Here is a 232470-nt window from a genome sequence, read left to right as displayed (position 1 = left end):
CAACACTTGTAGGAGGCTTGTGAAGGAAGGAGCTGGCCGCGTGCACTGGAGTAGGTATGCAGGAAAGTGAGCCATTTGGAAAATACTGTCTTTTTGCCTGCTGGTGTGATAATGGAGAAGGTTTCAATGGCCTGTCTTGAAACTGGTTTAGGTTTGCTGGAGGCCACAGTCAACCACTAAAGAAAATAAAATCTGCGCAGACCGTTGGCACCATTCCTTTTAATTCTGAATTGTAATGAAGATGGTGGATTTTCTGCTGAAAAAATACAATTTCTGAACTAGAATAGAGCTGCCTTAGTGCGGAGGAGAAGAAACTTACCCAGTTGTTGTTGCTGGGACAAAAAGGACTCCAAAAATCCTTCCCTTTGCAGTCAAACCTCTCTCACTGGGTTGCTGGCTATAGCTAACAGTGCTGAAACCTGAGCTGAGGCTCTGCACCTCACCCCAGCCCCTGCCAAATGCAGGGTGCCAACAACGGGCGCGAGTGTGACATCTTCCAGCTCAAAAGGAGGCCAAGCTGCACTCGTGGTACTTGGTGAAAGGGATGAGGACAAGCTTAATTCGTCTACTGAGTCCGTCACCCATCTGTTCCTTAAACCGTTACACTTGTTTGCTGTTGCTACGGTATGTTGTTATGCCAGTAGAGTATAAACGGTATGTTTTCTTCAGCCCTACTCAGGATATAGCACAGTGTGAGCTAAATCTTTGGCGTTCGTGGGTTTGTTTATCCTGCTAGCTATTATCCTTTTGATTAGCACCTGATAGTTTTTTAATATACAAAATCTCTGTGGTGGTCCATTCCATTTTAATTTCCATCCTGATGGATGCACATGTCATTTTACTATGAGTGGGACTTTTGTTAGGAAAGCTGTGCACTGCACTGAACTTATTAAAAGATGTACTATGATTTCTGGTTAATTCAATTTGTATTAAAATTCAAGATTTAAGTTGAACAATCAATAAAAAGGCACCAGGGAAAAATGGTGTTAGTGTGTGTGTGTGTGTGTGTGTGTGAGAGAGAGAGAGATGATTTAATCTAGGAAATAACGCAAACAACCGTCTCTTGCAGCAGCCCAGAGTGCCTGCAGCCGGCCTGGTGGGAGGGCAGCTGAACCCCCTGCCCTTCCTGTGCCTGGGACAGGACCAGCAGCGCTAGGAGCGTGAGGACCCACCAAGGCAGAGGCAAGCGTGAAGGGCATCACGTCCCAAAGAGCCCTCCCTGTTTCACAAGCTGCAGCGCTTCCTTTGCTTGGGATCTGTTGCAACAACATATGGTTTTAATTTTGCAGAAATTCCTATAACATTACTTATTTAACAAATGGTCTATTTTCTGTACTCAAGGACACTATTTCTGTATTCCAACAAATGCTGAATTTAGATGAACAGTAATGAGAAAGCTACTTTAAGGCTGCTTTCAGATTTGGAGTAGCCAGCTGGTTAGATTATTGGAGAAAGGATATCTTTCCTATTTCCTGTGTATTTGCACTATTAATGTTTCCACCCCTATCACCAATTCTGTCACGATGAATTTGCTCATCAGTGTACAAGACTTGTAGGGCACAGATCTTGTAAACTTTGAGTTAATTCTTGCTTGTTTGAGTATTCATGGGAGTACAATGTTTGCTTACAGGAGCATGTATTTTGCCTGTGCCAGCAGTGCCTGTATGAGTTCACTGGAATATGTTCATGTTCAGTCTTGCCTCTTTTGCATGTGATAACACAACTGTACAATTGAGAATCTCCAATAATAGCAGGCGACTCAGGTAAGAAATTATGCCACTTCTGCCCAGTCATCAGGAAGGGGGAAATAATGAAGTCAAATGAGGGTCAGTAAATGTTCTAAATAACTTCAAATAGCACTCTTCTATATAAAGATCTGTTTATCGTTGTTTGCTGACACAAGTGTTCTCTCTTGTTCTCTCTCCTCATATACCCAAGTATATCCCAAAAAGAGAGGAAAGTTCCTCCTTTAACTTAATTTTACCTTGGTGCAGACTTCTAGTGCTAGTAGGATATATTGGAAATAGTAAAACTGAACAGATTTATGTCTGTCTTGGATTTTACCAAACCCACAGAGCACCGCGTGATGAGAGCTCGCCTTAATGCTCCCGTGCTGAGTTGAAAGCTGGCTGCAGACGTCATCCCACTTTCCAATGTGCAACGGCAAAGATGCTCTGGCAGTGCAGGTAGGCTCCAGCCTGGCCAGAGGACGGTGGAGCTCCCCTGGCACCTTTGTTTTGTAGCTGGCAAAAAAGCCGAGCAGAAAAGGCAGCTGCTGTGGGGATGGCTGCCTGCTCAGATTTCCCCACGCAAGTTCCCTGGGGGAAAACCCCTGCTCAAGGGGCGCCCAGTTTGATAAATCAGCTCTGTGCTCCGAGTGGCATGATGCTTGCAGCTGTGATGAGCCAAGGAGGTTTGGAAATGGTGTCAGAAAGTGTAATCTTTCTGTCTTTGTAATTTGTTCATAAAAAGACAATGAAATGAAGGAGGATAAAAATAAAATTTTATATTGTGCCTTTTAGGCAGTTTTATACTTCCCTCTGGCAATAAGGCTGAAAGAGCACAATAATATTGACTAAATGTCTGGACTTTGTTTAAGTGCTCTTGATAGTTAATCAATCCACTTGTGCCCGAAACAATGTTAGCTCTTCAGCTCTGAGGGGCTAGGCGAAAATCCACCTGGCTCTTCTGGCTTTCAGATGATGGCAGGGCTGGAAGCAAACTATGATGAGCTTGTTTGCATTTGTTTTGATGGAATTAACATCGGATGCTGCCCTGTCACTCTAGATGATGCTTTCTGTGTACTTAATTGACAATTTCAGCTTGCGTACAGACCATTAGCTAATGTATTCATGCTGTAGGAGACTAATACTGAGTGGTGATAGTCCGTTCATCTTGCATGGGTCACAGAAAAACTTAAGGTAACTTGAATGAGTTTGGTGGAGGATGGCAAAAACATAGAAAGGTGGGTTTTTTCTTTTTTTCTTTTTTCTTAGGACTAATAAATATGGATCTATAATTCGGAGGCTTTGCTTGAGAACATTAAAATGCATAGACTTTTAACAGAACTGCAAAGGAGAATAAAATGAATCTCTGACTTTAATTAAAAAAAATAAAAAAATCCAGCACTCAAAACTTTGATCTTGAAAATGAAAAAAGAACATAGAAAAAAATCCTTTTGACTTTCAAAATAGGTCCAGGTGCCATAGTCCACTTCTGACTATATCAAACCAAGCCCAGTACTTCAGGGCTAGTTAGGGTGAAGAAGGGTGGTCTCTGGCTTTGGGACAGCCCCAGGAAATTCGGCTGGCTTTGAGAAAGAGCATGGTGATTTCTACTACTTTGGGAATAATATGAGTGGCAGGACCTATCTCTGGTGGGCCCTCAGCCCAAAACATCTTACGTGTGAGCCATGACCCTTTAAATCCTTATGCTGAGGTAGGATTGGTTTGGCTGTTCTCATTTAGCTGGGATATGAGCTGCAGATGATGTTAGCAATATTAGGGTTTTCTATTCATTTTGATGCATATTTTATATATAATATATGTGTGTGTGTGTGTGTATATATATATATATATATATAAATATATAAAAAGCGCATACAAATACGTGTTTGTGTGTATATATGTGGTATTGGGTTTAACTGGTATTCATCTGGAGGATTTTTGTGTTTAAAAAAAACCAAACTCACTCCATAAACAACCGCCTTCCCCAAGACTGCCACATTTTTCTGCACGAGTTTTTGGGAGGACTTCTCCTGGCTGTCACCGTGCTGGCGGAGGATGCTCAGCCATGGTGTTAAGGACCCGTTGCAGTTATGTGGGGTTATTGTGATAAATCAGACTGACTCTTTTGGCCTGTGCTTTCAGCTATACAGTAATTGCATTATCCAGAATAAAACAATGAAAGGACCGTGTTATGGGCTTGTAAATAAAAATGAAAGGTCTTGAAATGTAGCTTTTGAACACTCTCCTATTGGCACAGGCTTGATCTTTGAGCTTTGTTTTATGGCTTTCAAAATGAAATCCCTGCTCTTGCCTCGCTCTGACTTCCCAGCTATTCCTGGCTCTTGGCTTCACCTGCTGTGTGATGTACAGCGATAATAACTCGCAGATGCCTTCATGTGCGACAGCTTGATTCATGTTTTTCATCTTGCTCATCTGCAGTACACGATCCCCTTTTTCTTTCTTCCCACCAGGAGAAGCTGCCTCCTCGTTTTGAGGGGTTTTTTTTGGTTATGAGATGCAGATGCTGGTCCTTGGTATAATCTCCTTTTGGATGTGATGTTTGCTGTTAGAATCCAGCTTTCTGCGACCGACTTAATTGTGGTGCATGTACAAGATGATACTTGCACAAAATCTCCTAAAGCAGTGGAAAAAATTGAAATAAAATGCATGGAAATCAATATAACACTGCAGTGAAGCTGCTTAATTACTGAGAAAAGGGCTAAGTAAAAGATAAAAGAAAATGACTTAAGAGTACAGAAAGTAAATTGCAATAAAAATGAGTGTTTATGCAAGAGCAAATTTGAGAAATGTGTTCTCTGCATCCCAAATAGCAGTAAGCTGCCTCTTGAATGTACAGTTGAAGAACAAAACCTTGAGGTTGTTTCTTGGTTCAGTTTTGATGATTGCCCAGTTTGTCCCGGACGTTTGAGCTGGGCACATTTAGCAAAAATAAATCATTGCAATATCCTATGAATGTTCTGGGGAGTGAGTGTTTCACGCTGGGGCCCTGCCTCGCTCCGTGAACTCAGAAGATGGTTTTGCTCTTGGTTTCTCAAAGGGAATTGGGCTGCCTATGTAGACAAAAAGCATTGTTTGCTAATTACTCCTAAAATAATGAGATGTCTGATCATGCACTTATGAAACCATCTGAAAGCTGTATATGGAATAGTAGTAGTGCGAGTAATTTTTTTTCTTTGATGCGATTGTCTTTCCCTCACTGTTACATTGATTTTTATTACATTTTTTTCTAGTGGGAATAAATATAAGTACAGATGTATTTTGTTTTCATGAGGAAAAAGCTGCCTGCCTGGGGACACACTGGAAGACGTTGCAGAGCCCCTGTGCTGGGCTGCTGGGGCCTGGGATCGCCCTGTCGGCCGCTTTCCTGGGCACAGTCCTGCAGTGACCGGGGAGGAGTCTGGTAATGCGCTGCTTTCCCTGTACGTCAGTAATCAAAATGCAAACTGTAGGTTAGAAGAGCCCTATATACATTTAGATATTAAATAGCTTCACCCCTGTTTCGGGTGTCCTACTCATGGGTTTGGGCAGGATGCCGCCCGCCCTCGTGCAGTGAGCACAAATGGTGTGAAACGGCTGAAAAACGGACTGCGAAAAGGGTGGTGCTGCCTGTTGCCTGGTCGGAGGTACCAGCCCGGTTCGGTACCCGGGGTAGCACCTGGCTTCTGCCTGGAAATGGCAATGCTCAATCAGAGACCGCATTTTATGGGAACTGCAGGTGGCAGCAGGGGCTAACTTATACAGAGGAAATGCACTAAACTTCCTTTCTCTGCAGTAGCTTGGCATGCGGCAAAAAATTTAAACTCGGCAAGAAACCTTTTTCTAAACCCGGCATTCCATGTTTTGAAGGAGTTGACAACTGCTTTTAGGTGTAATGTTTCCAAAAACTGTAATGACACTTCACGGCTCCCTCTGGGATGCCCTGAATTGCCTTTCCCTGGGGTGGGTTGCTGGTGGTTACTTTGCAGTGTTGGCACTGTTCTGAAAATGTGTATTGAATCTGTTTTTTTTATGGTGTTCCAACTGGGTAAGTCACTTGAGCAATGTATTACTTATATTTAGCACGGTCAAAATCATTATGGCCATTTGAATTGAAGAAACAGGTGAATTGCTGTATGTAAACCGCAGAACTCTGCTCTGCATGTAAACAAACACCCCAAACAGATCTGAGCAAATGTAAATACAGGGGATTTTATCTATTTCTGTTTTGATTCTGGTTGTTTAAAAAGGTTTAGCAAAGAATTAATGAACAGACTGTTGTCCTCTGCACTCTTTATATTTTTGGCTTAGGAGTTATCTGTCAGCTGGTACTTTCTCATGTAAGATGAAAAACGCATTTTGCACGTGTTTATTTGCCTTGTGGAGGCAGAATAAAGCATGGCTATTTATTGTGTGCCGTGGGGCAGTCAGGAGGGATGATGCGCTGGCAGGAGGTGGCTGCATGGGTCGCACTGTGCACTGCGTAAATGCAGACACTCGTGTGCGGTGTGTATTCTGGGGCCGGCACTTTTTTTCCCAGTTGCACTGCCCCTGATGACAGCTAAGGTGGTGACACTTTCCCAAATACCTAAGGCTGCTATTTCTTATCTCTGAGGTGAGACAGAGTATGGAAGACTGCTTTTTAAGAAAGGACTGATTGTACTTTCTTTAATTAATCTTAATCGATGTTGTGATTTATTTGGCTGAAGGTGTGATGGAAGCAAATGTCAAGGTTGTGTTGCTGGCCCTGAGTGCCAGGTTCGGCTCGTGCAGGAGCAGGAGGGTGCCTGCACCTGGGGAGCACTGCGGCGCCCGGCGCTTACTGCATGGTTACCGCTGCAGCCACCCACCTCCAGTTACGCCTGTCTGAGCTCCAGTGTTTATCGTCAGCCCGGAGAAGAAACATCCCAGAAGCAATTTTATTGAATAAATTTAAATAATGCATTAATTTCAGAAAATAATCACACAAGAGCAAATGGCTAAGTTAATCAAAGTATTAATTTGTTCAGCTCTCAGGAATATGTTAAAAATTTAAATAATGTGCAAATATCATATTTGGCATGTGCATACATATCCCCAAATGTGAGTTTGATGTAGTACATAGCTGAGTAGAGAAAAAGTAAACATATTTTGATGCTTATGGGGAGCTGACATACAATCAGGCTTGCACATGCCTGAAACCTCCCTCATGGAGGAATATGGATATAAAACACAGCCTTTGGGCAAAACTTTGCATGCGTGGTAAATTGAACATGAAGGGCGTCTGTGGGGATGTGGTGGTCCAGGCACAGGGCATCTGCGCCAATGATTTAAAGTCAAAGTTAATGTGCCTGTTGTCCTACTGTGCCTGTCTTGCATATGTGATATATTTGGGGAGAAAAGCAGTGTGCGCTTTTCTGGATTGGTGGGAAATGCTCGTTTCTCCCAACGCATCGGTCTGGGTCTGAGGTAGCTGTTCCCAGCCTGGCGCGAGGCAGCAGCGCGGCGCATTAACACAGTCTCGCCGTGGTCTTCAGTGGGCTCAGTAACACCAGTGCGCTTGTTAGTCCAGTACTGGCTGACAGTGTTCTTAGACGGGGTGCTGACAGGAGTTGTGCTTTGGAAACTATGGTTTTCTTCAGTTATTTCGTTTCACTTCGTCTTGATGTGTGGGGCGATATGTGTTTGTTCTTGAATAGTCTCTTTATCCTGACTCCGTCAGGGAGTGGGGCCTGGTGTTTGCATTAAATATCATATCGAGCGGTTTGCGGCAGCTGTGGGGTTTAGAGGGATGAGAGCTGTTTGTTTTCTACGCAGGAACCCGTAGCTCCTCCTGTTAGGGCTTTGGCTGGCATCTCTGCTCCCTTCTCGCAGGAGAAACACAAATGCTGCTGGAAGATTGTATTTTGATTGCAGGCACAGATAGCAAAGCAGCATCGCGGAAGCAGCTTGGTTTGCCCGATTGCTTGCTTCTTTCTATGGAAACACATGGGAGCTTCCCAATTCAGCATGGGCGAGAAATGCAATAACTATCGTGGCCGCCCCTGGTGGTCCGGTGCTGTCCTGAGTGAGGCGAGGGCGGGTGTCTGGGGACGACGGGCCGTCGCTGGGGTTTCAGGGGGACGATTGCCTCAGCCATGTGCTCCTCTGATCCTCCGTTATCGTTTTAATCTATTGAAATAAAAGCGTTATTGCGCGCTCTGGTACCTTCATCACCCTTTGGTTCGGTGGCCAAGGTGCCCGGCCGCCCCTGTCAGCAGCATGGGCACACCCAGCCTTTTGGGGTAGGAGAGGACCTTTTGAGCCAATTGAAACAAACACAAACTCCGTTTCATCTTGGCATATAAGTCAGCACTGGAAAAGTGCTGTAGTTGTGCTTTTCTTGTTATCAGATTCATTAGGACTGGAAACAAATGTAATACAATCCTCTGTGTTTAAATGTGCTGGTGTTTTTCTGTTCAGCCACGTTTATTGGGGCAATTACAAGTCGGATTAGGTACGATGTGTGCCGACCTTTAAGGAAGGCACCAAAACCAAGGCAGAACATGTATCTCAAATGTTAGGCAGGGCAAACCCCTCAGTTACTAGCCAGCAGCAGTTCATACAAGGAAAGCAAAAGTTTTGATATGGGCAGAAGATGTCCTGGTGGATCCCAGTAAAAATTTCAGAAAAAGTGACTTAAGGCCATTTTCTTCTGTGATAGCTAGGGGGAAAAAGGTTGCAGTCCTCCAATTACAATTTTTGAAAATACAGAATAATCAGCGCTAGCAGCTCAATAGGATGCTCCTGGTATTTTTCAATTGCGTCTCAATTGTTAAATCCTGATTAGTTTAAATGTGAGTCTGCTATTTAAATGTGAAAATAACTTCTAGCAGTGCAAGATAGAAATTGGAATGCAAAAATATTGATGTTGGTTATTTATCTACTGGTTGCCTCCTATGCAAGCAATTAATTTGAGCACTCAGGTATTTTCATGTGTTCTTTGGGATGCTTTTCTGCAATTTGCATAGGGAAATTACTTCTTTCCAAATGCAGCCTTGTGCCCTGAGGAGATGTCCCCTAAGGGCAATGCTGGCAGCACCCATGAAGAGCCAGGAAAGCAGCCGGTGGCATCAGCACACTGCGACATTACTAAAAAATACAGAGAGAAATAGTAGGAACCCCCCTGCTGTGCTGTCAGCCCTGCTCCTCGGCTCCTGGCGGCTGCTGAGATTTATTTACCCAGCAGACAGCGGTGCCGAGGCAGCGCGAGCGCCTGGCCTGCGTGGGACCCGCTCTGGGTTTTACAGGCCCTCATTAGGGACTAGTTGCCTTTCCAGGCACTGCCTGCTACCTTCTCAGACAGCGGCCTGTTTCGCTCCTTCGAGGGATGGTGCGACGGCGAACCCGCTGGTGTCCTTGCCTGGGCATGGCTGGGGAAGGACCATGCGCTGCAGGACTCTTTTTTTTGCCAAGCAGGTTCCTCTAGTTTCTCAGAAACACTGAAAAACAAGAAAAAAATATTTTGAATTGCTCAAATATTCTGCTTGTTTTTCTGAAATACCGTTTGGCAAAAAAGTGGCTTCAGTGACACTCTCTGTTAGTAGCTTCTGACATACTTTGAAAGCCAGCTCTGTAACATACCTCCGGCTTGGTGTCTGTATGTGGTGGTCTGTTTGGGTCTTCCGATTTGCCTGGACACTGCCAGCTACGCACTGCGGGCATTAGGGTGACATGGGCTAGCAGTGACATGTCCTTTCCCCGTGCTAGTCCTGCAGCTGATCCCGATGTCCCTATGTTCCTCTTCCTTTGCAGAGAAACCGCCTGGCCAGTCACCTGGGCTTCGTATTCTGAAAGCTTTGTGCACGTTTCCAAGAACGGACAGATTTTTCCATAGGGGACCGGCGCTGTGTTGCCTCTGCGGAGCCGCCAGCCTGGAGCGGGCGCAGAATTAACGTATTTCACGGACCGGAGCGGCATGTGGAGAGGGGGCAGCAGGTCAGTGTTGCATCATGCAAACGGTTTTCCAAGCTTGAATAACAAACCGGGCAAGCCCTGTCTCTAGTGCTTGGCTGCCAGGCGAGACCGGCGCGACTTGCCTGGCGGGGCCTGTGGAGCTGGAGTCGCATCTTGGTTGGGGAAGCCCCCTTCAGCAGGGCCTTTGCATTCGTGGCATTCAGCTGGCTTTTGACTGTGAAAAACAGTAAGTGTGCATCTGCCACACTGACCCATATACACTTTAACATGAAACCTTTTTGGTTTTAACTCAAACCTGCATGGCTCAATCCACTCTTCCACTTGTTTCCTTCCTAGGCTGCAGCGCTGGTGCATCTGGCCAAGGTGCAGATGAGCTGCAGCGAAGGAGCCGAGCGTGCTCCTGTCACAAGGAAAGGCAAAACCTGCACCCTGCAAAGCACGTTTAGGAGGGTTTAAGGCTTTTGCCTGCTGTTGTAGCAGGTTAGGTGGTGATTTTGTAGCTCTCTCAAGCTGTATCAGGTGTGTCCTGGTGCCTGTGCAGCACCTTGGTTGGATATCCAAAGAAAGTCTTGACTTACACAAGGAGAAACACGAAAGCAGCTGCTGCCGAGCATGGATTTGCATCGTCTCTGGTGAATGTTCACAGTAATCAAATATTACACAACTTTGTTTTCTAGAGTTAAAGTATTTCTTTGATAACCTGGACAAATTCTAACCTACACAATAGGTATGGATACAGATATCAAATAGCTCCATCACCTGCTCTAAAGCAATGGGTTTGCTTGGGCAGTGGACAGAGGGACTGAAAACATGCATTGTAATAATATTTTGGGGCATTTCTGGGGAAAAATGAGCACTGCAATATATTAATTTTTATTCTTCACCAATTCTTAATTTGAAAGCCTAATTAAGTTCAATGTCAGGAGATGTGCGAAGGTGCTCCAATCCGCAAATGTAGGTAACAGCGTTCAATTGCTGTCTCTCATGTTTCCCTGTTGTTTGTTATGAGGAAAGCTGCCATGAGGTGTATGGTAGGGCAGGGAAAAAAGAGAAAATGAAAATATTTGTTGTTGCAAGTTTGTGGAAGTGACTTATGCTTTAACACTTGCTCAGGGAGAGGGGGGCTCATTGGGTAATGAATAAATGGAAAATGTATCCAGTTGTGAAGGAAGATGGTTAGAAGCAAAATAAGGCCAGTATTGGCTTGTTGTGTTTATGCTATGCTAAGGGACCTGGTTTTCCCTTTGGGGTCTGCATGTTTCATTAGCAGAGTTTTGCAGCAGGGAGGGAAGATAATTGAATATGTTTTGGGCTGCAACGATGAGTTCTTCCCTCTAATGCAATCTTGTTTTTCGGTTTTTGCTTGCAGCTTGCTGACAAGATGATAAAAGATACTGTGGTGCGTGTGCCTTGTTAAATAGGCGCTTTACTTCTGAAGATAGGTAAATAATTTAAAAAACGCTCTGCTTGAGAGAGGCAATGAGAGGAGAGAGCTATGTAACATTTACATGCTGATGCTGGGAGAAGAACTAATCTTTAATTGGGGAATGGTTTGGGGGGGGGTAAGTGGGACATGGCAGGATTTTGGGACATCTCCCCACTTTTGGCCTCAGGTGTGGGGTGCCCTTGTGGTGCCACCCGCAATCAGCGCGCTGCACTCGGATGGAGCGTGAGCACTGCCGAGCGGCTGCGGAGGCCAGGGTTTGAAGTGGGCTCTTAGCACTGAGGACAGGAGGGAATGGCCTGTCCGGTCTGGGGGTTTTGACCTTTTCTGGTGGTGTTGTGCCACGTTGGAGCATCTTGAGGCAAAGTTTCCTTCTGACGCTGGGTGGCAGCTAAAAGCTTAGACTGTGGCTCCAGCCCATTGCAGAGATGGGCATATGCAAAGGTGAGCAAAAATATACATGTTGGTGGGGTAAGCATATGGAGGCAGCAGTGAGGCCAGAAGGGGGGAGGGATGAACAGATGGAAAGCAGAGAAACAACAAACAAGGTGGAAGGGAAAGAAAAACCTCTCTGCTGGCAGCATGACCGTTTTAGTGCCCAGGGATGCAGCTCCCTGGCGAGGAGCTTGGGCTCCTGCAGGTGGCAGCTGCGACGTGGGAGTCACGACTTGCCAGGGGGCCCTGCTGCGAAGCAAAGGCCAGCAGGAATCAAAGAGGAGAAAAAAGGTAGGGGAAAAAAAAATCTATGCTTCTCTATCTGCAGATGGCATTTGCATGCTGCCATGAGCTCCTTGCGCGTGAGGCTTTCCAGACAGCAGAGCTGAAGGCCGGACTCGGCCATGTGGCTTGTGGACGCAGGGCTCCTCCGTCTGGGGAGCCTGGATGGAGCTGCCGCTGTGTCTTCCTGATCCGCTTAATGAAGTGCCAGGGAAAGTCGAGATGAGCTCTGAGCCGCTGCTTCCTGGCTGACTGGTGGCTATTGTGCGGGGGCTGGACCTCGAAAACTGCAGCTGCTGCAAGGAGAGACCCTGCAGGGGCTTTGCAGCCCAAACCAGGCTCCTTCCAGCTGGCTGCTGGTGCAGCAGAGCTCTCATCAGTGGGGCTATCCTGGAGGGACACCAGCCTCAGCCCCTGAAACCTTCATGGCCTCTTGAAAAAGACAAAGTGGAAAAAAATGCCAAAAAAGGCTAAAAATTAATAGGACAGTAGCAAGAACTGGTAACTGAAAAACCAGCAAATGGTGCAGTGAATGAGGGATGACCCCTCTCATCTCAGCAGTGTCCTCTTTGGTCCTCTTCAGCACTTGGCTCTTAAGTTCCCTTGGCTATGCTTCGTATATGATGCATTCAAATCTATTTAAACACGTCCTAAATTTGCAAACTCAAGTGCTAAGAAAAAGTTAGGAAACATTGAATGAAGGATGTTTGAAGAAACAGTTTTGATTTTTGCAGACTGTTCACAGGCAAAACAAGTTGCCTAGTTGGGAAGCAACATCTAAAATTGTCAGTCGGTCAAACCCAGGCTTGCTAAATCAGCCCTGATGTCAGCTTGACAGTGCAGAAAGGAGGGTCGTACAGCCTGCTCTCCGCTTCTGATTTGCATTTCTGCCGTGGTCTCTGTGTTCACAACTGGTGGGGAAACGGCTGTTGTGTTTCCTCAGTTTCCAGGATGGCTTTGAAAACTTTGTGCTTTGGCCTAGCAGCCTTCACCACTCGTTTGAACTCGTGTGTGTTTTAGGCCACTTTAAGGCCCGTTTATGGCCTAGATTCGATAGCAGCAGGGAGCAGAGCTCTGCTTCTGCTGTTTTAAAGCTCCAAGTGTCCTGCAATAACTTGAATTCAGAGTGATTTGGAAGGGGCGCAGCCAAGCGGAGTGAGCTGCAGAGCCCAGGCAGTGCTTTGACTTGGAGCATGGGCTGCAGCTCTTGCCACGGTTGTCTGTGAGGAGCCGCAGCCCTTAGCTGGGCTGTCGTGGAAGCAAAAGTGCGCTGTAAGGACACACTTTGTTGTGCTGTCACTGGGACTTGAGCTCCTTAGGACAACTGCAGTCCAAGCAGCTCCAGAAGTCGGACACTGGGGCTGATATTTGTCAGGAACATAAGTCCCTGTTGGCACCCAGTAACTGCAGGGTGTTTGCTTTTGCCCAACTCTTCATACCAGCCTCCTGCTTCATAATGAAATTGAGATGCTCTGTATGGTGTTTTCGCTGTAAGCCTTTGAAAGCACCTAGCAATGCTTTAAAAAAAATAGTAATGTGTAATTTTTCGATGATCCAGCATGTACCATAAGAACCAGCAAATATGTTTCCGATTTTTCCAAGCTCTTTCTCTACAGATCAGCAGTTCCAGAAAAGTACATGGTTTTAAATGAAGCTGAGAGACCTTCACTCTTGGGGCTGAAGAAACCTGGGATCTACAAGCGCTGGCAGCGCTGCTGGGGAGCAGCCGACTCCCACGCCCTCCCTGGGCCAAGCGGCTCAGGTTGTTGAGGGAAACGCGAATGCTTCTGCAGGGACCTGCGTTCCTTCCCGCACAGCAAGTGAGTTCAGGCAGCTGGGAAAAGGTAATTTAAGGCAGCTCCTCTGCTTAGCAGTGGTGCTAGCTCTCATGACTTTACTGGTTTTGTGGCATTTGGTGCTAACACCACAGGTCTTGGAGAAATAGTGTGTCAACGTGTGTAACCCTGTGGCTAAGGGGAAAGCTAAAAATGGGGCGCAATTTCAAGTTAAAGACTGAAAATGTAGAGGGGAAGAAGAAAAACAAATTTTCCCCAAACACGACAAAGCTTAGGGACTTGGCCTGAAGGCTCTTTAGTGATGACACTCCTGCTAGTAACTTCCAGAGGAGAGTTATTGTTATTTCCTTTGAGGCTTTGACTCAGATACAGCTGGTGGCTTGCCATACTCTGAAATCCATCCTATCACCTAGCCAATTATTCTCCTTGTCTATACTACATAGCTGGTTTTCTTTTCTTTCTTGAGCGTGATATAAAATCTGTATGTACTTGCTGATAATTGAAAGATTTAACAGCACTTTGCAGAGGGCTTGGAGGGGGGGTAAAAGTCCTTTCAGAGGTGGCAAGGGTTATGGTCCTGCTGAAAGGTCAGTGCAAAATTCAGTTACACATTCATCAGAACCCATAAAACCTGCCAAGACTGCAAATATGCCATGTCTGGGCTTTGGTGTTGACTAAGTGCAGTGCAAATACAGGTGGGTACAATAGCTGGAAACAAGACCTTGGGTATTTAAAAAAAAAAAAAAAAAAAAAAGTGAGCGGGGGGAAAGAGGGAAAGAACAAGATGGTGGAGGAGAGATAAATACCCTGTGAAAGATACCCTTTTAATTATTCATTGACAGAAAAGACAGTTTGCAGATGAGATTATCTCCCTGGATACACCTGTGCGAAGAAATTCAATTTATCAGCCAAAATTGTGCACATATTGTAGCATGTTAGTGAAGTATTATGTATAAAGTATGTAAAAGTCAGAAGCAGCCATGCTGTATTTCCTTCAGATTGTGGATTACCTTTTTGCAAAGATCCTGGATGCTTCCTAGTTCTATGCTAACAGCATTTAGATCTATCTGCTCTTTGGAAATCAGTTATTTGAAGTGGAGGTAAATGCTCAGGTTTATAAAGTGTTTAGGTTTTTTTGTTTTTGTTTTTTTTTAAAAAAAACAAAAACAAAAAAACCCCCCAAACTTCCAGCAACGTATCTAGGTGCTGAGGAGCTGCTTGGTTGCTGGTCCCTGGCTGTGAGTAAAGCTGGATTCGGACTAGCAGGGAGATTGCAGATAGCAAGGGAGACTTCCTTAATGTCCTGACCCAGCCCTAACTGCGATATGTGCAGTTGGATGAAACTGTACTTCTCAGCCGGGATCGTGGTGCCGGGAGGTTTTGACTCCTTTCTCTGCTGCAGCTGCTGGGGCTGCCGGAGCCATTCACTGTGCAGGACCCTGGTGTCCCGAAGGCAGTGACGGACCCCAGGTACGAACCAAACGGCTCGCTGGGACTGTGGCCTGGAGACCTGCTGCTTTTACCTCCCCTCTGGAGAGCTGATAGAAAAAAATGCCTTTGAGAAAAGGATTTTTGACTTGTTCCAATGCAGTAATGGATTGCTGAGGAGCAGCAATACCAGGGAGCATGAATGCAATTTTCTTTTGCGTGATTTGGCTGAAGGCCAGCAATGTGCTTCAGTGAATAGGAGCATCATTGATTAAAATGGCATGACTGTTGATGCCGTATTTCAGCGGTGTCTTGCAGTGTTGGTAGCTCAAATCTATCTATCTTGTTAACTTAAGTTGAAACTCTTGAGAAGGCTGTAGGAATTTAAAAATCACTCCCTGCAACCTGTGCAGAACTTGCAGTATGAGCAATGAAAGCAGACTGAGATATAAGCTAAGAAAATGCATGTTTGCTTTTCATTCATGCTTTTTATCCAGCTGAAGAACTCTATACAGCTTTAAATGCTACTGCCTCTTACTTTTAGTTGAATATTAGCTGATGGTCATAGATTAGGTGTCAGATGTCTTGTGAGGGCATCTACCTGGCTGTGACATACTAACAGTAGTTTAAATGATTGCATTTGTTGCAAAGCAGAAAATGTAGCGATTTTTAACCCCAGCCTCTGAAATTGCTTATCTGTACCAGTTAGTACTGGGGAGGCTTTGAAATAAATACCGTTTTTCTTCATGGATGATCTCCAGGTAATGATGGTTGTGCATTGTTTTGGGGTATTGTCATCAGACCAGAGAAACTGAAAGTTCAGCTCTCTGCTAATTGTTATTTGTCTATTTATTTATTCTTAAACTGAACGTGAATATCTCTCTGTACAGACACAGGCATCACTTCTGCATGGCCAGTGACACTTCCACCAGCGGAGGCTGCCCAGGCCGTTTTCCAGGCAGTCTCCTGCGGCTGGACTGGCCGGTATCCCCTCGAAGTGCCCTTTTCTGCCCGTGTGCGTTAGCCGAGCTCTTTGGTTTGGGCTCTTCTTCTGAGACAAGGTTGACTGCAAAGTAGTTAATTTGGTCGGGGCACTAATTCTGAAGTTTTAGCTATCTCAAGCAACTCCTGTCCAAGTTGCTAATTGAATTTGGTAGATGACGTGTAGTGTCTTCCCCCCGGCCGCGGGGGCCGGCACGGGGAAGGGGCGCTGGGCACGCGGGTCAGGGAGGTGGGAGACGCCCCTGCCGCCGTCGCTTCGGTCGGGCTTACTGCGAAGGTTGCGGCTTCAGTTTCTTTGCCTGGTCTCAAGTCTTATTTGTGGTGGTGTTAACTGCACAGGAAATTAAAGTTGTATGAAAGCACGGAGAAATAGTGGATTTGGAGATCGTGGGCGCTAGTGCCCGGGGAGCGAGGCAGCGGGTGGCGTGAGCCTGCAGGCGGGCGCTGCCGCGGGCCGGCCCTTGTGTGCCGGGGGGAGGCGAGGGGCGCTTTGGGTAGGAGTTAGCAGCAGGTCATGCCGAAGCACGTTGATCCTTCTTTCCTGTTTGTGTTGAGAAAGGTTTGAAAATAAACATAGTTGGCAGGAAAAATTTTAAATTAAAGGGAAAAAAGCTTATCAAAAGCTGCTTGGTAATGCATTGCTTTTCACTCCTGCTGTTCAGGTTGGAGGAATTAATTTGTTTGATTTTTCTTAGAAATGCTTTGATTAAAATTTAGATCTTGTAAAGCAAGACTGAAGAAGGCAATGCTAGGGAGTGGAGATTTCTTTTATTTGTTAGCACAGAAATTTGGAACAATATTGCCCAGTTCAGGGCTCAGAAGAAAGGAATGAAATATCGCTGAAATCAGAGGGCTCCTTGTTCCTATTACACATTTTGTTAGGACAATATTCATTTGAATCTTCTTACTCGCTTGGTAATGGAGTTCATCTGCCTCTTCCAGTGGTTAATATTCACATGCTGGAAGCGTAATTTAAACAGGTAATAGATACACAGAAGGATAACCATTTAATCTTGTCCATAATAATTCAAACTATGAGATGGACACAACTGCAGACAGGGGCCCGGCTTTGCTGTCGGCAGCGTGTGACGCGGCAGCTTGGACCCAGATGTGGAGGAGCATATGGAGCTGCAGCATTTCATTTTTTACTCTTTGTTTTAGGGCAAGGCCTTGCACGGGCCGCTGGCAGCGGCGAGCTGGGATCCAGCCCCATGCCAGTGTGATGTGCCTGCAGCTGATGATCAGAAATGACAGCTGTAAAGCAGCCCTGCACGCAATACTTAAGAGACGTGCGCCTTGCTGGCACTCGGAGGTGAGTCGGATGTCCAGCAAAAAGAATGATAACATTTGAAATTTTGGAGGGGAAAAGTGTGTATTTCTTTTTTTTTGTTTTAAAAAGAGCTGCTTCTGCCTCTTTTTTTCTCTGTTCCCCTCTATTCTGCTTGTGTTGATGAGGAGCATGGGGTAGGCTGGCCAGAGGATAAGCTGCAAAGAGGGCAAAATTGGAAGGTTTTCCTCTGCGGCAGGGGGAACCTGCAAATAGCTCAGGCCAGGATTTTGTAGTGAAGTGGGTTTGGGCTGTAAAAGCATGCCACAGTGGGGAGGCGCTCACGGCCAGCTCGCCAGCAGGGCCCTCACTGGGCCACCAAACAGGACCTCAGTAATGCCGCCGTTCCCCCATCGTTTGTATTTTGGGAATATTTTAGTTTGCCTCTTGTTATTAATTACAGGCTTGACTCCTCTTCAAAGTAGATCTTTACTCTTTCAAAGTACAGGATTGAAAATGGTGACCACATCCCATACGTGGTGATGCTCTGTGCTGGAAAGTCACCGGAGCGACTCAGGGGCCCGTGTCCGTCTGCCTCTGTTAGCAGTGGGCGTTATGCACGTTGCATTTTGAGAAATGACTGCATGTTAATTTTTCTAGTTAATTTGATTCTGTGTGTGTGTATGTGATTTGTTAATACCGCTGTATCCCCAACTCTCCTGGTTTCCTATGGAAACCTTCCAGAAAAGTGTTAAGAGCAGTTTCTGAACAAGCTCCTCTGAACCAGCCATGTGCAAAATAGCTCAGCTGCCAGGGGATGCAGGGAGCCTCAGACGGAGCTGCTGTTACAATTCAGAATAAATCAGTAATCAAATTATCACGCTGCTTCGGCCCCTGAATTGCAAGGGCTCATTTTTAAGTGGCACTTCCGAGTCCCTGAGGTAAGAAAAGGTTGCGGCAGCTTTTAGTTTTGTCAATATCTATCAGAATTCCTGGCTTAACTTCACACCTTTCAGCTGCTCGTGCACAGGCAGTGTTGGGCAGGGCTAACCCTGGTCCCACGATCACTGGCTGTGATGGGGCTGTGGGTGATCGGGCTGCAGTACACCGAAATCGGGCACGAGTCAGCTGGCGCTCAGCTTGCCCCATGACATGTGAGCTCAAGCTTTCTGAAAGGTGGCTCTGAAGGGACAACCTTTCCGTTGCCACAGTAATGTGAAAGTCAATAGCAAAGATTGTACAGGAAACCCGTAGTCCGGATTTCATTGCTGTGAAGCCTGCAGACAGCGACCCTGTGAGGAGTACCTGCCCCAGCCCCAAGGTATTGATGGGGAGAGAGAAAATGTTGTTAGTGTTTCAAGGGTAATAGTTTTCCTATTTATATTGACTGCATGAGCTAAAGCCAAGCAGGGCTGAGTGCCTACCTGTGACGTACAGCAAAAAATTTAACTTAAAGGCGTCTGGGAGAATGTCTGTGGGAGGGGAAAAAAACTTGTTTTATCTATGTGATTTTCTGAAAATTGATGCACCTGCACTTCATGTTCTGTAATCTTTTTTTCTGTTTTTCATGTCTACTACTTGTGGAAACTGGTAAACAAACTTGTTTGTTATCCTTGTTAAGCCACAAGGACTTCCTAGAGAAAAATAATGCTATGAGTTGTCTAATTGTGGAAACCCAGCAGGACTGCAGGCAATCTAGGACGGGTTTTATCAGGCGTGGAGTAAACGCAGCAATTTCACCCTCCCACGGTTTAGTAGAGGGTCAGGATTTACTTGAACTCAAAGTTGAATCAGGAGAGCCGGATTTGCCCCAAACCAGGGAGCAATCAGTGCAGGTGTCTCAGCAGATCCAGGGTGCTAAAGCACAGGGGAGGCGGGAAGGATTTGCTGTAATGTTATTTAATGTGCAGAAGGAAGAAGAACAGCAAGCGGAGCCAAAGCCCATCAGGTAATGGGAATATCCGGTCATGATCTCACTGTTTGCAGTAGGGTAAACTGCAGCTCCTCAGCACAAATATAAATGTCAAAAACCGATTGGAGAGATGAGAGTGCCAAAAGGTGAGATTGGAAAGCAACGAAATAGCATATTGCAATAAATGGGCCTTGTGTTGGGCATTAAAATGCTTACCTCTTCTCAGTTCAGCACTAAACGGCAGCTATAAAACCAAGCAATAAAGCGGATCGGATAGAGCAGACACGTGTTCGACTGCTGATCGCTGACAGCGGGCCCCAGCGTGGCGGCCAGGCCCCGGCGGGCTTTTGGCTCTGTGTAGTGTTCACCATTATTGAGTGTATTGGGCTCTTGCGGGATATATGAAAAGCGAATGTTGTGTCTCCAATACCTACATGTCTGAGTAAGGCAGAGATGTGAACAGATAAAACTGGAGTCAAGGTACAAAACTCATTCATGGCCACGTGCATTTCAGGGGGTTTGTGCATTTACTCTGCTAATTAAATAGAACAGAGGTGATTTATTATGGAGTCCAAAAACGCCATTAGCATGCTACACCTGGAATGCAGACCTAATCTTATTTACCATTGTCCTGTATGAGAAATTGTAATTATTCTCTCTGGTTTAAAGGAAAGATACCCCCAGGAAAACCAGGAATAGTGCTGCAGTAAACTGAATTTCTCAAACATAAGCTTTCAGCAGTAACAACAGAGAAAACGTGGAAATGTGTGAGCAACATTCTTTTTTTTACTATATTACCTTGTGGAAGCAGTATACAAGAGCTATTAATACTTTATTACTGAGATCTGTGACTGTGTTAGCAGTTGACTGCTCGGGGTGTATGATAAGAATTAAGTTGACAAACAGGCACTTCCCAGGTATAGCTCTGGCTTGTTTGTTTGTTTTTTATCACCAATTATTAAGCTGTGTGAACTCAGCCAGTATGTTGCAAGACAGGGTTTTTCTTCTTGCCCCATGTGTGTTTTACACGCGCATTGCATGCGGTGGCATGCTCAGACCAAAGCAAGTGGCAGCCAAGCCGTGGCGACCACCTCCTCGGTGGCTCAGCACTGTATAGGTGCAGTACTGCGATTGAATGCAGTGGCTTGACCCCCCCCTGCCCAGGGGCTTGGTGGTTCCCCCCCCCCACTGATACTTTCTAGGCTTCATCCAGCAGAAAGTTCTCCGCAACAAAAGTGAAGGATCCCAGTCTGCTGTGTATCGCTCAGCCAATACAATAATTTCAGCTTCTCCCTGGCGAGTCCCGGAGGCGGTGAGCAGCTGGACGGAGGTGCTGGGGCCTGGCACCCTGTTGTGCTTGCTCTTTCCTATTTTGCGGTGCCTGCAGAGTGGCCAAATTTGCTAAATTTATTTCACACCTTAATTGAGTGCACCAGATACACGTTGTCATTCTTACTACATTAATAATTTTCACCATTTTGAACTATCTTCTAAGTCTTGTTCTAAAAATTCCCCCAAACAAACCTCTAATAGTTTCCACTTGGGCTGTCTTTGTATCTCTGTGTGGGAAGAACCACGGTAATCTTCTTCAGCATTCAGACTCAAGCCCTTGGGATGCTGGGTAGTTTCTCTGGCTCTGTATCACTGATTTTTCCAAGGATGAGAATATTAGATGTCTTGTTTGAAAAACAACAGCACTTAACTTCAGATAGCGTTAACTTTTGCTCCTCATTTACTCGAGACTGTTGAAGCCACTTTTGATGTGGAAGCCCTGGTACTAAAACAATCTGTTCTAAGGTTTAGACCGTGCGGAAGCAGACTTCATGGCCTGCACATAACAAGTTATTCTAGCAATAAGAAACTCGCAGCGCGTCTCAGGGGTGCGTTGCTCCCGCTGCACCTTGCAACCTCGCTGCAATGCAGCTGGCCAAGACAGTTTCTGCTAAAGCCCAACAGAGCAGGGCAGTCCATGCTAAATGCAATCTGAATAATTGGGAAAACATTATAAAATGATGGAAGTGCGAAATGGCCAAGTGTGGAAGTATTGGTCACCAAGGTGCTGAGCGTGTGGGACCACTGCTTCCCTATTAAACCTGGGAATGCTGAAAAAGCGTCCAGGCCAGTGAATGTCCCTGCGGCTCCCTGCAGCCATCACGAGCTGTGAGCAACCTGACGCAAGTGCCTCCAATGCCCACATCATTTATAGGCGCAGGGGAGAGAACAAATGGATTTAAAAGTTAGGCTCAACTGAAAAACTGTAATGTATTTGTATTATGCTGCCTCTCCTCTACCAGTGTGAGGCTGCTTTTCCTCCAGAACTGAAGTTCATTGAGATGAGAGATAGTTGAGAGCGCTCTGGTTTTGTATAGCCCCCTTTTCCTGAGTATGTGTAACTTTTCCCCCAAATGAGCCTAGGCAGGATAATGTGATTGTAGTCCTCTGAGATCAGAGGTGATTTTTTTTTTAATTTTTCTTTTTCAGTCGGATAAGAGTCCATTTGGCTGTCTCTTACTACTCGGGGTGTGGAGAAACACCTATCACAAGGTAAAACATGGTGTTGTGTTAAGGGAACCCGGTTCTGCATTTCACAGTCACACAAATTGCTGGCATCTGGGTGGCTGGGCAGAGGGGGAGCCCCCATGTGCATGAGGGCATCCACAGGCCTCTGCTTTCCTCTACCTTTAAACCTGCTGCCTTCTCTATGGACTCATTTAAGGGCAGAAAGAAAAGTCAGGCTGTGGGAAGAGAGACAGCAGCAACCACTCATGTCCCATGCGACCTTGTAAGGGAATGGAGGCCCAAATCTGCAAGGGATTTCAGCAGCGTTTAGCAACAAACATGTCCTGGGGCTGCAGGAGCGATGTACCTCGCTTTCCTAGCTCTAGAAATGGGAAGCAGTGTTGCCTTGTTTCCTTACCTCCCAGGGGTGCAGAGGGCATACAAGCATTTGGGGGTGGTGTGCTTGTGGCTTCTCTTTGCCATTGCTTTACTTGCTGGGTTTTTGGACCTCTCTAAGTAACTGGGAGTGTCCAGGGCAGTTTGGCCACTGGGGAGGCAAGCGTCCGTCTCTGCTTCTCCGAGGTGTCGCTTTTTCTCCCTGTTGCGGTGATGTATTGTGTGAGTGAGTTACCAAAATATCCTGGAGCCCACCCACAGCTTCAGCATAAAATGGATTGTTTTCATCAATTCTTCTTTCTTTCCTTTCCACCCCGCTGCATCTACTCCCCCACGATTTAGTGAAGCAGGGATGCACCTTACTCCCCTGGCGTAATGCAGCATGTCTCGAGAATATAGAGACAATTTGTCTGCATGACAATGTGGAAACTGGGTTGGATTATGAAAACAGAACTCTGTCCATGCAAATGTGTGTTTTACTCTTTTCCCCACCCAGATAAATATACACAGCTCATGTAAATGACCCTCAACATAAAGTGAATGTTGGTTATCTTAGGCGTGTAATTATTCATTTTTAAGTTGATACTGGTGCTTCAAATTGTATGCAATTGGAGGGTTGATCAGGTAGTTGTTTTTCATATAGACTGCAAATGAAACACAGTTTACAGATATTATTAACTCCTTTAAAAACAATTCTCTGAATTTTGTATTTTTAAAGCATGCCAGAAAATTTCTCAAAACGGACACCATGTAATACTTGCTTATAGAAATCAAACAGCATACTGGGAAATTATAATAACAATTGTAACAGAGGCAGGAGTTAAAGCATTTCTTGTCTCTCCTTACCTGTCAGTGATTACAACAATCCTTCATTCCTCCTTTGGGAGTAAAATACAGGGTGACCTTGCGACACCAATTTTTTTCTGAGCTGCCACAGAGAAAGAAATTCCCTCACCTGATAGCGGGGCCCCAGAGCCTCCATACAGTCTCCAAACTCAAATAGTGGCTAGACACAATTTTTATTCTGTTATCTCCCTTCCTCCTCTGCCACCCCCTGATCCATGCTGTACTCATGCATGAATTACATCCAGTACAAGAGCTTGCAAAAATATCGACTGCTGCAGACCAGCCTATTTAGCAGGCAGAACCAGCGGGCCGGGAGAACTTGGATGTTTTTCTCTTCTTTTCTGTAGTGGTGATAAGTTATTGATCCCAATTCCTGCAGTATCAGGTGGTTTTCTGCAGGTGTTTTTCATGCATCAGGCCAAACTCGGATCCTAAGGCCAATAATTTTCTGCTTTGCCATCCATCAGTGTCAACAGCCACAAAGATACAGTTTATGGGGCAACTGTTTCCCGTGGCAGAGGTGGGAGCCAGGCTGCATGTGCCTGCGTCATCGAGTCCCACTGAAACGCTTGGGTTTGGCAGGACCCCACATGTGCCAATGCTGGTGTGCGGGGACAGGACAGACAGTTTTCCTGGACCCTCCTAAAGACATGACAGTGCAATACCCCAAGCAGCAAGGAGGCACTTTTGCATCACTTTTTTGGGGAAGCTGCTACCTGCACAGGGCATAACTATAGCACGTGCAAGGGCTGTGAGCTCCTCTGCAGCCTGAGAGACATTGCTCTGACAGACACAAAATTGTAACACAGTCCTTGGCCTCTCAGCTGAGCTGCTGAATTTTCAGTCCCACTGCTGGCAATGGTAGGAAAAATGGTGGGTTTGTGCCATTGATGGCAGCAGTGATATTTCCTGTTTTAGATGCACCAATAAAAACCTGACACTTCCTTCACTGATTTCATTAGTATTTTCCCAGGTGTAGACCAGTGGGCATGTGGTCAGAGCCTGGCTCTTCTGAATGGGGAGCTGGACTGCTTCAGCAGCAGGTTTTGCTAGGCAGCCATCCAGACCATTTTTAATGTAATTTAGAGGTCAAATGCACTTCTATATACATTGCTATATCCTGACTCATCTATGCTGTTTCTCCTTCGTGTTGTACTGTGTCATGCTAGTAGAAGCATTATAGCTGAAGCACTTACACTCAGCTTCAAAAGCTCTTTGAATATTCTTATAAGAAAAGGTTGCATTACAAGAAAATAGAGTACAAATTATTGCCAGTCTGGAGGTGACATGGAGATTCGGCACTCCAGCTGGAGTGCTTTTCTTTCAAGAGGTTTTTCTGTAAATTCTGCCCTGTTCTTGATGAACAGACAGTCTTTGTTGTCAGTCTCAAACCGTACACTTGTCAGACGTGATAAAGGCAAAGGAATATATACCGGGTGCGTTGGCTGATTGCACATTGTCTGGAGCTGTAGGATTTTTCTGTGCTGTTATTGCTTTCAGGTGATTTATTTGTGCAATTTCTTGGGGGAAGTCATCTGCAGGCTTCAAAATACATAGTCATATAATCTTAGGGATTTATTCTCCCTGTGTAAATTGGGACTATCAGCGTCATCTGTGCAACTACACTGATGCTAAGGTAGTACGGAAAAATAATCAAGACCACTGTTAGCACACTGACCTCAGCAGAATGACTGCAGGTTTATATTAACATGCCCAGCATATAATAATGTGACTCCAGAGCAGCCAATAGTCTGCCTAAGAAGTCCTATTTTGGAGTAAAAATTATTGAACATTAGAGGCAATGAACAGAAGGTTTTAGAGGAGTAGTGTGCAGAATTTCCCATATCTCATGAAAATAAATGTCTTATTTTCATGCTAAGTACTGTCTTTTTATCCTATATGGGAAATACTTCAACTCTCATGGAAATAAATAAGGAAGATAATTATAGTTTCGTACTTGTTTCCACCACCCCCACCCCCAGAAGAAGGAGACCAACTTTTAATTTAAGACTGTTCCCACTGTAGTTCAACCAGGGTAATTACTATACAGACAATACCTACTTTTCTTATTGCTTCAGGAAATTTGTGAGCTCGTGATTTGTTTGCTTGGTTGTTTTCCAGGGCCTTCACATCACTGTCTAGATAAAAGCAAGATTAACCTAGAGAATCCGTAACCAGTTTGGCCAGGACACTTGATACGTCAGGCCCGAGGCCCCGGCCCTGAGCAGCAAGGGCTGTCCTGAAGTCTGGGCCCTTTCGGCTGGCAGCGTCTTGCTCCCCGATGGCTTGTTGCTCCTTTGCTGCAAGAAACAGCCCCTTTGGGCTGACTGGTTTTCCTTGCATGGGAGTGACGGAGGAGCAAAGCCCCGAAGCAGCCCTGCGTGGGCGATGAGCACCTGGGGTGGTAGCGTCCCAAACCAGGTAGGTGTCGGTCTTGCCAGGGAGAGCCCAGCTACGGCCTTTCTTCTGTCTGCTGGAAAAAGCAGCATGTTAGCTGTATTCATCTGTTTTCATTATGCTGAAATTGCTTGCACCAGCATTGACATCTTTTCTCAGAAGGAATCTGAAAGGGACTGTTGCCAAACTTGTATTTTGGTGAAACTCTTTATAGACTTTTAGCCAGGCTGTGGGACAGAAAGTTTGGGGCGGGAGGGGGAATCCTTCCATTTGCAGGGCAAGCCTGGCCCTACAGCGAATCCACCAAAGAGCAACACGAATGCTTTAGAAAAAGTTAATTCTTCTTTCAGTCAGCAGCCTAGAAATATGGTGGCATGACAGGAGGAGGCAATTTTCGGCAGTTTGCCGAGGTAATGGTTTGAATGTTGTGCTGCTCCCCGATGAGCGCTGCCCTCAAGGGCTGTGGGCCAGGCTGTGGAGCGGAGGAGCCCCTGCGGCCTCGGCTCTGCGCTCCTCCTCGACAGCAAAACCCACGCAAAACGTGGTGGCTGCGGCAGATGACCTTCCCTCACTGCTGTCTGTCTTTGAAGATGAACAGCGTTGCTGGAGTGCTTTTTTGCAGCTGACACAGCATGTTTTATTTACTGCAGGAAGCAGAAATATCTGTGTCGCTTTTGGCCTGACTACCTCAAATCACATTCCCCCCTCCCTCCTCTGTTTTATTGGTTTGTTGGTCACGGAAGTGCAACTTCCAACTGTATTGTCTTTGTGGCTCTGTAAATTACTGGATATTGCCATGTTGCATCAGTTTGGAGCCAGGCAGTTGTGGCAAGCAGGTGTTCTGCACTTTAATATCCTTCACTTTCAAGGTAGAGATCATACTTTCTGCTGATCTTGAGAAATGACAGGGGCACAAGGGATGCTTTGGATGCTGCATACCTGACTCTTTTGACCCAGCCAGTGAATGCAAATGGAAACATTGTATTTATAAAAGAATTAAGTGCTGAACTAGCAGCACAGAAGCACAGTTTGAAGTAACAGCAGAACTGCAGAAACAGAGTCCCCAGGAGGGCCTTGTCACTTACTGTCAAGTACCTGAAACTAAATGAAGTCCAAATAACTTGCACTTAGCATGACTTAATATTTCTCTTTCCCACATCTGGCAGAATCTTTTTTCAGTCCTGGGGATTTCTGGAATGCTATAAAGAAGTTAAGGGAGCAGAAGGCATAGCTTTACTTTATAAGAACAGAAGGCACCTTTGGTTTTGCACTACTGTACTGCGCGAGATCCTTCCGCTCTTTAGCATCTCCTCAGATAGTGGTATTTTCTCAGCTAAGGCCCCTCCTTTAGCCTCCTTGGTCAGGATGAGGCCTCAGAGCCCTGCTTCGCTGGCCAGAGGAACCGAAGTCTTGTCAATGGGGAAAATGCCTTTTGTTCTCCATAAGGAACTACTAGTGCTGGGCACTTGCTTGTGAGTTGGGTCTGGATATGGGGCGTCCTCCTGCTCTACATCTGTGTGTCCTCTGTCTCTGCATGTTCTCTACCTCCTACCCCTGCTTCCTCCAGGCGAGGAATTGCTTTCCTTGTGTGTTCCCAAGTGCGGCGAGCCCCAACTCGGCTCGTCTGTAGTGAACCAGTGTTTGTGAGAGACAAAGCAAATGCCATCCTATATTACGTCTGGGCTAAAGAGAGACAAGCAGCATCTCCATGTCTGTATTTCTCTATATTAACTCAAATCACAGTGCTCTCAGCCTCTTCAAGTCCCATTTCAGATGAGGACTGGACCACTTAAAAACTGTCTGCATCAAGCTTATTTGCTGGTGACTTGGCCTGTCCACTGGGACCTGGCCTGCTCCTTCCTGGCAGCAGCTGGAGCTGAGGGCTTTGGCAGGGAGCGCTCAGCACATCCCTTGCGTGAGCTCCTACATTTCAATCTACCTGCACTGTTGGGAACCTCCTTCCCCTTTCTTTTTAGCAACCCTAAGCATGCCTTATGAGAGACTGAAAAAACCTACTTGACATTTCATAATCTCTCCTAGTCCCTCAGACCCCTCTGTTGGCAGTTCCTCCCTTACCTGTTTCCTCAACCATCGTTTGGCGGGCTTCTCCCCTGAAAATACGATCTCCACTCTAATCTGTAACTCCTTAAAAGAAACCTGTCACCTTTCAACCCATTTCCCTCTCTCCATCCCCTCCTCTTTCACCCTAAAGCTTACTGAACTGCTTTCTGCTGTCTTGTGGTAGTTCCTCTCCAGTTTATCAATATCTCTGAACTGAAACACCTTCACCACTGACAGACCTTCACTGGAGGTCTAACTACATCTCTCTCTTCTTTTCCCCCCCCCCTTCCTGTAACAAACTGCCACCCGGAAATCTCGTTTCTCTCTCTTTTTTCCTCAGGCACTGAAGACAAAACTGCCATCCGAGCTGTGGCCCAGGCTGTAATGTGAGTGTTGTCTTCAGCCTGCCTTCGTCACGCTGTCCTCCTAGGATGTGTGTCCATCCTACTATCTCCTTTGGTGCCCTGCCATCTCTGTGCTGCTAAAGCTCTTACCCAGGTTTGTGTCACCTTGTGTTTACGGTGAGCAGCGAGAAGACTCACTCCCTTTATATCTGCTCCAAACACTGCTACTGAGGTTCATTTCTCGCCTTGTTAATTTGAGCTCTTCATCACTCTCTTCGCGTCCCTCCATGGGCTTGTTTTCCTCCCCTCTACAAGCAATGCATCTTCACTTTTAAGACCCTTCCAGGTCTGCCCAAGAGGCTGAGAGGCTGTAAGCTCCTGTTTCTGCCCTGAAATGAAAATGTTGCTGGTCTTTCTCACCCATCTGCTTCTCCTTTCCTGTCTCATCGTGGGTGGGTAAAGCTCCTTGTTCGGCAGCCGAGCAGCTCCAGGGGTGTCTTCTCCACCAGTCTTGCAGCTCACCCAGCGGCAATGCCACATCTTCCAGGACGTGGCATCTAGGGGGGACGGAGGCCACCTGGCTGTTGTCACCCCAAAGTGAAGCCTTGGTGGTGATGCACTGCTGCAATTTGAATAATGCAGTTTATCCCCAATGAAGAGTCTGGGTTATCTGTATGCACAAGCTCCTCCCATACAAATTAGTTAGACTGGAAGTATCTACATTCTTTAAATGTAATTCTATAAATCAATTTGTTTTCACAGATCACACTTTCCTTTTATTGCTCTTTGTTATTTTGAGGGCATATGGTAGCTTTCCATAAAATGTCACCTTAATTGCCTTCTGGATATACCCTGTAAATCCTGACAAATGCTTTTAAAAGAGAAAACCAAGGCATATTTTTCTTCTATCAGAGCTTGCTCAATAAACTGCCTGTACCTTTTCCATGGAGCCTTGCAAAATGGTGTTATGTCAAGAAGAATAATGCTATTTAATTTATGAACCATTAATATTTATTGCACATACGATCAGTGGCATTTTGTGCGTGGGAGCTGGGCAGCAGCTAATAAAATTGGAAAGAGGTTATATATTTACCAGAGCTGCCCAGATAATTCATATGGGATAATTATTTGATGAATTTATTTTCTCCGGTTGATGTATTTCCTGGTAGTGGCCAATGAGATTTCTTAAAATTTATTTAATTCGTAGTGAGTTGCTCAATAATTACTACGAATAATTAAACTCCTTTATTATGAGGGATTTATAAGTGTGTTGAGGAAGACTAGTTTATCCCACTTTATAATTAAGCCATCAGATTTCAGTCTTTTTTTTCTGAATTCAGATCTGCACATGTCTCACAAAGATCAGATTAGGGAGGGGTTACACTGGATATTTTATAAGCATACCCAGAGACCCAAATGTATAATGCTGCTGCCCCAAACCACGTGTCTGATGTCCCAGTCTGAGGAATTGGTGTTGCAAAACACTTGTACAAGCAGTTAAGGTTACAAGGAGTCCCTCTGTAAACTGTGGGTGGAAACAGACCTGAGAGAGGGCTCTGGTGCCACAGTATTATCTTTTGAAAACGAAAGGATTAATTTCAGGGCGTAAGTTAGGTCTATCTACGTGTCTTTGTAGAATAGGTTGTCTGAAAGTAACCTGTAGCAAATTAAAAAAAAAAAAAAAAAAAAAAATCAAGCTGTGCTGGTTTCTACTGATGTGTCTCTGTTCTTCTCAGTACCTGAAGGGGAAGAATATTATTTTCTTCAGTCAGGTTCTGGTTGGAACATAGGTTTTATTTATGTAAGTATTATGTGTGGTTTACTTAGAATTAGCTGCTTCAGCATAATAAGAAAGCTCCAGCCAATAGATTAATCTGGGGGGATGTTCATGGAAATACATGAATGTGGGCGATAGTTGTGAACACAGAAGGGGTGGGAACTCTCGCCAGTTTTTCACGAATGCATTTTTTAATATTGTGATACTAACCTCTGTAACAGAGCGGAGTCTTTGACTACATTGCTAAGTCACTTGCCAGAGGAATATTATGCCTAACATATCCATTCACATCGGAAACCTGGAAAGCAGCAGTGAGCTAGTAGCAACTGCAGTGCTGTGGCGGTGCCATTCTGGCCTATATTGCTGTAAGAACACAGAGGTAATGGAAGCTTTCAGTATGTGCCTGGGTTATACAAAGGGATTAATTGCATTTGGATCGGGGGCGTTATTTTGATGAATTATTCCCAGTAAGATATTCACAGAACAAGAGGGACTTCAAGAAGATCGATGAAGTGAGACGGGGTGTTTTTCTTATGAGCTGCTTTAATATTTAGCTTCGCCTTCTAAATTCATTCAGTGGTGTCTCAGAGGGTGTAAATCACTGCTCAGGCCGTGGACCAGGAGGGGAGGGAGCACGAAATCCAGCTGGGGAGAGCGCAGGCTAAGGGAAGGGCTACTCCCATACAGTCCTCTGGCTCCTGGGTGTCACGTCAGGCTAAGGTCCGCACACACGGGAAATGAGGTGCAAAAGTCTAGCTTTGTGTAAGAGACACTAGTAAGCACTTCTTTTTGTATCGTGGGGATGGAAGAGGTTTGATGGTTAAGTCTGAACAGGGAAAGCAGTGTAATGTAATTATTGGCAACTTCCTTGCTAAGGATCAGCTAATCAAAAATCAGCTAATGAGCTGATTTTCCTGATGTGGATGAGTTGAGGAAGAAACACCATTTTATTTGTTTCCCTAAAGGTGCGTAAAAAGCCTGGGCTGTGCTTTTAAGTTGGGGAAAAAGATGAACATGCAAGTCAAGAAACCCCACAGTACAAAGGATTTTGTTATTCCTGCAACATTTGTCACCAGATGCTAGCCTTCCAATAAATCTTGCTTTGAGAAATAGTTTTTAAGTCTTGCTTAGATCTGACAGCTGTAAAAGTCCCCTGTGAACTATGAAAAGGCAATCTCAATCCAGCTGCTGGTGTTTAGGGCTACACAAAATGAAAAGTGCTGGTAAATGACAGAATCTTTCTTCTAATAGATTTGACAAGCATGGGGGCTGAACCTGGGAATGTCGGGAGCTTTTTTATTGACTTCCCAAAAGCAATGGCTTCTTTAACTTGCACAGCTGAAACAAACAGTAAAAACATGCAATGATGCAAGTAGCTGAGTAATGCTGTGCATTTCTAGTGAGGAGTAAATATCTTTTTGTTAACTAAACACTACATGCAAGAGAAATGAGATGTAGAGAAGACTCAAACTTCAGCGTAAATCCACTTGCTGGGTATTCAATGCCATCGCAGAATTGCCAGATGATGCGGGTTAGGGTGCCTAGCTGAGCTTCCTTAGTTTCTTCGCCTAAAATAGGTGATGCGTAAGATCCTTCAGAGTGCTAGATGAGGGATTATTACGTTGGAGTATTTTTAGGAACTTGGTAATTACCACCATATTGGTATAAAGAACTCTCCATTTGCTTACTAAAAAAAGTCTCTTATTGACAAAGCGTTACTAGAAGACAGGTGCTTGTCACTCAGCACTAGTAGTTTTGATGTAGTATAGGTATTTTTTCTTACTTTTCCCAAATGAGTAGCTCTTTTAATTAGTGTTTTAGCAGCATGCTATCCAGGTAATATACGTGACTATTATGGTCACCCAGAGCTCAGCTTCTTGGACAGATGATCCTCACCGGGTCTGTGGATGTGAGATGCGCTGAAACTAGAGCGAGCAGAGAGCACCAGCCCTGTCCCCGGGCATGTGGGAGCCCCAGGCTGGGGATGGGGAGCGGGGCGGGGGGGTGTGAGCCCCGTGGCTCACTGCCACGCAGGCGCTTCAGAAACAGCGGTGTGATGGCAAAGCTGCCAGTGGAGGGAAATAAACCTTCTGCAGGCAAACATTAATCTTTCAAGGGCATGCACTGCATCAGAAGCCAAGCAGAGAAATCCCCCTTCCTCTAGCGGAATAAATCCACTTTGAGGAAGTAAAGTCTGCACTTAAACCTTCATAGCACAATCCATGGCATTTATGGAAAAAGCCAGTTGCTCCCATACATGCCTTTCCAGCAAAAATTGGGGCACTAAAAAGATTAAATCTTATCATTTTGCCTGTCTCTAAATACATTAAATGGCTGTGATACATTGCTGTTAGGTCACCCTACTGAAAACAAAACAACAAACACGAACTGCAGTGTTCCTCTTTTGCAGATACCCACGACTGGTTATAGGACAAAATGATCTGAGTCACTGATCTCTAATGGGCCAATTTAACTCCTGCCAAAGCCCAAACTGCCTCTCGCGTTCCCCAGCTGAAGGTCCCAGCAATATGCAATTGTCAGAGTGAGTCTTTGCCCTTGACGCAGTGCAATCTTTTTCTGTTTTGAAAGCATCACTATAAAATGCTGGCTACTCCCGTCTAACTCTTGGTGATTCTCCCCTCCTCCTTTCTTTTAATTCCCTCTGCCTTTTTAACAGTTCTCCTTTATTCTTTCTCCATCCTATTTTAGGATTTTGCAGCAGCAGAGAAGAGAAGATTTTGCTGTAGCGATTGTGAGGAGTCTTTTCTATACAGGTATCGCTGGATGTAATGGCACTATGTAAGTTGCACTTTATTTTCTAGAGGATCTACATGCTTTCTAGGCTCTCTCCTCAACAGGTCATTTGGGACCCTGCAGCAGTGAGCCAGTGGAAATGGATGGTAAGGAAAATTCAGCAGAGGAGGAAACTTTTGGGGTAAGATGCTGCGGCTCGCTGTGCCCTGGGAAGACAAGTCGTTCCCAGCTAAGGTGAGGTAGGTGGTGGCATAAACATAGGTACCGGTGGCATCCCAGGAGAGCCTGCCGCCTAGCCCTGCTGCTCCCTGCCTCTTCCTACCAAATCCAGGTCTTGCATTTCCCCGCGCCAGGGAGCAGAAAAGAGTTGCCACTGCTGAGCATGGAAGTAGGAGTGTGAGTGGGCATATGGAAAAGCATCTGGGTTTTGGTCCCATCTGCTGTCTTGTTTCTCTCAGGGTGCATGGCGGAGGGTAGGTCCCAGCCCATGGCACCTGGGCGTGTGCATGCGCAGAGGGATGGAGGGCACGGGATGCTTGTTCTTCCTCTTGGGGGAAAAAGGCACTAAATAAAAAAAGTGCAAAGGATTATTATTTATTATTTCTATATCATAGGCACGTGTGCCCACACAAGCTTGCAAAGTCAAGCACTCAGAATACTTGTGCAACCTTAGTACAGCCCTCTGTGTACACCCATTTATGAAACAGCTTTTAATTACATGACTGCGTCCTGGAGGGAAGCATAAGAGTGGGAGGAATGGAGAATGGAAGAGAGTTGCAAACTACTACTTAGGGAAAACAATGGGAAAAAAAAGTGAGGAATGAGGGTGCAGTCAAAAGAACCAAGCAAGGGGCTGTGGCCTGGGCCTCTGGGCTGTGTATAGCTGGAGATGGGCAGAGATTGAATGAAAGATGCTTTCATGATGAAGGCTTATCCAACTGGTGCACTGGAGACTTTGCTTTGCTCAGTGCCTTTGTCAGTGTGTTGTCATGGAGCAGGTCATGGGAACGAAGCACATTTCTCATGATTGCTTTTGTGATTTGCTTTTCCCTGGTGCATCATTAAAGCCTCTGGGGACTGATTTGCTGAAGTGCTGACTTGCAGCTGCAGATCTGGTCAGTGGTAGATGTGCTTTGAGTGCACAACCATGATGTTGCATTAAGTGTTTTAGAAAGTCAGATTTGAGGTGTCTCATTTGGGCACACAATATTCAAGTGCAATATATTGGCATTATTTTCTGTTTGTCTCAGGTCTCAGCCCAAAAGTGTGTGTAGGGGAGCAAGTAACAGCCCCTGCCCCCCAAAAAAGGCATTTATTTCACAACACCTCTAATGTTTATGAAGTGCCAATATCATCATGCTAGGTGCCATTAAAAAAAACAACTAAAGAAACTAATAATTCTGTCTTCAGAGCAAGCTTCCAACAGTGTGCAGTAAATATGTCTTGGTGGGCAAAGAGGTATGAGGCTAAAGTGAGAATACAAATAAAAGCTGTGCTGAGCTGGACTTTGCAAAGATATTTAGATATTTTTTAAAAAGTGTAAAGTTATTCGGGTTTAATCATGCAAAAAGAAAAAAAAGGGGGGGGGGACCTGCTCTGGAGAAAGAGGGCTGAACAGAATCAATACGTAGTCCTGGACTCAATGTGTCTTTCACCTCAATTTTTCAATTAAGAGGATTATTTTCAAGGTGGGGAAAAAGGCCAGGTGAGTTGTGGAAACGAACGGATAGAAATGGGAGCACCAGACCTGATGCAGAAGTGGTGCTTGGGAAAGAAGATTTGGCAACTCTTAACCACTGAGCTCTGTGGGTCAGTTGTGTAATTAACTTGCTGGTCTTGGAGCAAGTGCTTGTTGCAAAGTGTTTGAGGCTGATCAGGTGCCATATGGCTGCAAAATTGGTGGTTTTTGGAAAGGGTGGACGGGAGAGAAGCATGTGGCCAACCAGTGGGAGAAGCCCATGCGTAGGGGCACTCTGGGAGAAACGGCAAATTGTCCAGTCAGCACTTGGTGTGCTGGGAGCTGTGCTGAGACCTCAGCGCTGCTTGCAGTAGCCAGCCCCTGTCGCTGTGCTCTCAGCATAGATTCAAGAAGGCAAAGTGGGTTCCCGAGGGAGGGCTGGGTTTGCTCCTGGCTGTTGTCTACACCAGTGTCTGATCCTTGCTGCATCCTGCTAGGCATGTGCCCTCAGTATTGACTGTTGGCAGCACTTTCTGAGGGTCCATACCTTGTACTTTTAAAATGAGGAGAATGCCCTTTTATCATTAAAAAGTGGGTCAGTCAGTTTTGTTGCATACGTGCTTGTTTTGTATCGCAGGAGGATTAACCGGAGCATCTTTCTAACTTCTTCATGCTGTGCACTCATTCGCGTCCTTCCAGCACATCCCTTCTGATTCACGTTCTCGCTAGAATAAACAGTCTCAGTTGTTCCTGTTTTCTGGCAATTTCACTGGGTGAACCATGGTCCTTTGTGAAACTCCTGGGATTGTTCATATAAATAGTGTTGTGGGTTTTTTTTAATTCAGATCGCTTTCTGGCACATTAGTCACATTTATCCTTCTGTAGAATAGACTTTATTAACAGGTCAGGCTTCACAAACTTTTCACTTTAAATCTTTAAGTGGAAAAAAGGAGGAGAAAAGGGCTGGTCTTGAGACACTCTAGAGCAGTTAGACTAACTTCAGCCCCTGGAAAGTTTCTAGGACAAATTATTAAGCAGTCAGTATATCAGCTGCTGAAGATGATGGAGTGATTTAAAAAAAACCCACTATTTTTCAGGAACAAATGTCAGAGTAATCTGATTTCTTTCTTGGGCAGGATAACAGGCTGAGTACACGAGAGAGGGGATATGTAATCTGACTCTGTTAAGCTTTTGACTTTATTCTCACAATATCTTTATATACAATACAGAAATATTTCCATCACAAAAACACTGCATACAGTGGATTGAAAACCCCTGAAAAGGAGTGGCAGTTCACTGCCAGACTGAGAGGGCATTTGAAGTGGGGCCAAACCAGGCTGCTTCTCTATTCAGTTTCTTCATTAAAGACTTGGATAACAAAATAGATGTTACATGGGTCAAATGCACGAGGACAGCAAGCTGATATGCTGTAAGCACAATGGAAGACAAAATTGGCATTCAAAAGAGCCTTGTTGATTTAGGAGGGGGGAAAAAAGTCCTAAATCTGCACGACCAGGTTCAGCTTTGCAAAGTCCTATACCTAGGGGAGGATAAGGGACAGGCTGAAACAAAAACTGGAGAAAAACTGCCCAGGCAGCCTGAGTGGCAGAAGACGACCTTGAATTGGACAAGGTCAGCATTACGGTGTTCTTGCAAAAACACAGATTTCATTTAATAAGTTTAGTAAGGGTGTAGACAAATTGGAGAGAACTTGAGAGCAACAAGGAAAGAAGAATTTAGAAGGCATACAATGGTATACAATACAAGGAAAGTTGGCAGTAGTGGTTACGTTTCATATAAAGAAAAGGAAATGCAAGGACCTGATAACAGTATCCCAGTTATAAGAGGTTTTGTGCAGAAGGTGGCTACTAATTGTTCTCCTTTTCTCATTGAGGCAGGCCAGCAAATCATCAGTTTAATTTACAAGAACAAAATTTAGGTTGGAAGTTAGGAAAAGCTTTCTAACACGTAGTGCAAGATGGGAACAGATCTCTCAGAAGGGTTTGGGACTCTCTGGAGGTTTTAAGAGCCACGAGCTGAGATGTACCCAATCCCTGCACTAGTACAAAAGAGTGAAGTGTAGGGTGTCTTCAGTACCTCTTCGACCCTCCTTTCCTATGATTCTGTTATCCCCCACTCCCGTTGGTATAATGGTCTTTTGTTTGTTTATTTTAACCTTTAGAATACAATCTCTTAATGAACTGAGCTTCCTATTTGGATTTGTTAAATCTGCGTTAGTCTTTCTTGAAGTGTTGTTCTTGTGGTGACCTGATAGCTTTTTTTATATTCTGTCTGAAATCCTGCTCACATGAAGTCTTTACCTATGGGAAAGCTGTTTCAGCTAGCACTTTGGAAAGTATGGTCAGGCAGAGGACTTTGAACTGTTTGATCCCATCTAATACTCATCACAATTTTTAACTTATGAGCTAGGCCAAACCTCATTAAAGCTTGAGTGAGCAAGAGATGTAAAATGTAAACGCATGAGTCACTTCAGAGAGCAAACGGCAGAAAACTCCAGCAGCCTTTACTTAAAACAAAAGGAAGCGCAAGGCTGTTTGTAATAGGCTTTAGCTGTGCAGTCCAATGAGGCTTGTGTTCTGCTAGTAGCGAGTTTAAGAGGAAGGGAGTGATTGTATTGAAGTAATGTGTGAGAAAAGCAGTCAGATGCATTGCAGAACCAGAGTGGGGCACGGAGCAAAAGATTAGAGGGACAAGTCACTGGGTTTGTGCTGCTGAAGTAAAAGCCTGCTCTGCCTGATTGCGAGCTGGATGTGGCTTCAAGCTGGAGGTAATGATAGGCACTGCTGTTTGATCCTGTGTTCGTGGAAACAAAACTTCATGCACCCTCTGTAAGTAAATATGATTTCATGAGAAAGTTACCTGGCTCCATCATGATCTCCTCTTCCTAATCAAAACAACTGTCAGGATGCTGAATTTTGATAAAGTGCTTGAGTCAAAAATGAATGAGTGTTACAAAATCTCTGTTTAAAAGAAGTACAGCTTACAAGAATAGAAAATTAGCTCATATCATTATTCCTCCTCAAGCAGATGACAGATATTGCTACTTTCTTAACCAGCACGCTGCAGACAATTAAGCAACCCACTGCCCTTTTCTCGTTCTAATTCCGGTGATCTGGTATAAGCAAGGCAGAGGAAAGAGGCAGTCTTTTGATTGAGGATCTTAAAAGTTTCTTCTATTTCACTTCTATTTCCAGTCAACAAAGAACCAGAGAACTGGGATCCTTTCAGCATTGTGAAGCACTTTAATGGAGGAGCACATTGCTCAGGCAACGCAAACAGCTATTTAAATCTTGGAGGTCGACTGGAAGGCTTTTGCTTAGAGGTTCCCCCCTCCCCCCTTTTTTTCTTTCCTTGTTAATGGCAAGTATAATGGAAGAGAGAGACTTCTCATTGATCAGGGTCCAATTTCTTTTACATCGGCATTTTCACTGTTTTTGAAATCACAATTAAAAACATTTTTAATATTGAGTTGCTTCAGCTCTACCACATGGTCTTTTATGAATGCTTTCTTGCAGGCAAATCAGTTTTTAATGTGAACCAACACCCTTCCTTTTACCATGAACTATAATAGATTTGTTCTTCAGTGTGCGCTCAAATGTTGTCACTTTTTTTTAACCCTGGACATGTCCAGTTTTGTATATTGCATGGCAGAATCAAAGCTGAAATGGTGTTTTGAAAAGGTGATTTTAGACCTGCTGTTTTTGAAGGACGACAGAGCCCTCCGAAGAACGTCTGTGATCTTCTGAGTATTTCCTATAAAGCATCCCCCAAGCACAGTTTTCTGAAAGTATTTTCCTCTGTAGCAAAGGCTTAAAAAAAAAAAAAAAATAGTATGCTTTCTGTGCTGGTAACACCTGGTTGCAGAACGTGTCCTGACATCAGTAATGTGGTTGCTCTGCTCTTTCAGAAATAGTGTGGGGAATAAAAAGAAGAAAAAGCTGACCTTTTGCCAATGATAATGCATTCTTGGGTCTGTTTGTACAGCTCAATATGCAATGCTATAATGAAATTCTTTCATATGAATGACACATGTCAGATGAGGCTAAGGGATATTTGGCATCGCATATACAACAATTACATGTTTGATTGCATGGAATATAGTATTAAATGATGCCAGCAGCTGCTGGTAATGTCAAAAGATTTATTTTAAAAAAAAAACCTCATACTCCCGTGCATATTTGGGGAACTTTCTAGAACTGTCATTCTATGGTATCCTCAGTCTTTCTCTTTGGTTCCATTTTCCCTCTAACATAAATGTTTCTTCTAGCTTCAGTCCTCAGATGTATGTGTTTAAGTTGTGTAGTTAATGTAATATTAAGTCATATGGCTCATATATGGTCAGTAAAATCTCAGGCTGCTGTCTTTGACCTACAGCCACATTCAGAGCTGAGTTTTGGATTTCTCTAACAGAGCTGCCAAGGACTTGCAGCAGATACCTGGGAGGACATGAAGGTGCTATTGGTGTGGTAGTGTTCACTGTCACATTTCGTGTGTGCCAAAAGCAGCTATAAGCACCTGCATTCATGTGACCTGTCAGGAACTTCTCTGAGATGAAATGTTTTCCTTTTCAGTAAAGAAACTATAAAACTTCCTTAAAAATAATGTGAAAGGGGCCAGACTGAATTACTGCTATATCACGTAATGACAATTGGTACATGAGAAATGAACGTGGAACTAGAATAATATCAATAAATACACATACTTTGAAAAATATGGAAAGGACTTAGAGCTTCTTCATATCTGAGGGAAGGATATGTGTGTACATATACATACATATGTAAGAAGGTAAGCAAAGTATTTACATTAGAAACAATCCTCTCTAGAAAGTTGTTCATATTTGTTCAGTTTTGTGCCACTAGCATTTGCTAATTACTTGCATTCTACACAACTGCTGAAGCATTTGTTCCACTATGCTGTAAAATACCACCAATCTCCGTCAAGCAAAAAGGAAAGTGTGTTGCAGCAATTTGAAGAGGTGTATCCAGAAAAGATTCAGAAAAGGAGGAGTATCTAGACAGCAGGTATGAGGAGACAGCTCCAACAATGTATCTTTTTTCTTTATTACTGATTTTTAACCCTGTGATTGGTATCAGGGTCTAACTAGTGCTGGTTTCTTTCTTATTTTCAATATTTGGAGAATCTGGTATACCTCAGCCTTGAATGAAAGCTTTTAAAATCGCCTCTGTTATCCCGTAAGGGGTTTTGGGACCTCTGATTGCTTCTTTTTTCCAACAGTGAAGTTTCTTCCAGTCCTCACACATGGCAAGCACCCAGAGAACTTATCGTCTGTCCTTTTTGCTGTGTAGCAATCTGACAGCAGTATCAGCTTTCAAGACTTCAGTTAGATTGACGTTCATGAGCAGAAGGTATGCGTTTCACCTTCACCATGACCTCCCCAAAATCAGCATGATGTTGTGCCATATAGATAATTTTTCTATCCCATGACAGTAAAACTACACAAGGGCGTCTCTAACATTATCTGGGGTGACAAGAGAATGAAGTCCTGTCACCATTTCCATCACACTGCTGATTGCTATGCAGACACTTTATCTGTGAAAATCACCTGACCTGTTTGATAACCTTCTGCAGAGCAATGACCAAACATCAAATTAAGGGATACTTCAGGGCTTAGTTTTATGCCATCCCTCATCTCAACTTTCTAATGACTTCATTGTACTAAGTGGCAGATGATCATGCGAAGAGGCAGAGATGGCATTGCTCACTGGTAGCACATTGATTTTTAAAGGCTGAGACAGGGAGCTTAGTCTTTGTGCTCGTTCGTTCATTCATTAGCACCTCTGCTGTGATTGCCAGCAAGGCTAAATACATCCAGCTTTTTTAATGCCCAGAATGTGAGCATGAGAAGCAGGATAAAATCCTCCTTCCTTTGAGGTCAGAGGGGAAAATGTTTCATTGATGACTTGGGGGCTGCTCTTCTCCTAAAAGCAGAAATGAGGTGAGCTTGTATACTTGGAACTGTTTTCTGGACAGAAATGTCCTGATTTTGGTATCTGTGTCTCTGTTCTGCTGTACCATAGCACCTATGTAGGGCTTTGCAATTCAGTTTTTCAGGAAAGGGGAAATCAGTGATGCAAGGTACTTGCATCACACTCGGTAGGCAAGTGTGATTTGTTTTACTTAAACATATATGCCACCCCTGGAAGAGCTAGGGATGTGAGCAGTACTGTCTTCCCTACTTTCTTAATCAGAGCTCACAAACCAATTACCATTTCCCAGGAAACTACTGTGTTACAATAATTACTTAGTTACTTCTAGGCAGACATAGTAGAGAGGAGTGTGAAACTCCTGAGCTCTGCCTCAGCTCTTTTCAAAGGACTGTCATTTAAAAAGCAAAAAAACAAAACAAAAAAGCTTTATAAAGATTTTCTTCGAAGATTAAAAACACATATCTTTTAAACACAGCTTGTGAATAAGTTTTTTTTCTTTTCTTTTCTTTTGCCAGGTAACAAACCCCCTGGATACAGGTCATTCTTCTTAAATAGCTTCTCTTGATTCGCCACCAAAATAAAATTGGACAAAATATTTGGAAAAAACGTTTTTAATATTGGTTTTGTAATATTCATGAAAATACAACAAAAGGAAAAGTTTATTTAAAACAAAAATGGAAACATGTTTCTGAAAATACCATATTAATAGTCTTGATTTTTTTCTAGATTTCCTTTTTTTCCTCTTTCTGTGGTGAGCGAAATAGTTTCAGTAACTCATGTGTTCTTTTGCATGACTCATGTAATTTTCAGAGAAAAAGTGTACAATTTTTTTCTGCCCATTGCTATTTGCATGATTGAGTGTAATATCATTTTTCAATGACTTGCCCTAAGACAATTTAAAAAAAATTTCCTCTTGATAGTGTCTCACACTTGGATGGCTATTAGATTTCTTATTATTATGTCATTTTGGGAATTTTTCTCCTTCACTTTAAGAGAAAGAAAAGTTAATACGTTGTCTTCATAACTGGCAAACAAGGTGCTCATTTTAGAATAGAGCCATCCAGAGGTAAGAAAGTTGTACTTAACTGCAAAGTAATTGAAAAATGATAATGCAGCGATTATTGAGAGTGCTTTGCTCAGACTGAGTCAGTTGTTATTAGCCAGTTGCCAGACATGGCTTTGCAAATTGAACTAAATTAAATAATTGTACTATGACTATGAAAATCACACTTGCAGCACCAGAGAGTGGCAAATTGCAGTGCTGAGGAAGTAAGTGTACAGTTATGCCTCAGTGGCTGTAAAGTGTCTCTGTGCTCTGGCTGAGGCAGTCCCATTTCAGAGGATCGCTTCCATATTTCTGAGTTCCCGTAGTTAAGCCTCCATTGCGCATGATGGAGAGGAGGAAATGTCCCTGAGGTCTGTTTCATGTTGTTGCATTAAGATGGAGGCCAATGAAAGCAGATTAAAATGGTACTTAAATTGCAAACACATTGCTGTAAAGTGTATTGGAATTGAAAATGGCTTTTTGTTCGTATTCCAGTTATTGTACCCATTAGACAATAGACTGGTTTAAAAGAAAAGGCTACCAGTGAATTGTGGTGGATACATATGAATCACGTCTTTATTATCTTTTTCTATTACATTATGTATCATTCTACTTGGAGCCTAGAATTAGCATTATTTGTCTTGAAAATCACATTTCCTTTATCTATGACATTTTCCTCAAGAAATGAAAAATACTGCTTGTATTTATGCTGAAAAAATATAGGTTTATGCTTTTATATTAACTTCTTTAACCTAATTTAAGTACAAATACTTCTTAGAAAATGCAGTGTCAGCAGCATCAAATGTGTTCAAAGCCAAAATCACAGATTTATGGGGGAGGCTTTACAACGGCACGCATGTCAGCTAGCCTTCCCTTTTCCTTTGGGAAATCTGCAATTTATTGGTTCCTCTAGGAGCGGTAGGATGACCTGTTTTAACTCGATTCACAGTTATTGTGGTAAGTGGAGTACTCTGAGTGTTATTAACTGAGTATTGGCCAACTGGAGAATCAGCAGTTCTGATTCTTCACTTACGTGTTTGACGTTTTTAAGTACATTTCAGCTCTGCTGGAGACATAAGTGCCGAGTGACTTGCAGCGGGCGCCGGGGCTGTTGGGGGGCGCAGGCTGGTGGAGATCCTTCCTGTGAGAGAAGAGATGTCGGGGCTGGTGCCTGGGGCTCCGAGAGGCCGAGGGTGCTCAGTAATAGGGGATTTCTGTGGCAACATGCTATGGGGAGCTGCCAAGGTAGAAGGGGAGGGTGAGCACGAGGGGGAGGACAGAAAAGGCCTTGGAGAGGAGGCCTGGGTGAGCCTGTGGTGCTGCAAAAGGTGTGGAAATGTGAGCGGGCAGCAGCTGGGAAGTGGGAAGTTCTTCAGTTGTGTCAAGGAAAAAAGAAATCACCTTAGCTTGAAATTTAAATACAACAGGTAAATGGGCACCGTGTGTCGCTTGGTTCGAACTGGTGGATGTCTGTCTTTAGCAGTGGTAGGAATTGCGCTAATAAAAAAAACATTTTTTTTAACCTGTTATTAATTAATTAGTAGTGGCTGATAGGATGAACAAAAAAGATTGAGTGCAGTAAGTGCAGAACTTAGATTTCCCTGGAAATGCTTTAATATTTGGTGCCAAGGTTGTTTTTTATGAGCAAACTGATGGTTGCGGCAGGTATTAGCTAAAAATGGCCTGGGAAAGGGACGTGATTTTTTTTTTTCCCCCCCACATGCACACATGTCCTGCCATGCTCAAAACAGCAGCCATGCTTCTTGCTGTAAGGGATACAGCACGGTTATGGGCATCTCCAGCACAGGCCCCTTCCCCCTTTTCTGAGGTGGCGGCTGTGTGTCTCTGTGGCGATTTGCTGCATATGCTAACGAGGGGTCTGTGGGGATGGGGGCTGGCAGGATGAGGGGAAATGCACCTCACCATTAGGGCCAGGCCTGCGGCGGTGGGGATGGCTGCTCTGCCTCAGGACACCAGGTCCTGCGTCGGGGCTGCCCTCTTATCTCTTGGGCTGGCTGCTTTCCTGCCATGCCCTACAGCCCTTGATACTGCAGTGTGTGTAGGCCAAGGTGCGGCGGCCATTTTGGGGGAGGCGCCGCAGGTGCGGCGGCCATTTTGGGGGAGGCGCCGCAGGTGCGGCGGCCATTTTGGGGGAGGCGCCGCAGGTGCGGCGGCCATTTTGGGGGAGGCTAGCTGTTTTCCAGAGGCAGCTGGTGCTCTGGTTTTAATCCTTGAGGGGACAGTGGTGTCCTGGAGGCTGTGACCTGAGGTGAGTGAGTGTGAGGGGCAGTGCCGCTCATATCCAGAGAGTGGGAATTGCTGTAAGAGCCAAGACGCAAGCAAAGCCGTGAGGGGTGGCTCCGAATGATCACCCTGCGTGGGTGCAAGGCAGCCTGTGGGGAGGATGGGCTGACAGGCAGCAGCTGTTTCGCTCGAGGGACTTCCTGGCCAGGCTGTCCTTGCACTGGTAATAATTTCCTCGAGATTAAAAAAAAAACAAAAAAAACCCAACAACAACAAAAAAAACCCAGAGCAGAAATGTAGTGTGGAGAAGAGGAAGGCTGGAGAGGCGATTGAAGCAGTTGGCGCTATTTGTTTGATAGAAATAATGCATGGGAGAACTTAAATGAAACAAAATATTTTCCTCTATTTTCCTCTACTTTTTATTTCAGGACATCATTTAATTAAGCACCTAAAATTTAGAGGAAATGAAAAATTTTTTTTCAAGCTGAAAAAAAACACCTAACTGCTGTGTAGCAATTTTGTGTTTTTCTAACAGGCTTGTGTTTAATTTGATAAGTTAAACCTGAATCAAGATGATTAGCTGAATGAGAAAGAGTGAGGACTACTGTAATAGTATAATAATAATAATGGCAACATTAAAGAAGGAAAATAAAATAAGGTGGTTTAGAACAAAAGACATCAAACCAAACTTAAAGCACAGAACTATTCTTTGTAAGCCCTTCCCCACCCATCTTACATTTTGTTGTATGAAGATCAACAGGCATTTTACTGGGTGGAGAAGCTGTTGCTGTAAATGTTTAAATGTCAGTGACACACAAAAAAACTGTTAATAACTATGCAGCCTTATTTCTGATCATTTTAAGAACTCAGATCAGGCAGCATGACAACTCTTTGAATGCACAAGGGGGAAAAAACTATGAGAAGAGCTGAGAGAATAAAGTATAAGGCTTCAGTGAATAAGACAGTTGCGAAAGGAGGGAAGGTTCATGTCAGGAAGACCCTTACGCTTTTTGAAACTGATGATCAACAAGAAGATGGGAAGGGATAACAGTGTAAAAAGAGAGCACTGACTAGATGAGAAATTAGCTGGGAAAAGGTCAGATGAGGAATGGTGCTGAGTGTAGAAGTGGCTGCAGGAGGGTCGCACTCCCATGATGGGTGGGAGAGCTGAACTGGGGTGCACCATAGCTGTGGCTCCCCCAGTGCTCCCAGAAAGGTAAAATGTCAGCTGTCCTGCCTTCACAACTTTGCTTGCCCCTGCAGCTGGCCTGGTCTGGATTTGTTTGTGTGTGGGAATATCTTTGAAGACATCTCCCAAAGTGGTGCAGAGCATGATGGTTGTTGGTTGCTTGGTTATTCTGTATCATCATTATTTACTTACTAGCTTTTCAGGTGCTGTGCTACTGCTATACTTACTAGTATGAGCAACATAAAAGAGTAACTGATCTGTTTGGACAGTGCTTCATTCCTATCTTTGTCTGGAATAAAGTTGATTCCTATACTATGAGTAAAGCGCAAGAGCTCTTCACAGTGCTAGAGCTGCCTTGCTATAATTCCCCAAGAAAGGGAGATAGTAAGACTTCCACTGTGATGGGGGAGGATGGTGCCCTGCTGCTTGCTGGGGAATACTTTAATGCTCTCAGCTGGGAGTGTGCTTTCACTAGCTGTAAGTGACACCAGCTCCCAAGGAGAAGTCTGAAATTCAGTCACCACATGCAGAATCTCAGTAAATAAGATTAGCTGAAAAACAGACAGGGAATAAACTCATTTTACTCTTTTAGATACATGCTCTTCTCTTGTACCTGGGCAGTTTCATCTGAATTTGGGTGAGATTTTCAGAAAACTCCTTAATCAGCTACTGTTTCTCTGTGCCTAGGCAGTTTCTCTTGCTGGATTTACTTAATTTTGTGGCTGTCTCCAGGAGGAAGAAAACAAATCCATTTTAGTCACATGCTAGCCACAGTCATACAATTGAACTTTCTTTTATACGGTAGTTGTCACAAACACTATGAAAAGATGCATTTCTTTCACTATAATAAACTCTCTGAAGTCAGTATTTCTTATCTGGGTTCATAACACTATTAGTTGTGTTTATTGATGTGCAGCTGTGGAAAAAAAATAAGGCAGAAAAATAAAAGTTCTGTGATCATTGACTAGCTTAGGACAGTTTTAGACTTGGCAATCATAAAATGGAATACCCAGAGTAGGAATGTGCAAAATCTGACATTTATTTTATGATGAAAGAAAACTGAGGGCAGGGAGATGCATTTGCAACATAAGCAAGAGTATGGTATGGTAGTGTGATTTGATTCTTTTTTTTGCTTTAAGCTCACAGTCTTCACCAATGATGCACATTTTGAGGAAGCTTAACTTAAGTGTCTCAGAATAGCAGATGAACTTTCTGAGCAAAGCAGTGGGGAGTAGATATAGCTGTGGATCACTGTTGGTTTGGAGAGTGCACTAAGAAGCTGCGTGTGGCAGTGGAGTTAGGGAGAGAAGGGAAAAGATAAGATTTCTACTCTAGTTCAAACCCCAGCTCCAGGTGGCAGGTTTTCTTCTTGCCTGCAGGTTGAATTGTAGAGATACAATAAATGAGGAAGTTGGTATTGCTGACTGTAAGCTGCTGAATTCACCTCATGGCGGCGTCCATAGTTAAATCAACTAATCCAATATCCTGCAAATACCAGGCTGCTATGTTTTCACTTTATTATGTTCGATGGAAGGGCATACCAGCATCTGAGGATACTGGGAGACAGGGAACCTGACATTTCTTTTGTCATTTGTTTCAGTGGTTTATCATTCTTACTGTTTAAACCTTTACCTAAGTTCAGCTTGTCTCACTGTGTTTTCCTGTCTTTGGGTCTTGTTAGCCTTATTTCGCAGGATTTAAAAACCATGATACTGGGTATTTTGTCCAAAAAAGGTGTAATCAAGGCAGCTCTTTTTTTTAATTTTAATTTTTTATTTTTTGGTATTTTTTTGTCCCTTGGCTTTGGTTCCTGAAACCTCTTTTCTGCATCCCCGCCAATTTCTCAATGTCCTTAAAACATGACAAGATGTCCATGTACAGTAGTTTGTTATAAGTCTCAACCGTGTTTCAGAGATGTGTAGAACAAATTCCCTATCTCTATTTAAGTCTCCTCTTTCATGCAGCCAAGAATCATACTGGAACTTGGCACTTACTTCAGAGTTGCTGCTGTGCAAGGTACCGTCCTCTGCTCTATAAATGTGGATGGCAATTTCCATTCAGACTTCTAATTTCTCACTGAGGTGTAATACAACGTTCTTTTGCATGAACCCACCTTAACAAGTATCTTGGCCCGTTCTGAATGAATGTCCTCTCATCTTCACTGTTTAGGCTTCTGACAGTCTTTCTGTTGTCCTCTAGTTTTATTTGCAGGGATGTAATATTTACCTCCAGACTGCACATACTGAATTGTATCAGAGGGGATTCTGTGGAATCCAGTAGGACCAGCTCCTATTGAGTGGTGGTTTCCTCTAATATCTTTTTTCCTTTTCCTTAACACTTATTTCATTTAGTCAGTTTTTAATCCGCTAGCTGTATACCTTAGGGCTTTAAAAACCTCCAGAATTCTGAGTATATTGCATTTATGTTCTTTTCTTTATCAGCCGAACCTGTAATCCTCTCAAAGAAATGAAGCTTCTTTGACTCTGCAGGACCTGCTCACAGAATATAGGCTACAAAGACTTTTGGAACAACTTTTCTGCTTGAGAATTAAGATGATGTGGAATATTGTAAGTAGAAGAGACCTTAAACACAGTATACCTTTATCGGTCCTTTCGTGTTTCCAGATATCTATGTTGGTTAATGTTGGCATCTTTTCTAAGCGTTCTGAGAGTGTTGCTTAAGGAATTTTATGACATTTTTGCCACCTCTCTTCAGAGGTCTGTGCCTTTTGGTCAAATTTTACTCAGACCTTGGGATTAGAGCAGTATATGGCCCCAGCTTGACCTGTTTTCAGTAAATTCATCTCCACTGCAAAATGTGACAAGTTTCCATTTTTAACAAAATGGACACTGTTTGACTGCATTGCTGATCCATTCCTCATGAGGCTGAAAAATTAGAAGGTTGAGTAAGTTTGTCCTCCTTTACAAATATTTTTTCCTATCCATTAAGCACCTGCAGTCTCAGACTGAACAGAATTTGCATTTTACTTTCTCACTTTTTTTGATCTCTTGTTTTTTCTGTACAGATACTGGAAAAAAATTGAGACCCGCTTTTATAAAACATGTTAACTAGCTGTAAGTTTATTTAAAGTCCACACATGAAAAAAGTACTACTAATCTAGTAGTACTAAAAGTACTACTAGTGTGTGCTTTTGTTAATTCAAGAGTAGAATGCTTTTAGTGTGTGTTTTTTGTTTTTTTGTTTTGCCATTATGATGTAGACTCTGCTGTTTGCTGATCTCTCATGGGACTCTATTTTTATGTGTATGTTTTATTGGATTAAAAACAAAAGAGATTATGATTTTCCTTTCTAGAGAAAAGGTAATACTTTCCCATGTGTATTGTTATGCTGACTTTCCAGGCAGAGAGGTGCAACAGGGGAATTGTTAGTCTGTACGTTAACTCTAAAACCTGTCTGCAACCACTAAATTTTTTAATGCATGCTAGCCTGATCCTGCTGTGCACTTTTTGACAACACTCTGGGTACAGTTGTGTCTCCGTGACTGACTGGCATTGCAGGTTCAAGCCTTTTTGCACACACTAAGCCAAACCTTATTTTCCTTTCAGTGTTCATGTTGTAGCAATTGAAGGCACGTTATTACACTACATGTGATAGGGTCATCATTTGTACTAAACATGGTGGGTGTCGGAGTGTCAAAGGGTATCTCTGCATGGCAAAATACGGTGTAAGCTAAAGGTGTCTTAGCTTTGCATGCCATATTAATACAGTTACATTGCTTTTGGTGGCCAAGTCAGGTCCTTCAGAGCTCTCTTGACTTGACACTGTTGTATGCATATGCCCCAGGATAAAAAGGAGTCCCAGGGAGTATAATGTCACCCAGAAGCTGTTTCATTACCTTGGTGAGATGTTTGTTCTCCATGTGTAATGTTTTTTAACCTATGCAACATCCCCATTTAAGGAAGGGGGAAGGAACAGCTCATCTTCCTATTTCACAGATTGAGGTGCGGAAAAATGGGCTCAAGGCCGCAGATAATGTCTGTTGTAGATCTGAGAACTGAAGGCTTTTGAGTCCCCAGTTGTCATGTTGGCCTCTGCCTTGACTGTTTTCTGAGAATAGGCTCCTCTTCTGTCACAAAGCCGGAAGGAGTTGAACTGAGACCACTTGTGTGCGTGGGTCTGCATCTTCCTCAGCTCTAATGAGGCATTGCAGTTAACTCCTGCTTTGAGGAGCTATGTTAGATTACAGAAGAGTTGTAACTGACAAGGATAAGCAATTTAGGAATGACTCTGTAAGTCTACAGAATGGCACAGAAAGTAAGTGTGCCCTACAGAATAGCTCAGAATTTCTACAGTAAAGCTAACACAGAATAACTGTTTTGAAGTAGTTCAAAAGCTTGCAGAAAGCAGCACTTCCTGTTAACTTCTGTGGGTTTTTCCATAAAGACTTGATTTCTTAACTGCTTTGCTGGTATCAGTGGACAATTAAGAGACTGGGCAAATGTGAGGACTTGAAGTATTGAACAGTTCTACCTGTTGAAATCTATAGAAAAATATCTTAGATGCAGAGGAAATTATCTCAGAATGAATAGGGAAGTAAATTCACTGTTTTCACTGCCTTGGAGTGAAACAGTGACTATGGAGATGGTCTGATCCTCCTGTCTTCAGTCCCTTTAGTAATAAATGGGCAAGAAGAAAATCCATTGATGTGAGACAAGCATCTATGTTAACACCGTGCCATTAATTTTACTAAACATACTTGAGAAACAATAAGATTTCGAGGTTGGGACCAAGCAATTGCAGAATGGGCTTTAGACTGGTTGTCTGTGCATGCCATATCTGTTTCAGAGGTTGCAGTGTCAATGTTTTATAATGTTGACTCTTATGAGTGGAAAGGGGACCAATGAGCATACGTGATTTTTGTATTGCTTTATGTAAAGGGACTTCAAAAGGCTCGCAAAGCTTTAGATGCTTAAACTTGGAAAATGTTTTGAGTCAGAAGTTCAAAGGTTTGTTTGACCCCTTCAGTAAACACATGTTATTTCAGGTAAGATGAATTAATCTGAAGAAAAGAGCACAAAGACATCAGAACACACTGTGAGCCATCTTTTATTGGTGCTTGTACAGTGTAACTCCACTGCAGTCAATGCAGGCATATCAGCTGTAGACTGCTGGAGCTAGCCCAAGAATAGACCCCTGTGGATTTAAGCTTGCGTTTGGAAATGCGAAACTTGCTCTTTAGCATCAGTTGTTCTTCCTTTCAACTTCTTTTTTTTAAAAAAAAAGGGGGGGTGCGAGGGATGTTTTAGGATTATCTGATGTGAATATTTAAAGCGGTTCTATAAAGAAACTCAGAGACATGACTAGTGTCCCAACATGCACTAAACTCAGCATACGGTTTACATTTCCTTTGGGCAGCTTTATTATTTCATGAAGGAAGGTAGGGGTACTTCTGTACATATGCAATTCAGAAGGCTTGAATTCAGTCTTTTTAAAGAAGTAAAAATAGTAATCTAAAATATTTTAAAATATATAAAAATATTAATCTCTTTGTGTATGACTGGTAAGTCTGCTTCCCTCCCCCCCAACAAGTCAGTGAAAATTGAAATAGGCTGAAGTGAGCCAAACTATAAAACATATATGGACATTTATTGATAGCAGTCCCTGTGCTCTACTCAGTCACGAAGATAATAGAAATGCTTCACAATATAACCTGAAGATTTTTTTTTCTGACCCTTTGCCATTTAGGAATTGCCCAGCCTCTGTGGTAGATGTTCATTTATCTTTCCCATTTCTCTGTAGGCTTTATATTACTTTTTTTTTTTTTTTTTTTTTTGGTACATAACATAGTACCCTTTATGTGTATAATGGAGATTTTTGATAGTTTCATATATATTGAAATTTTCCATGGGGAAATGATTTAGTATAATGGATTTTATGTTGTTAGGATCAAAATTGAGCATATACTTTTCATCTACTTTGTACCCAGCCCTATGAAAAGAATTCTCCCCCAAATGTCAAAAACCTTTACTGTCAGCTGTATATTTTCTTATTTCTTTCATTTTCAGTACAGATTTATCACTGAAAGGGGAAGTTAAAGAATTCTCTTGCTTTACAGCATCTTTGTGGTCGATGGCATTTAACTTTCTCTGAAGGAGTTCTGTGAGCTGTGCCAGATAAGGAGAGTAAATACAGGAAGGAAACTAGAAGATTGGTTAATGTGTTCTTACCTGAGGGTGTCTCAGGAGTGGGTTGGCTTTACGGGTACGGTGGTCTGGTATGTGCAGTGAGAACAGCATGAGCATATGCTTTTGTCTGTGCAAGGTCATCATGATCTTGCTGGGGGACTGTGGGTAGATACAAGGTCCTCCTGTTTTTCAGGTGAGATTAGAGCGCAGTGTCAAAAAGGCTAATTTTTGAAAACTACTTTCACAAATGTTTTCTCTGTGCGCTCTTACTTTCTGCTATATTGTCTGTGATCCAGAAGGAAAAGTAAGCCCTCCCTTGAAGATGTTTAGGGTAGCGCAAAGTACAGCTGTACTGGGGAAAAAAAGGCTTGCTTCTGCTACTATGCTTCTATGGGTTTGAAGTCTGCAAAAGGTCTAACATGTCCAAGTCTTTGGCCGTGCTGTTGTGCATCACTTGAATAAATGAAAGTTCTTGTTTATTTCACATAACAACCCTGAAAGGATCATGGAAGAGACCTATTTCAGCATATAAACGGTAGGATAAATCTGATGAAAAGTCAGACTTCTTCTTTTTGGTTATTTTTTAGGTTTAATTTTTTTTGTTTTTTAGAGTTTTTTTTTTTTTTTTAGGTTTTTTAGTTTTTTAACTTTGTTTTAGGTTGTTTAGGTTTTTTTTTTTCCAGTGGTCTTCAGGGAGAGAAGCAAGTGCCTGGGGAGGATTGGCCAGTGATCATCAGTGTTTGGTGTTTTTTCTTTTCTTTTCTTTTTTTTTCTTTTTTAATTTCCCCCCTTGTTGCTTCCACAAATGTAGGTGTTACTTTTCCACTTGAGGGCTTTCAGCTTTCTTTTAGCAATGGGTAGTTCTTGGTATCTTTACCACTCAGCTGCTTTATTTCAGATAGAAAAGTGTGGAACTTAGTCCTTTCCATCTTCTGCTGAAGAAGCAGAATTGTTTGTTGTTATTGCTGAAGCATAGAGTAAAGGAGAATCACACTAGGATCTCTGCGTAATTAGAGATCAGTGAAGGACAGGCCTTGAGGAACACGGGGACACAGCCATGCCTTGCTAACTTAATGGAGAGTGTTAGCTCTGCCCTTGTTTGTGAGACTGTGTAAGAGCAAGATAGCTGAAGCATGTTCTTAGTAGCAGCATGAAACAAATGCAGCAGTGGAATAAACTTGGAACAGAAACAAGTAAGCTAATGGCAGTGTTCAAGTCTGCTGTGGCTTTTTAAGTGGGTGTATAATGTTTGAGAATAGCATGTTGTAAATGCAGGAAAATACATTATTTGGGGTTTACATTGCAATATGTCTCTGCCTCCCCAGGAACCTGACAATCAAAAGCTCTGGTTCTGCAGCTGTGCACCTCACTGAGCCCTCCACTGGGAGCAGTGGTTGTCCCCCTCCTGCCAGCTGAAAACTGGGGGCTAACAGGGGAACAGCAGGCTGATGGAGCAAATGGGTAGCAGTGATTCAGCATGTGAAAATAAGCCTATGGCACTGCAATCCATACCTGTAAGTGTTGTCAAGGCTTTTGTAACAGAGGTGAGTTTAAAACTGGGTCATCTCTCTCCATCTGACTCTTGTCATCTAAATTGTGTTCACAGTCTCAGACACTTGTCACTGTGTGAGTAGTCAGAACGTAGTCATTGGAGGTGAGTGATTTTAACTGGGAGAAAGAGCTGGTTAGTTTAGAAGCATTCGAGAGAGCCATTCTGCCATATAAATTTAGTGGCTCCACGAACTGGCAAATGGCTTCCTCAGAGGAATGGTGAATTGTGGAAGCTAAACCAACAAATCCTTATGGGCTGTGGCACACAAACGCTAGCAGTGGTGTTGATGTGAAATCCTTGAACACCTACAAGCTGATCTGAGCGCACACGTGCTTGCGCACGCATGTGTGCACGCACACACACATGCACACAAAAGCCGTGGCACCGACAAGGTATGTGATGGAATAATATGGTATAAAGTTATTCTTGGTCCCTGGGATGGCCTGAACAACTTACTGTAGCATTAATGCTTGTGGTTAGCACTGTGGATGTGCAAAAAAAAAAAAAAAAAAACCAAACCTGAAGGTGTGCCATGTTACTCTGTAGGCTTTTTGTACTTTGCACTTGGATTTATAGTTTTCTACTCCAAGGGATCACGTGAGGTAGCTGTAGTCACCAGTCTTGCCAGTGCTTAAATACAAACCCCAGTCTTCTCAGTGCTAAAACATATATTTAATTCTATGCAAAGACCTAATCGCATACCTAACTGTTTGCAGCACCAGAACTTTAATGCCTCCCAACTTTCTCATACACTGACTCTACCACCCTTCACAGAATTAAATAGAGCCTGTGGTGAGTTAATTTTTCTGTCTTGGCTGTTGGTTATTAGAACTAAAGGGAAGAAGAGATTTGTTCAACTAAGATTTAAAGGAAGAATAGCATAAGAGAGAGAAAGATAAGAGAAAACAAGAAAGGCATCTCAGGCAATAGAAACAATGGATGTAGGGTCAGACTTGCCATCATAAAATGTAACACTGAATGCCTACAAAACCTTAAGTATTTGGGGCAGGCTGAGAACTGGGAGAGGGCGGAGAATATGACAAGGTAGAAAAGAAAGGAAGATCCAACAGTAGACATAAAGGGGACAATTATGAAATAGTAATCCGTTAGTGTAGAGTCTGATCTAATAAAATTTTCTCTCCTCAGAATACAAGTGACTTTGCTGTTTGTTTTGATATGGTAGAGAAAGGAATAACTTTAAAGGAGAAAATGAAATTGCCTTTCTTATTTTTCCTCCTCATCCTCCTCATATATTGATACATGTAGATCAGTATGTTTTGGGGTTTCCCTTGGAGGCATCTGCTTTGTATACTAAAAACCTAAGAAATAGTTTACTTGGCCTGTGTGGTAGACAGTAAAATGTGATGGTATGTAAACATTTAGATCTCAAATTTTATTATAACACATCAGTAACTTAAAAATTTTACAGTGAGAGACAGTGGGTGGGTGAGGTTGGGCTTACCGATATGCCCAAAGGATTTCTAACAGTCATGTTGATAGTTTCTGTTAGGGAACTCTGGGGAAGATGAGGCAGATGCTTTCTTTCCTCTTAGTGACAAGGATTTGGGGTTCTGCCTCTAAAAGCTAATCTAGAGCAGAGAATGTGACCCTAAAACTTGTCAGGCTTATTTGTAATGGTAAAAGAATTGCATTTCATATTGTCAGCTCTTCATTACTTTTTGTGTCACAAAAATTGTTCACTTCAAATCTCCCATGTTCCTGACCTGAATTAAATCAGTCAAGTTCTGGTTTGATGTAGTGTGTGCTGTCTGTTTGCTAGATGGACCCAAAGTCTTGTCTTTTATCCTCCTCCTTTTAATGAACTTAAAGTGAAAAAACAAGTGAATGTGCTTCTTGATAATGAGAGGGAGGAAAATGTATGTCACGTGACAACAGAAAGCAATCACAGGAAGAGCAATTTCTCCTCACATCAAATAAAAAACCTCAAAAAATGGGAAGAATATTTCTATTAAAGGGAGAATCATTTCTAATCTTATTGTCTGTCATCTTTCACTGCAGAGCTTTCATCAGTAGCCTTCCTCATCCTCTCATTTTATAAACACTTCTTTTCAAGAATTAACATACAGTAAGTTAATAACATATAATTCTGTGTTGAGATTAATTGTTAGTTCAGCTGCTCAGAGCTAAACATTGCCTGGCTTTGAGGAAAATGTTGTGCAGTTGCCTCTCTTGGAAGATAAAGTGGCCAGAGAAGCAATCTGTTGGTCAGTGTATTCATGACTTTTCTCAGTAGGACAGTCTTGCTTTGCTAAGGCTGACAAATTGATCTTGACATATTGAAAGATGGTTCAAATGCAACGACAGCTGTGAGGTGATAAGGAGTCTAGAGAATGTGACCTATGAATGAAGGTTGAAGGAATGGAGTTTGTTTCTGGTAAAGAGGATTGGCAGATGAGAGGGATTGAAGGGGCAGGGGTTATATTTATCGATATGTAAGTTGTTGCTGGAAATGGAAAGTAATTGCTGTGTTAAGGCCAGGATAAGGAACAGTGCACTGAACTTGTGATGATATTTAGTTTGTTTCAGTTAGAAAAGAGGTAAAAATGCCGTAATTTTAATGAAAAGGGTAAAAGATGCCTAGGGAAGCTGTGTAAGTTCTTCCCTTAGGGGTTTTTAGGAGCATGTTAGGCAAGCATCTGGTGATGGAGATTTATTTGATCCTCCATCAGTGATGGAGTCTCCAGAAATCATTGTCAGCCCACATTTCTGTGGTCCATAACACAAATTTGAAAAGTACAAATACTGTGAAACAAATCTGACTCTGGGGGTGGACTGTGATTTAACGCCCTCCTCTTCTCACTGTGTTTTGTGAAAGCTTATATCTCTTTTTAGTGGGAGCCCTTGTATTACTGTTATAGCAGAAATCCACCTGAATAAGGGTTGCAGTGGAGGATACTCTGTTTTCCCCCTTTCTTTAGCCCTTTGAGTACTTATGCAGGAGAACACTTTCAATATATAGAGGTTTTGAATGTCTCAAGCCTCACCTTTTTCTCTCCAAGTTGGTGAAGGAGCAAAAGGAGAACTTGTGCAGGCTCCACAACCAAAGTTTGCCATAGTTGGGCTGACAAATATATACCAAAACTGCATTTTTCTTCTCTAACATTGTTTGCCCTTTTGTGGTTTGGTGACTAGCTGAGAACAGTAATGAAACTATTTTTCTGATTCAAAAACAGACACTCTCACCCAGTTGTCCCCTGAAGGCTTAGAGAAAGCTGAAGTTTAAGGTTAGGAGGTAATTGAGATTTCCAAATGGGTATGTCAAGACAGAAAAGGTCTCTGCGTTAGACTTATTTGACATAAACATTTAAGTCCACCTTTACTGCTGTGACTTTGGTCTTAAATTTGTCCTTCCACTCTTTAGAAAAACATTCTCCCATTTCCCTGAAAGACAAAACCTGTCTTGTGAGATTTCCATGCATAACTTCAAACAATTTACATAGAAATGTCAAGGTAAAGCTTGCAGTTGCTTTACCTTGGGGGCTCACATATGGTAAACAAAATAGAATAGAAGCTGGGTAGTAAAATATGAGAGTTCATGAGCTCAAATAAGGATTTTCTATCTCACTAGTAAAAGAAAAAAGTTGGTTTAATAATTTTATTAATTGTTACCTAGCATAAAATGGCAGCTGTAGAATGTGCTAAGAATTAAAAATAATCTATTTGACCTGTTGTAAAGCAAATTAATATTAAGTCTGTCTATTTTTCCATGTAGTTAAGCAGTAATGATCAAAGCTCAATGCTTTTCTTGGAGATTAATGATGGCTTTGAAAATTAATGGTGTGAGGTGAAAGCAAGGACCATTAGCCGTAACAAATTGTTAAGAACCCAGAAAACACACTTGGCTGAGTCATTCAATTTGTTTTATGATTATTTAAATACTGCTTTTTTCCTCTGTTTATTAGAAAACAAATTGATATTCAAACATGCTAAAATGCATAAGTCATCAAGATTTAATATTTTCATACTAACCAGCCAAATAAAGAGCAGGGCCAGGTTCCAGCCGGGGTCAGTCTCTGAGAATAACCATAATGGCTGTTGCTGGCATTGTTCCCTAATGTCTTTACTTCTCAGTCTTTTCACCACAACGGGTTCCTGGATTCATAACTGAGGCTTAGCCCAGTTGCGTTCACTCATGAAATCAGTTCTACTGAGTGATTAAAGCACAACTAGTATATGGTATTTGCAGGATCAGGTCCCATGCATTGCTTTCTTAGTGGCTGGTGAAAGAAACACATCAGCTGTTTCACTTTACTTTTGCACAGTGGGAGAGACATTTCCGAGAAATTCTTTTTTTTTCTTTTTAAGAGTTGCTCTTGGACAGTTAATAATGTTTTCAGGTCAGGTGGTGCACAGCAGAAATATTTCAGTACGTACTGGCCATCTGGGTCTTTGCTCCCAGGGAGCTGCAATAGAATTTAATAGGTCTTCTGAAAATTGTGTTCTCGGGGCTCCGAGCTGAGTCCAGCACTCACTGCAGTCAATAGCAAAACTGCTACAGATTTCTCTGGTGCAAAATCAAGATGAAAGCTTCCCCCTCCCCCCGCTTTTTTTTCTTACAATAGCACAAATCAAAAGTAATTTAGTTAAAATCAACAGAATTACATCTAAGAGAGGGGACTCAAATCCAAGCTAATGCCAATTCATGCTCCACTCATTCTGCCAGACTTCACCATGGGAATACTCCCGTTTCTGTTAGACGTGCTATAAGAGAAATCTTTTTCACTAAGGCTTTTAAAGTGGGAAAAATTCTTGAGATATTAAAACTTTCTGAAATGTTTTACTTATTTTAGCTGTGGGAGGTGGACAGCCGTCCTTTGCTCCTTAGTTTCATATCTAGACATTATTTGGACACAAGTTTTTGACAGCATTTACACTAACCTTTTTTCAGATGTTCCTTTCCACTGAATGCAAGAGGCAACTTTAATTACTCAGTAACAGCCCAAAAAGAACAAATCTGCAGACAGCTATAGTGGGAAGATGTCAGTATCTCTAATATTAAAATGTCTGTTTTTCACCTAAAAATACCAAATTCTTACCGGCTCTGTTCATGTACTTCTGCTGAGTGTAGACACAAAGATTTGTTTGTAAATACTGGAGAAGTTAGAGAAACCTATTTATCCATTTATTTCTTTAAAACCATGATTCTGTTTGAAGGGCAGAGTAGATCAATATGCTCATCTTGTTTGATTTCTTACATAACACACAATCTAGCACTTTGCAAAGCCATCTACATGGATTAAAGATTTTTTCTGAATGAATTCTTTGTTGCGGTTTCTGTTTCTTTATATTTTGATTGGAGGTTGAGATAATGGGAAACAGTCAGTAAATTCTTATTAAAAAGCAACCAAGAAACCAAATCCTCTGTTTTTTTGGTAAATGTTACCTTTTTGTCCATACTTAAATACATTAATAAACCAGAACACAGGTTTTGGCAGACACTGAAAGTAAGGTAGTACTAAAGTCATGTTTTCCTGCAGCAGTTTGCATTGTATACAGTGGGATCCTGCAAACGTTTATGAATAACAATAGTCATATGTAAAAATACAAGAAGCCTTGAAACAAAGGCAAATAATCAAGTCTCATTAATAATCACATAGCTTTATTTGCTTCAGGTTTTTGTTTTGTTGTACAGCTTTCTAATATATTGATTTTCTTTTTTTTTCTTCTTTTTTTTTTTTGGACAGACTGCTTTGTGTCAGTATCCCTTTAAGCTTTAATTTATGTTCCTTGTGGCTCTCTAATGCAGCCACACAGCAATTTCTGAGAGGTTTAACCAAGTGTCTGCTGGAACTGTTTGAAGTCTCAGAAGCAAGCAGTAGCATTTTACTTCAGGTTCATAATCCATTTGTAAAAGCCTGCATGATGCCATCCTGCTCTTTTTAACAGCAACAAAAAGCTGAGCCAGATCAGTAGCTGGGTTTTGTGGTGCTGGCTAGGCAAAGTGAAGAGCTCAGGGCAGTCTGCACTGTCTCGAGGAGTCAGGGGCCTTGATAGTGGCACCCGAGGTAAAGTGGATGGTGGCCGTCTCCCAGCGCAGAGTGACATACAGTCTCACTGCTTTACTTGCTGTAGGCATTGCTAATATCATAAATGTCCATAGAAGCAACACGTGGCAAAAAAAATTCGTTTGTAGCAAAACATACCTCAGTCTCACATCAGGGTAGAACTCCAGCAATGGCACGTTTTCTTGGAAGTTATATGGAAAAATGGGAGTGTGCGGTAGCCAGATATATCTGTATTGCAAGTGTGGTACATTGTGCTGCTTTGTTCTTGGGCATTCGAGTGCTTAACAAACGCTGCAAGCCTTGGCCCAAGCCCCATGCCGCAGAACAGCAGGGTTTGAGGAGCGCAAGAAACTTCCTCTAACTACTCCCTGAGTAGTGCTGGGAGGGCCTGGAGAGTTAGCTAAATTTAGAGTTGTCTGGCAAGAAAATTTGTCACACCATCCCCCTGTTGCTTGCCCCCCCCCAATCTTAACTGCTTTACTGCTTTAAGCCAGCCAGGTGCGGTGGCTCTTTGTTGCTTCGCAAAAGGATTGCTGTTTGCAAGCTTACTCTTCAGTCTGGCCTGTGCATGTGCATTTTGCATGTAATGTAGCTCAGAGAAGATAGAGTTTCCTAATAAAAGAGAAATCCAGACATCTGTTTTGTCTGCAAGTCACTGAATCTAATGAAGCTGTGCGAAGTGAAAGGTAGTGCATATAACACAGTACGGAGACTCTGACTCTCTGCCTACAGCATCCCATGTGATGTGGAGGCAGAAGGCAGTGGGGTCAGAGTGGTGGTGCTGTCAGGTTCATAATGTCACTAATACCCATAGCTGCTCCCATCTGTCCCTAGACAAATGAGTACCACTGCGGTGGAGGAGAACAGAGTTCACAGGGAGCATCACAGACTGCAGTGGCTTTCTTGTGGAGGGGAGTAAAATCTGTTCTTGTGCTAGAGAGCCAAGCTGTGGGAGATGGGCCTGAGCAGACCTGGTGCAGCTGCCTATTAATCATGTGAAAAATTTGAAGGTTCTTCAGTGAATCTTAGCACAGTCCTTCCTTCTAGGTCTTGTGAGATTTAACTCGACTTTTCAAATCCCCAGACTGACTGCATTTTAAATACAATTAATTAGGTGGTTGTGTCACTCTTGGGCATAACGGCTAGGTCCAAAGCAACTTTGCATTTTTCTGTCACTGGAGCTTTCTACAGTAACAGCTCCAGAGAACGTTATGCCACATAAATGCTTATGTTCACTTACCTTCACCACAACAACTGTCGTCTTTAAGCTCCTCTTGGAGTCAAATGAGAGATTCCTGCTCTTCCTGTCAAGTACCATAACACGTACCCCTCTGGACTCTTCTCAGCTCAGTGGAAAAGCAATACAAGTGCTGCTGTGCCCCTGAACTACTGCTTTGCAATTGTGACACAGTGAGGGGAGGGGAGGAAATGATACTTGGTTGTCAGAAAGTTTGGGGGCGTGTGTGTGTGCACAGCTTGTTGCTGAGAATGAACAGGATTTCAGTGAAATCTGTGATTTAAATACAATTGAGATAATGTCTTGACTTCTGTGGTATCTGCTCCATTATGCAATGGTAAGAAACATTTAATTCTGGAATTTGTAAGTTACTTGTACTGTTGGTAATACACAGCTGCTCGCTCAGTCATTCACTGTGCTGGGAGATGCAGAGACAAATGTACTTCTTTCCTCATTCATTATGTTGCTGTGAAATATAAAGACAAATTTATCCAGCTACTTAAAACAAAATCATTCTCATGTTGTCACACATTTTTTTCCCCTCCACTGTTAAGTTTTACCATGGCAGTTTCCACATCAAAAACTTAATATAAGTTACTATGCAGTTCTGTTTTTCCTCATTTGAAAAAGAAAGGTAGCAGCTAATCCTCTCATTACTTGCAGTAAGTGGAAAAAACGAATGTTAGATGACAGTATTATGAACCAAAATTTTTTGAAATCTGGCCATTGTAATTTAAATGGCTGGTGAGGGTCTAGGCTACGCTTCCAAATGCTAGAAGTCTATGCTGTTATCTTAGCACTTATTAAAACTATAGAGGAGAAGTATTAGAACATAAATAGCATATCCATATCAATGGTAGCACTACTTCTTCATTTGATGAGCTCTCTACATTTTCTGTATTTAAATAGAAATTTGCCTATTTCTACAAACTTTAGGCCTTGTCTGCAATCACCGCACATGCAGGACTGCTATGGAGATGCTGGTAAATTCAACACTGGGGTCAGACTGCATGAACTGTTTTAGATAAAAGGTGGTCTTGGTATTTATATTTCATTTTTGTTGGTGATGAACCTTTCAAACCTTTCAGGACTGAGGGAAGAACAGAATTGAAATTATTTCAATTGTTTTTTGAATGAGGAATGCTGAAGTCCTTTCCAATAAGTTCATTAAATTTAAAACAAGTATTTGAAAACTTTTGTAAAGGAATGTTATAGAAGTTGATATTTTTGGATGAGTTTGAAAATTAAGATGATACCTCAGGGCCATAAAGGAAGCTTGAAAATTAAGCTAATTTCTTTTTCATTTATTTGGTCCTCTGCCAGATGTGCAACTTCTATGTCTTCTTGTTTTTAAATCAATGACTGTGGCAAAACTCTTTGAGAGACTGGTGTAAATGGCTTTTTTTCCTAATGTCTGGGAGCCAGACATTCCTAAACAGGAAGCTGATCTTGATGCAACTGAGTAAAAAGAGTTTGTTTTGTAATATCAGCTCTTAACACAAACTCTGACTTAGCAATTTTATGTTTTTATTTTTAATTTATTTTATCCCAAGAAGTGTCTATGTTACAAAGAAAGCAACAGTTTTCCTTTACACTTCCAAGAGGAATTACACACAACCTTCATGTCTATAAGTAATTTGGGATGGTTCAGATTTAATTGTCTGCCAGGAGCTCACTTGTCAACTTTGGACTACTGCTGTCCATGACTAGAACCTGCCCAATTTCAAAAGAAAAAGCTAAATGCACTTCCCATTTGCATATGTAGAGCAGATATCTTCCAAAACGCAGGAAACAAATGCTCGCACATGGCATACTTTGTTTCAGGTGGTTCTGTGCATGGGAGAGGCTACTGCTAGTGGGGTACTCACAGGAGGTGGGGATGCAGCCTAGGGAGGGAGGGAGATGGAAATGCCCAGAGACCCTGTGCTTGCTGCCTGGGTCTGGTGCCATGTACTGTGATTTGTGTCATCTGATTATTGCAGATCATTACAGAATGCAACTGTCTGCTTTGCTGCCTGGAGTGACACTTCAGCCTCACTGTTATCTGTGACTCTTTCCAGAATTTTAAACCTGACTTCTGCATGCTACTTTAAATGTTAATTTTCATGGTTGGGAGGATGGCTTTGCCATCCTTCTGGACCTGTTTTTCCCCAGCAGTGAAATACAGTGATGCTTAATGCTTCTGCCTCACTTGGGTTGTTAGCTAACAGTTGCGTATTTTTAAATGGTCTTTATGCTGCAGCGAAGCTAAAAGGCTGAATTTATTGGGTAGTCCATTGCCACAAATGTGAAGAAATAAGTACATCTCTGGGAGAATGCCACGGCAATCAACATGTTACCCCAGGGAGGAATATCAGAGAGGTTTATGACTGCATTGGAGGAACAAATTAAGGGAATGTTGCAGACAGTCCTTAGAAGAAGATATAGTAATGACCCTGCAGGGCTGGAACCCTGTCTCAGGCAGAAATGGCCTCAGTGGAGTATCTCTAGTCAGTTGGCAGGGTAAAGATGGAGGTGACTCTTTCTCTGTCTATGTGCAGGGTGACCACGCAGTGCATGATCTTCTGGGGCATTGAGAGTTGTTGATGCAATCTGTGCTGTTGGCTATAGAAGTATCCAAGCCTTTCTTTACTGTCTGAGCAGGGCGTTTGCTTCTAGGGCCAACTGTGCATATGTGGCGCATTAGTCCCCCTTTTAAACAGCACAAGGCAAAAGGAAGAAACTGAGCCATGCGCACAGTAGTCACAGATTGATTACAGATATTCTCATGCTGTCTGCATCTTTCAGGTCAGGGGTGATGACCAAGTGACTGGCAACGGTATAACGATGGTTTATTTACAGCAGGGAGGAAGTCATGTACAGGAGGACTTAGGTTTGCTTTCTGCCTGACTGTGTGGGAGATGATCTTTCTTTGTCCCAGCATCAAGAACAACTGCAATTTCTGCACTCCAGGGAGAAGAAATCCCACTACCCTTTCAATAATAAGCTACTGGCAAAGCTACAAGGCTGCGGCCTGTTCCTTGCACGCACACCAGCAAGGCATATGTGTTGGGGAAGGAGCACGTGGGAAGGTGTGTGTTGCCACTACTCACAATGTCCATGCTATTAATGCAGTTTAAATCAGATGAGCATCTGGTACAACAGACTAGCCATACGGGGTTTGAGGAAAATACTTTTCTGCCCATTTAGACACTCTTTTTAGCATAAATTCTCGCTGAGCAAATTCTGTACTTGCTAATCATGTGTTCCTGCTTAAAAGCAACTGGAATGACCCTTGGTTTTTTGAATGCAGGAGGAGACTGCACACATAACTGTATGCTTCATTAGATTAATTAAACTCCTTCCCCAGCATCCTGACTGTGCCTGCAGTGGAGTTTGCTAAATGGTAGTTGCTCAGTATCTGTTTTTGTCCAAAAGAAATGTTCTCTGTAGGAAAGAGAAAAACTCATTCCTCAGGTTGTTTTAATTCTCATTCAGTTCTTCTGCCAGATCTTGTTTTGGGATGTACGCAAACAAATTCTTGATCGCAGAGAAGATAAATGGGAGATGGCTATCCTGAGATAGATAGTCTTTGGTAATGTCACGCTGCGATGTCAGCTGTTGGTAGTATCCAGGGGTCAGAGATGGGGGCAGCTCTTGACTTTTCATTGAATCTGTCAGTTACAGATAAGCTACGGTTCTGCAGACAGTATCAGCATCTACTGTTCTTTCTGCTTGAATGCATTTTTTTTTTGTCTTTTGAAGTGCAGGTGCCTGTAACTACTGATCTTTCCTTGAACTTTTCTTTTTGTTAGTTGACAGTTTTCTTATGTTTGCCTTGTTTTCAAGGCCATATGCTTTCAAAAAAGTTTTCCTCAATGAATTAAATTTTGTGAGCTGGAGGCATTGTTGACATAAAAGTCTACTAACGTGGAAATTTATTGTGATCTTTGATTGTAAACTTTGGCTGAACAGTGCTCATCAGGTCAGAAATCACTTAAGTGTCTTGAATCTATCCTAAGTAAACAAAGGCTGTTAAGTAGAAACCTTTCTTAGTGATCAGGAGGTGCAACCACTGAGCAGAGCCTCCTATATGGTTGCTGTGAATCTAAACTGATCAGCAGCTGAAATGAAACCCTTGTTCCCTTGTATTGAATGCTCAAATCAACACTATCCACTGGCCTTTTTTCCCATACAGGCCAGCTTTGTAGTTTTTCCAATTACTACTTTTTCTTTCAAGTGATTCTCTCCCCCCCCCCCCCCCCCCCCCACAGCCTCACATCTCGCAACACCAGGTGCTACAAGCTCAAGAGAGACATTGAAGAAAATATTTATATGCATCTAGATGTACAGGATACAATCCTGAGGCTTTTCACCTGCTTCTTGCTTGCTTGGATAACTCTTCAATTAATTTTCTGTATTTATTTAATTCAAGGTGTAATTTTGGAGCACTTATGGCATAAAGTTATTAGTCATGAGCAGAATCCTAGCATCCTTTTTTCAGGCTCCAGACACTAAAGATTCTTCATGCTTAGAGAGCTGAAAGCTGTGCTGATGCTGTCAAAAACTGACTGGTGTTTGTGAAACAAGAGGCAATGTGCAATTTTTTTTCTCTCTCACAAATCCCCCAAGAAATCTGGTAAGACTCTGCTGTGGTGCTTACCTCTCCTTTCTTAAGAGTGAAAAAGGAGAGATCTGGTAGCCTCTGCTTGCAGTTTCTGTTGCTCTGGGATGCTGCCAAAGTTTATGGCAGGTGTCCTTCTGGGTAACACTTGCGCGTGGGTGTCTTAACATCTCTGAAATGAGTGTTGCAGTGGTAACGCCGGCCCTGGTGGTAGGTTGCATCTCTCGAGAACGCTGTCAACTGATGTCGTGGAAGTTCAAATGAGTGCAGAGGCCCTATGCAAGGACCTGTACTGTTTAAACCCTGGACCGCAATGCATGGTCTGAGAGCTGTTAGTGCATTCTTATCCCCCATGTGCCATGTCCTGGCCTTCTAGGCTCCAGGACCTCTCTCTTTGCTGTCTATTTTCTTGCATTTTTATTTTCTTTCCTTCCTTGTGTAGATCCTGGAAATACTTATGTCATATAGGGCTAGAAACCCACTTGTGGCTTCTGAGTGCTCTGGCTTTCTGCTATTGCTGGTTTCTGCAGCCACTGGCCACATTTGTGTTACAAGATGAGGACATTTTTTGAAGAATATGTTCGCAAAACTGGAGCACTGTCATGTATAGAGAAATAAATGTTTGGCTTTTTGTGGGAATTACAAATGTATTACTCCTAGGTGTGCTACAGTTTATTTTATTTCCTACTGAAGTACTGCAATGAAGAATAGAGTAGTTATCATACTTATTTTGAGGAACTAGGAAAGTGGTAGATCTCAATTAATGATGTCTGGTACTGATTCCTTTTCTCCTTGGAGCCTTTATAATGGCCTAATAGCATAGAGTAACTTTAAAGAGGGCTGAAGCTGCTTGAGACTGCAAGAACATTTTAAAAAAGATGTAATGAGACTTAGTATATGCTTAGTGTATGTTAGTATATGCTTTTCATATATAATCTCATCTTGATCCCTTTTCTCTTGCATCAATTTAGTCCATATCTAGAAAAGTGCAGTGTTTCTGAATTACAAGCATCAGTTGCTAAAAGAGGTAAGAGTAACAAAGACTGCGGGCATCCAGGCTGACTGCACAATATCACTTTTGTGATGCTGCTAGTAAAAAATATATGAGACAGAGACTGAGCGACAGGAAGAGCATACATTGAACATTGAGTTCTCACCTGAAGCTGATGCTCCCATGGGACACTGAGCACAGTTAGGGACTACATTATTATTGTTATTGGGTTTTTTTTTTTTTTGTTAAAGCTAAAAACTGCTAGTAATGCAGCAGGCCTTCTGGTCTTTAATGTTTGGTATGAAGGCAAAACAAGCAGTTTAAACTGATCGTGTTTCCCTAGGAAGTTATTGTCTACTTCTGTTTCCAGTACCAGCAAAAAAAAAAAAAAAACAAAGCCATGAAGCAGCAGCATGGGCTGCATCCAACACCTTTCTGAATGAGAAGGTAGCAAATGCTGGAAATCACACAGCTGATAGCTTTGGTGTTGATTCAAGGCACAGTCTACACTTATGAAATGGCCACTTTGATCTTGATTATGGAATCATTCATAAATCCACAAAAACTTAGTTTTCTAATAACCTAAAGATGGAAATTAAACACCTAAAGTCAGTCAGCCATAGCATGGTGTAGGTTTTTAATCACAACTCCCCACTGTCTTGGATAAATTCTGCCTAAAACTCCATGGCTGAGAAGAGAAATACACCAGCATTTTGCATATGACACCTTTCCAGCTTGCTCTTGGGTTCATAGTCCATGGAGGTTTTCTACTTAATTAGTAATACATAATTGATTCTTGCATATTTCACTGGTATTTAGACATGTACAAAGTACATCGCAGGAATTATGCAAAATCTGGTTGTGTGGATCTTTTTAGACATTCAAGAATCTAACACTCTAGATAGGTGCAAAGTGAGATTTTCAGAATCATTTAGGTATGTATCTCTTGTTTGAAAATAGTTTTGAAAATCCCATTAGCACTTACCTCTTTCACCCTTAGTCGTTGTTTAAAATGTGCCCAAGGGGTTATCATTTATACTCTGAAATTACTTATGCAGTGTTAGCACTGTAGGACAGGAGAGTGGATGAATAAGGAGAACAGATGTTAAGTAATTTGTAATTACATATGATACAGAGATTATCAGAGGCCCATTTGAAATTGCATTATGTTGGAGGGCTTGCTTTTTCATTTTTTTTTTTTGGTTTTACAGTGGTTAAGAAAAGCTCTGAAAGAAAAATGACTCCAGATGTAAAACCAAGAGCAATGGTGCTTCATACTTTCACCTGGTTCTGGACTAGGTCTTACAAGTGTAAAGGCCAAAACCCTTGCGGCAGTGACTTCAGTGGAGGCAGACTTTAATCCTTGCTACAGGGAGCAGCTTTATGCTTGAGCCCAATAGGAATATTCTTGATAACTAGTGTATGCTGTTTCAGTCTCTGCCATTTAGCCATCTGAACACATCAAGGCTCTGATAATAGAAAACTAAGCTTTAATTTTCAATTCTGATCCTTTAAATTATGCTCATATATCATCTTCTGGGAATGTTTATGGGGTATAATTTCATCATGATATTTTTTCCACCTACGGATTATACAACAGTTAAATTAAAATTGAAGCACTGAGGTGAAGTTGCCTTGCTATAATTAACTGAAATGACAGTGCAGTATTTACAATTATTTTGATTTTTTCTTCTTTTTTTTTTTTTTTTACATAGTGTTGGTGGTGTCTAGAGCTTTGTTTATCAATTTCAGTGTTATATGCTAAGAGAAATATATGATTTGATAATGTTTTCTCTCATGGTCTGTTTTCCAATTTCTTGACTAAATCCCTATGTAACCCTATTACTTGTGCTCTCAGTAAGTCTTATGTTCACTTTGTGTTGGCCTTTGTCTTATTGATAGAGAGTCCTTTAGCACCATATGTAAAACCAGGACATGACAAATGGGGTGCCGTATCTTCCACTTAGATACCTGGAGTTAAAATACCAACTCTGGCTGGTGTAGCAAGATTAGATATGCATTTTGTTACAGTGAAGAAGGTATTCCTGAAGACAAAAGGGATCAAATCTCCCTGCAAAAGGACTGTAGGAACCATCATTCAAGAGTTCACAGATGGCATGAACACTGACCCCCAAATTAATGTTGTTCATCAAACCCTGAATTTCACCACTTCTGAAAATCAAGCCATCTTTTGCTCTTGCCTTTTACATGTATGGGGTCATGGCTTTAAGGTAGGGTTATGGCTTTAAGATGTCAAGAGCTCGGAATTCACAAAAGATGACTGAAATAAGGTAATGTGCAAGTTCTTCTTGGCCAGATGTCTTGGTGTCCTGTCAATATTCTTCCCATGTGTGCTGTTTTGGGAGACTGAGTGTGACAGCTACATCTGGGGAGAAGCTAGTTTGAAGGGATAACACTCTGAGGACTTCTGAAGAGAAACTGGATCTGGAATTAATGTTTTTTCAAAGCATTGCTGGATTCTCTAGGATCTCACCCAAGCAGGGGTGACGGGGAATGACATCCGTAGCTCCTGTTGACATTAACACATCTGCACTGCTGATGTGGAGCGTAGCCCTTCGTTACTTTCTGCTGCAAAGTTTAAATGGAAAATGTCAAGGCTGAAAAGTCTAAAATGTCTGTTTCTGCAGTATGCACACACGTCATTAGTCTATAATATTGTTACTGGACAGACTCATGTTTAAAAATGCTTCACTGCTCTCTTCTGAATCAGTAATACGAAAGAAAATGTAAAAATGTCATCTCCTGATTGTATGGAGGCGGACAGAAGCTGTGGGCTCGCTTGCATGTCTTGTAGGGAAGGATAAGATGAAGCGACACACTTCCATTTCAATCTTCCCAGCACTTAATATAGTCTAAAAGCCACTGTTACAGTGTGTTTTCCTATCTTTAGACTTCGATTTCTTTCTTTAATGGCTGTACCATTTACTTCAGGGCAATGATTACTTTATGGAGTGCACGTTTTTTTGTTTGTTTTCATTGCTTACCCTTCTGCAGTGCACAAATGTAAAACATCGATATACAAATTGTGCATAATAGTTTAATAAGAACTTGGTCCCAGAACTCATTCACTCTCCTCCAGTTTCTTTCCCACCTCCACCACTATACATCTGGGGCAGAGTGCTAGCCCTAATCTTTGAAAAGGAGAGAAGGAAAAAGTGGATCTGAGATCCTACTTAAAGTAGTTACTGAATCAGCTACATGTAAGCTCACTTTCACAAATCCCTCCCAACAGTGAGTCGAATAGGGAGGTGCTAGCAGCTCAGGGTTTAAAGTGTGATCATTCTCTTCTTTTGCGTGAGCAGGAGCTCTGTGGCTTTTCTCTTGCCCAACGTGGAGGGAATATGTGTTTAAACAAGACTCTGGGAGTCCTCTGACTTTCATTTGAAACTGAAGGTGACAAATGCCTTCCTTATTTCAGTTTTCTTGCACAGGAAAATGCTTTATGCTTGAGTTTTCTGGCACTAGTTCCTGTTATTTTTGAGAAAAAGTAAAAACTCATTCCAAAGGTTGTTAAATGGTGAGAAACTTCTGGATTTTAAAGAAACTTCCTACAGCTGGGTTTTCCCGTGATCATCTATTGTAGGTTTGCTAGTGCATTGATCTTAGATGCTGGCTGCTCTTGGATACAGGTGTTGAAATTAAATGCTGCATTGTCCTGAGGTGATAGTAGGTAAAGAGTTGATTTTCCATTTTAGCATAATAAACTTGGGGTGAAATCTTGGATCCCTAGAAATGAATGAGTACCTTGTCATTAACGACATGGTTTCTTCCTTTTACTAAGGTTTATTTGGCATAGGCACATTGTTAAAATCAGGAACAAAGTTTGATGGAATTAATTTATCAAAGTAACTGGGAATGCTGAGAACAGTAGGCAGATGGTTGCTTGTGTCATAGGTGATAGGAAGTGGATTTCTATTGTTTCAAGCTAAGAAAGGACCTTATTTACAAAGTCTGTCTGTTCAGAGCAGGCAAATTCCTAATGAAAAGCTATATGGAATAACAATCAGAGGAGTTCCTATAACAAAAATCAAAGGCAAGCCTAAAGCTTTTTTTTTTTTCCTCTCTCTCTCTTTTTCTCTTAAGCCAGTACTCTTATGGGGCCTGTTCCTGGTTTGCTGTGACTAGTTCTCATTTTCAGTGCTAAGTGGTGCAAACACTGGTATTATTCCACTGTGCCTATTTATATCATCTAAGGAAATGGCTGACAACATTTAACAAAGATACATGGTTCCGCCCTCCCCCCCCTTTAAGGAATAATTTAAATACCTTAATCTTGGAGGTGGGGGGAGGGTGGCAGGGGGAATTTGAGGAGGGGGAATAAGCTGCTCAAGGAGGAATGGTACCACTTGTGTGCTATGCCATCATTAAAGTGTTCTTTAGTCCTGCTATTTAAATTTGGAAGGAAATCCATTCCCTAAAGGCATAAAAAGGGCAGGACTGGTGGCCAAAAAGTCAGGATGAATTAGTCACCAGAAACATCTTTTATTCATGGTATTAATAAATAAGGGAGAACTGTAAAAGACGTGCTGCTGGGTTTTGTCACGAAAATGAAATAAAAGGAATTGCAAACCTGGCTTCCTGACAAAATGTCACTTACTGTTTGAAGAATGTATATTTTAAAATTGAATGCAAAAACTGCTAATCAGTTTTGTTCTCTTATGAGTTTGTTTGTGTCTTCTGTAGATATTTTTAGATCGGAAGGCTTCCTTTACCAGAGTATCTACTGAGAGCTGCACTTCATGCAGTAAGTTTTGCCTGCAGAATCTCTTTCCTTTGAAGCTGATCTTGTGCCACCTTCCCCAGCTTACTAGAGCAGTCACTCCACAGGTGGGATCCTAAGGGGATGAGCATTTTGGGGGGAGGGATCCCTAGAGACTCAGGCTACCCTACTTCTCCATTGCCAGTTTCTCTTATGGTGGCACAGATTGATTAATTAAGCACTATGTGCAGTGTTGAAGTTTGGGGCTCTTGGCTTTAGAAGCTGGAGTGTCAGAAAAGGAGGTATGTGCAGCTTTCAGCCATCCCCAGTCTTAAATGTGAAAGTTTAATTTTTGTTTGTTCATTTTTTGCTTTTGCTTGAAAAGCATCTTTCTGGTTATTGCACATCTTGAATCCGTGTGGCCTGATCAACCTTGTTCTGAGAAATATTTTTGGGAAGAAATAACAAAAGGATCTTTTTTTCTCTTCACTAAAGCATGCAGAAGAAAGAACTACTTTTTTATTTCCTTTTTCCTGTTTCAAAAAATATCTAACTATTAAAATCTCTGAAGGTTTTGTTGTAAGAGTGCTTTAAAAGCAGTTCACTAAGGTGGTAGACTTCTAGGAGCTTGTCAAGTGTCACTTTCAGGCAGAGACAGGGGCTGAGGTGGGACTTGGGGAGTGAGAATGAACACTTGCACTCACAGACAGTATGGAAATTGGGACAATTTGTTCCCCTGGCACTTCAGGAGAACTCTTTGAGAGGATCAGAGCTTCTCTGGTTACATTCACTCAACTGTTCAAACTCTGACTTTCCTTTCATGTGAAACAGGAGTAACTCTGTTACCTAATTCGTGTCATGTAAAGTCATTTTTGGCATGAGAAGAATCAAACCTTTAGTCTATGAAACAAGAAAGATTCTAGGTTCAAAAGCTTGTACTGGAAGGAAACTCTAATGCATTTCAGTAAGATTCACAACCCCCTTTATTTTTCATTATGCCACAGTACATATTAACTACAGTTCTCAAGTTTTCTTCTTCCTAAAGGACATAAACCATAAGTTTCTGTTACCATAAAAGTAATTTAGAAATGTCATACATGGTATGCATAATAGTAAATTGATGTTCATTCTGTGCTTCCAATCTTACTTTAAATATTTGAAATGAGAAAAATTAAATTTTACAATTATAGTTTTATCCATTAGACAATGGCACCAACGTAGTGTATGGCATCCTAACTGCATTACTCTGTATCAGATTCAGTTGAATTCAAACAGTATAATCACTGCTGTTTTTTTGCAAATATAGCAGGCAGTGAGTCTGCTCCAGTCAGTGCTTGCTGAGCATCTACCCAGGCTCTCGCTTCTACTCATAATGGCTTGATTTTCTTCTTGTATCAGTTTGACCTGATGTAATTACAGTGACTTCAAGAGACTGTCTCCTCATTTTACGTGAGCAGGACATGAATTAGACCTAAAATATCATTTAGGATAGATAGAATCCAAATTCAATACGATTACATAATTAACATATCTTTGTGTTCCTACAGAACAGATTCTGTTCAGAATGAATTTCTATTATGTTACTGTTATCACAATACTAAAGGTGAAATGCCATCTGTGTTATCCATTACAGTCAAAGAATACACAAGCTGTATTTTATTGTCAAAACCTGAATCCGTTTTGCTGCCTGAAAAGGTACTTTTCTGTTGTAATGAGGTTCTGTTGCTGGTATTTTGCACTGGTAAGTACCACTGGTTTGGGTAGGGACTGATCACATAGGCAGTGTCTCCAAGCCTAGAGCACAGGTCTGACTGCCTTTCAGTTGTAAAACCTGGGACCAGTTGCTTGGATTTATTCACCACCAGGTTACAGAAGCTTTAATTTACTTGGTTTTGCTTCATAGAGCATGTGACATCAAACACAGGAATGGGAGCTTAGCAAGGATGGGGTTTTTTTTTCTGCCCAGTAGTAGAGTTGGTACTGGACTAGTATGTTCTCTCTGAACTTCCAGAAGTTATGCAGATTATGAGACAAAAGGTTGGTAAATGAGACCTGTTTTTTTTCTTGCTCTTCCATGACTCTTCTGAAGGTGGCCTCTTCCCTTACTGTTACGCTGATGACTAATTATGTGTTCCTCCACTACACATTTTGAGACTGATGAATGACAAACAGTACACAAACATCAAGTGTCTCCTCTGTTTATCTCATCCAGGAGCTAGGTCCCAAGTGTGGTCTTTCCACCCTGCAGCTGTGAGACACGGAGAGGTGGAGAAGTACAGGGAGGAGCGGGTGGTGACAGTGTGCTGATATTAATCAGTATTTCCTCCTATTTACTACCACTGCATCAGAGGAAAAGCCAAAGGGCTGGTACACCACTGGAGCCTGTGGCCCTTCCTTTGTGCTACCTTTTGCTTTTCTCTTACTAATTCCAGGTGTTTAAAGGGCCCCCTGCAGATGAACTCTGAGTTGGGGAGGTTGTTGACCCATTTGCGAGCTTTTCTTCTGCCTTCCCTGGCTTGGTGACAGAAAAGGCTGGATGTGCACTTCAACATTTAATGTTTCTTAAGATGACAGTGAACAGCTGGTGTCCTTTGGCTCTTTTGTTGCATTCTGACACTTGGCTTTTGAGCAAAAAGTTCATTATGAAGTGCCCTGAATATCTTCATTTCTGGAATTCTCTGGCTTATGTTACTCCAAAAAATGGTCTAACTATTTTCTTAATGCTGTCAGACGTTCCCTAGCTGCTAGCAAAAGGTGATCTCTTCTCTTGACTTAAACCTGTGGTGATACTGCAGAGGCATGAAATAGAGGCAGAACTTGGTTTGGTGAGTCTTTATGCTGTGTCTCAGTCAGAGAGAATTTTTGTTTGAATTTTAAACAGATAAAAAGTACGGATTTTTATAGAAAGGCATCTGCAACTTAAGCAACAGTGGAAGAAATGTTATAGCTGGCTGTAAATGCATAATAATATTCATTTTAGAGATACCGTTTCATTCATCCTCTACTGCTACTGGTTTCTACAGATCTGTGTTTTTAAATGGTGATCTGAAGCTCATAATTCCTCCACTGTAAATCCTCTTATCCGTATGTAATTAAGGTGAAAAATCCGTTTAATAAAGTGAATTTAATGACTGAGTATGAGAGTTCTGTGTCAACTAGGAAAGTTACTGAGATTCTTTTCTCTACATTTACATATAAGAGTCATTGTCTGAAGAACACAGTTGTTCCTTTTCAAAATCTGAAGTCCTAATTTGATTAAACTAGGCTTTATGACTTGCTTTTCCTCTTCTCATTTCATACATGAGATCAAGCTTGAGAAAATAATCCTGCCAAAATGTTTAAGTTTCTCTCTTTAAATTCTGGAAAAAATACTGCATTTTTCAAAATTGTAAGTTAGTGTATTTGTCACTTTTAAGATGCTCCTGAGCGTAGTTAACTTTTTGGTTAACTGCCTGTCCTGCTTTGGTATGGGGTCGGAGGAGTAAGGAAGAATTGTTTTCCTCGAGGGTGTGACTTTGTGTTTGCTTATCGCTGACTTACTATTACGAATGACGATCTGCTGGCAGTAGCTGCAAGTAGAGTGTATGGAGGGTGATTGTGCCCACTTTGCCTTTCCCAAAATTGCCCCAAATGTCATTGTCTGTTGGATCTCCTTCCTGCATGAAGACACAGGCAAGGTAGAAGCTATCTGAGTTTCTAGACTAAAATAGCAAATTTTGGTAGTAGAAGACAAACAGTAGCAGAGAAGTAGCAATGGAGAGGACAAAGAATTTTTTGCCCTCGTAAGTCTCTACAGCTTCTGCTGCTGCCTGACCTGCTGGACACTGTCTTTTAATTTGTGTCTGTGGTCTATACAACCATTTTTACTCATTACTGTGAGTGTAAACCCAAGTAACAAAAAAAAATAGCTCATACAGTACTTCTATAGAAAACTTCCAATGTAATCTTCTGCATTAGAAGTTTAGTTTTGGAAGCTGATTCCCAAAATTTGTCTTTACAGCAAATGCCAAATCTGAATATGTTGAGGAAAAATGGAACCATCACATCTTGCTTACAAATTTCATCTAGATCTAGTAATTATTTAACCCTTTAAGTATCACAATGGCATAAAAAGTGCTCAGCAACTAAATAGAAGTGGTGGTAGTTCTGAAATTATCCTGTAAGAATGTTCTTGGACTTAATCACTCTTGACATCTTGCCAGTCCATCTTGTGAGCATTTTTAGAAATGCCATAGTATTATTAGCCTAGTGTGCAAGTGTTGATAGATATGCGACTTAGTTAAGAAGAAAAAAATTCCAAACATCAGGAAAGACCAGACCTTGCTCAGTAAACCACAAAACTGAATGCACATTTACTTTCATAGAACTACCCTCTTCTGCCATTAAGTGCCCCATTTTCAAATCAAAGTAAGATGGGAAGTGCAAGGATTAGATGAACACAACATGTTTTTGTTTTCATGTCACTGCATCTTATGCTTCGGATTTTCAAAGTGCAGCTTCATCGTTGCTTATGTGGTGGCCTTTTCAGCAGCAAGGGAAATGTCATTGCATGACATCAACTAAGCTCAGAGGAAGTGCGGAAACACTTTAATAAAAGCAAATACTTTGTATGTGCCATTCTCTTTTACCCAAATCTAAATTAAGTGTGCATTTCAGATTGCTGGTACTTTATGCATCTCCCATTATTATGTAGAAGTGGAAGCTAAGTTAGTCCGTGACAGTGATTCATATTCTATCTGAGGAACACAAACATGTTCTGATGAGACTGGGGGCTGAAGCATATTAATGCAGTTGAAATTTTCCAGTTCCCAAAATAGTCTGAAGAAATTGTTACAAGGAATAAAACTAGAAAAGCTGTTGTTACTGTCTGTACAAGTATAGTAAAAGGCAACTGGCCTGCACCCATATTGCCTTGCACTGTGTTCTGTCTGGTTTTTATAAGATGAGCTGTGTAGATGCATCCAAGCAGAATCTGCTGGCTTTTGACGATGTGCTCCTTAGGCTGATCTGGTTCTGAAAGGGACAGGACACGGATATTGTGTTGATGATGATGTCCACTCAGTGCAAAGCAAAAAGTGAGATTCGTAGCTCCTTTGGCTCTTAGAAAATCCTCTTGCACCTTTGTGAGAATTAGCAGAATGTGATGATGACAACGGGGGCAAGTTTCAGGACTGCATTCACTTGGTAAGAGAAGTGGGTAGGGGAGCTTCAGCTCTCTCTAATAGCGTGTCTTCAAACATGTGCTTTCCCATAACGTGTGCCACTGCTGTGGCTGCACAGACCTCCTCCCAGTCAGATCAGGGCTCTGTCCACCCCAAGTATTTTACTTACGTTTCCTCTTTAAACAACGGTGATTAGTTAAGTATAGTTCCCTAGGAGGCTCAAAGGCACAAACTGGAGCGTTTTTTTTCTGTGTATTGTTGCTTATTTCTTCTCTGAGTCTGCACAGTGTAGCTGTGCCTAGTGAAAGGACTCTTGTGTTACATCAGGGAGACAGATGTATTTCATTTATGGTTTCAGTATTACCATATATGAGAGGATCCTTAGAGAAGTCTGTGCATAAAACAAATGCAGCTGCTTAGGTTGTTGCCTAAAAGAACAAGCATAAGGAAATTAAATGTGCCGCTAAGATTCTTTCATTTTCTGCTCATTCTCATTGATGTAAGCCTCCATCTGTCTGCCCAGCTCTGAACCTTCACTGTCATTTGCCACAAACACCTCCACTCCACCTTCTCAGGCTCCACTGCCAGATGCTTCCACTTTTCACATTCTGATAGGTCACTGCAGACTAGTGACATGGAAACCCCAAACCGTTGCTGCTTCCCTTGCCAGCATGCAGTTTTGTTCACTGCTTTGCAAATCAGGTAGCTGAGGGTAAAGAAAAGGAGAGACACGAGTAGCTTCGGGGAACACTGGCGTCTGCTGGTGCCCACTGTATGGGCTGTCTCAGATTCAAGCTTAAGATTTCAGGCTCTTGCATAAGAAACCCAAAGAATTTTCCATTCCCTTTATGGTAGGAGGGTGAAATTCTGAGACTGGCTAATACGTGTCCCTTGAACACACCTCTTCTTTTGCCACTTTCCTCATGCCTGCTACAGTGCCACAAGGCCACTGCCTGCATAGTCTATACAGGTGTAGAAGTGGACCAGTTCAAAAAGCACCAGCATCCAGGTGACCTAACCATGGTCAGCAGGTTGCTGTTGGTGAATACATTACATGTTTCTGAAGTGACCTGAGAATCTGACCTGTCATTTTTTGTCAAGTACACTGAAGTTAAAAAGTATGCTGCCCTGAATCCTCAGAGGGTCTCTGAGGTTACCCCAAAGACGACAGGAACTCGGGCACTGATGTTCTCTGTGTGCAACTGTTGCCTGTCACCTGTTGTTGGGTCAGACTGTGGCTCGTCTAGGCCAGACTACGTTCATGAAAAAGGGCTGAAGGAGTTTCTCTTTGTGCTGCTGTGGCTGACGTGAACGTAGCTGTGCAGTGTTTGCTACTCTGATGCAGGATGATGTAGTGGTGAAAAGATGCAGGAGGGCTCCCTTCCCATGCACCCGGTCAGACTGGTCTGGATACAGGAGGACAACTCAAGCAATCTCTCAAAGAGTAGGGTAAATGCTTCTCCAGTGTAGCTGTCAGCTCCAGGAGCTTGTCAGTCAGTGCAATAACCATAGACAAAATACAGGTGTGCGTTGCAGCAAGTACTGTCACTGAGACTGTGTGCCAGCAGTGGTCAGCTGGGAACGTGTAAAGTGTTTGTATTTACAGGAACTTTATGCCTTTTTTTGATACATCTGGCAGCTTAACACAGGCTTTGGTGTGTCTCAGAAAGGCAGTTCTTTTTGTTCTTTTGCAGAAGGTGCTAGCGGTACTAAAACATCACATTCTAATTCCTGTGCTCAATTTTGCCTGTCTCCCCTCACGTAGCTAGGAATTCATTATGATTTAACCTTGAACCTGCAAACTTTTTTCTAGCTGAGAGGCTCAAATACTTCTAACTGAAAAATCTGTCACTTTCAACTCGTCTGAGAAAGAACTAAAGCAGTCCCACAAGTTCACTTTTCTTTGCTAAACAGGGAGTATGAATCAGTTAACACAGATGTGTTCCTTCAGTGAGGGACAGCGATGCTGCAGGGGGCAGGCTTTGCCTGTATTAGAAAGAAGTGTCTCCGGCTAAAGCCCCAAATCAGCTAGCCCAAATAACATTTCAACTACTTAGCTTTCTTTTTATTCATAAATCAGACAAATCAATAATTGTTTAAAATGTGAAGGCTTTAATTTGCCTGCATTACACGAGAAATAAAGGTATCATTAAATTAAAGATGCTGCTGTGATGAGGTCATATCTCTGTGAATATGCAAGTGGCCTTTGCAGTGGTGTAGGCTTTTTTCCCCCCTTTGGCATTTAGTAACTTTTGTGTTGAAAATTACAAAAGGTAGGCATCTAGAGATCTAGTTATTTTAAGGTTTCTTGCTGAGCTGGTCACAGTTTCAGAGAATGTAGTATTTTAAGAACACACAATACTTGGTTACAAAAGCTCTTGTAAGGAATTTGCTGGGAGCTCTTTGATGGTCCCCACTCAGCACCCACTTAGGGGTGTTATTTGTCATCTGGTGTCCTAAGCGGTGGTGAAGAATTTTGAACAGAAATACATCGTCTCATCTGACAAGATCTGGGTTGGTATCTGTACAGCCTAACAGATGGCTGGGAGGATGATTTTAAAGAAAATCTATGATTATTAAAGTGCTGATTTTACTATGTCTGTGATAAAAATATCCATGTGGTGTAAAATGGTATAATTAAGTTGTGATAAATGAAGATAGTACAATCTACCTTTCTGAGGATCTACGCAGATCTGCTGTGGGCATAAGCATAGTGTCACAACCTGCATGTAAAACTCAGATGTCCTTGCCAGCAACTGAGATGAGCAGCACTTTGGCATAGCTCAGGATGGTATTTCTCCTCGTGGCTTGCGGAGCTGCTGATCCACTGTTGCCAGCTCTGTGCTCAGCTGAGGCAAACCAACATGCACTCAGTTGCTAAAACGAGTATCTTGAGTGAGTGATCTTGGAGAAAGGAGTGTGCAGGAAGGGGAACGGAAGCTGGCTTTTATTCAGTGTTTTGTGTTTCGCCTTGCTTTTCTTCCCCATATATAAAAGTTAAGGCAAAAAAAATATTAAGGTAAAGAATAAGGAAGAGCTCTAGACTGTTGAATAAAACCCTGTCTTCCTTTTCTTTGCTCCGGGGGTTGGTCAGCAAGGGTAGAGAAATAACCATCCTGGCTTGTGGCTGTGTGTTTCAACTGAGTGAGGAGGCTGAGATCTGTAAAAAGAAGGTGAGAGACAGTGTATAATTTAAACATCAGCTTGAAATGTCTGTCTCCTAATTATGGTGTGTTTATATAGCAATTTTGCTTTTCCCTCTCTTTCTCTCTCTCTCTTATTTTTTCTTCTCAGACCTTTGCAGCTCAGCTTTTAAGGCATTCACAGTCTCTGGACATGGGGTGAAATGATTAATAGCATATATTGATTTTTTTGAAATGAGGAGACACAGTAGCATGAAGCAGGGAACTGCAGACTTAAATTTCCCATTATGTTTTCTCTCCTGGAGAGGGTGCTTGGAAATGACTGTTCCTTTTGGAATGTCAGTGAGTTTCTGAATATTAACAAGCTTTTCTTGTGTTTCTTTTAAGGCTGATAAATGCTTCCATTTACATTTTTGCTGCTGCTACATTCTCAATTCTGTTAGGAACCCGAACATATTAAATGAGATTTTAAAATAAAGTGTCAGAAGAAATAGATTAGTTGTCTGTCTGTCTGTACAGAGAGGTATGTGATTACTAAATGAACTGTACATTAAAGCTGCAGAGCAATGGAGCATGTGGATAGAGAAGATCATTTTTAAAGGATCTGTGAAATTTAGAAAGCCAATTACAGTTCTGCCAATGGAGAATTTTTCACTAAACGTGTCCTAGTAAAAGTTTAAATGTCCATTAATTAATGTTTAACTGATCCTTAATGGCAGTGAAGTCTATTGACAATATGACTTCCACATGAAAATTAGTCTGACGTTGGCTCTGTGGAATGGGGAGATACATCACTGTTAATACGGTAGCCCATTTATTACCCTGGTGTCTTAATTCAGCTGCATTCAAGGGCAATGAAGTGAGAATATCATAATCAGTTTGGGAAGGAATTTAAATGAGAGGTATGTCAACATGGTGGCTATGCACCAGGCTGAAGGTCAGGGAGAAAGGAATTCTGCAGAGGCTTCAGAGGAAGGTTTTGGGAATAGCAAGTTGTGTTAACTTGCTGACCCAGGCCATCAGTCGAAAGCTGCTGTGAGCAAACCCTGGTCCTGGGCGAGAGAAACACATCTCGGTTCATCCGATGCCATCGCTGCTGAGGAGGTAGGGGAGGCACCTTACCCTGAAATCCCTTTTACAGTTCCAAATGGAGCAAAAGTGTGCGCCGTTTTTTTCTCCTCCTGACCCCTCTTTGTTGTAGTCAAGGGTGTCAATGAACCAGTAATATATTTAATGCTTCAAATCTTACCACAGACCTAACTTACTGTCTTTCTCCCAGTGCGTGTCTCCTGTCACACTTTCACGAAGTCTCTGTTGCTGCAAGGAGGGACTTTATCTCAGACGAGGCTGAGTATTGCCTACAGGCAGGGGGGAACAGAGCAGGGATATTCTCATCTGCTACTTGGATTCCAAAAGACAGGCTTGTCCTAAGGCTACAGGAGCAAATGAAAGCTAAAGTTGACTTTCCGGCAACCAGAAGTCTTTTCAAGGCATAGGATGTAAAATTAGTGGGCCAAGTTGTACAGTCAGGTGTATGTAAATTATTCCTATCAACATGAATTTATAAGGACAATTTATAGAAGGACAGTTTCTGCATTTTTGCCTCTTGTATAGGTCAGGAAAAAATTTGGTCAATATCCTATTTTTAAAATAAATGGCAAGATAAGCAGGCTTTTGTTTTATTTTGTTTTGTTTTTTCTTCAGATATCTTACCTTATAAACTCTAGCATGTTATTTCAGAGGTACTGATGGCCTGGTGTTCTGGTCTAGTCAGAACGATTTTCCATTCCTGCCCTGACATCTCTAATTTCCAGTCGTTTCTCAGCTGCCGAGATAACAGAAGGGCCAGGAAAGAACCAAATTCTCCTCTCCTCTAAGAAAAACGGGTGGGTGGAGGGAGAGTACTAAAACCTCCGAATAATGATGATCTTGCAAAATCCTATCGTGGAGTGCCTTATACTTGAAATTCCTATAAAGCTGAGGATCTTAAAGGGAATTCAGTTTTGTTCTGGTGAACCACTAGCCCTTTAGCTATCGATGAGCCCATTCCCTCTTGTCCACTGGGGACAAGTTGTCATCAGCTTCCCACAGCATGGCACCAGCAGGAATGCAGCAGACCGTGGCAAAGGTGGAGAATAGCAACCCCCCCTGTACGTTTCTGCCTGGAAGTCTGAAGATTTCAAGAGAATTCAGAAATATCAATACAGCTTCGCCTTTCTAGACTCAGAATTGGGGTGCAGTGCGGAGCGTGTTATCTCCCGGACATTGCCCAGCTCCTCTGTCCACAGCGATGTTTGAGCCGAAGGCTTTGCAACTCTCAAAATATGTTTCTGCAGGTCTGTGTGGGGGCTCTCAGTGATGTTCTACCTGCTGTTTTTCTTTTATCATCCCATTCATTTTTCAGTGCTGTAGTTAAAGCTCCTTATTGTAATATTAATGACTTGTACCTTGAGAAGTAAAGCCTGAGCTTTGTGTAGAGCCAGGGTAGATGTGGAGGGAAGGGCTGTCCTCCTGACTTTGAAGTGCCAGGGTCTCTAGAGCTGGAACTTTATCCTTGAGCAGAAATTAAGATTTTGTGTGTGTTTCCAGTCTTGATTCTGATCTCTTCTCTGTTTTGCTTAATCTTTCTTTAATCCTGTGTTAGGAAGAGGAAATGCCATGCCGAGAGCCTCAGTGAGTCATCTTACCACAATTTTTCTCTCTGTTTGGAAATAGAAGCTGTAGCTGTGTCTGTAGATCAACTATCAAAAATAATTGGCAATAAAAATGATTTTTTTTGTTTTCCTGTACTTTTTTATATATGTTCTGATCGAGTGTTAAATAATGATATAAGAATGAGTACTTCCGTATAAAATTCAATTTGACTGTAGAAGATGAATTGTTCATGTAAATGAAGCATATTGAACACCTTTGATTCAAAGTAGAGTGCATAGCTGCTTGAAATATGACCAGTAATTAATTCAGTGATAGAGAAAGTTGAGCATTTCAATCTTACTAGTGTAGTGTTCTGGAAAAGATGTTTAGGAGCCAAAGTTTAACAGTCTAAAAATATTTTTCTCTTTTAACTCTTAGAATGGTTGCGCCTAAACCTTTGCTTCTGAGCTAGGCAAAATGCTTTGGATTGAATTAAAACGGACCTAATTTTTCCTCCAAATGTGACATAAACACAATCTAGCTTTTTCCTTGCCATTAACTGTTTTTCTACTCGTTATAATATGCATAATAGTCTTGATCTCATGTGAATTATTTCTTAAGTTTGGTTAATTTACCTTTAAGCAGTAACACCAAAGAGCAAATGTTCAAAAATCACAAACCCCTCCTGAAAAATACTGTGAGAGGCCTACAAATTGAGATTTAAAGTACAGCGAATATTACATTTGTGTTCTCTGCCATTTTATTTCTGATATTTTAGAGTGCTTTTCTTTTGGAATCCACAAGATCTGCAAATATAAGTTTTAATAAAATCTGAGATCCTCACGCAGTCTCGGCTCTAGCAAAGAGACTTTATCATGGACTTCATTATACCTTATGTCCTTGTTAAGTCACAAAAATTTACAGTGCTGCCAATAGTTTACAAACCTCCCAACTTTCTTAGATTATCTGGGACTAAATACATAAGTGTGTTGTCGTTAGGGAACTGCAGTATGTCTTGCTCTGTAAAACAAAATATATACTGCATGAAGCAGTGTAGGGTCCATATTCAGTTTTCAGATGAAGGAAATGGAGAGAAACTGTGATAACTGTTAGGGAAGAAACTGTTTGTTTAAATACTTCTTGGGACAGATCTTTCACAACACAGTATTTGGCAAATAAAAGCACTGGGCATGTTCTGGTCTAGATGCCTTGAGCTTCCCAGTAAGCAAAGGTAATGAGTATTGTCCCTTAACTGATTGACTAAAATACTATGTCTCCTTGCTCTGCATTCACTGCTCAAGGCCACCTAAATATCCGGATGGTTTCTGACATGAAAGCTTTTAGAAATCAGTATTTGTTTTAAAAATTCACTGTTCTTCCAAAATGTTGGTACTTCCCAAGATTTTGGATGCTGTGGAGATGGTAGCGGGCCAGTACTTTGCCTGGGAAGGACTGCAGCGTAGGCCTCTTGGATGCGGAGCACGTTTTAAACAGAGCACTGCAAAACCAGGAGAAGAATCCAGAAAGAAATGCAAAAATAATTTGAGGGCTCCAGAAAATGCTTTACAGTAAGAGACTGAATAGGCTGTGTCGAGGAGGTGGAGAGGTGATCTGATACCTGTGCATCCATGACTCATAACAGGAAATACTAACGGTTAAAGGGTGACTTAGTCTTGCAGAGGAAGGTGTGCTGAGGATCAGTGACTGGATGCTGAAGTCACATTCAAATAAGAAATTAGGCATATGGTTACAACAGTGCAGACAGGTTAAGCACTGGGACAAAACAGGAATTAGAGGGGTCATTGCTTTCCTGACTGGGACTTTCCATGGAGCCTGGATGCCTTCTTTGAGCTGAAGCTGGGGCAGCGAGCGCAGCCCAGCGCAGCTGAGCACCTGGACGTGCCTGGCGGGTTTTAATGCCTGTTAGAGGTGAGGCATCTGGTAGCGCTGGGCTTCGCATGGGTGGGCAGGAGCCGAGGCGACAGGAAGGAGACACGATCGTGGCTTTGAACCCGTATAGCTCAAGTGAGGTGAAGGAGGCACTATGTGTCCTCTGAGGAACCTAAACATTTGTGTGCTTTCCTTCCCAAGGAACTCACTTTGAGTCAGCTTAAAACAGTCTCTTCTGGCATTTGCTCTGTGACTGCAGCTCTGCGACTGGAGCTGCTTGTCTTGGCTGTGCACAAGTGTTGTCCGTGATGGGGCGTAGGATGTGCCTGCACACGGGGTGTAGGACGTGGCTGTGGTTCAGCAAAAACCAACAGGGTGTTGCTGTCGGTAGGCAGACACATGGTCTAGCTTCAGTCAGCTGAAAAGTGGGCTGTAATTAAACTACAGTGAAGATGTGTGGACCAGGTAAGAAAGAAGTGCAAAATTACTAGAAATCTCTTCTAATTCGATTATATTTTGCTATTTAAGACTCTAAGAAATATTATTTTATATTGGCTAAAATTAAGTTTTTAGTCCTGTCATGGACTGAATTCATATAATATCGCAAGTACTCTGGAATTAAGATTGGGATATTGAATCTATTGTAAACCATCACTGCAGTGTTTACAGCAATGGTAAGTCTCTGCTGTTTTGTCAGTTATTATTAACAAATGCCAGAATGAAAACTGATGATCAGTCTTAATAGAAAAACTGATTGTGCAATTTATATCAAGGCAGATTTAATAAAATACCTAATCCTTAAATGTACGTAATTAGATTTACTATTCATATCACTGCAATTAGAAGTTGGTATTTAAAGGGCAAAGTTCCTATCTCACATGCTTTTAATAACTCTGCTCAGGTTTGCTTTTTTAAATGGCAAAGTTAAGTAAACACTCTTGTTTGGTTCTTTTTCCCAGGCATGTAATGTTTTTTCTTTCAGAATGAAATTTATACGTTTATTTTGGCTTGTGCTAATCTGTTAAATAAATAAATAAATAATCTCGTTCAGTGCCAGAAACTTTCAAACCTTCTTTGAAACAGTGATGGGGTAAACAGTTTTTTTCAAGTGTTGAAATATTCTGGCCACAGCCCCCCTGTTAATACAACTTAAGCTTCCTCTCTTCCCAGTCATGTGTCTCTGCTCCCTAAAGCAAAGACCTTGCTACCATCTCTAAGAATAAAGATCTCAACTTATGGCCTAGTTCATCAGCTTCTGACCTGGAAAAGACTTTCCCCAGCCCCCTTGATCAAATTTGCGAGAGGTTCTGTGAAAGGCAATTGCAAAGCCAATGGGGTTACTTCTGCATTGCAGAGATGAGCACGCCTGTGGTTTTTCCAAACCCGACGCCTGACACTGGAAGGTGCAATTGCAGGTTCTGCAGCCTCTGCTCGCTGCGGTGCGCCCTGTCCCGGGGTGGGCGGGCGTCGCACCAGCCTTGACTTGGCTTTGGTGGTCAAGCTCCTGGTTTTGAAGGAAGGTTCCTCTGGGCAGGCAGCTGCCTCCATCTGCTTCTCCGTCTCCTGCAACCAGGCTGCATCCTCTCTCTGCCTTTTGGTGCGTTATGCTTCCTTCTGCCTCCCCAGAACATTGCTGTTTCCTAGAGGCATCGTTTAGCCTTTGCTGTACATCCTGCAGGAATGCCTCCACAATTCTTTATTCTTGGTGCTGATGATAATTACTGGTTATTGTTTTGCACTCCAAGTAGCCTATATAGATAGACATGCTTAGGAGGGTTGCTCCTTCACAGTCTTTAAGTTCTTTAGACGTTTTATAAAGATTTTAAAAAAGTTGTACCAGTGACTAGAAGGAAATTAATAATTCAGAACATTGTATTGGAGGGTGAAAATCAGACAGGTAATAAGTTAATGCTCATGTTCTGCTGACCATACACGTTTCTGTATGAAATGCTTTCTCATCAACTGGCAAAACTGCTAATGGCTGTGGTACCCCTGTGGTACAGCTGCCCTTCTTTCACTCAGAGAACCACTGAGAATACATTTAACTGTCTTCTCAGGAGCATATAGAAAATGGTATGTATGTGCTTTGTATATGCAAATAGAAATAAATTGCATTTTAACTTTTTTTTATAATGGTCATCCCTTCTGATCTCCCCAGTTAGCCTCTATTTCCCTGTGTTTGAAAAGAAAGGATGTTGGCTTTTTTCTCTGTTTCGCCTCTTTTCTTTTCTTATCCCTTTTCCTGTTTCCTTTTTTCTTTCTCCCCTCCTTTCCTTCCTCCTCTTTCTCCCCCTCCTTTCCTTCCTCCTCTTTCTCCCCCTCCTTTCCTTCCTCCTCTTTCTCCCCCTCCTTTCCTTCCTCCTCTTTCTCCCCCTCCTTTCCTTCCTCCTCTTTCTCCCCCTCCTTTCCTTCCTCCTCTTTCTCCCCCTCCTTTCCTTCCTCCTCTTTCTCCCCCTCCTTTCCTTCCTCCTCTTTCTCCCCCTCCTTTCCTTCCTCCTCTTTCTCCCCCTCCTTTCCTTCCTCCTCTTTCTCCCCCTCCTTTCCTTCCTCCTCTTTCTCCCCCTCCTTTCCTTCCTCCTCTTTCTCCCCCTCCTTTCCTTCCTCCTCTTTCTCCCCCTCCTTTCCTTCCTCCTCTTTCTCCCCCTCCTTTCCTTCCTCCTCTTTCTCCTTTTTTTCCGCTTCTTTTCTCTTTTTATTTTGTATCTTTTTGTGTTAATCATTTTTGACTTTTCTTTTTTCTGTTTTTCCTTTTTTCCTTTCCCCCTCCCCCCCTTGCAGTAAGTTGCAGTCTTTTGGTGTGGAGAGGACCAGGTAGTCCGTTCTGGAGGCACTGAAGGGGCCTTCTGCATCCAGGCATGTGTCTGTATCCTGGGTGAAGTGCAGGTACCACAGCCCATGGCCAGCGGACAGAGAGCAGGAGGCTGAAGCAGCTGTGTGAATCCTGCTGGGGAGCCACATCCTGCAGAGGGCTGTGGAATGGGACCAGCTTGCTTAATGTCACCCAGTGGCCCCTCCCTCTGAGCTCTGTTCTTGGGCACTGGTAAGGATAATGATTTTTCTGTTGTGGTTTGTGATCCGTGATCCTGACTGCAGATTGGAGCAATGCAGATCCAACTTCCCCACCTGAGACCTGCAGTAAAGTTGGTAAACTCTCCGGTTAAAGTTATGCACCAGTGTCAGCTTCAGATTACAGTGTGCATTGTGTGTGTTTAAAGCTAAACAGAGAGAGACAGAGAGAGAAAGAGGGAGAGAGAGAGATTCAGAAAAAATTCTTTTGATGTCACATACTTAGCTAGGAAGTCACTTTTTTCCTCTTTTGAAATCTTGTTTTGCTGCTATATACAGAGTGAGACACTCTTCTTGGCCAAAAAAAGGTTTTTGCACGAAAGTGAGAAAACGGTACATGTAAGAAGAACTGGTACCGCTGTAGGAAATGTACGATCTACCTTAATTGTATACTTATTTGTGGCTCTGGGGCCAGAGATAAGAGGCTGGCCTAGAGCATCTCTTATGGTTATTGGTGCTCCTGGGACTCCAGGCTTGCCCCAAACCATGTCAAGAACTGGGGTAACGCACATTTGAAGAGGACTCCCTGCCAGACGGGAAGGGAGTGCTGAGTATGGGAGGGTAAGAGGGAACAGCTGTGATCTATTTGTTCCCACTTATGTTGCTTAAATGCTGCATCTGATGGGCAAAGCAGAGACCAGATTCTCTGATGATTTTTGTACGTTGACTTGGCAAGGGGGAAAGGCCAGGACTTGTGGCTTCTGTACATTCGGTTACAAAGCATCACTGGCTGGCGTGTATGTGGAGGTGGGAGTAGTAGCACAGAAAAGAGCAATGTGGTCCAAACTGCAACTTGCAGCAACTTGATGAAACTGTAATCTTTGCAGGACAGTTTGGCTGCCACTGTATGAAGAACATGGGGATGAGTTACTTCTTACCTCAAACTCAGCATCTATATGCTTCTTCCTTGACTTTGTTCCTTTTCCTTATGTACAGTGAAAACAGATTTGATATTGACTGACCTCCAGTTTTTGTTTCAGGTTCTGAGTATAATTTCACTGTGCACAGACACAGTTTGTTCAGTTTTTCATATCAGCTCAGTTCTGAATATGATATTCTGAAGAACTAATGTCAAATACGTATCCAAAATCAGAGTTTGTATAAGGTACCAATGAAATTCTCCTGAAATCGTGCTGGTTATGTAGGCGCTTTGGATGCGATCAGTTTAGAATCACCAAACAGCGCGTGAGGTGTAGAGCTGCAATTGAAAATTAAACATGCTGTAAGATATGTTACATTTAACAGAAATGTGACTGTTTCAGCACCTCTATTTAATTCATAAGTTTAAAGTAAAACAAAAGAGAGAAAGATAATAATGTGTGGTCGGTATCTCCAGTGCAGCATTTCCTAGATTGCCTTTCCCAACCCGGGCAACATATGATGAGTCTGATGAGATTAAGTGCAATGAAATTGATGCGCCTAATTCACATCATAGTGAACTTCATTCTATGTTATAGCAAGATGAAAAGTGTGATACATTTGGCAACCCTCTATTTACAAAAGGTTTCCACAGTGGAATAAGCAGAGCACTGAGTCAGAAAAACAATAATACCCTAACGGGCAGCTGGCTCTTACACTAATAAGAATAACTGCACACTTTTGGACCAGTAACTCATCTAGCAAGGAATTAACATTGGTAGCTTAACTTGTAACTGCTGACAACATGGCTAAAGATTTTATTCCTACACATTTTTGTTACTGCAAAGCATCTTTTACGTGCAGCTTTATCTGACTCTGCTTTTGCTACTGACGGGTGAAAGTCTGTACTTCTCCTTTCTCACCATTGGCTTGGTGATGGATGACTGTCAGACCAACCAAGACCTTTTAAGTGGTTATGACCACTGGAGAGAACAGCCATCATCACAAGCAAAATTCATTTTTTCTTTTTAGAGAAGAAGAATTGTGTTTTAAGTAAAGACACTGATGACAAAAAGGCAATAACAGGTGAAAGTGCTCATGCAATTTATTCAGAGAATTTTGTGATAACTGTCAAGTTATTCAACAGTTTTCTCTCATTATCATTTAATTCATGCACCTTGAATTGGAAAAACCTTTAGGAACATATTTAATTAGAAGCATGCAAATGGTCCTGCTAGTTTCAACTGGAAATCAGCACTTAGGAGTGCCAAATCCTAAATGTTTTGTTAAGTGTTATGACATGTTGCTACTAGTTATATATTATGAGGTATGCAGTCTTCATTTTATTCTGCAGGGCAGTCGGGAGACTGTGAGCTGGAGACTGCAACTTCTGCAAGTTTTCAAATATTCCCTGGGCAGGGCTCTGCAATTCATTCTAGAGAAGCTGTTATTGTGTGACCTGAATCAAAAGTATTTCTGGTTTCATGCCAAACCATAAATTCCAGGGGCTGAGGAAAGAAACGTGTTTTTGATCAAATAAAACATTTAATTCAACACCAGATATTTTTTGAAAAAATTGAACATGCTAAACTTGGTCCCAAAAGAACACTTCAAATTAAAAATTGAAAAGTTTCACTTAAACAATGTCAGAATATCTTTTTCTCCTGACAAACCTATCTACTGCATGTAATGCAAATTTGCAAAGGTTTTTGTTTCTCCAAACTTCATTCCAAAGAGAATGAGCTATTTTTAGGAAAAAAGGGTTTGTCTTTCCTTGTATCATGACTTCTTCCATAGAGTTTGCTTTATGTTGCATATACTTAGCAAGTTCTCTGTATACTGTCTTTGTTTCCTATCAATCGTGATGGAAACAGGGCTTTTCTTTAAGAACGATGTGCGAGATTGTTATCCTAACTTAGGTCACTGATAGTATTATTGATTACGTATTGATAGTAATATTTGGCTCATACTGTGCTTTTCCTTTCCATAAATTGAAGACTTTGCAAAGGAGGCTAAAGGTTAAGGTTCAGATAGCTTATTTTCTATCCCAGTCTCTGTACTTCATGTTCCCTACTGCCTGGTCATAGATGTTCAGAAATGCTTGCCAGGAGAAATATTTTACGAAGACATTTAGGAGAAAATTAGAGAGTCTGAATCTGGGTTTAGAGTGTCTTTATTTCAACATCACAAATAGGTTAACTGAAGTACATGTAATAAAATAACTTGTCCAAACTCCTCGCTGCTTCCCCTGCATAGGGCTGCACCTGTATTTGATGCAGCATGCTGCTGCAGTGCAATCAGTTCTGCATCTTTGCCTGTGCCTATTTCTCTCTCTTTGCCAGAGGGCAGCATATGGGCCTTTTGAGCTGAAATGGTTCAGGCAGTTCCATTTCGGATATTACAGGGATCGTTTTTTTGATTGTGGAACCATGGCAATATACCGAAATCACATGTGCACCTTGTCTTTCTTTATAACCATCTAGGTTCAGGCCGCCTGGAGACAAATGATATGGAAAAAGGCCTTTGTGACATAGGTCCCTGCTGGCACTGTGCTGTACAAGCAGAAGGATACTTAGACAGAAGGTAAGAAAAGCCTCTTTTAATTTTTTAACTTCACTGATGTAAAGCCTAATGAGGTGATTTTAATTTATTTGGCTACCAGCAACAGTATTTAAATGAAGCACATAATTTGTTAAATACTAACAAATATGCTTCAGGTTGTAAAGTTAATGTAATTTTTTGCTTCACTGGTAGCCTTGGAGGCATTAGATTTCCCCTTGTCCAAACTTCAACTTCCTCTATAAGCAGGCCATAAAAGCAGGCCTGATTGAGCTTTTTGAGTTTGTCACATTTTGAAGTATGGCATTTTAATTACTTTCGCCTTTTGGTCCCTTCCTCCAGCCCCTTCCAAAGCTCTTGCTGCCTGCTTGTCTGTCATTTCAAATGCATGTGCCCCTGCAGTAACTCTGAGCGAGCAGTGCTCTCTGCTCAGCTCTTGTTCTGCTGAGCTCGTTGCCACTTGAATATACTGTTGCTGCTCACTGCATTTCTCACGTTACGTTCAACTCAGACAGCGAAGGCATTTCTGACAACTGGACACTGAAACCTCCTTTGATCATTTAGTCAAACAGAAGGCTATTGATTTTAGGACCCTACCACAGCTTTCATTGCGAATACTCATATACATCCAAATTTTCTCCATCCTTTGGTGGCCTTGACCCTATAATTTGGGAGATATAAAGCAGGCCTTATGGAGTCCTCTTGAAGCATCACAGAGCTCAGTGCTTGCACTCCGTCTTTTGAACATATTCCTACTTTGCTCATGGAAGAATGTGAAATGTTTGAAGACATAATGGATTCTAAGTACAATTTACTATTTAGGAGTATTTTATGAAGGTTATATGTAGTTATTTTGGGGGAGGGAGGAAAGGGAGGATTGTTTGGTTGGTTTCCAGACAGTATGATGTATCAAGCTCCAGAGAGCTATTTTAGTCATCTGACACACACAAAACTGGACTAAGAGAGGTAGTTTGAATGATGGAGGTTGTGGGGTTTTTTTTTTGTTTGTTTGGTTTTTTGAGAATTCTCCTTTGATATGAAGCCAGAGAAATATTCAGGCCTTTTATAATGACAGTAGTTTCAGAGATTTTGAGGGACATTTTTTATACATCAAAGTTTATTAATATTATAGGGAAAAATGAAATGCTTATCAGCTATAGAAATCTGGGATGGGTGTGCATCTGTGGGGACACTGAGGGTGGTTTTTAGGAAGCAAGACCAATGTTAGAAAACCCAAAGAAATGTTGATTGTAATAACTGTATTCAGTTTAAAGAAAAAAAAAAGAAAGAAAAAGAAAGATGACATGACAACATTTCAGGTAATTCTCACAAAGTTAATACAATGTTTTTTCAGGAATATTTTGCTGGGAAAAAGGGAGAGTGTTGTCTTATTCCAGTGGGAGTTAGTGGCATTATTTAACTCACAGATCTTCTGGAGAACGTGTATTTTCTGTCAAATATAAGCAAATTTAACAGCATTTAAAATATTTTCCCTGGATTCTGCTGGATGGAACGTGTCTCAAGGGCAGTTGAAGGAAGGGATGACATTGGATAAACAGATCCTAGGCAGAGTTTTGTGCATCCCCACAGAGCCCTGATGCCACTGAGCTCTCTGCTGTGCCACAAGGCCTCTCCTCCTCCTTGAGGCTCTGATTCAAAGCCATTTGAAATCAGTGGGGCTTTCTGTAGACTTCAAAGAGTTTTGGATCAAGCACTGGAGGTGAAGGAAGTGCAGGTCAGGAAGTACTGATCTGAGCTTCATTTCCTTTTACTCTCTTTTCCACGTTTTTGCCTTCATTTCAGAGGGGAACGTGCTGTACTCTGTTCTCAAGCAGTCTTGGGCCATGAGCCACCCGTGCTTGGTGCTCAGTCCTTGAGCTGTCCGAAAAAGAAGATGTGCAGTTTCTCTTCTGTACTCCTGCTTGGCTCTCCTGAAGTGTGGCTCCTTCCCACCAGATCTTCTCTTCCTTTCTCTGTATATAGTGCAGTGGAAGAGAGTATTTGGTATCTTAATAATATTAGCTTTATGTTAATCTTCTTTTCAGCTGTGAGATGGACATCAGATACTTATATGATCTCTCTACCCACACACAATGTGTGTATGTATATGTGTGTAAGTTAATACTATAGAATCACTGTTATAACTTTTTTCAGAATTTTGTCTTATTTCTTTTGGGGGAATAAAGACAACTCTGAGTGGGTATTAATGTCAGAAGGGCAGAAATAGATGATGTCTCCATCCTTCTGCAGGGATTACTGCTATTGCTTAGCTCCTTGTGCATCCAATGGAAGGACAAAGACTGCCTGGAATCACATTGCTGAAAACTGAATCAATGTCTGGGGCAAAATAATTCACTTAAAATTCTTCACTGTGCATGTAAAGGGATGTTTTTCCAGACAGAGCCAAGACCATTTGAAAACCAGGGAAAAAAGCCCTATCCTCCTCCCTCCCTACTGCTGTGCTTCTCTGTACCCAGCTTCATGCCCTTTCCCTTCACTTCCCTTGACTTTCCGGTAACTTGAGCATGGAGGACCTTAAACAGTGTTTGCAAAGGGTCAGGGCAGGCTGGAGGGGAGAGATGCTGGAGTAGCTATGGTTTAGGGGCTGGGTACTCAGATAAGGGGAGCTTCAAGCATAGCCAACCTCTTCCAAAGGGCAGTGTAGCAGGGTTGCTTTTCCGTTGTTGAAGCGGGCAGTAACTCTGTTTTGGAAACAGTGTCTCACTCTCTTTTGGCAAAATCTGTTTCTTGCTGGCTTTCAATACTTATATTTGTGATGACCTTCCTGTAGTCTGGAAATTCCACTTCAGGTAGAGGTTTGCAGAACAAAATTCTTGTAACTCTGTTCTCTCCTCTGATAGAGTGAAGGAAATGTGTCTTTTAGTATGGGTTTTATGTCTTTTGGAGAGGCAGTCTCAGACACCTCTCTTGCCTCTTCCCCTTTCCTTGACACCAAAAGGATGATTCCTGAGTGACACAGAAACATGCATTTTGCCAAGCTTATTTACAGTTAGTAAACATATATGTGAGAGAAACAATATGCTTATGTTATATGTGAGATAAGCAACTGAAAAGATAACTCTCCATCCCGTCCCTTACCCCAAAGAAAAATCCACCATATATAAAGCACTTAAAGCCTCTAGTATTGCATACAGCAGACCTAGTCCTGAAAGCTGTCATGCATGGAGTTTGAAAGAAGATAACTTAGGACAATTTCATGTTAAGCATTTAAAAAAGCACTGCTTGTGGCTGATCTTCCATGCTTGTTGCCACTTTTTGTGGTGTTTCCTAATATTTGAGCCCTTGCCACTGGTCGGACAGGTGCTGGAGGTTCCTGTGGTGACCAGCACTAGCACTGAGAGCCTGTGAGAGTGCCCAGGCAGACACTGCATGTTGGGGGAGAGCTACTGAGCTCCCCAGGTAACAGCTCTGAAGGATGCCCTGTGAAAGGGTGTAGCACAGGGCTGCGAGGTCGATCCCCTTGGTTGTGGGCTGGCCTGCATCTTGGGTGAGGCTAGTGTTTAGCTGAACAGGGAAACAAGCCGAACTAGGGAAAACAAAACAAAACAAAAACAAAAACAGCCATTTTTTGGCTACTATATGTGCTGGCAGTTTACCCAACAGATAACGGATAATTTATTTGGTAACTCTAGGATATTACAGGTTTTATGGTGGCAGACTATCAAAAAAAAGTGGCATGGCATTTTCCACTCCTCCCGTTCTGTAGCTCCATGAATAGGTGAGTTTGCTCAGGAATTGCATCTGAAACTAGTGGCGGGGAAAGTTGGAAAATAGACTATCTTCCCAAGTAACTTGCTGTTCTCACACAGGTATCTCTAAGGGATATCGGATGAAGTAGGGCTGCCATACTAGCCTTGTACCAAAGGAGTGTTACATTGAGGATAGATGTGCCAAGAACATAGCCGTTTTGTGCATCAGGTTCTTTGTGCTATACCTATATTCATCCTGGTTTCTCCTTCACATTTCTGGAGAGGGAGACTCTGGAGACACCAGCAAGAACAATGTTTTTACAACAGAGCCATCTTTACACAAAAACTCTCTGAAACTGCTCATTAGGAAAGAGGACGGTAGACAAAAATCACAAATGAAGACTCAGATACATTTATTTTTTGTTTGGTGTGAGCAGAGCAAAAATAATATTTTCAAATGTGATGTATTGAAATCTCATGGGCGAAACAACAGAAAGAGTCATTGATTAATCATGCAACAACAGAGAACAAAGCAAGTATACAGAATCCCTAGGTATATATGAATTTCATAAACAGGATTATATTCTTCTGTGGAACTCTAATTCAAAGTTTTTGAAGCATTCATATTAGAAGACACTGGCCTGGAGTAATAACGTGATTGATAAGATGAAAGAAAACTTTGAAAGACCTGGTATTCTCTCTGTTCCAGAAGAGAAGTTGTACCAGTGTTCTCAGTAAGATTACAAACCAGAAGCAGGTGCAAAAAGTATATGGGGCTGATTCAGTCTTATGTACTTATACTTGCATGGGGCATGTTCAGATGAGGAACTCCATTGTCAGAGCATTTTACTCCCATCCTGTGAATCTGTGCGTTAAATTAAAACGTGAGGAAAGCTCATAAAGCAATGGGCCATGAGGACAAGCAAATGGGTCCTCCGTCCCTGCATATATAAATGTTTCTACTAAAGGGCGAGGTTCTGCCATGCTTTCTTGGCAATTTCAGTACACCCGCTTCTGTCATCACACACAGAAAAGAGCAGAGGTAGATGTATCACTGTGATTCCCTGAAGGGCTCAGAGTCAGATCCTTCAGAAGAAGAAAATCTCTGTAGAATTACGGAAAATGATTCCTAATCCCCATTAGGTAGTGACCGAATTAGGTATTGAAGCCAGAAACACACATGTCCTGTACATTCCACCTCCCCTTTCTAATGTGGTTTAATGTAGCTGCTGATGGCTTCATTTTCATATGCATAACCAACACTCTTTGAGTATCAGCTAACACCTGATAGATATCTCTTGTCCTTTCATCTCATTTGGATTAAAATATTTAATTGGGATTAAAATATTTAAAGAATGACCTCATTATTAGTTTGGAGGCGGAATTTTACTTTTGGACTGTACGTATCACTACGTATATATTTAATTGGATTACCTTTTGTCGCATCCTTTTAAATTACCTGCCAATAGGTAATTTAGGACATGGATATGATAAAATGATGAAAGAAAAGTGTAGCACACTGAATTTAAACAGAGACTTTTGCAGAGAAGTGCATAATTTGCCTTGTAGAGCTGTATGTCATTTAGAAAATACAGTGGTATATTTTTTCATGTAAATTTTCAGAGTTGGACCCTTAATGGCAAGAGGAACAGCAAAGTAAGAGACTTTAATAAAAATAAGGGCTCTACTTTTTTCCCTGGCCAATGCAGTCCATTATCCTTAAAGCTCATTTGCTTATTCTGGCCTTCCCTATTCCCCCGTATGTTAGTATCACTGCTGGAACAAGATCCAGAACACTACGGAAATTAATTGACCAAACCTCTAACTTATTTATTTATTTTAAGAACCATCACATAAAAATGTTTTTACCTCTGTCAGCTCTCTTCACAAACAATATAATCCTATTTACTTTCATTCTCTTATCTGATTTGGGCTGTCAGGTATGTTAAGCCTCTCAGTAAATCAACTTTAATATTTAATACTTTACCTTAATATCTGCAAGCAGAAGGTCTTGCTTTTATTTTACTGTCAATATATCTGGCTTACATTGGCCTCTTAACAGATTCACAGCATATCTTAACAAGCATGTTGAACAGAAAATAATAATAAAGCAAATCCAGTTTTCGTTGATGGAAATTTCCAGCTGTTTTCAATGAAAATGATCAATTAGAATGAAGGGTTGTGAAAGATTTGAAACAAAAGGATTACATAATTATCTATATGCATGTGAAATTGTACCATCAGGTTTGCAGATGAGGCAAACACAACTGCTATTTTCTGCTCATACGGAATTATGTGGGTATTGCAATTTACTGTCTATTATTTTAGCAGGGCCTGAGTTAGAGCCATCTGCAGTTCTGCTACATAAGTATGAGAGAGATTGCAAGAGCTCTATTTTCACATCTCTGATACAATAATGGAATTTGATGATAGAAAAAGCACAAAAATAAATTATTTTGCAAGAACAGAGAAGATTGTTTGGGGAATTTGGATAACACTTGAATAACCAATTTTAAATTCTGAACCTTCAGTGACAGATAAAACTGCACAGAACTTGAGAAACCCCCTCCAAGCTGAGGCTTTTGTTCAAAAGGTCTGAGAAAAAAATAAAAAACAAACACAAACTGTGAATCGGTATCTGCACTAGGAGAGGAAATGGAAGGGCTAGTTATCTCAGCTGAAAGATATTACGGAGCAGCATTGATTGGTTCCGTAAGGAATCCCTGCCATTTTTTAACTTGCATGGTGCATATGAATGGGTAAAGAAGCATGAATGAAGTTAGGCTTTATGTTTGTGTGTGTGTGTGCACTTTTAAGTGCAGTTTTACCATTCAATTAAGTCTTAAGATCTGATTTTAATTTCCAGAGGTCTTGGCCTTTTATATTTGGGAAAGGTAATACATTTCTGAGCATAAGAATGAGATGGTTCTCTAATGCAAATAGCATTTTTTTTTTTTTTAAGAAGAAAGGGAGGAATTTTCTTTATTCGTAAGACTTAAGGAAGAACCTCCTCCTCCCCCAAACAGAGGTGTTAGCCACTGTCGAGTGTCCTAGTACTGGAGCCACTGCCTTATCCCTCCCCTGGACAGGGTGAGGATTATATCCTGCAGACAATGTCTTGTTTTGGGAGGCTGTATCCAATCCTGTATCTCCTTACCGATGTAACTTATTTATAGGTGAATAACTTCATCTTTCTTGAGGCTAGATAAGGGAGGCATTATACCAATTTAAATCTATCATAATTTTAATTGTGTAGCTAAAGCCTAGCAATTATTCAGTGTGCATACAACCACCAGACTCGCACTCTGAGAGAGGAAGCATGGAGATGGCACGGTTAAGGCAGCTGCAAGCCTCTTCTGTATCTTCCTGGGTCTTCGGCAACCGGTAGAAACATGCGTGGTCCATGAGGCCTCCTTAAGTTATGGCAGCGCAGCTGAGGGACCAGCAGGCTCCCTCCTGAGGCCCTTGGAAGGAAACCACAGTGTCCTGGGGTGGAGAGGGCTGGTGAGAGGTAGCTACTTCTGGCTGGACCAAGGCTTTCCTGAAGTTCTGATACTGTTAAGTGGTGGAAAAGTGTCTTTATGAAACAATGACTCCACTCAGGATTTAAGTCTAGAAGTATCTTTTTTACATAGATGCTTTGCTCCACCTGCCTAGGATAAATGACAGACAGGCTATTTATTATATAGCCAGTTCTCACAGCAACGGGCAGTATAGCTACAGCATGATGATAGCATTTCTCAAGATCATGTTGAGGGGTAGAATGAAAAGCAAAGTAAGAAACCTGCGTAATCAGAGATATTAATAGAAGCTAGCAGAATTCTCCGGTATGCTTCCTTCTGTGTAGGATGTGATAAAACTGATTTTAAGACAGCAAGAAATTCTCCTATAATAAACATCCACATTTTTGCTTCCTCCTGTTTTTTAGCTCTGCTATTCTGGATGATTTCCAACAACATATCTGCCAAAATTTATTCCAGAATATAGAGGGTTTATTGTCATGACATACACTTATTTTAACTGGGAACAATTCAGGAGAGAAGATGTCCTTGTGCGTTCCTGTGTGGTTCTTCTGTGAGCTGTTTGTCTTTTAGTTCAGATGCTAGCAGTGTACAGATCTGGAGATAAGTGTTTTAAATAGAGCATTTGATAGGTCTGAACCAAAGAGATTCATAAATATTCAAGCAAACACTGGTTCCCTTGAAGCCTGTGGCTAAATCTGCCAAACCCTATAGCTTCAACAAAACTCTACGACTGGGTTCAAAATGAGTAAGATCCTCCCTGTTGTGATTTTAAGTCTTCAGATCATCTATTGCCATTTGGTAAAATCTGCTAATTCTTTGAAGGACTGTTTTAATAACAAAAATATAATGACCAGTGAAGAAGATGTAATTGAATTGGGGCTATGCAGCTTTGGCCAAAGGAAAAAAAAAAAGAAAAAAAGTATGTGTTTGAGAGGGAAAGATAAAGAAGGAGACAGGAAGAGAGAGGGAGGAGCCAGGAGGGGCACCTCCATTTCTAAGGTGGATAAAAGAAGAAATGACATCCTTAGGCTGGAGTAAAGATGATTTACATTAGCTGGTAGGAAGAACTTTCAAACTGCAAATTTGTAAACCTCTAAAATCCACAACTGTTTCATCCCTATTCCAGAGAGAGGGCAACAGGGAGAAATGTTTGCCAAGAACCATCTCTGTGCTTGCATGATCTGCTTGTCTGTTGTCCTCCTGTGGGGTTTTCCTTGGAAGGAAGTGACATGAATCATCAAGTGACTATTCACTTAGAATGAAGGGGCTCACCTAGTCTCTAACTCATCAGCAATCCATATTTATATCCTTGCTGTTATTTAGTTTACTCAGTGGAAGAGTGAAACCATTTTCTGTTGCTCTGTAACTATAGATGAGAAACAGTTCTGTTGACAAATAAGGTAAGCAGCAGCAGAAATTCAACTCAGAGCACATTGCCACATATAACTGCTAAATCAGACTTTTGTAATAAAATATGACTGAACTGATGCTGCTTCTTGCTGTTTTTCTGGCAATGTGCAAAAATAGAAGTAAAAAAAAAGAGATGAGAAACAAAATAGAGTAATCTGGAGAGCTGTTTCCAGTATTTGAGCTAAAATTCTCTGTAAGTACAGAATATCAGTGCTGTGTCTGCAGATTTCTTAACTTTTAGTAATATATTATCTCTAGATGTGCCAGTCAACACTAGAACCCCTTGTAGGAGTTAGTATGTAAACAGACTCTGATCTTGCAAAGAGCTGCATGCACTTAACTTCACTCACGTGCAAACACCACCAGACAAACTGCAGGAGGTAAATCTCAGGCTAGATCTGAACAGCACTTGTAATAGAGCACAGTATTTATCACTAGGAATAGTCAAATGGGGAGAAGATGTTGGGTCTCAATTCCAAGATGTCTAAAGACTCTCAGATGTGAAAGTGTTCACCAAGCTGAGCAAAAACTAGAATACAGTCTCTATTCCAAAAAACCTAGCAAATCAGCAAGACTTAGGGTTTCTACCATGAGTATTTTATTCTTAATATGCTGATGCATAGGACTCTCTAGATTAGCCTAACTTAGATATTGTTTTAAAAAATCATTTAAAAAAAATTGGGGGGGTTCATCTTCAAATGCGATGTTTTTTTTTCAACAAAATGTTCAACACATGCCTGAGGATTTTAGCTGCTCTTCAGAAAATGCTTGGCTGGGCCATTAGAGACAAAGCAAAACTGTTTACCGTGTCTTGAAAAGGGAATTTTGGAGCAAGTCTGTACGTTTAGAATGCTGAACAATTAGCGGAAAGGAAACATGATACAGAGAGTTCTGTGTCTGAAAATTACGATGCGCTCTTTGGGAGGGGGAGCTCTCTCCTAGCTCTCACTGTTTGTAATCTCTAGGTCCTTCCTGGCAGCACATCTATCTGCTGAGGCTCCCAGATGACCCAGACCAGTGCATTCTGCGTGCTCCTCTAGTGCTGCCATCACAGGTAACATGTCATCGTGTCTGGAAATCGTGTCTGTCTAGGTGTAAACCGCGGACTTAACCACTTTAAGAAAATGGGACAGCTCTATTTTCAGGCTTTCTGTTGAAAGAGGTTGAATAATAATCATTAAGATGATGTCTGTTTTTTCCCCCTTTTTCTGTTTTAACCTCTCCCTTTTAAAGTTATGCTGCAGAAATGGTTTTCAATTGAACTTGCTTCCTGTATTTAAGTGGTATTATGTTTGCTAATTTAAACCATACACAGGAATTTCTATGAGAAATATTTTCACATGTGCATGTGATAACTTTGTCCAAGTACTAATTGAGTTCATAAAACTAGTGATGTCTGACAGCCATTGTTGTTAAATATTCAGTGCTGACATTGATGGTTTGCAGTCATGTTACCTACCTGCATTGGAGTTTCTCTTCCATACAATATCAAAAACCTAAACTCTTGAAGGTTTAAGGCTTGTCCCAGCATGGAGACAGCAATGAGGTGGGGATGTTCAAATTTATGGCTGTAGACTGACTAGAGTATGTACATTTTGAAAACAGCCTCTGAAATAACCCATGAAAAATATCGACCAAGAAAGGCCTAATCTAGCAAAATAATCCCTTCATGCAGTCATACCACAAGTATTGCTTTTATGTCTATCTGTTGCAGTATTTGGGTTGTGCACTGTTGACTTTTACATTGCTCATCATTTTCAGCCCTTGGTAGGGTGAAATCTCTCCGAGACTGGAAGGCTAATTGTGAATTACTGAATTGTTCAAATAAGGAGAACAAATACGATGGGAAATGAGCACAAGACAACACTAAATATTCTCAGTTACGTCATTTTGGACAATAGTAATGTGGTTAAAATGATCTATGATGATAGAATGCCACTGTCATCTGTGAGGTACGCTAATAGTCAGTTCCGCTCCAGTTAGGCTCTGAACTCCAGTGCCGTGCTGGTGCTCCCTCTTACTCTAAGGCTTTCAACACAAGATTTTCTTACACATGTGCTTGCCTGACAGAGCATAAGCTGACTAAGAGATTGGTTGAGATGGTTCTGAACTTAGCTTTAAATGCTAGGAAGCCAGAGGGCCTGAGTGCTTTTATGTAAGAGCTGATTGTCCTCTTGGTGATGAGCAAGGCTGAAACCAGATGGAAGGAAATTAGGGTAATTAGTACAACTCTACAAGCAAGCAAGTATCCATTTACCCTACAGCTCATCTTACCTTTGCACTGTGCCAGTGCAGCTCATCCAGCCTCCGTGTTGCCCCCAGCTTACCCCTCGCAGAGCACTAACAGCTCCCAATGGCCCCGCACGGTGCCCAGCTTCCCTCCAGTTGCGGTGCTGCCCCGTGCCAGGCACAGCCTGTGGCTCCCAGCCTATGGGTTTTGGCCCGCTTCTCAGGACAGTCCCCGCTGTGCTTTGTCAAGCTCTCAGTCTCAGGAGCAGTGGGACAGTGTGTGCGAATGACAAAGTACTGCCTTTCTAGTAACTGCTCATCTCTCTCACAAAAATCACACAAACCAACAGATGCGTCCCCTTCTTAACCATGCTTGCTAGTTCTGTGGTGCTTTCCCTGCACTGAGATGCAGTGTGTCAGGGCTGGAAAAGCCGATGCACTGATCCTGCCTGGCCTGCCGAACGGTGCTTTGTTGTGAGCAGTGACGGTTGGTCACCTGTGTACTTCTCCCTTTGGTTTATAGAAAATAAAAAAATATATTTATGTCATGATGTACCAGAAAAAAATAACAAGCAGACTTTGAAGACAATTCACCTTCAGATAAATAAATACATAATCTGTGAAAACTGTTTAAAGCGCTTAAGTAAAAGTAAAACATTTAAGCCACAGGAAAACAAAAACTGTGGAAAGCATTTGAAGGCAAATACTCCTGAGCATTAAAGGTGCAAATGGAAATGTTGATTTGGTATGATACAAATTTAACCATACATGTAACATTGGATCATGCCAGGCAAATAACAAATGCCATTTCTGCATAATTACTTAGGGAGCTCTATTGAAGAGTGGGCTCTGCTTAATGCAAAGGCTGCTGGGACTATTATAAAGTCACTAAGTCATTAAGTTCATTGCGTGCTTTTGATGTTTTAATCCTAATCTCTGCAAGGAGGACCACTAGTACAGGGTAGCCCAAGAAGAGTAAAGCAAAACAAAGCAGTGAGTGAAATGAGTCTATAAACCGTGTTTGATTATTTAAGAAAAGAGGATGTTTTAGAAGTTCCTTACAGAAAATAAAACCATTCATTTCCTTGAAGTCTTTTGTGTTTAGATGCTTTCAAATCTGGGAAACGATCCACTATATAAAAGAAAAAGTAGGAAAAAACCCACAGGTGTTTTGGAAAGTTTGGGAGAATTAGGAATTGAAGTCACAAAACTTGCCAAGTGCTGTTATTATTCATGGATGATAACTCTGCTACATGTAGATGATTGTGATCGAGCCCTGATAAATATCACAGTGATCCAGATGTGTAAAAGAAGAAAATGATTCGAGGAGGATGACTGACCTTTCTGTTGAGTAGGTCAGTGAGCAACTGAGTTTAGAATGGCGATTTGCTTGATTGTGTGAAATGCCAGAGGAGTAATGTCATGGGGAGAATCCAAAATGCCTTATGGTACTTTGTCCATAAGATCATGAAGCCTTTACATGTATCAATAAAGTGCATATAGAATTACTTTCCCATTTAAGATATTATTTTCTTTCTGTTACGTCTAAAGATGAATTGTGAAATGTAATCAAACGTATTTAGGTTGGTTAGATAACTCTACTTTGCTATCTAGACCAGATTCAAGCAACATTGAAAGGAAAACTCCCAGTATTTTAATGGTGTCATAGTACCAGCTTTAGCCGCACCATCTCTTTTCGGCCTTATCCCAAGGATATCTTTTCAAGGAAGGGTCATCTGCTCCCACAGACTTCAGAATGTCATCTGTAATTCTGTAACTCTCAGATGGGGAGTTTAGCAGTGTGTTTTTCTCAAGAAGTCCTTTTGCATTTTGGCCTAATGCAGAAGATTTTACTCTAGAGGCTGTGTCCAGTCAAATGACATATCTGTCATCAAACAGTATCCTCAAAACATTTGTATGAAGGTAACATGCAAAGAAGAGAGCTAAAAGGAACCAAGGGCTGGCTTTCATGTAAGCCTGCAGCTTTGTGTTTTCCTCACAGCTGTCAGGCCTAACTTATTACAAACACCCTTGCCTCTAGCTAAGCTAGGATTCACTTTGTTTCCCCACAAAGAGCCAAACTCTTCCTTCTTCATCTCAAAGCACATGTTTTCATCTATTCTAATGTCCTGTGTATTACCAGGATACACAGAACTTCCTACCAGGAAATCCTCTTTGCCACTACCAAGGGCTTTGAACACCTTGGCTAGGGGAAAGCTTTGAAGTTGTTGTTAGTTTGGTGGGTTATTAGAAGCCGTTGTCTTTCTGTGGATTTTCAGTGAGCTGGTGCAGATATGTGAGTTCCTTTGAATCCTCTAAAGAAAAAGCATCATAATCAAATGAAAGAAATTCTACTTGTAAAGCAGAACAGGTATTTCCCATGGTCCTTGCACAAACAGGTTAAAAATAAAAAGAATGTTGTTTCTTTTCTATATTGCTTTCTTCTGCTCTTTCTTGGCTGGCAGACCGAACGTCTTTTGAGAAACTGTATAGCCTAGCAGACATGCTGGTAGATTTACCCAGCTGCTTCCTTCTCCATCTTGATGGAAAAGTCCTGTATTTGTTTAAAAATCCTTCAGCTCTGTTTTCCTCCACTGAAGGAAGGGAAACAGAGCTTTATCTCAAGGAAGGACCAGCTGTGGCGTGTGCTATTGCCATGCCTCCTGAACTCTACAATGCCAAAACGCTGAGCAATAATGGGCCTTAGCAATGCATCGAATAAAGGTCAGGGCGTTCTAAAATAAAACCAGAAAAGGATCCACCATCAGTGGTATCTCAGTTAGACATTCACTTTGGGCACTTCTGAAAGCTTATTTTAAAAGTAATTGTTTTTGCAGCAGCTTCTTAAGAATAATGTATGTATATGGAAATCCAATTAGCTAAGTTAAGATGATGTTTTAAGCTTTTAAAACTCCTGTTATCCCTTGAGTCTTGATAAACCATAAAATCATGAACAAGTCACCAATTAAGCTCATCTGTTTTTTTTAATGGGTAAAAGATCAGATATATTTGAATCTCATTCAAGCCAATTATGTTCTTTCCAAACAAATGAACTGAAACAATTAATGGATCTCGACTTTGCCATAGGCTTTTAGCTATTAAATCCCCCCCCTCTCCCCCCAACACACACACTTTGGCTGTCACTTTAGAACAGGCCAAAGATGTAGTATTTCCCTGTTGCTGTTATCACATTGTCATGTGCTTCATGCCACACAGGGAAGATTACATAATTTTGTATCAATTTATATTCTCTTAATGAGAGAATTGTAAAAAATAGGAAATCTGGGGAGTCTTTTGAGGTTTCTAGTGTAATCATTACAGATGGGGATACTCAATAAATTGTATAAAATCACAAAAGGTGCCATTTTTCAGGCTGCATTTGTTTTCAAAGCTGCTGGGTCTCATTCCATGAGCAGTAAATTGACTGGATGATGGATTTTAGAAATTGTACATAAAGCAATTAATATTTATGCTGACTTTTTAATGAACCGAAGTGGTCACTATTGGCTGAACTGACATGAGACCAGAGATGTATGAAGGAGGTAATAAATTCAAAGTTTTCTTCTCTTCCCGCGAAGACTGGAACTGGTTCAGTGTGATGTGAAGTTTCAGTCGAAGCTGGCTGCAGTTTGTTTCCCATTCCTTATTCACATACATTTCAAAGTATTAGATTTTGGTTTTTTTAGTTCTTCATGCCTGACTTAAAGCTCTCAAACATACCTACAATGATACTATCTTAACTGTAGGAGAACTCAGACTCAGATGTGTGTTTTGCTTATTTTGAAAAGACTCTTCTTTGGGGACAGATTTGCAAATTAAGCCATCATAAGTATCAAGTTATTTACAAATTGTACAACTGAAAAAATGAGAAGACTGGTATGGTGTTTAATATATTATAGCTGTAATTGCACTGTTGAAATAACTCATGTTCTGTGCTAGAAACAGTACTGTAAATCTACAAGTAGGTTGTTCCTTGATGATGGAGTCTTTCAAGTTAATTGATTTGATGAACTATCAACAAATTAACTTCTCCTGTGTCTTTGTCTTTCTACATGAGCAAAGATGCATGTCCTCCTGAAATAAGAATTCCACTTAGGAAGAGTATGGCTAGAAGGCAAATTGATGGAGACAATGCATTGAACATTTGCTAAAGTTAAATTTGTGTATTCAGTTGAATCTTGCAAAAGAAATTTTAATTAGCTGTTGAATTTTGGACTGTTTCAATATGTCAGGTGGCACAGATTTAACCTTTTGGCAAACAATCCAGTACTCAATTCAGGGTAAAATTCTATCCTGGGATTTCATGCACTGAAGTGAGACTAGGTAGGAAAGAGTATGGTAATAATAAGCTAGACTTTGCAGAAAGGTATCTGCTCTCCAGCCTCAGTTTTTTACTGTACTTTACATTTGCATTTGACAGTCCAACACAAGCACTTTCTTCTGCTTCCTGCTGTCAAAGAACTGTTCATTCCTTTTGGTGAGAGCTGGAGTCACTATATTCCATGTGTTTGTCATCTCCATGGTTCACTTAGGTAATTCATTCACCCTATCCAGTCTTACTTAAGCTCAGAATGAAGCCATAATTCACAAACAGCATGGTAAACCACATCCTCGGGCAGCAGCAGCATAGAAAGCCTATTACCCAGGTGCTTTATCACATCTGCTATATTGAGTTCTGAGAAGAAAAAACAATTCCTTTGATAGATTACGTTTATCCCAATAAGGGCTTCATAAATCAGTGCTACCAAAACCAAGAGTTTTTCTGAATGTCTGTCCAGAAGAGGCTTTAGTCTGGCAGAAAAGTTAAAAAGAAAGCAAAACACACTTGATGGGACTGAGGGAAAAGACTGGTCAAGTGTAGGCAGAGGGCTCTCAGTGCAGGATTCACTCACTCACTTGTTCCTTCATCACGGCATTCCTCCAACAGGGAGAGCAGAAGGAAACCCGAGGCATGTGCAGATGTAGGAGTGAGAGACTCCGCTGGGAGAGCTGGCTGCCTCTGGGGAGAATCCTCGAATCGCTGTGAGCTGGTTAAAGGCACTTAGGAGGAGCGTGTTAAATTTTGTTTGACAATTATCAGAGTATTTTTAACTTTGGGGTTGTGATTTGGCTGAAGGTTTAGCTTTGTTGGAATTGTTTTGCCCAGGTTTATGAAGAAGTGAGTCACTGTTAATCCCTGCAGCAGGAAGGATGTATTCCTTACCCTTTCCTGCTCTAGTGCAAAATTGTCACCGAGTGCATGAATGACAATAACTTTTTAGACAAGGTTAGTGGCAGATTATCTGCCAAGATCCTGGCAAGTAAGCAACTTCCAGTAGGGTCGGTATATCAATCTTCCAGAAGGTTATGATGATATAAGACCTATGCATCAGTGAGAACAGGAACATTAGAGAGCAAGGAGGGCGTGCGGAGTTCCTGTGTGGGGGATGTCATTCATGTCTTGATTCTGAATGTCCCCTTGTCCCAAACCTGGCCCATCTTTTTGGATGTCCTCGCTGTGTTCAGAATTAAAAGGTATAACAGGACTCTGAGTGATACCCTGTTCTGTGTGTCAGCTTATGCAAATGGATACTATTTCAGCCTTCAGCAGGAGAGAAATATATATGCTGTACTGTCAGCATGTATTCTCCTCTAAACTGTGTACATGTCAGTTAAAACTGTATGAATAACCCTTTGCATTTTCCCTGCATTAATCAGTAATGGATAGATGAGCTTTTCTTGGCTTTATTTAACAGACCAAACATAAAGCTAACAAGTAACTTACAGATAAGAAAATTAGACAGTCCTGGATTGGGAGCTCAAATGTAGCACAGAGAAGCTTCTGTGCCCTGCCAGCCACAGTTCTAATCCCAGCTGGCTGCTGCTTTGAAGTGGTGATTTATTTCCTCTGTTTCTTTCTGACCTGAGGGACGCCGGTGACTTCTGACCTGCCATCCCCATCACAAATGCTGTGGTGGTGTTTTGTCCTCCCCTGGTACCTGTCCATGTAGAATGGAGTTTCACCTGACCCAGTTGTAATTACTAGTAATTACTATGACTAATAGTAATTACTATTACTAGTTGTAATATGTAATCTGTGAAGTACTAACGTGTGAATATGACCATTAAGGAACAGTGGCACAAAGTCCAGCTGGAGGCAAGTTACTATTGGTGTACCCCAGGGGCTGATAGTGGGCCCAGGCTATGCAATATCTTCATTAATGACCTGGATGAGAGGACAGAGTGCACCCTCAGCAGGTTTGCAGATGATACAAAACTGGGAGGTGTGGCTGGTACGCCAGAGGGCTGTGCTGCCTTTCAGAGGGACCTCGACAGGCTGGAGAGATGGGCTGGCAGGGATGTCAACAAAGGAACGTGCAGAGCCCCGCACCCGGGCAGGAATAACCCCATGCACCACTGCGGGCTGGGGACCGACTGGCTGGAAAGCAGCTCTGCGGGAAAGGACTTGGGGTTCTTGTGGACACCAAGCTGACCGTGAGCCAGCAAGGTGCCCTTGCGGCAAAGGCGGCCAACAGCCTCCTGGGCTGCCTCAGGACGAGCACTGCCAGGAGGTCGAGGGAGGTGATGCTTCCCCTTGACTCAGCCCTGGTGAAGCCACACCTGGAGTGCTGGGTGCAGTGCTGGGCTCCCCAGTATGAGAGAGACATGGACATACTGGCGTGGGGCCAATAAGATGATTAAGGGTTTGGGCTGAGACAGCTTGAACTGTTTAGCCTTGAAAAGAGAAGGTTCCAGGGGGATCCTATCAGTGTGTAAAAATACCTGAAAGGAGGGTCTAAAGAAGATGGAGCCAGACTCTGTAGTGGTGCCCAGTGACAGGACGAAAAGCAATGGGCACAAACTGAAGGGCAAGAAATTTCATTTAAATGTAAGAAAAAGTTCTTTTACTGTGAGGGTGGTGAAACACTTGGACAGTTGGCCCAGAGAGGCTGTGGAATCCCGGTCCTTGTAAATATTCAAAACCTGACTGGATGTGGTCCTGGGCAACCTGCTGTAGTTGATTCTGCTTTGATCAGGGGCTTAGATGAGATGATTTGCAGAGGTGGCTTCCCACCTCGGTGATTCTGTGGCCTGGATGTAACCAGAAAAATCCTCACTGAGATCACCACCCAACTGAATGGTGCTTTTATAATACAAATAACTCCACAGCAGATATCTGAGAGATCTGTTTTTCTGGAACAACCCAGTTGCTTCTTCCCCCAAAGTTTCCCTGTTGAAATTCCTAGTTATCACAGGGGACATACAGTGATAGGAGTGGCTGTTTCATCTGTGAGTAATCCTCTTGCTCTCATAATTGTGCTGCTAGCCAGGATAGCTCCCTCCTTGTTCCCTGAAGTGTGTTGCTTCACGTTGCCTGATAACCATGTGCAAGTTATTCATAATTAATGGGATGTTCGTTTTTGAGGAACTTAAAGATGTTGCTTTTCCCTGACCTGTCAGGTTTCCCCCAGAGATGGTAGATATCTAAAATTTTTCATCTTTCCTAAAAATATATTATATAAATTGTCTCTTTTGGAAAGAAGTAATAATGCACCTTCACCCAATTCTGATCTTTGGGCATTAACCAAAATCACTGTGGATGACCAATGGACTTTTAATGGACTATTAATTAGCATCTCTTGCCTGCTGCAAAGTTGAACAATTAACCCCATCATTATTACAGATCCCCCCCACAATTCTTTAATATTGTTCGTTGACATTTAGCCAGAAGTCTTTTTTTAAAATGAAATGATATTCAAGGCTGCATTGAGGGTTTCCTTCTCCTTCTGCCTTGCCCTAGCATTTGCTGCCTCGCTGCTCCTTGGGTATCTTTCTGTACATCCTGTGTTAATATGGTCAGACCAACACAACTGTTCCTCCTTTCCTCCAGGATGCCTGTCTATTAGATGATCTGGGGAACTTGTTGGTGAATAGATTACAATTTGGTTTGATACCAAGGTCTCTTTTGGTTATCTTTGTCAGATTGTAAATCGCATTTTTGTACATAAAGTTGCAGATGAGAACTTTTTTTGGATTTTCAGAAGCAGGACTCTGAATCCTGAGGTGCAAAATGTATTAGAGGTCCCTGTCCAAAATCGCTTGCCTGGGGGTGCCTGGGAGATGTGTGGGAGTGCTCCAGTCTCTAGGTGGTTATTTCTTTTCCTTGAATTACCCTTCTGTTTCCAAGTTCAATTTTTGACAAAGTAGCTGTATAAAATACTGTTGGCACAAACTGAAATCTGCGTGGTCATCTGGCTTTCTACTTCCAGTAAAGGCAGCAGATCATTAGCAGCAAGTGTGTCTTTAAAAAAATTGACTTTATAATATTATGAAAATGACTATGGTGGAAGGATCACATAGACGTTATTCATGTGTCAAAATTACTCAGATCATAACTTCAAATATGAAAGCATCTCTGGTATGACAAGTTATTGAGATTTCCCCTTTTCAGAATCAGCTTTTGTTTTTTTCAGTGTAGCATTTTTCACTAACAGAAGAATCCTGTAGTACGACAGGGGTCAGGACCTGTGCCCTCTCATTTCTTAGCCTCTGGTCTGGATCAGGGGATGTGGGGGTCTTTTAACCAGCTCCAATAATGTTTTCTGCTGCGCAGGCATTTGTCTGTATTTATATTGAATTCAGAGCATGTTTTTTCCATTGTGGGTCTGCACAAGCTGCTTCCCTGAGAGCTAATGCTAAGCAGAAACACTAGGAAGAGGCCCTAGAAGCTGGCCTCATGTCCCAACCCTAAATATCACATGGGGAGGAAAGAAACAACTATACGGTTTTCATGCCCAAGGCTGCACTGTGCTGGGCCATGAGGACTTCCCAGCTCCCGTGCTCTTGGGCATTTGGGGCCCGTGCTCCAGGTGTGTTGCAGACATGCCAACAGTCAGCCTGCTCACTGCAGGCCGGCCACGGAGTAGCTGCTGCGTGGCGACGTGTGCTGAGCTCCTTCTGTGGCCCCGAGCGAGGTGGGAATCCACCATCCCAGTCTGCTTCCTCCTCCGTGTAAGCTAATGGCAAATGACCCCGAAGCAAGTACCCCCGCGGGGCCCACGCACAGGTCTCATTTATGGCCCTCACATGCAGTTAGATTCATTGCAGCTTTGTGCTCTTCACCAGTTGGAAAGGAAGCCAGCAAAACAAAATCTCTTACTTTATTACACACAAATATCCACTTCTGAAATAAGATTTTTTTTGGTAGTAGTTTATAATAATGTGTCAAAAGCATTTCTATTCCCTCCACATTATGTTGAAATTGCTGATAATTCATGTATGTAGTTGCTCTCACCATACCCAAAATATTTAATACATTGAAGAAGAGTCCAGGAGGACTTTGGAATTATTTTGTGTGTTTTGTTTTAAAGTTACCACTGATAAATATTTCTGTTTATGTTTTCAGAAAGTTGTCCTCTGGACTGTCACTATGTTCCCACTCTTCTAGATAATTGCTTGCCTTAAGATATTGTTTTTGGAGCAGGGGAGAAATTTCAAATATCTTATTTTTATAGACTTGCAAAATTAACTCTTAGATTTCCACTGAGACTTGCCCATTCCAAATGCTGGACTGTGAAATAATGCTACAAATTATATCTGACCTTCTCCCACTCTCTGAACTGCAATTACTGTTGTCTGCCTGTAGAAAGAGAACTAGCTCTGTTGGAGCAAAATGCAGAACTGCATTGCTAGTGTTTCCATAATATTCATGTTGTATGCTGGTGGCATGCTAGAATAAATTGATCTCTTTCTGCACAGATTTACTTCTTAATGAAAAAAGTTTAATTAAGAAGATCAGCATGAATTTAAAGTCATTTAAAAACCTTTAAAGTATTGTTGTAGATTTATTAAGGCTAAAAAGCTTGTTATGTTTTTAGCCTGCTAACATGAATAGTGAGGTATGAGCCTATATTATGTTCGGTTATAGTGTTCTTTGCTGACATCAAAAGCGTGTATTAGGTATGAAAGGTGATGCTCTGAAAGCGCAGCTAGTTTTATTTTGTTGCAGCTGGCCTCTATCTTTGTCTTTATTTTTTTATTTTTTTTATTTTTATTTTTTTACGGTTTTATTGCCTGCAAGTTTTAGCTGACCTGGGAAGGGAGGATGAGGGGTTGAGGAGGTCATCATTTCTGTGAAGCCCAGTGGAAATGGATTCACTTTGGATGCAAAAGCAGAGAGTCCTATGCCACTCTGGTTCATACTGGTTCTCCTCCATATACAGTTGCAATGTAATTTTAGTCTTAATTGTTTGTATTGTTTCGAGCGACTGTCTCCCAGATTTTTCCCTCTTAAACGGGACACTACCACATTATCAGTTTGGGTTTTCCTTTGTTATGTTTAATACTTTTGAGATGTGACACATCAAATAGAGAACTAATATTTATAAAGTAGACATTAGGAAAAAATCTGATTGTGACAGATAGCCTGGGGAAATAGTAGTCTCCAGAAATGGAGGGTTTTGGGAACAGGTTAGACAGGCATCTGTCAGGGGGCATTTACATGCCATCGCACTCAGGCTGGGTGGTGTCAGAGATCAGATGAGCCAGTGCTCCCTCCCAGCCCTTCCTTGCTGTCATTCTACACCTTGCATTTAAATTACTAGTGAGCTTCAGGCTTCATTGAAAAGTTGATCTTTCTGGCACTGAAGACTTGTATATTTTTCTAACATCTGGACTTTTACTTCACTCCAGAGTTTTAAAATATTACTCATGTTTTTAATATGTGTTGATAATTAAGCAAAAAACTAACCAGATTCATAACTGCTGTAAATTTGCTTTGTTCCATTGAAGTCTAGGCAGTAATACCAATTCTGCTCTATCTAAAGATGTGGACCAATGTCATGTGCACCAAAACATCTATTAAAGACAATAAAAACAGCAACAGGCTTTTCAAGTGAATAGGTAATGGAGGTGGGCATTTCTGGAGGCTGAAAATGCTATAGATGCAAAACCATTTGCCTATGATTTTTAATATGCTATCAGATGGAGTGTTCATAGATATTTGAACTTTTTGAAGTGACAAATTATAACATCCCTTGAAATGAAATGTGATGTTTAAGAAAGTTACTGAGTGTTAATGGATTTCTTCATTTGTTTTTTATATACTGGGTGTCATTCTAAAGCAATTCAGGAAAACAACAGAGGAAGCTACAAACATTTTGAGAATATTAAGATGAAGTTCCAGAAGAACTAATGAGTATGTAATTGGAAACACAAATTTGCATACAAATTTGAACATGATATTTCAAAGCTTGCAAACATCAAAGTGTATTAAAATGACAAGCTATCCATGCCAATGTACAGTTTTTATTTTAAATGGATGAAAGAATAAAATATAAAGGTTTTACTTGTGAGATGACTAATTATATCAAATTGCTTTAGGCAAAACACAGCATCAAGCCACCATGACATGCATTTACTTTGCTTTCTTTCCTGTTATTGTATGCAATTTTTGTGTACCTTGGGGGTTAGAGAAGTGAAACCTGTGTCAGGTATATCAAGATAATACAGAGTTGCAGCTTCCCATCTAGCAAATAATAGACATCTCTTACTCCTCCTTTGGACTGTAGGCAAATCTGCACGTGTATAAATCATCTTCATTTCATTCATGGGGCGCAGTAGAACCTAGCTGGTCCCTGCTTTGCTAACCTGAAAGCCCTGAAGCTGCCCTGGCTGTGCAAGTCTGCAGGTCTTCTGAAGGCAGAAGTACTGTGCTGAAGGCAAGAGTAGGTGACACTGCTGCAACCGCAAGGCAGCGAGGGCTGCACCTCGCTGCAGCACCAGTCGGCTTTGCTCCGACCAAGGTTAACCCTCTGAACTCTGGGTATCTTGTCTTTGCCAAACGCAGGCAGAGAAATGGGGCGCCAGACCGGGCTGAGGACAAGTATCGTGGTGTTCTTGCACTGTCACACCGAGCTGCTGCTCCTGCAGTCAGCTGTGCTAGCTTACCGGCTCATGTCTGCACTAGCTTAAGGTTTTCTGCACCATTTTCCATTACAGCATGCCACTGGTTTGGTAGGTGCTGCTTTGCATCAAGACTCTGTGAAATCCTTCATTATGAGAGCCTTCTCCTACCACCTTCTTCTGGGAGATAGAAAAGCTATTACATCTGGCTAAGTAAAACAATATGAAAAGTTTATGAAATGGGTGGGAGGTAGTATCTAGTTTTTAACTGTCACTTATGTGTGCATAGTAGTTGCCTGTGTAGTTGGCAAGAGGTTAAAAAAAAGATTGGCTTTCACAGAAAAATAAAGAATAAGTAGGGATGGGCTTTTAAAGGCGCTGAAGAGTATCAGAGACATTTTTCACATCTATGGAGCACACCGGGTCCCTGTAAGCACTCTTATTAATGAGTGAATTTTCTGCAGTCTTTAAATGCAATTGCACCTGAGAGTGCAGCAAGTTTAGTGGTGTAATGCGTTGCAGCAATTTGACGGAACGGTAAGAAAAGCATGGATCGGGGCTCCTCTCTCGACTTGAATTCCAAACAGAAATATATCAGAGAAATTCAATACTAATACAGCAGGATTTTTATGTATTGACTTTACTTACTGACCTTTGGCGTGAAAAGGCTTTGTGAGAGAGGCTGTACATAGCTGAGGTGGCACTTGGTGCTGAGAAAGAGCCTGACTGTGAAGGCTACACAAGGCCAACTCTTTTCTCCACCTATCCAGCAGGAGGCAAAAGGACAGAGGTGAAGCTGATAGCATAAATGCCCGCCGCAAAAAAGGTTTCAGCAAAATGTACCAGGTGGATGTAAGATAAAGTGAGCACCAACTCAAATTATATGAGTTAATAAGACTTTTGCCTGCATAGAAAAGATTCTGATTTTGAACTGCTTCCATTGCTACCTGTGACATATGGGGTTTAACTAAGGTAGTTAAGTGTTGTTTCACTCTAGCAATCTTGTCTAGGGCTTTTAAATTCTGAAGGACTCCAGGGAACAAAGCACTTAAGTACTGGGTTAATTTATTCAGCTAATAGATTTCACACACACGCCTAATTTAATCACAGAATTGCAGTGAATGTAGGCATGTGTTTAGAGTTGAGGCCAGACTAAGATGGTTACTGAAGTAAAGCCGTGCTGCTTATCATTGAATTAGATTAAACTGTCTGTAATAGCAGGAATTATGCAAGGTGGTGTTTGCAGGATAAGACTTAATATTCCTCAAAACTCTTCACAGAGCACTGTGTAAACTAGCAATGCTTTGTACACCTTTTATTAATGCTCATTTTTAAAACAATGACAATGAAAATCAAAATGAATATATGTTTTATTGAGTTAGAAAAAGAGTTGTCATTCAGCATAGAAAAACAGCTGCTGCTGTTCTTGGATCATGCAGGTTTTGTTTTTCTTTATCCTGTTTCTAGTCTAAACGTGGGAACTGCTGTCTTGTGATCTTTGTGGGACGTTTCCATCTAGGGCTTTGCAGCATGTAACACAGAGTAATATTTTGAGTAACTTGTAGAGAGAAGGCTAAAGCCCATGTTACTGTAAAAAAGCCATTTAGCAGGCAGACCAGGAAGCTCTTGTCAGGTTTATCTTGCAAAATTTTCTTAGCATTTGGCCCCAGTACCATGAAGTCACAGGATGGCTGTGGAGGAGTGAGAGGTTCCCTCAGGAAGCTGCACCCTCTCTGGAAGAGCGACTCCCTCACCAAAAGGTTGGTACTTGCCCCATGACTCCACAAGTCTCCGGGGTGCATAATCCGTCCCCTGCACCGGTACAGCCATCGCCGACGTCTGTGGCAGGGGGCCGGAATGAATGCTCCTCTGCCAGGAGCTGTAGCGCAAGATGGCAGAGATGGAGAAAAGTGTACGTTTAAGCTGAACATTTTCACCAAGCAGTCTGTGCCAGTGAAATACGCTGTGGAAGCTGTTTGAAAGCAATGGAAGTAGCAGTCCTGGGGAATTTTAAACAGACTAGATAAAATACTGCAAGATATATGAGAGAGGAATGCTGTCCTGTCAAGGTGACAGAGATTACCTAATGTATCTCTTTTATGTCCAGACTTTATGGTCATACTCTGTTATTTTCTGTATTTAGTATAGTACAAGCTATCACAGCCACACAAAATCATCTGCTCTTCTCTGGTGAGAGACAAGCGAAGTGCTCCTCAGAGCTGCCTCTGAACTGAGTAAAGTTGTGGTAGGGGACGTTTTTTACTAGCTGCTGCTGAAGGTTGTGACTGAAATGTTCCATAGGATCATTGTGGCCTTCTTTTGCTTGAATTGTGCATAAAAACTGGTCATTCCCAAAACTTTTAAGCAGGAAAAAAATAGAGGAAAGAAAAGAAAAAGAAAAAAATCCCCAAGCCCTCCCCCCCAAAGAAGGAAAGCAGGGTCCTTGTAACTATGTGGGATTTTAATAAGAATTTATAGCTGGCTTGTAATTTCAAAGGACAGTGCTATTACTGGATGCAATCACATCTAGGATAACACTTCCTGATATCTAACAAACATGCCATTCGAGACACTCTGGAAAAAAACAAATACTTATAAATTTTATATATACAATTTATATTGTATATACAACATGATATTGTCTTGCTGACTAAAAAGGATCTGCTAGTTCTTTCTCTTGCTTCTCCCCCACCCTGCTTCTTTCTCTATGTTTTGTGCTTGCCAACTGTATGAGAAAAACTCAGAGTCAAAGAAATTTCCCCAGGCTTTGTTTAGACATTATAGTGCAAAGGGAAGAGTTGTGTTGGTAACACAACATATGCATGGCGGGGGGGACCCCTGCCAGTGTGTCAGAGCCTCAGATCCATGCATTCTGTAGTGATCCTCACGAAATGCTGCTTATCGCCACTCTCTTTCATCTAAACCTGCTGTAGATCCTGGTCAAGTTATTAATGACCATTTGTAATACCTCAGAGCATTAGCAAGCTCTTTGGGTGCAAAAGCTAGCATTCAATTCTGTATTTGTTCAGCTGCTCAGACACTGAGGGTCTTGCTGTGTTACTTTCCACACATTTAGATCTTTTTTTTCCTCCTGTCTTTGTGGTTGTCTATTTTGTTACTTCCTTCACTTTTCAAGTGATGGTAAATCACATGCAGAAAAAGCTGCCAGTCTTGTGCAGTGTGATCCAGTGCCTGGCCAGCTGGGCAGAGCCCCTCTGACCCGGTGCTTTTGCCTCAGAGGCTCCTTCCCCAGCACTGCGTCCGTGTGCCAAGGGGGTGGGCCGGGGTGGGGGGGGGGGATGCTCTGCCTGGATGCAGTCTGACCCGGGAGCTGCTAGCTTGCCTTCCTATGGCCGGGAGAGGGGTCTTCGTATCCCGCCTGGAAAAATATTGGGCTGTGCTGGCTTACCCCTGCCGAAGAAATAAGAGAAGAAATTGATTCTTTTTTGAAATTCTGTTTCTTAGTATGAAGTAAGTGAGAGTAGTATTTGGTATCAGAAATAGATTCTTGCACAAGAGAAACACCTACAAATGAGTTTGATTCTGAATATTTCACTAACTGCCAGAGTTGAAAGACCCTGAAGGTTGGACTGCTGTATTACTTCTCGTTGCTTTACACAACAGTCATAAACAACTTCAAAAGTTGCACGCAGTTCTGATTGTCCCAGCAGTGCCTCTGACCCTGCCTCTCTTACTCCTCCCAGCAGTGAAGCTAACGTGTTTTGCACCACGAGAGACTTTCCCCCACTCTCCCCGCTGTCACTGCCACAAAGCACATTTTGTTCACAAGAAGCTTGCATGTTTAGCCAGGTGATGTAGCCAAACTAGAAACACTTTCCTTCAATTTTTAAAGGTTTCTTTTCCTAATTATTGCTGAAGACTCAGAGATAATGTCCCATGTGCATGCTGACTCTCAGATACTCAGCTACAGCCCTTGTTAGTGAGGGCTTGAAAATCTAACTCCTCGCACAAAGAGTCAGAAAACATGTTTGTTCATTGGGCTGCACCCCTCCCCCCACCACTCATGGATTATTTAGCAGGTTGGCATAACCAAAAAATTATCTGAGACCTGCAGGCTTGCATACATGGTCATTGGTGCCTTCCAAATTATAAGAATGTTTAAAGTCTCTCCTGCATGTAAGTTAATAATACCGGGTTTTGTGAGAATACTTTCAGGAAAGTAGAAACAAGAAGCTTGGAAGAAAGCTGGAGAGATACTAAACTTTACCTGTAGCCTGTTTTTCCCTTCTGTTATGAAACTGGTGGAGGGATCGCTGATGAAAATTATCAGCTTCCTTCTTTGTGGATAACCGCTATCAGCTACTTAAAAAAAAAAAAAAAAAAAAAAAAAAAGTAACATCTTAAGCACAATACATATTACAAAATGCAAGAGGGGTCTGTCAGTAAGACAGCCACCTGTGAGGATCATTTTAAAACAGATGATGCAGAAAAAATTTAGCCCAAAAGTCTGAATCATGGAAAATATCACCTGATGTGTATTATTGCAATACTCATGACCCACAATCATTTGTGCATTCATAGTTTGCTGTGCTCACTCTTATGAATGAAATATTCATTATGTAAAGGTGCTTTCATGGCGTATGTCAGTGTAAAAGAAAGCTCCTGTGACATGGAATTAGTCCATTTTGGTCCAAATAAACCATTGAATTTCAGTGTTACTGTATTCGCTTTATATATGCGTATTCCGCATATATAGTGATCTGCTATAGGGGAACGGGTGATGTGTGTTGGAAATGTATAGGCAGAGAGGCTTAACTTCTTGGTACAATTTCAGATGTTGAATTAGAGCTATTTGCATATACAGATCAATCCAGTTTCAGTGATTGCTTTAAAATCTGCTCAGTATGTGTTTTGCCTTAGATCAAAGGCAAAATGACTTTCCCAGTGTTTACCCTAGGAAATCTGGTGAAGGGGAAGTAGTAGTGTTTTTTTCCCAGTGTAAAGCTTTTGACAGATTCCTAACGGAGATTGTTTTGGTTGGGGTTTTGTTATTTCTTATACTTGTACTTACGGCATATGTTAGGGAGCGCATCTTCTGCTTGCCAGGCTGAGCAAGTGCCACGGGGAAGGATGGGCAACCTGTTCACCATGAGGAAGGGGTTTGCTGGATCGAGTCTTTTATTTCTGCACAGAGCTTGATTTCTAATAGGTTTCCCCTACCACCACCTCACCCCCAGGGAAAAAAGTGTGTTCTGTCTTCAAAAGCTTTTTTTCCCCAAAAAACTATTGTGTGATGCTTCAGAAAGCCAATTCTTGAGCATGTTGCTGGTGATTTTTCACAGTGGATTTGAGTTGAGGGGATTTTGCCCCTTGATGAGATTCATTTTTTCAGCATTGTCCTGTCTAGATTACCTCATTAGCACCATCTTGGGGTTTCGGAGAAAAAAATGGATTTTCCACATACTTTTTCTCAATGATAGATCAACTGATGACTGATCAAAAAAAATCGTGTTTGCAAGAAATGCTGCTCTTTGGGCTATTTTTGGAATGCAGGATAGAATATCATGAGATTCAGGACATTTAATTTATTTTATTTATCCGTGCTCATGAAGATTTTGTCCATGGCATGAGGGCTACTGTTGCTAACTGTTTTGAAACATCTGTTACAAATCACTTTTTTTTGTTTGTTTTATTTGCTGTGTCTGCCTTATCTATGAATCTGGAAACAATGATAAACATGAATATATATTAGTAACATAAAGCATAGAGTGAATTAAAATTTACTTTTGTTATTTTGGCTATGTCTTAATTTCTAACAGTCGGTTTATTTTATAAGACAGAAAATTCTTTCAGTAATTTTTATACTTCAAAAGAATTTGTGGGCTATAATTTAGAAGGCTGTCCAGGATTCATTTTTTTAGCAGTATATGTGAGTCTTTATTATCCCATAAAAGCCATTTTAGTTTATTTTGTGATAGTGAATACTTTCGTGAAATATACATAATGGAAAATGCCCTTAGAGTCTATTTTAAATCCTCCTGGCTTTCAAAGCAGAGCTCCTAATTACTGTCTACTCCTGACTGCAAATAAATTTGAACTTTTATTTCTATTAGTCTGTTAATCATCTATTAAAGAAATGACCATGAAAATAAAAATGAATGCAAGGGGGATACGATAACTCTGTATGAGGAAAAAATATCATTTAATGTGTACTGAATTACATATGCACAGTTAAGTCCTTTGCTAGACTGAGGCCAGAATGCTTGGGGTTAAAGAATAAACTCATAGGGATAAAATGCTTGAAGAGGGTGGAAGAAGCAGGAAATGGACTGGTAAAATGGCCTGTGTGCTGACAGCCATGCTTGGCTTCCCTGTTAGAGTTTTATAACTAGTATCCAGACTCAGCAGACAACTTGTTGAGCGATGTTTTGCATGCACTGAAGCTCACAACACTTGCCAGATCGTAGTGCTGAGCCAGGACTGGTAGAATATTTGCTGACAAATTAATGGACAGTGAATGCTCTCTATTAGCTAATCCAGTAGAGCATCATGGATGTTAAAATAGCACTAACTCATTTCAAAACTGCCAGTCCAAGCATGGCAACCAAAGTAGATGATGTAGCACATACTTGAAACTAGAGATAAAAATGTATAGTAGCTGATTAGGCTGTTACAAACTGAGAGAAATGTTACATTTGGGTATCGAGAGTACAGAATAGGGGGAGAATAAATATGCCAAAAGCTTGTTCATAGATAGTAAGACAAAAGTTGCAATAGTAAAACTCAATACAAACGTTATCCCTCCAAGCCACTTCTCAGGTCCTGCTCAGTTATTTAGACAGTACTTAGATACTTGTATTTCACAGAATAAGCTATTTCTTGAAAGAGAAACTGTCACCCATTTACTAACTTGCACCTTTCTGTGAAGTGGCTAAGACTAGGTGTTTCTAGACTGTTGGTCCACATGGACCACTGGTCTCCCACAGGGTGGATGTTCACACTGTTGTTAATACGTGTGTGTGCCGAAGGCTCCCTACATCAGGCACTGAAACGTGCATTTTTCTGTATTCTCCAAGTTTATATCGATTGGAGATCAGAAAATACTCACACTGACATTCAGCCATTGTTTTCACATCCTGCTTTTTAATGCACTTTTTTAAGTCAGCACAAGAAAAACTTTGAGTCCTGTGAGTCCACTGGAGGAAAGCAGCTTCCCCATTTGAGCATCAGTTATTTGTGTCTTGGATTCTACCAGATTAGAGGTCTGAGTTCATGCCTGGCTCATGTCATGGCCAAATCCTTAGAGCAGCAGCCTGGATCTTTCTTGCTTTATCATTTTTAAACGTGTACTGTGACAAGGCTCTGTTCATGTTCCAGGAAGGTATTTGTTCTAGTCTATGGAGAATGAAACCAGGAATTCCCTTTTCAAGTGCAACTGTGGAAGGTGAAAATGAATAAAGTATTTTTAAAATGATATCTTCCAAGAGACAACCCTTTCTAAGCCAATGACTCTCTGGTGCCAGAATTAATATGTGTTACTAGGGAAATGAAAATTAGATCTAGCTTTTTGTTTTAAATATGTTATGAAATTATCACTCTTATTTGTGGAGAAAATGGAAATCTGTTCCGTAGGTGAGGGAAATAGGCGTATTAAAATACTGCCTTTTCCTCAGATGCCATTTATTCCCAAGAATATTATTTTGATAAGCAGCTTAATATTACTTCTTTTAATCTTGGGTTCCTCCTGATTATTTAAGTCTTTTTTCACATGCTATTTATACGGCGTGGAGTTTAACAAACAGAACAGAACTGGTTTCAGCCCAAATCAGTATGCTTGTTTCTGCTGAAAGACATTGCAGTTGTGTGGTACAAGCCTTCTGCTCAGTGTTTTGCCTCAGTGAGGACTGCAGATCTGAGCCCTAGCTACTGTTGTTGTTGTTGTTGTTGTTATTATTCCTGTTTTAGCATAGTAGTTTTTACCTGTAGTGAAAACCTAATGCTATAGTAGTAATACTTTTTAAATTAATTTAAAAAGTAAACATTCCCTAGTTTAAATGACTCACAGTAACTTACTTAGGGTGGATTATGATCTTTCATTTCACCTTTACATCATCTTAATGTTATTCCTGTCCTAGACAGTGTAATAACCTACTCCATTTAAATAAGCTGATTGCTTTGAATACTGCGGAGAAAACTGAGTAGAAAGTCATTTAAAATGTCAAGTTTAGACCAGCTCACACTTCCCCTTCATATGTATGTGGCCTGAAAACATTTGATTCTGAAACAACAAAACTGGGTCTTCAGAAATTATGTACTAAGCATAGGAATTGCCACTTGTTTCCCCAAATATTTACAGATGGTCCAAATGTGGCACTGATAGTTCTGCGAGCTCCAAACGTAACAGCTTTCATGATGTGCTAACAATTCCAAGAAGTTCAGAAACACTGGATGGAAATTTTCCATCCAGAGTGGAAAATGGTATTTTGACTACGTCGATGTGTTGAGCTGAGCTGTGTGGATCCTAGTGACACCTTTGGTTCGATGCAGATAAACAGCCCCTTTGCCTGGTTGGGTTTTTGGCAGATAGCAGACGGGAAGGTGAGCAGCTGCCCAGGACCTCCCTTAGCAGCTTCATGCTTTCCAGCCTCCTGGGGCTACCTAAAAGCTCTTTAGCAGTAAGCAAGCCAAACCCTGATCTATCTGTCTGATTTGCTTTCTGGCTCCTTCCTTGTCTGGTCTTTTAAAATTCCCCCTTTATCCCCATATAGCAATGCAGATTGTTAATGTATTTCCATTCTGCACAAAATTTTATACTTTCATCATACCGGTTCCTACCAGTAAAGAGAGGAGAGCTAAGGAAAGCAGAGAACTTGTGGCCTTTTGGATGCTGTGCAATGTGTTTACCAACATCTTGTATGTCTTGAATTAGGAAAGTTCTTAAGTAGGGGCTTAAGCCAACCTCTCTTCAGGAAAGTACTCAAGCAAGAGGCAACAAATAATTGAATGCCTAGAGCGAATCAACTGAAAATAGAAAAGACATTTTCCCTTTATGTTAATTTTTGGGGTCACTTGTGACAAACGGAGGCACAGAGTTTGCTGACGAATACGTGCTTCCTGCACTGGCTGTTTTGCAAGGTGTGCTGAGCTGTTCAGGTTCCAGGACACTGCAGTGATCAAGTCCAGTTGAATCCCTTTCAGAGAAAACTCAACCATTCCCCTCCCCAGACAACTGCCAGCATTCCTTTTCTCCAAGTGCAAATGCAGGTTTTGCAGATGGAGCACACCTCAAACAACAGGCTCCCTTTGTTCACGGATGTCTCAGTACTGATCTAGTCAGCCTGTCGTGTGTACTTTACATGTTGGTTTGTGTTACACATAAACTGACATGTCTCAGGATTAGACAAGCAGCTTATCTAGCAATTCATATTCTGAAATCTGGTGTGATTTGGTGACTGATGAGTTAAAAAATGTTTTTCTTTTTAATTACCCAGTGGAATTATTGCTATTTTTCTTCATTGCTGAAACAAGCATAAGACAATGCATTACTTCTAGAAATTGTGAGAGAGAGTAAGAGATGCTGATTGACTGATATTTTGACAACATATCCAGAATAATTGTTTTTGGAAGATGATAGCACAACAGGTAGTAGAGATTTTGTAGTTACAGATGCATATTCCAGTGTAATCACCTCTGCAAGGGCCCCTTTCTCACTTTTGCAATCATGGTAAATTTGATTGTGCTATGCTGATTATAAACTAGCCCAAATTCCAAGGATTGCCAACTGTGCAACAAGTCAGTCTGTGTGTGTCCGTCAAAATTATGTGGGTAGGTGAGTGTACATATGCGCTCCCAAGTGCCTGTGTGCATATAAAAATCCCAGTTATACCTGTGTGAAAAATAAAATATCTGCCATCTAGTTCTGTTCAGTACTGGACTCCAGTATGAATTTTTACCAGCTGGCAGTGAGAGTGGTGCCTAAGCTTTTGAGGTTTATCTTTGCTGTGCAGTAGAGTCTGATGGAGCAGAGACTCTAAGCTGGATCTCCAACCTCTCAGATCACTTTTCTCCTGATAATAGTCAGTATCTTCTATGTGTGGTATAACAAATCAAAAATCAGTGTATCTGTGTAAAATATCATGCCTTTGAGGGAATGTTTCAAATTTCTAAAAATTACCACCAATTTTTACACATAGCTGACCTTAAGAAATAATGTTTTTTTTCCCACTTAACACTGTTCCTTGTAATAGACATTTAGAAGGAATATCTACAATAACGTGGATTGACGATCTTATATTCTACCAGGAAGAAGAATGGGAGAAAGGAAGCATTTGTGACTCAGAGAATGTTTTGCTCTTTAGAGATTCTTATACCATATTTGTCAGCTTGATGTCTCAGCCCTTTGGTCCAAAACTTTCCCTGGTGGACCCAAACATACATGTGTCCTGCTAGAGAAATTTCTGCCAGGGAGGGCTGTAGCAGTTGCTCTGAGGTCAGTGAGAAAAAGAGGAGAAAGAGGAGGAGGAGAAGAGGAGCTGGTGAGAAGCAGCTATGGCTACTGCCCTTTTTATAGGAACAGGAGGAATAGAATGATGATGAAGTGATGAATGATGAGAGCACCATCCAAGCATGTACAGACAGTGCTAGGATACATCAAGACACCAAGGAGGATGTAGCTGCTGAAGTAATAGAATAATAATTTGTGCTGGAAGGGATTTCACCTAGTCCAACCCCCTGATGAAAGCAGAGCTAACTTCAAAGCCAGATTCATCTTCAGAGTTGTATGAGGTTACTCAGGACCTTGTCTGGCTGAGTTTTGAACATCTGCAAAGATGAAGATCCCACAGATTCTCTGAGCAACTGTTCCAGTGTTTGACCACCATCGTTGTGAGGAATTTTTTCCTTATAGCTTATTGGAATCTCACTTGTTGCAGTCTGTGTCCATTGCTTTTCCTTTGCCTGGGCACTTCTTAGAGTCTGGCTCTGTCCTCGCAATAAACACTCATTGGGTAGCTGAGTACAGCAATTAGATGCCTGCTTAGACTTCTCTTCAGGCTGACCAAGCCCAGCTTGCTCAGCCTCTCCTCGTGTATCGTGCGCCTCAGCCCTGCCGACCACCTGCATCGCCCTCCAGACTTTATCCAGTCCTCCCAAGAGGATGTGGGGCAATGGCGCAGCCTCTGGTAAGAGAGCTTTGTTGTAACTCAGGTTCTGATCAGGATGAGAGCTTGCCTGGGGTATCAGATGGCAGGCAGCCTAAGGAAGACGCTTCAGACTGCAGCACAGGTGGGATCTGCTAGTAACCTCCTTGCTCTGCTTATGTCCCAAGCTTCTACTGACATGATTTCTTTCACTTTTTTTTTTTTCTCCTTTAAAAATGGCTAAGATGACGTATGTGTTATGCTGCTTAGGTCTTTGCCTAAGTTCATGTTGCTCATGTAGGGACACACTGACCAGCATACACTATGGTTCTTTTCTAAAACACTGGCACCACAAAGCAGCCATAAGCCATCTTAACTCATAAGTTATGGTGGGTTCCTTGCTGCTTTAGTGAACGCTCTGCTGCAGATGACATCAAGAATTGCAGTGACGCCTGTTCTTAATCTTTCAGAGGCTGAGAGTTCACCCTGAGGCAGATGCTCAGAGATTCATTCTGATCTTGTTTGCACCTCAGTAAGCCAGGAGTAACTTCAAGGCAGCAAAATGAATTTTGTTGTTGGTGGGGGAGAGTGGCCAGAACAGACTACATTTCACCATTTTTTGTTCTAGGCATTTACTTTTTTAAATAATTTAATCTAGAAGGGGATTAGAATTCTTCTTTGAGCTGCTTTTCTACCCATCTTTTTTATTTGCTTTTCATCTGTTTGCTGCCAATACATGATGTTTTCTTTCTTAATCACTTGCTAGCATGGTAATTTTTTTTAATGTATTCAGATCACAACAATTTTCTGGCAAAGAAAAGCATGAAATTCACTGCCCTTGAAATCTGCATCCATATGGAGGAAAATATATCCCTTCATAATTCACTGTCAGAAAAGAATAGTAGCCATGGAGTTACACTTACGTATTGAACCTTGCAATATTCCAAAACGGAGCAAAATAATATATAAAGGCTGCTGTTTTTTCTCTTGCTTACGCAGCATGTATATTGTTTAACGGACAATGTTCAGATAATAATTTGCTGCAAAAGCGTATATGTGTTTCAGAATAACGTAGGAAGATGACACTGAACAGACTGTCATTACTGTCCGTATGGCAATTCACAAATGAGTAAGCTGTGGTCTCGGTCTCCCTAATGGAGTCTTTCAGCCGGTTAGAGAGATGGAGAGAACGCTGGTAGGATTTCCAAGTCTGTCTCACTTCTTTTGCCCTGTGTGTTAATGCTGGGTTAAGATGGAAAACAACTTCTTGAAATATTGCGTAAATATAAATACTTAGCACATGCTTTGTACTTCTGCTCTTCAAGCTGCTCTTCTCGAATTTTAATATTTTAGGTAGAGTGTGGCAGAAATTCAAAAATTATGGGGGCATCAGAATTGCAAAAAGAATCTGTAGATCCTGTGAGTAGTATCATTATTGTTTAATTTACCTTTCTGGAAACAGCAGGATAGACCTCAGAACTTGTTGAGTTGTGTGAATAGGATTCTACAAGTCTTCTCTGTTATCTCCTGACTTTGGGCACGTAAGCTTCATGTAAGCTGGGGAACTCCTGTTCCTGAACAGAAAACTAACCTGGAACTAAATCTGTTGATTTCTATAATGTGAGCTTTCCGAACATTGACTCTTTCTCATCTTAATGTTACGAGATTAGGTATGTTAGTATATTAGGTGTTAAAAGAATTATACTATCAAGAAGAAATATTGTAGCCAATTTCCTCATGCACTAAGTGACAGAATTTGGAAAATATCTAGTACGTTTTGGAACCAACAGAATTTGCAGTGTCTTCCTAAAAATAAAATTGCCCAAAACACTGTTTATATTTTTGTTTGCCTGGCAATGCTCCTTGTGCGCAGTGACATCTTTATTTCTTTTTTAACTCAGTTTTAGTCTGTCATCCACATTCTTTATGCTAAGATGGTAACCGAGCTGTTTTTCTTCTGTAGAAATGCTTCCTCGTTCAAAAGAAGCTCCCTGGGAGCTGTGCAAGGGTATACCAAAGCTCACTGGGTCCAGTGAATACTTGTGCAAAGGACAGAGGAAAGACAAGGTTGTATCAGAGACTTACTATTTCCCTTTTACCATAGTCACTCACAAAATCCTTCTGGGTCCTTTTTTGGAATTCAGCATTACCTGAGTAGCCTTTTAGCTACCTCTGAAAATCAGCAGGTGCCAAGTTCTTCTCCTTCACCTGCATGTTAGGGATCAGAGGACCATCCTTTCAGCCGAAGTAGTTCATGCAATAGCAGAGATTATTGCTCTGCAGTCTCCAGCTGCATTGTTTAGCTGCTTGAGCTGGAAGATGCATATTCTTTCACTTATATAAAATTTAAAAAATGCATTATTCAGTTAAGCCAAGATATGGGAACTTTATCATCCTCTGCGGGACAACTTCTATTAAGTACGTATTTTCCTCACTTTTTTGCTTCAAATATTGAACTAGATGTTTGCCTGATTAGTATTAACCTGTCATAGAGTAACTGTTCTTGGTGTATTATTTCATTCCCCGTATCTCTGAGGAGACTGCATATTCTCAGAAAGTATGTAAATGTGCTTTTCTTTATGTGTATATAAAGAAAAAATAGATCAGCATTAAATTTCTGTGTCTTCTCAGTTAACTTCATTATTTTGTTCCATCTCAGGCCAGTCTTGGTGCTTTTTCCAACCCCTTTTTCCTCTCTTTCTGTTATCCTCTCTTTTCCTTTTCAGAAACCTGACCTGGTTTATACCAGTGGGGGTGGAAGCCAGTCTTATTTTGCTATTCATTTTACAGGGACTATGTATACTGTGGGGTGACCATACTGCTGCATTATATGCCTCTGTAACCAGAAAATACTGTGTTTCTCTTGCCATTGGCAGTCCTCTGACTGTTTTCCTGTCACCCGTCATGGGTCGATATCCGTACTTTGGTAGTACCTTGCTATCACAATGACGATTTGGGCCTGTTTTTTGATGTGGAGAGTGAATCAATCATGGATAGCTTCTATCTTGACTAGTTTTTACTTTTTGTGTCTGCTTTTTAGGACATGCCATTAGTAAGAGCCCTCAGGCATGCCTGTTTGGCTCTTCCCCTTCTTTGGCATTACATTTGAGCACCTGATTGATATAAGTAACCTGTTAGCAGAAGGCAGATACTCCTTCCCTGTCAAAGAGAAAACCTGAAAAGATTGTCAGCTTTTATGAAGAAAGGGCTAGAAGCCCATTCCTCAGCCATAATGTATCACTGTAAGTCCCATTTCTGTTTACACCAGCTACTCGCACGAAGCCCAGCCTTTAATGGTTGTACCCTGCACATTCACTGTGTTATTTCAGAGTAAGTGACAACAAGATAGTTGCTTGGGCAGCATCTTGTTTTTCTTAGAAGAAAAGGATAATCACCATGTATCTAAAGAACGTCTGTGAGCCACCATTGTCTGTTGAATGTGTAAACAGCTGCTCAGATAGCCTGTTTTTCCTCTACTCTCTGACGTAAAGCAATCCGAGTAAGATAGGGGAAAAGAACTGCGAGGCATAAGAAAGGTCAATACAGATATACAGCTTTTCTTTGAATGTGATACTAACTCTATTGTACTTGGATATTGCGCCCTGGAAAAATGCTCAGAAAATAAGTGGAAAAGTACTTGGTTTGTTATGATGTTTCAGACAGACAAGTCAGTCCTGCTTTAGATAAGTGGCAGATCTAATTGGTTGCATTCACTGAAACTGGAGCTGTGTCATAGGAATATATTGTTTACATTTGACTCAAACAATTATATTTTTACAGAGATGCGTCAATATTTCACTGACAAATCTCTTGGTAGTGATAGCGTTCTTTTGATTTTGTCAATTTACGTAAATACAATTGGAGAATGTTGTAAATAGAGCATTTTGCTTGAGGTAGTTGTACGTGGAGTTCCATTAAATGAGTACAGCCAGAGGGTAAAGTTAATCTGAAATTAATAATGTAGAGCACTGCAAGAGAACTAGCAAGCCTGGTACAAAAATGGGATCTAAAATCTCACCCAACTAAATTTCGTTCTTAACATTGTACTCAGAAAGAGTGAGCAAACATTGTGTATTCAAGAAATGTTTGCCAAGTCTGCTGCAAAAAGTGTCAGCTAAAAGCTGTCAACAGGGAATATTGTCATAACACTAACAATAATGTGTTATCTGGCGCCTAACGCCGAGCGCCATGTAAACAATTAATCACAGAATAGAAACTACTGAAAAGCAATAGCATGTGAGTAGCATTCACAGGCTCGTGCTGATCAAGAAAGCTGTGGTACTTATTGCTTCTGATGGATAAATCTTTTTAACCTTTTTTGACTCAATATGTGAGCAACACCTGCACCCTCCTGATGGATGTAGGAGCTTGTTTTTGGAAGGAGAGTGAATACAAATATTTATTTTTCTGCAGCGAGATGAACCCTGTGAAGAAGTTAAGAGTAATGAGATATATGGTTGACAAAATAAACCTTAGAGTGCAATGCTGTTATGCTTACTATATAGTCTAATATATATACATGTATAAAACATTCATAATGTGAAGCCAGCCATTTTGCTTGAGAACTTTATCAGCATCTACTACACTATTTGACTCAGTCAGTGAGTGTTATGCACTGAAGTTTCAGGTATTTCATGAAATGCCAGGCGTTGTTACAGTGCAAGCACTGCTAATAGGGAGTTTCAATGCTCAGATGCTGTGCAAAGAGGAACTCTTTGGGAATGGAAGAGGATTCACAGTATGACTATAGGTCATATGTACTGTGTGTTTTTTACACCTTACCTATTTTTTGCAAGCTAGGGAAGAACCTTCTTTTTTGGTGGGAAATGAGGGTATGTTGATGCAGAAGTCTCCTCCTGAAGGACAAGGAGAGAGGATCTGGCTCGGGGCTCCCGCTGGAGGCAGCCAGGCGGTGGCCCTGGCCAGGGGGATGGTGAGCAGGCCAGGTGAAGCTCCCCTGCCGGGGCTAGGTTATGCGCCAGCAGCCAGGCGCTGCGCTTGTGAGAAGTAGCGAGCTATCAGGGCCAGAGCTAGCAGAGCTGGTGTTACCAGTTACCTGTGTTGGTCTTCATCCCATGCACAAGCAGTCAGCCTTCTAAGTGACCTCTTTCTCCATCCACTGCAATTATGTATTTCATTACTGAGCTTAATGGGAGAAGGACTGTCTCATTGGCGTAAAGGAAACAAAACTGGCCTATTTGGCTTCCAAAGGAGTGTTCCCATTAGCTTCAGAGGGTCCAAAGCAGGTCTCAGATGAGGTCTGAGTGTTTTCTGGAAGTCTGACCTGAAGAAGCAAATATTATAAGCTTTGTTACTGAAACTTTATCTTGCTACTGGTGTTAAATGGCTTAACAATAAGGCATTATTTTTTTGTCCTGGGCAAAAGTTGTTTTCATTTCGAGAGATATCTCATCACAAAAGTTAGTATGGAAACTGTTGATCTCAGTCCTATTTGGAACTCAGGGGGAAGCTGAACCTATCTTCATTTTGTCTAAAAAGTTCTCAAGGGCATGAAAGATTAATCTCCTATTAACATTTGCCTGCAGCTATTTCTAAAATGCATTTGTTAATTTCTGGGAAATTAATTAATCCTAAAGGAATGATCTAGTGTTCTTAGCTTCATGTCTTTTATACAAGACTAGGTCCTTACTGAGAGATGCAATGTTTCAATAGCAAAGCATTAAAGGGATAAGTTCAGAGTTATACAGCTTGACCTTTTCAGCTTCCCAGCTTGGTAGAACTCCTGTAAGACCCATTTTCATAAGTCACAAAGTGGGTATTACACCATAAAGAGCAGCAGTAAATGCGCTAATATTTCTGGTATTTAAACTGGTTTCTCATATTTAAAAGATCCATTTAGAACTGAGTAACTGAGTATCAAGAGAGTCAGGCTGGTCTGCAGGACCCTTTTGTGCCTATTCGGCTTCTGAATTCTCTAGTCAGGCATGTTTGTCACTGATTTTCCTGCCAAAGACAAGGTGCTGAGTTTTTAATGCATTTCTGTTGAGATCCCACCCTTCATATCTCTTTTCTGAATTACACACTACTGCTTTAGAGACATTAAAGTCTCTACCCCAATTTGTATTGTAAATTCCTTCTCACAGTGCTAAAGTCATTATAAATCACTGTCTGCAGCATTCCCATTATGTCTGATAGAACAACTTCACTAGCGCTGCTGCTGCTCCAGAATAGGTATCATTAGCAAAGCCTGCGGGGAAAGCGGGGATGGAGCATTACTGGTTGTGCTATGATGCCCTTCCTAGATACACGGCGCTCTCTGATGATTGCGAAGCCGAGACCTTTAGTAAAGGCTTTGAATGCTAACACTAAAGGGATGATCTTAATCACTCCCTGCACAAGGATGTGGTATGGTATTGCAGTGGGAGGAATGGAGAAAATTTGTGAAGAAATATTGAAAACTGGCAAAATGGCTGAAAAAGATGACACATTTTAGTAGGATAAATGCAAACGAGTTTCAATACTTCGCTAGGAATAATGAACTGCACAACTAAACATGAGGCAGCACTACTGCAGAAAATGATCTAAAGATTTTAATGGCTCACACACTGAATGCGAGTCATCGATGTCATGCTGTCAAGACAAATGCAAACATCCCAGTGAGGATGTGTAAGCAAGAGGACAGCCTGCAAAACAAGGCAAGGTATCCTGCTTTCCCAAGTGCCACAGCCTCAACAGGAATCCTGTGTCCAGCTGCGGGCATGCATTTTAAGGAAGATGTGGACTAGTTTTGAGAGATCCCAGAAGACAGCAGCAAGAGTGATAAAGGTTTTCAAAAACATGGCCTATGAAGAGAGAGTAGAGGAACTGGGATTTAGCTAGAGAAGGAGAAAACTGAGGAGAGACATGAAGTTATTTTTCAGATAGCTGTGAGGTAGCTGCGAGGAGGAAATGAACTGAATCTTCTCCACATCTTCTATTGCTGGGATAAACATAATAGGTTCAGCAGGTGAGACCTGGGATTAGAAGCTAGGAAAGCTCCGTGATTATTTGAGTAGTTAAAAGTTGGAATAGATAACAGGATTTGGGGAGTGTTATGGAACTGCTGCTGCTGGTGTCTTCTAAGAGCCAGTAAGACAGATCAGGAATTGTTGAGGGTGTAGCTGATCCTACCTTTGGTCAGAAGGATATCTGAGATGACCTCCTGAGGTCAGTTCCAGTAGTACTGTCTATAGTATGAGGAGGATTGAATCTGTCCCATCAGCTCAGTGTTAGCTGAAACAGATGGACACGTACGCATACGTGGGGGTGCTCAACCATTAGAGCTGTGCGAGGGTGGATTCAGTCACCCTTCCCATTGCCTGCTGCCAGCCTTGCTGCCTGGATGGGATGCCACAGAGTCACCGCAGAGGGCTAGAAATGGGCTTCTGCATTGTCTGCACCTCACCTGCATTTTACATTAGAAAACATGGACTTTGCCTGACGCGCAGCTAATATTGAGTAGCAAGGCAGGCTTTTCAACTTTCTCCCATACCTGTTGATTTATTTCCTGTGCACTCTCAGCATCTGTGATGTGAAGTTAACTTTGGGTCTTACACTGTCTGGGGTCTGTAGCAAGGACAACCTTTTGGTCTGAGTTTGCACAGTACCCAGTACAACGGGGCTTCACAGTAGCACACAAACAAAAAAAAAAAAGAAAAAAACCCACAGTAATAATGGCATGGAGGGAATTGTTCCATCACTAAGGAGTTTTTTTTCCTGTAGCTTTCCTGTGGCTCTGTGCATCTCTCATACACTGACAGCACAGAGAAAGAGCAATCTCTAAACAGGCCTATCAAACTGACAGCTTTTTACTCTTATTCACTGCAGGGCAGTCACATGCCAGATATTAAAAAGAGTGATTTTAAGAATACCAAAAGGAACAATAACATCTGTAAGGCAGGAATAGAGAAAGCAGTAAACAAAACAAAACAAAGTAGAACACACCAAGGATAGCTGTTTTTTAGTACTTGTTTCCCTTAAGGTACAAAATCATTTCTTAGATGATTGACACATAGGATTGAATTAATCTGAAAAGCTTAGTTATTTGCATCCTATGAAAACTGTTGACCATATATAAACTTGGGGAAGTTACATAACTGTCATCTGGAGTTGCACGCTCAAGTATTTGTCAAATAAGTATAGCAAAATGATTTTTCTTAGTGCTAGAAGTACTTAATAATTCTACAAAAAGTATGACATGCCTCTTATTCCTCTGTATATTTTGAGTTCGTAGATGTTTACCTCTGAAATCTAAATAAGCAACCTGAATACCCAAAAGAACAACGCTCAGTTAATTTTCTTGTATTTAATACGTGCTTTCATTTTCAAACATGTTGCTCTTCAAAAGTACATTCAGGGCAGAGTTTCCTGCCCAAGCAGGCACAATCTAACATTGCAGGCGTGAAAAACCCAGGCTTAAAAGCATCTCCGTCACTGTCCTTTTTCTTTATTTTGAGGTTTTGCCCAAGGCTCCCAGTTTCAGGTCTAAGCTGTACAAGGAGGGGGACTTTTGCCCTTCTGAATATCCTTTCATGTGTGACTTTCACTGTGTGATCCACTGCAAACCACTACTAGAGCTTCTTGCTGCTAGCTTGGATCCAGAGGAGGGAATCCTGTCCTCAGTATATTTTAAAAGATTCAGTATTAACACATGGCCTGTGATAAAGGTCCAGCAAGGAAGCCACGCAGCTGGCATCTTCTAAGAATTGACTCACTGGAGGAGGAGTCTCTTCCACATTGGTCTGAGAAATTAAAATTAAGACCTGCCATTCCAACAACTGTTAGCAATGTGGGATGTATCCTCCTACTATTGTCTGGTTTGAGTCTGTGTCTTCGGCAGAGAACCGAGAGTAGCAATTTTGGTAGGTGATTTGGGAGGCTCTGACCCAGCAATAGTTTTTGCTGCTGTTGCTCTCCATATGCTCAGGCATCTGATGTGGATAGTATTTAGACAATAAAAAGAACACATAAAAATGAGGGTATTTTTAAATGAGGGTCCTCTGGCTCCATAGCGTCACTTAAACACTACTGCTTTTGTTCCTTGGATGAAACTTTATACACAGCCAACAGTAGCAAAAGATTTGGGGAGGATTGTGTGCATGTATATGTGCAGTAGTCATGCCGTTGTTCAGAAACAAAGGCTTATTGGTTTGTTTTGCTCCTCTTCCAGTAGCTGTGATGGATAGGCCTGCAATTTTCACGTTCACTACAGTTTCTTTAAATTGGTTTTTTCATGCTCTCAGCAGGGGTGTGGGGAGAACAGGTGTGTACTTGATAGACTACTGGTATTTAAGTGGTGATTTGGGAAGTGCGCGGTTTATGTTTTCTCCTTATTCTTATAGCAGTCTTTTTTCTTCCCTCTCCTCTACTGCCTTTTATTTCATTTTTAATACTAGCTTGTTTCAATTTCTTCATGCATCTGTTTCTTAATTTCAGCTCATTTTAACTTCTTTCCCTCATGTAGGTTAGTCATCTATGTATATGCTAGGCATTTAAGACTGAATTTTTTAATGAGTGTTTGGCTTCTCTTCTGTAGAGCATCAGGATGTGTCATCTGTGCCGATGTAACCCATGTCTGCTTAGTCACCCTCTCAGTGATGAGGAAAGTATAGGCCCTAAGAGACCAGGGCTATGTCTAGCAGGTTGAGGTTTCAGAAATCCATCGCTCTTTTCCCTGCTCCCTCTAGAGTCTTATGGATTTCTGGCTCTTTTGGGATGGTCTATATAAAATTATTCAACTCAGCAATAACTTCTTAATCAAAAAGATGTAACAGGGTTGAAAGATTGTAGTTGTTCTACCCAAGTGTTTTTAATCATAAGTTGTGTTATATTCTCCTAAGCAGATGAAGTGAGGTAGGATCCTCTGGGGGAGAAGAAATAATGAGTTAATGGAGAGCAACTGAGCGTAGACAAGGAGAACAGGTCTGAGGAACAGCAAGGTATGGCAGGCAAGGGAGGTACAGCAGGGAGCTGAGAGCCTGCAGCTCCTGCACAGAGGCTGCAGGACTGCAGTGAGAGGCACCGAGTGGCTAGCCAGACTTCCCTGTGACTCAAGAGGTCTGGCGACAGTTTTCTGCTATTCAGAAAGGTGATGATTTGGTTAAAAGCAGACTGTGCCAATTTTTCAATTTATGTCCTGTCTTTCCTAATTGTTTTGAGTTTTCTCCATTTTAAAGGAAACATTCTAGGGCTTTTTTTTTTCTTTTTTTTTTTTTCCTTTTTTTTCCCCCCCCAAACAAAGTCAAGGTTTTTCACATTTAAAAGACTTGTGGTCTTTTTTGGAGAGTATGCTCTGGAGGAGGTCTAGATGGATCCACCTCAAAGTACTGGCCAGCTTTCCCTCTCTCTCTGTAGATTCTCACACAAATTATATATTCCAGTTCCATGCAAGAATGTTTGTTCACATGCACCACACAGACCTGTGGGTTTGCCCCTAGATAAAGTCCTTTGTCATTTTATTGACCCTGGGACTTTCCCCTGCATTCTCTCCACATTCAGCTTTCTTCAGACCATCTTTTGCCATCTCTTCTCTGGAGACTCTTTTGAAGATGAGCTGTCTGATTTTGATTGAGGTCTCTGTAGTTCTTAGTCACAGCTCTTGATCAAGCCCTCATACATAGTGTATCTGAATGACTATCAGTCAGTTTTAAGTGCTTCCAGAAGTACCATAGACTTGTTAAAAATCCTATGCTGTTCACATATGTTCTGTTTTATGTTACACATAAAACGTGGTCCTTCCTCTCTGTAAACACTGTGGGCAATTTAGAGCATAATGAGGTGTTATGGATGCTTCCCCTCACCCCACAAACGGGTGATATGTTTTGTGTCGATAGAAAGTCCCAAATCTAGGATTATGCTAACTATCAAGTTGATTATAAGTTTCAGAGTTGCTTTCATTGGTTTAGGTGCTTTGCTGACTCCAGGCCCAAAGGAAATGAAATATTCATAACACAAAGGTGTGACTGAAGATTGAGTATTTAAGTATGTACTTGTATATGTTGTTTCGGGTGTTGCTTGTTTTATTTTCAGGACTTCATTATTTTTAGGAGATGAATGCTGGATCAATTTTCTGATGGAAAAACATGTTTGATTTAAGGAGAATAAAAAAAGAAGACAAAAAGCATATCTTCAGACTATGTACTCAAGTTTTAAATAAATATTTTAGCATTTTTTGAATCTAACAATTTTACATTGTACAGGCAGAGTTCATGAAGAGCAAAGACTTAGGCAATTTGACACATCTATTGGCTTCAGAATATAACTTTCGTTACTAAGCTAGGAAACATGCTTTCATGTTATTATGTTGACTTGTGGCCATTGTGGCCTCAAATAATGAATTTCCTTCTGTATAAAGACCATTCTAAGACTTCCATTATCAAAACTTTGTAGTCAGCTATATTAAAATATAGGAAAAATTTAATATTCCATCTATTCTCTTATTATCTGGTGTCTACTCTGGTGTAATTAGAATATTGTTGAAACAAGTTTTAAGTGCAGGGAGTAATTTTAACAGCTGCTCAGTAAAACGCAATGGAAGGAAACTAAGTCATATGTCAAATCTCTTCAGATCTGAAGTTAATACTATTGAAAATGCTGTAGGTCACATTTACTTTTATAAAATTACCATGCAAAAACATCAGTAGGCAAATTATAATATGCATAATTGAAGCAAGTTAAATGATATGAAGAATGCCTTGAACAAATAGCTATGAGGGACATGTACTTATACATAACCATTATTGTGACTCCATAAGTCCTACTTAATTAGAGTTAATTACAATACTGCAGAAGTCAACACAGAAGCTGTGAGATGTGAAAAGAGACATTTTACATATTGCTGTAGGGATCATTGTATTTATGCAAGCCATTGACATGACATGGCTTTACTCTAAAGGACTAATTGAAAGAAATGTTTTTGACTACACTAGCAATATAGAAACAGAGAAACTAAAACAGCCATAAGTGCCGTAGGACTGCTCAGGAATCAGACTGTCATCTGTTCTGATTTGCACGTATCATATGAAAAGCATTCTAATGGCTTGCTCAAAACATTTTGTTCTGACAAATGCACATACACCCAATCCCAAGTCTCATCAGAATATTTTAACTTAACCAAGAATAAAAAATTGTTCAGTCCTCTCAAAATGGCTGGAGAAAAAGCAATGATATCTATTTCTACCCTGATTCATCAGGGATTAGAGCTTGACATCGATATCACTTACGCTGACATAAATTGTAAGGAATTTTGTGGCAACCAGTAGTGTTACCCCAGTGAGGAGCTGGTCTGGTATCAAAATTAGGCCTACAGTTTACTGAAACAATTAAAGGCAGGACTGCAAATATTGAAGCAAAAAGGATGTTTTGTAAAGTTAAGTGTGGAACATAAAAAGTTTGCGGTATTCTTCTAAACACAATAATTGCTAAATACAATCGTTTTCTAAATACAATGACAAGGCTTTTGGCACTCTCCCACAGTATTTCTTTATCCAAGTTGGGACATTACGGTCTGGACTGGTGGGCAATTGGATGGGCAAGAACTAGGTGGTTGATCAGGCTCAGAGGGTAATGGTTAATGGGACATAATCTATCACCACATAATCTACTTGTTATGGAGGCCCATAACGAGTGTACTGCAGGTGTCTTATCTTTGGACACATCCTATTCAATGTCTTTGTCAATGACCCAAAGGAGGCAATGGAGTGCACACTCATGAAGTTCACAAATGAGAAGGACAGAGGATCCAAAAGAATAATTCAACAAGGGCAAATGCACAGTCCTGCAGCTGGGAAGGGAGAACTTCCAGCAGCAATACAGGCTGGGGGCTGCCTGGCTGGCGAGCAGCCCTGCTGAAAAGGGCCCAGGGGTCCTGGCAGACAGCAGGCTGAGCATGAGCCACCAGTGTGCCCTGGCTGCAAAGAAGGCCAGCAGCACCTTGGGCTGCATGAACCACAGCCTTGCCAACAGATTGAAGGAAGTGATTCTCCCCTCTACTCAGCAGTTGTGAGACCACATCTAAATACTGCATCCAGTTTTGAGCCCCCCCAATAGAGGAAAGACGTTGGTGTTCTAGAGCAAGTTCAGTGGAGGGCCAAGAAGATGTTTGGGGGCTGGAGCCCTTCCCCTTTGAGGAGGTGCTGAGGGAACAGGGATTTTTCTGCCAGAAGAGGCAGCTTCAGGGGGACCTAACAACAGCCCCCTGATACCTAGGAGGAGGTCACTGAGAAGACAGCTTCTTCCCAATGGTGAACAGGGAGAGGACAAGAAACAGTGGGCTTACACTGGAACAAGAGAGGTTCAGAGTGGGTGTAAAGAAACCCCTTTTCCCCATGAGGCCAGCCCAGCAGTGCAGCAGGGTGCCCAGAGAGGTTGGGCAGTCTCTGTGCTTGGAATTTTTCAAGACACAATCAGATAAAGCCCTGAGCAACGTAATCTGACCCCATAGCTGGCCCTGCTGTGAGCAGGAGGAGGGAGTAAAGACCTCTTGAAATCCCTTCCAATCTGAGTTATTCTGTGATTCTACAATTCCATGATAATTTTTACGATATTCAATAAGGCATATGTTCCCTTATATTGCATGGGAAGGTAAAAAGTCCATCAGGGAGATCTTCCATGTACTACTAAATCATTTTAACCTATTTATTTCTAATGGGTTTTAAAAGGCATAATAAACTATCAGATTGCAGGAATAAATGACTGTAAAAGAAATAACTACAAATTATCAAGAAAAGAACTGAAGTCTAGGAAAAAACACTGCTAATTTTCTGCCAAAAGAAAGTGGGAAAATATCAGATTCACCTATGGTTGATGATCTGCTCACATACATGAGGTTTTCAGATCGTTTGCATGGTCCCCATTTTCAGGACTCTATTCAGGGAGTTAATCCACAGGATACCAGTGGAACAAGGCCAACATTTTCAACAAAATTTTGAGACTATTTTTACTCAGAAACAACTTGGATTTCTGTAACATCTCTTTTCTTTCTTTCTTTCTTTTTCTTTTTCTTTTCATAGCCAAAGATTGGGATATTGCAAGATCAAAGTGATAACCTAAGAGACTCATGCAGAGACACAGGAGGAAACTGTGCTGCCTCTGAACTGCAAAATCACTTTCCTCTCCCTTCCTTCCCTTTGCATCGTTCCTTACTGCCCCAGATGTGAGCCTTCTCCAGGGGAAGGATTAAATATGAGGTATGATGGATCTGGGGGTGGGAGGGATTAGGGGGGATCCTAATTTGCTAAAACAAAGAATATTTTACACATTCAATACAGCCTACTGCTAATTAATGAATGCAGTTAAGGGGATAGAAGACATAAATTTCATTAGAATTGCTGTTCTCAGGGAGAATGACATCTAACCCAGAAAAAGGATAAAGAGCTTTGCTGTGCTGAAAGCTTTAAGTGAATCATTTTAGAAACCTCTTTCACTCAAAGCAACCATAAATTTAAGCTCTTCAGGTGGCGTAAAGTAGCATGGGTCCACTGACTTCTGTGGGGTAAATCTGGTTCATACCAGTGGGGAATGTAGGTCCAAACCTCCCTCTAGGCAGAAGAAGTAGGCAAAAGTTCCTACAGAATGAAAAAAAGCTAAGAAAGATCCTGTCTGAGAGTAGAATATTAAAGCCCTTTCTCAGAAAGGAAGGCAGTAGATTAAGAAGTCATTTTCAGAGCTGAGGAAAAGAAAAGGGAAAAAATCTTTCTCAGAGCAGAAAGAAACACATCAATGAGAGAAAGGGACTGTCTGGCTCCTGGACTCCCAGAATATGAAAGCTCCTGAGGCTGTTGAAATTTCATCTTTAGGAAAAAGAGTGTTCAACCTCCCTCTCACTCAGTGATGGAAAGATAAATTAAAAAATAAAACTTATTAGGGCTGAAGAAGAAACCAGAATAGTGAAGTCCAGAGAGATGTAATAAACACACTCTGGACAAATTTAGCACCTCAAAAAGATGAAGAGCATATTTCATGGAAAAAACACCTGCCAACAATTATAAGTACACTGAACTGAAAATTGACATTCAGAACCTCTTTTTCCAGTGCATTGCCCTAGGAATTCGGACTTATGAGTTTGAAAGGATAATTAGTGATTTGGAAGCAAACCATTCTGGGAGAGCATCAGAAATGTGCTGCTGTTTCTAAAAGCTAAGATCAAGTTTTCTTTATTCAGAGGAAAGCAGCAAACAGACAAAGAAGAAAAATTGCACCAATTGTATTACACAACCAAATGCAAAATATTTTAAAAGTCATTTTAAACCAATACATTTTCCAGTGCCTTCTATAAATCTTATGTCCAGGCAGACTGGAAAGTCTTGCTGTGTTTGCTAGATTGAAAAGCAATATGAATAATGCTAAGGCATTGAGTGATGTTAAATTTTAGTCATAAAATGGTATCAGTATTCTAATAAATTTTAGGGAGATGGCATTAGATTTCTGGATCTTAGTTCATTGTACTAATATAACACAATGTTATTTAATGATAGCTTCGTAAGGAACATGAAATTAGCTATGTAAATCTTGTATTATTAATATTGAATCAGTTTACATCACAACATAAGACAGATGTACTTTCTACAGTCAAGGCCCAGTATTTGTAGGGCGCTTTTTCTATGTACAGTGAGAGAGAGTCCAAAGCTGACAAAGGTAGTGAAGTTTATTGCTAATAAATGATAGTGTAAAATATTATTTTTACATACATGTACTAATATCCTGAGGGTTTCTAACTGAAGTATTTTAAATGCCCCTGATTTTTGGTGGAACTTACCTTGTTTGAAAGGCCAAATGCTTAATTTTCCCAGGTATTTTTAAGATCTTCTGGATGTTAATTCATGCTGCTGTTCCGCATGATGAATTTTTGGGAAGGGTGCACAGTGCTTGTAGCATTTTTAAATTTTTCTTCCCATGATTATTTAAGCATCAAACCTCACCTTCGATATGCTCCTTAGTTAGATCTCATGCCTGAGTTTGCAGTTTGGGAGGCTGCAAATGGCTAGTGGGAAGTTCTGGCCGATATGTTTCTTTCTGGCTAGATGAACCAAACTCACTCAGGGATAAGTTCCATGAATTTTAGGGGACTTAGAAAAGCAATTAATGTGGTCTGGTTTATTTATTATACTTGTCAGGCATTTGTGCAATGTGAAATCAGATCAGTGTGGCATATGTCAGATCTGGTTTGCACGCTCTAATTATGCAATTTATTTGCTCCATGCATATAACCAAAGCATGCAGAATGCACTCTGCTGTGGGGGAAGGCAAAACCAAGCAGTTTTGATCTTATCTGTGGCTCTGTAGAAAAATATTTCTGAGCTGCTTCTCTCTGCAGATAAAATCATATTTCAAATTAAGATATGCATCCAGCTTTTTTATGGTAACTTTAAATTTCGCACCTGCAGTCAGGTCATTGTACTGATCCCCAGAGGCTTTCCACTGAGCATAGTGGTACTCAGTGTATTTGACTCTTCTCATCAGAACCTACTGGTACCAGAAGCTTGCTGTCTTACAGGGCTTCTTCAGCCCCAGTAAAGGTTTTGTTTGAAGTACTTGAGCCTTTCTTGTTGTTCAGTGTGAAATAATGTACAGATATATGGAACAAGGGCAAGCTACGACTCTTTCTCAATCTTTTGATTCTGATTTGAGAAAGTTGTTCTGTGAAATGTTAAAAGTCAAGCTCTTCCATTTTAAGGGAATATTTTATGTACATATTTGTGATCGTCTTTCAGAAAGCTTAGATTTATTTCTCCAAATACAGCTTAATAGGAGTTCATGAATAGAGATTTTCATCAGAATGTCGTCCATATAGTCTCAATCCATTTAGCTGTAAATCACTCCTCCAAAAATATGTAATTGGCCTTTTATACTGAAGATAAAAATGTTATTTACTTATAGTTATACCGAGGATTGTCAGTAACTGATTCCATAGAGGTGAATTAAGATGCAAGTATAAGGTGTCAGTTGTAATCTTCAGAAACTAATGTCTTTTATGGGACAGGTCAACATTTTAAAGTTTTAAAACAATACTTTAGAATACTAGTCACTGAGCCTATCCACTGAGCCTATGCAGGCCTCATGCTGCTTAGTAGCAGGTTATCAATAATGAGTAATAGCAGAGTTCTTATTGTTAAACCATATTTCTCCTAGTTAACTCCAGCAAGGAACTTATTTGAAGGCAGATTTATAAATCTACACTAAAATTATCATTCATAACCATAATGATGATATGAAACTGGGAGGTGTGGCTGGTACGCCAGAGGGCTGTGCTGCCTTTCAGAGGGACCTCGACAGGCTGGAGAGATGGGCTGGCAGAGATGTCAACAAAGGAACGTGCAGAGCCCCGCACCCGGGCAGGAATAACCCCATGCACCACTGCGGGCTGGGGACCGACTGGCTGGAAAGCAGCTCTGCGGGAAAGGACTTGGGGTTCTTGTGGACACCAAGCTGACCGTGAGCCAGCAAGGTGCCCTTGCGGCAAAAGCTGCAACAGCCTCCTGGGCTGCATCAGGATGAGCACTGCCAGGAGGTCGAGGGAGGTGATGCTTCCCCTTGACTCAGCCCTGGTGAGGCCACACCTGGAGTGCTGGGTGCAGTGCTGAGTGCAGTGCTGGGCTCCCCAGTATGAGAGAGAAATGGACATACTGAGGCAAGTCCAGCAAAGGGCTTTGAAGATTATAAGAGATTGGATCATTGATCATACAAGGAGAGGCTGGGACAGCTTGAACTCTTTAGCCTTGAGGAGAAAAGGCTCCAGGGGGATCCTATCAGTGTGTAAAAATACCTGCAGTGAGTAAAGAAGATGGAGCCAGACTCTCTCCAGTGGTGCCCAGTGACAGGGTGAGAGGCAATGGGCCCAAATAGAAATACATTTACATTAAATTAAATTACATTAACATTAAATTAAATTACATTTACATAAATTACATTTAAATGTAAGAAAAAGCTTGTTTACTGTGTTAAGCACTGGAATGGGTTGCCCAGAGAGATTGTGGAATCCCCATCCTTGGAGATATTTGAAACCCAAGTGGACGGGATCCTGGGTAACCTGCTCTAGTGAACCCTGTTTGGAGCAGTGGGGGTGGACTGGGCATCCCCACGGTTACTTTCTAACATCAAGCACATAACTTGAAGCGAATTTTAAGCTTCTCTTTGAGAACATGCTATAGCTGTCTATGTAATGCTTTTGTTAATTAAAGCAAATAATATTTCAGGAAGGTTCTTGAACTGCAGCCATCTTAAAAGGCATACTATATATATGGAGTAGTATCCAAGTATTCATGCCAGAGCTTGACAGCAATCTCTCTTCCTGATGGAGTACTCCATCATGAGAACAAAGAGACAAATCCTGCACTGCTTTGTACCTGGCATAACTCCATCGACTTCATTAGGTGGATTTATCCTATTACGGATTTTCAAATGTTATAGGACTATGACATAAAAAGTGGTACAGATGTGAGAAATTAAAATACAAAAAGCTGCTAACTGTGGCCCCTAAAAACACAGTGAAGATGCGTGGGATATATGTCCCAAACGTAAGAGGCCGAGTTTACTAAATTAACCCAAACTTCGATTATGATAGTAACAACTTCAGAACTGTTTTGGTGTGATGATAATTTTGTAATGATTTGCATGAAGGAATTTTAATGGCATTTTTGAGCAGTCATAATAATTCCTTCTTATCAAAACTGAAATTAATTTGTAGTCTTGTTCAGTTTCCCAAGAGAGGCAGAAACAGACCTCATGAAAGCCAGGACAGAAAGTCCGAACAACTTTCTTGACCTTTGCAGAATGGCACAGTGGACTGGCAAAATCTGTATTGCATTGGTATAACATGTATGTCAGAGAGCACTCCACTTGACAACTTTGCAGCACCTTCAGCAGGGCAATATTCTTTCAAAAATTCCAGTACTTGTCTGCTGGGAGCTGATGCCAGCAGTAATTCCTAGGGATTAGACGAAGTGCTTAGTTTTTGTGATGTCTGCTTCTGTGTGATACATGTCTGTAGGTCCATAGACTAATGATGCTCAAATGTCCCTCCTCCCAGTTTGATCCAGAGAAAAGAGACAAAGAATGGAAAGGAAAAGAGAGAAGAACAGAGAGAGAAGAAAAAATAACAGATGCAGAAAAAAGGTAGGAATAAAAAAAAGATCAAATGGACATGCGAAAAGAGAAACAGAAATATGTAAAGAGCCTGAGAACGAGAGACACGTAAAGAAATTTCTTTTTACAGGTAATTTTTTATTTTTTATTTTTTATTCTTCATCCATTTTTTCTGTTGAAATGAAGCATATCTTTTCACACTGTGTGCATGCATGCCCTGTCCCTCTGAACTACTTGGCCAGTATGAAATATATAATATGAAATTTGGCAGAAGCAGAATCTCTGTAAGTTTCATTAACAAAAATGACAGTGCTGGAGAGGAAGAAAATTTCTTCCTCATTGGGCGTAGGGGAAGATGTACCACAAATATGTACAATGTTACCTGGAAAACCCACACTGGAAAGGAAGGTGATGAATGCCCAAGCCTTGGAAAAGCTTCAGGAAGAGCTTATACTCCAGTCTATCAACTATGAAACACAAGTAAGTAGGAAACCAGACTCTGTTAATTCTGAAACATTTGGACCTACTTAGGTGTTTTATTTTAAAGAAAAAATGCCTACAGAATGAGAATGATTCTAAGAGTTAGTTCACTGACTAACAGCTATTATCTATTAGCTTTGATTTTATTAAATTTAGAATTGAGCTTCCCAAAAAACGTGTCTCTGATGAGGTGAAAACAAGAGTTGTGATAAATAGAAAGCCTGGGCACTAAACCTTCTTTCCAGGAAAATTTAAGTAAATTTCAGGAGCAGTTATGTAAGGAAATGCTGCCATTCCACATCAGCAAGTAGGTCTGATGCAAGACAGTTATAAAAGCAGTCAGTCAAGGTAGATGCATCTAAGGAGAAGGACACCTATGGTAAATGGGAGTAAGCCCAGTGATCGCCTAGCCTGGAACCTGCATATACCTCAGTCAGCTAGTGCTGCCATTTTCAATCTTTTCAGCCATGCATGTCTTTGACAAACCACAGCTGATCTGTGACAACACAGTCTGTTCCAACTTACAGAGCACATATTCCAACATATGTAACATAGAGGAAGCCAATAATAAGAGCTTTGCAGATATGGGTGCTATGTTTTGGTTTTTTTCTGTAATGTGTGCTACAGGGAGCATTCATGTCACTGCTTTAGGCCAGATAATTTAGTTGCGATCCACATTTCAGAAATTCAGGTGCTTTGGCAATGGATGCTGTCAACAAAAAGAGGTAGGTGTCTCCGGATAGTGGTTCAGGGCTTTAAATGAAATACCAGAATATGTACACTTTAATAGCCAAAAAAGAAGGAGAAGAAAAAAGTTCTTTTACTGATAGCTATTGACAAGTTTCACTAGCTCAGTAAACCATACCTGACTTGAAAGAAAATGCTTCAGGGTAAAGACAGCTTCAGAAAATGAACCTTTTTTAAACAAATCTAGACAGGTAGATTTAAGATCATTTTAAGGAAAGGAAAGAGAAGGGAAAATTCTAAAGTATGACTCTTAAACTGGCCTGTTGTTTTGAGGAAGAAGCATGTACAGCTTTCAAGGTTTGGGGTGATGGAAAAAATGCAGCTCAGATAGTGCTGGAGACAGAAATATTACTGGCTTATTTATCTTCCACCAAGGAATCTCTCAGTTCATGAGGAAAAAATACTTTCTATTGGAGAAATTTTTAGAGTATATATCAACCATCACAAAGACTGAGTTAAACTCAGTGTAAAAGAAGTAATGAAATTCCAGGTAAGGACCACCTGTTTCCTCACTGAGGTAGAATATCCGTCTGTAATGATGGACCATAGAGTGCAGGACTGTGGCACTGTAACTTCCTGGCAGTGAACAAAGCACAGCCTTGCCTATAGATAAAAAATTAAAATTTGTGAAGACAAATAAGTTCTGTTATACAGATTGCCTTCAGTTTGTGCACTGAAAAGATCCTACTTCAGTGGAATTATTTTTGTTGTTTTGAAGGTGGGAAGATGCCATCTGAGGAGAGAAACTTAGGCATGTATGACATAAACATTTAGGCTTGCTATTTAGGGTACACCCAAACGCACACAAGATTAAGGTTATGTATCACAAATACTTAGAAGTAAAGATAATTGTAATGGCGTAAAGCTTTTGTGATCTCCATCTTCTGCTATAACCCTCTAGGGTCACTTCTATTTGATCATCTTTTACCAGGTTTGGAGATTGGAAAGCATATTCGTTCATACAGCTCATGAGTACACAGCAAGTTATTGCAAGGCTGTGCACAGAAATGGGCTATTGAACACTAACATGCTCCCCACTCCACCAGTCACTGGTGAGCCCATGCTGCTGTCCGTCCCCTGGGGATGTGGTGGCCTCCATCACTGCTTGGAAGGGGCTGATGCGCTCTGCCTCGCTGAGCTGCCGGCCTCTCTGCTTCCCCTCCTGGGATTTTGTATCTTGTCATGTCATGTCTTTTCCAGCTGCTTTGTAGTGGAAGAACTTTTGCAGATGAATAGCTCCAGGAAATGGTGACTCCCTGTCCGTATATATTTTTTAAGTTTGTACTTTGAATTGTGGGTGCTTAACTTTCCATATTGCATTTGGAGCCTAATTCATGGCTGCAGTTTATGCCAGAAAACCTGATGCTTAGAAGTGAGACATTGCAATTTTCAGTATTTTAGCATCCAAGACATTTTGTGAAGGTGGCCCCTACTCTTTAGTTGCATGGAATTACTTTATGAAAATAGCATGTTTCTTCCCTAGCCACGTCACTCAAAATTGTCTTTGGCTTTTAAATCTTGTAGGTTGTGAGCCTTACGGCAATGATTTCTGAACACCAGATCCCATTACTTTCTACAGATATTTTTTCCATTTAGCATCATTTTAATTGCCATGTTTCTTCTAAGTCAAAGCTCATATACTCATTACTATCTTACATTTGACTCAAGTTGGCACAGAGAGACAGTGTCCAATCTAAATACCATTTCTTATGGATTTATGTTATAGGAGGCAACTGTCCTCAACTTGTTTATATTGGCAAAAGGCACACTGACCTCCGTAGAAGTATATTCAGCCAAACAGAAAATCTAGTCTGTGAATATCTAGATACGTAGATAGATAGAAAGATACAGACAGATATATGTGTGGCTATGCAAACTATTTTTTTGCTGTTACAGTGTGCCCATTTTTATTACATAAGATTCAAAAGATTTTTGGCATTTTGTTCTCAAGTATTCCATCTTAAGATTTTGATTATCAAACATAGACTTTTTAGAATAATACATTCAATGCTAAAATCTTACCTCACTAGATAAAAACAAGGAATAAATATTACTTAACAGCCAGCTTTATTTTTTTAACAAACATAGTCTACTCTTCTAGGCTATCTGAACCAGCTGATAAAGTGTGTATAACCCCTGCAGATAGCCACCATAATTTGGCAGACTATATTGTATTAAAGAAAAATTCTTGTTAGGATTTGATCATCTGATGGCAAACATGACTGCTGTGGAATTTACAATATATAACATAACTATTTAGGGTAAAAAACTTGTAATAAATATTTTCTTTCATGTTATGAGGGTTTTTGTGTAGAAAGCCTGACAGAAGCCAAGGCTAAATACAAATAATTTGGAATTCACTGTAAAAATAAGAATAACTTTTCACAGTAGTCAGAATTCCAGAAACAAATACACTGCAGTTATAGAAAATCACAATATATTTTATTTTGCTCCATGCATCATTAGCAAAATTGCCTGTTCATTTCTTCTACCAGAATCCACATTGTGGATGCTAACAGTAATAATGAGAGTGCAGATAGAGTTTTTGACATTATGTAGAGTGTGCAAGCCCAATGGTTAGAAAAATTGTGTTTTGACTGGTATACTGAGTACAGCTGATACCTACTCCATTATGAAAATAATTGGATCAAATTCTTTGCTGAGGTATTTTGACAAGGCAGCAACAGTTTAACGGGAGATTAATTTAGATGATCATAGAATTGTGCCCATGTTTCTTCCTCAGCAATCTTAAATTCTGACCCTGTGCATGATTTAAGTCAAATGGTGTTGAAGAGTAAGATATAGAGTAGAGATCATAAACTCTATTTTACAACTATTACAGTGGAAGAAAGTAGATATAATCACTGTGAACTACAGCAAATCCTCAGAACCTCATAATACCTTGACTCTATGCTCTAAAATAATGCCTATAAAAGAAGACCAATTACAAAGCAGGACATTTCACAAAACATAAAATATAGTTAGAAGATTCTTCTTTCCTTTAATATGTCTAGCATTTCGAGTGACTGGAAAAAGGTGGTGAATGTAATTGATTAGCTTAACATATTTGCTTACAGCTATAGTGTCTTATTTTAGAAACCGAGAATAAAAGCAACACTAAAGGCAGGCTGTCATTTTGATCAAACTATATATTTTATTAATGTAAACTTTATATATAAGATAGCTAAGGCTGAATTGCTTTCATTTTACTTCTACGATTTATGTTGCTATCCATTGTTGTGTTTTGGCTGTTTTGGATTGAGACTTTCAAAGGGACCTAGAGGAGTTCGGTATCTGAATCTGACTGAAATTTAGTGGGAACAGGATATTTAATTACCTTAGGTGACTTAGAAATCCTAGCAAGAAACTTGTCAGCATTCTCAATTTTAATGGCATGATAACACATAAATACAGGGGGTATGTGTCAATTTTTATGGCAGAAAGAGGATGGTTTCCTGTCCTCCCCCCTCTTAGGAACATAAAGGGTTGAATCAGGTGTAGAATGGCTCTTATCTTCAACTTGAAGAGCATAGGCAGACAGCTCTGCCTGCACTGAGCCCCTCCATTTCATTGCCTTTCCTGACCTAACAAAGTTTGATATTGGTCCAGCCATCTACCCAGATGATGGAGGGTGGCAGGACTAGTGCATACGTTTGTGGGTGCTTTGGGGCTGTGGTGCAGGGAAAAGGACATCGTTTACATGGTGTATGATTACAGAGCAGAAATGCAGCTCCTGTCTGAAGGAACTGACTAAAACTACTGAGTTCACCTCTGCACATCAGTGCTCCATTGTACTCTTTGAAAAATGCTTTATGGCTTTCATTTGACCCAGTTGCACTGGTGAAAAAACTGAAGTAATATCCTGGTGATTCTGGCTGTTCATCTGCAAGGAGTTATGTGCTGCAAAAGTAAGGATGTTGTATTTGTCATAAAGTGGATGGGAGCAAGGAACTGCAAAGTTGTTGTCACACCAGATGATCTGCAGCAAGGAATTGCCTCAGGCAGTATAACCACCTCATTGACTCTGAAGTCAGATACTTATTGCTGATGGAAGTTGTCCCACACATTATTTATGCACATTCATACACGCACCCCCTACGTGTGTATGTGTGTGTATATATGTGTATATACATACCCGCACGTGTGTGTGTGTGTGCGCACACACTTTTCATCTACGGTTTGCAGTTTATGGTTTTCCTTGATATAGCAGAAGAAGGATGTCTGATTTTGCCAGTGTGGAATAAGCTTTTACCAAGAATGCACAAGGGTTCCATTACTTAAGAAACAAAATAAAACTAACAAGAAAAAGGAGAAGTTTCTTACAGAGAAATAACATTCAAGAGACCTGAATTGTGGCTTCTCGCTCTCCTTGTTTGTTTCTGTGGAAGAGTTTGCAGCAGCTATAAGCTTTGCTGACCAGAGAAAGGTAGAAATTCTGGGAGTTGCTGGACTGAAAGGACGTAGCCAGCTTGCACAAATAATACCTTCCTTGTGCCTTAGAGGTGACACTGCCACTTGTGTGCAACATCGTTACCCCGTGGCTGTCTGCTTGCTTTCCACAAAGCATAGCTTTGTTTTAATGCATTATTTTGCCACTCCCTTCAGTAACTTATTTTGGTCTTTGCATGCACTGGCAGTCTTACTGGTTGTATCCACACTGTCAGGTGATAACACTGTAGGCATCAACCACAAAACCAAATCCAACCTGTCTTGGCCTTAGAGGGTAAGTCATGAATGTGTGGCATAGTTGAGAAAGCCAGGGAAAGGAAGAGGGGATGGTACCTTGAGACAGCCTGATCTTTCTAGCTGTGTCTGCGGTACGTCAGAGGCAGTCTGCATGGCTTCCTCATCTGAGTGTGCCCCGGCCTGTAGCCTCCCAAATCTGCAAACACTCATCATGTGAAGATCCACACTGGAAGTCCCACACCTCCTGGCAACCTGGCGCTGCCCTTCTCCCTCACACACAGCGTTTCTCCGCAAAATGCCAGGCATGACTCTCCTCTCACCCTGAAAATGCCTCTCTGACTACTCCCTAATCATCCTTGCATGCATTTTTGCAAGCCAGGGCCAGCCTGCTGCTGGCTCCTTCTGGTAAAGCCATGGCAAAGGCCTGCTAAAGCAAATCCTCTGTTGGATGGTCTTCACCCTTGTGCAGAGATATCTGCAAAGCACATGGGTAGCAGCCCCTCCCGCCTCATCCTGATGCTCTGTGGGAGGGCAAAATGCTGTTGGCAGGTAACGGAGACCCTGGAAGTGCACCCCACAGAGGACTGTGGTGAGTTGTAGAGCGGGCATGATTGGAGCAGGTGCATGGGGCATGGGATAAGCGAGGGCATGCTGAGGGCTGCCATAAGGGCCTGTGGGATATTCATGTAATGTGGCCACTCGAGGGGGCCTGTAGTGTGGGCGCAGGCTGGAATCCCCTCACCAAAGGACCACCTAGCATACCTGTGACTGTGACCTCTGGGGCTAATGGGGCTAGTCCAGGGAGAAAGGCACTTGAAGACCAGGCTCTTGGGCAAATGTGCTGATGTAGTTTTTTACAGGCGTTGGCAGTGGCATTTTCTCATGTGTATGATGTGTTGGTATTGCTCTTCTCTCTGAGGGTGATGTTTGTTAGTTTTCAAATAAGAATCAGACAAAAATTACAATCATAAATGTCAGAGCCTGAGTTATCCACTCTAGAAGCGAAGCCGCTGGAAGGGCATTCAACCTAAAAGCCTTATTTCTTTGAAATGAATTTGAATGTATAAATGGTTGACAAAATCTGTTCCCTTTTCAGAGTGTTTTGTAGACTGAATTTGTTAACGTGTTTAAGAATACCTTGTTAATTGGCTCATACAAACCTAGAGTCCTAGGTTGCACACTGGGGAATTAACCCTTTAGTAAACCTTAAGTATTCTAATGGCTTTGAATTGATAACTTAGATGTTTTGATATGTTTTTCTAGCTATGCCAGAGCCTTTTTTCCCCGAGGAATCCACTGTACTGGTCCTCACAGGTGAATCCTGCTACCGTAGCAGATTTTCTACTGTGATTTCCTGCTATTATCTGAGATACAGTTGAGGGCGCAGGTTATGTGAAGATTTATTTTCTTATTCTAGTAGCTTTTGATGTTTGAAGTATAGAGTAATCAGATGGAAAGATGGTGACCTTCATATTTTTGCCCAACTTTGTAATTATGGGCTTATAAGTAAAAAAACGGTTCTCTGAATATAGGGAGGTATTTTTTGAAGTCAGGACATTTCATAATAAAATGATATTGCCACATTTTTAATGAGAAAAAAAGACCTGTATTGCAATTTTGGGGCATTTTGACGTGTTCGGTCAGGATACCTTAGTCATGTGCTGGCCACAGGCAGCAGTGTGTTGACAAGACTGGAGGAACACGCGACAATCCCAGCAGTTCATATTCCAAGTAAGATCTGTTCAGAGAGATGTGAGCCCTCCTGCTTCTCATCTCTTTAGATGAGGTTTACTACGCGGTGCGTACCCTCACACCTGCACATCTTCCTCAGCTCCTCAACTGTCACTAAAGCTGTTCAGTTACATCCGTTCCATAGTTGTAATATCGGCACTGCCTGCTTGATGTACAGCAGCTGACTACTTTAAATCTGACCTTCCTTGGACGGAGTGCTTTCCAGTCGCCAAAGAGCACAGTTCTCTCATGTTTCAAAAACGTTTCATGTTGGTGAAAACACCCAATCATAGTGTATGAGTATCCGGATAAAAGATTCCAGAACAACAAGCAGTAGGAGCTGGAGTGAAGAAAAAAAAACAACCTGTGCTTTTATCTTTAGCTCAGCATTACAAACTGGATGTTTTTGTTTACTTTTGGTATCAGTGATACTTTCAAAATGAGCTGTGTTCCCGTTCTGTGTGGTGCTGTGCCTGGGGGAGAGGCACTCTACGAGCTCATTTGCTCACATTTGCTGTGCCTTACTCTTCTTTGAACTGTGAACTGGAGAGGAGGTGACCGAGCCCCCTGGTTTTCAATAAAGTACATGGTATCCCTTTTTTTCTGGGTCACCTCCTCCTTGCTTCTGTATTTGATGAAAAAATTCCCCTTGTGCTGAGGGGAAAAATAAAGCTGTGCTCTCACAGGCGGATGAAATGCAGCTCCTTTTGCCAGCATCTCTAAGAGGTTAGGGCACACACAGCTATAGACAGACTCTAGCACTCATACCTGTGTTCCTCTTACCCTTTTTACATATGGATTATGAAATTGTGAGCTTAGCAACGATAGGAAAGAGATCAGCATTGGTAGCAGTGGCGTGGGTCATAGACATGCTCTGGGTCATGAAACACATTGCCAAAAGAGAAAAATGCAAGCATCTTAAAGCGAGGAGGATATTTGTTGTGAAAAACACTGGATGCTTAAGGGTTAGATGGGACTAAGCTGGCTGGATTGAGGGCAATCAAGGCATGAAAGTTATTTAACTCCAGCAAAGTAGTTAGGTATACCTCCTAGCTGCTAATTTGGCAAGAAGGAAGCAGACATATAAAGCAGCAAACAACAAAATCTAGGTGCGTGGGCCTGATTTCTTAGCGCTCAAAGGGCACCTCAATCCCTCAGCCTGGCTCTGGCCCTGCTTCAGTCACAACAGCTTCCCTGCATAACTCTCGCACCCACTGAGAGTTAACCTCTGGCCCTCATGTCTGCCCTTTCAGCGTGTCTTGCAGTTGCTCATTCTTTTAAAAGCAGATTTCACCCCACCCAGCACCTCAGCAACAACCTGCAGGCTAGAGCTGAGGGCAGCCCTGCCGCTCTCCTGATGAAGCTATGCCTGTGACCACATAATTTGCTGCACCTGCCCCCAGGCAGTGCCCCTGCTGTGGGCTGCCCCACTGGGGAGCTGTGGCCTTTTCCTAGCCTCTGCAAGGGGCAAGTAGGGGTTGGCTGGAGCTGGAGCTGGAGCTGGAGCTGGAGCTGGAGCTGGAGCTGGAGCTGGAGCTGGAGCTGGAGCTGGAGCTGGAGCTGGAGCTGGAGGGTGAGTGGGTCGTGTGTGAGGGCAGGGCAGGTGGTGGGGGCTCCTCTGCTGGGGAATGGGGCCTCTCCCAGTGGGCAGTGCTGAGCTGGGCTCTGCTGCTTGCTCTCCTACACAGCTCAGCCTCAGGTAAGGCCTTAAAAACAGGGTATTTTTCCCTGCTATGCAATAGGAGAATTTGGGAAAGGTGAGTGCTATGGTAACTTATAGGGGAGGAGAGAGGCCTGTGCCCCTTTGCACTGCTCTGGGAGGAGAGTGGCCTGAGGGCAGGGAGGGACCTGAGGGGCTGCCGGGGGGCCCAAGGCCCCCGGCCCCTCTGTTGTGCTGAGCCTCCCACAGCAGCTGGAGTGCTACCGCTGCCCTCTCTGGCAAGAGGGCTTCTTCACACTTTACTTTTAGACCATGTCTTATGTCTTTCTGGGAAATAACATGTATCTGCCAAGTGCAAAAGCAATGGTGAGAGAAGAAGAGGTAAAGCTGTAACTGCCCTTCACTAAAGGGTTTGTAAAACCTATGTAGGGCTAGTTTGTGGTGTGGAAAATGGATATCTGGGATCTTACCTTGGGTTTGTATTAAAAATAGATATTTGGTTCTCTTGAAAACATGGTGTCTGGTAAAAGTGTTACTATGTGTCAAGAATTTGAGTTTATTCCTTTGACTTCTGAGTTTTTATAAAAAGGACTTTTCCCCCCTAGTCATGCAGCTTTGAAGGTGGGATTCTGTGAGCAAATGTAAATCCACTAAAATAGATAGAGTCTGAACTACATTCAAATGGATTCACTGAGCTTTTTCCTAAGACTGAATTTGAGAAGTAGGAGTATCTGAAAAAACAAATAAACAAACCCAGGCTGTTGACAGTGTTTGAAGAGGGGAAAAGGGACCAATTTCTGAACTGGCCTATCTTTGCTGATTGAAATGCAGTTGCAGTGATTTGTATCCACTGAGGACTTGGCCTGATGCAGTAAAAGGCAAAACACAAGCTTAACCTCTTTAAACCCTTTAGAAATGTTTCTCCTTTCCTATTCCATACATAGGTTGCAGGCAGTCAGCTTTTTTCCATGAACAGCTTCTCAATTGTGAAAAGCTCTCTCTTTTTACTGCAGCCCCTTCTGTGGCTTAAGTATTACTCTGATAATTTGGTGTTGTTATAGTATGTTGAAGACTAAATGAACAGCAGCCAAGAAGAAAAAAGTGAATGAATGTATTACTTGAAACTAATGAAACTTCTTTGGAGTGCCTAATCAATGGTATATTAGCAGAATTCATTGAGAGAGCAAAAATGAGATTTGGATTTTGTGCTTCGCTGACCTGGGAAGGAAAAATGCTGTTTAAATTCCATTTAGCTTTACTATGCTGTTATTTGCTTAACAGTGTGGAATATATTTGTTTGGGATGAGTGGCACTTGTCAGTTGAATTTTTCATCTGTACGTATTAAGTTGGTGTTCAGGGTTTTGAGTCAAAACTTGTACATCTTATGAAGAATTGTCATGAAGAAATCTCAGATACAGTGTTGCAAATGTTCTCTGCTTAATTTGAGCTTAATTATTAACCTTTTATGCTCTTTACAAAATGATGATGAAATGCTAGTGTTTCTTCTTGATTGTAAGTGAGAATAAATAAGTGACTGCTGTGCAGCAGTCATCTGAGGTACTGAGGTTTGGATTACGTTGGCATTCCCTCAATGATAGCTGTCCAGAGTCTGTCCTAGTTTCTTTCACTAAAGTCCTGGGATGCAAATGAAACCAATCCAGGACTGGTCTGGAGAACTGGAAACTAAATGTGCTATTTTGGGCACTCTGTAAGGTGTAATTAGAAAGCCCATAAGCCCTACTTCATAAATTTGCTTTGGCATTTAGTTAAATTCGGCGCTATCTGGAACAGTCTGCAAACTAGGTTAAGGCTGATGGTACATTTAAGTGCTAATTCAGTGGAAGCTCAGAATGTTCTTAAACTTGTGTGAATGTCATTGTGAACAGAGCAGCTTTTCTAAAGTCTTGGCCATCGAAGCAAACTCGGATATGACAGGTAAAAAAAAAAAACCCCTGTGAGTGATGAGCCAATATTCCGAGTCTGGGCAAGTGATACAAGCCAAGTGTTTCTCTAGTGAAATCCTCTTTGTTTGCAAAGGAATAAGCACACAGGCTTATTTCCTGGAGCAGAGTAAAAACAACTATGGGAAATTTAAATCCTTATACTGTGGGCCTGTTTTTGCAGCAAGTCTGTGGACTCAGTGAAGCTCCATCTCTCTGCTTCATTCCAGGATAACAGTGTGACTGACTTTCACTGCCTTTCAAGTTGTTTTTGTCTCTAGTGTATGCACAACTGTACTTCATAGTCCCCTGGCTTATGACATGCTGATTACATGACTAAATTCTCAGGATTTTCTGTATTTTCAGGGGAGGGGAGAGTACTCTTTTCCCTGCACCTCCAGTAAGGAGCCCTGTCCTGTAACCTGGAAGTGATGTGGTGAGCTTAGCCATCAGCTCTTAGAGATAACTGAAAAGTACCTTTAGAAGAAACCTGCTTCAGGGCAACTGCTGAGAGTTGAAGAAATCTGCTCTTGCATGCAGATATAAAACGTGTTGGAGCCATTTTGTCCTTCACTGGTTAGCAAGTATTGATTGACGTTCCTTGTCTTACAGAGAACAACAGTAAGGGTCGGATCGAATTCAGTGAAGAAGTAAGTGCAATTCTATATGCAGCAGTAAAGGAACTCTGTATGGGGAAATGCAGTTCTGTACTGGGCCAGGCTCTCATAAATTAACAACTTCATACCATGTAAAACTCATAAGTGGTCAGGAACCTTGTATTTCCTTTGCAGAAGAATGACTTCCATTCCTCACAATGCAATCTACATATGAATCTTCATCACAGCGATGAGGGTTTCTTTCCCTCCCTTTTTCTTTTAACTTTAAAATAGCTACCCTGTACAGGCATACCTTGGAGATCTTGCAGGTTTGGATCCAGACCACCTCAATAAAGTGAGTCACATGAATTTCTTGGTTACCCAGTGCATGTAAAAGTTATGTTTACATTATACTGTAGTCTATTAAGTGTGCAATAGCACTATGTCTAAAAAACCACAATGTACATACCTTAATTTTAAAAATACTTTATTACTAAAAAATGCTAACCACCATCTGAGCTGTCAGTGAGTTGTAATCTTTTTGCTGATGGAGTGACTTGCCTTGATGTTAATGGCTACTGACTGATCAGGGTGGTGGCTGCTGAAGGTTGGGGTGGCTGTGGCAATTTCTTAAAATAAGACAACAATGAAGTTTGCCACATTGGTTGATTCTTCCTTTCACAAAGGATTTCTCTGTTGCACGTGATGCTGTTTGACAACATTTTACCCACAATGGAACTTCTTTCAAAGTTGGAGTCAATCCTCTCAAACCCTGCTGCTGCTTTATCAACTAAGTTTATGTAATATTCTAAATCCTTCGTTGTCATCTCAACAAAGTTCACAGCGTCTTCACCAGGAGTAGTTTCCATCTCAAGAAACCACTTTCTTTCTTCCTCCATAAGAAGCAATGCCTCATCTGTTAAAGTTTTATCATGAGTTTGCAGCAATTCAGTCACATCCCTAGGCTCCACTTCAAAATCTAGTTCTCTTGCTGTTTCCACCACATCTGCAGTTACTTCCTCCACTGAAGTCTCGAACCCCTCAAAATCATCCATGAGGGTTGGAATCGACTTCTTCCAAACTCCTGATAATGTTGATATTTTGACCTCCCATGAATCACGAATGTTCTTAATGGCATCTAGAATGGTGAATCCTTTCCAGAAGGTTTTCAATTAACTCTGCCCAGATCCATCAGAGGAACCACAATCTATGGCAGCTATAGCTTTACAAAATGTATTTCTTAAATAGTGAGACCTGAAAGTCGAAATTACTCCTTGATCCATGGGCTGCAGAAGGGATGTTGTGTTAGCAGGCATGAAAACAACACTAATCTTGTTGTACATCTCCATCAGAGCTCTTGGGTGACCAGCTGCCTTGTCAATGAGCAGTAATATTTTGAAAGGAATCATTTTTTCTGAGCAGTAGGTCTCAACAGTGGGCTTAAAATATTCAGTAAACCATGTGCTGTCATCCAGGCTTTGTTGTTCCATTTACAGAGCACAGGCAGAGTAGATGTAGCATAATTCTTGAGTGCCCTAGGATTTTTGGAATGGTAAATGAGCATTGGCTTCAACTTAAAGTCACCAGCTGCATTAGCCCCTAACGAGAGAGTCAGCCTGTCCTTTGAAGCTTTGAGGCCAGGCATCGACTTCTCCTCTCTAACTATGAAAGTGCTAGATGGCGTTTCATCTACACTGAAAATCTGTTGTTTAGTGTAGCCACCTTCATCACTTATTTTAGCTAGATCTTCTGGATAACTTGCTGCAGCTTCTACATCAGCACTTGCTGCTTCACCTTGCACTTCTGTGTTTTGGAGATGGCTTCTTTCCTTAGGCCTCATGAAGCAACCTCTGCTAGCTTCCAACTTTTCTGCAGCTTCCTCCCCTCTCTCGGCCTTCATAGAATTGAAGAGAGGTAGGGCCTTGCTCTGGGTTAGGCTTTGGCTTAAGAGAATGTTGTGGCTGGTTTGATCTTCTATCCAGACCACTAAAACTTTCTCCATATCAGCAATAAGGCTGTTTCGCTCTCTTATCATTCGTGTGTTCGCTGGAGTAGCAGTTTTTGGTTGCCTTCAAGAACTTTTCCTTTGCATTCACAACTTGGCGAACTGTTTGGCGCAAGAGGCCTAGCTCTCGGCCTCTCTCGGCTTTCGACATGCCTTCCTCGCTAAGCGTCATCGTTTCTAGCTTTTGATTTAAAGTGAGAGACGTGCGACTCTTCCTTTCGCTTGAGCACTTAGAGGCCATTGTAGGGTTATTAACTGGCCTAATTTCAATATTGTTGTGTCTCCGGGAATAGGGGGGCCCGAGGAGAAGGAGAGAGACGGGGGAACGGCTGGTCGGCAGAGCAGTCAGAACAGGCACAACATTTATCAGTTAAGTTCACCGCCTTATATGGGTGCAGTTCGCAAAACCCAAAACAATTACAATAGTAACATCAAAGATCACTGATCACAGATCACCATAACAGATATAATAATAATGCAAAAGTTTGAAATATTGTGAGAATTACCAAAATGTGACACAGAGACTCGAAGCGAGCACGTGCTGTTGGAAAAATGGGGCCGATAGACTTGCTCGATGCAGGGTTGCCACAAACCTTCAATTTGCAAAGGCTGCAATATCTGCGAGGCGCAATAAAGCGAAGCGTAATAAAATGAGGTGTGCCTGTACATGGAATTGCAGTGGAGGCTTAAAAAGAAAGAGTTCTTTGTGAGGTAAATCCTATGTATGAAATATAAGCATTATAAGCATTAATTTAGCTACACTAAAGTAAGGATTATATATACTATCTCTGACAATATTTTTACTGGGAAATAACTTTATCCTTATAGCCTTAACTGGTGAATGTGGAAGCTAGACTGTTTCTGGGACCAGATATTTGTGCCTTGTATGGGTACAGCTCAGGGACCTTCACTATCACTAGACTGTGCTTTGGGTGTTTTTGAAGTTGTCATTATCTGCTCAAAACTCCCACTGCATCACAAGGGTATAACATGTTACGAGCGGGGATGTTAAATTTCTGTCACCTGATGCAAAAATGAAATGAGATCATGTAGGTAGAGGTTGTCATGGTTTATTTCTTGTAAGTGATGCAAAAACATCAACATGACTGAAAAAATTATTAAATGAAGTAAGTTTTTTGTGCAGACTTAAATCTCTGTGTGTGCGTGTCAAGTCCATTGTGACTTATTGACAGTAATTCTTATCCCACCTAGAGAGGTCTTGAGGTCTCTGAGAGAATTTCTAAAGGATGCTTTGGACTTTGTTTTCATTTTGTGCAGGGCTTGGCCATGCAGATATTTTTGCTTGTTAAGTAACTTTGCTCATATAAGTAATTTCAATGAAAATTCCCCATATGATCCCTGAGTATTCTTTTAGAAAGCAGTCTCTTGTGTCCTTAACAGGTTATAAGACTAAGGGTTTATCATGCAAAACAGACTGTCTGGAATTGTATCTTTTTAATCCCTGACATGGTTAACCATGGACAATTCCATTCTATATTTACCCCTAAAATAAATGTTCTCTTTCACTATAAAAGAAAACTCAAACACAACTTTTACCTAGGGAAACTGATAACTTCTAAAGTAAGTTTTGCTTTTTCTAGGTTTATTTCCCTCCCCCCTTGCTTCTTCCCTTGCTTTTAGGTAAACTCTTACTTTTACTGGCCTTCAAACTTTTTATTTGTTATTTTAAAAAAAATCTGGATCCAGGTAAAGCAAGGTGATGCTGTTATCAGGAAGGCAAAAAGGAAGTGGCTAAAAATATGAATTCTTTTTATTCTTCTTTATTTGAAAGAATTAAGCTAAAATAAAACCAGTTGAAGAGAATTTATAAATGGATATTTAAGACCAGAAATTAGACAGAAATGAAACAATAAGACAGTGACTTAGCTGCCCAGGTGTTCCTTGGCTTATTGTGTCACTTAGAGGCCTTTAAAAGTGGGGAAATAAAAGTAGTGCATTAGTGAATAAGTATTGTTTTCTGGACTATAATTTCAGATCTAATTTTTTCAGTTTTGATACATAATTTGTTGCTTCCTCTGCCAATTTCAAAGGCCACAGCCTTCACTTGGACAACCCTTGCACAACTTCTTCTATGGCAGTATTTTCTAGGTGCGTTTGTAGAATATTTTGATTAAAAGCATCAGTGACATATGAAGAATTGTTCAGTGTTTGTAACCCTGATTTATATCCTCCTTCTCTCACGGTGGGACTCATTGCAGATTAGGACAAGGAAAAACTTACGAAGTCATTGAGGCATTTCACACGTGGTCTTATCTTCAGCCATGGCTATCTAACTTGCTAGCAAACAGTATTTTCTCCTTTAATTGGCTGATTTTTTTGCCTGCGTCTCTGCAAGAGCTTAACACACTCCCGACTGTCAAAATGCAGTTTCGTGTGCCCTGTACCCACTTGCATCAATATGTAACTCATTGAGAAACTGAATGATAGAAGTTGAGCTCTCCTCTTGCAGGAGTGTGGAGGCAGTACCCAAGACCACGTTCCTGGCGCTCCATTTTTGCCTTCATGTAGCACAGAATATTACCAGGGCGCAGCAGAAGTGTCTGTCACTTCACGTGTGTATGAAAGCTAATCCCAGAGGCCAAACTTATGTAAGTAAACTATTCTGTCTACCTTGCCCTAGTTTTGTTTCCAGACACTCTGCAGAGCTCTGACTTCATAGTTTGCGTATCTTAGCTTTGTGCTTACTGATGTTTGTTTTCTCCTCACTTACTTCCACAAAGTGAAAAGCATAGAGGCAGTCGGCTCCCAAAGCCTCTGGCGATGAACAGTATCTGGTTATTTGTTCTTAATAGACTAAGCATGTAAATCTACTTGGGGTCTATCTACATAGAGCTCGCTGCCCTTATAAACTTCTGGGAATGTCTCCTTGAGGCACAGTAAGGTCTCGGCTCCCTGCAAGGTACTAGTTGACTGTCAGAGTGCAGTAGGAAGATGACACACATAAGACATGGGAGGGCAACATACTTCATGTGAATTTAGTAAATATAAATCCTAAGAATCAGTTTCCTAGAGGCCAGGGAAGCTGATAGCATAGAATAGTTGAGTCCTCTTTCACACTGCTCGTTACAGACAACACTGATTTAAGCTGGGCTCAGACCAGCCTTGTTCATGCTGACAGGGTTCAACATCGTTGTTGGTACTAGAAGATCACCTGCTGTATAAATGGGCTCTGTGCCTGGCAAGTTGTAGGCAAATCTGTTATACCTGGGGGAGAAAAAAAAAGCAAGCTGGGGGTAGTCATGCTCTATGGCCACAGAATATCTCAAGAACAAAAGAATATTATTGGGTACTGCTCTGATCCAGTCTGAAGAGGCAGAGGGATTGGCATATTGGGTAATTCTCATTTCATTTACTATTTTGACATTACTTGATGTATCAGAAAGACTTGGAGAGACATGCTTTATTTATAGCTTGGTTCTTGTAATGCTAATACTCATCCAATATTACAAGTTCTATCCACTCTATTTTGTACAATAACGCCCTGCCTCAGGTGGGCTTTATTTTTCTGGGGAATGGTTTGTATCATCCTCCCATTGCTTGCTAAGCTTATCGCAGGGGAGCTAGCTGCCAGACAGCCGCGTAAGCTGGCACACAGAAGGGAGTAGCTTTCTCTGCCTGTGCCAGAGGGTCGGTGGTTGCTTTGGGCTGAGGAGGCTGCTCTTGCCTCCTGCCAGGCCAGTCCTCTTGGGCTGCTGCGGAGGGCCTGGGAGGGCACTGAGGAGTTGTGCGTGTCTGGAAATGCATGTGCATCCTCTCCAGCAGTCCCTGTATTAGCTTTGCAGACGCAAACTGCCTTGACTGTTCATTTTCTCTCCCTATGAGAAAGGAAAAGTGAAGATCCCAGGACACACAGGGACATGAACAGGAGCTGCTGTTCAGTGGTAGGGATAAGCGGCTGCCTGGGGGGTGGGGGGGGGGTGGGGAGATAGAGCAAAGGAAAAACCCAGTATCTCTGCCTTAGGTGAGTGGGGAAGGGGGAGTCATGGAAGAGATGAGGCAGTGTCCCTAGAGTCTGTCTCCTAATTTAAAAAGTGATTTATCTGTCATTTGAAAAAAAGACCAGATTTCTTAGTCAAAAACTGCCTAAAATTTGGTAGGGGAGAATGTAATCAGTGGAGTAGTATATATGGAAAGTATATGGAAATAGCTGCTGCAGTATGTGAGCTCTGCAGAAAGCAGCTGCGATCTGGCTTGTATTCAGAGTAGTTTTAAATGACAGACCTGAGTTAAGGGAACAGGGTTGGTAAATGACTGCTTGTTACTGCTGCAGTTGTTACTAAAGGGAGAGATTACAGGTAATACAGTCATCAGCCCTCCTGGTGCTCGGGGAGGAAGCAGCAGCAGCACTGGGAAGACCGGGGGGGTTAACACTTCCAGGCTGTGATATCTGTTCAAGGTTTTACCAATGTGTCTCCGGAAGGCTGTAACAGCACAAAGCGGCCTGAGGTCAGGGTTGTGTTAAGTAAGGTGTGCAGCAGCACTGTTGGTCAAGCACCTTGGGGGGAAGGAAAACACATGGCTTCCTTGCCAGTGGTACCGTGTGTGTCCCAGTACCCAGTCATGGGAAACAAGGAAGCTAATGTGCCTAAAGGCCAGGGCAGTCCGGCTTGACAAGGTATCAAAAGGGCTCGTGTCCTTTGCTCTGTGCCTTTCTTGCCCTGGGGGAGCAGGAAAGCCACGAGCAGCGGTGGCCATCACCTTTGACAGAGCACAAGAGTTTTCCTTAATGTGATCTGTCTGTTCAGCTTTCAAGTAATTGTAATGAATGCAGTTTCAAAAGGAATATTGCAGTTCTGTGTACACCCCTGCTGCGCAATTATGCCGGCTGGGGGCATTATAGCATGTGAATTCTGCACCATTGGGTTTGACAGCCTGTAAATACAAGAACTGGGATACCTTAGCAAGTATCCAGTTCTCTCATCTGTTTCTTCCAGGTTGCTAAGAAGTAACAGGGTTTTACTCTGCAAAACTTGCATGTGCTGTTTCGCAAACTAGTATCGCAGAGGTCGGAAGAGAGGGGAAGAACAGTGATGGGCAGAAATCCAGAAGGTTAATCTGCCCATATCAAGGAATGCGGAATTCTCAAGAAACCCAAATGTCTTGAGGGCAGGTACAAAAATATATTTTATCTCTTTGTTTAATCCTCAGTTCCACCTGTTTACCACTATTGGAGATAGTTTTGGAACAACAGCATTGTTAGCAGAATTTCTTCTGTCAAAGCCAAAACTGTTTGTGGCAAATTTGCTTCTTCCCTCCCCCACAGTTGAAACTACTTGGTTTTAATTTCTGGATGAAAACATTATGTAATGTTCAAAACATTTTTATTCAATACTTTGAGAAGTGATTCTAAATAATAACACTTTTTTTGCTTGGATGAGTCAATAGAGTATTTCATTTTGAATTTTGAAAAAACAAGTTATTTGACTTAATCTCAAATTTGTCTGAGTAACCTCTCCACCCCCCACAGTTTCCTTAGATGCATCTGTAAAAGATAAGTGAATTTCACTGTTTCTAAATCTAAACAATAAGATTTATTTTCCACTTCAGGTATCCCTAGACTTTATAGGCAGTCTCTGCTCATCTAGAGGAAAAACCAAAACAGTGTAATGGAGAAGCTACTAACTGCTTTGCTTAAAACAGCATGTTTCTCTCTCTGCCCTGTAATATTATGCAATTTGCAAGCAGATTTTAAACAAGCTTCTCATACAATATAAAAACTAGACTTCTTAGAGCTAGAACCAATTTGTTCCTCTTATCTGATTAAGTTAGAGGTAGATCGAAGCAATGACCAAACACTGGTTACGTAACATGGAAAACCACAAGTGAAATGGAGAACTCTGTTCTTTTAGTGGGGTTGCTGCTCTTTAAACTCACTCTGCCCTTTAAAATATGATAGTTCAGTTAAATACTATTATTAACACTGCTGATAAAAACAATCATGAAGTTACAAGAAAATACCTCTGTTATACATTTTAATTTTAGTGAAATTAATATTTGAAGGGTTTTTTTAATGTTAGAAACTCTACTGTTGTATCATAATCTCCAAAATGATAAACAGCACCCTTTTGGGCTGTTGCCTGTATATGAAGATTTATATTATATTTTTCCACTGACACTGAAATTGGCGCTTTGTGTCAATTTTGACAGGATTCTAGCTGATGAATACTTGTATTTCAGTGTATAGGCAATGGCAGCACTGCTCCGTATAGCCAGGGAGTTACTGTATTGGTGCTTCAGAAGAAGGCTGTAAGAACATTCAGGGAAGTAGATTTTTGCTTGCTTGAAAGGATTTGCATTGGAAGGAAAAGTTGTCTGAACGTGTGTATATATGTTTTTAGGTGGAGAAGCGCCTTCTCTCCCACATGTGTGTGACTACAAAAATTCATTGTTTTCTTGATCCAAGGTGTAAGTGCCCTTAAAGGGGAGGGAAAAAAAGGGGGGGGGGAAGGGCCAGCTGTCTGACTGACTGTATATAAAGTCCAGACAGGTCCTCTGTTAAGATCTGTGGAGAAGTATTGATGATAAAAAGTGGCAAAACATTTCTTGTTTCTGCATGGCAAGTGCCCTGCAAATGCAGCCATTCTGAAAGATGCCGAACTTATGGACCACAAAAATTGAGTTCATGCCTAAGTAGAGACCTTAGAGAACAGTGTGTTTTCTGTGTTCATGATAAAGGATAATAAAATGTCAGAGGTTATTCCTGTCACAGCTGTGATGCATGCGAGTATCCTTTTAGGAAGGCTCCAGGTATACCACAGAGGTATAAAATCTCTTTTATGGCATTTCAGGGAGCCTGGAGTTGGCAAGTTTCCTTAACTGTATGTATCAGGTAGAACCAGAGAATCCAATTTTATGTTTCTGAGTGAATCTGGATATTCTGCCTCATAGCAAAGTGCTGGATAAGTTTGGAGATCATGTGTTATATGTGCAAGTAGTCAGAGGTTCTATTCACCATTTCCCAATACTAAGCAGACTTGGAAAAGAAAATGAGGTCTGATGCAAATCTTCACTTGAAAAACCTCTGTGCCTGTCAGCTATTCAAAATGGCTGTAACAGTATTTGTACCTCTCTCAAATTGTCCAGAGAAGCTTGGTGTATGTGCATAAGAAGCACAAGAAATTGTAGGCTATTTCTATGCAGCCCTATGTAATGTGCACTATCAGTAAATGCTCCTTCTAGCTGTTACAGCCAACTGCTGCCACTGTAGCTTGCAGGGAAGCAATTGCAGCATCGTGGAAGGAATACCTTTTTCTCCCTGAAAGCTGACTTAAATCTATAATTAGCCTGGAGATGTTGAATTATTTTTGTTTTCTTTAAATATTGGGGCGGGCAATGTTATGCCTTTCTGCTACCCAACATTTGCTTAGATTAAAATTAAAATTGCTAAGACACCATGAAGAATGTTATTCTATCCAAAATATTTTTAACTGGACAATAAGTGTATTCCAGTCACAGTTGCAGCAATATTTTTGAGACTCACATAATAAAATCCTAGCCTTGCTCTAGATGTTTGGGCAGTTCAGCCACACTTCAAATCCTTCATTCCACAGAATCCCACTTCCTTTATTCAGTAATCATCACCTACTGTATTTTTGATTTTATTAAATTCTATTATCGTGCTTTTTTCCTCTACATTAAATTACCATCTGTTCAGAGAGGAAAAGGTGACATTAAAAAGCTAGCTTTTTTCTGACAATGATCACCAAAGTATTTGTGCTATTCATGATAAAATAATGCTAAACCCTGAAAAGAGGGTTTTAGTTTGCTGATGGAGCGCTGCTGAAGACTTAAACATTGGGTGTTCTCTGCCTCGGTGTTTTGTTAACCACGTTTTGATAGTCCTGTTTGTGTTGCTGGAGACAACTGATGGTGGTATTATGAAGTAAACTCTCAAACTTGCTGGCTAGTTATGCAGCTGATTAAATATGGATTAGATTCAGAATAAGCTGATACTAAGATATCTTATTTTCTGACATGCTTAAGTTTAGGATGATGTTATGTCACATTACATCTTATCACATTATGTTAATTTAGCACTGCGTAGGCTTTTGATGTGATATGCTTTAGCTAGTTATAATTTTTCCAACTTTAGAAAAGTTTGTTATCAAGAGGCGCAGGAGTCAGCTTATTGGCAATTAATCCAAACAAAGCTATTATGGCCAAATGCAGCAGCAAAATTTTAAAAACTATCCACATCAAATGCATTTAGCATGTGTTTCTCTGTGTGTTACAGAGATACAGATGTGCCCTTAGTTTTAAAACTAGTTGCAGGAATGGACTTTTTGGTAAGAAAGGTCAATAACTGTTCCATCGCCCTGACTGGAATTTAGAAGGACAGGGCCATCTTTCGAGGTGTCTGCAAAGGTCATGATCAAGGTGTCAGAAGTGGGAAAATAGACTGTTTCTTCTTTCAAGTCTGAGGTAATGCTTTTTTTTTTTTAAATATATCCTCATTGTGGGTATTTTGTTTGAGGCAACCAGAATTATTTGATATGAAATTGAGGCATCTGGAAGGAAAGGCCTTTGGGGCTAATCCTTATTTGTTTATTTTTAGATAGTAGATATGTTTGTGTGCACAATTTAAAAAAAGAAAAAAGAAAAAAGAAAACCCAACAACGATATAAATGACAAAAAAGGGGAAATTAATTCACAGCCTGAAGCAAGAATAATCCTTTCTTTTGCCTACAATTTTAGTGTCTGAATGTGAATCCAGCATGTCCTGGATCTCTCTCTTTTAGTGTGCTCTGTTATCAGAAGGTGAAATTCATCTCCCTTGTTAAAGTATCAGTGAAAACCAGAAATGGGAAAAAGGTACTATAGAAGAAAGGAATCACTCTATCTTGATTCTACCTTTCCAGTAGAAAACCAACTCCCTCCACTCTCCCCTTCCCCCCCGCAAATCCTCCTTTTCCTGTGTTTTTTTTGTTGTCATCTTCTTCCTACCTGTCATCCCATTGAGTCATCATCAGGTTCACATGCAGCAAAGTTTGGAGGTGCACAGAACAGATATAGTCTATGAAAAGACGAAAAGTTTACAATAGAAGAGCAAACTTGAGTATGTACTACTCAGAACCAGAAAGCAATCGCCAGGTCCCACTGTGCGGCTCTGAAGCCCTCCTCCGGCACAGAGCCTGTGCACTGTCTCCTGAGTGCTCTCGTTGGGCCATACAGGAGGCCCCTGCTTCTGAGTTCCTTCAGGGCCAGGAAAGGCATTTTCTTAGCACTTAACTAAAAGGTAGCAAGGTGAGTAAGTGAAACAGGCTTGATCGTAAAGCAATATTACTGGAGCCTCGTTTGGGATGAAATTCTGAAGGAATTTACTTGAAGAGCAAAGTGTCTTTGTGAGTATTTTTTGCATTTTGACATTTGTAATGAATTGATTTCAGATAAAAAGCTCCTCTGCCATCTCGCCTGCAGAGCGCGGAGTTCTGGTGGGGGGCGGGGGGGAGCAGAGGGAGTTACACAAGTTGGGAAGTACATTTGAAATGTTACAGGTGAACATGGATGCAGTTAAAGGATAAAACATTTAGCCCAGAGAAGCAACCTGGGTGTGCAGTCAGCAGAAATACTCGTTTTGTCAGGCATGAGCATTGCAGCTGACTGGCAAAAGCAATCTTGCCTCCTGCGCAGAGGGTGGGAGTACTTAGCCGGCAATCTCTGAGCGCCTGCGTGACAATGCGTGCCACCGGGGACGCATGGCAGTTGGCAAGAATTAGTGTTTAACTGGGGAAAAACCACGGAACTGAATCCACCCAGCAAGGAAGGACCTTAGGATGTGCAAGTTTGTGTTCCCTGAGGTCTATATTCTTTCTGAAAATAATATCTGGTAAGTTCATGGGCCTACTGGGACACTTCCCCCAAAAAACAAAGTATTATCACAAGAAAAGGTCAAACCCTTGCCAAAAAAATTAGGACAAGTTTTTAGGGTTTTTTCACTGCTATCATGGATGCATATGGCTTGAACACTGAGAACGGAATAGATTCTAGACACTTCTCCCCCCACATACATGTACCCTGTAATATATTTGCTTCATGTTCATTCTTTTAGTAATCCCTTCTAGTTTTATTTCACCTCTTCAGAGAGTAGAAGCTACTTTGGGTTTTTGTTTTGCTGACCTTTTCAGTGTGTTCATACCACTAACTTCTCCTTAACTTGATGTCTGTGAGACTGTTAACTGATCTTGAAGTATTTGCTAAGTGCATAATTAATGGGAAATCATCCATCAACACAAGTGAGACTGGAGTGAGTAGTAACCAGTGGAAAAGAAGAAACTGAAAAGCTACAGATGAGCATAAGTTATTTAGTAGTCAGTGCCAATAGCAGCCAATAATGTTGATGTTTGACCAAAAAAAAAGGCATCAAAATACAGTCTGAATTAATTGATAACTCTTATAGGGAAGATTTAAGTTTAACAAATTTCAGTGTGAACTAGTAACCATTCTTCTTTCTCAGGATATTTAGGGTTGAACCTTAAATTGTGTGCATATGTTTGAGACAGCTATCAGTAGGAAAATAAAATGAGGCACATTTATAGTTCCTCATGAAATATTCCATTTCAAGAATGTAACTCTAATAGCCAAAGTATGGCTTCCTATTTTATAACCTTGCTCTCTGCTGTGATCCTCACAGAATCGTTTGATGTTCTTGATGTAAAGCAGGTCTCTGCAACAAAGAGGGATATTGTGACAGTATGAGGTTCCTTTCTCTTACAAAATAGTTTATATGGTTTCTTTCCTTGCTTTTGTCACCATGCTTCTTACCCCTGTGAGTTTTGTGTCAAATATGACCAAGTCTTTTCACATTTGTTGTAACTAACTCCTGTCTTGTTTCTTTTCTCCAAGGGGAGAATAGTGCATGCAATGTCAAGTTTTGTTTTGGTTTTTTTATAGCTTCATATTTTTTCTCTTTTAAGTACATGTTTTCCTCACTCCCCCCCCCCCAAAAAAAAAAAAAAAAAAAAGGTCTTTTGTTCCAGTTGGGGACTGACCTCTAAGGAAACTCTGCCCTGGATAGATGTTCTTTCTAATCTCTGTAGTTGAAAGTCTTTCATGCCCCAGGATTTCATTTCCAAGACTCTTTTGAAGCCAGAAACCAGGCCACTAAATGCCTTAAAGATAAAAATTGAGCCTATTCTAATGTTCTGTGGGAAGCCGAAGTAGAGAGCAGGAATATGTTGCTCCATCTATCCTCCTGGTGTTTTCAAAGGGTTGAAGGATGCATGCCAGAAATGTTGCATTCCTGAGAAAAGGAAGCCAAAAGGTAGTAGATGAGGCCAGGTTTGAGAGGAAGTTTCCAGTTAGAACAAGCAGCAATGGGAAGTTTTTAAAATTGTGACTATTTTGTGAGAGCTTAATTCCAATGGTAAGTCCAAGGGCTCTATTTCTAAATGAATGTTATTCAAACAAAATGCACTATTGATTTCTTGATTGAAATATTGAATTCAATATTGAATTCTTTCCTTTGCTCTCAAATACAGCATTCTTTCTTCACTTGGATTTGGCTTCTGTTGCCAAATCTTGCCCAGCCTCTTAGTATCTTGTTAATGTGTGTTCATATAGGGCATCTCTTGCTGATGGACTTACAGCTGTTCTGGCAAATCACCCTTGACTCCTGTGAACCTTTTCAGAGTGGGCAACCGCATTTCTTGATTAACAGTGTCAAAAGGTTTAGAGAGGTCTGGAAGGGCAAGAATGGTGCTTGCTTATCATCTGCTGACATTAAGAGACCATCTGCTAATACCACTAGAGCTGTGCCTGCCTGGAGTCTGGCCTGAATCCAGGCTATGGTGAGTACAGTATGTTGGATTCAGCTGTGAGCCTCTTGCTAGCTTTTATCTAGCTTTTTCTATGAGCTCTACTTGAAACATTTGATACTCATAACAGTTTGACTGTAATCAGTATATTCTCATTTTTTTATGACCCCCCCCCCCCACACACACACACACACACTTTTTGGAAGTAGTGTGTTTTGAAGGAAAAAAAAAAAGGAAGATTTCTTTTCCGAGCCAGACGCTGGCTGTTGTGACCAGCTACTTGAAACGGGAAAGGTGGTAGTGAATCTTCCCTGCTACGCTGCCTCAGTGCCCTGGCTGTGAGGCATAGGGCCTTTCTGAGCCAAAGGTGCCATTTCTTAACTTCTCTTGCGGATTTTTTCCAATTCATTTTTTGATCCACTGTACATCTGCAGTGGTCCTTTTCAGTTCCATCTCTCTTTATAAAAGCTGCTTGTCTTAGTCATGGAAGTTGCTGATTTTTCCGAGTTCCAAAATTCACTAATGCCCCAGAATGGCTTCAGCTTTACCCAGCTGCCAAACAGTGGGAGCTCCTCCAGCAAGGCTTCCAAGCAGAGCTGGGCGGACATCTGAATCTCTGCCTGTTCAAAATTTCAGAAATGTGGAAGGGACAGATACTCTTTTTAAAACAAGAGAGGAAATAGTGGAATTTTATAAATAAAGGAAAATTCAAAGAATGCTAGTGTTTAAACTTACTCTGCATTCTTTCACACAGCTACTTCATGATGCCCTGCCTGCTGACTTTGCTTACAGGTATACAGATGTGTAAGAACTGAACTTTCCTGAAGGCAAAAAAAATTTACTAGAAACTGGAAGCTAAACTCTGTTTTTCCTAGATAGGCTAGAGATTGCTGCAGTTCTCCCAGTGAACCAGAGATGAATTCACCTCCTTTCCTGAAGGATTCAGAAAAATCATGTCCTGATGCTAAACACCAACCCTTGCTTAATAGCTATCATCTACATTCAGAACAAGATAAGTCTTGTAATGTGGAAGTGGACATAAAAGATGGATTCTGGACAAGAAACCTAGAGCACTCAAACCTGTAATGGCCTTACTGTCATTAAATGAGGTGGGAGGAGAGATGAGAATTATGGTGTGAGAGAAAAATCACGGAACAGGCACACTGCTTCTTCTTCGCTCTACTAATAAACTCCAGACACATGGTTGTGATGGGACGAGGTTGAGGTTGCTGTTTGCATTAGTGGAGTGCTTAAAGTTTGCTAATTTTTATCTTAATATTTTGTGTGGCTGTGCTCTAATGCCTTTCCAATGGCTTTTACCTTAAATAATCCTTAAAGCAATTACTGTACTGGTTTGGTGCAATGTGTTAATGGTAGATCCGTACAGTCTCAATTACCTCCAAGGCTTTTTTTTTTTTTTTCTCAAGTGTTTTCTTGTATTTCAACTTGGGCACCATTAAGAGCTTGGAGCTATAATTCTAAACCGTGGAAAATGAGATGCATATCAACTAGCAGCAAAATTAGCTTGTACACAAATGTAAAGTGAGATCAAGATAAAGACTGGAAAGCAAGTTTAATAATGACTTATAATTTATAGATATAAGCACTACAGCTGAATTTCTTATTATGATTTCAGGTAAGATGAAAGTTCCTGATAATATTCAAATCTATTCATAAAATCGGTGAGAAGGTGTAGATTTTCATTAGGCTTTTGTAATTATCAGCTTCCCTTTAATATTCATCTGTTCTTTTATTCACACCTAGAAACTTGAAACTGAGCAGTTAAAACATTGAAAACATTTTTTAAAGAAACTATTCCTTAATATTTTCAGTTAAATACCTGGCTGTATTGTCATTAAAAACTTCACTATTACAGAACAATCACATTTTACATGCTACTATAAAGCTTTAGATTATTTGATGTTAAAGAACTGGCAGGCCAAGATTAATTTCCAGAAATTTAAAGTGGAACAAAGTGGTTTTTATTCACTTTTGAGCTGTAGTTACTGAAAATCTTTGCAGATTTAAACAGCTAAATTTGTCAAGTCCTTGTCTTCTGCATTTCACTTCCTAAGTGTTTTTTTTTTCCTAGTGGGGAAAAAACAAGGGGAGAATTAATTTAAAGCAAGTGAGGATAACAGACTTTTCTAGTGTGCAAATTCTAAAAGCATTACTTTTGTCATAAAATGATTTTTACTTCATCTGCTAGAAAATAATAAATGAAAAAAGGAGAAATATCAGGAAGACTTCTCTTTTTCCCTAAAATTTCAGACAAAAGAAAAGTCAATACACAAAGTATTCTGAGGTTTTTTCTCTTCCGAATTTCTAATCCAACTTTACGGTTGGTGGAAATTTTTTTCCTAAAGTGGTCTTTATTAGAGTTACCTCTGCATATTTTCTGAAAAACCTAGATGAATATATTGTGATGAAGAGGCTTGTTTGAGGCAACCTGAGAAAATTTTTGTTCCAGTTTTATTAGTGGCTATCCTCTCTTAAATGGATTTGGTTGGAATGAATATTGGGCATATTTAAAATCTGTCAGATTTCCAAAGCATATTGCAAGTGGGAGTACCTCAGAAACTCCCCAAAACAGTTAAAAGAGTCCATTAATGATTTCAAATTTAAATGTGCTTTCTGTGTTCTCTTTCATCTTAAGTCTGCTTAATAGTATCTTTTGGAAGAAATCATTTTTTATAAATATAGCAAAAAATGTAAGAAGCAAGATGAGATCCTTTGTCTCTGCATCACCAACTTTGGCAAAAACGGCAACCTGTTTCAGATAAACATTTTTTTGGTTGGTTCAGGGCTGCTTTGCTTTAAGCAGAAGCGTCGCACACCGAGAAGGCAGCGTGTCTCTGCTGCATGCAGACCGTGCTGCCAGGACATGCTGCGAGGAGCCGTCACCCGCGCAGCCTCGCGCCCTCCAGCAGAAGCAGCGCCTGGCCGGGAGCAGCCTCAGAGCGCGGTGGAGCCGGCTGGGGTGCGTGCGGCTCCTTAGCCGGCTGGGGTACGTGCGGCTCCTTGGGAGCACAGCAGTCTTGGCTGGCAGAGGAAAGTGGTGTGGCTCCTATGTCCATCGTTTCTGGAGGAGCTTCGGGAAGGTGGGAGTCTGGGCCCTTGGGCACTTACCAGAGGGCATGTGAACTGTGTCCCTGTGGCGCGCACAGTTTCCTCTTGCCTTGATTACTCTGGGAAGACTTATATTCTTTGGTGCAAATGTACACAAGCAGCGTGGCTCCAGCTCTGGGCCTCTTACGTGTGGTGTGTGAGGGAGCTGGATGCAGAGATGGGGAAAATAATTCTGCAGGAGTCAGCCTGCGTCTGGCAGGCCCAGCTAGCCCTGGCTCAGGGCTGGCCCTGCCAAACCCACGCTGGTGAGCCATCTGCCCTGCCGACCCTGGGACTTAGATGTCTGCCTTTTCCATTATCCAGAGTATTTCATCTCCCATCATCTTGGATAACAGCTTGGTGATTGTATTACAGAATAGTGGCTATATAGGTATAAAAATACAGGTTATGTTATTGTAGATTACAGAACAAAGTAATAGCATGGTTCTGTACAAAGGAGATGAAACGCCAGCAAAGCAGATGTTGTGAAGTTTTTTTTTTTCCTTGCTAGCTGAGCACAGGAAGGGGGCAAATGAGAATATCTGCTGCATTTTTTCCAGATTCAAGATTTCAGCTGGAACAAATTTTAATGTCAAAAAGAATTTATTTTGCATCATGAGGTCAAATGATCTGGCTAAAGAGTAGGATCTTTTCAGTCTGTGCTTCACTTACTCCAAGCTTTGCAGATGTGACTGTAGGGATGACAGAAAAATCTTGGCTGAAATAATGCTGAATCCCTACCTGTCACCTTCAGCTTCTGCCCAGTGTGGCCTGGCCTTTTTTCCTCTCTCTCCCTCCAGCTCTTTTTATAGCATTTAGTACTGTTTTTAAGTTGCTTAAAACCTCTAAACAAAATGTCTAAATTCATTTTGAGAAGCTAGTGAAAGTTTGGTTGTGTTTAGTTCACTTTAAACAATAGACCAAAGAATTTTTATTTTCTACATAGAAACTGCTCTGCATGCCTGTAATATCTACATTGTTACACAAACTACAGTTATTTTTGGTATTTTTATGGCAAAATAACATTCTCTGTAACAATAGTGTAGTAGACATTATTAAAAAGCAAGCTTATGACTTTATTAGGGCTAGTTAAATTAGGGCAAATTGCTTTTAATACGAACTGAAGTTTTGTAAGTGTTTGCACTCTAGAGAGCTTTGTGAATGGCTTTTCTTATACGGACAGGTGTTCTTAGGAAGATCAGCATTACATTTCAGGTGGAGAAAATGGGTAATTACATGGTATGTGCAATGTTCCCAGCAATCACATCCCATTCTGCTAAGGCTCCAGTGTGCCCAGCCCTGCAGCTTTCCCTATTAATGTTTAATAAGAAAAGCAGCAGGACCCAGTACACTAGTGCTCCAATATTGCAGAATGAGTTTAGAAACTGCACTATGATTGCTAGAAAAAAGGTTTCTTTTCTGGTCCAAATACCTGGCTAATTACTGTTAATAAATCACTACTGAGAAGGCACCTGATAGTTGAATCAAACAAGTGCTAGGCAGTTCTAGGGTAATGAAATACTATTTGACCACCAGGCTAGATATACAGGTATATTCATATAAGGAGCGGTTGGACAGTCAGACTTACTTTACAAAATCAAAGATGGAATCTTATTTCTGTGGAAACGGTAGCAAGTGTCTTCATCTTGGTGGCTCTATCTCGGGCGGGGCTTTTGTTTTTTTTTTGTTTTTTTTGTTTTTTGGTCTCTAATATATGACAACCTTTCCACAGGGGTGGACTTTCCCAAGAAGGTCGCGGAAAGCTGCATCCAGCACATAATTGTCAGTTTCCCTGGTTTTTTGCTATCACCGCTTTTAATGATGCGAAGAGGGAGAATTTAATGCAGTTTACAGTATCTTTTCTTTTTTTTTTCCTTTTTTTCCTGTAGGCTAAGCCTGTTGCACTGACTCGAATTTTCTCCCTTCTCAGTTACTGCTGCTCTGCCCCTTCTCGTATAATAGCATTCAGACTTTTTTTTTTTTTTTTTTTTTTTTTTTTTGCTTGGGAGTGCGATGCATCATTTTTCAATGAGATTGAATTGGTGGTACTGTGTTCATGTTCAGCTTCTTGACAACATCTAGAACTGCAATATGACTGCTGATCTGGGCAGCTCTTAGTTGTAACCCATTGATTTTGTGTCCTAAGCTGAGACTAGATTGGTGCCTCAATCTTCTGAAGTTTGAATTATTCATGGGGGGTGTTTTGTTTGTTTAGGAAGCAGTCCATTGGCTTCATGGGTCACTGGCAACAACAAAATGTAAACAGGTTCACTCTAGGTAGAGAGAGATCAAGCACAGATTGAACACCACTGAAACCATCCCAAAAGCATTTGTGTGTGTTACAGATGGAATGAATCTTGTCCAGCAATGGATAATGTCAGCAAAACATTTGCTGAGCTTGTGAAATGAGTCTGGTCTTCAGTGCTACGTGAAGATTCAGAAATCCATAAACTGATGGTGTAATTGAAACTTGCAGGCTTCAGTAGAACGCAAAGCAGCAATGCAAATATCCATCAGAAGTATTCATTTGAAGAGTATAGTTGTGAATAAAGAGGTTCTAACAGTAATAGTGGATAGTATCTTGCAACAAATCTTCCTTCTTAGCCTAAGAAGGCAGAGAAATAAGGAAAGCAAGCTGGATGACCAGATTTCTGTACAATTTGTAAGGCATTCCTGTTCATGACCACTATGAGGAAGTAAAGTGTCTCAAGTTATCTTGTAAGGAAGCAGATGTGCTATTCTGTATATAGTGCACGCATTAAATGATAGTGCGAACCGATAACAATTAGTCTTGAAGACATGGATATCTTTATACAACACTTTACATCAACAAATACAAATCCTGCTTCTGATTTTTGGATTCCTAGCCAAAAGCTATTTTAAGTTTTGTTTTCTTGTTCAATTTTGTATTTCTCGTTTTGAGATGTGTTTTCCAGTCAGAGACCAGGTGCCTTGCATGCGAGGCAAGTACTAGGGGCACTTCAGCTCTATGGGTACTTCAGCACAGCACTTAAAAAGCGTAACAGCTGGCCTACCTATTTGCAGTTCATCTTTCCTTTTCACTGTGGCGTTGTGCTCTCCAATATCTTAGTACTTCTCAGCTGCCAGAAAGGGCAACTTTTCTTTGCTTATCTTTGGTACTAAAACTTAGGAAAGGATCTTGTTTCTTCTGAAGATGAGAAACCATGTTAAGCTTCTTAAGTCACTTTCTATATAGTACGTTTACTTTGTCCAGTTTGCTCATCAACTCTATCTTCAAAAGCATATATAAATAAAGTACTTACTGGGGTTTTTAGAACTGTATTGATGATAATCCATTAGTTGGGTGCTGAAACTGCTGAAATCTGCGTGTAATGGGGTATGCATTTACCCAGTTAAGGCAAACAGCCGCTTGTAAGGAGGCACTGAATTGTGCTTTCCTTGATATTAAATTGTCAGCTTTTTAAATAGGGAGATAAGGCTAGCTGCACAAGAGGATACAAGCTTGATGTAGAAATTATTGTATAAAATTTTATGACCTGTATTATGTAGCAAGTCAGACAAGATGATACTAATGCTCTTTTCTGGTCATAAATTCTATAAGATCCTTAGATGCCACATGGTTATAGTGTTGGCATAAATATGCTGATGGATACAGATGCAATTAATTTTTAGAAGTTCCCTGTAATTATTCAAGTGATAAATGTCTAAATTTGTCCATACATATTAGAAAAAAATATCGCAATGTATTACTGCTACTTGTAAAATTTAATGGCTGCAGGGACTGAGGTTGTGGTTCTGTTGTTGCCCTTGTTCTACAAGTGTGCTTGTGGTTCCACTAAAATTATGACCTGGACCACACGCTGGAGCAGGGAGTTAGCACCTAATAATCCTGTACATGAGTACTTGAAGGAAACTGTGTGGCTACTAGGAAGGGCAGGCTAATGGGGCAGCTGTAGCTGTAGCTCATGTGTCAGATGTGTGCCAAGCGGAAACAGTAGAAGATAAAGGTGTCATTGCTCAGTTTTGAGGCCAAGCAATATTTCCTGAAGATCTGTAGCTGATTTTATGATCTCTTGAACATGTACACAACTGCTGTTGCACTCGTGGAAAAGGTAGGTTTTAAGGTAGGTTTTAACTTCCAGTGTTTTTTCAATAGAAGAATAGGAGTGGTGACCGCATGACAAATAGGTGTTAGCCTATTTTTTTTAATTGCAAGAAACTGTGGTTTTTGTCTTCTATTACATTTAACATGCTGTCAAAAATATTTCTGGAGATGCAAAAAATATAACTGTGTGGTCAGCTTGTTTATACATTTTTGTTTTGCTGTGGTTCTGGACTAAAGCATTGATGTCAGCAGGGCAGGACAACTCTAGCTGCTTTTCAACAACCTTGATATGCCTTGATATTGCCAACACCTTTTTAAAAGTAATATTAGTTCAGCAAGGCAGTTTGAAGAGAATGGGCTTGTATGTGTAGGAGCCTATGGTTTCCTACCAGGAACTGCTGCAGTATCTGAGAAAGGGATCCAAGAAATAAAATAAAGGTGGTTAACTTTGTTGGTGTGTGCATACAGCTGAACCCTGTTCAATTTAAACTACTGCTAGACTAAATGGGTGAATTTCGGAGGATGGGTGCAGACCATGTCCTTTCATGTGTTTTTCTCCTGTTAAGAGAGTGATAGGAAATACATGTATGAAAAGGGATCAGCCATTGCCAGCCTATGACCCATGGTGGGCCTTTTATCTTGTATATTGTGGCAATCTGTCACTTGCTCAACCTCTTTGATTGTCACGTGGTAGAAATGAATTGAATATTGCCTTTTTTTAAAGTACAGATGAGATTTGAATATTCTGTAAAGGAGCTTTGTGTAATTATTGCTGTTTCTTTAGCATACTAAAAATGCATGAGTCATTTCTGTGGCGACCATTAAAGAATAAATCGGTTATATTATGCTCCAAATCTTGTTATGCGTGAAAAAGGGAATGGACTTCATATATGAAGTGAAGAATTTATTGTTAGTTCAATTAATGTATTAATAGCCTACTAATCCAAATTGGTCTAGTTACAACTAAATACAATCATAGTCCAAGTTAATACAGGAAAGCTTTGATAATCCAGGCAAAACTAATTTCTTAGGAAACCTTTCTGCTATCTACCCTCTGGGTCCGTCCCTTCCAAAGCCCCTGTGGGTCCTAAGGTCGCCAGACAGAGGGAGATGTGATGAACTGTCAGATCCCGATGTCTTCCACAGCAGGAGTGTGATGTTAATGAAGGGCCCTCCTCTCTCGCAGAGGGTGCATGGTGTTGAGGGTTTCTTCCCCTTTGGTCTTAGACTCCACTTGAGTTTATCTTTTATATAGTTTCTTAGCACAGTCTGCCAAATGCTCTTTTATTTTATTGGTTCTTTTTTACTTGATTTTTCTGCTCTTTAGGTCTAAAACAGGTTTTAGGTGAACAACACAAGTTTGCCCTCCTGCGGTGACCATTGATTGAACATTGTGATTTATGTTTGCAGCCTGGGACCTGTGGGATTACCCTCTCTGCACTCTTCCACACCACTTCTTATGTTAGAGCCATAGATGATACAATGCACACAGAATAATGACTTATCACTATTCACTAAAGTAAATGAATGCAAGTTAGGCAATACTTACCTGATTGCTAGGCAGTTGCTTTCACAGCTAAACAAGCTAAAATCAGCTCCAACCAAGATAAGCCCATACAAGGCCTGTGAGCTTGCACTACTAAATCAATTCAAAGCCTCGGGCTTTTTACTAGGAATGACAAAAATCTTGTTTAGTTGGCTACAACTGGTAGGCATCTCTAAACTAAGTTTCATTCTGGGTTTGGAAGCTGAGCATGAGCACGTGCTAAAACCCCCTTGGCCTCAATATATGAGAGTGCTCCTCAGTTATGCTGTTCGTTAGCAAGACTCTCTGAAATAGCAAGGACTCACTAAAAAGGTAAAACCTTGTGAGCTCTAAAAGGCAGATGAGTGTTCACTGTATTGTGTAAGTGAGAAAGGCTGAGGAAGGGGCTACCTAAGACATGAAAGAAGTGGAGAGATACAGGTTGATTCACATGGTTTCATCAGTGTAAAAGTCTTGTCTCCTTCCCAAGTCCCATCCTAGCTGAAGTCTGCCCTGGGCCCTGCCCAGGGAGATGTTAGCTTCTTCCTCTGTTAGCTCATGTCTCCTGGCCAGGGAGCTGATAGCTTCTTCCTCTCCATTAGCTCAAGCCTCCTGGTCTGTGGCCTCCACCTTGCTCGTGTGGTTTTGCTGAGAATTCAGCCTCCCAGATGAGTCAAAGTGAAATCCTAGTGCTGTGCTGCGGCTGCAGGTAGTGCCAGGCTGCTGCTGGGAAAGGACAGCAACTTACAGGTGGACTAAAGCCTCACTTGCCTTCCTAGAGAACATACACTTCTGCGTGTGTGTGTGTGTGTGGCTGCAAATGCAGATTCTTTTATCTTCACTTTCTCTTCTCTTCCTTGTCTCCGAGTCCCAAATGCTTCTTTCTCCCAGAGAAGCGACAGGTAAGTGCCAGGCCCACAAGCATCTCCTTTAAATTTGGCGCACTAACCTGATTTTCTCTCAGCGGGAGCCTCCAACTCTGTGCTTTTGTAGGTGTTGTTTTAATATGTTGGTTTGAGTCACTTTACTCTCACTGAGAGCACCTTCTCATATAAAAACATGTAAAGGATGTGGCTTGCAAGAAGCTTTTTTCTAGTGATAACCCCTGCAAAGGAGTCTTTAGTTAGTAAAAGAAGCAATTGGTTGTGTAAACTCAACCTAAACTGTGGAGCCAAGAGATTTTATTTAAGGTGGCTCTGTGTGGGGAAATGAAGGATGCAGGTGGTGAGCAGCTGTCTGCAATGTGGAGCCCTGCTCCGTGATGGCTCCCTGTGCACTGCTGGTGTGTCATGGCAAGTGCCTTTGCTTTACTGCTGAAACGGGCACTGACAGATAGTTGGTGCCACTCAGGATCTGGTTGCTTTCTATTGCTCTTTTCAAACATAAGGACTTGTAATTTGCTGCTTTTAATAGAAGCTTCAATTCTTAAGCATCAAGTAGCTGGAGATTAACAAAATTGTAGGAGTTATAAAATTATATACTCTTTAGTGTGTAGTCCCTATTGTCAAAGCTTTTTCTTTGACAATAAAAATGTTATGTCCAAAGATGCACTTGCCTTGGAATTTGGAAAGCAAAGACTGAATTGTGCATTTGAACCAAGTGGTGTTCCGTGAAGAAAAACACTTGTCCAGCTTTCTTGATGGTATTTACCTTCACAGGATGTATATTTATAGCTTTGCTGTTCCAATGATCTTAAACAGCTAACCATCAAGATAACTGAAGCATGACTTTCATTGCAATTTATCCTTCTTGCTGAAAGGGATTAAAAGTATAAATCAAGAGTTAGTGGAATCATCACCCTGAATTTTGGATGCTTTTCAGTGCATCTTTTCGAAGTATCTCTTTCTAGTTCTTTGTTCAAAATCCTTTTATAGGAGGAAAAACATCACCTGGGATCTATATCTCGTTTACTGAACATTGTGTTGATAGCAATAGGATACAATGGGCATCAAAAGAACCAGGTGCAAGCATTGCTTGCAGCAATACTCAGTTTTGTGCACAGGTTGAGGTCTGTGTTGGACTGTAGGGAGTGAGACCAACGACAGCCAGAGTTTTGTGTGATATGAGGCCTGGAGAGGAAGCCTGAACTCTCATCCACAAGCAACAACTGCCTTTTTAATTGCTTTGAACAAGAGCATGTTCAAATGAGCACTTTGCTGCAAACAATGAGGTATTCTTGGAAAGCACCATAACTTATGGCCTGCTCAGTTTAGTTATCTGACTCCACGGGGGCTGGCTGTGCTTTCTGTTCAGTGCAGAGGGTGAGTGAAAGACTGGTTGAGGGGGGCTGCCCCTTGTTTTGGGGAAGTTTTGATGGGCACCAGACATGAGTCTGTCGGGGTTGCCTCTGTGACAGGCTCCTGCAACTGCAGCCGTATTTTTTCCTTTAAGACTGTTCCTAAAGCGAATAATGGGACCCCTGTGTTGGGGAGCAGCTCAGGAGTCTGATCAGTCAGTCTCCAGTGCCATGTTTCACTCTCAAGTACTAGCTGGAAGTCCTGACAAACTTAGCAGGGCTCTGTATACTTCATTATTTGTAACAAGAAAATAGAATTTAACCAAGAGTTGGGTTTTCTGCTTAGCTGTTGACCTGAAAATAGATATCTGAGTAATAATATAGATGAAATTTGAATATAAACCATCTAAAAGAGAGAAATGCCACTGGAACTGTAATAAATAAATAAATAAAAAATCTCAAAGTCTTAATCAAACTCTGTTTTTCATTATTCTTTTGAAGGATTTCCCATTATTCCATAATAAGCTGCAAAAGGCATTCAAGGATCTGCTAGTATAGATAAATGCAGCAGTACAACTGGAGAGCCAGTGCCTGATGTTTCTGGCTGGGGCGGCTACTTACTTTCTGCTTGTGTCTCAGGAGTCCCCTCATGGCTTCCTGTTAGATGGGGTAGCAACAGAATGGAAAGGGTCCCCCAGGGACGGTGGTGGCTCAAGGGGGCTGCTGGGGGACAAGGACCCTTGTTGCTAGCACCGTTTCCACCAGCAGCACAGGTAGATCTTGTGACAGCTCTGGATAGACCTGTGCCTTCGGCGTCCTTGGGCTCACCCTGCCCATGTTAATCACACAGGACAGGCATTTAGCTATTGCATTTTATCCGCATGAGAATGCATGTTTCTCTCCAATCAGGACTTGGAGGATACAACTGTTTCATCACTTGCTGTAACTGTACTCCAAAGGCCTGACTTCAGACCAGACTCTGGTTCTTGTCGGGCACAACGGCAGACCTGAGCTGTAACAAGCACTCACAAATCAGTCCTCCTTGTTTTAAAACAAAAGCACAAGAGCAGTCTTTACAGGTTTTAAAGCTTAGGGAGTATTGCTAGTTACCACCAGAGGCCCTGGCTCTTTCAGGTCTCAAGTTTTATCAGTTTTTTGTTTCAAGGTGAGTCTCCCTGTGTCATAGCATTTTACCAGTTCAGGTAAAAACAAGTGTGCTCATGCAGTGCGCTGCTTCCTTTAAACCACTGCTCACTGTTGGCAGTGTTCACATTCGGATACAGAATTACTCCAGGAAGTGAGAGGTTTTCTCAAGACTTGTTAATTCTTTCTCTTCTGTAGGCAAAAATGGCCTTGATTTTCTGTAGTCTTCTCCTGAGTTCCGCAGGCTGTATGTAAAGAGGCTGGATGGCTCGGATACTCACTGCACTTGGCACGTCTTGGCCATTCAAGGCCCCCATGGTTTGCATCTGTCACAAATCCTTTTCATTCCCTCTGGAAGCGAGGGAAGGAACCCACAAATGTGGAGGTAGTTTGAATTTCAGGCAAGTGTCTAGTATGATGACTGTTGTGTTGCAATCTGTCCAGTTACTAGGAGAGAAGGATATGGCTCCAATTACTGTTGCTAAAGCATAAAATAAAGGTGTTCTGAGGTTTGATAGCAGTGAGCTGACTTGTGCTCTTTTGCCAGTCATTCCATATGTCAGTGACTAAAATATAGACTGGGGTGGGGGATGGTGGTGAAAAGTACTTCCTTAAAGAAATAAAGATTGTAAACATTTTTTATCTGACAAATCTTGAAACTTAAGTTTGGACAGGTGGTAGGCAAAGGATGTTCTTTTTATGCATTCTGAGGGGGAAATATATCTCTTTAAATATTCTGGAAAGGTGGTGGATTTTTTGTTTTGTTTTGTTTTTGGATGAAAGGCATTCTGTCTTAATTCACACTTAATTCACACATACATAGGGATCTTTCTCCCTCCTGGAGATGGAGGAGAAGGGGCTCCAGAACTTGTGCATGAACTGTCAGGCGTCCATGGATCTGGGTAAAGGGTACGAACCAAAATTTTTTTTTGTGCCAGATCCACTTGCTTATGAGGGCCTACCAGTGTGCAGGTTGAATTGCTCAGGACAGTCACTTATCCCACTCCTAGACATTCAGCTATCCCTAAAAATGCCCCTTCTGCATGTAGAGAGGGATATTACTGCATGTGTGTGCAAAGAGTGAGACACAATCATGTGCTGATTTTTGACACACAGGACACCCTGTGCGCTACTGCTTTAGGGCTTGCCAAGTTCATAGCGTTGCTCCATATCTGAGATGACAGATGAGCTCTGGGGAGGCTTGCGAGGTAGTTCTCCTTGTTGATCACTCGTAAGTGGTGGCTTAAAAAGGTGCCTGAAATAATTGTTGGTTTCTGAATTGCACTGGAGTGGTGTGAGCAACTACAGTTGAGGGAGTGAGCCAAGGTCTGTTGAAAAGGATGCTCATGAGCTGGGTCTGCAGAGCGTGGCTGATTGCAGAGGAGGGATCTTAAGTGCTGGGGTCAGAAGTGTGGGAAAGGAGCCTGGTATCAAGGTACTGAGAAGCTGCAGCACTTGCACTCTGGGATGAGCTGGTGTTTTATTCTCTCCTAGTGCCACCAGCACTGTTTGGTGCTAGTCACATGGGTAACATGTCCTGTGTCCTGAAGAACCCTGCAAAATATCTTTGTCTTTAACTTCCTAGTAATTTTGCACAGAATGGAGCTGGGACTGAAACCTGTGGCAAACTTTCTCGGTGCACAAGTGAGCTGCTTGAAGGAGATCTCAGGTTTGTAAGAGATGTCACTTTAACCAGGCAGAACAACATTGAATAATTGGGTTTGGGAATTTTGTGTATTGTATTCCTGACCAGAGATGTCTATATTAATGCATCCACTTTGTATTACCCAGTTTTTAGACTGAGTAGGGAACTTAGCTGAGGCCTCACAGAGTAGAATGTACCTCATGGAAATCTGGTATGTGTAGACTGACTGATGGCTTTCATTTTGCTCTTTGCATAGCTGTATTTCCCAAGTGATTTATGTTCCTCGATTATTAAAAATCCAGACATGCATTATAAGTTTACTCCTTTGCAATTATGTAGTAATGTAGAAGAAAATAAATTTAATTAAATAAGTATATCTTAGAAACAAAAAGTAACAATTCCAGCTTGTTACTTATTTCAGAATGTTTGAAGTGCAGCACAGTAGAAACAATTTCATGTCCTACAGTAACCCTCAACTGTAAGTGAAACAAAACCAAGTATCTTGTGCATGCTGCTCTGATGAGCAAGCTAGTGCTCTTTTCCCAAACTGAAGCTTTGGGTTCCTCTAACATATGCCCAAGCAGAGAAGCATGTCTAGATGTTGTTTGTGTGGAGCATGCACTTGAAATGCCACGTTATGGTGGAAGTAGTAGAAAGTGCCATAGTTGTAACAGCGCAACTTAGACCAGCTGTTGTTCTTGGCATGCTTGAAGCTAATCAGAGGAGGTTAAGCAGTGCACTCACTTTGTGCGTCTCCGAGTGCCCGTGTAGTGCTAGAGCCTGGATATGCTCCGTGGTGGCAGAAGGAAGGAGGATAGAGCTTCTGGCTTCTAAGGCATGCCCTTGTGTTGAATGGTGACTCTTATCGAAGGGAAGCAGTAACGCAAAAGAAGAGGGGTTGCCTAACAAAGGACCAGCCAATTGTTATATAGGGAAGATCTGGGATTTCTGTGGTGTGGTTTGGCCACGGTAGAGACAAAAAAGCATTTCTTCACATGCTGACCCTCTTACTTGAGCTGTGGGCATTAAAGGTGCGACTGCCAACGTGGAGAGGAGAGAAAAGAGATGTTTAAATAGTCGAGTCCAGCGCTGTCACCGATTCTGAACATACTTATGCAGTCTCTCAAATTACAGGGCTTGGGGTAGGGGGGAAGGGTGACAAACAAACCTGAAGCAAACAAAATCTTGTAGTGGTTTACAGCAAATCATTACAAGCACAGTTGTGAGTGCGCTTTCCTGCCTAAAAAATAGTTTGTAAATTTATAAAAACAGAATACAAGAATAGTGACTTGACTGCTAATGGTACAACCTCTTTCAGCAGGAACAGTCTTCAGTACTAAGTCAGAAAAGTTTGTTCTGTCTTTGCTGCTTCCTTTTTGTTTCTTGCCAGGGCCCCCATTGAGCTTTCTCAGATCCTTCACGCTTTGGATCCCATGCTGGCAAGGCTCTCAGCCTTCCTTTGTAGCTGTTGAGGTGAAGTGCTGGTGAGGCTGGTCCCTGGCTGTGATCAGGGCAGCGTGTGCTGCAGCCTCTGCCTGCTCGTCCCTGGTTCCCTCAGCTGGGGGAGGTGACGGTTGCAACTTTGCAGGAGAAACTCTAGGCAGTCTGTTAGTCTCCCCAAACCTTAAACAGCAAAAAGTTGACACATTTGGAAACTTCCAAAAGCATCAACAAAAGAAGTCTCTACCTGTCCATAAATAAATAAATAAATAAATCTTTGATCAGTTCTGTTAATAGAGAAATTGTTCCAGGTGTCAGATGCTGGCTCTCTGCTTCCAGGTCAGGTTTTCAGATATCTGTGTAGCAGGATGGCATGTAATGTATCAGATTATCCCTGCATGAGCTGAATGGCTTCCTTTCTTCAAATTGTGCAAAAATTACATACAGAAGAAACCAAGCAGGGGTGTCTGCATCTAGTGCTCTAGAAAATAATCAGTGGTCATTAATACTGCTCACCAAACAAGACACAGTAAAACTGCCCAGAATTTTTTGAATTCCACACTCAACCCAAATTTCCTTTCATGTGATCTCAAAAAAAGTTTTTTAAGAAGTCAAAATGAGGAAACCAACGTTGCATAAAAATAGCAGCATATGAACTGCAACTGGGAAGCTTGAAGCTTCTTAGGCAGTGGAAGTGCTGTTCAAACTTTGGCATGTTTGTCTATGCTAGAGATGAAACATTGTTCAAATGAATGTACAAGGCCTTTTCAGTTTGTAACAAAAGACAATTTTTTCCTACTGTTTGGCTCATTTTAGCTGTGGGCATTGTTACGCTAATTTGCATAACACAGTATTTCCAATCCATTGTCAGTTAAGAATTCATTTCACTTGTGTCTAAAAGCAAAAGCATATTTTTCTTTATGGGGAATAAAGTTGAAATAGTAAGTTGTTTTAATTTTACAGAGAGGAGAAAGTACTAGAAGAGTACTTGTTCTTTTCATATAACTATGAATTTGATTAGTGAATAGTATTAGAAAAAGTCCTGTATGAACATTCACAGCTGTTTTTAAATACAAAACGAATGGGAGCTTACAAGCCATGGGTTCATATATTTCCAAAAGTGACTTCAGCACTTGAAGTGCCTAAATCTCATTGATTTACCATTGATTTGGGATTTCTTTTGTCTTATTTTGAACTTGTGACTTGGAAATGGATTATATGCTTTTTTCTTCCCCTCTCCAAACAGCTCTTCATTGGCCAGTGTCTACTTCCATATATTTTTGAATGAGAAAGATATAGTTTCCTGTCTGTGCATAAATATTTCATGCAAATGAATGATTTGCAGAAGGCAATATGCACAATGCTAAACTAAAGAGGAAAATAGCTAATAGGCTCCCAAACGCTATTTTTTCAGATACTATTCTAAAAGCATTGTGGTTTTTGTGCCTACTTAAATATGAGCACCATAGAGTCCTAAACAGTTTTGATTAAAAGATATGTATTTGTGATAATGTTCACATTTATGTTCTTCATGTAGTTTCTGCGATTTTATTTGCTTTTTGAATGGTGGGAAACAAATGTTATATATAATCCATACTAATTATCCATTACTTTAAATGTAGACTTAATCTAGTTTTACCAAACATCTTTTTAACCCTTCAACACTTTCCTGTTGTTTCAAACTGTATTTCAATATAAAAATAAATTTGTCCCTTTGGGTAAAAATAAATAAATGAAATGCACATTCTGCCTTGTAAGTGAGGAGATAGGGAAGGGAAAGAAATGTCCAAAGCAATAAAATCTCTTCTTCATTAAGACCTTTATCTGCCTTAATGTAATCATGTTCCAGTCCAGACATCCCTTAATAGGTGTAGTCTGGTGGGATATCACAACAGCTGTTCCAAAAGTACAGATAACACTTGTGTCGGCATCCGAACTCGGAGGCAGGCTTAAATGTGTGTCTGGCAAGCAGTGAAACCAGGAGGAGGTAACAGATAGCTCTGAAGTGTCTCTCCATGACACAAGTAATATACTTTGGGTAGTAATTTTTCAGTAGTTGACTTAACGTTTTTCAACAATAAAGGTAGAATAACCAGAATGAAAAGTATTTGCAGCAAGGGCAAAAACTGATATCTTTTCTTCTGGCATTAGCATTTAGCAAAGGAACCTTTAGGTGATTCTGGGTAGCTTTGATTAGAAGCCAACACTTCTAACACTCCAGTGAAAGGAAATAGTAACTTTGTTTCCCCCCCCACCACCACCCCCCAACTTCTAATATTTATTTAGGTCTGGATCCCTTAGGAAACCATGTTATGTGTTTTCTCTGTTCCCCTTGCAAAACTGAACCTTTTCAGTCTCTCAGCTCTGAAAGAGGAGTGAAGTCTCAAGATGCCAGGTCTCTCTAGGGCATATATGAAATCAATGGCTGGACAGAGAAGAGGAACCCCATTAATATTCCTGCTAAGGGAGAATTCAGATATTAAGATTTCTTTTGAGGTGGCTTTTGGCCAGCCGGGTTGGATATATTGGCTGTCCAGTCCAGAGTGTGATCTCTTACAATGATCCCCATCGTAGACAAAGAAAAGGAATGGTGGGAGCTGGAGGTTACTAGAAAGGGGCCAAGACTCGCTCAGACAGAATGAGGGCTTTCTTAGTGTCTCCAGTCATTATATAACCTTCTTTCCTTATAGAAGGCAAATACTGGAGAGCAGTTAGATACCAGTAAATAACTTCCACTAATGTGCAGTTACCTAAAGAAACTGAAGGAGCTTTGCCAGCAATGCTGAGAGATCAGGGGGCTGAGGTTTAAATGCCTGTATACTTAAAATATGAGTGAAAGAGCTTACAAAGGACTAAGGAATGGTGAGGGTTATAAATGGTGTTGTGACTAGTAAGTCACATATAACTTGGGTTAGCCCATATGACTTGCACCCTGTGTTATGTGACACATTGTGAGGAAAAAGAAGGATTTTGCCCAATGCATGAGTAATTGGCTGCTTCCCAGGAGATGCAGTGTTGGGGCTTAGGTGTTAGATAGGTTTTTGCGGGTCAGGAATTAGGTCAGTTGTACTCAAGAGATTAAGTAGGCTTCTGCAAGCAAAGAAAACTCATTCTGAGATGACTTTGAGGGCAATGACCTGCAGAGGGGAATCCTTAAAGGATGGGACATACCCCTGAGAAAGCTGCAGGTGTTCAAGAAAGGATCTTATTAACATGGCCCCAAAATTAAATAGTTAAATTGGAAGAAGTGGAACTAAAATCATGAAGAAGAGGAGTTAAATTGGGAGAGTCTCTTCTACTGTGCAGACTGGTTAGCCAGTTGTTGGCTCACGACTCCCTCTTGCCAGGCCCCAACGGGGAACACAGGACTCCCTTCCTCACACCACTCATGTTGGATGTGCTCTAAAGATCCAGATGAAGCCTCTATTCCCACTTCTGTAGGTGCATATCAGGAGCTTCTTTTCATAATGAATATGAAATTAAGATTGTTAATAAAGGTACTGGCTGTATGCATCTAGTTGTCTTGATTAATGCTCATCCTGCAAACTCCTACTCTTGTAGAGTAGGACCATTGCCTAGGCAGGCATTTCTAATGACATTAATGAAACCAGTTGTGTGCAAAAACCTGCAGGGTAATGATCAAACCTCTGAATATGTTGCATTTCAAATGCAACAGTTTGCAATGCTGGTGAGACTGCCTTCAGCAGTTACTTATGATTGGTTTCCCAGGGTTCTCTAAGGCAAAAAAAATCAGCTATGGAGCAGCAATTACTCTGGCTTTTCCTGTTCCTGTTACTATCCCATATGCAAGCTTACAGTCTGCATCAGCAGGATTGATTGAGAGCCTATTATTGAATAAAGGATATTCTCAGGTTCTCAGGAGGCTATCTGTAATCCCCATTACAGTTTGTTTGTGCTCCTGGAGGCTTTCAGAAATATAACCTTTTGAAGCAGAGTTCTTAGTTTGCATAAAAGACTTTAACTTTCTTGAAAAGAATAAATGGTTTCATCTTTGTCCTGATAGACCTGAGGGAGCAGAAGAATACTTTTCCCCTTTAGAACAGAAAAAAATAGGAAAATTCCTGTCAGAGTGAGAGTCTTGATCTGAAGTAGGTAGGCTTACTGTTTGCACAAGACTTGCCTCTTTCCCTGACACCAGTGGTGAAAAGGGAAAGAGCTTTTTGCCCTGACTCTGCCCTTGTTTTATGCTGATGTACGTTTATAAAAACTACTGGAATGAAGGTCCTCTACTAGAGTACTGCAAGGAAGATCCTGTCATTTTCCTCCACAGAATTTTTCTGCCCTGCTCTCTGAATCGGTTTTTACATCGTCTCCCTAATGTCAATCCTGATAACAGTCTCATTAAGCTAGCGAACACACTGCATGGCCATGGCAATAACCTGAAGAGGAAGGATGCTTCCTAATCCCCTTAAGCTTGATATTTGAATGACCTTTTCATTGCTGTTGCTGCTGAACAGGTTTAATGCCCACTTGGTCAGAAATGATTCCTGCGTTGTTCTTCCCTGAGCTCTGGCTCGAGAGGAACTGTGCATGCAGAACTGATCCTTTGGATCGGTTGTCTTTTCTGTGCCAGAAATGATGTGCTCAGGATAATAAAAAAGACTGGCTTAATGAAGTAGGAGTTATGCTATGAATTTCAATACGTTATCTTCTGGCACTTTTTGGCTACAAAAGGATGAGAATGTTGCCCCAGGAACCGCCAGTACTGACTCCTATGGGTGTCTTCTGGAAGAGTTTCAGGCCTTTGACCTTTTTTTCCTGGCCAACAGACAGTGGGTTTGATCAAGTTGATAGTATGGTACTGATAAACCAACAAGGGTAAAGGGGTTAATGTAGATTTGCTGTTATTACCTCTTCCAACCACTGCTGAACCAGAAGAATGTATGTAATATACTACATTTTGTGAATTTTCTGAAGTGCACCATGGTGGTGTTTAATTAAGCCTTTGCGATTATGGGCGCTGGCCTCAAGCACAAACAAAGCTGCAGCTGTTTGGGATGGTGCAGGCTGCACAATCTCTCATGCCTGGACTGTGCTCACTGCTAGAGGGGAATGGAGGGGAGAAAACAAACCGCTGCCAGAGCATGCTGCACCTTGCATGGACCTAGAGAGGAAAGCAGTTTACTTCTGCAGCCGTCATACCAGTACTTTGCAGCCTCTGAGCCTGAGAGTGTGCACAGCAGGAAGAGTGCACACAACAAACCAAACGCCCTTTAAAGTGTTTGTATGTTATTTTGTGCTTTCTTTCTGCTTTTGTAATTGCTTTTTCTTGTTATGTGGTAAGTTACTTAGGAAACAGCCTACTTGTTAAATGCATCCAGGATAAGGATTACATTTTATGATTTAGCGCGCTCTCTAGACAGGTCAGTGCGAACAGGTGGTGGGGTAGCCTAGACTTTTAAGTCATTTTAAGAGTTTAGGACTGGAGGAAATAGATTGGACAAGATCAAGGACATCTTGTGACCCAGAGGAAGCAGACCGGACAAAGGACTCTTCTATTAGCACTTGATTGATGTTTTAAAACTGAGGGTAACAAATGGGATATGATAAGATTGGCTAAAAGTGCAAGATTACAGATGACTGTAGGGAAAGTGCAATTAATGGAGTAAGCCGAGTCAGCTATCGTAATATGAATACAAAGGCACCAGTTGATTTCCGCATAGCAATCTCTTTGTAAGCATTTGTCTTAAAATAAATGCTGTTTATTACCACATAAATATAAGATGTACATGACAAGTTGGAAACAAAATGATCTTGACAAAGTTCTCTGCCTTCTGAATTTAACTGCAAAGTTGTGCAAGCATTAGTATCACTAGTATATATTAACCAAAATAAATCCGATAGGTAAGATGGAAGAAGGATAGGGCATGAATTCCTTTGATAGTGTGTATGGCAAAGGATTGGGACCTTGGTGCTTTCTTGTTGTTTTATTTAATTTGCTGTAAGATTGGGTAACTTGCTTAGCTTCCCATGTCTCTGTTTACCCATCTCCACTTAATGGAGGGAAGAGTCATGCTTTAAAAAACAAAAAATATTGTGAAATTCATGGATGTGTATTTGAACTTATGTTTTCATATTTCATCTTCAGACTTCATAGAGACATTCTCACAAACTTTGTTCTAATTGGAGATATATCTTCAAATTATTCTCTTTAGTAAAATTGCTTTATGACCTTGGAAGATTTTTTTTAAAATCCCATGTCTCATGATCTTTCAATGTATTGTGCATTTCCCTCATCTCTAGGATGGCTTCTGTGCATTGGTTATAAACTGATGCTCCAGAGACCAGGATTTGCTTACCGGTTTGTCACAGAGATAGTGTTTAATTTGAGCAAGTGTCTCTGCCTCTGCTTTCCATCTGGGTTATGGGATGAATAACTTTTCTTTAGGGGAATGCTGTCTTCAAATCTCTCCTGCTGGTGAGAGATATTTAAGTACTATGGGGATAGAAAATACAAAAAATGATAGGTAGTGTCATGAGTTAGTGTTTTAGTTCCCATTTCCCATACATAAGCAGCCTGTAGTTATGCATGAGATAGTAATTTAATATTGAGGAGCTCTACAAAGAGTTGTTCAGATGCTTTTTCTTTTCATTTTGTTCAGATGCATGTTTGAAATAACAGGAGTTGAGTGTGGGGATTGGCTGAAGTGGTGAAGGTGGGCTGCTGGTTGGTTTTGAAACCTTGCAGAAGGCCCCAGGAAAGGGCTTGCAAGACACAGACCATAGGACTTGGAGATATTTGGGAGGAGAGCAATAACATAATATAGAATAGTAATATCAAAACCTGAACTGATTCAAAAATATGCTTCTCTTCTCCCTTTCCCAGGGTTTTGGTGAAGAGGAGGGAAAAAAAATCAAAACCCTTGGAAATGTTGTGTTAGAAATTGTTAACTAGCTGTTGGATGCTTTTGAATTTTTTTTCTTTTTTAAGCAACCACCTTCTCCCCTGTGTATTTGCAAAGCGGGTAGCTTTCCTCTCCTCTTTGCTTGTTTGGTGAGTGGGAGAGCTGGGGAAGTGTGGCGGTGACATTTCCTGAGAACAGTAACAGCAGAAATGGGGAAAATGTTTTTCCCATACAGCTGATCTTTTCCTAGCTAGTAATATGAAATGAAATGAGAGGGAACTTTAGGAAAAGGTAAAGAGAAAAGCCTCCATTTCCGTGCTATTTCTAAACTTTGTCAATCAGAAAGTGTGGGAAAAGAAACACTTTGTGTGAGGGATGACTTAGAAACTTAAAAAGGATGCAGGGAATAAATTTAATGTGTGCATGCTTTAATGTTGAAACTTTGTGAAGAAGCTCCTGAAAAATGCTTTTAAATGAGCAAATCAATATTTATTTCCACATTCTGCTACTACTTAGCAACTGAGAGCATGTTAAGTCTGCATTCGTGCCTCTGTTTGAAAGCCTGTATAGTTTTAGTAGCACTTCTCTTAAAAATTAAGTATATTACACTACCTGATCGTGTCTTTTATTATAATAAAACATTAAAAGCTGAGTTGTAACTATGCTTTAACAGTAAAACTCCACATAAACCAAAAAGCAGTACAACTTTAGTGTGATTTCATCATTCCTTATTAATGCCATAAATGAGGACTATAAATTTCTCTGTTCTACAATACATGTAATAAAATACTTAATGGATTGTGAATGACATGTTATAAAGCTTGGCATTAGGTACTGCAATTTATATTTAAATGCATCTCAGACACAAATAAATGCTCTATAAATAGAAATCTATCCGAATTCAGAATATGTATAACCTCTCATTTAGGTGCAGCAGTCTGGATCATGAAGTCATTAGATGGTAATTTATTTCTGCAGAAACATGCATTTGTTGTATTCAGAAGGGAACTCCCCCAACCGCCCTGAATCAACACTGTTAAATAAAGAAGGATTTTTTTTCAGCCTAGGTTGTGTATATTCCTAGCAGAATTCTGGTAATGTCTAAGGAGAATCCATAATTTTGGAGGCACCAAACCAGAGTACTGCTACAGTTACAGCTTAAAATAGTAATCGTGGAGAACGGGGCCAGAGGCCTGAGGCAGATGAGCAGGATGTGCTCCCCCGAACCAGCAATTATTCAGGTTCCAACCTCTCACTGCCTTTCTCTTCACACTGAAAATTTAAAGCAGGGGGATAGAGGCTGCTGACTGCTAACTTTCATTTATCTGTGGTTTCCAGTGAAGTTTTATGTGGATGTGTGCACACTTAGTGTTCTGCGTGATATGGGACGTGGAGAGCAACTGGCTCACAAAAACTTCCTAATCCTTAAGGCATCTGTGACATGTCACCTGGCGGGCTGAGCTCGCTCCTGGGGCAGACAAGGTTTAGTAAAGAAATCACTGGCTAAAAAGGAAAAGAGGGGAAGACAGGGCTGATCTCAGAATTGTCCGAGTTGGCTGTTTCCACCCTGCAGAGTGAGGGTGAGGCTGCGACCTGCAGAGGCTCACCTGAGTGAGCACTAGCGCAGCCCGCTCTAGCAGCCCTAGCAGTGACATGGCTTACGCTCTCACGCGTCTAGAAGACTTTGGTTTGGTTTGATTGGTTTTTTTTTTGTTGTTGTTTTGGGGTTTTTTTCCTTTGTTTTTGTTAAAAGGGGTACTGCTGTACAGGTCGTGTTGGTGTTTAGTATATGCAGACTTCTGTCCATATCTCAAATTGGATGGAAACTGGTTAAAAGTGTACTAGTGGGGAGGGAGCAGAGAGGTAATGGCATGACTGCATAACTTTGTTTCCTTAAGAAAGCAGTTTAGAAATAGTTCCTAAGATTAATATTTAACAGTTGCTGCATTTTACTCTAAAGTGAGTTAGTCTACTGCCTCCACCTAAATCGTGAACTAAATTACAAGCTTGGTGCTGCAGTCAACTAGTGGAGAGAATTAGTCACTAACATTAGTGTTTAACAGTTACTGCATTTGGCTCTAAAATGGGTTAATCTATTGCTTCAGCTGAAATTACCAAGTATATTACTAGCCAGGTGCTGCAGTCAACCACTGAAGCTGTAATAAGTGGAAATGAGCTGAGAGAGGGCAAACTGGGCTAGTACCGAGGGGTTTTTTGACCCTGTTTATTTTTCACTCTTTCACTTACTTGTAATTCCAATGGAAAGTGGAGAATCCCCATGGAGACCATAGCACTTGCTGTGGCAGAGTAGTAGTCTGTGGCTGAGCTTGAGCTATTTTCTCCATATATAGTAGCATTGCTATTTCATACGATGTTCACTGTATTTCTGTCTGTGCCAGTGCAGTGTGCATGCTGAGGGGGAAAAGCCAGAAAGGTATTTGCTTCTGTCTGTCTTGTGAGGGAAGGTTAGAGGAGCGACTGCAATAATTCATCTAGACTGTAGCACTAACCCTTTATTATATAAACCTACTATGTAATATTAGCCATTAATACTTCTAAACACTAAATCTGTCAGTATTGGCTTTGCTGCTCTGAAGGTGGTTGAAAGAAGGTATGAAGGGCTTGCATACTTTCATTTTCATCAGATTAGAAGTACTTCTCTTGAGCTTCAGTAATAATTAAATAGCTTTTTTAAAGTGCTCTCAAGAGGCAGAAAGTTAGTCTTCTGTGAATTTTCACTTTAGTAAATTATAGAGCTCTTTTTCTGTGTTACGATTACTTCAACTTGAATAAATTGAGGATTTCTTTTTAAGCCAAAGATCTCTCTTGAGCACAGAGATTAATTTTAAGGCTTTGATCATGTGGGTCAACTGATGCCTAAGACATCCCCCAACAGAAGTTATGTCCGTTTGCATTACTGTGTATCATGTCATGACTATAATGCTTTTGGATTTCTACACAAACCAAGGAACCTGCCTTTACCTACTGTAAATTCATGTGGTACCCACTCAGGTAATACTTCCTCGGTATATGTCATAGTCCTTTATTTTTCAGTCCTTTGCTACCAGGAGGATCACAAGGTGTCATTGAGCACCCAGAGATACCTGGCTGAATCAGCTAGGTGTGTCCATACCCTCATACTCCAATGGCAGATTGTAATCCAGACCGTGAGTTGTTTGTTCTAGGTCTTATTAAAGTTTCCAGCATGTTTCCTGCAGGACTCTTGGAAGAATCAGTCTGTGCTGATAAAAGGAGCTCAGCTGCTTGACTTGGTCCAAAGCCAGCACACTACCTCCCTCTGAGAGGGGAAGGGTAAAAGTAGCCATGAGATTTCAGCATACAAGTAGCAGATCTAGGTAGGAGCTTGAGCAGAACTTCTGTAATGTTGCCTTCATTGGAGAAAGCCATGAGAGGCAAGTTGCTATTTAGCTCTGATCAAGGTATACTTGAAAAGGAATGGATGCTACTTTTCTGTTGTGGTTTTGCCCACATGGTCTTTGTTTTCTCCCTGATTCTCCCTGTCTCTGTTACTCTGTAGGGGAACTGTTTAATTACTTATTTATTAGATGGTCTTACTTGCTGTAAGCTAACTCTGAATCTGTTGGTGTCTCCCCCCGAAGGGGAGAGAGTGTAACCTGGTGGGTGCCGCAAGCAGCACTGTTCACAGCTCAAGGCACACAGCCACCAGAGTTGTATTAGCTCTAGACAAGTCATCTCAAGGCCAAAACAAAACAAAAACTTAACAAAACAAAAAGCAAGTAGCTTTCCTTTCATTAATGGCGCATCCCCTCTGCTTGGGGCTGGGTCTTTAAGCTGAAAATTGTTCAAAACGGGCATCTCTGTAAAGAATGCTTGGAGCAAAATTAATTAGTTTTGTGAGGTTAGTAATGCACCTTGCTAGGGCTGAAAGTGAGATTATTTTTTGCAATAAAGCCAGGGCACTTCTTATCAGAATTGTCATTAATTGTTGGGAATAAGAGTGCGATTGAAGAATTGGTCGTGTCTAGTGACTCTCAGGAATGGCTGATTTGCCTCATCAGATGCAAAAGGATTTGAAGTGAAATCTAAACATCACCTGGCCAGTTCTTACGTGTCTTTCTAGTCTGAGGAATTTCCAAGCTGTTCTTTCATGTTGTTAAGCAGTAGATGGTTAAAAAATATCTAAGGGTATGCATGCAATATTCAGAAAAACTGATTCACTCTGACCGTGTTTGTGTTTGTTATTCCTTTGTGATAAAGATTGATGTTCTTTTTAAATTGCAGCACAGTTTGTGGAAGAGCTCTATTTCATATGAGTAGTGTTGTTTGTGTGTGATGATGCACTGAAAAATTAGCAAAAATTGAATCTTAACCTAATCTGAATTTTGGAGCTACTTCTCTGACACTTTAAATGCTTAAGTTTTGATGCTTTAAATGGCTAAAGCAAAGCACAAGTGAAAAGTCAGATCCTGTTAAGAAACTTTTGAATTCCTACAGTGGATACCTTCACAATACTGTGACTGTGACAAATTTGTGCTATCGCAGAAAGTGAGTTATAGATGAGCTCATCGAGGCAAAAACACTGCTAAGTATTTAGAGCAGTTCAGTAGGTTTCAACCAGCAGTGAGAATTTTGGCTAAAAAGTCCAAATAGCTTTACTTAAGGATTGTTGGTGCTTACTGTGAGTAGTGTCCCTGAAACATTTTTTCTGAAGTGAAGATGAGCTCCCACAAGGATATGGTCAAATTTCTAAGGCTGACTGCAGTTCAGCCTTTTTCTGGTATTCTGACTCCCTCTGAGAATAACTGGGCTGTTGCTGTTGTAGCTTCAGTGGAAACAGCATGGTTTGGTTTTTGTGGGGAGGGGTTATTTTTGTTTTTCTGAAGGACAAGTCTTTAAGACTCCTTCCCACCAAACCTTCTTTTGTGTCTCAGGGCATTTTTGCTGTCTCTGCACAGTCCAGAACTCCAAGTACCTTTCGTATTACACAGTAACCAGTTCCATTTCAAGGAGTATGATAATGATAAATTTGGCAATATTTAAAGGGCTTTCACTGGTGACTGCATTTCCCTTCATCCCCTCCAGCCTGCATGTGTGAAATCAAACACTTTTTTTTTTTTTCCCCCTTCATGGTAGACCTATCACAAGATTTTATCTTCTGTATCAAAGCAAGCGTGCCAAGTCTGCCAGCTGAGTTTGAGATGTGACTAACACAAACAGCTGGGCAGCTCATTCTGGGTTAGGGGGCTGGCCTTTGAGTTAGGGGGAGAACTGTATGACTAATAGACTTGGGAGAGGGGTGTGCCTTGGAAGAACTGAGTAATTTCTAATTTAAAGATTTTTAAGTCTTTTTTCTCATTTAAATGAAAAGAACTGAAGTAATAAGATGCAATAGTCTTGCTCTTTTTGTTGTTGCTGGCAGAAGTATTTACTACCTCTGATCTTAATTTTGAATACTGTTTTTTTTGAAATAGAATTTAAAAACACCTGGACCCTGTCAGAAATTCTGGGTTCTACTTCTAATGATGCCATTAGCTTAATAACCCTGGGCAAGTTATATGGTCCAAGATTTTCAATGCGGAAATTTAAGTTAAGCCATTAAGTGGTCTGATTACTACAGCATAAAACAGAAGGCCCTTCAACTTGCATACTCGCAATTTTTGCGTACTCAAATTCATAGACATCAATAGGTGATTTTGAATTTCTGATCTGACTCACACCACTGTAAATCACAACAATAGCTAGTGGATATCCTTCATTTAACATTTATTGTTCACGGATTATGTCTAGGTGCCTTAGAGTGGTAATGAAACTGAGTTGCATCTCAAAGTTCAGGAGCACGGAGAAGGAGTGGCGCTGGTGACATAAAAGTGTAAAACCTGAATGGAATAAATGCAGAGGGATTGGCAGTTGTACAGCATCTAGCAAAGCACGTTAGTACAATCTACCAATGCGTTGCTGAACAGAAATAGCTTTGAAAAGCCGTTTGTGTGTTTGTTTCCAAAATTAAATATGTCTGTGTTCTACTTAACATTGATAGGTACCGTTTTAAGTATTTGATGACTTACTGTGTGTTTCTTCTTCAGATACCGTCTTAGAAGCTCAACAGAAAAGAACTGGGAAAAAGGCTTCTCGGGAAGGAAAGTGAGGAAGTACAGAGAAACATCTCAGCGTTAGCAGGTATCGCTTCCCCTTCATTCTTAGCATCTTTCTCATAAGAGCTCCTCTGTGCTGTGTTTCTGTTACACTTCGCCATGCAGAAAGATCTCTGCATAGCAGTGTACGCTACACTAGTAAATTCTTTTTCCTCAGAATACTGAGCGAATGTGCCAGGTACTGTTAAACAGCAATAAACTGATGAGTTTCTGTTTTTCGCTCTGCTTTGGCATGAAGAAGACTACATTACGCTAGTGTTTCACGTAAATTAATGTAGCAGCATGACTGCCGTGGAAAATGACTATTTACACTGTTGTCTGTCAAAGGACAGGTAGGAAAAAGAAAATGTAGACCAACACTACTACACTATTCAGTTTTCCTCTCTAATCATTTAATGCTGCTCCCCTGTAATCATTGAAGAGATACAAATGTAGATGTCATTTCACTGTGTTCATTGATGGTAGTTAAAGTCAAGAAACAAATATTTAGTAAGGGTTTAATTACACCGGTTGATTATTAAAACATTTATGGGAAGAAATATTACAATTAATTACAGTTATTAATTATAGGGCTCAGTGCTTGTCTTTGAAAGCGCTGGCTGCAGAGATCCCCAGACCTTTGCTACCAGTCACTGGAGTCTCTGGGGGAAAGCACCATTTCTGTATTGCCCTTTGAGATCTTCTGCCACATTTTGCAACCCCCAAATTGGGGCCAGGGACCCACAGGGAAAGGAGAGAGAGAGGGGTGGGAAGCAGAAGGATCTGCCGCCAAGGAGAACCAAATGTCCAGGGTATGTCAGAGGTAATACACATCCAGCAAACTGAGATAGTTATTCCTGCCCTTGGAAGCCCTTGGAAAGCTTTAATGAGAAGCAGTAAGCCCACGAAGTAAATTGCTTTTCACTCTGTTTTTATAATGCACAAGACTTCAGTTTGGTAGTTTTTGTTTTGGATCTACAGCTCTTCCCTGGGGCTCCTCCATGCTGTCTTTCTGCTCATTCAGGACCTGCTTACAGGTCTTTGAGATGTCATCTTGTTTCTCAAGTTTTTAACTTTTTTTAAAAGAGTGTCGATTTGATTTCTTGGTCAATTGATGTTTTTAAGAGCAATCAAAGTTACACGTATTCTCAGACTTTGGGGGGAGGTTGAGCAGCAGATCAAAAAGTGTGTGTGTGTGTGTGTGTCTTCAGAGTCAGAATCTGCTGCTATCATGAGGATATCTCTCCTCTCTATGGAGGATGCTGCATGTGAATAGCATCTTCACATAAAAATAGTAGGGGTGCACCAGCCGCTGTACAGAGATATTTTTAATGCATACCTACGTATCCCTGTGGAAAAACCTGCACAGACACTAGCACAGCAGCCACCTGCGTGGAAAAATGAAAAGCTGTATAGGAAAGAGTGACACAAATTCCTCACTTAAAAGCTTGTTACAAGGCAAGTGCCTCAACCAGACACTTCTGCAGGGCTGAACAAATCTACAAGGAATGAGAAAGATAACTTCTCTAAGGCGATTCTGTTTCAAAGGCAAGGTTTTTATGTGTGCCTTTAAAGTCTGAGTCCTGTTCCTACTGAGTGGACAGGTGGGGAGTTCATTTGGTTTTCTACCTGTAACACATGAAGAGGTTTGATATGATCCTGAGCTAAGATTTAAGCTATGTTGCCAGTACTGTACCTGGGGAAAGTTCTCCTACCACAGGAGTAGAAGATACCTGGGAGTCTTGTGGAAGCACAGGAGGCTCATCACTGCCGGGCAGCCCTCAGCGGCAGGGTCAGCTGGTCTCACCTTCAACGCTGAGTGCAACGACGTGTTGCTGAAGCTCTCTGCAGGTCCTCACAGGGGTTTTGTATTTGTTTTCTGACAGCAGATGGCCATTTTTTGCCCCAAACTTTGGATTCACAACACTATGCTGCGGTCCCTACAAGCACGTAGGCACCAATGGCATTAAAAAAAAAGGCCGCTCCTATTGCATGTTATAGGAAATTAATTTTGACTGACAATTTTAAGAAGGTCTCATTAGCTTAATTAGGAGTTACATTGTAGGCCTTCTGTCATTGTTTTAATCACAATTTTTGTGCAGTTTAAATCTTCCTATTTTCCGTAGTCAGAAAACTTAAGATGTGGCAAAGAGACAGAACCAATTCTATATCAAGCACTTGCGTAATCCTAAAATATACCTCTCAGTAAGTATATAATGACAGTGTGCACTTTTAAATCAGTTCTTCCAGCAGAAACAAAGCTGGGGATTTGATAACTCTCACAGGCCAATTCCAAGTGAGTTGAGAGAGACAATTTGTCACAGTCAGGTGATCTTAAGACCTGCTGTCTTTATTTTTTTTAAACATGAAGTATAAAAATTCCATGCTGTAATTTTATGGAGATGTTCCCAACTCAATTCATAGGGATTTAAATGCAATAAAATAGCAATATATAATCGCTTTTGTGACAAAGTTTTTAAAGTCAACCTGCCTACACTGAGATAACTCCCAGTCCTTAGGAATTAGGGGAGGATGTAGACATAAGTGCAGAAAAATTTCTTCAGTTATTCCATACCTCTGTGCTCAAAATTCCCGATCCCTGTCCCTAGAAGATGAGCCCTGGGTTTCAACTGGGGCACGGGGGAGGATGGGGGTTGGATTAGAGATGATTTTTTGGCTCGCTATCAGTCCTTTTTTGCTCCCAGCCTCATTTGTATGCTTTGACAGACTGAGAGTGGTGTAGGGATACCAAGCATGGTGTGAGTGGGGTTTTAGCAGAGCTGATGAATGTGGTTATAATGCTCTTTGTGCCTGTTAGGCTGTGCATTGGAAGCACTCTGCAGGTGCAAAGCCAGTTATAAATAACTGAAGTGATAAATAAGTGCTTTCCCTGGAAAATAAAGCTTTTAGAGTAGATATTGTTTCAGCATAATTAACCTTTTATGTTTGATGATACAGACTGTGAAAATGGACAAACCGGATTAGGCTTAACCTGAAGTTTAGGCTCAAAAAGAATGAGGTTCCACTTTAAATCAGTGGCAACAAAATATGGCTTATTTCACGAGGTTTCGCACCAAAGAGTGGGGGGGATCATGCTAGTGTGTGGAAAGGGAGTGCTCTCCTGGGCGGTCGTGCCGGACGCTGCCAAGACGGACCCCCGCGGCCTGAAGGCCCGATGCCGGTGCGTGACATGCAGGAAACCTGTCCTGGCACGAGTGAAAGGGAGGCCCAGGAGCAGGTGTGGGCTCCCCCTCTCCGCGCCGTGTGAGGATGCTTTCGGTCTCGAGCCGCTTCCCCATGGCCACAGTGCAGACGAGTGTGTGCCCCCCTCGCCACCAGCACCCTGTCTAAGTTGCTCAGCTCTCCGAGCCTTTGTGGTGGTCCCAAACTCCTGTAGCTCCTGTCAAAGACCTTGAAATGAGTCACAGGACTGAAAACCCAAGCAGCGTGGGGGACAGGGGGACGTGCACAGAGCCCTCTATTTTTCTCCTTTTATTTTCATGGATAAAAGGAAAGTGTTGGTGTGCACTGTAGATGTGATTTGGACTGAACAGGAGAACAAAGTTTATTTAAATAAGATTTATTTTGCCTGCTGTTGATGTACTCAAGCTAATGTTTTGTCCTGAACTTTTAACTCTATTAGATAGTAGGAAAAGTGACTTCTCATGTCCCTGTAGTTGTTCAAGTCCATCCTTCTTGTTCTCAAGTGATCCAGGACACCCATATATCATAATCAATTAGGTGTCCGTTAAGGTGTAGCAGTTCTAGTAAATGTTGTTGTCTACAAGAGCTGGCTGATAGCCATGCTGTCTGATGCTTCGTAATACTCTTATTTCCTGCGAGTAACTATATATTCAAATATTACTAAGTGGTGGTTCTTTAACTGCAGTAGTTGGCATGAAGAACACTATTAGGCCCGAGCTGTGTTGCTTTGCCTGTTGCTTGTTATCACCTGATGATGATAGGGGGAATAGGTACAGAGCATTGGTGGGGGGATTTTGTTTTCTGGAATGATGTAGCATTGCCCTATAACCCTGTGCAATATCCAATGTGTGTCCAGAGCAAGTCACCTTTGTTATTTCCTTTGAGTAAGCGAATACTGGTTGAGTAAAACTTCCAGGGTTAATATTGTAGGAAAAACCTGCACAATTACAGTGCAGTGTGGCCAGATGCCATTTGTGTGACATAATGGTATTGAACTGATGACTCATGCTACCTGCAGCTACTTACAGCCGAAATGGAGAGCGATCCTAGTTTCTTTTTGTTATATAATGAGAAGAGGTGAGGCCCGCATCAGGTGTTGATTTTCCTCAAAAAAATCAGGAGCGCAGAAATCCAGCACCAGCTGATGAAGGACAAAATACTCAGTAATCTAAATAAAATACCTAACTGACTTTAAATTTGGTAATACTGAATAAGATAGTCTAGCATGGGTTTATTTGCCTTTTTCTTAAAAACAAGCAAACAAAAACTGTCTGCAGTATCTATAACAGCACAGCAGTGCCACTTGTATTTTTTGTTGCAGTGAGCAGTCTGTTTGTTATTTACAGTCTTTTTCAGTGGGCAAACTGCGTGTCCACTTTACTGCTTTTATATAGTCTCTGCTATTGCAACTTATGGGGAAAAAGAATTGCTATGGAAATCATAAATGGATAATTAGTGTCAACAATGGAGTGCAATTATACTTAGGAAATTAAGCTGTGTGAGGAAGTTCTTTGTTTTTAGGCGAAGGAATAGTTTCAACCAGAAAGGGCTACAAAATGTGGGTGCCAATCTTGATGTTAGTCATCCTTTTCTACCTCCAACAGCAACTGAGTCTAGCTGTAAAATTCAGATACAGGCTTTGAATTCTTGCCAAACTCACCCAGGTCTGCATTTGGAAATTATACTAGAGTCCATTTCAATGTTAAAATCTTGGCTACACAGGGAAAGGAATTTCTTGAATTAACCCATGCCAAGCCTTGGGTTTAATTCTTCTTTGGGAAACTATTTTCTCTTTTCTAAATTTATTATTTTGAAAGCTTTTTTAACCTTTTATTTCTCTGTGATTTTTAGACACAAAAATATTTCTACTAATATATTGAAATTCCAAGAGGAAATGGGAGAATGAGTACAAAAACAGGGAAAACAATCCAAAGCTTGCGTGAAGATTAGACTTGTTCATTTAAAAACAAAATGAAAAAACTATGTAGGTGTGTTGAATTATTTTGAGTTTACCTTCATTTTCTATTTGGGATTGGAAGCAGATCAAAATATTACAAAAAGGTCTTTTATGCAGCCTCACCAGAAAAGATGGAGACTTTTCTAAAGATGTGAATGATTATAAGTACTGTATTTATGTCAGTGCTTTGCCCATCAGTAGCTCTAGCTTGGAAGACTGTTGATATGTTCATTCTTCACCCATGTCACAGTGCTATTTCTACCTTCTTTGTGTTACAAAGTCTGAGTAATTTAACACCAAGATTTAACTTTTTTCATATGCTTTTTATTTTGCTTCACATATTTTCCTTTGAAGTTTATACATCCAGGTATAAGTCCTTTTCTTTTAGTGACTTAGGAAATCCTACGTTCAGAAAATTTTTATGGAAAGCAGTCGTGGTGGATGGTGGGCAGTCCTTCAGCATCTCTCGTGCCTCAACCTTTGTCACTGGAAAGAATTTTTGAAAAATGAATGGCTGTGTCAAGGGACAGCCAGCTGCCAAGTCCATATGTATTTTTGTTCTTGCCTATTAGCCTGCTGTTTATGGATAGTTTTTAAAAAGGCAGATCTTGAAAGTGGTCATGGCTTGTGGACAGGCAGTTTATCAGCTAACAAATAACATGGATGGATTTGATGGGGATTCAGAGATTGCTTTAGTCCATATCTAAGATTTCGACTAAGCATTTTTTCTTTTTCCCTGGAGCATCTCAATCCTATGGGTTGTTGGAGATGCTGTTGTGTGGGGAGTTTTGTTTTTGTTTTTTGGTTTGGTTTGGTTTCCTGCTTTGCTCTGGGATGTCCCACAGAAAAAAGTAACACCATCTGAGAGCTCGGGTCAGCGTGGCTTCCTCTGAATGCCACATTAGCTGAAGATACGAGTGGCATGAAGTTGTTGCATAAGTGTGCGCTGACCTGCACCCGCTTCTCAAAGCAGGGTTTTCTGGCTGCCAGCCAGTCTGGCCTTAGTTCTGCAGGGAGCTGGGAATCTCGGCTGCGGGAGTCTGGAGAGCATCTCCAGGGTGCAATGTGCTGCCGCGGAGGCTGCCGCTGCTGCGCTGCCTTTCCCCTCTGCTGCAGCCCTTGGGCTGAGCGATTTGTAGCGGGGGAATTTGTACAAGGAAAGAAATGACGAGCAGGGGCTGCTGCAGAATAGCAGAAAACCTGCACCGCTGCTTGTCCTTTTTCCTCTGCCCTGAAAAGGAGGGGGACAGCTTGAGAGTTTTGGCAATGGGAGGGGAGAAAATGATGTCTCAATTCAGATGGGAGGGCAAGGAACTTTTGTCTGCCAAATACCTGCAACTCCTTGAGATTTGATGCCTTCCCCTGAAGGATTGTATTAATGCCATTATCCAAGTCACTGATGGAAATATTAAAGAGAACTGGGTGCAGATGGGATTGTACCCAAAGACTTCTCAAGTAACACTCGGAGAGGAGTGTTTGAGCTGGTTGTGAGCTGCGTTCTCACGATGCCTCGGATAACGTCCCTCTGTCATTTACGAGAATGCCACGTGGGATCGCGTCGAAGAACATGGCGGGTCCTGCTGGCTGGTTACAACTAAAGCAGTAACTCCTCCCAGGAAAGAAATTAGATTGATTTGGTGTTACGTGGCCACTTATTTGTAATCACCTTACATCAGAGTGCAAGCACCTAAAACTACCAAGAGATACTCTGGAACAAAGTTGAGCTAGCAGCTCTCATTTTCCAAATCTTCCTCCCTCTTCCCCATCTCAGCCATGGTTTGGGGGGTTTTTATTTGTTTGTTTGTTTTGTGTTTCAGCAGGGAGGGAGTTAGGGCATCAAAGATGCAGAGAGTTTCATCTAATGTTTTACATAATTTACTGTGGCTTCAATCAGAACGATCAGGTGACCTGCACGCAGCTCACTCACCTAAATGTGCTTCAGCTGGCTCTTCCCACGCAGGTAGTAAAACAAGCTAGTCAGGCTCTGCCCTCCCACAGCTGAGGGTCTTTAGCACTGATCCAGCATAGCACACTGCATATCTCTAAATTTTTGGGACACTGAATTTGGAGGAGTTTTCTCCTACTGGAGATAACCATGTGGTTGAATGTGGCTCTCAAGCACAGCTGCCAGAGGCCTGCGATCACAGAAGGTGTTATGTTTAAAAACAAAAACCTTGCTTTAGCTATTGTACAGGCAGCTCTGCCCTAAGGGTGAATCACTCTTTTGTAAGGCCAGGCAAATTTTATACTAAAATTTCTAGGGAGGTACCTGAAAGTGTCCCTTTAATCTAGATCAGTGGCTTCAGAGGAGCCCTGCTATGAGATGTTGCCTGGGAATGTACCCTGCAGGCTGAAATGGATGCCGCTCTTTTTTTCTAAATATTTAGAGCAGAAATAATAAAGCTCTTTGATATAGCTCATGTTTTCTGAGTAGTATTAAATGTATTTTAAGCTGCAAAACTAAAAGATGAATAAGAGGGGTTTTAACTTCAGCTGAGTAGTTTGCTGAAAATGTCATGAAGTTTAAGAGGAAAACTCCTATATGAAATAATCGGTCAAGTTATGTAAAAGCTTGTTGCCTAGCAAATATGTAAGTAAACTTTCACTTATGACTACATTTTCCAGATGCCATTAGATGCAACAAAATGAACTTTATCTGCAAAATACAAAATAAAACCTCACAATGTAAGAAATGTAGTCTTCCTGTCATGGTACATGTTTATACATATTTCTTGGGAGCAATGGGTATAGCAAAAATTCATTCATTTGTAACCTTGCTATCAATTGCTAGCATTCTGTTGATTCACTTTAGTAAATACTACTTAAATATGTCTTCTGAACTAACGTCTTAAAGTGGAAATAGAGGTCACTCCTTCATTGTTGATCATCTGCTCAGTTGATTTCAAGGGTGCTCCTTTTGAATGGTACTGGACCAGATCTTTACAGGAGCCGCTTACTGCACTTAAAGGTTTAAGCACAGAGATCGTTTGGAAAAGTAAAGATATCTTGCAGTTGAATGCTTTTGAAATGCCACTTTCATAGCCTTAGATCTCTCTTACCTTTTGATGGCTCTACAAATGTGGGGCCTTGAATGCTACCACTTTGTTAGCTGGTGAAAGTCCATCCTGTGGTTCTGAGATATGAAAAATGGTTTAGTTTTTTGTTCAACTCAATCATTTTTCCCTAAGTAAATATTTACTTTTTAGCAGGGCTGAAGATACTCACCTTCCTCATGATCCACCTTAAGGAATAGGGGAAGCCTTAAATGCGCTTGAACTTTTTTCTTTTAATGTGTTCTCAAAGACAGCTTATAAAAGATCCTCTCTAGCTGAGTGTTAGTGATGATGCAGAAGTCCCAGTGAGAGATGTCACTTTTCTCAGCGTCACTGCTTAGAGGAGAGCCATGTTGCAGGAGATCCCGTTCTGTACCGCCCTTAGTTTGCATCTGTGCAGCAGCAGTGCTGGGTCAGTTTCAGTATCTTTATGGTACGAGAAGTTTAAGTTTTTAAAGATAACTTCTCTTTTTCTGTCCAGAGGTTTGTCTTCAGGACACAAACTTTGCCTTAGGAGAATAAAGGCATGAAGCTACATTTTAAAAGGGGGCAGGGGGAAGAGTGCTGCTGTGGAGCTGTGCCTCTGTCAGAGAGCTGCTCTCCTTTCTTGAAGTGCAATGAAAATGCTAAAGGATGCAAACTGTGTTCAGGGTCATGAGGTAAAAAATTCACATAAAGAAAGGTGAATCTAAACCCCAGTTTCACCCTAGATGTTACTTTCAGCTATCTTTGAACAAAATAAAAACGTGAATAAAAACGTGAATAGTAAGAAATACTCGGCTCAGTGAACTTGCACTCAGTGTATATACTAGCGTGAATGTAATGTGGTTTTCATTCCATTATGATGAAATACTACTATAGTTCTCAGTCAGCAGGCAAGTGTATACATTTAAGGTAATGTTGCATTATCCATTAATAGGAATTAAATTTCACATTATCTCTTCGAACAGTTAGTGTACAGCCCTTCTAGAATAAACCTTTCAATCTTGCAGCATAGTATAAAGATGTACTGTTTGTATATGCAGTTTTGCATCACATTTTACTCAGTTTCAAGAGTTGCTGGAGAATGCTTAACAGCTAAGCAACAGAGATTTCCCTAGCTGATAACATGGAGGCTAAATAGTCCTAAATAGGAGTCTCAACACTTAGCTTTATACAGTTAAGTTTATGCTACAATCTAAAGTTTTTCCTGTGTTCATAGTAGAAATCTTTGTGTGCTCTAGAAATGTCTTTTCCATGCAGAAACATTTAGAAATAACTGTTCAAAAAGCATTTGAAAAATATATGAAAATTGTTAGTGCTCTTCTTTGAAAGCTTTTTTGTAGTGTTTTAAGAACAAAGCACTTTGCTCTGCCCCCATAGCAGTTCTTCCTTCTGGCCACAGATAGGACTTCAGGCTGACAGATGGGGGAGCCGGCCTGAGAGTTGGAGTTGCAAGTAGACTACTGTAAGTGAAAAATACAATGATATGTGATAAGCTTTTGCTTAAGTGGACCGCTTCTGTCCCATGTTAAGTGTATAATGATGCTGGCTTGACAATTAGGCATGCAGTTTGAAACGAAGCTGATTTCAAAGCTCCTGCAAAGTGCCGAGTCCCACTGGAATTTCCGGGAAGCATGTAGCTCTTGGGCATGTTAGTGCCCCTCAGTCCTTCTTGCTCCAGAGTGCAAATAATTTACTGCAGAACTGGAAAGTGGGCCTGCTGCTTCTCTCAAAACGTGCTGGCAGTGAGGGCCAGAGCTGTGGTTTCCCCCTGTTCTCTGGCTAGTGGAAGGATTTGTCGCAAGAGGCGACACCGCTGCCGGGGCTGTGCTCAGGTGAGGATTGACGACCCGCCGGGGTGACGCGGGGCTAGCAGGATAGCCAAGGGCGAGAGGTAAGGGCGTGCTCTGGCCCTGAGCGAGGGGACCAGCCTGTCTTCTAATATGTAGTTAGTGGATAGCAAGTAGCTTTTTTTAATAAAATGTTGATTCCAATCCTGAATTCTTAATACTTTAATTCCCTATGACTAAAGATTTCCAGTTTCTTAGAATATTAAAAGTTCATGCTTTCACTTTGTTTTTTGACTCTGCCCTTGCGATTGGTGCTAGGTAGTTTACTCCATTAAGCTGAAAAAAACCCAGCTGGATAATTTTGTTGCCTTAATGTCAAGACTAGCATGTTTTTTGTAATCATCTCTGGCTACTCCATTTCTTGCACTGATCAAAGTACAACAGCAGTTGACTTAGTTCAGTGGTCAAATACATGCTAATAAGAAAAATAATGACAAATATGTGTGTAGGTATAAAGTGAAAGAAATTGGGAACATTCATCTTAAAGTTGGTAATAGTTTGTAAAATCAGAGGTCTTTTCAGACTGAAGATCCATTATTATTATTAAACAATAATACAACCAGAAAGATTAAGGTATATATACTTGGCCTTCAATGTGTAGCAAGGAGAGGCTGGTGACCTTGAGAGCTCCTGAAAGGTGGTCTTTGAATTTTGCCTCTGAATAGGGCCATTTCCTCTCTCTGCTGCAGGAAGGTGGAGTTACTGTCAGTGTTTGTGCATCTCTTCCATGGTGAAGATGCTATGCAGCTGCAATACTTAAGCAAAATTTATAATCCCTGCCTTTCACACTTCAGTGACTTGAATTTAATCTTAAAATTTAGCAACTCTTTAGAGAACAATTGAATTTTTTCATAAGATTCATTTGCTAAAACACCAACATTTGCGCAGGATACAGTTTAAAAACAATTCCTTCAGGAAACTTTTTTAGTCCGACTGTTTTTCAAATCATTTTAAGGTTGTGCACTTAAGAATTATTTCCCGTATGACCTAGCAGAATGCAGCTTCCCAAAGGAGAGTTGCGGGACTCGCTCAGCCCTACCTAGTCTCAGATGCGGCTGCACTAACCTGCCAGCCTTTCCATGTTTTCTTGCACATTCATTGTTACCATTATCCCAGACAGATGAAATCCTGGTCTAACTGGGAGCAGCTGCAGAGCTTCCCAGTCACATAAAATGATGCAGCAACATGCTGCCCCGGCTGGGAGAGGTGGAAGTTATTCGTCTACATGCACGGAATATATCCGAGCCGAGTCTGAAGCTCAGGGTGGGTATTTGAATATATGCATGGAGAAACGCGTGTTATCTCTGCTTGTCTGTCCTCTGGAGTCTGGGAGGCAGTCAAATATGGGTTTCATCAACAGGGGATATGGGTGACTTGCTCTTCTGTTACCTGCTACCAACTAGTTAGTTTCTTGATTTAGCAGTTGCCTTGACTCACTGTGTTTGGAGCTGCTTTGCAACTATTCTTCACCTCCTCTAAGTAGGTGTGTTTAATGAGGCTTAAGTAAATTTAGCTGCAACATGTAATGGAAAAGTCAGTACTCTTCCCTTTGCTTAAAACTAGTTGCGCACATGATAGCGATGCCCATTTGGTTTATGTGGAGGGTTTCCATGGCTATTACCTCTCAGGTTATTCACATCTTTTTACAGTCAGTGTGGGAAAAAAACAGTAAATGCTTCTCATAGAGAGATCTGATGGGATGTTTTATACTGAGACTTTGGTCTGTGAGTGCAAAGCAGTGGTAAGAATCAAGGGGCCAAAATAATGACCCCTTAATAACATTTCTGACTAATAGGAACAGAGGTCTGAAAAGATTGCCCTTGCTTCGCAGTTTCTGTGTCGTCTTGTTAGTGATCAAATCAGACTATCAATATTTGGTGCTCTCAGGTTTCCAGAGATAATAACATTTAACAACTTTTATTTATGTAAGTCTCAGGAAAACGTCATTGTATTTGAGTAATTTTTTTCTCCTACTTGCCTGAGACCAATCAGGAAGACTGAGCTGTGCTTTCTTTCTTTCCCTTTGTAATTTATTTTCTCTATTTTTATCTTTTCCGACCAGTTTCAATTAATTTTTCTCTTGGCTACAGAATACTGAAGAGCTTTTAGTGAAAAATCTGAAAGTCAAAACAGCATTTAATCAAAGCACTTGTCTATAGAATCTAGTTTCCCTGCTTTTATTTATTTGTCTAGATGTATGATATAGGAGTTTAAGTGATGGTAATTAATAGTAAAAACAAATGTTCACAGGGAGAAGTCTGCTGGATCCCACAGCTCTTGTCTTAGGTTAATAGTATTTCATTAATTTCATTTGAAACCTTATGTGACAGCATAATAATGATATAGTAAGACTTAGCAAGGTGGCATAAAATTATCTGCCAGTAAAGCCTCAACAACAAGGTCACATAGCGCACAAGTAGTCTTCAAAATAATGTTTCTAGAACGAAGTGTTCCATCTAGGGGAAAAAATAAAATGAGTATCATGTTTTAATTTTTGACACTATTTCTAGCAGCTGCAAGGCAGCTCACCAAAATAATCTCTCTAAAGCACTTTAAAAAGCCATTGATGCTAATTTAGAGCTCCCTTTTGTTTATGTAGGGCTACATTAAAAATCAGCTTTGCGGCTATGAAGCTGGGAATTAAAAATACAGTAAACAGTTCTTCAGTCATCTGTTGCATTTGGTAGGGCAGCTGTAAATTTGCTGTCGCTGAACAGCAAAACCGAACGCCGTGGTCCTTTCTGCGCTCGGGATACGCAGCTGCTGTGTTGCATGGGAGCCTGGAGGTAACTGCTTCCCGTATGGAGGCTTTGCGCTTTCTAGGCTGTTCCTCAAGGTAGTTTCTCAACTTGTTTAGTCCTATGTTAGTCCCATTGCTAATAGCTGCTTTTGTGTAGTGTTAGGCCAGTCAATCCATTTATGAAGAGAGCTCCTAATAGGAAGACCATGCTTTTGTTTGTCCCACTATACAGAAAAGAAGAAAGTCCCCCCTAGGACTTCATAACCCTCAAATGCATTTGGCAAAGCAGCCAGTAAAACTGTTAGGATATCTGACATGTCTTTCATTTATATTTGGAATAGTGTAGCAAGACAGGCCGTGTGGCTAGAGCAGGCCTGGAAGCGAGATTTATGTAACCTTGAGGCAGTCACCGGAGCCAAAGCCTCGCTTGTGGATGCAGAGATTGGCACCGACTGCCATGGGCTCTGCTGCAGGGCTCCGAGCAGCCGTTACGGGCGCTGAGGAGCGTCGCTGGAATTAGTGACATCTGAAGTCACTTAGGCGTTCAAATATAAAGTCTGGCCTGTGCCTTGCTCCATACCAGCTTCCTTACCTATTAAATGAAAACCTGCTTTACCTCCTACATTGAGGGGGTTAGTCAGTTGTGCATCTTTATAAAGTTCCTGAGATGCTAGAATGTGTTCTAGAGCATTGCAAGGGATTTCCTGTCAGTTCTTTAAAAATAGATAAATAAATAAATAAAAGGAATATTTGTTGCCATTTTCTGACACAGATGTGTGTTGTTAAATTTTGTTATTGTTGATTATTTCCTTAGTGTGATATAGCCATTCAGTTTTCACTGTCTGATCCATTTTCATGTGATCATACACATGGCCTGTGGAAAAAAAACATAAAGGTACAAGTGGAACATGTGGATCTTTACTGACTAGAAAGAGGTAGTTGTTTCTTTTTGAGTTTCCTTCGTCTTCCCTTGGCCTTGAGCTTGACTCTGCACTTTACCCAGAAGCTGTTGTAGTACAATTGGTGTAATTCATTAATACTCAATGGTTTTAGTTAATATCTTTGAAATAGGGAAGGCCTGTCTTCACGTGAACAGTTAGGAATTTGGGGTAGCCAGTCAGTCTTCTTTCTGTCCCACATCAGAACGATGAACAGCTCCTGTCGTTTGCCTTATTTCTCTTTCCAGATCCTGAACTGGCAGTAATTTTGTGCAAGGATGGAAAATGTTAAATGATGGGGACTAGTGCAACTATTAGTAGCATCTACCTGAAAAAGGCAATTTTGCATTAAATGGGACCTGATATACTTTGATTGTTACTGTGACTTAGTTCTACAAATGGCTATTCTAACTGAAGGTTTGGGGCATAAACAGTCTTTTTAACAACTTTTAAATATTGCCGATTGCCTACAGTGCGCCATATAAAAGTAGAATAATTGGATTACAACCTTCCTACCGCCATGCCCCCACCAAAAAACACCAACAGCAGCAGTGCAAGCAGATACTAGTAAGAGCCAACCCCTTGGAAGGAAGAGGGAATCATGTTTCTCATTAACACCACAGGAAGAGTGAACTGATTTCTTCAACTTAAATTTTGTTTCTATCTTTTTTGGCTAATTCCATGTTCAGCTGTTGCTTATTTTCATTTTTATCAATATAGACTTCCTAAATAACTAGAAAAGGGTAGTAATGTAGAGAATCTGTGTAATTTGTGCTCATAATCTTTGTACTTTAATTGGAATTATGCTGACTTTCCCAACTCTATGAATACTATATTTAAGGATCTTATCCTGTTTGCTTATTTGCATACAAATTGCGTTCTAACAAGTAGACAGACTTTCACATTCTGCATTGGTTAATGAAGGTTTATTTTAAACCTGCACCTTATTTTTAACAAGATTTGGATCAGTACGCCGAGGATGTGGGATCCCCTCTCAGATGGACTCTAAGTCTTCTCTGAAAACGAGCAATGCAAGAAACAAACTCAACACTTCCTTCGTGTCAATGTCAGGGCTGTGTTATTTTATGCTATCTTAGGTTAAGCTTGGACTAGCACAGTTTAGGGCTGACGCTTCAAAGGAAATTAACTGTTGTTTTAGGCCCACGTTGATGAGGGCTCAGCACAGTAAGAACTTTATGGGTTTGACATGCATCTCGTTGCCAGCTGAGCTCATTTAATGCCAGAGGATAAGAGTGGGTTGTGATGGGTGAAAACAAGGTTTATTTTGCCTAGTGTCCTACTTGCAACAGTGGCCATAAGTAAATGTAGGAAAGAGTGAGAACAGGTCAAGCAAATATGGTATTTCCAGCCTTAGCTGCTTTTGAGTCTGGGCACTTCCTGTGCTGGGTTTGGTTTCTGTTTGTTAATCCCTAATGTGGTTTCTTTTCCATAAACGTGTTCCTTTAAGCTTTTAGTGTCTACCAACTGGTGTTCAATGAGTCCTAGAAGTTCTTTGCCCACTGCATGCGGAGTCCCAGCCTGGTACATTTTGTACCTAGCTTTTAGGTAAGCTATATCAAGTGCTTCAGCCTTTTCATGTGCTTGTTGATCACCCCAAAGAATTAGCTTTGTTGAGCAGAACTTTCCTTTACAAAAGCTGTACTGACTCTTTCCACCATGGTCATATTTATTCAGGCTTCCACTAGTTCTAACCTGTATCACAGTTCCTACTAATTTTCTTGGTACAGATATTAGGCTTGTAATTCTTTTGATCCTTCCCTGGCCCCTATTTCTATAATTAGTATCAGAGCTCCCACCTTCTTGCATGTACCAAGGTGATTTTAAGCAAGTGGCTACCTGTTTATCAAATCAGGCTTTCTATTTTTGAGTTCTCCTGAATGCCTGGATCAATCCTCTCAGTGCTGGTGATTTGTTGTTGTTTATTCTGCCCATTTACTCTACACCTGATCTTGCAGTCACTTCAATTTCAGACAGATCTCTCCAGTTTCTTCCAGAATGAACACTAATGCAAAGAGATTGGTCAGCTTCCCTGTGGCAGCCTTGTCCTTTGAGTGCTCCTTTGTGCCCTCGTCATTGATTGACCTTAATGAGACTCTGGTGCTTCTGATGAAGAGGGATTTAGTATTGGTTTTGAGTCCTTTTGCCTAGTTGCTTTGCAGAGGTTTTGCCTGTCTCATTGTGCTTTGTATTTAATATGCCAAGGATTACAATACTTTTTCCTTCCTTTGGACACAATTTCAGCCTAAGTCTGTCATCTTGCTTCTAACAACCCCCTTACAGTGTTGTTCAGCTACTCTCGCTTCCTTCTGCCTGTTCTCCAGCTCCTCTTAATGGGCAGCATGCACTGGCCCAGTGATCCCAGCATGCTCTCCTTCAGTGGTCTTCACCGCTGCCTCTCAGGATCTGAATCTCATAAATGTTCTTTTAAAATACTTTTTAATAAGTTTCCATGTTTTTATGTAATTTCCCTTCTTGAAGTTGAGAGTGACTCAAAGATTTTTGTTGTTCTTGTTACACCTGCAAGGGTATTGACTCTCACTACTTCGTGGTCACCTCTGGAGGTGTGTTTTAGTTGAAAGAGTCTGCTCCAGACCTAGACCTGCATAGGACCAAGCAGGGGTTGCCTCTTGGCTTGTGGGCTCCCCAGCGAGCTGCTTTACAAAAGTTATTGGCAGCATCTAAGAAAACGCTCTCTGTGCTTCCTGTTGCAGTGTGATGGTTTTGCCTTGTCTGTGGTGATAACCAAACGCCCCCGTTGCTTATTTGTTTCCTCCCCTCTCTGATCTCTCCTGGCCTCCGCAGCTGTGTAGCCATCCTGTTCAGGTGAGTAGTGATAGAGACCCAGTACTATATTGCTCTCCCTTAGGCAGAGCATTTGAAGGCATATGGATTCTGTGTTACTTGTTGGGGTGATTAGTGTCTTAATTTGATTTGACTCTGACCTCTCTTTAGCATATAATATTACACTACTGCTAGCTTGGGTTATTCTCCCTTCTGTATATTTTTCTCATACTGATGTTACAATGTCTTGCTTACTGTCTTCCTTTCCCCAGGTGTCTGGTATGTTTAGTAGGTCAGTGCCTTCATTTAGGGCTAGGCATTCCAGTTCCTCAATCACATATATGCTGCAGTTTAAGATAGCTGGAAAATTGGACAATTTGTTAAGCAACTCTGTGTGCATTTGTTATTAATTGCTTCCGTTGTGGACTTAAATTTGGGCTGCTTCTGAATCAACTCAGAAGTTGAGTCTGTGCATCCCCGTAACTCCAAAGTACTTGCTGCTACTACTGTCTTTCTCCTGAAGACTCCTTGTTCCCCCTGTAACTCTACACACAAACTTTCAAAAACGTACATGCATTTTTGGACCCCTTTAAATTTTTGGAGTACTCTATTTGATTGTAATTGATCGATTGAAATTTAAGACCTTTGACCAGTCCCAAGGTCTTTCAGACATGTTGAAAATATTGGCAATTATCCATTAATGTCTAGCTTGTGGCACTCAGTGTGATATGCCTAGGAGGAAAAGTCAGACATATAGCTGCTCTCTGTAGAGTTTCTCCCCTCCCACCCTGCTCTCCTTTCCCCAGGAGGTATATTTATATGTATTTTCAAAAGATGAAAAAGAGCCAGATGAACGGTGGGTGGTAGTTTAGCAAAATCTCAAATATGCTTTTGTATCTGCTACCCTTTAATTCCATTAAAGGATATATATGGAAAATCCCTTATATGCTAATCTAGTTTCTGCAGTGCTTCATATCTTAGTACACATACATTTTAATTTATAAAATGTATGTATTTGCCGTAAGTAAAATTCCAAACATCAAGTATGTAGGTACTAGCAGTTATTTGCAGAAAGGTTTGTGAAGTTGATTCCTTTTAGCATTATCAGTGCTACTATTTTAATGGTATATCTTCCAAATATATTTCCATTTTAAAGCTTAACTGTTGTCTTTTAGTTCTTTATAAGTGATTGTGAAGTCATTTTGTATCAAGAGATTTAGGTTATGGGCTGTAGTAATTGAACTGTCTTTTTTCAATTTAGCAAAATGCCATTAAGAATTAATTTATAGTCTGGCTACGTTACTGAATCATAGAGGTATGCAGGAATGTTACAGTCTGGATATCCTTCCCACCAAAGTTCTAAAGATAATTTTAAAGTACAGACACTTTCTTCCTTCATTGCACTGTAACTCGTATATATAAATATGATTTAGGGAACATGTTTTTACTGGAGATGCTGAGGTAGCAAAATGTACAATTACAGATAACGCTCAACAGTGTGAAGCTGTGTGTACTGGGTGGAATTTTGCTTTGCATAAGCAGCCAGTGGAACAGAGGGTGATTATTTTAAAGTAAAATAAGTATAATCCTACCATCTCTTAGCGCAAATGTCAAGTCCTAAGAGGTGGTTCTGCCTAACTAAAGCTTTTTTAAAAATAATAAAAGATCTTTTTGATATACTGGTGGTCTATAATGAAAATGCTTTGTTTACGAAGCGGAAAGTTGTGCTCAGTAATAATGCCACATTTACATTTTTTTTTTTAAATGACTACTTTTATCGACAAATACATCCTTTCAGAGGTTTGACAAGGGCAGAAGACATGGCAATACCAAGACAAAAAAGCCAGCTCTCAGGACTGAGGGAATAAGCAATGCCTTGAAGTCAGTCAAAGTATTGTTGATTCTCTTTCAATGATGGAATATACTGACATTATTCCAGCAGCAGTAAGTGCTAGCATGGCTGCTTATGGAAAGGGAAAACCTTGCCATCGGCCAGCATTCTGCAATAATGGATTTGAATTACGTTATTTTTATTAGCTGGTACCATGCTGTAGATGCTTTTATGTAGACCTCTATCAAAGGGCTTGATCATGGTGTTTCAGACTAGGAGCATGGTATAAATGAGGGGCAATTGAGTTCATTCAGTCATCTTTTTTTGCCTGGAAAAGCAACTGAAAATTCTTTTATGGGCTTGAAAAAAATTGGAGAGGTACACTGATAACACTGAGTAGAACTTTGAAAGGTTCCATTTAGAACATAATAGGGATGTGTATAAATGGAAAAGGGACAAAATCCTAAAGCTGAAAAATTTGGAAAGCATCTGAAAACAAAGTATGTAAAAAAACAAAAATAAACCTTATAAATAGAGAATATGTGCTTTTATTGAGCTTTATTGCAAGCTGAAGTGTTGGGGATAAAGAATAAGGAAATACTGCAGAGCTGCTGTGTTCAGCTCCTTCCAGTTATTCATATTATGATATAAAATTCGAATCGGAAGTTCTTCAAGAGCCCCAGCAGATACCCCTGAAGTCAAGGCAGCAGCAAGGCGGGCCCAGTGCCCTGTTCCTTTGCATGACACTATGGTGCTGCTTTTTAAGAAAGGAGGAGTCAGAGCCCTTCTGTCTTTACGTTCTCTATTATGTGTGAAATTATCTTTGTCTTCTGCCGAGGAGAAAATGTTCCCAGGAGTGTTTTGTCCATGCTAAAGGATAAATCCATAATCTGTAAATCTGTTTTATTCTTCACCTGCTCTGTGAATTTTGTAATTTCATGAGTGCAAGATCTCTGTAAAACACTTTGTAATGGAAGTAGCGGTGGTTTACCTAGACATGTGAACAGCTCTTTGGGTGTCAGGCAATGGCATATGCTATATTTAACTCTAGAGTCTTTAATAATGGCAGGATTTCTGCCTAGTACAAATTGGCTCCTGAAGCTTGAGAAACTAGGCTGATTTATGCTCAGGACCTGGCCCCTTGCTGCCGTTTTAAATCCTTTTTGCTGTGGATTGTGTTCTAGACGTTAATTTATCAAACCTGGGATTCACGGGGTCACAGTGTTGCAGCCAAGCTAAGAGAGTCTCCTAAAGAAGGGTACATTCATCTTGTGGCTGCATGTAAATATGCTGAGTTCCTGTAGCTTTAGTTAAATGACTATATTATCTCATTAATCATTTTGTGTGGATTTCTGCGTTGTTCTAATTTCTCAAGGATAGGCAGACATTCACTTCTGTGATCGGTAACTGAGTTATTGGAAAGTACAGTGCTTATAAACTGAAGAAGTGGCATCGCTGTCTACTGCTTTTCTTGGCCGGCTTCTCCGAGGTAGAGTCCGCAGGCAAAAGGCAAGGCTGGGGCGTGAGAGCTGGCCAGGAGGCAGGCTTGCTGGATTGGGGCGATCTAATTTCAAAAACAAATTGATTTTGGACTTCATGTCTTACCAGCTCTAAGCAGTGAGTTTCTATCCTTTCTTTTAACCTCTCAGGATGGTGATTCTTAGCCGCAATGCATTTAACCTCTGCCGTGCCCGGGAGGAGTGTCGCTGGGCTTGCGCAGAGGCGAGGAGGGCGGGAGGGAAGGGTGCAGGCGCTGCCTTCCCGCGGAGCCTGCTCTACCGCCCCTGCCTCGTCCTGGCACGGGCAGAAAGCAGGGCGCGCTGGTATCATCCATGTGCAAGGAAGCTGAGCCAGGTATTTCTCCACGTGTAACCAACCAGTAGGCAATGGGCGGTTTTACTGGGTCTGATAAAACTTGTTGCATCCCTAAACCACAGGATAGCTGCTCCTTCTTGCCTGCGTGCAGAGGGGCCGTTGGAATAGCTTAAAAGCAGGACTGCTGTGCCAGTGTGAGTAACTAGGCAAAGGCAGGCATGCTGGCAGCCAGCCTGTTTGCGTTTTGGTAGATCTAAGGTGCCCAGCCTGGTATATTAAAAAAAAAAGAAAAAAGAAAAAAGCCATTCCTGGCCCTTGAGCATTGACTTTGTACGCTATTAATAATGCAATAGTAACAGTATAGCAGTGACGTGGAGGTCATCAGTGTCTGCAATAGTATGTTGTTTTAGAAAAATCTGTTGCAACTGTTTTTTCCCCCACATACTTGGTTTACTATTGTTTTTGTTCTGTTCTTCCCAAAGAAAGCCCTGATGGTTTAGCAGTCCTAGCCAGGACTTTATAATTAACCAAATTAAGTGACTTTTTTTGTGTAGCAATTTCATTTTACCTAGGTGAGATATGCTTTTCCTTACAGTGCTGTGTGGTTGGTTTTAATCAGATGTCTTTTTACATGTCTCTTCTCTCCTTGCAATTTTTTAAGAAAACGTGAACCACCAAACGACCTTACAGTTCCCAGAAAAGGCTAATGAAATTTTTCTCATAAAAATGGACAGAGGAGATCATAGTCCTAAAATAAATCACCAGCCAGAGACTATTAGTATCCTCAAAAGAAAAGAAAATTTGTATTGATAAAGCTAAAAATGTAATGCTGGAATCAAGTTTGAGTAAACTGATATGTAATGGGTATAAACAAAAACCCTGGAAACCTTGCAAAATGTCTGAGAAACAACTGGCAATGTGTCTTAGCTCCTGTCCTCTAACAGATCTTTATAATGTTTCTGCCAGGCATATTTTTCTACTAGAAAGATAATTCTCCTGGAAGTTTAGTGATCTATCACAACAGTTTTTGGTCACCGTAATGGATATTCAGTGTAGCCTTTCAAAATATACAATATTTTGTATTTGTTGCTTTGTTAGGCTGAAGAGGTACCTCCTGTGAGGTATTTCCTCATTATTAAGGAAAGCCTGTATTGAATGCAACAAAGATAAAATTGTCTTTGTTCTTTGTGCTGAGGAGGTTTGCGCGGGGCGGGGGGGAGGTTTTTGGGGGCGGGGGTGTTGTTTCCCTCCATGGCATGTTGTACAAATGGGTTCAGAAGAGTAAGATGCTGGGGAAGATGGTCTGCTTAGGTGTCCTGCCAAGAGGTTTATTACATCCACAAAAAATAAAAAAGGATGGATTGTGTTTGCAGGCGCCCTTGCACAGCCACCAAAGTATTCCTTCTCTGAAATCATTTCACTGGGCTGTAACCAGTGAAGAAGACTATTTCTCTTCTCACCCTTCTGGCTGCTGAGGTGACTCCTGCCTGCACGGCTGCTCAAGTGCAAGTGGTTCCCCCCAGCTTTTTACCTAACCGGCCGTGATGATCACAGCCTGCTGTCGCATCACCGACAGTGGTGGAGAGACTCAGCCTTTTCTTGCCTAACTCACTACTGCTGACCAGTATGAATTTTGCTTTTAGTCCCTAGTTAAAACATTACATATGCTCTCAAAGCTAAATTTGGAGAACAGCAGTAAAAGTGACCAAGAGAATAACTTGGTTCTTGCATGTATTACGAGGCAAGCTCTCAGTTGGCCCAATTCATCAGCAAGTCATTAATCGCAATCATCATGCCTGTTGGAGCTAAGAGATCTGATTATGTGTGGTGCAAACTATTCATTTTAAAGAAATGATTATACAACTTAAAATGCAGTGTCACCAGGCAGCTGTCTGCCCTTTCCGGCTGAGAAGTGGCCACCTTGCCATGCGTTGGAGGCCTCCTAATTTGGGAGGGGAGGGCTGCAGTCTGAGCTGGGGGTCTTTGGGTTTAGCCTGAGGTTCACAACCATTATAATTATTTAAGCATCCCTGCTTCTGCTTAGGTGTCAGGAAAACTCCATCTGGTTCTGTTTCACTAGCCCTCAGAAATCTCTTGGTTTTACATGAGGTTAGCGTTATTCTACATGTGTTTTTCTGACTTGCTTGGAGTTTCTTTTCCATTATTTTGTAAGCCCATTTTCAATGCATCTGTTCTGGGTCCTGTTATCTTGAAAACTGGGTCTGTAGAAAGTGGGTTCTCGGGGCTCGTTGCCTGCAGTTGGGGGACAGGACAGTTTGGGCAGTTCACTTTCTGTCAGGCATTTATATGGATAGCTTTCAGATTTATCAAATGCTTTTTTTCTGCATGCTTGTGATTTGACATTTAAAGACCATATTGTGTGAGTTAGGGAAATCACTGGGTACTAGAGTGAGAAATGAGCTGAAAGAAAAATTGATCAGTAATTAGGAAAGTTAATCTGCTACATTACAGCCTCATAGCAGTGAGCCTGAGGTTTATTCTAACATACTACCATTCAGCTAGTGTTCATATAAATAAAGCAAGTCAGAAAATATCTCTGAAACTCTAGTTACAATAGCGTGGGTTAAGAGCATTAGGCTTCTTGATAGGGAAGAACTATGTATTAGAAAAAGGATTTTATTCATCGTATTAATGCTCTAATTTAAATTCAGTCCTATTTTTCAATGACTAAATATGTGTTGTTTGAGTTGTACCCACATCTTCCCAACCATAATCCCTACAAGAAAACATTTTAAAGAGCTAAAAATAGGAGAGAGGAGAATGTCAAACACATCTACCTTCCATTTGCCTTGTCAAAGAAGTATTTCCGTGGCAGAAATCAGGTTTGAAGCAGAGATTCAGGCTTAAAATTTTTGCTGTAATTTTCTACAGTTTGTGTTACTAAATATAAATACAGTGATGCCTTATGACAAGAGTGCTTTTTATAAATATGGCAGAAGTGTATGATTCTCTATTTGAAATTAAAGTAGCCTTCAGCAAATTGCACAGTTCTGGTAATGAAACACTCTGGAATCTCAGCTGGGTTTACGTACAGTGTGGTCGGCAGTACCGGATAACTACTGCCCACAGATACTTATCTTACTGTATTTTTTTCACTCTATTTTAACTTTACAATAAAGGACTAACAATAAATCAAACATTTAATTTCAACATAGAAGAATAGGTGAAAAGCAACCATTAATAGCTGATTTTATCACGTCAGATGATTTTTGTCATTAACAGGATACGTGCAACACAAAACTGAGCAGTGAGTGTTGCCTCTGCTCAGTCTCCTGGTAACCACCATCCCTGTTGTCTTCTTGGGGCTTGTGAGCTGGGCTCGTGCCCAAGAGGTGACCAAGCCCTGATCACTGGCGGGCCCCAGGGCTGCTGCCATAAATGTTTCAACACCTGACGCTCTAAAATATATGCTGTGAGGCTGATGGATTTCCTTATTCTCTGCCAGCCTCTTCACTGTCTGCCCAGTGAATGAAAGGTCTCTTTATCCTCTGTTTATTTCCAGTCCAGAAACAGCTTTTGTATTTAAGACCAACAAGTATTATGAGATTTCTGTCTCATTTTTCCCTTTCTGCATTTCACATTTCATCTTCAGCTAAATTTGAGCAAACTTTAGGTTTGGCAATTTAGGTTGGTAATTGAGCAGTAAATATAAGTAGGAAAATGCTTATAAACTTAAGTAGTTATTGAACCAAATGGTATTCTGGTGCTGTCAAACCTCATATATGGAAGGGGGGGGGGGAAGTTGAGGAGAAGGAGGCATAGCTTAAACAGTGGTCCTGAATGCAAACAGAAGTCCTTGGCCTGAAAGTTCATGAGCACGGAAGGATTTACTACCTCATATGTGATGTATTATGCAAGTGTAACCAGCCTTTTTCAGATATTTTAAATATATCTTGTTTTTGCATTCTGTAATGATCTTGTTATTTTTTGTTGCCATGGACAGCTAGATACTAGTCATGTGGTATATATCACTTTGTAATAATGATCCTTTTACAACTCTCACGCGACATATTAGAATGAAACATTCTGATATTAGCTTTGGAACCCAGCATAACATGTGTCCATAACAATTTTACTTACATATAAAAAACCCTCTAACATAGAGTTATAACATAGCTGACATAACAGGGCTTCTTAAGTCCAGATCCCATGAAAAAGTAATTGAAAATGGGGCTGTGTTATAACTGGTTGTTCCTGGTGTTACAGATTTGGTTGAGGACAGGCTGGCTTTCGGAGGCAGGCCCTATGGTTTTGCTGGCGCTGACACGTGCTGGAGGGTGTGCATCTTTGCAGAGCTCTTTTGGCTGTGAGACGTTTCACACAGAGCTATATGTACTAGGAGGGAAAGGGAGGATGCCCAGGGTGACTTCCTACTGACCATACCCCCCATCCCCATCTTGCATGTCACTTCTAGAAGGGAGAAAGAGCTGGTCCAAAAGTCTTTAATCTCGGGAAGCCCTTGGAGTACTCTGTGTGTGTGTGTGTGTGTGTGTATAGATATATGCCTATAGAGATCTTTCTGATATGTTTATATAGATCTTTCTGTTATGATCTAGACAGTGAAGAGAGCTAGGAGGAGCATTGTGAAAATCAGTATAGCCACAGCCATAAGCAGACCAGCAAGGGAAAAAAGGAGCTAGAAGAGGATTATGTCTGTATTTGAAAAAAAAATCACAGAAACAGATATTCTTAAAAGTGGCAGATGAGCAGGTAGGGAATAGCAAGGCCAAGTAATGGGGAGGGAGGGCTCCCCAGGGACCGGCTTGATAAAGTGGCAGCATGACCTGGCAGTCGCATCTGTTGCTGATTCCAGGGAGGTGAGCAACTGTGATCCTGGTCTCTGAAGATGACTCTTTAAGTACAAAAACTCTACCACAGGCTTAATTACTCCTCTCAGCCTGGTCTCCGTCCTTCTGAACTGGCTGAAGTCTAAAGGAGAGCAATGACTTGCAGAGGACGCACAGTTTTCATGTCTAGCCGAAGCAAAGGGCAGACCTTCAGCTGGAGAAGACTGCACAGAAAATGCACACGGAGCATCAAAGGGAGGATGCAGCAGCCCCACAGGCTTCAGTGAGCAGCAGGACGTGCTGAAAAAGGACAGCATTGGCAAAGAATCATAGTAGGTAGAAAGAAGCTCTCTAAGCAAAAGAGTGAAAAAACAAAAAAAACAAAGACAGGAAAACAATCCTCAGTGGTGTCATTTTAGTGACTGTTTGGAGCTGAGGTGAGCTGAGAGAATGCCTTCTCCTGTCTTTGTCAGAAGCCCTTAAACTGAAATGGTGTGGATAAGCTTTGTTATTTCCACTTTGCAAGTTATGTCAACTCAACAGAGCAAAACTAGTATAAGGAGGGACAAGCCTGCAATTTTCTATCAGTTAGGAATCCTCAAAAGAGGAGAAGAAAGCAAGGCAACAACAATGAGAAATCTTTGAACAAGAAGCTTACACCAAAGGGAAGAAATATGAAGGATTTCGTTCATGATCTTAAGATCCTAAAACCAGACAGAAAATCCTAGCTTAAAAAATTGCCCCAAGAGCAAAACTTGGCTGTGTGTGGAAACCTTGGACCCTCTTGGGGGTCTGGTGCCTTCAACAGCTCTCTATAGACTGGAGTTGACTAGAAGTCACAGACTGAAGAGTTCAAGCTCTCAAATTCAAAATGTCTTCAAAGGATTTTGCAGATACCATTTTGACAGCTGAAAACTAACAATTGCGTTGGAAATAAATGTAATAATACGGTCTGGTGGACCTCTACTTACAGCAATAAAAAGATGGAAACTGGAGCGGCTTTGCCATGTGATCAGAGCAGTAGGCCAGGCAGACACTCATCTACAGGCAGCAATCAAAGGGGAAAATGTTTCCCGGGGTAATAAAATAAAATCATTGAATGGAAGGGGAAATTGCAAGCTGAAGACCGCTGAGTAGTTACAAACCACAATCAGTGCTTCCAAGTGATGCAATAAGACTGTCAGGAATAGGAGGATGAAGAAAGGTAGATCTGAAAAATTCACTCCTTTAACCTCTTTGAGAGACTTTTGTTTACTGAGCATGCATTAATCTTGCATGATATATAAGCTGCTCCAATTTGCGTTTGTCTGGTGTAAATACAGCATAAGAAAAATGCGAATTCAAAATGAAGCAATGAAATGGAAGAGGAGCCACTGCACTTGAAATGCTAGAGGTATCACACAGGAAACTAATTCTTCTCTAAAGTTTCAGGAAAATAAAAGCTTTAGATTTGTTTTGACTCTCTCTCATGTCCCTCTACCCGCTGCCAGTGTTGGTGGTGCTGGCATTGATTAGGCTGAGGTGAGTCCTGTGCAAGCATGCAGGACTAGCAAGCTTTGGCCGTGGTCTCCATCTGTGATCTTGGAGTAGGGAGCGCATAGGGATAATGTTGGCAACTTCCCCAGAACTCAGTGGCTGTGTGTGAGAGGACACAGTGCCGAATTTCTTCCTGCTGGAAAGTGAAAGGCAGAGGAAAGTAAAGGCAGAGGAAGTTAATTGCTTGTGAAGCAAATAGTCTTGCATCAAATGGTAAAACAGAGAACTTAGTTGAGAGAGAAATATATATATTAAATATGTTTTCTGGTTTGTTTCTCTGTAGCTGGACCAGTACCAGAAAGCTTCTGAACTTCTCTTTTGGGGAGGAAGCAAAAGCACTTCTGAAATGTTGAAACCCAGTGTTTTCAAGTAAATATTTCTCCACGACCTACTACTCACTGGTGAAACCGATGCTTCTACCACACTGGGTCCAGGGCCCACATCTTTGCCGGAGCTCCTGGAAGCCCTGAAGCAGAGAGGTGTCAGGTTCCTGCCAGGTGTCAGGTTCCTGCCAGGTGACCTGCCGGGCTGCTGTCATTGCCACTGCCAGAAACCCTGGGGTTTCAGTCTGCTCTGGTATCAGCCAGTGTTTGCAAAACACAGGGGATTTGCAAGGAAACCTTTCAGCCTAGGAAAAATGGCATTTCAGTTCTTCTTGGCTTTAGCATCTTGCCCCAAAATCCCAGTGAGAGCGGGGTGGTGCTGCGCTGGATACTCTGGCAAGTGCCACTTTGTCTCTTTGAGAACTGTGATTTTTGCTTGCTGCTTGCTTGCCTTCGTCCTGCAAGGATAACTGCAGGTAACTTGTAATGAACTCTGAATAGCTGAATGATAATGAACCTAGTTACCATACCAAAATGACAATAATGGGCATTTTTGCTGCAGTAAATAGTGGAAAACAATGGAAAAAAGTTGGAAATGCATAAAACTGTCACTTTGACAGAACTGGTTTATGACAGTAGCTGGGTATAATTGAGAACTGTTTTTTTTCTTTAACTGCTCCCTTTCAGAGGTTATATTTTCTGGTCAGAAATATGCTAGCATGCTATAAAGTTAAATACAAGAATGAGTAGAAGAGCAATTATGACAAATGTGGTTTACACAATAGCAGCCCAAATGGTTAAGAGCCACAGGGGCATCTTTGGCTTAGAAAATTGGCATTATGATATATTTAGTCTTTCTCTCAGAGACAGTACAGCCTAACAGAAAATGCACTTGAGAAACTTGGCCTCCAATTTTGGCTCTGCCCATGGTCTCCTGATTGTGTCCCATTTCTGCCTCTCTTGAAGTCAAACAATGGTTTTCATTTCCTGTGACATATATAGACTTAAACTGTTGTATCTTAAAAACAATCTATAATACAGCTTAGTGTTGTTAAAGTACACTTATTTTAATCAGGCTCTGCCATAATGGTATTTAGCTCTTTTGAAATAAGCCCATGGTCTCAGCCCACTCCTGAGTGGCTGGATGCTTATACTGGAAGGGCTTTGAGTGCTTCTAGCAGTCTGGTCCTTTCAGTAGTAACTAACAGTGTTTGCCAGCTTAATTTTGGGGAGTGGAAACTCAGAGATCTCTAAAGGGGCCTCAATTCAGAAAATGTGCCCAACTCCCCTTCCCCTCAGCTCCAGAGGGCAGAGCAGGCTGTAGGCGGGCGTGTTTGTAAGCAAAGAGGAAGCAAGGCGGGATCGCCAGCCTGACTTCTCTCTTGCGACTTAGCAGGGTACCAATCTTCCCGTGAGACTGGCCGCTAGCAATGTTCCTAGTAGCTACATATCTCCTGAACATTGCTGGCTTGTTCTGGATGTAGTTTAGATCTTGTAAGAAGGTGTAAGTAAGGAATGGACGTACCCTGAGCTATCTAGAGAATTATTGCACCAGTTTAAGGAGCATTAATAAAGAAGTTGAGATTCTCAGATACGTTTGAGCCTGCTTTGGAGCTCTGCGATTCAGGTGCAGCTAATATCAGACTTCAGAGTCTGCATTATCACATCTCTTTGACTCCATAGACTGGAAGTAGTGTCTCACCTTCATTCTAGGACAGCAGCTCTTAAGCTGTGTTTTGCAGCGATGCAGGGGAAGTGGTAGGTAGTCGGTGGCCTGTAGTCACCCAGGGTGCCAACTCCTGCCTGTAGCGCAGCTGAGGCTGCAGGGCACAAGCTCAGCCCACGCCTCAGGTGAACCTTGCCGTGAGCAGCCCAGCAGTTGCATGGTAATCTTTTGGGGGGAGAGGAGTGAAATTGGACAATTTCCGTAGCCTTTCAGGGGCTGGCATTAGGCCCACCTTATAACCATCAGAAATATGGCTGATAGCCTCCTATGTGCATGCTGTTTCTCTTGCATACTTTTGAGAGAAGCGTTTTTATTCTGTTCAGAGCTTCCGCATAAGAGAAATTCTGGAGATAATTTTTGTTTATTAGCTTCAACTTTGTAGTTCATGCATATGTAACTGAGCCAGAATCTCCTGCATCTTTTCTCATTTGAGATCTCTTTCAAGTTCTAACAAATTTATTTTTTAATTTAAACTCAGCATGTGTGCGAGGCTGTCCCTGAAATAAATGTTATCCAAGGATTTTGGGGTCTGCTTTAGTTGACTATAGCATGGAATACTTGATATTTTCATCATCTGTTGTAAATAGGACACTACGAGCAATGAGGTGTTTCATGTGTCCTTTTTACAGAAGCTAGTTAAGTGACATGAACCCCCTGAGAAGTACGAGTCAAAAAAGGTGAATGAAAATAAAAAGGAAAATCACTGATGCAACCTTTAGTCTTCCCACTAGCCATATCAATAAGATTGTATCAGAAATTACAGCAGTGCTGTTCTCCATTACATTTATGATTGTGTCAGCATTTCTGCAATAAATCCGTATTTTCTGGGCTTTAACAGCCTGCTATAAAAATTTGCATAGAGCTAGAACTTGTTGCACGTGCATACTGGGAGTTTTATTAAATCTGAAAAAAATTCTATACAGCTCTTTTAAAGATATTGTAGAAGAAAGAATGGAGATTATATGGTTTGGGTTGCATGTTGCCATACCTACTATCAGTCAGTCAGCTGAGCTACCCACTGCACGCTTAGCTCACTCAAAACCACTCCTTATTCATCTCTATGCTTGTTATGAGCTATACATCAGAGCGTCTGTGTGGTAGCCTTATTTACTGCTGTGTCCGTGAGAAGAATTGATTAAAAGCACAATATATTTTGGGGGGAAAAATGATTTTTCTTTCCCTTCTAAGTGGAATGTCTTTTGTTTTCCATTATCTGCTTATTTTTACTTTGCACAGTGAGAATGTCATTTATCACCTATGCAGACACAGACAGATGAGATGAGAGCCTGATGCAGTGCTGGTGAGAGGGGCTCCCTCCCCGTGTTGGTTTTCATGGCCTCTTTGGGCCCTGTAAATGGTCACTAACTGTAGGTCAGGCATTTGAGGGAGAAGGGTTAAGCATGCATGTTTGTTGTCATCCTGGCCCCAAAATAAGGTGCCTGAAAAGCTGAACAGTTTTAAAAAAAGTATGGCAAACCAGAGCTCTAAAGAGATTCTTTTTCTTAAACTAGCCCTCCTGACAGCAGATTGAAAAGATTTGCCCCTCTGTAGGGCTTAAAATGTATGGAAAAATGGAGAAAGATATTTACTTATTTTAACCCTTCAGAATTAACTTACTCATGAGTACTTTGGGAGATGCCAGTTTGCAACAAGTAGTTTTGCCAAACTAGCATGCTGGATGAAGTATTGCCTGGGGTGGAGATGATACCTTTGCCCTCTGCTGTAATTTGAACCATTGTTAGCAAAGTGCAGAATTGTGCAAAAGCTGGAATTTCTATTTGGCAGAAAACTTGGATATTTCAGCAATTTTTTCTTCCTAAATCTTAGCAAATACTTAAATATTTAAAAGCCTGATTTTTGAAAAATTGAAGTATTGACTTTTTTGGCTTTGCTTAAGGCTAAATTAGACCAGCTTCAGCCAAGCTGCTGGCTCCTCTGGGAGTCACCGTTTGGGTGACCTGGATGGCTGCTTTCCAGCAGACCCCATCTCCTGCGAGTAGGCTGATAGCTCGCAAGGGAAAAAATGTGGTGGGAACTTTTTGTTAACCAGGAATATCTCGACCATGAGCAAACCTACTGTGGGGGTAAGGAAGGGAAGAGAGAAAAAACCCTGGGGTTTGGTCAGGTGCTCATCCTGTAAGTAAAATAGGAGCATATGAATGTCCCAATCTGCAGTTGTCATGAGAAACAAGTTTACTGCTGAACTGACTCAAAGCAAAATCTCTTCGTGTCATCCCAATTTTAATCAAATCAACCTTTTTCTGCTTGCTATATGAAACAAGGGCTTTTTGTTTTCCATAAAAATGCACATTAACAAAACTAACATTTTCCTAAAACTGCATTTCCCATCTAGCAATCAACTCTGTAGTTACAACAAAATTAAATAACACAATAATCTTGCTACAGGCTTGCTTTTCTCTCCTGCCTTCTCCTCCTCCCAATCTCTAGCTGTGTGTTCATTCTCCAAATGTTTTAGACTTATCTTCAAACATTTAAAGATAATTTAATCACCAGCAAGGGTTTGTCGTGTCTTGGAAAATCCAATGTAATTTTATTAAGGGGAAAATTGGGAAGGGATAAAGATCCGGACCATCGTTTTTAATTCTGTAACAGTCTCTCCAGTGTCTCATTTTCCTCTTTGTAAGTGATTCATTGCCAATAATTGTCTGTGAAGGAGAAACGACTCCTCTGTCCCCAAATCTCCCACACGCATCCTCGTGCTGCCTGTATTTTGGATTAAGACTTCCCCCCCTAGAAAGTCTGTAAAATGTCTCTTTCCCCTTGCTGTTACCAGGTGGAAAAAGCAGGACAGCTTGGAGGTGCTCAGCAGGTGGAGGTGGGGGACCGCCACGCTCGCCTGGCTCGCTCAGCGGTTTGCTCTGTGGTCCTGGGTGCCTCCCTCAGGCCTCGGAGGAGAGGCGTCACGCGGCAGCTCGCTCCCCAGGAACGCTCTGCCCGCGAGTCTCTCGTGCTGGTGTCTGTAAATAGAGGTGCCTCCTGCTCCAGGAGAGGTGCCCGTCAGGCGGAGCAGGCGGGGACCTTACCTCTCCTCCCTCCTCAGGCCCGCGCGCCTCGGTGGGGTTAGGGCTCGGCCAGCGCTTGAGAAGTTATAAGCATCAGCGTGGCAGCGACTTAGGAGCAGGTGCTTAAGTATAGTGACCATCATGGGCAGTTGTCTTCTGCTTTCACACCTAGGCAAAGCAAACCAGTGTGAGCTCTTACTCAGTGGGAAAAGAGAGGCTGTGCTTGATGCTTTCCTCCCATGCAAGGAGGCTGGGGAAAATTGCTCGCTGTGCATTCAGTGCCTTGGAAAAGGGAAGCTTTTTGGAAGCATGATGAATCTCTCCTTTGCCTTCTGCTCATTCCTGTCATCTGGTCCTTCCCTTGGCCATGGCTGCCTAAAATAAATCCTGCTCCTAGAAAATTTAAATTTGCACAGTGTGAGGCAAGTTTGCTGCAACCTGGCTCAGCAAGTGGTGATGAATGTGTGTAGTGCAAGAACAGCTGTGAACCCTTCCCTAAATCTAGCCACAAGTTTTTTACTGGAAAGCCTGCTCCAAATTGTGCCAGGGCTGTTTGTGTCCTGCTTGTTACAAATCACTATAACCATGAGCTGCTTTTTATACCTCATCTGATGCAGCTTTTTTGGCAGATGAATGCTTGAACTGAGGATAATGTGGATATGTCTGCAATTGCCTCAGCAAGGCTGAAGCACTAGAAGTCAGGTGGTAGTGTGAGGAGCTACCTAATCTTAAAATATCTTTGTAAAGCGTTAGGGTGGGAGAAGGAAGCACTGGCTGCTCTGCAGTATTATTCTGTTACCGCATGGCCCAGTCGCTGCTTTGTGGTCCTCGCATGCCTCTGCGCTGTGTTGGGGTTGCTGCATGCTGCCTTGCATGTCATTGACGTTTCTCTCAGTTTGTCACCTCACTGAGATTGCTCCCAGCACACTCCTTTTTCCACGTGGTACCAGAGCACTCCTCACCCTAAAAGTTGTTCCTTGTAACTTTAGTCTTTCCATGTGAGAAATAATTTCCTAGCTTGTTCCTACCTTTAACTGTATTAAGACCTGAGCTCCTCCTGCAGACCCTGCCCTCCGGCCCAGGCACATAGGGTCCAGCATTAGATTCAGTAAAGGACGGGCATTTCAGGTTACGTGCCACGATACATAAACCCTGGTTCCTAAACCACGGATCGCTAGAGGGGAAGCACGGTGCGCGGGAGCTGCCTGGGTGACCGCGTGCTGGAGATGCCCAGGGCAAGGCCGTGTCTCTCCCCCCGCCCTGCACGGGGCACGCAGCCCTGCCCAGGCTGTGCAGCCACGGCCAGCCCCTGGGGGTGCTTCAGGCCCCTCTGCGGCTGGGGGGCCAGCGTACGGCCGGTTCTGGTGCGAGCCAGGCACCTGACCCCTCTGGGCCTTGCTGAGCTTGCTTCCTCGCAGCGGCCGCGTAGCCCTGCGAGGGGCGCGTGGCGGGGGCCGGTGGTAGTGTCCGAGGACGGCTGGCGAGGCAGGGTTGGGCTCGGAGCCGCTAGCTGAAGATTCCCACCCTATAGCTTTATGATGCATACATTAATTACAGCTTACATTAATTATAAAATGCAAAATATTTATATAAAATATTCAGTACTTATATATCTATTTCTTTGGTGTGATGCTCTTCTGTGCTTTGGGCGTGAGGGTCTCGTGCAGTCACACGGGGTGCTGCTGAGCGCAGAGCGGCCTCACGCAGCCCTGGGAGAGAAAGGGGCATTGCCTTGGCGGCCCTTCCTCTGCCTGTGGCGCGCTGCCGGCGTGGTGCTGCTCTTGGTGCCCTGCTCTTCCCGCGGGTGGGCGTTAAAATGTATTCTTCAGGTAGACCTCCAGAGCACTTATTTACAGCCTCCTTTGTTCCTGTACAAATCTGAGATTGCAGTTGAAGAGCAGTGTGGGAAGAGTGATAAATATATTCTCTGGAGGTGGAAAGACCTAAGATGTCCATAAAAAGCTTTAAGAACTCCTGCCAGCCTCCTGGCATAGGCAGGCAAATTACTGCCTCAGACGAACATCCGGGCTGTTAGGTAACTCTTTCCTTGTTGAATAAGGCAGTCTAGATGGACTCATGCTGTCTTGGAAATATGGTGACTCCCCCGCCTTATAAAATTACTATTCTGTTACTCTTCTATAACTATTGAGTCTCCTTCCTCTTTTTACTCAAGATCATGTGTTACTTTATCTTCTTTAACAGAGGTTGAAATTGATAGGAATCCCTTATAGGTAGGAAAAGTACTCAAGTCATCTTACACTTTTGGGAAAGCAGCTTGTCATTTCTCTCTGCTTCACTTGTGGCGTGCTGTTACGTGGCCTTTCCCGCCCTGGCAGTTCATCTGTGAGTGTTGATTTTTGAACTCTGCCTTGTCCCATAACAATGTAGCGTGTAGAGAGGTGACTGCTAAGCTCTTCAGCCAACTTTCTTAATATTAGAGCAGCGCTACATCCATGGGGCTTTGCTATAAAGTAGCCACCTTGAGGTCTGCTGTTAGGAACAACCTTTGGCAGCTGCTGCACCCCAGCCCTTTTAATCCATTGCAAAACCAACGTTTCATTTTGTGAAGTCTGTGATACAAACATCACCTCTCTGTTTCCTTACAGAAGGAGAAGAGCTAGATGTATAAAGGCTCTCGGTTTTCAGAGAGAGCCCAGGAATGGGTTTGGCTTGATCTCTGTAGTAACTTCCAAATTAGTGCTATGGAATTGATAACAATCCCTAAAATCACACTTATTATAATGTTCTTGTGTACTGGTTACAAAGATACTTCGGAAAGAGATCTGTGAGAATCGATAACATCACCTTTGAAAACTTTAGTCTGCAAATAAGAGTCCTTTTTAAATTAAACCTGTATTTCCAAATGGAAATATGGTTGCCATAGTGTCTGGGCTTGAGTCTTTTGTATTTAGTATAATCCACTTACCCATACCTAGTTAACTATTTCCCTCAGGACATTGAATTGAAATAAACTTTGGCAAATGAAGAAGTTTTTTCAGTTACAAATCCATTTGTTTCCAATAGGAACTATATTTTCAGTTGATTTGTGATACTCATGGTTAGCTCACTGAATTGCTCATTAATAGCTTAGCTTATTTAGTTGGAGACCCCCAAGATTTATTTCAGTAGCACTAGAGAAAATACATTGCAGTGGAAGGGATCGCTTGGAAGCTTTGTGTGACCAAACACGAGATAAAGCTGCAGAGGAGAAGGTCACATACTTCACATGCATCCACCGTAATAAAGCGTTACCCATGGGCGCGCGCCCATGGCTGTTGACTAATGTATCCCTGTAGCTCTGTTAACGTGCTACTCCAACGATGCAGTGAAGGTGAGGCTGAGGAGCGAGCAGCATGACCTCGGTTATAAGATGAAAGGCATAGCAGTGCTGTGGCATTCCTGCTTCGCGACTGAAATTATCTTAAAAGCAAAAATTTGTATTGTGTAATAATTGACCCAAGATGTAATTCCGCAACTGGTGATGCACCTCGTTCTGCAGAATGATTGCTGTCCCCTTCCTCTCCCTTGCTCTCATCCATGTCCCCTCCTGCCCTCCTCTACGGGCTTCGTCGCACCAGGATGCTCCTGCAGTGTCTCCCTGCAGCTCGGGATGCTCTTTTCAAAAGCAGCTTGGAAAAAGCACTGTGGCGATAGCTCTGTGCTCCCAGACATTTTGTTTCTGCTGCTTACCCAGCGTGTGGTTTTTTCTTTCAGAGATATTGGATGTATTGAAAATTAATCAGAAACTTTACTTTTTAAGAAGAAATACTGACTTCAATAGACAGTAATAAAAAGCTGTTACAACTGATTTATTAGACAGCATTAAAGATATTGGATCTCAATTTCATATGCCAATAATATTTGGTTTTCTGTATAATCAAATCATGATTATCGAGCGATCACATTTATGAAATGTGGTTACTTTTAAATTGTGCCTCACAGACCATTGTATTGTTTTATCAGAATAATTATCCTTAAAATGCAAGCTGTAATCTGTAGAAGTTTGGAGCTGTATTTTGTATTAAGAACAACATCCTAACAATGGCTATTTTATCTGTATAGCTGGAGGCGGACACCACCTAAAAAAACATGTACATTATAAGAATCACCTTTAAACTTGTGAAGTCAAGCAGTTAAAATCTGACAAATGCTGCAGCTAAAGCCATTTGTGTAAATGACATTTTCCTTTTTTTAAGCAGCAAGGTGGCAAACCACCCTGAGATGGTCTTTAGACTTATATCAGTTTCCCCAGCTGCCACAGATTCGGTTGCCACAGAATCCCCAATTTATTCAGTATAATGTAGAGTTAATGCAAGTTAATGGAGAAAGGAAAAATGTGTCCTACATAAGTCTGTCATTTAATTTTGAAATGAAGTCTTTGTCTTGTTTACTGCAGAAAGTGAAAGGCGAATACCAAGCAAGCAGGAGCAGGAAGAGCCCTGGCTGAGCCAACTCAACCAGTTGGATGCTGTACTGAGAAATTGGCTTCTTTCCCTACCTTTGCCACAGAGTTTGTCCACAATGGTGAGTTAAGTCACTTAATCCAAATTTCTCATGAGCCTTCTGCTAACCCACTCTTATTTTCTGGACACTTAGTAGTTGTGGCACAAGTCAGGACTGTTTTTGTTTTAAAAATATAAAGTTTTACATGGTAGATACTCTTGGGGGGCAGGATGACAGGTCATAGGTGCCTCAGGTTATCCCTATTCATGAGACAGCTGATGTGATGGTAGAATAATGTTTGAGGAGCAGCTGGGGTTTAAAGCATGAGTGAGAGTGCCATGGTGTATTTGTGCAGTTTAGGAACAGTTGCACAACTTAAGATGTTCCTTTCTTTCCCACGTTTCCTCATCAGCTTCTAATTTCCCACATGCTGAAAGCTGTATCTGCTCACCCCAGCAGAATGGATCACACAGTGCTCTTCATCTGCTTCAGTGCAAAGTCAGCTAGGTTAGACTAAACAGCCTTCAGGTTATACAGCCACGAATTAAGCCAGATGACTTTGCATTGAAGCAGGCAAGGAGCACTTGCATTATCTTGAAGTTCTCAGCTATATCTGCAAAAATTATGTTGGATGGTGATCTCAAATCCTACTGCAAGAAGCACTCAGAAGAAGCTAAGATTCCTACTTCTAGAGCAGGATTGGCATTATT

General features: G+C 41.4%; 2 long non-coding RNA genes across 2 annotated transcripts; both read left to right on the top strand.

The window, feature by feature from the left end:
- The first annotated feature begins 28585 nt into the window (after positions 1-28585).
- Positions 28586-40636, top strand: LOC135328685 (uncharacterized). The gene is made up of 3 exons (XR_010389645.1): positions 28586-29924; positions 32255-32319; positions 32404-40636. It is a non-coding gene; the product is annotated as an uncharacterized LOC135328685 (long non-coding RNA).
- Positions 40637-88941: 48305 nt separating this feature from the next.
- On the top strand, positions 88942-231835 carry LOC135328799 (uncharacterized). The gene is made up of 6 exons (XR_010389837.1): positions 88942-89035; positions 98621-98709; positions 136876-137052; positions 141891-141976; positions 195682-195775; positions 231714-231835. It is a non-coding gene; the product is annotated as an uncharacterized LOC135328799 (long non-coding RNA).
- The last annotated feature ends 635 nt before the right edge of the window (positions 231836-232470 follow it).

Source organism: Dromaius novaehollandiae, chromosome 6 (genome assembly GCF_036370855.1).
Source record: "Dromaius novaehollandiae isolate bDroNov1 chromosome 6, bDroNov1.hap1, whole genome shotgun sequence".
Taxonomy (NCBI): domain Eukaryota; kingdom Metazoa; phylum Chordata; class Aves; order Casuariiformes; family Dromaiidae; genus Dromaius; species Dromaius novaehollandiae.
Note: the sequence above shows the minus strand (reverse complement) of the source record. Positions and strands in the feature narration are given on the sequence as shown.